We start from the raw sequence: 288,358 nt of genomic DNA, 5'->3' as shown, positions 1-288,358 counted from the left end.
TCATGACGCGGAAGACGCCGGCGAATCCGGGGCTCGCTCCGGCCTGGTGGCCGGACTTACCCTAGTGACCCGCCGTTGGGGCCCAGGAGCCCCCGCCACGGGACAGATGTCCGGACGCACCAGGAGGAGGATCAAGGAAGACAGTGGGCACCGGGGGAGGACTTAGAGCTCTGCGGCCCGCGAGGCCTGGGTCACTCACGGGCCGGGGCGCGGTAGGAAAACCCAGAAGAGAAGGAAGGTGCGAGGAAGGGCGAGGGCGCGGCGGGACCCGGGAAGGAGCCGCGTGCGCGTGTTCCTGGCGGCGGGGGGCCGTGCAGTGTCCCCGGCGTTGCACGCCTGGGACAGAGCCGTGTGGACGGGAAGTGTTCCCCGTCGGCACTGCCTTGGGAAGGGAAGGTGAGGGCCGCCCCGAGTCGGTGCACCAGGGCCGCCTCGGGGAGACCTGGTCCTCCTCTGCCCTCGCACAGACCCCGCGGGCTTCTGGTCAGACGCAGTCTTGGGTCTTCGTGGGTACTCGGGCCTGCGAGGTAACAAGACGGGCCAAGTGGGGCCGCATCTGGGCAGCAGTTCCCCGGGGTTTGAGCGGAGCTCCGCGGGGTTCCCGGGCCGGCCCGCAGCGTTTCTGCAGGGGCTGGAGGTCCTCTGTCTCCGCCGCCCCTTTCTGCTGGCGCCTCAGCCGGGCAGCTCTCAGGTAAGTGGGCTGCGCTCCGGCGCCTTGTGTGCACACAGAAGTTCGCGTGTTGTGTAACTTCCTTATCACAAATACCGTTCTATCCGCCTTTTGAACTATTTAGAAGGATAAATGCTATTTTTAGCTTTTGGGTTCTACAGACAGACAGTCACTGGATTTGGCTCCAAGCTCATGGTTTGCTGATTCCTGTTGTAGGATACAAAGTAGTAAGGCAGACTTTTGGAGGATCAACTGTTGATTCTGATTTTTCCTTCAAGAGGAATTAGTTTCTGTGTCTGGTTATTTGGTCTTCAAAAAATTTAATGTTCCAAATTCTGTTATCATTCACTTAAATATCTGAGCACCTGCCGCTTGTGGCCACTGGGGTGACGCGAGGCTCTGGGTGTCGGAGGCATGAGCAGTTCCACGTTAGCTGGAGACTTGGGCTTGGTCTGCTTGCACAGGGGGAGTCACCTAAGCTCTGCTGCCTCTGAAAAGAAGGGATAAGACTAGGTGATGTCAGTGCTCTCATTTTGCCTGCACACACCACCGTCGTGACCCGTCTTCAGAGATGCGATCTCAAGCCGAGGGCTCCTTGTCTGTTTCTCGGTGCCCCTCCGACACAGGAGCCCCCTGGGGAGCTCTGACAGAAAGTGCCTTTTATTTCTCCAAGTAAACCCAGAGGGTCACTGAAGACATGCTTTGGGTGGTGTGGAACATTTTTTTTGCTCATGCAGTGGTTATACAAGGGTCACCGTGTCCGGTTGGAGGCATCTCGGCAGGTAAAGGAGACAAGCCCAGCATGTGACTCGCTCTCTCCCAGCCAGCACCCGTCCTAACTCAGGAGTAGTGGTGTTGGGGGTCCAGGACTGAACTGAATACTCCAGGACTCTTATTTCCTAAAATAGCAACAAATCCCCCAAATGTCAAGATGCTTTTTAAACAGCCAAGTTCAGAACCGCTGGCAGCGCTTCACTGACGGTCTGTCAGCACAGGCGACCGTGTCTGCTATTGGTTCCTAACTCTGTCGCATGTTACGGTTGTGTGGAGAAGCACTTAAGAAGAAGATCTTTTAAGAGCCCCCACGCTTGTGTGTGATGTGAACGGTTAAACCTCTGTTTGGTTTGTACAAAGTCAGACATTCAGGTCTTATGGTCAGTATTTTGTGTTGAAAGAACTTAGAAAAGGATGCCGGGGGCAGGGGGTGGTTCTATCGAAAAACTCCTTTTCCCCCGTGGACACCCCTTTGCTCTCAGATATCTCTGCCCACTCGGTCCTCGTGCAGCATGGCCGTGGGCTTCCAGGACTCGTCGCTGCTCAGAGAACGAGGTCGGTACGTCCCACGGCACTAAGGCATTGACTGTGCTCTCGAGCACTTGACTGGGTTTAGAGATGGGGATCCAGAGCCACAGAATTGCCTGTGACAACGATGTAGTTAGGGAAATAGAGCCAGAGAGCAAGAAGTGGACAGCACGTTGTATGCGGGTGTGAGGACCTCCCCTCAGAAGGGTCCCGTTAGGCAAGGGGAAAGAAGAGAAAAAGATCGCCTCTGTCTGCCGACAGTATCCCACCGTTTACCACATGGGCTATTAGGAAAACCTATTTTTTTTTCATTTTTGAAAAAATGGAACTTTTAAAAATGTTTGATTTTTTTTTTAAGATTTTATTTATTTATTTGACAGACAGAGATCACAAGCAGGCAGGGAGGCAGGCAGAGAGAGAGGAGGAAGCAGACTCCCCGCCGAGCAGAGAGCCCGATGTGGGGCTCGATCCCAGGACCCTGGGATCATGACCTGAGCTGAAGGCAGAGGCTTAACCCACTGAGCCACCCAGGCACCCCTACAAATGTTTGATTTTTATAGTACGGCTGACATGTGATGTTCTGTTAGGTTCAGGTGCACAGCGGCGTGCTCGGCCCACAGTAAGCGCAGTCACCGTGAGACGTCCTGTGACGCTGCTGCGTTCCCTGTGCTGCACCTCTCCTTGCCCTGGTTTACTTGTTTTGTACCCGGGCATTTGTACCCCTGAAGCCCCGTCCCGTTTCACCCCTGCCCCCTGGAAGCCGCGGGGCCTCTGTATTTATGACTGTGCTTCCGTGGGTTCGTTCATCTGTCCTGTTTAGCAGGTTCCACATGGAAGGGAGATTACATCGTATTTGTCTTTAACTTATTTTCCATGGCAGAATAGCGCAGAGGCCGTCCTGTAGCCACAGATGACAAAATCTCATCTTTCATGGTGAAGGGGTGTTCCTGCGGTGTGCACCTGTGTGACCTCCTTTATGCACTCGTCGGCGGTGGCCCGCAGGCTGCTCCCATACCCGATACTGTAGTAAACGTGGGGTCCGTATACATTTTTGTACGAGCGTTATTGTTTTCTTTGAGTAAATAACCAGCAGTAGAAAAACTAGATTGTGTGGTTTTTACTGTTTTGAGGAACCTCTGTGCTGTTTTCCACCTTCCTGCCAACGGTGGAGGAGGATTCCCTTTTCTCCAGACCCTCGCCAACGTGTGCTTGTTGTCTTTTCGGGACTGTGTGTTCTGGCAGGTGTGCGGCGGCGGCTCAGTGTGGTTTTGATCTGCATCTCCCCGGTGACAGGTGATGCTGAGCGCCGTCCCGCGCATCTCTGAGCCGTCTGTCCGCCGTCCCGCGCATCTCTGAGCCGTCTGTCCGCCTGCTTCTGAAAATAACATTCAGGCCATCTGGCCACTTTTAGTCGGATTATTTTTGTTGATTTGTATGAGTTCGTTATATGTTTCGGATGTTAACCCTTTCTTGGATCTATTATTTGCCGGGAGTGGCTCCAGTTCAGTAAGTTTGCTTTTTGTTCTGTTGATGGTTTCCTTCGTTGTGCAAAAGCTTTTTATTTTAGTGTAATCTCATTTGTTCATTTTTGCTTCTGTTTTCCTTCCCTGAGGAGGTACGTCCATGAACATGTTCTAAGGCTGCTTTCCAAGAGGTGACTGCCTGTCTCACTTTTAGGGGTTTATGGCTTCTGGTCTTGCCTGTCTGTCTTGGTCCATGTGGAGTTCACTTCCGTGTGTGTTGTAAGGCCGCAGCCCCACACTGTCCTCCTGCAGGTGGCGGCCCAGTTCCCAACACCATTCATTGAAGACATGGCCTTTTTCTCCGTTGTATCCTTGCCTGCCTTGTAGGGTATTAATTGACCGTATAAGCAGGGGTTTGTTTCTGGACTCTCTGTCCTGTTCCGCTGACGTCTCTGTTCTCATGCCTACGCCATACCTTTGATTTACTATGTCGTCATGGTATATCTTGAAATCTGGAAGTCTGACCAGGGTCTCTGTGTCCACACAATTTTAGGATTATTTGTTCTGGTTTTGTGAAACATAGTATTAGTATTTTGAAAGGAATTGCATTAATCTGTAGATTACTTTGAGTAGTATGGACATTTTAACAATATCAGTCCTTCTAATCCCTGAGTGTGATCTATCTTTCCATTTGTGTTGTCTTCAGTTTCTTTCATTAATGTCAGAGTTGTCAGAGTATAGATCTTTCACTGCCTTGGGTAACTGTATTTCTAGGTACTTTATTCTTTTTGGTACAACTGTGAATTGGATTGCTTTCTTAATTTCTCTCTGAGTTATTTTGTTATTAGTGTATAGAAACACAACAGATTTCTGTATGTTAATTTCATATCCTGCAACTTCATTGAATATGTGTATTCTAATAGTTTTTTGGTGGAGTCTTTAAGGATTTCTGCATATATATCATCTGCAAATAGAGACAGTTTTGCTTTTTCCTTTCCAGTTGGATGCCTTTTAGTTCTTCTTTTTAAAAATGTTTATTTTTTGAGTCCTTCCCTGAAGTGCTGGTCCCCTGACACTACATGACCTCTTCTTCATGAAGCCGTTCCTTTCAAGAGCCAGAAACATAACTGGCTTTTCTAATACAGAGAAGAGGGCACAGACTTAGACAGAATGTCAAGATGGAGGAATTCATCCCAAATGAAGAAACAAAATGAGATCATGGCCAGAGATCTAAGCAAAGCAGATAAAAGAAACATGCCGGACAGAGAACTTAAATTACCGATCATATTGATACTCACTGGACTTGAGAAAAGAAGGCATCAAGGAGACCCTGATCACAGACATAAAAGAGCTTAAAAAGAGTCAGAAACAAAGAATGTAAAAACAGATTGGAAACAGGTTTGATACAATGAACAGTAGAAGAAGCAGAGGAAGACATTAGTGCTCTAGAAATAAAAATAATGGAAAATACTGACACTGAACAAAAGAGAAAAAGAAATGTGCAACATGAGACTAGACTCAGGGAACTCAGTGACTCCATCCAATGTAAAATGTTCATATTATTGGAGTCCCACAAGAAGGAGAGAACTAAGAGCAGAAGTTTATTTGAGGAAATCATAGATGAAAACTCCCCTAATCTGGGAAAAGAAACACATTCGGACATCTGAACGTCTGTTCTTAAAGTCTTGGCTCTTTGTTACTAGTGCCAAGTAATAAGACGGCACCACACACATTTCTATCAGTAATTATTCTAAATGTCCATGGACCAAACAGTCCAACGGTCCTGGTGTCAGAATGGATTTGAAAAACAAGAGCCATCTGTCTGCTGCCTGCCAGAGACTCATTCTACACCCAGAGAGGCCTAGAGATGGAAAGCGAGGGGTAGAGAAGTAGTCACCGTGCAAATGGACATCGAAAGAAAGCCAGAGTAGCAACACTGACATCAGACAGACTAGACTTCATTTTTTCTTCAAGATTTTATTTATTTATTTGACACAGAGAGAGAGAGAGAGAGAGAGAACACAAGCAAGGGGAATGAGAGAGGGAGAAGCAGGCTTCCCGCCTTGCAGAGAGCCTGATGCAGGGCTCGATCCCAGGACCCTGGGATCATGACCTGAGCTGAAGGCAGAGGCTTATGGACTGAGCCCCCCAGGTGCCCCTGACAAATGTAACTTTAAACCAGACTCTAGCAAGAGCTGAGGAAGGGCACAGTGTCATCATAAAGGGGCAGACCAACGAGATGATGGTAAATATTTATGCACCCAACGTAGGACACCCAGATATGTAACACAGCAGCAAACAGAAAGGGACTGACTGATAGTGTAGTAAAAACAGGGGCTTTTACATTGCACTTCCGTCAGTGGACAGGTACCAAACAGAAAATCGACAAGGAGAAAACGGCTTTGAACGACGCGTTGGACCAGCTGGACCTGACAGGTATATTCAGAACGTCACGTCCTAAAAACAGCAGAATACACACTTTTTCCACGTGCGCGTGGGACATTCTCCAGAATAGGTCACGTATTAGGTCACAAAACAGGCCCCAGCAAGACAAACAGATTGAGGTTACGCCATGCGTGCTCTCGGGCACAGTGCTGTGAAGTCCAGCACAAGGAAGTTAGGGGCTGAACGGTGAGAGCCCGGGTCAACCAGGGAATCAAGGGAGAAATTAAAAACCACAGAAACATGAAAATGAACACACAACTGTCCAAACCTTTGGGATGTAGCAAAAGTGGTCCCACGGGGGAAGTGTGTGGCAATAGAGGCCTACCTCAGGAGGTGAGGAGCGTCTCAGCCCAGCCTTCCCGAGTTTGGAATGAAGTCCAGTAGTTCATGTTTGCTGCTGTTGGCCTGGCCTCCCGCACCACGGGTAGGAAGAAGTTGCTGCGGCTGAGATCAGAGTGGTTTCTGACTGAGTTCTTCTCCGGGACTTTCATGGTTTCCTGTCTCACACCGAGGTCTTTCATCCATTGTAAATGTATTTGTGTGTGTGCTGTAAGGAGATGGTCCAGGTTCAGTCTTCTGCACGTGTCTGTCTGGCTTTCCCAGCACCACTTGTTGAAGAGACTGTCTTTTTTCCGTGGCACATTCTTTCCTGCTTTGCTGACCATTAGTGGGCCATATACTGTGGGTCCCTTTTGGAGTTCTCTGTTCTGTTCCATCGATCTGTGTCTGTTTTCATGCCGTACCGTACTGTCTTGATGGTCACAGCTTTGTCATAGAGCTTGAAGTCTGGGATTGGGAGCCCAAATGTTCATCGACTGATGAATGGTTAAAGAAGATGTGTGCCTGTATATATGTGGGGGTTCACGGTGCCTGGACGGGTAGAACCTCCCAGGATAAGACTAATTGAAAAGCAAAGGAGGGGTGCCCGGAACACTGGCCCTGCTCGGGAGCGTCTCGGCTGAACGTGGCCGGATTCTTCCTGTGGCTCCAGGTCTCATCCAGGGAGTAGACGTTTGATGCTGGATGTGGGCACCTCTAAGGGTCATGGCCTTGCTCGTGGTCTATTAGCTAAACTCTCAAAAGTGGAGACAGAGCTTGGTTTGAGGCCTTTGGCCACTGGGGTGTCTGGTCCCCAGGCCTCCCCTTTCTCCTACAAGGGTGTCTGGAGTCATCTTTTCATTCACTGCCTCAGGTTTTCCCGGCCAAACCCAACAGATACATACAATGGAACATGACTTCACTATCAAAAAAATCTTGGCCATCTGCAAAGACATGGATGGAACTAGTGTATATTAGTGTGTGCTAGTGTATTAGTGTGTGCTAGTGTGTTAGTGTGTGCTAGTGTGTTAGTGTGTGCTAGTGTGTTAGTGTGTGCTAGTGTAGTGTGCTAAGTGAAATAAGTCACAGAAAGACAAACACCATATGATCTCACTCATGTGGAATTCAAGAAAGGAAACATACGAACATATGGGAAAGAGGAAAGAGAAAAGGAGAGAGAAAAAGTTCCTCTTACCAACATTGAAGCGAGGGTTGATGGAGGGAGGTGGATGGGGATAGGCTGGACGCGTGATGGGTGTAGGAAGGGCAGAGCTCGTGATGAGCCCCGGGTGTTGTATGTAAGCGATGAGTCACCGACTTGCCCAGAAACCAATACTGCACTGTGCGTTAGCCAAAATTCAGCAACAACAACCAAATCCCACATTATACCAAAAGGAGCTAGGAAAGGAAAAATCCTAGAGCCAACAGATGGAACGTTACTAATAAAGATCCGAGCAGAAACAAACGGTGTAGAAAGAAGACGCTGTAGTACAGATCAGTGAAGCCAGGAGCAGGTTCTTCAAAAACCTTCCTACGTTTGTTAAACCTCTAGCCAGAGCTCTCAGAAAGAAGAGGAAGGACCCACGTAAGTAAAGTCGTACATGAGAGGAGGAATAACCAACACCACAGAAACAGTTACAAGAGAATATTATGGAAACCTGTCTGCCACAGCCGGGATGGATAGATTCCTAGAAACGGTAACTTCCAACACGGAGAGGAGGACATCGGGGACGTCGACAGATGGATAACCAGCAAAGAAACGGAATCAGGGATGAGGAGTCTTTGAACAAACAAGTTGGGGCCAGACGGCTTCACAGGTGAATTCTACAGGAAATGGAAGCCGAGTTAATACCCCTCAGACTGGGACCCTCTAGCTCTACCCACGTCACGGCAAACGGCAAGGTTTCGTTCTCTCTGTAGGTAAGTGATACTCCATTGCGCATACGCGAACACACACACACACACACACACACACACACACACACTCACATGCTGCGTATCTTTGTACATTTGATAAGCTGGTGGAAATTTAGGATTTTTCCATAATTTGACTATTGTTGATAATGCTGCGTTTAAACCCCAGGGTGCCCGTGTCCCTTCAGGTCAATATTTATGTCTCCTTTGGGTAAGTACCAGGTAGTGCAGTCGCAGTGATGAGCAAGGTTCAGAGAAGGGCCGAGTCACCGAACTCTGCACGTGCAGCCGGTGCAACCCCGCACGCATGCGCTGACAGCAGCCGGTGTGACACCGTGTGTGCTAACAGCAGCTCGCAGGAAAATTCTGAAAAGTGCAGCGTGATTAACCTATGGTGTATTAGCGTCAGGCGTACCGTGGAGCGACTCAACAGCTCTTAGATTAGTCAGGGTTTATCACAGTGAGGTTCTCAGTCCCTCTCACCTCCCCACCCGACTTCTGCCCTCCTAGTAACTGTCACCACATTCTCTGTGTTGAGGACTGTGTTCTTGGTCATCTTTTTCTCTTGTTTGGTTTGTCGTGTGTCTTAAATTCCATACGTGCATGCAGTATTCTGGGACTTCTTAGTGTTACGTCCTCTAGATCCGTCCACGTTGTTGCAGATGGCGAGACTGCATCCTTTTATGGCTGAGCGACGCCCCATCGCACACACCACGTCTTACCACTCAGCTACGGGTGGGCACGGGGCTGCTTACCTATTTGGGCTTGTGTAAATAGTGCTGCAGTGAACACAGGGCACATGTGTCTTTTTTAGTTAGTGTTTTCATCTTTTCCGGGTAAATACCAGGTACTGGAATTACTGGGTTACATGGTAATTATATTTTTAATTTTTGAGGACCCTCCACACTGTTCTCCATGCGGCTGCCCCAGCTTGTGTTCCCACCAGCCGTGCACAAGGGTCCGTTTCTCCGCATCCTCGCCCGCACCTGTCGTTGCTTGTGCTGCTGATTCCAGCGTCCCGACAGGTGAGGTGATCGCTTGTTGTGGTTTCCGTTCGCATCTCCCTATGCTGAGTGGTGTTGGGCGCCTTCTCCTGTGTTGTTGGCTACCTGTGTATCTTCTTTGGAAAAGTATCTGTTCATATTTTCCCTCCCCATTTTTTTTTTTATATTCAATATTTTTATTTTTTTCAGCATAACAGTATTCATTATTTTTGCACCACACCCAGTGCTCCATGCAATCCGTGCCCTCTACAATACCCACCACCTGGTGCCCCCAACCTCCCACCCCCCACCCCTTCAAAATTCTCAGATCGTTTTTCAGAGTCCATAGTCTCTCATGGTTCAACTCCCCTTCCAATTTCCCTCAACTCCCTTCTCCTCTCCATCTCCCCTTGTCCTCCATGCTATTTGTTATGCTCCACAAATAAGTGAAACCATATGATAATTGACTCTCTCTGCTTGACTTATTTCACTCAGCATAATCTCTTCCAGTCCCGTCCATGTTGCTACAAAACTTGGGGATTCATCCTTTCTTTCTTTTTTTTTTTTTTTACAGCTTTATAAACATATATTTTTATCCCCAGGGGTACAGGTCTGCGAATCGCCAGGTTTACACACTTCACAACACTCACCATAGCACATACCCTCCCCGATATCCATAACCCCACCCCCTCTCCCAACCCCCTCCCCCCATCAACCATCCCCATTTTTTTAAAGATTTCATTTATTTATTTGACAGAGATCACAGGCAGGCAGAGAGACCGACGGGGGTGGGGGAAGCAGGCTCCCCGCTGAGCAGGGAGCCCGATGCGGGGCTCGATCCCAGGACCCTGAGATCATGACCTGAGCCAAAGGCAGAGGCTTAACCCACTGAGCCACCCAGGCACCCTCCCTCTCCCTATTTTTAATGGAACTATTATTATTATCATTATTATTAATTTTTATCATCATTATTATTACTTGGTGTTGGGTTTTATACTTTATATATTTTGGATACTAACTCTCTATCAGATGTGTCATTTGCAAATATCTTCTCATCTTTTTATTTCAGTGAAGTCCCAATAATTTATTTTTTCCTGTGTTATTCCTGCCTCAGGAGACATCTAGAAAAGTGTTGCTATGACTCATGTCACAGAAATTACTGCCCAAGTTCTTTCCTAGGATTTTTATGGTTTCAAGTTTCGCATTGAGATCTTTGATCCATTTTGAGTTTATTTTCGTGCGTGGTGTAAGAATGTGGCCCGGTGTCATTCTTCTGCATGTGGCTGTCCAAGGTTCCCCACACCATCTGTTGAGGAAACTCTTTCTCTATTGCGTATTCCTTCCTCCTTTGTCACAGATAAATTGGCCGTATAGTCATGGGTGGATTTCTGGGCCTTCTGTCCGGGTCCATCAATGCTCGTGTCTGTTCCTGTGCCAGAACCACACTGTCCTGCTGTCCACAGTGTTGCAACGCAGCCTGACGTCCGGAATTGTGATGCTTCCAGCTTTGCTTTTCCTTTCCTTTTTCTCTAAGATGGCTTTGTCTAGTTTGGGTCTTCTGTGGTTCCATGTCAATTTTAGGATCGTTAGTTCTAGTTCTGTGGGAAACTCTTGTTGGTGTTTCAGTAGGGATTGCGTTAAATCCCTGCTTCGGGCAGTGCGGACATCTTGACGACGTTTGCTCTCCCAGTGTTGCTGTCGCCTCCAACGTCTCTCCCCAGTGTCCCAGAGTTTTCAGAGGACAGATCTTTTAGCTCCTCGGTTAAGTTTACTCCTGGGCATTGATTATATTTGGGTCAATTGCAAATGAGATTGTTTCATTCCTTTCTCTTTCTGCTGCAACTTCATTATGAGTGTATAGAACTACAACGAATCCTCATATATCGATTTTGTATCCTGCAGCTTTACTGAATTCCTTTATCAGCAGAGTCTTTGGGCTTTAATCTTTGGAAGTCTTCTCTACATAGTATCATGTCACCTGCAAATTAGGAAAATTGTACTTCTTACCAATCTGGATGTCTTTTACTTCTTTTTGTTGTGTGATTGCCGTGGCTAGGACTTCCGGTACTGTGTCGGATAGAAGAGATGAGAGCAGGCATGCCCAGCCGGTGCAGTTGGATAAGCCACCCACCCTTGGTTTCAGCTCGGGACGCGGTCTCGGGGTTGTGAGATCAAGGCCCGCGTCAGGATTCCTGCTCAGCGATAAGTCTGCTTGAGATTCTCTCTCTGTCCCTGACCCCTTCTCGTTGCTCATCAGAGATGCTGGCCTATAGTTCTCTTTTTGGTAACGTCTTTATCTGGTTTTGGTATCAGGGTAATGTTAGCCTCATAATACGAATTTGGAAATTTTCCTTCTTTTACTATTTTTTGCTATTTTTGGAAGAGTTTGAGAAGAATAGATGTTAAGTTGGGATTCACCTGTGAAGTCCTCCAGTCTTGGACTCTTGTCTGTTGGGAAGTTTTATTGTTGTTGTTTTGGGTTTTTTTGGGTTTTTTGTTTTGTTTTGTTTTACTGATTTTATTCTGTTCCTGGTAATTACTCTATTCATGTTTTCTCTACCTGAGTCTGGGGAGGTTATATGTTTCTAGGAATTTTTTTTATGTCTCCTGGGCTGCCCAGTTTGTTGGCATAGAACCTTTTACTGTTTTCTCTAATGATCGTCTGTATTTCTGTGGTGTTGGTGGTGATTTCTCCTTATCGAGTCCTCTCTCACTTTGTTTTTGTGATGTGTCTGGCTAAAGTTTTATCAGTTTTATTCATCTTTCCAGATGATGGTTTCATTGATCTGTTTTGTTATTTCTATTTCACTTATTTCTACTCTAATACTTTTGTTTGTTTTTCTTTTTCTACGCCTTTAGGGGTAAGGTTAGGTTGTTTAAGGTTTTTCTTGCCTCCTGAGGCAGGCCTGTGTTGTTACTAACTTCCCTCCCGGAGTAGCTTTTGCTTTTTCCCAAGGTTTTAGACCATCATGTTTTCAGTTATTTGTCTCCATGTACTTTATTTCCTCTTTGATTTCTTGGTTAACCCCTCGTTGTTTAGTAGCCTGTTACTTACTTCCATGGACTTATGCTCGTTCCAGATTTTGTGTGTGTGGGGGGGGGGTTGGTTTCTGGTTTCGTACTGTTGTGGTCAGAAAAGATGTGTGATCAGACTTCAGTGTCTTTGAATTTGTTGTGACTGGTTTTGTGGCCTGATATGTGATCTATTCTAGAGAAGGTTCCATAGGAACTTGCAAAGAATGTGTGTTTTGCTGTTCTGGGATGGAACGTGCTGACTGTGTCTGTTAGAGCCATGTGGTCCAACGTGTCACTTACAGCCCCGGTTTCCTTGTTGGTTTTCTGTTTGCGTGATCTCTTCGTTGACTACGTGAGGCTTGGCGTCCCTCCTGTTCCTTGTATTTATGCTGATGACTTCATGTTTGTTAACACCGGCTCTATGTGTTCTGGTGTTCCCATGTTGGGTGTTTAAATATTTACATTTGGTATATCTTCTTGTCAAGTTGTTTCCCGTATGATCATGTAGGGTTCTTCTTTGTCTCTTTGTTGTGATCTTTTCTTTTTTTAAGATTTTATTTATTTATTTGAAAGAGAGAGCGAGTGAGAGAGAACATGAGACGGGAAAAGGGCAGAGGGAGAAACAGACTCCCCGTGGAGCTGGGAGTCCGATAAGGGACTCGATCCCGCGACTCTGGGATCATAACCTGAGCTGAAGGCAGATGCTTAACCAACTGAGCCACCCAGGCGCCCTCTTGTTATAATCTTTGTTTTGTCGTCTGTTTTTTTCCCGTATAAGTATTGCTGCTGTAGCTTTCTTTTCATTTCCATTTGCATGGTAAAATTTTTCCATCCACTCACTTCTAACATACATGCGTCTTTGGGTCTGAAATTAGTCTTTTATAGGCAGAAGATACATAGGTCTTGCTTTTTTTTTTTTTATCATTCAGTCACCATATGTCTTTTAATTGGAGTATTTGGTCCATTTACATCGAAAGTAATTATTATTATTAAGATTTTATTTATTCATTTGTCAGAGAGAGAGAAAGAGAGAGAGAGTACAAGCAGGCAACGTGGCAGGCAGAGGCAGAGAGAGAAGCAGGCTTCTTGCTGAGCGGGGAGTCCGATGCGGGACGGAGCCAGCCAGGCATCCCAGTAATTATTGATAAGTATGTACTTATTGCCATTTTGTTACTTGCTTTAGGCTTGGTTTCGTAGCTCTTCTCTGTTTGTTTGATGGCTTTCTTTAATGGTATGTTTTCTTTAATGATATGTTTGCATTCCTTTCTCTTTATTTTTTTGCATATCATGGGTTTTTGGTCTGTGGCTACCATCAGGCTTATATGTAACATCTTATGCACAGAACAGTCTCTGTTAAGTTGATGGTCTCTCAGGTTTGACCCCATCCTAAAGACACTAACATTTTGACCCCCCTGCTATGATTTGTGTATATGTTAGTATCTTCATTCTTTTATTTTGTGAATTCCTTGACTGATTTTTATACATATACTTGATTTTACTGTGTTTTTTGTTTTCTTTTTTTTTAACCTCCATATGTTTTGTAAGTGATTGATCTACTACTTTCATTATGTTTAGATATACTGTGAACCTGTTCTCTTCTCCGGGGCTGCCATGGGCTCCAGGTGGGTGACACCAGTTATGTGGTGGAGATGCAGAGACACGGCACTGCAGGGGCCCTCCCTGCATTGCCCCCTGAGAGGCTTCTGTGGGTGGGTGACCCTGTGGTCAGAGCAGATGACTGCCCCTAGCCCCCTGGTAGGGCTGCGTTTGACATGGGATGTGTGTGTGTCTTCTTGTCTCTACAGAGAAGGGTCACTTTGGAATGGTCCTTTCCACTTTCAGGGCTGCTTGCTCTGAATGGACTCCGCAGAGTGGGGTGCACGGGATGGGGCGGACCCACAGCAGAACACCGGGTCCGGACACACTCTTAGCGAAGCCGGGTGGATGGTATTGGTGCAGGTGTTTGTGTGTCTAGGGTGCCCTGGGGAGAGAAATGCACCCAACAGCTCTTTCGTTGGTGGAGAAATCTGGAAATCCCTGCCCCTCCTGTGCACAATCCGAGATTAGTAAACACATTTTCTTGTGCTCCGTTTCTTCCTACAGCTGCTTCGGGGCTGTGGTGCAGTGTGTGTGTGTGGAGTGGGGGGGGGGGGGGCGGTTGTGCTGTCTCTTTAAGGGTGGGGGCTCCGTTTCTTCCTGCAACTCTGTGTGTCCCAAAGCCAGTCCCAAAGCCAAGCCCACTGACTTTTAAAGTTCCCAGTGCTGAGCCCCAGTGATTGTAGAAACGGGTGAAGTGAAGCCTGTCTGGTTTTCAAGGGCAGATCTGAGGGGGATTCATCTTCACGTGGTGCCCCGTGCCTCGGTGCTGCTGTGCGTCTGCTCCTGTCCCCTCTCCATGCCTGCAGCATCCTCCCTCCTGTGACGTCCATGTGGGTCGTTGAGGTCCCCGCCGACGCTCTGGCCTCTCTGTGCTCTTCGCCATGGCCTCCTGTCTGCAGCCGGCCCTGTGGGGCCTGTTCTGACCGTCTCAGGGCCATTGTCCGGGTGGTGGACTCCGATGTGATGTTCCTGAGGTTTCTGTGCGGGGTGAGGTGAGCTTACGAGCCTCCTGCTCTGCCACCTTCCCTGCAAGGTTTGCGTTTTGTTGCTCGTTCTTGTCTGACTGCTGGGGCTGGAGCTGCCAGTGTTGTGGTGTAGAAAAGGGGGAAGAGCGGACATCTTTGTCTTATCACTGACCTTAGAGGAAAAGCTGTGTCTCACCATTCGGTGTGATTGTCCGGTTTGGGTTTGTCCTCTGTGCTGTTGATCATGCTGTGGTGTTTCCTCTAAGCTCACGTGGTTGACAGTTACATCACGAATGGATGGTGAATTCCGTCAAATGCTTTTCCTGCATTTATTGAGATGACCGTACAGTTTTTATTCTTCATTTTGTTAACGCGATGTATCATGCTGATTGATTTCTGGACATCGAGCCATCCTTGCATCCCCGGAATCAGTCCCATTTGATTGTGGTGAATGATTTTAATTTTATTTTTTTTTTTCAGCGTAATAGTATTCATTGTTTTGCACCACACCCAGAGCTCCATGCAGTCCGGGCCCTCTCCAATACCCACCACCTGGTTCCCCAACCTCCCCCCACCGCCCCTTCAAACCCTCAGGTTGTTTTTCAGAGTATTGTATGTATGTATTGAATTAATTTAAATGTATTGCTGAATTCATTTTGCTGATATTTTCCTGAGGATTTTTGCATCTTTGCTCAGAGATTGGCCTCCAGCTTCCCTTTTCTGTACGGTCTTTCATTTGCTATCAGGTAACACAGAATGAATATGAAAGGTTTTCTTCCTCCTCTACGTTGGAATCGTTTGAAAAGAGGGGTGTTGACTTTTTTTTAAATGTCTGTAGAACTTCCCTGTGAAGCCGTCTGGCGCTGCTCTTCAGTTTGTGGGTGGATTTTTCATTCCTGACTCAGTTTTGTCGCATGTAATCAGTCTGTTCAGATCTTCTGTTCCTTTCTCATTCCGTTTTGGAAGATGGTCTGTTTCTAGTAATAATTTAAATTTCTAGGCTGTCCAGTTTGTTGTCATGTAACTTTTTGTAATAGTCTCATAATCCTTTGTATTTTTTGGTGTCGTCCGTTACTTCTTCTGTTAAACTGCTGATTTGAGTCTGTGCTGCTTCTTGATGAGTCTGAAAGTTTATCAAGACTGTTTGTCTTTTCAAAGGACCAGCTCCGTCACTCGCAGACTTTGCGCTTCCGTGGGCTGCGGCTTTTCCACCCCTTCCTGTCCTCGGCCGAGGCGAGTCTCTTGTCAGCCGCGCGCAGACGGGTCCTGCTTTTCCCTCATCTGCTCGGTCACCCCGTGGCCTTCCACGGGAGCACGTGGACCGTTTACATGGAACGATGCTTGGAATCGTTACTCCAGCCGCGTTGCCCGCACTCAGCAACCGTAGGAAGGGGTCTTCCCTGCGAAGTCGCTTTCCCGTCTGGCACCTGCGCCCGTTCCCCGTCGTCTGTGACAGGGACTGTCCGTGGGAGGCCTCGCTCTCTGGCCGCGGGGGGCCGAATGCCCCGCCCTGCGCGGTGCCCTCCCCGGTGTCCCCGCAGCCCGGGTCACGGCGGCGCCGCTCGCGCCCCGCCTGCACCGTCGCTCTGCTCGCGGCCACGGACACGCGGCCTCTTTCCGGCCTCTCGCTGTTGGAGAGAGTCGCCTTGCGTGTGGACAGAAGCAGGACCGAACCGCCCGTGCACGTGTGAGCTGGGGCGTGTGACGGACCAGTGTCCCACAGCCGCACCGCGGTGTCGGGAGGCAAATGCCTCTGCGGGTCTGACCCGGTACCGGAGCCCGCAGCAGAGAGAGCCGCCTCCGGTCCGCGCGTCTCTCGCTAGGACTGAGGGGAGGACCCTGAACACGTCGTAGCAGACCCTCCTGTTCTCTTCCTGGGACCTGCTTGTTCACGTCCCCGCGACGGCTGGTGGTGGCACTTGCCAGGAAATTCTGTGACAGACGTGTAAAGGCAGGGAGGGAAGGTTCTCAGAGGCCCTGGCAAGCTCTCCAGATTCCCGCTGTTTTCTTAAGGATTTTATTTATTTTGACAGAAAGAGACACAGCGAGAGAGGGACACAAGCAGGGGCCGAGGGAGAAGCAGGCTTCCCGCCGAGCAGGGAGCCTGACGTGGGGCTCGATCCCAGGACCCTGGGAACATGACCTGAGCCGAAGGCAGAGGCTTCACCACTGAGACGCCCAGGCGCCCCTCTCACTGGCTTTTATTGTCTTTGAGCTACTTTACAATTTGTAAATTGTGGAAAACTGATAATAATATTATTCTTGTCTATAGCAAACTGTGTCCCATGAATACAATTGAATATTTCTCTGTGAACAGAACTGTTTCACACCTAGTTGTGAAGTCATTTCAGAATTCCTTGTTTTCTAAATATATGGTATTTTTGGAATCCTCCTTTGAACCAATTATAACTTATCCCTTGTTTTCCAGTTAATGAGCTAAGTAAAGTTGTTGATACATGTTTATTTTTTTATTTCTAAGGGTGTCATGATTCTGTCTCTTTATCATTGTCCTTTTAAAGACTTTTTCCTCTTGCGGACCTGGGTGGCCCAGTTGGTTAAGCATCTGATTCTTGATTTCAGCTCAGGCCAGGATCTCAGGGTCCTGGATTGATCCCCATGTCAGGCTCCCCACTCAGCAGGGAGTCTGCTTGAGATTCCCTCTCTCTCCCTCTGCCCCTCCCCCACTCATCTTGCTCTCTTTAAAATAAATAAGTAAATACTTTTTAAAATAAAAAAATAAAGACCTTTTCTTCTTGACTGCTGTGTACTCTCAATTAGGGAGGTCAGCCCTTTGTCATGAATTGAAAATTGTTTTTACTTAGTGTCACTTTTTTTAAAAGATTTTATTTATTTATTTGACAGAGATCACAAGTAGGCAGAGAGGCAGGCAGAGAGAGAGAGGAAGGGAAGCAGGCTCCTGGCTGAGCAGAGAGCCCGATGCGGGGTTCGATCCCAGAACCCTGAGATCATGACGTGAGCCGAAGGCAGAGGCTTAACTCACTGAGCCATCCAGGCGACCCTAGTGTCACTTTTGTAAAATGTGTTTTTGTTATGTCAAAAGCTTTTACGTAACCAATCTTGTACATCTGTTGGAGTTTGAGTCATGCCCAAGCACATATTTTTAGTCCAAGTAATTTCTCCTACTTAGTTCAGTCTTTTTTGTTTCCTTTTGTGTGTGTGTTCCAAGATTCGTTGTCCACGCACCACACCCAGTGCTCCATGCAATCCGTGTCCTCCTTAATACCCACCACCAGGCTCACCCAATCCCCCGTCCCCCGCCCCTCCAAAACCCTCAGTTTTTTTCTCAGAGTCCAGTCTCTCATGGTTCGTCTCCCCATCTGATTTCTCCCAGTTCACGTTTCCTTTCCTTCTCCCCATGTCCTCCGTGTTACTCCTTGTGCTCCACAGTAAGCGAAACCACGTGATCATTGACTCTGTCTATGTGACTCGTCTCACTCAGCACTGTTTTCTGTTTCTTAAGTGAAACTTCCTGAAGTCAGCCAAGTCAAGGCCTGGAGATAGTTATTGTGCTGTGTCGTTTGTTGCCGCTGAACAGATCATTTCTCTAGGCATGTTATACTACTAAAATTATAGGACTGGGAAAGGTTTGCTTTGAATTCTGTTGTGCTTAAACTCATTTAGTGAAAAACAAAACAAGCAAAACTTCACACTTATCTCTCATAGTACACTCTCCTCTGCATTGTGTGCTCTTGTTCCCATTATGCAGCACATTCTCAAGTCCCACAGCACTCTCGTTCTCACCGGACTCGCTTGTCCGCATCGTACCCTCTCGTCCTCGTGCTATGCTCTTGTCTTCATCACACATACAGTCTCAGGTCTCCTCGCACACTCATCCTCATAGAGTAGTCTTGTCCTCGTAGTACATTCTCGTGTAGGAGGGCTTTTTTTAATGCAAAAAAAGAAAAAAGTCTTTGGAATTTGAATGGGGATTGTACTGGATCTGGAGATCACTTTGGGTAATACTGACATCGTAATAATATTGTCTTCCAATCCATGAACATGGAAAATATTTCCATTTATGTATGTCTCTTTTATGTTAATGTCTTATAATTTTCATTGTAAAGTTTTTAACCTCCTTGGTTAAGCTAATTCCTAAATATTATTTTTCTTTTTCATTGTAAATTGGATTGTTTTCAAAATTTCTTTTTCTTGTTCATTTTTCATGTACAGAAATGTTTAGTGTACTTTGTATTCTACTACTTTGTTGAATTTGCGTTTCATCAGTTTTTTTTTCTGGTGACTTTAGGGTTTTCTAAATACAAGATCTGATCATCTATAAACAGAAATGATTTTACTTCTTCCCTACAATTTAGTTGCCTTTTATTTCTTCTGATTGCTCTGGCTGTAAGCTTGCGTACTGTATTGAACAAAGGTAGTCATGGGAGGATCCCTGTTGTGTTCCTGATGTAAGAGGAAGATTTTGGTCTTTAACCATTGTGTGGAATGTTCACTGTGGGGTTTTTGTATATGGTTTTCATTAGATTAGTTTCCTTCCACTCCTAATTTTTTGAATGTTTTTATCATGAAATTGTGTTGAGTTCTGTCAATTGCCTTTTCTGTATCCACTGATATGATCATGTGGGCGGGCCTTTATTGTGACAGTCTAATGTATCACACTGATGGATACTTGTATTTGAACCATCTTTGTATTCCAGGAATAAATCTTACTTAGTAGTGGTGTGTAATACTTTTAATATGCTGCTATATCTGGTTTGCTTGTGTTTTGTTCAGAATGTTTGCATCTAGGTTCATGAAAAATATTGGTTGTAGTTTCCGTGTCTTGCAGTGCCTTTATCAGACTTTCCTAACCAAAAGCTATAAAAGAAAACCATAGCCAATATATGTCATGAACATAGATTTAAAAATCCGCAAGAAGATATTAGCAAATCAAGTCTAAATTAGGAAGAAAAGAGTTACAACCCTAACTAAGGGGAATTTGTGCTGGGTGCGCATGGCTGCTTCACCATTCAACCATCAATGAATGTAGTCAGTCACAGCAACAGACTAAAAGAGAAAAATCACATGATCCTATCAGTAGATGCATAAAAAACAGTAGACAATATCCAGCTCCCATTCGTGATAAAAATCCTCAGTAAACCATAAACAGAGGGAAACTTCTTCAGCTTAATCAAGGACATCTGCAGAAAGCCTATAGCTAATGGACTTCGTGGTGAGAAACTCAGAGATGTGCTGCTAAGGTCAGGCCCAGGACAGGGACGTCCCACTCGCCACTCCTTTTCAACAGTGTATGGGAAGTTCTTGCTTAATGCACTAAGTCAAGAAAAGGAAATAAGTGGTATTTACAGATTGGAAAGGAAGACATAAAACTGCATTGTTTATAGAAGACATGATTGTCGATGTAGAAAATCCAGAAGAATTGACAAATGAGTGCTGGAACTAGGAAGCAATTATAGCATGGTTGCAGGAGATGAGATCAATATACAAAGTCAGTTGCTTTTAGATGTAGGAGAAATGAACAAGTAGAATTTGAGATTAAAAACACAATGCCGTTTACTTTAGCAGCCTATGACGAAATACTTCAGTGTAAACCTAAACTATGTGGAAGATCTGTATGACGAAAACTACAAAAGTCTGATGCCCCTGTTTCCCCATTTTTTTGTGTCCTCCTCATTTTCTTTCATAAGTGTTCTACAGTTTTCTGTTTCCCCATTTCTTTGTGCCCTCCTCATTTTCTTTCCTAAGTGTTCTATAGTTTTCAGACTACAGACTCTTCAACTCTTCACCTCTTTGGTTAAGTTAATTCCTAGGTGTCTTACAGTTATTGGTGCAATTGTAAACGGGATGGATTCTTGATTTCTCTTTCTTCTGCCTCATTGTTAGTGTAATGTAAATGCTACTGACTTCCGTGCATTAATTTTGTATCCTTCAACTGTGCTGAATTTGTGTATCTGTTCTAGCAATTTTTGGATGGAACATTTTGGGTTTTACCCATAGACTATCATGTCATCTGTGAAGAGTGAATGTTCGGCCTCTTCTTTGCCAATTTGGATACCTTTTGTTTCTTTTTGTTGTCTGATTACCGGGGCTAGGGTTTCCTGTGCTGTGTGGAACAACAGCTGTGATGGTGGACATCCCTGTCGTGTTCCTGACCTCAGGTGAAAAGCTCTCAGTTTTTCCCCATTGGGGATGAAGTTTTTCAGATATGGCTTTAAGATACTGAGATATATTTCTTCTCTCCCTACACTGTGGAGAGTTTTTATCAAGTAAGGATGCTGGATTTTGTCAATTGCTTTTTCTGTATCAGTGGAGAAAATCATATGGTTCTTGTCCTTTCTTTTATTAATAGAATGTTTGATTTTATGATATTGAGTTGTATGGATTGTTTATATGATTTAGATAATAAACCCTTATGCAATATGTGTTTTGCTATATTTCCTCCCAATCCATGGGTTACCTTTTCTGTTTTTTATTGTTTCTTTTCCTGTGAAGATGCTTTTTAGTTAAATGTGTCCCACTTGGTTTTTGCTTTTGTTGCTTCTGCTTTAAGTGTCAGATCTAAGAGATCATTGCCAAAACCAATGTCAAGGGGCTTATTTGCTCTGTTTTATTCTAGGACTTTTATGGTATTAGGTCTCATGTTTGCATCTTTAATCCATTTCAGTTTAACAGATGTGAGATGGTAAGGATCCAGTTTTATTTTTCTACATGCAGTTATACAGTTTTCTTAGTGGCCATCTATTGAAGACATTCTTTCTCAAGTGAGTGTTTGTGGCTCCCTAATCACATACTGGTTGATTGTTAATGTGGGACTTTGTTTCCAGGCTGTCCATTCTGTTCCACAGGTCTGTGTGTCTGTTTTTAATTACTATACCTTTATAGTACAGTTTGAAATCAGGAGGTATGAGCCCTCCAGCTTTCTTCTTCTTTCTCAGGATTGTTTAGGCCATTCACTCTTTTGTGATTTCATACAACATTTAGGATTTTTTTTTTCTATTTCTGTGAGAAATTCCATTGGGATTTTTTTTAACTTTATTTTTTCACTGTTCCAAGATCCATTGGAATTTTGGTGGGGTTACATTAACCCTATAGATGGTTTTGGGTAGGGAAGACATTTCAACAGTATAAATTCTTCCAATCCATGGATGCAGGCTGTGTTTCTATTTGTCCAGTTTCTCTCATCAAAGTCCTATAGTTTTCATTGCACAGTTCCTTCCCTTCATTAAATTTATTTTTTTGTTGTTGTTATGTGAGTCACCATACAGTGCATCATTATTTCTCGATGTAGTGTTCCAAGATTCATTGTGGAGAACACCCAGTGCTCCATGCAATCCGTGCCCTCCTTAATACCCACCACCAGGCTCACCCAATCTCCCCGCCCCAAAACCTTCAGTTTGTTTCCCAGAGTCCATAGTCTCTCATGGTTCATGTCTCACTCCACTTCTCCTCCTTCATTTTTCCATTCCTTCTCCTAATGTCCTCCATGCTATTCCTCATGTTCCACAAATAAGGGAAATCATATGATAATTGACCTTCTGTATTTGACTTATTTCACTCAGTATAATCTCTTCCAGTTCCATCCACGTTGATGTAAAAGTTGGGTATTCATCCTTTCTGATGGCTGAGTAATATTCCATTGTGTGTATGGACCACATCTTCTTTATCCATTTGTCTGTTAAAGGGCACCTTGGCTCTTTTCCAGTTTGGTGATTCTGGACAGTGCTGCTATGAACATCGGGGAGCATATGACCATTCTTTCCACTATATCTGTATCTTTGAGGTAAATACCTTGTAATGTAATTGCTGGGTTGTAGGGTAGCTCTATTTTTAACTTTTTGAGGAACCTCCATACTGTTTTCCAAAATGGCTGCACCAACGTGCATTCCCACCAACAGTGTAAGAGGATTCCCTTTTCTCCACAACTACTCCAACATTTGTTGTTTCTTGCCTTATCAATTTTGGCCAGTCTAACTAGTGTAAGGTGGTATCTCAAGGTGGTTTTGAATTTCCCTGATGACTAATGATGTTGAATATTTTTTCATGTGTCTGTTACCATTTGTATGTTTTGTTTGGAGAAGTGTCTATTCATGTCTTCTGCCCATTTTTTGACTTGGTTATCTGTTTTTTGGGTGTTGAGTTTGAGAAGTTCTTTGTAAATCTTGGATATCAGCTCTTTGACTCTAATTATTTGCAAATATCTTCTCCCATTCCATGGGTTGCCTCTTTGTTTTGTTGACTGTTTCCTTTGCTGTGCAGAAGCTTTTGATCTTGATGAAGTCCCAAAAATGCATTTTCACTTCTGTTTCCCTTACCTTTGGAGACATATCTTGAAAGAAATTGCTATGGGGGATGTCAAAGAGGTTACTGCCTATGTTCTTCTCTAGGATTTTGATGGATTCCTGTCTCACATTGAGGTCTTTCATCCATTTAGAGTTTATCTTTATGTATGGTGTAAGAGAATTGTCAAGTTTCATTCTTCTGTATATAATGGTCCAATTTTCCCAGCACCATTTATTGAAGAGACTGTCTTTTTTCCACTGGATATTTTTTCCTGTTTTGTCAAAGATTAGTTGGCTGTAGAGTTGAGAGTCTGCATCTGGGCTCTCTATTCTGTTCCATTGGTCTATGTGTCTGTTTTTGTGATAGTACCATGCTGCCTTGTTGATCACAGCTTTGTAGTATAGCTTAAAGTCAGCCAACGTGATGCCCCCAGCTTTGTTTTTCTTTTTCAACATTTCCTTGGCGATTTGGGGTCTTTTCTGGTTCCATAAAAATTTTAGGATTGTTTGTTCTAGCTCTTTGAAAAATGCTGTTGGTATTTTGATTGGGGGGGGTTGTTGAAAGTATAGATGGCTCTGGGCAGCATAGACATTTTAACAATGTTTATTCTTCTGATCCATGAGTATGGAATGTTTTTCCATCTTTTTGTGTCTTCTTCAATTTCTTTCATGAGTGTTCTGTAGTTCCTCAGTACAGATCATTTACCTCTTTGTTAGGTTTATCCCAAGGTATCATACAGTTTTTGGTGCTATTGTGAATGGACTCAATTCTCTAATTTCTCTTTCTACAGTTACATTACTAGTGTCTAAGAAAGCAACTGATTTCTGTGCATTGATTTTGCATCCTGCCACATGACTGAATTGCTGTATGAGTTCTAGTCATTTGGGGTTAGAGTCTTGGGTTTTCCACATAGAGTATCATGTCATCTGCAAAGAGAGAGAGTTTGACTTCCTCTTTGCCAGTTTGAATACCTTTTATTTCTTTTTGTTGTTTGACTGCTGATGCTGGGACTTCTAGTTGTATGTTGAACAACAGTGGTGAGAGTGGGCATCCTTGTCGTGTTCCTGATCTCAATGGAAAGGCTCTCAGCTTTTTTCATAGATGTATTCTATGAAGTTGAGGAATGTTCCCTCTATCCCTATACTCTGAAGAGTTTTAATCAGGAAAGGATGTTGTATTTTGTCAAGTGCTTTCTCTGCATCAATTGAGAGGACCACATTGTTCTTGTCTCTTCTCCTATTTATGTGTTCTACCACATTGAGTGATTTGTGAATGTTGAACCACATTTGTATCCCAACGATAAATCCCACCTAGTCATGATGGATAATCCTTTAATGTAGTGTTGGATCCTATTAGCTAGGATCTTGTTGAGAATTTTGACATCTGTATTCATCAGAGATATTGGTCTGAAATTCTCCTTTTTGATGGGGTCTTTGCCTGGTTTTGGGATCAAGGTAACTCATAGAAAGAGTCTGGAAGTTTTCCTTCTGTTTCTACTTTTTGAAACAGCTCCAGGAGAATAGATACTGTTCCCTCTTTGAATTTTTGGTAGAATTCCCCCAGGGAATCCATCCGGCCCTGGACTCTTGTTTTTTGGGAGTTTTTTTTTTTTTTTAATATTTTGCTGTGTTTATTTATTTATTTATTTTAAATTTTATAAACATATATTTTTATCCCCAGGGGTACAGGTCTGCGAATCGCCAGGTTTACACACTTCACAGCACTCACCATAGCACATACCCTCCCCAATATCCATAACCCCACCCCCCCCCAACCCCCTCCCCCCATCAACCCTCAGTTTGTTTTGTGAGATTAAGAGTCACTTATGGTTTGTCTCCCTCCCAATCCCATCTTGTTTCATTTACTCTTCTCCTACCCCCTCAACCCCTTTTGGGAGGTTTTTGATCACTGCTTCAATCTTGTTACTGGTTATGGGTCTATTCAGATTGTCAGCTTCTTCCTGTTTCAGTCATAGGTTTCCAGGAATGCATCCATTGCTTTGTTGCTTAATTTATTGTCATATAGCTGTTGATAATAATTTCTGATAATTGTGTTTATTTCCTTGGTGTTAGTCATGATCTCTCCCCTTTCATTCATAATTGTATTAATTTGGGTCCTTTCTCTTTTCTTTTGGATAAGTCTGTCCCGAGGTTTATAGATATTAATTCTTTCAAAAAAATAGCTTCTAGTTTTGTTAATGTGTTCTACTGTATTTCTGGTTTCTAATTCATTGATCTCTGCTCTAATCTTAATTATTTAGCTTCTCATTTGTTGTTGATTCTCCAGATCTTTAAGGTGTAAAGACAGCTGGTGTATTCAGGACTTTTCTATTTTTTAAAGTGAGGTTTGGACGGCTATATATTTCTCCCTTAGTACTGCCTTTGCATTATCCCATAGGTTTTGGATCGATGTGTCTTCATCACATTGGTTTCCATGAATTAAATTCTTCTTTGATCTCCTGGTTGACCCAAACATTCTTGAGCAGGACGGTCTTTATCTTCCAAGTGTTTGAATTTCTTCCAAACCTTTTCTTGTGGTTGCGCTCCAGTTTCACAGCACTGTGGACAGAGAATATGCAGGGAATAGTCTCAATCTTTTGGTATCGGGTGAGACCTGATCTGTGACCCAGTATGTGGTCCATTCTGGAGAAAGCTCCATGCACGCTCAAGAAGAATGAGTATTCTGTTGTTTTGGAGTAGGATGTTCTGTACATATTTATGGGGTCCATTTGGTCCAGTGTGTCACTCAAAGCTCTTGTTTCTTTGTTTGTTTTCTGCTTAGTTGATCTGTCTATTGCTGAGAGTGGAGTGTTAAGGTCTCCTACAATTAATGTATTATTATCAGATGTGTCTTTATTTTGATTAATAGTTGGGCTTATGTGGTTGTCTGCTCCCATGTTGGCAGCATGAATATTTATAATTGTTAGATCTTCTTGTTGGATAGACCCTTTAAGAATGATATAGTGGGGGCACCTGGGTTGCTCAGTGAGTTGGGCCTCTGCCTTTGGCTCAGGTCATGATCTCGGGGTCCTGGGATCGAGCCCCCCATCAGGCTCTCTGCTCAGCAGGGAGCCTGCTTCCCCCCTCCACCTGCCTCTCTGCCTACTTGTGATTTCTCTCTGTCAAATCAATAAAATCTTAAAATAAGAATGATATAGCGTCCTTCTGTATCTCTAACTGCAGTCTTTAACTTAAAATCTAATTTGTCTGATATGAGAATCGCTACCCCAGCTTTCTTTTGAGGTCTGTTGGCATGAAAGATGGTTCCCCATCCCTTCACTTACAGTCTGGATGTATCTTTAGGTTCAAAATGAGTCTCTATAGACAGCATGTGGATGGATCCTGTCTTTTATTCAATCTGCAACCCTGTGCCATTTCATGGGAGCATTTAAGCCATTCACATTGAGAGTAAGTATTGACAGTTAAGATTTTATTGTCATCAGGACGCCTGGGTGGCTCAGTGGGTTAAGCCGCTGCCTTCGGCTCAGGTCATGATCCCGGGGTCCAGGGATCGAGTCCCGCGTTGGGCTCCTTGCTCGGCGGGGAGCCTGCCTCTCTCTCCGCCTCTCTCTCCACCTCTGCCTGCCTCTCTGCCTGCTTGTGTGCTTTCTCTTTCTCTTTCTGACAAAAAATAAAATCTTAAAAAAAAAAGATTTTATTGTCATCATGTTGTCTGTGAAGTCCTTGTTTCTATGGATTGTCTCTGTATATTTCTGTTCTATATCACTGTAGGGGTCTTTCTCTTTTGGGGGAGCCCCCTTCGTATTTCTTGCAGGGCCAGCTTAGTGGTCACATATTCTTTCAGTCTCTGCCAGTCCTGGAAGCTCCTTATCTCGCCGTCGTTTCTGAACGACGGCCTTACTGGATAAAGAATTCTTGTCTTCATGTCCTTCTCATTTAGTGCCCTGAATATGTCTTGCCAGCCCTTTCTGGCTTGCCAGGTCTCTGTGGACAGCTGTGACATTGTTCTTATGTTCCTCCCTCTGTACATAAGGAGTCTCTTCCCTCTAACTGCCCTGAAAATGGTTGCCTTTGTTCTAAGATTAGCGAGTTTTACTGTAACACATTTGGGCGTTTGTCTGCTCTCGTTGACCTTGCAGGGGTGGGTGTCTTCTCTGCCTCCAGGACATGACTGCATGTTTCATTCCCCAGATTAGGGAAGTTCTTAGCTATGAATTGGTCAGCTATATCTTCCAGAACTCTCTCTCTCCACCCCTCAGGGATCCCAATAATTCTGACGTTGGAATGTTTCTTGGCATCATTTATTTCTCTAATTCCGTTTTCATGGATTTTAAGCTGTTTGTTCCAGGCCTCCTCCTGCTCCTTCTTTTCTATCAGTTTGTCTTCAAGATCACTAGTTTGTTCTTCTGCCTCATTTACCCTGGCTGTTAGAGTATCTAGATTCGATTGTATCACAGTGATCGCATTTTTAAATTTTTTTATCTTATTTATTTTTTCATTGATAGCATTTTTTACGTTCTGCCAAATCCACTCTTCTTTCTGCCCTTAACGAGTCTATGTTGCCATTAATAGTTTCCTCCAGCCTGACTATTGTCTTCATAACTGTTACCCTAAAGTCTATTTCTGACATCTTGCTTAGATCCATATCCATTAGATGTGTGGGAGAGGCCATTGTCTCTGGGTCTTTTCTTTGTTGAGAGTTCCTCCTCCTAGTCATTCTGTTGAGTTCTGGTTGAGGGGATGTACAGCCGAAAATAACCATTATCCATGCAAGGTACACCCTGGGGAGGTTTGGAACAATCAGAAGTCACCACCAAAAAGAAGGGGGAAAAAACCCAGCCAAAATGAGCTCCAAGGGTATGATTTAGAAAGTACAAGAACAAAAACAAACAAAAAGATAAAAAAAATTTTAAAAACGGGGGGCGACAAGAAGATGGTTATAATCCCTCGATGTGGGCAAGGAATGGTATTTCACTTCTTCTGGGTGTATTTTTTTATCTTTGCTGGAGAACTCAACTTCCCAGGATTACAGGGAAATTAATGCTGGTGTAAATATATAAAGGTAGTATTGAATGGGGAAAAAAGGACTACACTGAAGTATACATCTATATATATATTTTTAAAAGGGGAAAAAGTATATGTATGAAAAAGTTTAAGTTAAAAAGTTACTATGGAATATGTTGTATTAAACATCTAGTTGAAATGGCAAGTAGGTTAAAAAAAAAGATCAAGAATCATGAGAAAGAATTTAAAAAGAGAAAAGTTTTATCTCAGAAATATACAGGCTGTGAGGCAATACCATGAGCTTTACTGTCTTGTTTTCTCCTCGTGTTAGGGTTTTCGGGTTTTCAGTTCTTGGGGACCCTGTGTTTGTCGTCCTCTTGTTCTTCCAGCTTGTTTCTGGGGGAAGGGCCTACGCATTGCTTTTCTGTCGACGCTGCTTGGGCAGAGTTGCCCCGCCCCTCTCCAGGGACTGGGCTCCGTGGAAACCAGTTTTCAGGGCTTTTGTTCTCTGGAGGCTTTTCTGGGCCTTTTCGGAGGGGAGGGTTCTTGCAAAGTAAACGGTCTGCACCCAGACCGCCGCCTCCGAGAGAAGCCACAGTCTGCTCTTCTCTGAATGGTCCAGAACACACAGACCCCCACTGCAATCTCTGTCGCACACCAGAGCCTCCCGCAGGCAGTGTGCACCCCAGCCACTGTCTCAGGGGTCACCCGGGGCCCCTGCTTGTCCCTGCACCCCCGTGCCACCAGAACCAGGAGCGGTACTGCTCTGAGTGAACTCCCTCCCAGCGTGGCTGTTCCCAGGACCGTGGGCTCCAGTCCAGGCTGGGTCCTCTTAGCCACAGTGGTGGCAGAGGTGCCAGGGGCCACTGACTCAAGTCCATGTCAGGTCCTTCCAGGCACGGGCAAGTGGTGGTTGCAGCTGTCCCAGGACCGTGGGCTAAGTCCGCACTTGCAGCAACTCGGTCCCGGCGATTGTCTCTGAAGTCCCTTTGTTTTGTTTGATTGAGGTTAACAGTCCCTTCCCACCTCACAGCCGCCTGTCTCCGAGCTATCGCTGGTCTGCAAGCGCAGGGCACTTTTGCACTGTGGTATTACTTTCCAATAGATCATTTCTGTTTCTCCCCCTCTGTTTATCCTCTGTTGTGCACTCCCAACTCCGTCCTTTGAAGCTCTTGATTGATAATCCTCTGTCTCTGTAGAGATCCAGACATGGATAGTCTTACAGCTCAGGCTGATTTCATGGGTGTTCAGAGTGGCTTGGTAGATTTCTAACTAAATTCAGGGGACCAGTTGAGATGGAGTCCCTCCACTCCTTCGCCATCTTGGTGGAACCCCCCCTTAAATTTGTTTCTAAGTTTTTTATTGTTTTTGATGCCATTGTTAATGAGATAATTTCATTTCTTTTTCATGTTTTATTCTTTTTTTTTTTCCAAACTGGCTTGAGAGTTTTATTCAGTTTGTCTCTCTCATTTTATCAAGTCTACAAACCTCATATTACATGAAGAAATTTCAGAGAGCTTTGTTAAGGACTTCTACAAGAGACTCCTAGAGATAACATCACTACAGGTGAACCAACTATAGACTAGTTAGTTTGATGGGCATAATTCTTTTTTTTTTTTAATTTTTAAAATTTCTTTTCAGGGTTCCAGAATTCACTTTTTATGCACCACATCCAGTGCTCCATGCAATACATGCCCTCCATAATCCCCAACACCAGGCTTACCCAACCCCCCACTCCCTTCCCCTCCAAAACCCTCAGTTTATTTCTCAGAGTCCTCAGTCTCTCATGCTTTGTCTCCCCCTCTGATTTCCTCTAACTCCCTTCTCCTCTCCCTCTCCCCGTGTCCTCCATGTTATTCCCTATGCTCCATAAGTAAGTGAAACCATATGATAATTGACTCTCTCTGCTTGACTTACTTCCCTCAGCATAATCTCCTCCCATTTTTTTGACATGATTATCTGTTTTGTGTGTGTTGAGTTTGAGGAGTTCTTTATAGATCTTGGAGATCAGCCCTTTGTACTCTCATTGCGAATATCTTCTCCCATTCTGTGGGTTGCCTCTTTGTTTTGTTGACTGGTTCCTTTGTTGTGCAGAAACTTTTGATCTTGATGAAGTTCCAAAAATTCATTTTCGCTTTTGTTTCCTTTGCCTTTGGAGACATATCTCGGAAGAAGTTGCTGTGGCCAATGTCGAAGAGGTTACTGCCTATGTTCTCCTCTAGGATTCTGATGGATTCCTGTCTCACGTTGAGCTCCTTTATCCATTTTGAGTTTATCTTTGTGTACAGTGTAAGAGAATTGTTGAGTTTCATTCTTCTACACATAGCTGCCCAATTTTCCCAGCACCATTTATTGAAGAGACTGTCTTTTCTCCACTGTGTATTTTTTCCTGCTTTGTCAAAAATTAGTTGACCATAGAGTTGAGGGTCCATATCTGGGTTCTCTGCTCTGTTCCACTGGTCTATGTGTCTGTTTCTGTGCCAGTACCATGCTGTCTTGGTGATCACAGCTTTATAGCATAGCTTGAAATCGGGCAATATGATGTCCCCAGTTTTGTTTTTCTTTTTCAACATTTCCTTAGCAATTCAGGATCTCTTCTGGTTCCATACAAATTTTAGGATTGTTTGCTCCAGCTCTTTGAAAAATGCCAGTGGAATTTTGATCGGAATGGCATTAAAAGTATAGATTGCTCTAGGCAGTATAGACATTTTAACACTGTTTATTCTTCTGATCCAAGAGCATGGAATGGTCTTCCATCTTTTTGTGTCTTCTTCAATTTCTTTCATGAGTGTTCTGTAGTTCCTCGAGTACAGATCCTTTACCTCTTTGGTTAGGTTTATTCCAAGGTATCTTATGGTTCTTGGTGCTACAGTAAATGGAAACGATTCTCTAATTTCCCTTTCTGTACTTTCATTGTTAGTGTATAAGAAAGCAACAGATTTCTGTACACTGATTTTGTATCCTGCCAAATTACTGAATTGCTGTATGAGTTCTAGTAATTTGGGGGTCTTTCGGGTTTTCCATATAAAGTATCATGTCATCTGTGAACATATGTTTTATTCTTAATGTTTAGAAATGCAACTGATTTCTTTCTGTTGATTTTACATCCTTCAACTTTACTGAATTTATTGATTATTCCAACAGTTTTTTGGTTGCATCCTTAGAGCTTTCTATATTTAAGAACATTTCATCTGCAAATAATGACAATTTCTTACCTGACTTTGATGGATTCTGTTTCTTTATCTTGCCTTATTCCTTTAGCTGTCCAGTACCACATCGGATAAGAGCAGTGACAGTGTGCATCATTTCTTCCTGGTCTTAGAGGGAAAACTTCTGATTTTTCACCACTGAGTATGATGTTATCTTGGTTTTGTCGTATATAGCCTTTAGAATGTTGAGATACATTTCTTTTATACCCAGTTTGCTGATTGCTTTTGTCGTGAAACGACGTAGTACTTTGTCCGAAGCTTTTCTCCATCTGTTGATACGATCCTATGACTTTTCAGTCCAGGAACGTGGTGCATCACATTTGTAGGTTTACCTACATGGAACTGTCCTTGCACTCTGGGGACAAATTCCACTTGGTCATGGTGTATAATTATTTTAATGTGTAGTTGAATTTGGTTTACTAATACTTTTTGAAGAACGTTTGCATCAAGAGGTAATCAAGATGGTGGCATAGAAGGATCCTGGGGTCATCCCCTCTCATGGATGCAAAAAATCTAACTACATATAGAATAATTCCTTCTGAAGTGCACCTAGAAACTGGGTGAACAAAGCCATCACAACAAGGAGCAGCACTGTGATCAATAAAAGAGGCAGAGACATAGTCTTTCTCAAGAAAGAAAAACATACCCCAGGTGTGGTGCTTTAGAACTTAAGAGAGATCACAAAGATTTGGAACTTTTCCCCAAGTAGCAAGAGATACAAACTACCCATAAAGCACAACAACCCTAGGTCTTGCACACGATAGACGAGCCTTCCCAAATAAGTGACTTTCAAAACCAGTAGGAAGTACATCCAGGAAAAGTATAGAATTGTAGGGAAAGGAAATCCCACTCTTAAAGGGCTCACACACAGACTTAGTTAACCTGGAAACCAGCATAAAAACACTAACTCAAAAAGCATGTAGACCATAAAGACCCATGTACTAATCTTGGAACATCTGCTGGTGAGGCAGAAGGCACCTGAGTGTCTCTCTTGGGACTGAGACACTGGCAGGAGTCATTTTTGCTGTCTTATACTGCAATGCAAATTCCAGCACTGGTGGGCACCATTTTGGGATCCTTCCTCTAGACTGCTAATGCCGGGGGCATGTTCTGGTGAGCATCTTGTGATTTGGCTGCACTTCACACCTGACAGGATGATAACCCCCCTCAGGAGCACCCCAGAAGCAGTCATGGCTCTGCCCCAACAGGAAGCAAATACAGCTAACACAAGGGAAACCTCTGGAGCCCTGGGCTGTGGTGGCCAGGAGTGAATGCACTTCTGGGTCCCAGAGGAGGCCTCCTGAGTAAAGTCAGGTACCTTCAAGACTGGGAGACATAGGTGAACTACCTAATACATAAAAAGAGAGGGTCAGGCAAAATGAAGAGACAGAAGACTATGTCCCAAAGGAAAGAATAAGATAAAAATCCTCAGGAAAAGAACTAAACAAAGGATATGAGCAATCTACCCAATAAAGGGTTCAAAGAAATGGTCATAAGGATACTTACCACACAGAGAACAGTGGATAGGCACAGTGAGAACTTCCACAAAGAGAAAGAGAAGAAAAGAATAAAAGAAAGTACCAATCTGAGCTGAAGAATACAGTAACAGAAATGAAAAATATTCTTGAGGGAAAAATAATTGATTAGATGATATAGAAAAATGTGTCAATTATCTGGAAGATAGGGTAATGGAACTCATCCAAAATGTACAGAAAAAAGAAAAATGATAGTTTGAGGGACCCTCCTGGGATGACATCAAGGATTTAACACTCACATTATAGAGGTTCCAGAAGGAGAGAGAAATGGGCAGAAAACTTAATTGAAGAAATAATAGCTGCACCCACCCTAATGTGGGAGGGAAGCTTTGCATGAAGGAAACAAGTGTGCAGGTCCAGGAAGCACTGATGAACCCAGGGAGATCCACGTCAAGACCGCTGTAACAAAAATGTCAAAAATTAAAGAAAGGATCTTAAAGCAGCAAGAGAAAAGCAATTACTTACATATAAATGAATTCCCGTAAGATTGTCTGCTGATTTTTCAGCAGAAACTTTGCAAGCCAGAAGGAGTAGCACAGTATGTTCAGAGTGCTAAAAGGAAAAGATCTTACAACCGAGGGTCCATTACCCAACACGGTATCATTCAGAATTGTAGGAGAGAGAGTTTCCCCACACAGGTGAAAGCTAAAGGAGTACATCATTGCTAAACCAGCTTTACAATAAATATTAAAAGGAATTCTTTAAGCAGAAAAATAAAGCCATAACTAGAAATAAGAAAATATGTGAGAAAAATAATCTCACTGGTAAAGCAAACATATAGAAAAAGTAGTGGGTTGACAACTTATAAAGCTAGTAGAAAGGTTAAAAGACAAAGTAGCAAAGTCAGCTAAACCTACAATAATTAGTTAAGGCACACAGTAAATAAAATTATGTAAAATATGTTAAAATATAAACATGGGGTGTTTTTTTTTTAAAGATTTTATGTATATGAAAGAGAGAGAAGGAGCATGAGCTGGAAGAGGGGCAGAGGGAGAAGCAGGCTCCCCGCTGAGCAGAGAGCCTGACACAGGGTTCAATCCCAGGACCCTGGGATCATGACCTGAGCCGAAGGCAGTCACTTAACAAACGAGCCACCCAGGTGCTCCAGAATGTAGTGCTTTTAGGATGTGTTCAAACTTAAATGACCACCAACTTAAAATAGCCAGTTATGGACGTAGCATTCTCTCTATGAGCCTCACAGTTAATATAAATTAAAAACCTATAATAGATGCACCAAAAAATAAGGTAGAATCCAAATATAACACTAAAAACGTTACCAAATCAGTAGAGAAGGGAGCAAGAGAGGAAGAAAAGAACAGAAAAGAACTACAAAAACAATCAGAGAACAGGTAACAAAATGGCAATAAATACATCCCTATCGTTATTTGCTTTAAATGCGAATGGACTGAGTGCTCCCATCAGAAGACACAGGGTAGAGGAGTGGATTTTAAAGAATAAAAAATGAAAACAAGGCTCACTGAATGCTGCCTAGAAGAGATGCACTTTACCTAAAGACACATACAGACTGAAATCTGAGGGATGGGAAATATATTACATGCAAGTGGAAACGAAAAGCAAGCTGAGGTAGCAATACCTATATTAGATTAAATAGACCTTTAAAAAAAGGTTGTAACAAGAGACAAGGGGATTACATAATGATAAAGTGTCAGTCCAGCAAAAGGCTGTAATATTGTAAATACTTATGAAACTCGACACAGGAGCACCTAAATAAATAATGCAGATATTAACAAAAGCAAAGAGAAATTGACAGTAATGTGCTGAAAGTGGGGGACTGTACACTGGATAGATTATACAAACAGAAAATTAACAAGGAAACATTGGCTTTGACCAATACATTGGACTAGATGGACTTAATATGTAGAGACCATTCTATCCAAAAAGTAGAATAGACATCCTTCTCAAGTGCACTTGGAACGTTCTCCAGGACAGATCACACATTAGGTCCCAAATAATATCAATAAATCTTAAATCAATAAGTTTAAGAAGATTGAAATCCTATAAAGCATCTTTTCCAACCACAATGGTATGAAACTAGAAGTCAACTTACAAGAAAACTGAAAAAAAAACACACTTAATGAAGACTAAACAACATGTTACTAAACAAAGAGTGGGGTCAATGGGGGAAATTGAAGAGGAAATTTGGTGACATATTTTGTGAAATAAATATGAAACACAATGCTCCAAATCTATGGCCAGAACAAAAGTAATTCTAAGAGGAAGGTTTATACAGGCCTACTTCAAGAAATAAGAAAAATCTCAATCTGGCTTTACAACTAAAGAAATAGAAAAAAATAAAATCTTTAGTGGAAGGAAAACAATAATAAAGATCAGAGCAAAAGTAAGTAAAGACTAAAAAACAACATAAAATATTAATGAAATTAAGAGCTAGTTACTTGAAAAGATAAACAAATTTGATAAACCTTTTGGAAGACTCATTGATCTCTTCCCTTTCATTCATAATTTTTTAAATTTGGGTCCTGTCTTCTTTTGGATTAGTTCGCCAGTGGCTTATCAATCTTATTGATTCTTTCAAAGAACAAGCTTCTAGTTTCATTGATGTGTTCTACTGTATCTCTGGTTTCTCTCTGCATGATCTCTGCTCTGATCTTGATTACTTCCCTTCTTGTGTGTGGGGTTGGCTTAATTTGTTGTTGATTTTCCAGTTCTTTAAGGTGTAAAGAGAGCTGGTGTATTCTGGATTTTTCAATTTTTTTTTTTTTAGTAACACTTAGATGGCTATGTATTTCCCTCTTAGGACCACCTTTGCCATATCCCATAGGTTTTGGACCAAAGTGTCTTTATTCTCATTGGTTTCCATGAATTGTTTAAGTTCTTCTTTGACTTCCTGGTTGATCCAAACATTCTTAAGCAAGGTGGTCTTTAGCTTCCAGGTGTTTGAATTCCTTCCAAACTTTTTCTTGTGGTTGAGTTCCAGTTTCAAAGCGTTGTGGTATGAAAATATGCAGGGAATAATCAGGTGGGAATGAAAGTTGGTGCATCCACTTTGGAAAACAACATGGAGGTTCCTTAAGAAATTAAAAAATAAAGCTACCCTATGACCCTGCAATTGCACTACTGGGTATTTACCCCAAAGATACAGATGTAGTGAAAAGAAGGGCCATCTGTACCCCAATGTTCATAGCAGCAATGGCCACGGTCGCCAAACTGTGGAAAGAACCAAGATGCCCTTCAACGGACGAATGGATAAAGAAAATGTGGTCTATATATACAATGGAGTATTACTCAGCCATCAGAAAGGATGAATACCCAACTTTTGTATCAACATGGACGGGACTGGAAGAGATTATGTTGAGTGAAATAAGTCAAGCAAACAGAGTCAATTATCATATGGTTTCATTTACTTGTGGAGCATAAAGAATAACATGGAGGACATTAAGAAAAGGAAAGGAGAAGGGTGTTGGGGGAAATCAGAGAGGGAGACAAACCATGAGAGACTGTGGACTCTGAAACAAACAGGGTTTTGGAGGGGAGGGGAGTTGAGGGTGTTGGGTGAGCTTGGTGGTGGGTATTATGGAGGGCATGTATTGCATGGAGCACTGGGTGTGGTGCATAAACAATGAACTCTGGAACACTGAAAAAAATTTAAAAAAAACTCAATGAGAAAAAAACAAGAGGGCCTAAATAAATACAATCAGAAATGAAAGAAAAGTTATAACAATTGCTGCAAAACTACAAAGGCTCTTATTTTAAAATTTTAATTTTTAATTAATGTATAATGTATTATTAGCCCCAGGGGTACAGGTCTGTGAATCACCAGGTTTACACACTTCACAGCACTCACCATAGCACACACCCTTCCCAATGACCATAACCCAACCACCCTCTCCCTCCCCCCTCCCCCCAGCAACCCTCAGTTTGTTTTGTGAGATTAAGAGTCTCTTATGGTTTGTCTCCCTCCCGATCCCATCTTGTTTCATTTATTCCTTTCCTACCCCCAAACCCCCCATGTTGCCTCTCAACTTCCTCATATCAGGGAGATCATATGATAATTGTCTTTTTCTGATTGACTTATTTTGCTAAGCCTAATACCCTCTAGTTCCATCAATGTCATCGCAAATGTCAAGATTTCATTTCTTTTGATGGCTGCATAGTATTCCATTGGTATATATACCACATCTTCTTTATCCATTCATCTGTTGATGGACATCTAGGTTCTTTCCATAGTTTGGCTATTGTGGACATTGCTGCTATAAACATTTGGGTGCATGTGCCCCTTCAGATCACTACATTTGTACCTTTAGGGTAAATACCCAGTAGTGTGATTGCTGGGTCAGAGGGTATCTCTATTTTCAACTTTGTGAGAACCTCCATGCTCTTTTCCAGAGTGGCTGCACCAGCTTGCATTCCCACCAACAGTGTAGGAGGGTTCTCCTTTCTCCACATCCTCGCCAGCATCTGTTGTTTCTTGACTTGCTAATTTTAGCCATTCTGACTGGTGTGAGGTGGGATCTCATTGTGGTTTTGATTTGTGCAAAAATATAAAGGCTCTTAAATGACAACTATGAACAACTATAAGCAAACAGACTGGACAACCTAGAAGAAATGGATAAATTCCTAGAGACAAACAATTTTCATAGACTGAATCAGGAAGAAATGGAAAAATCTGAAAAGACCGATTATTAGTAATGAAATCGATTCAGTAATCAAACAAAAGTCTAGGACTAGATGGCATCTCAGGCAAATTCTACCAAACTTTTTTTTTTTTTAATTCCAGTATAGTTCACATACAGTGTAATATTAGTTCCTGTTGTACTATATCATAATTGAACAATTCCATGCATCACCCAGTGTTTACCATGACTAACGCACTCCTTTTTTTTTTTTTTAAAGATTTTATTTATTCATTTTACAGAGAGAGGGATCACAAGTAGGCAGAGAGGCAGGCAGAGAGAGACGGGGAAGCAAGGCTCCCCACAGAGCAGGGAGCCTGATGCAGGATCCCTCGAAGGATCCTGAGATCATGACCTAAGCCAAAGGCAGAGGCTTAACCCACTGAGCCACTCAGGCGCCCCGACAAGTGCAGTCCTTAACCCCCACCGCCTATTTCACCCATTCCCCTGCCCACCTGCCCGTTGGTAACCATCAGTTCTCAATAAGTAAGTCTGTTTCTTGCCTTGTTTTTTCCCCCTTGCTCAATTGTTTTGTTTCTTAAATCCATGTAAATTCTACCAAACATTTAAAGAAGAGTTATTACCTGTTCTCAAACTATTCCAAAAAACTGAAGAGGAACTAATACTTCCTGGCTCATTCTAAATGCCAGGATTATCCTGATACCTACATCAGACAAAGCCACTGCAAAAAAAGATAATTATAGGCCAGTATACCTGATGAACATAGATGCAGAAACCTTTTGCACAAAATTGCTTCAACAATACATTAAAAGGATCACACACCATGATCAAATGAGATGTCTTCCAGGAGTGCAAGGATGATCCAGTATCTGCAAATCAATCAACATGATACACCATGTAAAGAACACAAAGGATAAATATGTGATTATGTCGGTAGTTACAGAAAACACATTTGACAAAAGTCAACAACCATTTATGAGAAAAACTCTCAACAAAGTAGGGTAGAGAGACTGTACTTCAACATAATAAAAGCCATATATGTCAAACCCACAGATAACATCATATTCAACAGTGAACATATGAAAGCTCTTCCTCTAAGATCAGGAAAATGACAAAGATGTCCACTCTTGCCACTTTTATTCAACATAGTATTTGAATTCTTGGCCACAATAATTAGGCAAGAAAAGAAATAAAAGACATCCAAGTTGGAAAGGAATAAGTCAAAGTCTTATTATTTACAGATGACATACTATATATTGAAAACCCTAAAGCATACATCAAAAACTATTAGACCTGATAAACGAATTCAGTAAAGCTGCATGATATAAAATCAATATGTAGCAATCTGTTGCATTTCTCTACACTGATAACGAGCTATCAGAAGAGAAATTAAGAAAATTATCCCATTTATAATTGCATCAAAAAGAATACCTAGGGATAAATTTAACCAAGGCAGTGAAAGACCTGCATGATAAAATAAAAAGTGTAGGACATTGATGAAAGAAATTGATGAAGATATAAAAAAAAGAAAGATATACCATGCTCATGGACTGGAGGAATTAATATTATAAAAATGCTTATGCCACCCAAAATCTACAGATTCAATCCAGTCTGTATCAAAATATCAATGGCATTTTTCACAGAACAAAGAATCCTAAAATTTGTATGGAAACATAAAAGACTCTAAGCAAAACAATCGAGAAAAAAGAACAAAGCTAGAGGCGTCATTCCAGGTTTTAAAGTAAACTACAAAGCTATTGTAATCAAAACAGTACGGTATTGGCAGAAAACACACACACAGATCAATGGAACAAACCATGAGAGACTTAACTGTAGGAAGCAAGCTGAGGGCTGCTGGAGGGAAGGAGTGTGGGGGGATGGGGTACTTGGTTGATGGACATCAAGGAGGGCATGTGATGTGATGAGCACTGGGTGTTATATGCAACTGATGAATTATTGAACTCTACATCTGAAATGATGATGTACTTTGTTGGCCTGAATTTAAGTTAAAAAAAAAAATGGAGCAGAATAGCCCATAAATCTATGCCTATATGGTTAATCAACAACAAGGGGGGGGCTCCTGGGTTGCTCAGTGGGTTAAAGGGCTGCCTTCGGCTCAGGTCATGATCTCAGGGTCCTGGGATCGAGCCCCTCATCGGGCTCTCTGCTCAGCAGGGAGCCTGCTTCCTCCTCTCTCTCTGCCTGCCTCTCTGCCTGCTTGTGACCTCTCTCTGTCAAATAAATAAATAAAATTTTAAAAACAACAACAACAAAGGAAACAAGAATATGCAATAGGAAAGTCAGTTTCTTCGAAACATGTGTTGGGAAAACTGGACCACTATGTGCAAGAGAATGAAATTCATCTGCTTTCTTACACTATATATAAAAATAAAGTCCAAATGGAACAAAAACTTGTATGTAAGAAAGACCTGAAATCATAAAATTCCCTAAGGAAACATAGGCAGTATTTGCCATTGGTCTTACTGATATTTTTTGGATCTCTTTGGGCAAGATGAAAAGAAGCAAAAATAAACAAATTGGACGTCATCAAACTAAAAAGCTTTTTGCACAGCAAAGGAAATGACCAACAAAACAAAAAGGCAACCTACTGAATGGGAGAAGATATTCTCAAATGGTCCACTGAGGAGTTCACCTATCCAGTAAAGGGTTAACACCCAAAATGTAAAAAGAACTCCTAGAACTCAATATAAAAAAACAATGTGATTAAAAAAACAGGCACAGGAACTGAATTGGCAGTTTTTCAAAGAATACATACTGATGGCCAGCAGGCACATGAAAAGATGCTCAACATCGCTGGTCACCAGGTGATGCAGATCAAAACCACAAGGAGATATTACCTCATACCTGTCAGGATGGCTATTTAAAAAGATAACAAGTGGGGCGCCTGGGTGGCTCAGTGGGTTAAGCCACTGCCTTCGGCTCAGGTCATGATCTCAGGGTCCTGGGATCGAGGCCCTCATCGGGCTCTCTGCTCGGCAGGGAGCCTGTTTCCCTCTCTCTCTCTCTGCCTGCCTCTCTGTCTACTTGTGATCTCTCTCTGTCAAATAAATAAATAAAATCTTTTAAAAAAAAAAAGATAACAAGTGTTGGCAAGGATGTGGAGAAAACGTAACTTTGTGTACTGTTGGTGGGAAGAGTAACTTGGTGTAGTCACCATGGTAAACAGTATGGAAGTTCCTCAAAAAGCTAAAAATAAAAATACCATCTGATCCATTAATTCCACTTTTAGGTATCTATCCAGAGAAAATAAAAACACTCATTTGAAATGACATATGCACCCTTATGTTCATTGCAGCATTATTTACAGTAGCCAAATATGGAAGCAACCTAAGTGTTTATTGAGGGAGGAATGGATAGAGGAGATGTGGTGTATGTACACAATGGAATGTTCCTCAGCCATGAAAAAAGAATGAAATCTTGCATTTTTGACAACATGGATGGACCTAAAGGATATTACACCAGTTGAAGTAAACAGAGTCAGAGAAATACCCTGTGACTTCACTTACACGTGGCATCTAAAAACAAAGAAAACAGAAATGGACTGGTAAATACGTAGAATTAAACTGGTAATTCCCAGAGGGGAAGGAAGAAGGGGATGAACAAAATAGGTACAGGGGATTAAGAGAGCCAATCTCCCAGTTAGAAAATAAGTAAGATGCAGAGATAATGGATAGCATAGGGAATGTAGTCGGTAATACAGTAACAGCTTTCTGTGGTGTCAGAAGGTAACCAGATCTGTCGTGATAACCCTTTCCCACTGTACATAAATATGGAATCACTGTGATCTCTACCTGAAACCAACATTTTATGTGAATTAGTCTTCATTAAAAATAATTTTTACCTCTAAATTCATTAGGAATGTTGATCTATAATTTTCTTGTAGTGTCCTTATCTGGCTTGGGTACTGGGGTAATGCTGGTCTCCTAGAATCAATTTGGAACTGTCTATTCTTCAGTTTTTGGAAGAATTTGAGAAGGACTGCCATTGATTCTTTCAATGCTTGTTGGAAATCACAAGTGAATCCATGTGGTGCTGGGTTTTTTGTGTAAGGAAGTTTCTGATTTCTGATTCAATATCTTTTTTCACTGTTGGTCTGTTCAGATTTTCTATCCTGATTCAGTATTGATAGTCTCTGTGCATTTAGGAATTAATCCATTTCTTCTAGGTCGTCTAATTTGTCGGCATATGATTGTTAACGAGAGTCCCTTGTGTTCCTCTGTGTTTGCTGTGTCAGTTTTGATATCTCTTCTTCCATTTTTTGCTTCACTTGAGTCTTATTTATTGACTTACTTCAGTTAGCCAGCATGTAGTCCAGCGTTAGTGTTCGAGGTTGTGTTCAACAGTTCATTAGTTGCGTATGACACCCAGCGCTCATCACCACACACACCCTCCTTAATACCCATCATCAGGTCACCCCACCCCCTCACCCTCCCTTCTGTAACCCTCAGTTTGTTTCTCAGAGTCCAGAGTCTCTCATGGTTCATCTCCCTCCCTGATTTCTCCCCCTTCAGTTTTTGCCTCCCTTCCCCTGTGGTCCTCTGCTCTATCCTTATGTTCCACCTAAGGAAACCATATGATAACTGTCTTTCTCTGCCTGACTTACTTCACTCAGCACAATCCCCTCTAGTCCCATCCATGTCGATGCAAATGGTGGGTATTCAGCTGATGGCTGTGTGATATTCCACTGTATATATGGATGACGTCGTCTTTATCCATTCCTCTGTTGAAGGGCATCTCAGCTCCTTCCATAGTTTGGCTATTGTGGCCATTGCTGCTATGAACATTGGGGTGCAGGTGTCCCTTCTTTTCATTACATCTGTATCTTTGGGGTAAATACCCAGTAGTGCAATTGCAGGATCATAGGGCAGCTTTATTTTTAACGTCTTGAGGAACCTCCATGCTGTTTTCCAAAGTGGTTACATCAGCTTGCCTTCCCACCAACAGTGTAGGAGGGCTCCCCTTTCCCCATATTCTCACAACATGTGTTATTTCCTGTCTTGTTAATTTTGGCCATTCTAACTGGAAGGTGGTATCTCGTGATTTTGACTTGTATTTCCCTGAGGGCTAATGATGTTGAACATTTTTTCATGTGTTTTCTTAGCCATTTGTATCTCGTCTTTGGAAAAGTGTCTGTTCATGTCTTCTGGGGTTTTTTGGCTGTTGAGTTTGAGGAATTCTTTATAGACCTTGGAGATCAGCCCTTTGTACTGTCATTTGCAAATACCTTCTCCCATTCCATGGGTTGCCTCTTTGTTTTGTTGACTGTTTCCTTTGCTGAGCAGAAGCTTTTTATCCTGATGAAGTCCAAAAGTTCATTTTTGCTTTTGTTTCACTTGCTTTTGGAGACACATCCTGAAGGAAGTTGCTGTGGCCGGTGTCAAAGAGGCGACTGCCCATGTTCTCCTCCAAGATTTTAATGGATTCCTGTTCCACATTAGGTATTTAATCCATTTTGAATTTATTTTTTTCTAAGTAGTCTGTTTTCATTCTTCTGTATATAGCTGTCCAATTTTCCCAGCACCATTTATTGAAGAGATTGTCTATTTTCCATTGGACATTTGTTTTCTGTTTAGTTGACCATAGAGTTGAGGGTCCATTTCTGGGTTCTCTGTTCTGTTCCACTGGTCTATATGTCTGTTTTTGTGCCAGTACCATGCTGTCTTGGTGATCACAGCTTTGTAACATAGCATGAAATCGGGCAACATGATGCCTCCAGCTTTGTTTTTTCTTTTTCAACATTCCCCTGGCAATTCAGAGGCTTTTCTGGTTCCATGCAAATTTTAGGATTGTTTATTCCAGCTCTTTGAAAAATGTTGATGGTACTTTGATAGGGATTGCTTTGAAAATGTAGATTTCTCTGGGCATCATAGACATTTTCACAAGGTCTATTTTTCTAATCCTTGAGTATGGAATATTTTTCCATCTCTTTGTGTATTCCTCAATTTTTTTCATGAGTGTTCTGTAGTTCCTTGAGTACAGATCCTTTAGCTCTTTGGTTAGGTTTATTCCTGGGTCTCTTATGGCTTTTGGTGCTATAGTAAATGACCTGAATGCTCCCATGAAAAGACACAGGGTTTCAGATTGGATAAAAAAGCGGGAATCATCCATATGATGTCTACAAGAGACTCGTTTTAAACCTAGAGACATTTCCAGTTGGAAAGTGAGGGGATGGAGAACCACTTAGCACACCAGCAGACCTCAGAAGAAAGCTGGGGTGTCAATCTTCATATCAGACTAATTACATTTTATTTTTTTTAACATTTTATTTATTTATTTGAGAAGTAGAGAGAGACAATGAAAGAGAGAGAGCATGAGAGGAGAAAGGTCAGCGGGAGAAGCAGACTTCCCTCTGAGCAGGGAGCCCAATGTGGGACTCGATCCCTGGACTCCAGGATCATGACCTGAGCCGAAGGCAGTCGCTCAACCAACTGAGCCACACAGGTGCCCCCAGACTAATTAGGTTTTAAACCAAAGACTATAGTAAAAGATGTAGAGGGACACTGTATCATATTAAAGTGTCTATCCAAGAAGAAAATCTAACAGTTGCAAATATCTATGCCCCCAACATGAGAGCAGCCAGTTACATAAACCAATTTAAAACAAACAAACAAAAGAAACATGTTGATAAAAATACAGTAATAGTAGGAGTAGCACTCCACTCACAGTAATGGACAGATCATCTAAGCAGAAGATAAGAGAAACACGATCTTTGAAGGACACACTGGACCAGAAGGACCTCATCGATATACACAGAAGACTCCATCCTAAAACAACAGAATACTCATTCTTCTCGAGTGCACGTGGAGCTTTCTCCAGAACAGACCACATACTGGGTCACAGACCAGGGCTCAACTGATACCAGAAGATTGAGACTATTCCTTGCATATTCTCAGTCCACAGTGCTGTGAAACTAGAGCACAACCATGAGGAAAGTTTGGAAGGAACTCAAACTCTTGGAGGTTGAAGGGCACCCTGCTAAGGAATGATGGGTGAACCAGGATATTAAAGAAGAAATTAAACAATTCATGCAAACCAATGAAAATGAAAACACGTTGGTCCAAAACCTATGGGATCCTGCAAGGGTGGTCCTTAGCGGGAAGCGCACAGCCACACGAGCCTCCCTCAGAAAACCAGCACCTTGTCTCCTCTTTGACCTCACCAGAGCTGTGTTAGTGTTGTTTATCTTCAAAAAAAAAAAAAAACAAAAACAAAAACAAAAAAAACAAAAAAAAACACCGCTCTTAGTTTTTTTTTCCCTACTGCTTTTCTCACCTTTGTTTCAATTCTGATATTGGTATCTCCTTCCTTTTAAGTTGGAGTTTCATTTGTTCCTTGAGGCGCATCTGTTTGAAGTCTCTGCTCCGGGAGCGTTTATCAGCATGTGCCCCCGCCGGAACTGCTGTGCGTGGAGCCTGGGGCCTTGCCATGTGCCACCCGCACACGCATGATTCCCAGCTTTCTGTAATTTCCTTTTGATTCCTCCTCTGACCTGCGGATTGTTCCAGAGTGTGCTCTCTAGTTTGCAGGCATCTATAGATTTTCTCACTTTCCTCTTGTTGATTTTTACTTTCACACCATTGTGGTTGGAAAAGATACTTGTTACTTGTACTTGGAAAAGATACTTGTTATCTTCTTAAATTTGCTAGTAATTGTTCAGACCAACTGCCCTGGGGGTTTTCCATGCACTCGAGAGGAATATGTACTTTGCTTCGCACGCGAGAGGAATATGTACTTTGCTTCTGTTGGATAGAACATCTATAAATGTCTTTTAGGACCATTTGGTCCAGAATGTATGGTTCAAGCGTGATGTTCACTGGTTAATTTTCTGTCTCCGTGACCTGTCGGTTGCTGAAGGTGAAGCATTAAACCCCCCTACTCCTGCTGTGTGGTCTGGTTTTCCCTTTAGGTCTCTTACTGTGTATCATGTGCAGCGGCGGGGAGTGCATGCGTATTTACAGCTGTCTTACCTTCTTGATATTTTCCCCTTTTGTATATTGGCCTTCATTGTCTCTCTTTGTTTATTACGTTAGTCACCGTACAGCGCGTCATCAGTTTTGATGCAGGTTCCATGATTCACTGTGTGTGTATGACACCCGATGCTCATGACAACACATGCCCTCCTTAATGCCCATCACCAGGCTAGCCCATCCCCCAACCCCTTCCGCTCTGAACCCAGATTGTTTCCCAGAGACCACAGTCTCTTATGGTTTGTCTCCACCCTATGATCCCCCCACTTCATTTTCCCTTCCTTCTCCTAATGTCCTCTGTGCTATTCCTTATGCTCCACAAATCAGTGAAACCATATGATGATTGACTCTCTCTGCTTGACTCATTTCACTCAGCATAATCTCTTCGAATCCCGTACATGTTCATACAAAAGTTGGGGATTCATCCTTTCTGATGGCTGAGTAATACTCCACTGTATGTCTGGACCACATCTTCTTTATCCATTAGTCTGTTGAAGGGCATCTTGGCTCCTCACAGTTTGGCTATTGTGGATATTGCTGCTATGAACATTGGCCTATGAACAGACGGCCCTTCTTCTCACTACGTTTGTATCTTTGGGGTAAATACCCAGTAGAGCAATTGCTGGGTGGTAGGGTGGCTCTATTTTTAACTTCTTGAGGAACTGTCACACTGTTTTCCAGAGTGGCTACACCAGCTTGCTTTCCCAACAGTGTAAGAGGGATGCCCTTTCTCCACATCCTCGCCAACGTGTATTGTTTCCTGCCTTGATAATTTTGGCCATTCTAACTGGTGTGAGGTGGGATTTCATTGTGGTTTTGATTTGAATCTTCCTGATGGCTAAGGACATTGAATATTTTTTCATGTGTCTGTTGGCCATTTGTATGTCGTCTTTAAAGAAGTGTCTGTTCATGTCTTCTGCCCCTTTTTTGACTTGTTTTTGGGGTGTGGAGTTTAAGAAGTTCTTTATAGATCTTGGACACCGGCCCTTTATCTGTAATGTCCTTTGCAAACATCTTCCCCCATTCTGTGGGTTGCCTCTGTTTTGTGGATTTTTCCTGTGCTGCGCAGAAGCCTTTTATCTTGATGACGTCCCAGTAGATCATTTTTGCTTTTGTTTTTCTTACCTTTGGAGATGTGTCTTGAAAGAAGTTGCTGTGGCTGATGTCGAAGAGGTGACTGCCCGTGTTCTCCTCTAGGGTTTGATGGATTCCTGTCTCATATTTATTTATTTTTTTTTTTATTTTTTTTTTAAAGATTTTATTTATTTATTTGTCAGAGAGAGAGAGGGAGAGAGAACAAGCACAGGCAGACAGAATGGCAGGCAGAGGCAGAGGGAGAAGCAGGCTCCCCGATGAGCAAGGAGCCCGATGTGGGACTCGATCCCAGGAAGCTGGGATCATGACCTGAGCCGAAGGCAGCTGCTTAACCAACTGAGCCACCCAGACGTCCCACCTGTCTCATATTTAGATCTTCCATCCGTTTAGAGTTTGTTCTTGTGTATGGAATGGTCGCATTTCATTCTTCCGTATAGCTGTCCAATTTTCCCAGCACCATTTACTGCAGAGACTTTTTTCCATTGGACATTCTTTCCTGCTTTGTCGAAGATGAGTTGACCATAGAGTTGAGGGTCCATTTCTGGGCTCTCTATTCTGTTCCACTGATCTATGTGTCTGTTTTTGAGCCAGTACCATACTGTGTTGGTGATCACAGCTTTGTAATAGAGCTTGAAATCAGGCAACGTGATGCCTCAAGCTTTTTTTTTTTCTTTTTTGAACCAATCAGGCAATTCAGAGGCTTTTCTGGTTCTAAAAATATTTTAGGATTGTTTATTCCAGCTCTTTGAAAAATGTCAATGCTATTTTGATAGTAGGCATTGAAAGTATAGATTTCTCTGGGCAGCACAGATATTTTTAACAATGTTTATTCTTCTAATCCTTGAGTATGGAATGTTTTTCCATCCTTTTACAAAAAATGATTATTTATTTGAGAGAGAGACAGAGAGAGTGACAGCGACCAAGAGCGAGTGGGGAGCAGAGGGAAAGGCAGGGTCACAGCCAAGCAGGGGGCCCAATGGGGGCTCAATCCCAGGACCCCGGGGTCATGACCTGAGCCAAAGGCAGATGCTTAACCCACTGAGCCCCCCAGGCACCCCTGTTTTTCTATCTTTTTGTGTTTTCTTCTATTTCTTTCATACGTGTTCTGTGGTTTCTAGAGTATAGATCTTTTACCTCTTTGGTTGGGTTGATTACTGGATATCTTATGGGTTTTGGTGCTGTTGTAAATGGGATTGATTCCCTAATTTCTCTTTCTACAGTGGCATTGTTAGTGTATAGAAAACCAACAGATTTCTGTGCACTGATTTTATATCCTGCCGCATTACTGAATTGCTCTGAGTTCTAGTAATTTGGGCATGGAGTCTTTTGGGTTTTCCATATAAAGTGTCATGTCATCTGTGAAGAGGCAGTTTGACTTCTTTGCTGATTCAGATGCATTTTATTTTTGTTGTCTGATTGCTGAGGCTAGGACTTCTAGTCCTATGCTGAACAGTAACAGTGACAGTGGGCATCCCTGTCATGTTCCTGATCTTAAGGGAAAAGCTTGCAGCTTTCCTCATTGAGAACGATAGTCTCTGTGGGCTTTTCATAGATGGTTTTTATGATATTGAGGAATGTTCCCTCTATCCCTGCACTGGGAAGAGTTTTAATCAGGAAAGGATGTTGTACCTTCATTGTCTCTTGTTACCATTTTTTACCCAAGGTCCCTTTTGTGTGATGAAAGCCTACCTATTCCTGCTTTCTTTTGTGTCACTTTCCATCCCTTCACTTTGAGCCTGTGTGTGCCTCAAACCTGAAGTCGGTTTTCTCGGGACAGCTCGTGCTTTATCCATCCAGCTGCTTTGTAGTTTTCGGCGGGTCCGTTCAGTCTGTTCGCGCTCAGAGTGGCTGTGCGTACGTAAGGTTCACAGTGGCATCTTACTGTCTTCGGGTTGTTTTGTACTTCCATGGTTTCTTTTTCACTGGCTTCGCCTACCTTTGTAAATTTGTGATTTTCTCCTGTTTCCTTTTCTTTACTGCATCTACTGTCTTTACATCTTTACAGCATCTACGTTCAGGTCTTGCTTTGTGGTAACCGGAGGCTCACATAAGGCATCTCCTGGAGAAAGCAGTCTGCTTTCAGCTGATGCTGCTGTGATCGGATACAAAAGCTTCACATGTTACTCTTCCCTGTAAATTACTTTGTCATTACCTCTTTTTATAGTATGTATTCAGTAACAAATTACAGTAACTGTAATTAGTTTTAATATGCCTTTCCTTTTGCCTTTTATGATAAATGGCTAACACAGCATCTTATTACAGAATTAGAGGGTTTTGGTTTTTTTTTTAGGTCTGTGTATTTTCTTATATTTTTATGTCGTAAGTTGTGTCTTCTCACTTCACCTCAAAGAAATCCTTTCAGCATTTCTTGGAAGGCAGGTCTAGTGGGGACGAATGCTCTCTGCTTCTGTTCAGGAGGACCTTTATTTCTCTTTCATATCTGAAGGGTGACTTTGCCAGACAGAATTCTAGGCCAGCAGGGTTTCTTTCAACACCTTGTATCATCACACACACTCCTTTCTGGCCTATAGGGTTTCTGCTGAGATGTCCATTGAGCGCCTACGAACGGTTCCTTTCTGGGTGATAATCTTTTTTGTCCCCCTTAGCTGCTTTTAGAATTCTTTCTTTATGTTACATTTTTGACAGTTTCATTATAGTGTGTCTTAAAAATGTTCTTTTTGTAAGGAGGTATTAGGGTGATCTATTACCCTCATGAACTCTGATGTCCAGTGGGCTCCCTGGGTTGGGGAAGTTGTCCGCCATCATAACTTCAGATAAGTTTCCTGCCCCTTTCTCCCTTCTTCTAGAACCCCACTTCTAATATTTGTTCTTCTGACTGGATCCCAGAGTGCACATGGGTTTTCTTCGGTCTTTTTCATTGTTTTGTTCTGCACTGACTGGGTTGAACATCCCAGGCCCAGATTCATTCATTCTTCCGTTTGTGCTGCTGAAGATGAGCTCTATTGCCTTTTTTCGTTTCATGGGTGGTTTTCAGTGCCACAATTTCTTTTTTTTTTTTTTTAATTTTTTTATTTTTTCAGCATAACAGTATTCATTATTTTTGCACCACACCCAGTGCTCCATGCAATCTGTGCCCTCTACAATACCCACCACCTGGTGCCCCCAACCTCCCACCCCCCACCCCTTCAAAATTCTCAGATCATTTTTCAGAGTCCATAGTCTCCCATGGTTCACCTCCCCTTCCAATTTCCCTCAACTCCCTTCTCCTCTCCATCTCCCCTTGTCCTCCATGCTATTTGTTATGCTCCACAAATAAGTGAAACCATATGATAATTGACTCTCTCTGCTTGACTTATTTCACTCAGCATAATCTCTTCCAGTCCCGTCCATGTTGCTACAAAACTTGGGGATTCATCCTTTCTTTCTTTCTTTCTTTCTTTCTTTCTTTCTTTCTTTCTTTCTTTCTTTCTTTTTTTTTTACAGCTTTATAAACATATATTTTTATCCCCAGGGGTACAAGTCTGCGAATCGCCAGGTTTACACACTTCACAACACTCACCATAGCACACACCCTCCCCAATATCCATAACCCCACCCCCTCTCCCAACCCCCTCCCCCCATCAACCCTCAGTTTGTTTTGTGAGATTAAGAGTCACTTATGGTTTGTCTCCCTCCCAATCCCATCTTGTTTTATTTACTCTTCTCCTACCCCCTCAACCCCCCATGTTGCATCTCCTCTCCCTCATATCAGGGAGATCATATGATAGTTGTCTTTCTCCGATTGACTTATTTCGCTAAGCATGATACCCTCTAGTTCCATCCACGTCGTCGCAAATGGCAAGATTTCATTTCTTTTGATGGCTGCATAGTATTCCATTGTGTATATACCACATCTTCTTTATCCATTCGTCTGTTGATGGACATCTAGGTTCTTTCCATAGTTTGGCTATTGTAGACATTGCTGCTATAAACATTCGGGTGCACGTGCCCCTTCGGATCACTATGTTTGTATCTTTAGGGTAAATACCCAGCAGTGCAATTGCAGGGTCATAGGGTAGTTCTATTTTCAACATTTTGAGGAACCTCCATGCTGTTTTCCAGAGTGGTTGCACCAGCTTGCATTCCCACCAACAGTGTAGGAGGGTTCCCCTTTCTCCGCATCCTCGCCAGCATCTGTCATTTCCTGACTTGTTAATTTTAGCCATTCTGACTGGTGTGAGGTGATATCTCATGGTGGTTTTGATTTGTATTTCCCTGATGCCGAGTGATATGGAGCACTTTTTCATGTGTCTGTTGGCCATCTGGATGTCTTTGCAGAAATATCTGTTCATGTCCTCTGCCCATTTCTTGATTGGATTATTTGTTCTTTGGGTGTTGAGTTTGCTAAGTTCTTTATAGATTTTGGACACTAGCCCTTTATCTGATATGTCATTTGCAAATATCTTCTCCCATTCTGTCAGTTGTCTTTTGGTTTTGTTCACTGTTTCCTTTGCTGTGCAAAAGCTTTTGATCTTGATAAAATCCCAAAAGTTCATTTTTGCCCTTGCTTCCCTTGCCTTTGGTGATGTTCCTAGGAAGATGTTGCTGCGGCTGAGGTCGAAGAGGTTGCTGCCTGTGTTCTCCTCGAGGATTTTGATGGATTCCTTTCTCACATTGAGATCCTTCATCCATTTTGAGTCTATTTTCGTGTGTGGTGTAAGGAAATGGTCCAGTTTCATTCTTCTGCCTGTGGCTGTCCAATTTTCCCAACACCATTTATTGAAGAGGCTGTCTTTGTTCCACTGGACATTCTTTCCTGCTTTGTCGAAGATGAGTTGACCATAGAGTTGAGGGTCCATTTCTGGGCTCTCTATTCTGTTCCATTGATCTATGTGTCTGTTTTTGTGCCAGTACCATGCTGTCTTGATGATGACAGCTTTGTAATAGAGCTTGAAGTCCGGAATTGTGATGCCACCGACTTTGGCTTTCTTTTTCAATATTCCTTTAGTGCCACAATTTCTACTTGGTTCTTTTTTGGTGATATTTATCTCCTTGGTAAATATCTTATTTTGAACTTGTGTTTTTGTTTTTTTTTTTCATTGAATTGTTTTCCTGTAGCTCTTTGAGTTTCTTCAAAATAGCTACTTTTTAATTCTTTATTACCTAGGTCGCAAAATTCATGCTTTTAAGCTTGGTTACCAGGGAATTATCTTTTGATGGTAATGTTTCCTGGATTTTTTTCATGTTCCTTGTTATTTTTTGCACTGTTGTTCTTGCATTTAAAGAAGCAGACGCCTCCTTCGGTCTTCGCCAGTCGCCTTCAGTATTCTAGCTGCGGCTCTTACTAACCGGCTCGCCTCTGCCTTTGGATGGGAGCCTCCTTCAGTCTTCTTGTTCCCAGTGGCAGAATTCTTAAGCTTATGTCTTCTGTGGTTCTTAAAATTTGGTTGACTGGCTACTGGAAACCTCTCTCCTGTCTTCCCAAAGGTAGTGCCATGTTTGTGGTTTCTCCCTTGTCCCTGATCCTGGGTCTTTTCTGATCTCAGAGCCTGCTGTGACCGCTGTACCAGAAGCAAAGGAGCAGTCGTGGAGCTGGGGTTGTTGGGTTCTGCTCCGGGGCACGGGGGGCGGGGTGTCCTAACCTGGTGTGGAGGCCGCGGTGAGTGGGGCTCCTGGAGGTTGCTGGTGGACCCATTCCTGAGCACGGTCGTCAGGAGCTCTGTCTGCTCGCCGGCCTCCAGTACCTGTCTCCGCGTCTGTCCTCCTCTCCTCCTCCTGCCAGCCACAGAGGTCCCACTTGGGGACCTCTTGGGCGGTCTCCTGGCCACCTTGTCGCACAGAGGTCACTGCAGCCGCCATTAGGCCTGCCTGGTCTTTCCTTGCGCGTGCAAAGCAGAGAACCAAACCGCTTTCAGGGTTCCCGGATTTCTGCGGGGTCTCTGTTTTCTGTGGGTATCTGCTCAGGCCAACACTCTCTGGGTGTTTTGGGGAATGTGGCGAGCAGGGATGGGGCTGGTTCTTGGCTGCACTGGCTGCACAGCCCACGGGAAGGTGTGTCCGCCTGTTGCATAACACACAGGTGGACTGGCCTCTTCTGGGTCCTGGGCATGTGCTGCTTGACCCCATAGCAAGCAGACGGGCACTTTGGTTGCTGGATAAAGGTCGGGTTCGATGGGGACCATCTTACCCTCACAAGGTTGATGGCAGTCTAGTGTGCTCTTCTTGTCCTGAACGGAACTTCCCTCATGTTTTTCTTTTCCCCGTTCATTAACCAACCTCTCGAGCGGTGTTCTCTGACCATCTCGCACCAGCCCCTCTTCTGTAGTCACCTTCGCTAGTCTTCGGCGCCACGAGTGGCCCCTCCTCCAGTCCTTCGGCTTCCTTAACCACGGCGGATCCTGTTACTTTCCATGACCCTTAACCCTGTAGACCTCTTTACCAGAGTTTTTCTCCTAACTCTTCCTGATTTAAAAGTCCTATGCACTGTAAAAGTAAAAAGGAGAAAAAGGAGTCATCCCCAAATTGATACTGGGTCTTCTGGAATGCCTTTCTTGCTAGCTACCTCCTGCTCACCTTTCAGAGTTCAGCTTGTAGATCAGACTTGTTGGCCTTCCCTAGTTCTTCTCCTTTCTACACTCTGTGCTTTCTCTATACCTATCATCTTGTACTTTTTCCTCACTCATGTAAGTCTGGTTTGTAAGCAGATGTTGGACATAGCCGATACTCTCACTAGATCATCAACCGTACGGGGACAGGTAATGTCTGTCCTGCTCATGACCGTATCCCCGGCATCTGTCTTCTGAACTCCCGCGGTGTCCTTCCCGCACCTCCAGTGACACTCGGCCCTGTTCCTGGAAGACCGGGCCTGTTGTCATTGCAAGACTTACATGAAGCCACTCACAGCCCTCACAGGGCTGATGCTAGCAACGCGGTTCTCCACTCTGAGCAGCTCGGGGCCTCTGCTTTCCCTCCAGTGGGAGATGAAGACGTTGGACCGGATCCAGGTTTTCGCTGTGTCATAGCAGTCCGTAGGCCTCGGGATCCCTGGCCGGGGCTGCCCGATTGAAATGTCACGCTCTATACCTCAGACTCTGAAACAGGAGCCTCCCCTCAGCTCAAACTCTGGCAGGAATGGATGGTTTCCTTGTCAGCTGCCAGGTGTGGGCCAGGTGCTCGCGCATCCGTGGGCGTAGTCAGCCCTGGCCTCCGGAAGGGAGGGATGCAGCATCACCTGCTCAGACAAAGGTCTTCAAGACAGTTGCCAGCCACATGTGAAGGAAACATGCCGGTTCAGAAGGAGATGGCTGAAAGTCTAAAACTAGCAACTGGATTTTGAAGACTTACTGCAAACAAGCATGATAAATAGCTGATTAATTGATATATTAAATATTGAAATATTCTGGACACATTAGATTGAGGTATACGTTGAGTGTCACCTGCTCCTTCTAATACGGTGACTAGGAAATTTAAAATTACCTGCGTGCCCGCACTGAAGGGTCTCATCTGACAGCATTCTGTGCATTTAGCACGGTTCACCCTCCAGCACCCTGCCTTGCTGGCCAGTGGTATCCGCATCACTCGGAAGATTGAGAAATGGCAGAGCACCAGCTCCTCCGCCCCCAGACGTCCCAGCTCAGACACTGCATTTTAGTTGGATTCCCAGGTGATCCGCATACACGAGTCTGAGAAGGTCTGATTTAAGTCACAGTCACAAGACCCCCATGGCCTGCCTGCCCAAGCCCCTGGATCAGGGATTTTAGTCCATACTCTGGAATGATTTTACACCCGAGGGACCTCGAGGGACCTGGACCCTTCTAGGGTGTGGGGAGCCTGTAGATGGGCCGGAGGAATCTGTAAAATACTAAAATTTTATGTAGCTTATTTTGTGAACATAGACGGCTTTTCAAGAGAACGCCCGTGTCGCCCACACCAGGGAAGTGCTGAGCAGGGCAGAAGCTGGGGGTGAGCCCAGCAGCGTCCCAGCGAGCTCTCCTGCGATCCTGACGTTCAAAGTCGAGAACCACGCGCCGAGGCATGGATGAGGGCTAAGCCATGCACTGCCTGACGGTCTGGAGGGTGACGCCGGCCTTTGCAGGTATCGGTGTCACGGGATGGATTTGATACAAGATGTGGTCCGTGTTCTGCCTAGCATCAGGGGTAAGAAAATGGGTTTTGAAGTCAGACCTAAATTTTTCAAGAAACAACGAAAGTACTTTCAGTGTTTCTCAGGACTGATGAAAGCTTAAATGTTTAAGTGAACGATGAAGACCTGCCTCCATGGAGAGCCGGTCGCCCACGGGTAAGCTACAGCGCGGGTCGCCACGGGACCCGGCTGTGTTTGCTGGTTTCACCCGTTCCCCTCTAGCAAACCAATTTATTAAAGTCAGTTTTTTTAAATACATTTATTAACCAATGTTAACACATTAAATGAATCTATATATTGCTAGTCAGAGCAGCTTACAAAATGCCAGAATGCATTGTAGAACTGGACAGCCACAATGAGTAATTACAATGTGCGTAGTGGCTAAGCTCAACACCTTGATATAGCTTTATGATTCGCAGAAAATTTTTATAATGATTCCTAAAACAATCAGTTGTAATTTTACCTAAAACTTTTACAAAACCAGGCCACAATCTTTTTTTTAATTTTGTTTTTTTTTTTTTTTTTAACACACAGTTTTCACACTGTAGTAACTTGGAAATGTGCAACCGTGTCAACGGAGACAAAAAAAGCCAAAGGAACACGAATCTTACTTTCATGCAGCTATCAGTTAAATAGTACATACTCTGGAATGATTTTACACCAAAAATATTTCCACAATAACTTGCTCTCATAGGGGTGGATCGAAGTTTTCAAACTTGAAAAACAGAGAAGGTAAGCGTTCTCGGTTACAAGGTGTCAGTCGGACCGCGGCCCCCGGCGACGCGGACGGCCGCACAGCGACGGGGGACGAGACGCCGCTGGACAGCAGCCTGTCGACGGACTCGCGTCGGTGCCCGGACAGCGTCAGGCCGGGACGGAGGGTTATGTCACAGAAGATTCGTTCCTTTTCCATCTTTAGAGTGACCCTGACAAACCTGGAGAAAACTTTTTAAAAGGTTTTCCTCCGGACTCTTTCACTTGCGTGGTGTGTAATCGCTTTAATAAATATCAAAGGACTAAATAAATATTTACAAATTATTTCTCTAACCTTTAAAAATAACTAAATGATAAATGGGAATTTGACTTGGTCTAAGATCAGTCGTGGAAAAAAACCAACGGTGAGACTTTTCTTTTTAAAAAAGGTAATTTAAGTTTTCCGGGCTGAATTTTATATATCTATGTATAAAAAAATCCTTATTCAACTATCGATCCATTCCTATTGGTAATGCTTCTTAATCCAGACATTCCGCAAAATACAGACTTTTTACAAATCACGGCATCTTTAATACAAGAAAATTAACATGCATTATTCTTCATTCTGTGTACAGTGATGGAGTTCATTAGTGGGCAGTGACCCATTACTACAAACATAACGGCCTCTGTGAAACGTAAGTGCTTTCTTTCCCTTCAGTATTAATTTACAATGTACGCGGTGACACCAGATAACAGGCAATCAGACGATACCTGGGGAGGGAAGGGAAGCATTAAAGAAATTTGTATGCCTCATCTGTAATTCCATGGGTGGAGAAAGGTAGTTTTTGGCTTTTTATTTTTTGTTTATCTTGTTACAAGCACTCATGTTAGGACAAAGATGAAATGTGCAAACTTTAAAATTTAAATATTCATTTTCTCTAAGATCCAGCTCAGTAAAAGATTACCCCAGTTCCCTGCAATTTTAAACTACAAGATCAAAGCTAATAATTTGTTATAAAAGTTATATATTGAAAAGAAATAATGAAAAACACAATTGGGAAATATTTAAGAAAAAATACGCAGGACTAGCACCTGCCGTGTCAACCCTGTTCCCTAAATTCAATCATATACCCACTGGCATAACCAACAGATAATGCCTTTAAACAGTAAATTAAGCTGAACAAAACCAGCTCAACAAGGTTAAGAAATAAATTTCACATCAAGGTAGTATGTTTTATTCTGAAACAGTTCTGTAGTTCTTACATTCAGATCTATTTTAAATGTGTCTCTGTTAAACTCGCTTGTATTCACCTGTTGTTTTTTAAAGATCTGTTGTTTAAAGGTTAAAATCTCTGTAAAACCTAAAAATGTTTTAAAATTTGCTGAAAATGCAACAAATTCTCAATTAAAATTTATTTAAAATAATACCCTCCACTGATGTTACTTTGACCCCCTGAAAAACTCCGGAGGAGCATTAACAAAAGATTTAAACTACTGTGCAAAATTTTTTCACGAAAAGTGTTTAAAGGCTGGTGCAAAATGGGAAGCAAATTCTAAACAATTTTGGCTTCTTGGAAACAAAAACCGCTGTGTCTGCGGAGACCCGCCGGCCCGGGACGCCCGCCTTCATCTCTTCCGACGGCAGGTGCGTTTGTGCTCCGCGTGCCAGTGCTCCTGCTGGCACTTGATGGAGCAGTAGGACGTGTTCCAGCAGCAGTGGTACATGGCCTCCTCCTCACAGTTGTAGCACTGCAGGGAGAAAGCAGGGCCCTGGTTAGACCGGCAGGCCTCGGAGACACTGCTCGCACACACCGGCGGGGCTCGACCTCCAAGCACGGCCCACGAGGAGACCCGTATGTGGTGCGCAGGGGGCCGGACAGCAGGCGACGCGGAGGCCGCGGCGTTGGGTCCGTCCCCGGCTAGTGTGGGCCTCCCTGGGACACGAACTCCTCACCTCTAGTGCTCGCGGCCAGCAGCATACAGATCTAGAGAGGGTTCCGGAAGGACGGCAGGGCGGGAAGCACCAGGCATCTCGCCCCGCGTGGGCAACTGCATCACTAGAGTCTGTCTCCAGGAACTATTTTGGAGAACTAGAGTCTACTGCAGGCTTCCAAGCTCCCGGGGAAGTTGAGGACAGTAAATTCTGATGAATTTTGGCCCATCTGGGCTCTCAGCACAGTAGCAAGTGCCTCCCGCCGCCGGCTGCGGAAAGACCTGACAAGGCCTCGGTTTACGCCTCAGACTGAGTCTCGGCACAAAGAGCCTACGACAAAAATGGGCAAACCCGAAAAGGGGGAGAAAACGAGTGCTAGAGTTACCCCACAATTGGACTCAAACGTCCAGTGTGCAGCCTCACAAAAAAATGAAATAGTAATATTCAAAGAAAAATAAAACTGTCCCTGAAAAGGGCCCAACAGCAGAGGTTATTAAAGACCTTTAATAGCGGTTTTTTTTTTTAAATTTGTCAGACTGAGAGAGAGAGAGCGCACAGGCAGACAGAGTGGCAGGCAGAGGCAGAGGGAGAAGCAGGTTCCCTGCCAAGCAAGGAGCCCGATGCGGGACTCGATCCCAGGACGCTGGGATCATGACCTGAGCCGAAGGCAGCTGCTCAACCAACTGAGCCACCCAGGAGTCCCTTTAATAGCGGTTTTAAAGATGCTCAAAGAACTAGAGAGAGATGTGGAGAAAGTTAATGACGTGTGAACACAGTGGAAATTCCATTAAAAAGAAACCAGAAAGAAAATCTGGACCTGGGAAGTCCATCGGCTGAAACACTGGTTCTCTGCAGGCAAATCTGAGCAGCCGACAGGACGGGAGAAAAGTAAGCAGAACCTGAGGGACTGCGGGACACTGTCCACTGTGCCCGGATACATGATCTGGGACCGTCACAGAAGGACAGAGGACAGGGTAGAGATCATGTGAGGAGATGACGGCTGTAAACCTGTCAATCTGAGAGGAGATGTGAACACAAACACTGAAGACGCTCAAGGAACTCCACGTCAGAGTCAATGAGACACACATCTAGACACGTTATCTCCCAACTTCTGAAAGCCCAGGTTAACAGAAATCCTGGAAGCCTACAAGGGAAACAGTCATGCACAGAAGATCATCAGTGTCACCGCCAGCCTTGTCATCAGAAACTCCGGAAGCAGAAGGCAGGTACCGTCGACGCAGAATCTGAGATTCAGCAGAACGGTCCTTCTAAACGTGATGGATATTCTGAAATTCCCAGATACCCCAAAGCTGAGGGACCCTGTGACTTGTCCTGTAGGAAACGCTCGGGGGAGCCGTGCACAGAGAAGCACTTGAACACCAGCCAGCACCTCCGAGTTGTGAAGAGAAACACTAAAGATTCCGGCAGAGACGAAACCGAGAGAGAGAACCTGGGAAATGCAATGTTGGCGTTTGTCAATGTTATTGATCTTTTCAATCTTTTCGCTAAATGGACTGAGAGGACTCAAATTACTAACATCAGAAATGAAAGTGGGGACCTTATGATTGATTCTACAGAAATACAAAGTTGTTTAAGAAAGTACTATTAACTATTCCACATTCGAAAACTGAAGAAACTAGATAATGGACAAATTCCCAGAAGAATAAAACGTACCAAGACTAACTCAAAGAAATTTAAGCACATTGAATGACTAATAAAAATCTCAATAAAAAGAGCCCTAGACTTGCTACTCTGGTAAATTCCAGCATATAGTTAAAAGGACTAACACCAATCCTTCCCAAACTCTCCCCAAACGCTGTAGTATAGGAAACGCCTCCTACCTCATCCTGTGAGTCCAGCATAACCTGACAAAATGCAACACACCCTTCGTGATGAAAACCACTCAACGAAATAGGAACAGAAGGAAACTGCTGCGTACAAAGAACCCAGAGCAAACATCACACTCAGTGAAAAACCTCTAAGTTTTTCCTTTAAAATCAGGAACGAGGCAAGAACCCACTTTTGCCACTTGTATTGAGCGAAGAATAAAATACGTAGGAACGAACTTGGCCACGGAGGGGGAAAGCCTGCACTACGACCACCACCAGACACTGCTAAAGGAACTCCAGACACAGACAAACGGAAACCCGCCCCGCCTTCGGGGGCCGGAGGACGTCCTATTGCTACAACATCAACGGGACCGACGCCATCCACGCGTCCAGTGCCCTCCCTATCAGAAGCGCTACGACACCACTTTCAGATGCAGAAAACCCATCCCGAAAGTCGTGTGGACTCTCCACGGACCCAAAGAGCCAAAATGACCCCGAAGAAGAACCGGGAGGACTCACACTTCCTCCTTCCAAACCGACCGCACAAAACTGCAGTAACCAAACCGCGTGCTGTTGGCACAGAGACAGACAGACGAGGGGAGGGGACAGACAGCCCAGAAAGAAACCCTCACGAGACAGCGGAAGGACTGCTGACAATGATGCCAAGACCCCTCGACGGGGAACCCACAGCACCTTCACCAGACTGAGCTGGGAAAACTGCACGTCCACAGGCGGGGGGGCGGGGAGAGGCAGCCGGACCCCGACCCAAGAGCACACACACCGATTAATTCAAAATGGATCAAAGACCTCGACATAAGGCCCAAAATGATAAAACGCTGGAAGAGACGTAGGCCAGAAGCTTCGTGACACTGGATTTGGTAATGGTTTCTTGGATGTGACCCAAGGCACAGGCCACTAAATCAAAAAAAACAAAGATTTCCTGCAATCTTACTGTAATTTCAGTAAAGTCAGAAACAGCTGAAATGAGTCCCAAGTTTGAATCTTGGGTGTGTGCTAATGACTCCTGTGAGTTTGGGCCAAGTTTTTAAACTTCTACCTTATTCCTCATCTGTAGCTAGTATTTCCAGCAGCACCCTCCTCTCTGTCGAGGACCCTGACAGGTTCTCACGCGGACCCATCTCGAGGGTAACCATCCCACTGTTTCTCAGCTGTAGCTCATCTTAGCATCCGTTTTCCGGCATCTGTCAACCTGTGAACTTTTTGTCCTAAGATGTGATTATAACAATAGTTTATGCTGGAAATGACAGGACGGACAGAATGTTCTTAGGGACTCTGTGTAATCTCATAAGCGTCAAATTCCTCATCAGAAACAACGGGGAAATCGAAAGCAGTTTGCTACTGGCATAAAGACAGATGCACAGAGGAAGGAAACAGAGCAGAGCCCAGAAGTAAATCCACACCGACACGGTCAGCTAATTTACAACAGAGGGGCCAACAACAGAGTGTGGAAAAGGCAGGCTCTTCAGTAAGAGGCAGTGGGAAAACCAGACAGCCTAATGCGACAGAATGAAACCAGACCACTTTTGTAGCCCAAACACCAGTTAACTCAAAATGGACTAAATGAACTCAAATGGAATGCAAGACCTGAGAGTTTAAACTTCTATAAGAAAATAGGCAGTAAATTCCTTGACATCGGTCTTGGCAATGATTTTCTGCATTTGACACCAAAAGCAAAAGCAACAAAAGCAAAACAATACAAATGGGAAGACATCACACTAATAGTTTCTGCACAGGAAAGGCAATAATAAAATGGAAAGGCGGCCCACATAATGGGACAAAGTATCTGCCAATCTTGCATCTGATGTATGTGGTTCACGTCCCAAATAAACGATTCCTACAACTCAATAGAAAAAAACCTGATTTTACAAGTGTGCAAAGGGCCCGCACGGATCTGTCCCCAGAGCCGACCGCCAGAATCGCGAAGGACGCTCAGCATCACCGACCAGCGCGGCGGGGATCGCGCACACCTGTCGGAACGGCTAAACCCCACGGCACAGGAAAGGAGGGACGCGGCGAGGATGCGGACAGAGGGCGGCCCCCGTGCACTGCTGCTGCGAAGGCGAGCTGGGGCCGCCGCTCTGGACCACGGCGTGGAGGGTCCTCAGAAGGCTGAAAATGGAGCCGCCCTGTAATCCAGCGATCCCACTGCTGGTGTCTGCCCAAAGGAAGCGGAACCGGACCGGACTCGATACCGGCGGCCCCGCGTTCCCTGCGGCGTGTTCCGCAGAGCACACGGCCGAGCGTCTGCGAGCGGTGGGCAGACGGGGAAGACGCGGAGCAGACACTCGCGGGGGGAGACAGAAACCCCGCTGTGGCCACGCGGAGGGCGAAGGGGAGGGCGGTGAGCGCGGAGAGCACCAGGAAGGAAGCGGCCAGCGTGGCTCGGGCGGCCTCACGCGGGGAAAGGCCACCCCCGCAGGAGCTCCTGCCCCGTCACAGCCTCCTCTGCCTGTTTCCTTGATTCTGCAATAAGCCTACAGGGGTTTCTTCCTGTAAGTCTAGCGCCCACTCTCTGGCTTTATCTGGTTGTTGCAGGAGGACAGAAATACAGACGCGGCGCTGGGGCTGTGTGCCGGAGCTGATCTCGAGCACACGGTTTCCGTACTCATCTGCTTTTCCTACAAGTTCTGAACTTCCCTATCTTTATCACAGTGTTTACAGCGCTCAGTCTCCTGAGCGAACTTTCACTGGAGAAGGAGAGACCCACTTCGGAAACCGTCGTCGCGACCCCGTGAACAATCCCAAGACGTCTTACCGTACTTCATCAACACCAAGGAACCAAATTATGAGTTTTGGGGAACAAAACGTTTTCCCCAGCAGTTAGCTGAGATGGGGGGACGGGTGTGCTCAGAGCTCCCAGTCTAGGGGAAGAGTCACAAACACAACACCAAGAAAAAGGAACCATGTGTCAGATTCTAAGAGGAGTTGGACTCAGTGACTGTCCCTACAGAAATCAAGTCGAGGGACAAGAACTTGGGGTGGAAACGTCATGCGGCAAAACCAAACTTGTGCTGTCGTGGTGTAGGCACTAAGCGTGTCAGGACTGGGCCATCACTGGCAGGAGTCAGCGGGCAGACGTCAGGGCACGGGCCGTGCAGGGACAGCCAGGTCCCACCCGGACCTCAAGGCATGGGCCGTGTGCAGGGACAGCCAGGTCCCACCCGACGTCAGGGCACCGGCTGTGCAGGGACGGCGAAGTCCCACCTCGCAAACACGGGAGCACGTCCTGAAGGCTGCTGTCCGCAGCCGCGCGATCTCGTCAACACTCATAAGGTGGACGCGCACACAGGGGCCACGACTCCCAATAAAGACGTAAACCTTCCTCACAGCCAACGGTCTGACCTTCCATCTCATGCCAGGATGAAGCCCCCGACCGCACAAGGTCTGAGCGAGTTTTGCGCACAGCACCCCCGCGTCCGCACGTGGGGCACGATCACGGCGCGGACCGCGAGGCCGCGTGGCTGCTTACCCACTGCTTCTTCTTGGTCTGCGAAATGAGCTGTTTGTGCTGCGCTGCCAACTTCTTGATCTCCTCCACAAACTCCTCCTTACACTTCTCCTTCACCTGCTTACATTTCCTGTCCATCTCGCCCTGCACACTGGCCACCGCTTTACTGACCGCCTGTCGCTTCTCTTCCTCCATTTCGGAGCGCAGCTGCAACGAGAGCGGCAGCCCGTGACCGGCCCGCCTGCCAAGAGCCCGCGCCCAGGGCCTGCTGAGCCGGTGGTCCTCCCCGCTCTGGTCCCAGGAGCCCGGGGGCGCACAGGGTTCCAGGACCGCGTCCCCACGCTACCGCTGGGAGGGGCCGCCCCCGGGAGAGGGGTCCCGTCGCGCGCAGCCCGCGGAGGCCGCTTTACCTTCTCCAGAGCTTCCCGCACGACCCTCTCGGTCTCCCGCTTGTGGTCGGACTTCATGCGATCCTTGAAGTCGTTGAAGATCTTGGTGTACTTGTCGTGGCACACGCTCTGGCACAGCCCGTCGCCGCTGGTCTGCGTGCTTCGGTGCAGCATACGTGGGGAGGAGGCACTTAACTTCTTGGTCTGAGTGGACACAGACACCTTTTCGATCGGCTGAGGCATCGTGGGGATCTCCTGGCTGGAACTCACGGCTTCCGTCTCCGGCTCTGGCTCCTGCAGGACAAGGACAGTGCACATGGGACAGACCGCCGCCCGCCCGCTGGTCCAAGAGCAAGCCCGGTCAGACTAGCACAGCGGGGAGGGACCGTCACAGCCTTGTCATCAGGATGGTAAACTCTATACCTTACCACGGCTAACCCAACAAAAACCCCCAGAACTTCTAAGCAATTAATAGCCAAGATAATTCCAAACAGAAACTGTAGAACTTGGTGGCAAACTCACACTATGGTCTTTTCTTCTCAGACTAAATAAAAACATCCTATAAGATATAAAGCCATTAACAGCTCAGAGTCACTGCTACGGACTAGGTTCATTAACAGACACCCCAGAGTTCCGAACCACAGACACGTCATTCTCAGAGTCCGAGCCTGGACTCCCCCAGGTTTTGAACGCCGACGTGACGGAGGGCTGGGGCTGGACCAGAGGCAGCCTGTGCTGCGCACGAGCTCTTCCCGGGACGCAGGCGGCAGACGACAGGCTCCCTGACAGTGGTGTTTGTGAGCGCCACTGGGGCACACTGTCGTGACCGAGGCGTGGGACACGTTTTCTGGGGTCGCCCAGACGCTGCAACGCAGCCACTTACTTCCTTCTTGGGTTCCACGCTTTGATTGCGTCGTCCCTTCTTTGCTCTCGGTTCTTGTGTGACCTTCAGCTGCGGACGTGAAAGAGGGGCAGCCTGATGCTCCAGACAGTACGACTCCCTGGTCAGGGGCCCACAGCTAAGACGCGAGTCGCCCGCTCCCGTGCGCACTCTGCTCCCTCCAACCGCGTGGCCCCCACACCCAGAGCTCCCTGGTGGGGGTGGGAATGCTGGGCTCCCGCACCGGCCGGGTCGCTGGCTGCATCGGGCCTGGGGCTGTGGACAGCCCGGCAGGGCCGATGCCTCTGGCTGAGCGCTCGGGGGGTGTCTGTGTGGCAGGCAGGAGTGCCGCGAGGAGAGCAGCGCGAACGTGTGCTCGTCCCCCGCGATCGACAGGCCACCGCTCGCGGGGACCCCCACCTGCTCGTTACTGGTGGACGAGATGCTGGACTCCGCCTCCTCCTCCCCCCGGTCCTCGTTCTTGGACTTCCAGAACCTTCCCTCGCGGAGGAAGCGCTGGTGCAGTTCCAGCTCGTCACAGGCCCTCTTCCAGCCCATGCTGCGCTTCACGTGCAGCCGGTGGACGTTCACGGTGATGTCCTGGATGTTCTCTGACGGGATCCAGGCCCTGCGAGGAGCATCAGAGCACAGTTAGAAACTTCCAGAAAGCCCCTACATTCCACCAGTGCAAAGCAGGCCCCGGGGCGGCTGCACGCCTTGCGGCCGTGGGTGAGACCCGCTGTCCGAGCAGACGACGCGAGCCCGGCACCACCTCGGCTTCCCTCAGCCAGGCCGGCGGCCGCAGCTCCCGCCTGGCGCGGAAGGCGCCCACACCGGCTCGGGCAGACGAGAGCCGCAGGCCGTGAGCCCGCATTCACCGCACACACGACGCGAGGGCGTCCGAGCCCGGCTCCCTGCCACGTGGCACTTCCAGCACATCCGCACTCACCTCCAGATCATCACTAATGCTGCAGCGTTCAGCCAAGGACTCAGACACGAAAATAAGCGTCTCTGAATGATGTTAATACTGACCCAAAGTTACTGGACACAAAACCATATGCAGTTCTGGGAAGAGGCCAGAACTCGGGAACAGCTTCCCGGGCGCTCGCGCTGCAACTGCACTTCCCCGTGTGCCCACGGAGGCACCACACACGCTGCAGGACGTGTGCTTCCTGAGCACGCGATCCTGCCGCGTCTGGGGACAGAGCTGCTGTGCAGACGGGCGACGGAAGCCATTACCACGGGGCAGGACCGGGCGGCCCCGGCACACGCAGAGCCTCTGACCGGAAGGGACCGTGTCCCAGCAGAGGGGATGGCACATGTGAGACAGCGGCAAGGCGCACGAGACCCTCTGGAGCCTCCAGTCCAAGTGTGCAAGTGGCACCTCGGACACACAGACCTGCGTTTCGCATCTTCTGCATCACTGCATGCGGGCAGCTGCCACTGCTGGCCAGTGGCAACGGGGGACCCTGGCCTGAGGACTGAAGAGACCGAGGGAGTCACGGCACGTGGGCCTCAGCCACAAGTGCAGACTTCCGCCTTGCAGCACAAGCCCCATGCTCTGCAGTGTCAACACGTGGTCCTCAAGTCCCAGGCTGGCGGCTGGACCCGTGGGACTAGAGTGGCCATGGCTACGTCTCTAAGTGCCCTGCCCACGGCGTCCCACCTGACGGATGCGCTCCATTAGCACCCACCAAAGCGGACAGCAGCTACGACCCCCGGCTCTCCTACGAGGAGCAGAGGAGATCGGGCTTGTGGGAGAGCAGCTGTCCTTACTCTCGAGGTCAGCAGCACTGGCGGGGCGTGCGGTATACACCAGGCAGTAACACACGGTCACCTCCTACAAGCCATGCTTCTGAGACAGATCTCTGCGGCTGGCCGTGGGGACGGCCTGGGTGAATCTGTGACCTATCAGGGTAGTTCTCAACTACAATCACATCTGTTTATCCCTTGGACATAATAAAATGGATTCACATCTGCTCTTAACACGAGACGTAACTGTCTCCGTGCAGTTCAGACGGGCATTCCTGTTCTCTCGGAACCCCTCCGTGACTGAGAACAGCACATTCCACTACTGAAGAGGACCGTGGGTTATGCGATGGGAGTTACAAAAAACGCCCTGTGACGTACAGTGATTCTAACACAAGAGAATCTGAATTGGCGGGATCTGTGCATCTGTCGATCCTCAACGCTCTGAACAACTCATTCCCCGACGGCTCAGTGGTCTGTTGGCAAATGAGCTCGAAATCACGTGCTTTCCCTGCCCGTGTCTCCCTACGGGCTCCAGCACCCACAGCGGAGAGGCAGCCTTGCTGGCATACCCAGACCTCGCCAGCTCCTTCTCCCTCAGGAAGGCAACCTTGCAAATCCCGGAGCCTTCCCTCCCAGAGGAAGACCACTTGTTCGGGGTCTGGGGAGGGGCCATGCGTCCTGTACTGAGGACACAGAAGGGACGAGTCCAAGACCATTTATCTGTGTAAGATTTTCTCTCCCACCAGAACGGACAGGATGAGCTGTCAAAAGTATTTATTGGCAATGACGCTGGTGAGAGTGCGAACGTATTCAGGACCACTGAGATGGTCACTTAAAGTGGTCACTGTCAGAATGACACAAATGAGAACCTGCGATCGAGGCCTTTACCAGCCGCCTCCCCTGCGTGTGTAAACACACTGCTTCACGAGAACTGGTGATCAGTACCGCATCAGGTTCATTTTTTGATGAATCGAGTATTCTAATAAGATACAGTGTAACTTTTAAGGTACGTCCTCATCATTTAAGGGTCGTGTTGGGCACCCTGTAATGAGCAGAAAAGGAAAAGGTTCTGGATTTCCTGTGAGGTTGTGGGTCTTCAAGGGCTGAGCTCTGGATAGACACGTAATCCAGAGTATGTTATCAGATTGGCTGTTCTCAGCCAAGTGTCTGGGTGAGTCAGAAGTGAGATATGAATTTCTTTTTTTTTTTTTTTTTTTTTTTTTCTAGTTTTAAATCTTTATTATTTAATTTTTTTTTTTTTTTTTTTTTTTTTTCAGCATAACAGTATTCATTATTTTTGCACCACACCCAGTGCTCCATGCAATCCGTGCCCTCTACAATACCCACCACCTGGTGCCCCCAACCTCCCACCCCCCACCCCTTCAAAATTCTCAGATCGTTTTTCAGAGTCCATAGTCTCTCATGGTTCACCTCCCCTTCCAATTTCCCTCAACTACCTTCTCCTCTCCATCTCCCCTTGTCCTCCATGCTATTTGTTATGCTCCACAAATAAGTGAAACCATATGATAATTGACTCTCTCTGCTTGACTTATTTCACTCAGCATAATCTCTTCCAGTCCCGTCCATGTTGCTACAAAACTTGTGGATTCATCCTTTCTTTCTTTTTTTTTTTTTTTTTTTTTTTTTTTTTTTTTTTTTTTTTTACAGCTTTATAAACATATATTTTTATCCCCAGGGGTACAGGTCTGCGAATCGCCAGGTTTACACACTTCACAACACTCACCATAGCACATACCCTCCCCGATATCCATAACCCCACCCCCTCTCCCAACCCCCTCCCCCCATCAACCCTCAGTTTGTTTTGTGAGATTAAGAGTCACTTATGGTTTGTCTACCTCCCAATCCCATCTTGTTTCATTTACTCTTCTCCTACCCCCTCGACCCCCCATGTTGCATCTCCTCTCCCTCATATCAGGGAGATCATATGATAGTTGTCTTTCTCCGATTGACTTATTTCGCTAAGCATGATACCCTCTAGTTCCATCCACGTCGTCGCAAATGGCAAGATTTCATTTCTTTTGATGGCTGCATAGTATTCCATTGTGTATATATACCACATCTTCTTTATCCATTCGTCTGTAGATGGACATCTAGGTTCTTTCCATAGTTTGGCTATTGTAGACATTGCTGCTATAAACATTCGGGTGCACGTGCCCCTTCGGATCACTATGTTTGTATCTTTAGGGTAAATACCCAGCAGTGCAATTGCTGGGTCATAGGGTAGTTCTATTTTCAACATTTTGAGGAACCTCCATGCTGTTTTCCAGAGTGGTTGCACCAGCTTGCATTCCCACCAACAGTGTAGGAGGGTTCCCCTTTCTCCGCATCCTCGCCAGCATCTGTCATTTCCTGACTTGTTAATTTTAGCCATTCTGACTGGTGTGAGGTGATATCTCATGGTGGTTTTGATTTGTATTTCCCTGATGCCGAGTGATATGGAGCACTTTTTCATGTGTCTGTTGGCCATCTGGATGTCTTCTTTGCAGAAATGTCTGTTCATGTCCTCTGCCCATTTCTTGATTGGATTATTTGTTCTTTGGGTGTTGAGTTTGCTAAGTTCTTTATAGATTTTGGACACTAGCCCTTTATCTGATATGTCATTTGCAAATATCTTCTCCCATTCTGTCAGTTGTCTTTTGGTTTTGTTCACTGTTTCCTTTGCTGTGCAAAAGCTTTTGATCTTGATAAAATCCCAAAAGTTCATTTTTGCCCTTGCTTCCCTTGCCTTTGGTGATGTTCCTAGGAAGATGTTGCTGCGGCTGAGGTCGAAAAGGTTGCTGCCTGTGTTCTCCTCGAGGATTTTGATGGATTCCTTTCTCACGTTGAGATCCTTCATCCATTTTGAGTCTATTTTCGTGTGTGGTGTAAGGAAATGATCCAATTTCATTTTTCTGCATGTGGCTGTCCAATTTTCCCAACACCATTTATTGAAGAGGCTGTCTTTGTTCCATTGGACATTCTTTCCTGCTTTGTCGAAGATGAGTTGACCATAGAGTTGAGGGTCCATTTCTGGGCTCTCTATTCTGTTCCATTGATCTATGTGTCTGTTTTTGTGCCAGTACCATGCTGTCTTGATGATGACAGCTTTGTAATAGAGCTTGAAGTCCGGAATTGTGATGCCACCAACTTTGGCTTTCTTTTTCAATATTCCTTTGGCTATTCGGGGTCTTTTCTGGTTCCATATAAATTTTAGGATTATTTGTTCCATTTCTTTGAAAAAAATGGATGGTATTTTGATAGGAATTGCATTAAATGTGTAGATTGCTTTAGGTAGCATAGACATTTTCACAATATTTATTCTTCCAATCCAGGAGCATGGAACATTTTTCCATTTCTTTGTGTCTTCCTCAATTTCTTTCATGAGTACTTTATAGTTTTCTGAGTATAGATTCTTAGTCTCTTTGGTTAGGTTTATTCCTAGGTATCTTATAGTTTTGGGTGCAATTGTAAATGGGATGGACTCCTTAATTTCTCTTTCTTCTGTCTTGTTGTTGGTGTAGAGAAATGCAACTGATTTCTGTGCATTGATTTTATATCCTGACACTTTACTGAATTCCTGTACAAGTTCTAGCAATTTTGGAGTGGAGTCTTTTGGGTTTTCCACATAGAGTATCATATCATCTGCGAAGAGTGATAGTTTGACTTCTTCTTTGCCGATTTGGATGCCTTTAATTTCCTTTTGTTGTCTGATTGCTGAGGCTAGGACTTCTAGTACTATGTTGAATAGCAGTGGTGATAACGGACATCCCTGCCGTGTTCCTGACCTTAGCGGAAAAGCTTTCAGTTTTTCTCCATTGAGAATGATATTTGCAGTGGGTTTTTCATAGATGGCTTTGATAATATTGAGGTATGTGCCGTCTATCCCTACACTTTGAAGAGTTTTGATCAGGAAGGGATGCTGTACTTTGTCAAATGCTTTTTCAGCATCTATGGAGAGTATCATATGGTTCTTGTTCTTTCTTTTATTAATGTGTTGTATCACATTGATTGATTTGCGGATGTTGAACCAGCCTTGCAGCCCTGGAATAAATCCCACTTGGTCGTGGTGAATAATCCTTTTAACGTACTGTTGAATCCTATTGGCTAGTATTTTGGCGAGAATTTTTGCATCTGTGTTCATCAAGGATATTGGTCTGTAGTTCTCTTTTTTGTTGGGATCCTTGTCTGGTTTTGGGATCAAGGTGATGCTGGCCTCATAAAATGAGTTTGGAAGTTTTCCTTCTATTGCTATTTTTTGGAACAGTTTCAGGAGAATAGGAATTAGTTCTTCTTTAAATGTTTGGTAGAATTCCCCCGGGAAGCCGTCTGGCCCTGGGCTTTTGTTTGTTTGGAGATTTTTGATGACTGTTTCAATCTCCTTACTGGTTATGGGTCTGTTCAGGCTTTCTATTTCTTCCTGGTTCAGTTGTGGTAGTTTATATGTCTCTAGGAATGCATCCATTTCATCCAGATTGTCAAATTTGTTGGCGTAGAGTTGCTCATAGTATGTTCTTATAATTGTCTGTATTTCTTTGGTGTTCGTTGTGATCTCTCCTCTTTCATTCATGATTTTATTTATTTGGGTCCTCTCTCTTTTCTTTTTGATAAGTCTGGCCAGGGGTTTATCAATCTTATTAATTCTTTCAAAGAACCAGCTCCTAGTTTCGTTGATTTGTTCTATTGTTTTTTTGGTTTCTATTTCATTGATTTCTGCTCTGATCTTTATGATTTCTCTTCTCCTGCTGGGTTTAGGGTTTCTTTCTTGTTCTTTCTCCAGCTCCTTTAGGTGTAGGGTTAGGTTGTGTACCTGAGACCTTTCTTGTTTCTTGAGAAAGGCTTGTACCGCTATATATTTTCCTCTCAGGACTGCCTTTGTTGTGTCCCACAGATTCTGAACTGTTGTGTTTTCATTATCATTTGTTTCCATAATTTTTTTCAATTCTTCTTTGATTTCCTGGTTGACCCATTCATTCTTTAGAAGGATGCTGTTTAGTCTCCATGTATTTGGGTTCTTTCCAAATTTCCTCTTGTTATTGAGTTCTAGCTTTAGAGCATTGTGGTCTGAAAATATGCAGGGAATGATCCCAATCTTTTGATACCGGTTGAGACTTGATTTAGGACCAAGAATGTGATCTATTCTGGAGAACGTTCCATGTGCACTAGAGAAGAATGTGTATTCTGTTGCTTTGGGATGAAATGTTCTGAATATATCTGTGATGTCCATCTGGTCCAGTGTGTCATTTAAGGCCTTGATTTCCTTGTTGATCTTTTGCTTGGATGATCTGTCCATTTCAGTGAGGGGAGTGTTAAAATCCCCTACTATGATTGTATTCTTGTCGATGTGTTTCTTTGATTTTGTTATTAATTGGTTTATATAGTTGGCTGCTCCCACGTTAGGGGCATAGATATTTAAAATTGTTAGATCTTCTTGTTGGACAGTTCCTTTGAGTATGATATAGTGTCCTTCCTCATCTCTTATTATAATCTTTGGCTTAAAATCTAATTGATCTGATATAAGGATTGCCACTCCTGCTTTCTTCTGATGTCCATTAGCATGGTAAATTCTTTTCCACCCCCTCACTTTAAACCTGGAGGTGTCTTCGGGTGTAAGATGAGTTTCTTGTAGGCAACATATAGATGGTTTTTGTTTTTTTATCCATTCTGATACCCTGTGTCTTTTGATTGGGGCATTTAGCCCATTAACATTCAGGGTAAGTATTGAGAGATATGAATTTAGTGCCATTGTATTGCCTGTAAGGTGACTGTTATTGTATATTGTCTCTGTTTCTTTCTGATCTACTACTTTTAGGGTCTCTCTTTGCTTAGAGGACCCCTTTCAATATTTCCTGTAGAGCTGGTTTGGTATTTGCAAATTCTTTCAGTTTTTGTTTGTCCTGGAAGCTTTTAATCTCTCTGTCTATTTTCAATGATAGCTTAGCTGGATATAGTATTCTTGGCTGCATGTTTTTCTCATTTAGTACTCTGAATATATCATGCCAGCTCTTTCTGGCCTGCCAGGTCTCTGTGGATAAGTCTGCTGCCAATCTAATATTTTTACCATTGTACGTTACAGACTTCTTTTCCCGGGCTGCTTTCAGGATCTTTTCTTTGTCACTAAGACTTGTCAATTTTACTATTAGGTGACGGGGTGTAGACCTATTCTTATTGATTTTGAGGGGGGTTCTCTGAACCTCCTGGATTTTGATGCTTGTTCCCTTTGCCATATTGGGGAAATTCTCTCCAATAATTCTCTCCAATATACCTTCTGCTCCCCTCTCTGTTTCCTCTTCTTCTGGAATCCCAATTATTCTAATGTTGTTTCGTCTTATGGTGTCACTTATCTCTCGAATTCTCCCCTCGTGGTCCAGTAGCTGTTTGTCCCTCTTTTGCTCAGCTTCTTTATTCTCTGTCATTTGGTCTTCTATATCGCTAATTCTTTCTTCTGCCTCATTTATCCTAGCAGTGAGAGCCTCCATTTTTGATTGCACCTCATTAATAGCTTTTTTGATTTCAACTTGGTTAGATTTTAGTTCTTTTATTTCTCCAGAAAGGGCTTTTATATCTCCCGAGAGGGTTGCTTTAATATCTTCCATGCCTTTTTCAAGCCCGGCTAGAACCTTGAGAATCATCATTCTGAACTCTATATCTGACATATTACCAATGTCTGTATTGATTAGGTCCCTAGCCTTTGGTATTGCCTCTTGTTCTTTTTTTTGTTGTGAAGTTTTCCGCCTTGTCATTTTGTCCAGATAAGAGTTTATGAAGGAGCAAGTAAAATACTAAAAGGGTGGCAACAACCCCAGGAAAATATGCTTTAGCCAAATCAGAAGAGATCCTGAATTGTGAGGGGGGAGAAAGGGGATAAAAAGGGGTTCAGAAAGAAAGAAAAAAAAAAACTATTAAAAAAAAAAGAAAGCCGATAAAAAAAAAATATATAAAAAGAGGAAAAAAATATATATATATTAGATAAACTTTTTAAAAAACGTTAAAAAAAAGAAAACGGTAAAAGTTAAAAAAAATTTAGCAGAAGAAGAGAAAAAGAAAAAAAATTGAAAAAGAAAAAAAAATTAAATTAACTGCAAGGCTAAAAAATCATGGGGAGAAAGCCATGAGTTCCGTGCTTTGCTTTCTTCTCCTCTGGAATTCCGCCGTTCTCCTTGGTAGGTGAACTTGGTCCTGGCTGGGTTTCCCGTAGATCTTCTGGGGGAGGGGCCCGTTGTAGTGATTCTCAAGCGTCTTTGCCCCAGGCGGAGTTGCACCGCCCTTACCCGGGGCCGCGCTGAGTCATCCGCTCGGGTTCGCTTTCGGGAGCTTTTGTTCCCTGAGCGCTTTCCGTAGAGTCCGGAGGATGGGAATAAAGATGGCGGCCTCCCGGTCTCCGGCCCGGAGGAGCCGAGAGCCCGGGGCCCCACTCCTCAGTGCGCCCTCAGAGAACAATGCCAAATGACTCTCATCACCCTGGCCTCCGGCCGCGCTCCGAGCTGACCGAGCCTGCGACCGGTTCAAGGCAACCCTGAGCTGAGAGTCACTCCTCGGCTCTGTCTCTGCAGCCGGCTTCCCCGCTCTAATACCGGTAAGCTCTGCGACACTGAGACACCCCCGATCCTTCTGCGACCCTGCGGGAGCTGAGGCCGCGCTGACCCCGCCTGGGCTTCACCCCAGTTAAGCCTCTGGAGCGATGTCCCTCAGCGGAACAGACTTTTAAAAGTCCTGATTTTGCTCCGTTGCTCCGCCGCTCGCCGGGAGCCGGCCCCTCCCCCCGCGGTCTATCTTCCCGTCGCTTTGGATTCACTTCTCCGCCAGTCCTACCTTGCAGAAAGTGGTTGATTTTCTGTTTCTGGAATTGCTGTTCTTCTTCTCTTCAATCTCCCGTTGGATTTGTAGGTGTTTGCAATCTTTAGATAAGCTATTTAGCTGATCTCCCGCTACCCGAAGTAGTCTCAGCCTGCTACTTCTCCGCCATCTTGACTCCTCCTCGAGATATGAATTTCTGACCATGGGGGGTTGGCACCCCCAACGTCACTCTTGTTTGATGGCTAACTGTATTTTCCATGATCAAGTCCTCAGAGCCCCATCTGTCCAAAATTGTTTCGATTAAATCTTCCAGGAAATAACAAATTCAGAAGAAAAAAAGTCTGGCAATGTAATGTTACGTTGTAATTCTCTCTTCAGAACCCAAACAGATTAGCTCACATATTCTTTTAAAATATGATCTGCATAATATACTAAATGACAGAAAAATACCATTCATGGTTGAAGATTGCGTAAGGCTGTGTGAACGTGGATGAAAAACTGTAAAAGACGCGCTAACCAGTTCGAGCATTTTACCAAACACCCAAACTCTTGGTTTTTCTACGTTAACAGTATCTGACGTCACAGGGATTCCTGTGGTAACGCAGACCTTTAGAACATCCCTGCTGCACACGACCCACCAAGCTTGGGTGACTGTGTACGAAGATTTCACTGACCCTTTTGAGACATGTCTTACTGCAGCCCGTGCCGCGGGTGACCAGACAACGGGTCCACACTGGGAGGCCAGGAGCTGAGCCGGACACTGTCCTCCGTGTCTCTCCTCGCGTGCGCGGCCGGCTGCCTGTTCTGATGGCAGACGGGACACGCCGGGAGGGAGGCAAGAGAACAAGGAAACCAGCACAGCTCACACATCCCCTCTGCATTACTTGGGTCTCCTGCCCCGAGTGTCTGCGAAGTGCACGTCTGTCTGTGAAGGGATAGACTGCGCTTTTGGAAATTCACTGCAGGTTTCTTGCCACGAAAGGTTCTTTTTTTGGCTTGTTCATTTATTTCTTTTTAATTTTTTAAATTCTTTATTTAAATTCCAGTAAAAACTCTTGCCACTGAACCTCTATTTAAATTAAATGAAAACGACGGAGAGGAACGCTGTCCCTTGCCATGTGGCTTCCCACAGTGGTGACAACGGCACAAACCATGCGGGTCAGGCCCACAGACGGCCCTGTAGGCTCGCAAAGGCCTTCAGACCATGTCATGGATGTGGCGCCTTCCCTGCAGCTGTGTGTGGAGAACCCTGGTCAGTATCCAGTCAGCCCCGCTAGTGACAGTGTCACTCAGAACACTTCAGTCCTCGATACATGTTTAGGCCTTAACATCACAGTGAAGGAAGCAGCTGTGATCTCATAGTGGAGTTCACAGTCTTTGTGTGAATTAATGTGCAAAATGAAGTTTACAGTAACCAAGACAGTTCTCACTGTGGGGACACGTGTTCTTGCGTGACAAAATGCCAACACTTAGGCTTTGGTATACACATCTCCCTTGCAACAGGAGCCTGAACGTCTAGGTTGGGAAAAGGTCTGGGAGTGACACGTGTGTAATTCGAACACAGCTTCCTGGATCACAGCGTCCTCACGGCCCCTGGCTCCCAAGTCAACAACTTCTGTGTGTGGCTCTGAACGGAGCCTGGGGAAGAGGAAGGACACCACGTCCTGTCATCCCAAACCAGGGAGCGGCTGTGCTCTAGGCATCCTCCCAAACCCCTGCCTCACCCTGTCCCACCACGTCAGGCACAAGCCACTACCATTTCATTCCACAAGCCCAAAAGAAACCAAGATGAAAAAAAACCCAAACAAACCAACCCAGAAGGTAAAAGCGACAAAGCCATAGTGATTTCCTGTTCTGGGTAGCAGGTTTCCTGGTTTTATTAACTTTTTCCCCCTGTACTTACGTATCCTATTGAATTTTCAAGAAAAAAGGAAAGACAATTAGCCAAAATAAATCAATGCGTAACAAAAGGAAAAAAACAATGGATAACGATGGGAAAAAAAAAAAGAAAAAAAAAAGTGACGCGTGATTTGTTTCTCCAAATCGGAGTAAGTTCCTGCCTGTTTCTGACAGAGGGACCCTCCGAACGCCACGGCCCACCTGGTGGGCGCCGGGAGGTCAGTGATGGACAGGCCATGCTCACCGTTGGTGATGGTGACCGAAGAAGCGGACGTCCACCTGGTTGTCCTCCTTCTGCAGGACTTTGGCGGGCCAGAACCCAAAGCCCTTCATCTTGGCCCAAACGAGTTCATGGTTAGGTATCTGGAAATAAAATGTTTTACCATGTCACGTTACTTTTAAAGTATTAAATGGAAGCACATCATTAATAATGAACAATCTAGTAAGTAAAGTCCATTATCTTAAAAATGTTTTAACTCCTAAAAACATAGAAGTTTTTCTCAGATTGGTTCTGCCTTCAAGAAAAATACCAAAAAATTGCAACCTGCATAAAACAGCGGTACGGAGACTCAGCTCTCCGGACAGACAGGCTTCAGCACGCAGGGGTGAGGCGGTCCCCGCAGCCAGCCGACGCAGGTGCGGGATGTGCCCAATGCCCTGTCCTCACCGACGGGAGCGGCACACCAACGCCTGGAGCCAGTCATGAAGGGGAGTGGGAGGCCCGGTCTGGGCTCACCAGCTCAGAGAGACGCCACGGGCCTGGGAGGCACAGTGACGTCAAGAAGCAGCCGCGGGCGCCCAGGAGTCCCGGAGAGAGCACCCTTCCTGAAATCGCATCACCCCAGGGGACAGCACACAGCCACAAGCACACACAAAACCTTACACTTCTTGTGAAGGAGTGAGGGAAAGGCAGAAATCACTCTGCGGTATAGTAAGGGACCCAGAGTTTGTTCTCAAGTTCCTCATTTCAAAGTCAGAGATGGATAATGATGCCAAGTTGTTCACCCTGCGTTCCGGGTTTCGTGATCACCAAAACCATATATACTATATACAAGGAAAAATACCTAGGAAGGACTGTAGTCCTTGAGCAAACTGGAAATAACTTCCTTAGAATCATGCGTCACACAGTTAGAGGTCAAAGACAGAAAGTCACAAACTTGCACGTACGCAGGGGTAGCAGAACCAGTTGTCGGGGCGCGCGTTGGAGAGGTAGAAGCAGTTCTTGCAAAGCTGCAGCTCGTCCAGCTGGAAAAGAGAAGCGACCACTTCAGCCACTTGAAGCATGAACGCCCAACTGTGTAAAACGCCCGCGCACATCAACATTCTCGCACGCGCATCACCAGGCTTGAAGATTCTACGTGTAACCATTTCATTCTTCAGCAAACACCGGGAGAGCGGCCACTCCCCCGTGCACACCACCTGCACGTCTGAACTCCGCTCTCAGCCCGGGGCCCGCACCCGCCGGTCAGCGCTCACGCGACAGGCTGCGTCCTCACACAGGCCCCGCTGGCCGGACTCCCTCCAATACCCAGGACCAGCAACAGCAGGGCATGCGCCACCTCGTTCCTCACCCTCGGCGTCAGCCCCTGTTGGACTTCCCAACACTCTTTCACGACTTGTAAAGAAATATATTTTGTCTGTTTCTTTTTTGAGTTTTTCTTCAGAGTACAGCCCCATGAGCAGAAAGCAGTACCTCGTCCACCACTTTATCCCTAAAATACTGCACAGCACAGAGCAGACACTCAATAAATATTTGCTGAATAAGAGAAAAAACAAAGGCCAAACTTGAAATCAAGAAAAAAGAGTTTTTATATAAATTAAGACAATTCTGCAAGATTTAGTATGGTTTCACATGAGTGTATCCAATCAAAAGGACGTTTCCCAATATATATTTCATTTATTGACTGAATAAACCGCGTGCAACACTTTACTGCGTAAACTCTGTTGTTGGGTGTTTTGTCTGTGAAATCTATCTCGGAACTCAAACATGTATCTCTCATTCAAAGAGGCAACATTTCTGCACAGTGAAGGCGACAGTCAACAAAACGAAAAGGCAACCTAATGAATGGGAGAAGATATCTGCAAATGATATATCCAATAAGGGGTGAATATCCAAAATATGTGAAGAACTACCACACCTAAAAACAAACAAACAAACAAAAATTCAATTAAAAATGAATAGGAACTAAACAGACGTTTTTCCAAAGATGACATACAGATGGCCAACAGACACGTGAGGAGACACCACGTCACTGGTCATCGGGGAAATACAGATCAGAACTACACTGAGCTGTCGCTCACACCTGTCCGATGGCTCAAACTGACAACCAAGGAAACAGGATGCAGACAAAGGGGAACCTCGGGCACCGCTGGTGGGAGCAGGCTGGGCGGCCACTGCGGAGAACAGTACAGAGGGTCCTTAAAAAGTTAAAAACAGAGCTGGCCTGGGACCCAGGAGTGTCTGTCAAGGAAACCAACTGCTAAGCCGCAGGGATACGTGCTCCCCGACATCACTGCAGCGTCATCTGCAACAATCGCGACACAGAGGCCACCCCAGTGTCTGCGAACTGACGACTGGACAGACGGGGGCGGGGCCTATCCTCTCAAACTATTCCACACAACAGAAAATGAGGGAAAACTCCCAAACTTACTCTATGAGACCCTGACACAAAAACCAGATAGACTCCACTGAAAAAGAGAATTATAGGCCAATATCACTAATGAACACAGACGTGGAAATTCCAATAAAGTATTAGCAAATCAAGTCCAACAATACATCATTCAACACAATCAAATGGGATTTATTCCTGGCTGCAAGCATGGTTCCGTATTCACAAATCAATCAACATGATTTACCACATTAACGAAAGAAAGGATAAAAACCACATGATCATTTCCGTAGAGGCAGACAAAGCGCAACATCCAATCACGATAAAACCCCCCAATAAAGTAGGTACGAGGGAAAATACCTCGGTAGATAATAAAGGCCATCTACGAAAAACCCACAGCGTCTTCAATGGGGAAGAAGTGAGAGCCTTTCCTGTACGGTCAGCAACACAAGAAGGATGTCTGCTCTCACCACTGTTACGTGTGACAGCACTGGAAGTCCTGGCCTCAGCGGTCAGACAACAGAGAGAACTAAAAGTCGTCCAGGGGCGCCTGAGTGGCTCAGTCGGTTAAGTGTCTGCCTTCGGCTCAGGTCACGGTCCCAGGGTCCTGGGATCGAGCCCCCCGTCAGGCTCTCTCTTTCTCCACTCCACCTGCACTCTCTCACTGTCTCTGTCTCTCTAATAATTAAATCAAATCTTAAGGAAGGATGGAATGAAGGTCATCCAAATCGGCAAGGAAGAAGTCAAAACGTCCATTATTTTCAGATAATGGCCCACACCTTAAACTGCAAAGATTCCACCAAAAAACTGTTAGAACTGATAAACAAATTCAGTAAAGTCACAGGTTACAAAACCCACGTACAGAAATCTGTTGTTTATCTATACACCAATCCTGAAGCAGCACAAAGAGAAATTCAAGAATCAATCCCATTCAATACTGCACCAAAAACAGGCACTGGGAAGAAGCAAACAGGAGAAAGACGTGCACACTCTGCAAACCGTGAATCACTGATGAGAGAAACTGAAGATGACATGAAGAAACGGAAAGGCGTTCCATGTTCATGGACTGAAAGAACAGAGGTTGTGAAAGTGTCTGTAAGACCTAAAGCAGTCTGCACGTTGAATACCAAAATACCAACAGCATTTTTCACAGAGCTAGAACAAATGATCCCCAAATTGGAACAGAATCACACAAGACCTCAAATAGGCAAAGCAATCTTGAAAAAGAAAAAAAAAAAGGCTGGAAGCGTCACAATTCCAGACTTCAAGCTGTATTACCAAGCTGCGGTCATAAGACAGTGTGGTTCTGGCGCAGAAACAGACACGAGCATTGATGGACCCGGACAGAAGACCCAGAAATCCGCCCATGACTATATGGCAATTTATCTGTGACAAAGGAGGAAGGAATACGCAGTAGAGAAAGAGTTTACTCAACAGATGGTGTGGGGAACCTTGGACAGCCACATGCAGAAGAATGAAACCAGGCTATGTTCCTACACCACACACAGAAATAAACTCAAGATGGATCAAAGACCTAAATGTGAGAGAGGAATCCATCACAATCCTAGAGGAGAACGCAGGCAGCAACCTCTGTGACCCCAGCCACAGCAACTTCTTGCTACACACGTCTCCAAAGCAAGAGAAACAAAAGCACAAAAATGAAGTACTGGGACTTCACCAAGATAAAAAGCTTCTGCACAGCAAAGGAAAACATTTGACAAAACCAAAAGACAACCGACAGAATGGGAGAAGATATTTGAAAATGTCTTATCAGATAAAGGGTTGGTAACCAAAATCTATAAAGAACTTCTTGGACTCAACACCCAAAAAACAAATAATGCAGTCAAGAAAGCAGGGCAGAGGACATGAACAGACACTTCTCCAAAGAAGACACACAAATAGCCAACAGACACATGAAGAAATGCTCCACATCACTCAGGATCAGGGGAACACGAGTCGAAACCACAGTGAGATGCCACCTGCACTCCCACGTATTTACCCCAACGATACAGATGCAGCGGAAAGAAGGGGCACCCAGTGTTGCAGCAGCAAAATCCACGGGCGCCCAGCTGTGGAAGGAGCCGAGGTGCTCCTCAAGAGACGGACGGACAGAGAGGACATGGTTTGCACACACGCGAGAGTGTTAAGCAGCCCTATAAAGAATGAAATCTTGTCATTTGCAACTACGTGAATGGAGCTAGAGGCTGTAATACTGATTTAAGTGAGTCAGAGAAGAATAAATACTGTTTAATGTCACTTATCTGTGGAATCTGAAAAACCAAACAACAAAAATAAAAGGAACTCATCAACACAGAGAACAAACTGGTGGTTCCCGGGCGGGGAGCGGCGGGGGGTGGCAAAGGGCACTGTCTGTTATGACGGCAGCCTGTCTCAGCGATGGGCAGGGAATACCGTCGGTCACAGTGTGCCGATGCCGTGTGGCACAGAGAGACTCCCCTCGTCCAGAGGCACGGTGAGTGACGTGTGGACTTGGGACCCTGGTGCTCACCCAACACTGTATGGCGACTGTACTTCAGTGTAAAAATGAAAACGAGGCGAACATTTATTGAGCGTCTGCGCAGTGCCACACACCGGCCTGCCTCATGGAACCAACGGCCCTGAGAGCAGCTACACAAGAGGAAACATTTTTCTGTACAAGTTACTCAACAACTCGATCTAACCCCCAGGTTTCCTAGAGAAATTCTCCCCTCCATTTGCGTTATTTTCCATGTACGTCAAACATGGAAATAAAACGATTTCAAGGAAATGGCAGGTTGGAGGCATGTAAGCCGCGACCTCCGGAGGGGTGGGTGGTACCTCGTGGCAGGTGTCCTTGTACAGCATCCGGGCTATGTCCGCTTGCTCGCTGTCTGCTGTAATTAAAGGCAGAGATGATCTATTACCAGTCATCTAGAAACACGAGACGATCCAAAGTCATACATTTACAGCTTCCTCCAGTGATAAAAGTGGCCACGTACTATTTTAAACAAAAATGTCTATTTTAAATAAAGTTCAGGCAGCAAAACAACACTTTCTTTGCAGCTTTCATGTTGCTTTCAACAGAGTACTGAGCTCTAAGTCCAAAGCAGCCTGTTTCTCTCCTTCGGAATGACAGGACAGTAATCAGTCAAAGTGCTGATAAAAAAATCCCTTGACTAAGTTTGCGTCTGAAACTGTAAGGAGTACGGTTTTCATCATTTAGTGAGCTGGAGCTTTGGGGCACTTTGATAAGCCAGAACCACATTACGAAATATTTTTGAGTTGAGACCCTGACGTTACTGCTTAGAAATCATTGAAGTATTAATGTTCTGAATTGCATTTTATCGAAGGCATCTCCTGACCCAGAATGTGAATGGTACGGGGGAAACATGCACAGAGAAGAAAAACCATTCAACCTCCGTAGAAAATCACGGTGTTGTGCAGAAGCAGCTGCGCATCCGCCTTGAACTCTTCGTAGCTTCGGTACTTCCCCTCGTTCACCTTCTGCAGAGGGCGACAGGGTCTCGTGTTATACAGATGGGGTCAGAGCACGGGCGCACCGCGGGAACTTGCCAGGACGACGCTACGACCACTCCTGTGTCCCACAGCATGGAAGCGACACGTGTGGGGACCCGGACAAGCCTGCCTGCAGCCAGGATCGTGGGGTTCGGCGGCCACCCACCCCCCCTCAGCGGCCAGCTGGACTCTGCCCAACGCGCGTGCCCCTCATTCTGCGGGATGGAGACTCGCCGTGACGAAGGAGAGCCCTGGCCAGAGGGCTGGTGAGACCTGAACAACACAGCCACCGTCTGTACAGCACACGTGCACAAAGACTGAAAAAAGACAACCACCGTCAGCCTCTGTGATGCTTTTTGTCACAGAGAAGAAGATACATTCGTAATTCTGAAGTGGAACCAGGAACCCAATTACAAGTAACTTTAAAATAAAGTCCTAGGTGTTCCTCTGTGTACCAAGGCAATGCAAGGGCTTCTACTGCATTAGATGCTGCATCTAAAGGGTTTCCATCACAGGGCTTTCTGTCGCTTTGCCTTTAGCTGCCAGAGAAAAGGATTATGGAGGGAATTTGAGGATTTTTTACAGGGGAGGCAAAGTTTTTGGAAGAAAGGTATAGCAAAGTTATTTAGAGGTAGCAGGGAGGGCTTTTCTTATCTTGGTGCTACTTTTAGGAAATCAGCTTGAAAGTAATGTAGAATAGAAAGGCCTCCAGAGTATCTAAGGTCCCACGGTTCTGCTGAAATCCCCAGAGACCCACTGCGGTTGTCCGTCCTTTGAGAAGGCTTGCAGGAGTCCCCGTGCTGGAGGTGCCTGCTCCTGCCTGCCATCGACAGGTCACAGAGCGTATTCACAAATACCAACATCAGAGCCCCAGTCTGAATTTCTGATGCCCTGGGCTCCAGACGCCCAGGCACTGGTGTGGTCTACAGCTCCCAGGTGTCTGATACACACCCAGCATTCTCAAAGCAACTCTGTGATTTCTGATGTTGGCACCATCGTGGCATTGACTTTGTTTTGAACTGTAAGCTACCGGAGATTGAAAATCTTGTCTTCCTCTTTCTGTTCCTTACAGAGCTGTCCACTCCTGGATGGCACCTGCGCCCCCTCACAATGCCATCCGCCCCTGGACCGCACCCGCACCCCCTCACAGCGCCATCTGCCCCATCCCCCCAGCTCGTGTGCTCTACTATTAGATGGGATCCAACTAGGCGGAGCGTGGAAGGTGTCCTCAGGGAGAGGAAGAAGCCGAGCCAGGGTGGGGCTGTGCAGGTGGAGGGAGGGCAGCTGGGGCCTTCATCGTCCTCAGGGACGTTAGGGTTTAGGAAAAGAAGCTTTGCTTGAGGACATGAAACCTGGGGGCAGGAGATGAGGTGAAAACTCCCTGTTTTGTTCCAGGCTCTACTGGCCACCTTCTAGGAACAGCCTTCATCTCCTCTTCTACTGAACTACTACACCTTCAGTCCTTCCCAGAGGCCAAGGGGACCGAGAAACTTGTAAAATGACTCCAGATGATTCCTGCGGTCCCCTATAGGCTATTATGGCAACCACAAAATCTTACATTCAAAGTGACATGCCAAGTACAGAATTAGTACTTCAGCAATCCTAACTGGAAACATGTTAAAATGTTCTACTGGAATTTACTGCAACTTGTAACTACCGATTAACAAAGCCATCAAAAACTGTGGCCATTAGAGGTAAAATTAAGCACTCTTAAGAATAGTCAAGTTTTGGGGGTCCTGGGTGGCTTAGCCGTTAAGCGTCTGCCTTCAGCTCAGGTCATGGTCCCAGGGTCCTGGGATCGAGCCCCACATCAGGCTCCCTGCTCAGCTGGAAGCCTGCATCTCCCTCTCCCACTCGCCCTGGTTGTGTTCCCTCTCTCGCTGTGTCTCTCTCTGTCAAATAAATAAATAAAATCTTTAAAAACAAAGCAAAACAAAACAAAACCGGAGAGTTAAGTTCTCTGATTCTCATCTTCGTGTTGCTCAAGTTCAGTCTGTTTGCTTCCTAGGACTCCAGTCCCAGGCACTACTGTTTCCTTGAGAGACGCCCGTGCAGCACTGCTCAAGTGAGGAGAGCCCACCCAGACGGGGAGCCCCGAATCGGAGCATCACCTGAGCCAACCACACCGGCTGCTCCGACTGAGCCTCCAGGAGCTACGGTGGCTTCCCACCGGGGCCTCCCACCAGGGCCTCCCACTGAGAACGCCCAGCTGGTGCACAGAGCAGCACCGGGCCCTTTACGTTTAGGAAGAGGGTGGGCGGGCAGCCCTCAGGGAGGAAGGGCACCGGAATCCTGTGCAGCTGGGAGCTGTGGAGTCACCTGGGAGCTCTGGGGGTATGGGGAACAGGACCGAGGGCGGGCTTTACCTCCTGGATGGTGGGGACGTCCACCGCCGAGTGCACCAGCCTCCGGTACATCGGGTGCTTGTTGTCCTTGCCCTTCTTATTAAGGTCTATGGCCTGAAAGGTCAGCAGACACACGTTTCAAACACAGCGCAAGAGAGACAAGTGAGACAATTCCTAAACTACAGAATTTACCAGAAAACGTATGTGTACTGTATCATTTAAGGCGACATTTTTAGGGTTTTGATAGCAAGAACAATTATTTTGGAAAATTCCACTTCATTTTGGACATATCTGTTAAATGTTCATTTTGATAAATGTATTAAAAATGTAAAAATATTAGTGTTTCTACAACAAAGGAGGTAGGAATATATAACAGGGAAAGACCATCCCTTCCATAAAGCGTGCTGCGAAAATTGGGCACTTTTTTTTTTTTTTTTTAAAGATTTTATCTATCTATTTGACAGGGAGAGAGAGTGCACAATCAGGGGAGGAGAGGCAGAGGGGGAAGCAGGCTTCACAATGAGCAGGGAGCCTGATGCAGGGTTCCATCCGAGCCCCTGGGATCATGACCTGAGCCAAAGGCAGACACTTAATGACTGAGCCACCTAGGAGCCCCGAAATTGGACACTTTCTTCCACCTATATAAACATTAACTCAAAATGGAGTAAAGACCCAAATGTGAGACCTGAAACTACATAAATCCCGGAAGAAAACACAGGCAGTAAACTTCTGCACATCAACCTAGCAGTATTCTTCAGAGATATCCCCTGAGGCAAGGGAAACAAAAGCGAAAATGAACTACTGGGACTTCATCACGATAAAAAGCTTCTGCACAGCACAGGAAACAGTCAACAAAACTAAAAGGTAACCCATGGAATGTAACAAGGTATTTGCAAACGGCCTATCAATAAAGAGTCAGTACCCAAATTCCATCAAGAACTTTTCAAACTCAACACCCACAGAACAAATAATCCAACCAAGAAATGGGCAGAGGACATGAACAGACATTTCTGCAAAGAAGACATCCAGATGGCCAACAGACACATGAAAAAGTGCTCCACATCACTCGGCATCAGGGAAATACAAATCAAAACCACCATGAGATATCACCTCACACCAGTCAGAATGGCTAAAATTAACACGTCAGGAAACGACAGATCCTGGCGAGGATGTGGGGCAAGGGGAGCCTCCTGCACTGTTGGTGGGAACGCAAGCTGGTGCAGCCGCTCTGGAAAACAGCATGGAGGTTCCTCATGATATTAACAATAGAGCTACCCTACGACTCTACAACTGCACTACTGGGTATTTACCCCAAAGATACAGATGCAGTGAGAAGGGCCACCTGTGCCCCAATGTGCACAGCAGCAATGGCCACGACAGGTAATTGCAGAAAGAGCCCGACGTCCTTCACCAGACGGACGGATGAAGAAGAGGTTTATGTACACAAAGGAATGCCACTCAGCCAACAGGAAGAATGAAATCTTTCCGTTTGCAATGACATGGACAGAAGTACAGGGCGTTACGCTAAGCAGAATAAGTCACTCAGAGAAAGACACACACCATATGATTCCACTTGTACGCAGGATCTAAAAACAACCAACCAGACTCTTAACTACAATGAACAAAGTGGTGGTTCGCAGACAGGGGGAGCGTCGGGGATGGACAGGATTAGGTGCAAACTTCCACTTATAAAATATGTAAGTCATGGGCGCCTGGGGGGGGGGGTTAGTGGTTAAGCATCTGCCTTCGGCTCAGGTCATGATCCCAGGGTCCTGGGATCGAGCCCCATGTCGGGTTCCCTGCTGGGCAGGAAGCCCGCTTCTCCCTCTCCCTCCGCCTCTGCTTGTGTTCCCTCTCTGTGTCAATTAAATAAATTAAATCAATAAATAAAATCTTAAGTAAATAAGTAGGTAAGTCACGAGGACGAACAGCAGCACGGGGAACACAGCTAACGGTGCCGTCCTCGCGCTGTGTGCCTGTTCTTATTGGTGAGCACGGAGTTGTGCATAAAAAGGTCGAATCATGGTGTTGTACACCTGCCAATAATATGATATTGCATGCCAACTACGCTTCAATTAAAGATTTTGAAAAATAAAAGATGAAACAACAGAAATGTATCAGTGGAGACAAACAGTGTCAGTCTCATCTACTTCAGCTCCAGAGACGCCAGACGAAGCAGAACAAGCCGTTACGGACAAAGGAACTCGGGCCGCAGTGTTCTGCACCCGATGCCGCTGTAAAGGTCCCTGGTGCGCTCTCTGGTCAGGAAGGGATGGGACACGTGCTCTGGGAGGTCCCGACTACCCGGAGGACTTACCCGCTCCTTCATGCGGGAGACAATGAACCGCAAGTACGTGCTCATCTCCTGTTTGTTTGTGTTTTTCTTCTTGATGCTCTGTTAAAAACAGAAAAGGCCAGATATAAAATGTGATTATTTACAGGTCTGTATTCATGTAAAAGACTTTTATATATAAAAGATACAGTCTGCAAAGATTGTATTCAAATCTGCACTATTTTCAATGTGTTTGACACCAAGAAATCCTAAAACGTGCATAGCATTTAATGTGACAGTAAAACGGAAACAGGTTGTATTTGACGTAAGACCTCACAGAATTACACAGTTTTTCTTGATATTTAGAACTTCAACCATTTTCAGATACAACGAATGATAACGTAATAATGACATGATGTAGAATCACTTATTTTATCAAAAAAAAAAAAAAAAAAAAAAAGAGAGAGAGAGAGAGAGAGAAGAAAAGTTGGCCGAAACCCTTTCGGGAACATTTTAAATTAGTAATATTGAAGGGTGAATTTCGACATACACGATTCCTCTAAAAGGTTATTAAAGTCCACAACACCTGTGAATTCTGCACAGCACAGCTGCACACCTGCTCATCTGTTTTCAACTGTTACGGGGTCTGTTCAGTAGTAACCCCAATTTCTATCAGCCTGACCTGAAAAGCTAATTAGGTTCTTCAATTTATGTCTCAGAAGATCTAAACTCATGCAAAGAGAAAAAGATGGGACTCTCCCTTTCATGTCATTTCTAGACGGCACGCAAACAAAGATGAATGTCCCACTTCCTCCGTCGAGGCTGAGGCCTCCCTGCAGCCCCCGCTCTATGGAGGCCGTCCCGTGTGGCTGACTCGGTGCGGACAGCACATCCCGGCTGCCGTCACCCGCAGGCCCCCAGAGGACGGGTCCCTGCCTACTGGAGCCACCGCTCCCAAAGGGCTGTCTGTGCCGGACGTCACCCCAACACAGTGGCGGACTGGAGGCAGGAGCCAACATTCCCCAGGTAACTGAGTCTTCGCTGGGGCATGTCACCCACACACACACAACACTAAACCACCTGAACGGAAAATGGACAACTGCTTTCTTTCCTGGACGTGTGGTTTCATGCACTTCCCGTTTCAAGTGGTGCCTTCCCGGGGCGCCTGGCTGGCTCAGTCGGAAGAATACGCAACACGTGATCTTGGGGTCATGCGTTCGTGCCCCACGATGCATGCAGAAATGACTTAAATAAAACTCATAAAAACCGTTAACAATAACCCTAACCCCTTCTTTCCGCTCCTCACCTGGACTCTGGTACGATTACTGCTTCTGCCGTGCTGGGCTGCCATGTGACCCGTGCACACGGCGTCTAATCAATGCCCGGCACAGAGCAGTTGTGCAAGTCTGTCCACACCCAGAGACACCGGTGAACTTCCGGGAAACACGGCTGGGCTTCTGCCCAGCAAGCACAGCCCAGTGACCAGCGAGCACACGCGTGGTCACACCAGGATCAGCCATCTCTGAGGGAAGGTCCCTGGGCTCTCTGCTCGCTCACACACCTGCTTGATCCTCGGGTGGCTGGGACACGTGACCGAGACGGAGCATCCCGGTCAGGTCTGGAGCTGACCACACGAGGACACTTCCTGGACTCCAGGTTTAGAGTCGCGGGGGCGGGGGCGGGGACAGGGGCAACTCTGCGGTACCTTGTAGACTCTCATTTTTCACAAGAGCCCCAGCAACGCTCGGGAACTACCAGCGGCTGCCCCCAAAGCCAGCACCACAGAGAAGACATCGGTGTGCAGCTGTGTGCACACAGAGGAGTGTGCGGGGCTCTGGGCAGGGGAAACATGGTCAGATATTCCTGATGTTGGACAAACATTCTTGCAACATGGACGTCCTCCCACGCACCACTCTCTACAGAAACGAGCACCTGATGGACTGTCAGAACCGGAGAAGAGAAGGGGTAATAGGCCAAGACGACTACTGCTCTGCTCACCTGTGGGAAACCCACACTCTCTTACCACAGAGGAGAATGAAAACAAAGCTTCCGGCAACATGCTCTATCATGTTAACTCCCAAATATTTTGGATGTGCTACTAAAATTGCTGACCGTAGGTATCCGTCTGATCATTAAATCACGAATCTGTGTAGATGCAAATAAAACACCAACCTGTTAACAGGTCACATGTCCTGTAATTCCACCCGTGGGGTTAAGGGTGTTTTAACAGGTGTCGTACAATTTACGGGAAGTTCACAAGCAACACGTCACGTAGCAAAGCGTGATTTCCAGGCCCCACACGTACTATTCCCAACCTTCCCTCGAGGAGGCAGAGAGGGAAGACTCTCCTCTCTCAGCCTTCTAAGTACCTCCAGCCCAACCCAGGGAGCCCTCGAGAGAGCGGTGGAGGGACTTGGGGAATAGCTGCCCTTGCCCAGCGACTGGGGATCCCACATTTGTGCAGGAAGATGGTTTCCCCTCTGTGCTCAACAGCAGCCCATGCAGTACTTCACTCTTCATGTGAATCTAACCCCTCTTCTTTGTTCGTTAAGAGACGGAGAAAATAAATCGATTCAAACACCTCTGTCAGGGGCGCCAGGGGGGCTCCATCGGTGAAGCGTCTGCTTTCGCCTCAGGTCATAATCTTGGGGGCCCGGGATCGAGCCCCGCATCAGGCTCTGCTCAGCAGGGAGCCTGCTTCCCTTCCTCTGCTCCCCCACACTGCTTGTGCTCTCTCCAATATGCAAAATCTTAAGGAAAAAAAAAAAAAAAGCCCAACACCCTTCCCCAATCTCTTGAGGACAAACATGGGTTCTCCTGCAGATGTCCAGACGACGGGGTTCTGTGCCTGGACCTCGGCTCCCTGGGCACTCCCAGCGGGTGGCAAGTGCCGGCTTCCCGGACCCGCTTCCCAGCCGTGGGCCTCGATGCGGGAGCTCACGCCAACAAGAGACCCTGCATGCACGCGGCCTCTCCCCCTCCGCCGTTTCTGAAGACCCAGCATTCGCCGTAAGATGCCTGCACACGTGCTAAGCTGATGGGCTTGCGCTCCACCCCTCCCTGCTGTAACTCAGAGCTTTAAGGTTTCACCGAAGAAAGGAAGGATGCGCTGCAGCCTTCCATCAGGGCGGCACCGTGAGGCGCGAGATCTCCGAGCCACAGCCACAGTGCTTCAACTGTGCCAGTTCAGCCAAACCAAGACACTGACAGTGGCTTGAGAAAAAGCCACTTGAACAGCAATTAAAGGAGATTAAAGGAGCAGCTTCTCAGGCAAATGCGACTCCGTCTGTGACATGATTAAGCAGGTTGCTCTTTAAAGCAAGGTCAGAAAAATAAAACTGAAGCTTTAGACATCTGCAGGCTATTCCAGACCCAATTCTTCCTCAGGCTTTGCGGACCTGTACGCATTCTCTCCTTACAGGCCGCAGGCGCGCTCAGGAAAGGCCTCTCTGCAGCCAGCGAGTTCCAGTAACTTCACATCGGCACAGAGGGACGACTCTGCTCAGTGTCTACAAATAATTGGGAGAACCTCGGCATCACGGGGCCAAAGTTGCCGTAACGGTTTTCAGAGGACAATGGTCACGTGGCTGCAGGTGTGTTACAAACGTGTGGGACTGGAGCGAGAAGCTCTCAAACACACGGCAGCTGGCCGAGAGGCTGCTTTCCTCATGGGGAGAATAATGGACAATCTTAAACATCTTCTTGAGTCATTGATGAGTCAGGGACTCGCCACCATCACCAGAAGTGCCAGTCTGAGCAAACTGGAAGAGGCTGGGTGCGTGCCACAGAGAAAACACGAGTCCGACAATTCAGCCACACTCAGGACCTTATGGTGGTTTCGGCACAAAGAAGGGATGAGTAACCTCTGATCCCCAGCTCATTACTGACAAGATGCCCACGCACCATGACAGGAACGAACACTCACGACTAAATGGTCTGGAATTTTTAATGTTCTTTAGAGACCCAGATTTTTCAGCTGCAGAAATGTATCTTAGCAAAAAACGAACTTGTGGAAACAGTATCTCAGCACAACTAGACCCAAATGAAACCAGTGTGCAATCAGAGGTCCAGTGGTCTTCTCCTTGGACCCCAGATCTGTGCTGCTAGACTTTAGGAAATCCAAGCCCCCCAGCCTGATTACACAAGACAAGGACGTCACACTCTCCTGGGGGTCCCCAACATCCAGACTATTTTTCCTGCCATAGGGTCAGATTAGCAGTTGACAAACCTCCTCTGTGAAGGGCCAGACAGTCTATAGCTTAGGCTCGGAGGACAAACAGTAGGAATCTGTCTGCACCACTCAACTCTGCTACACACTGAAAAAGCAGTAACGCTCTGGGATACTGAAGTCTGAATTTCTTAGGATTTTCACACGTCACAAAATACTTCCCCTCTCTTTGATTTTCCTTTGACCATCTAAAAATGTAAAACCCACTCTAAACTCATGAATAGGACACAAGCTGGCGGTAGTGTGCCAACCCCCGGACAGACTGTGTTCTGTGGAAACAGGGTTCCCAAGGGTCTAGCTCAGCGGGTGTCTGCCAAGGCCTTGTACAGTATGTGCACACAGTAAGTGCTCAATGAATACTAGCAGAGGAACCGCTGGTAGTCGTTAGGACTGTGTCGCCTGATGGACAGAACATCCCACACGGCTGAGCTCAAGCACAGGAAATCCCTCCCCGCCAGACGCGTGACTCGGAGCTGGTTTCGGGCTTGGGCCGCTCAAAGCCGTTGTGTTCAGTGCGGGTGTATCAGCCGCTTCCCGGCCCTCCAACACCTGACGCCGCCTCGCCCTCCAACTGCAAAGGCCCCCCGTTGGCGTCTGTGAGCTCACCAGGCCACCGGCTAGGCATTCCCGCGCCCCACGGCTGTGCGCTCCACAGCACCCCGGCCGCTGTGGCGCTAGGGACCTCACGTGTCCCTGCGGGAGGAACACATCTGCGCCGAAGTCCCCGCAGCACGGGTGGAACCGGCGGCCTCGACGGCTCCCTGCGGCCACAGCACAGAAGGTCCCCGGGCATGTCCTCTGCACCGACACTGCCACTGTCGCCCCGCGAGGCCCGGCGTCTACAGCACCCTCCGCAGCCCCGGGGCACAACGCGGTCCTGAGAGTCCCTACTCAGAGGAAGCACCCAGGTCTGAGGGCCGCGCAGTAGAGCTGGCCTGGGGCGAGGGCGAGGGGCCCAGAGCTGGCCGCCGCGTCCGTCCGCACCCCGCGCCCCGGGAGCCCCTCACCGGCCGTCACCTTCTAGGACAGTTTTCTGAAAATGCACCTGCGTTCGCGCTTTGTCACCCGCACCCACGCTGACGTCGCCTCTCGGCCGCACGGGACAGGGTGGGGGTGTCGGAGGGGGGGACAGGGTGGGGGTGTCGGAGGGGGGGACGGGGTGGGGGGTGCTACGTGGGCGGCAGCGCGCACACGCACACGCAGCTCACCCCCCACCCCCGGCCAGCGCAGCGCATTCAATCACGGGTCCTCGGCTGCGTCCTAAACCCCAGCGCCCGGTGCGCTTGACTTCCTGCAACAGTCCGTCGCTGTCGTCGCTGTCAGGACTTACAGGGGCTTCAAGTTTAAAAACCTCCGTTACGCTGTCCCGGCTCTGCCGTCCAGGTCACCGGGGGACACTGGGGTCTGGAGGGTGACTGCTGCGGACCCGAGAAGCGCGCTGGCAAACCCGACTGCATGCACGCGCCTCCGGAGCAGGGAGGTGGCCGGGGGGTCCCCACCGCGGTGTCCGCGCATCCAGTGGCCCGTAGTGCTACTCCCTGCCCCATCTGCGGGCAAGTCCCGGGGGACGCTTGCTTCCCCGTCCGGGTCACCGAGTCCTGCCCGAGTCCGGCCACGGCACAGGTGACCCGGGCGGCCCCGCATCGCAGAGAAGCAGGTCCACCACCCCCCCCCGACCCCGTGCCCACACGGACGGGGCTGCGCCACCAGCCCGGGCGCCTGGGCCGCTCAGTCGGTGAGCGTCTGCCTTCGGCTTAGGTTGTGGTGGCGGGGTCCTGGGTTCCAGCCCCCCGCGGGTCAAGCCTGCCCCACCCCCCCCCCGCCCGCCCAGGCTCCTCCTCTCCCCGCCCCGTCAGACAGACAAACAATGTAGAGAAGAACAAAGTGCCAGCCGGGGAGCGGGGCGCGTGCCCACCCGGCGGTCCACCCGCCAGCAGGACACGCCTGGGCAGGAACCCGGGGACCTGGCTCCTCGGCGCCGCCACAAAGCCTGGGGGACAGGCAAGAAGGACACACTCAGGGCCGTGTCACGGAACAGCGGTCCTCCCCTCCTACAGCCCGAAGAACGCGATCACAGAGGCAGCGGGCCTCCCCGCTCTCTTCTGAAAGGACGCTAGCATCTGTTTCCCGTCAGGGACAAGCATCTCTCCCTCCGCTTCACGGGCCTGTCACAGGGTGCCACCTGCCCCTACACCTAGTCACGCGGGGACCGCAGCCGGGACCGTGCCCACTGCAGCGGTGCGTCTATACTGGACACCCCAGCCGAGGGCGGCTGTGTCCGCACTAAGGGGCTCATCCTGCTGTGGAAACCAGACCGACCCTTATCTCCTGATCCCTCAGAACAAAAAGGAAAAGCTCTGATTCAATTAAAATGGCCTTATTCACAAAAGAGGCATCAGGAAGAAGGGTTATTCCACCACCCAAAACTCTTCACACCCATATCCAAGCTTTCTGGCCGTAATGTTAAATTCATCATGAGAAGATAATGTAGAAAATGTGTGGTTCTCTTTCTTGTTTGGGTCCAGGTCAGAGGCTATACCCAACTGTAAGACCCTCTGGCTTTAATAATGCTCCCATCACCTGTTCCTAGAGTCAAGCCTCCTAAAAGATTGGTTCAGACAAAAATTACTTTTTAAAAATAATTTTCTTTTTTTTTGTTAATATAAAAATGGTATGATCCAGCTTTAAAAACTGTAAAATATATTTGGCTCATGTTCACTTTCTTTTTTTGTTTTTATTTACAGAGAGAAAGACAGTGAGAGCAGAAACACAGCGGGGCAGTGGGAGGGGGAAACAGGCTTCCCGCGGAGCAGGGAGCCGATGCCGGGCTCGATCCCAGGACCCTGGGATCATGACCTGAGCCGAAGGCAGACGCTTAATGACTGAACCACCCAGGTGCCCCTCATTTTTTAATAGTACTATGACTGTCTACCATACAACAAATAAAGACAAAAAGCTTCTACTTCTATTTAAAAATCAAATCTCCATTCCAGATTTGTTAATCTGGCTGAAAACCTTACTTAACTACATTCAGGGTGAAAATATTCACAACTTTCTCACATTAACAGAGAAATAGACCAGAAAGCAAAGGTAGTCAGTCTTATGGTCAACACACCGCAGGGAGTACATGTTTTCAAAGTAGTTTCCTTTTTTTTTTTTTTTTTTTTTTTGAAGATTTTATGTATTTATTTGACAAAGAGAGAGAGAGAGATCACAAGTAGGCAGAGAGGCAGGCAGAGCGGAAGGGGGAAGCAGGCTCCCCGCTGAGCAGAGAGCCCGATCCAGGGCTCGATCCCAGGACCCTGAGATCGTGACTTGAGCTGAAGGCAGAGGCTTAACGCACTGAGCCACCCAGGCGCCCTAGAAGTATTTTCATTTAGCATTTTGTTTTACTTCATTCTGAACATTAAATGAGTGACCTCCCTACTCTGGGAATTAAAAAAAAAAATCTGTATTGCCCACACAGCAAAAAGAATGAAAGTGGATTCAGAAGTCCATCTCTATCTCTAGTTTCAAGAACTAGCTTTCGTCAGGACTGTGGCTTTAGCCCCCTTAGCGAGCACAAGTCACACTGCAAGTGACACCCCCAGAGCTCGGCGCCGTCCACAAGCTGGGGCCAACCCATCGAACTCTAGGTGGCCCCTCATGGCCATGGAGTCCTGGTTTAGTTTTAGTTAAAGTAGTGAGATGTTTCATTTTCATTATCTGCCAAACAGAAATCTGGGTTGTGGGCCCCCTAAGGCCTGTGCAAGTGCCCAGTGCCTCCACGGGGCAGTGGAGAGACAGCTCTGCACGCCCCTCCAGAGAGGTCTGTACCCCCTCCAGAGACCTCTGCCCCCAGAGAGAGGACTTCACCCCCACACAGAGGTCTCCCCCCACCCAAGCTCTTCCAGGCAGCAGGCAGCGACCTCAGCAGAGGCCCCGGGGACCCGACAGTGTGTTACTCCGCCCACACGCTACAGAGCATTCAAGAAGTTACCAAACATTATCCTGCTGTTCCCAGCAGGAGCACAGCCAGAGAGCATGGAGCACACACACACGGGCAAGCACACAGCGGAACACACAACACAGGCATGCGTGTGCACATGTACACACGTGTGCACATGCCAGACACATGCACAAAGAAACCCCTGGACCCACATCCATGTGCACATGAAATACACGCGCGCGCGCGGAGACACCCACGCAGGGACACAAACGCACACAGACTTGTGCACACGCACAGGCCCGCCTTCCATGACCAATGCATCAAAGGATAAGCTGACGTTGTGATTTGGCAACTATATAAAAATGAAGCAATACTGAAAGGAGACATCCATGTGTATTCTATCACACGGTGACAGAACACTGGAAAACACTTTCATGTTGGTATAAACAGGTATAATCTTCCAAAGGTCAATTTGGTGATTTTTATCATGAATTAAAATGTGCCTATCCTTTAATTTTATGAATTCCACTTTAATAAATTTATCCTGTGAAGGTGATCAAACAGAATTACATAAATACATGTTATTTTTAAGTGTCTCTGTTTTTAGAAAACACGATTGACTATACTGTGTTTTAAAGATCTTTTAGGCAAATAAAATCTTTAAAGCTACTTTCACTTAAAAGTTATGATCTTCTCATTTTTGTCATGAAAAATTCATGGCTATTTGGGGAATATAAAATTCAAATACACTTGACTACAACAAAATACAAACTTCATTTGCGTACGGAAATAAATGAAAGCGAGGAGACTGCTCCCAAGAGCGGGAGTGTTAGCGCGGCTCTGGGCTCAGCAGCACGTGGCCCAACAGATAGACTCCGGCGCGAAACTGCTGCTCAGACAGGACCGTGGGGCTGATGGAAATGTGCACCAATAGGGCATAAACTATGGCTCAGGGACAGTGCTGGATACACACCAGTTACGTGAAGTCATATGTGTGAAGTCACAGATATGGGACAAACAGACGGACACATGCACACACACTTGTGCTCACGTACATGGAGAGAGGTCTGTGAGGACATCTGCCTGCCGTGTCCTAGTACTTCTGGAAATGTCATTTTTTCTTTATCCTCCTCTAAATTACTTGGATTTTTATGGGTAAATGTAAGAGAAATAATTTTAAATCCTCCCTTTTTTTCTAATGAGTGAGAGTTCCCTGTAAGAGTGTAGAACACTATGTTACTAGAATTTTTTTCAAAGCAAGATGCTAACGTGACATTCAGAGGCTACTTTACAAGAACAATCTACCCTGTCTGTACATTTAAGTGACTAGAAAGGCAGACATTCAAAAGAAATATCCTCAAGATTATAAGATTCCTGAGATTTATTATGAATGTTAATACAACTATTTTAAATGCAGAGAACTTTCTATCATTGCCTTCTTAAAATATCTGGGAATGGTCAGACACATGCGTTAAATGTGCTTGAGTAGTTCACCACTGGCTGAAACCAATTCTTAGCGACACTTTCAATACTGTCAGGGACAGATTACATAGAAATAAAAATCTCCTGATCACTCTAAGATAACAGAAATATACAAGTTTAGGTAGTGACGGATGGCTGCCACTACTGTTCCAACCTGCACTGAAATTTGGCTCTGGGCATCTGCTCTTCAAAATTCCTCATGAGTGTGTCTAGCTAGTCTGTGCTCTTTCTAAACACTAATGGAGAACTAATGGAGAAGGAGACTGGGGAGTAACGTTCTCATCTGCAACCATGTTCTTTGTCCCAGTCTCTACCCTCTCCATTCATTAAGAGCAAGAACATTTAAATCTGCTCAGTTACTTTCATATTAGATCACAACAATGGTTTTATTTGAAGTTTTGACACTGTTTAAAAAAACAAATCAACCACAAGCCTTCCCTTAAAGATCCTTAAAATCCCCTTAAAATTTCAAGGTTATTAGGACTCCTTCTCTCAGGAAAGAGCTGTTAATGCGTATCTTTTTCTTGAATGTAACAAAACAACAGAATAGATCCTCCACAGAAATAACTATTTCTTTAGGCCTTTTAAAGCTCAAAATACAACTCACCATCCCCAACCCAAACACAGGCGTTTTGAGCCTGCCCAGAGCGGTTCCCAGCCTAAGAAACAAGTGTGGGGTCATGAGTGTTTACTAACTCAGCATCCCTGCCTCAAGTTCAAGCCTCTCACAATGTGGGCAAGTACAGATGGACAAAGATGGAAGGAAAACCAAAGGACAGAAAGAAAGACAGATGGGGTACACTGAGCTCCACTCTGGCTACCACGTTTGGCCCAGTAACCAGGCCTACCAAACTAGCATGTTTGGCCCAGTTACTGTGGCCCAGTAACTCTCTGAAATTTAAAAAAAACCATCTGGCCTACAAAGTAGAGCAAACACACGTGGAAAATGGGACCTGACAACTTGACCGTGAAATCCTATGAACGGAGCCTTAGACATTTTCTTCAAAGGTATAATTGTTCAATTTCCACTCAGGAATATAAAATATCCACAACAAAGTTTAATGCATCTTCAAAACCCCCAGTGTTTTTGCTCAATCTCTGCTATGAAAGCCGTGGCCATAAGGACACCTGGACATCAGGAATTGCACTTTCGGAAGGTGAGAGTCCCTCCCATCTGATCAGCAACCCACCTCTTTGTATTTTTACTACCTTAATGCTCTTGTTCTTAAGGTTTCATTAATACCTTACTTCAAGTGTTAACTGTTACCGGAAAACAAATATTTGCTTTTTTAAATTCACAATCCAAATCCATAAAAATAAAGTATGGATATTTATGCAGTTCCCCCACCCCCAATTACACTAATTTCATGGACACATCATACATTCTTGTAGACATCAAAGAGGAGGTCTACAGCTTGAGGCTTGATACGGATACATGCAGATTTAGGGATTCATCGATGACCTAGCATTTAGGCATCTGATTATGAATCATCATTACACACCCTATTGATAACGCCACCCTAATGGTCACCCGTATGTCTACTGAGTGTGTACAGAGGTGCTGGTGAAATGAAGTACACTAAGGTAACACACTGAGTATGTACAGAGGTGTTGGTGAGATGAAGTACACTGAGGTGACACACTGAGCGTGTACAGAGTTGCTGGTGAGGTGAAGTACACTGAGGTAACACTGAGTATATACAGCGGGATGGTGAGATAAAATATACTGAGGTAACAGTGTGTAGAGCGGTGCTGGTGAGGTGAAGTACACTGAGGTAATGCACTGAGCCTGTACAGAGGTGCTGGTGAGCTGAAGTACACTGAGGTAACACTGAGTATATACAGCAGGATGGTGAGATAAAATACACTGAGGTAACACTGAGTGTGCAGAGCGGTGCTGGTGAGGTGAAGTATACTGAGGTAACACACTGAGTGTGTACAGAGTTGCTGGTGAGGTGAAGTACACTGAGGTAACACTGAGTATATACAGCGGTTTGGTGAGATAAAATATACTGAGGTAACACTGAGTGTGTAGAGTGGTGCTGGTGAGGTGAAGTACACTGAGGTAACGCACTGCGCATATACAGTGGGTGTATGTACAGAGGTGGTGGTGAGGTGAAGTATACTAAGAAAATACAAAGTTACTAAGACAATATTAGAAGCTCATTATGCAGGCAAGAAAGTTAGGACCAACACTGAAGAAGGGAAAAATTATTAAGATACAACTTTTTTACATTATAAATGAATATTTAACTCAAGTAATACAAAGTATATTCAGAAACTGAGCCCATGAGTAATCTGGGCAACTTGCATGGTTCCAAATATGGATCATAGCAATTATAAATACAAAAACAATAGAGGGTGCAATAAAATAACCTTTTACTAATCACCATCAACGCCATATACGACGTACTATGCAGGCGTCACACACCACTTGTACGCACACACACCACGTTTTACAACCAACAAGCACAGCCAGGTATACTTTTCACTAGGGAAATAACAGGAATGAAAATAATTGTGGAAAGTCCCTATTTTTCCTACCAGACTATTTCATTTTGCTTTAAGTAATTAGAATGCTTTATATACAACTGTCCCATCCCTCCACCCTCCAAATACAACACAAAGGAAAAAATAAACTAGCCCATGATATGACAAAAAATAAAGGCGACATTACATGGATATAAAATGGGAAGTAGATACAAAATGCTTCCAACAATGTGCCTTTTGCTGGCTGTGATTCCTGAGTGGAGAGGACAGATTGAACCGAACCTGGTGTGGGAGACTATTCCTTGATTTCCAAAGGCTAGCCATGACAGGAGTCACACAATCCAGAGGCAAGTGTAACATGAGGGAAGAACGTGTATTTTTCTGTGACTGGAACATTCTACATACCCTGAGTATGTCAGGTGTTCTGGGGTACGCACTGACCAGTGCTGTGCTCAGTTACCATTGTTTCGGCAGATAACCCCCACCCTCCAGTCCGTCATCCATTCACCTGGCATGCCCACCTGGGGGGTCTTGCACAGCTATTAGCAGTGAATTCCAACCCTCTGACCAGCACATGAAAGCTCGTAGGTACTCACCCTGCATACTGGGCACTGCCAGTGACTACTGCTGTCTCTAAGCCTGTACTCATCAGACAAACACTTGGAATGATACACACGAAAACACAGGTCACATATCAACACCTCTCCAGGCAAATGGCATTCAAAACAATACCAGTCATGATTTTCTGTTTCCCAGTCCTACAAAAAATACAAAATAATTTCGTATGACATTTTGTCAATATCTGCAATGACTAAGAACAAAATTGAAACTAAAGTCCATCAGAAGTTAGGCATTAAAACAATTTTAGACATTTAATGTGTTAAAACAAGAGGGAAAAAATACCTAGAAATTTGCTTTTTTAAATTTAAAATTTCTTTCCGAAACAGTATTAATATTCAGAATATTTTAAGGTGATCTGATAGTAAAACCAGCCCAAATGAAGTAAGTCCAGAGCCAATCCCAGTTCTAACATTAGCTTTCATTTTTTTATATAATCTATGGAATAATTTCTTCAATAAACTGAAGACCCCAAACCAGCACCTACAGCTTAGTATTTCAAATAAACCAACCTCTGTTTTGTTCTGCATTTTAAACAAAATACAGTAAGTACTTAGCACACTGTGAGAACAGAGAGAATAGTAGTAAACGGTGATGCTCACTAGTCTTATCTTCTCATCCATGGTTTGGATGCTTTATTGAAAATAACATTAATCAGAATGTCCATGTTCTGACAGTTGTCAAATTTTCAGGGTCTGTTAAATTTGGAAAAATAAATTGAAAATGTGAAACTAAAGGTTTAATCACATTCTCAAAAGGATATTACCATAAAGAAACAAAAAAGGAAGTAGGCATCTTTCCTTAGTGGGAGTGTCCCCATAAATGAACGAGCGTTAAGGGCAGGTGCTCTCATACACTTTCTGTTACACTTTGTGTGTGAACAACCAATGCCACTAAACTAGGAACAGAAAGATATTACAGTTGTCTTAGTTTAGCACTAATTCATTAATTAATCCATCATAAATATCACTCTTAGCTTTTAACAAAATACCTGTGTTAAGAGTGAGGGATTAACTCGACCTTCCTCTGTCGATGTGGTTAATAAAGGAGTAAGGGTCGAGCCCACACGTAGTACAATCCAGGCCACTTTCAAGGGGGACCCTGAAGTTCCAGGCTTATGTTCCGCCATCATTTTTCTTCTCATAAATCATTGCCTATGGTTTGCTTCTGGGGTTGGGCAACTTTCTGGTTTCCTCTCAGGTCAGTCACTCCCCCAACACGCAGGCTTCAGCGTGGGACTTGTCTAGGGAACAAGGGCTCCTCCGGCACCGAATCTGCACCTATCCCTGCTTGACCTCACGAGGGGCCTACTTGCCACTCCTTCAAGTGAGAAAGTTCCCAGATTCATGTCTTCTTACCCATATTCAGAGTCATGGCTAGAGTATATTACCAAATTCTGCAAAAATGTAAATTTTGTTCGCCTTTTATTAGAAAAAGTGGTCTTTACCAAAGTAATACAAAAGCATGACCATTTCTGGTTACTTGGTGCAGATTTGCTGCAAACTTACTTTGGTGAAGGGATTTCAGTCATACTACTTAAAAAAAATGGTAAGATATTGATTTGACATTTGACCCTAATATGCGCACGGCAGAAGAAACATAGCTCATGGAGCTGGACACAACACATGCATGTGGGCGCCTGGCCGTGACAATGGTCACTGGGGACACCCATCTCACAGGGCTCAGGTGGGAAGCTGCAATTCACTGTTACAAGTTTTGTCTCATAAATTGTCGATTTTATAGGGTTCAGTAAGGATAACATACTTTGGTCTATTTTTAATTAACAGAACTCTTTCCCAGTCTGAAACAATGTCTTTCAGAATATTTTCTTCAAAGCTGTTCAGAAACATCTTAAAGGATTTCAGTGGCTTATGTTTGACTTATTATGAACAACAGAAACCGCCATCCTTCATCATTTGGATTTTTTTTTTACATTAATTCACCCAACTGTAATTCTCAAAACGGGAACTCGGATCATCAAGTCAAGGGACACAGCTCAGGTCTCCCGAGTGCCTCCTGCCTTCTTCCGACCCGCCCCTTCCCATCCCAGCAGGACACAAAGAGGAAAGTGGATCTCTCTTAACCAGAGTGTGTAATGCTGGACCTAGTTTCTTACAATTGTAGGAATGAATGCATAACTCCAGTCAAGGAAAAGGAGAGAAACGTGTGGATACCTGTTGATGGAGCAGCTGTGTATGTGCTGCTCACTCTTTTAAGGACAGCAGCAGCTGCTCACATGTAACATGCAGAAGTCACGTTCAAAAGTTACTAATTTTGAATGCAGGAAACGTTGTTATGGGTATGAATGACGTAAGGTGTTTGTTACAGGCAGAGCTGCTGCAGTTTTTCTTCCAGTAGACACAATCCACTGATAGGGGACTTCAGAAATACTCGATGTGTGTCAAGGGCTACGTGTGCATTTTCACTGGATTTCAGACATCAGCCACTACTCTAGACAGAGCCTGATCGACAGCACCGTATGTGAAATGACAGTCCAATACTTCCAGAAAGTTTTAAAAATGCAAACCTACTAGCATAAAATCCAAGACTAGAAGCAATGTAAAGACAGTTTGATTTTAACGAGTAATTCTAGCAAGAATAAACTAAGAGACCCTAAAAAAAGATGGAAATGTATACCAAAAAAAGGCACAATTAAAAAGTAAAATAACATAGTGCAAAATTAGTTCACCTTGTTTGGGGCTGCTGTCCTGAAGAAAGGCTGCATACTGTAGGCCTTTCAAAACAAAAACAAAATAATCTTGGTCTCTCTACCACAACCTTGCTCATTATCAGGCAATACACAGAGCTAAGGGATTTTGTACACAACTATGATTTGTTACACAACTTACGTGACTTTGTAGATGATATCAACTCATTATCTATGGCTGTCTAATCATCAGTGAAAAGACAACGGCATGCAAACTCAAGGGTCATCCCTAGTTTAAGAGGAAGCTTAGACACTAACACAAAAGCTACAAATGGACAAAGAGAAAATTCATAAAAACCTACCATAAAACCTACAGTGATGTTACGAAAACATTTTACTGAAATTCAGTGCCGTTATAAATTTGCACAAGACTATGAACGTAAGTCCTTTTGATCTGAAAGTGGTTCGAGGCGAGATTTTTTTTAAAAAACTTGGGAGTCATGAATGTGAACAGGTAAGCTCAGTACTTGACCATGGTGTGAGGTTCACACAGGCTGTCTTCGGAACCCAGGAGGAAGTAGCCCACCGCCTAGAAACAGCCTGCTGACCTCCATCCGCCACCACGGACAGCGTTGGCTTAAGACCCTGGAGCTACACTGGCTCAAATCCCGGCTACGGCCTTCATGGGCTCTGAGATCTGGGCACAATCTTAGCTTCTCTGGGTATCATTTTCCATCTGTAAAATGAAAAAAATAGTAGTGCCTCATTTACTGGGTTTTTGTAAGGATGAAATGAGTGGCTATGCTAAGTGCTGGTTGGTTCATGAGACCTCCCGCTGGAGTGCAGAACCAACTTAAGAACAAGTCACATCACTGTGTTGCGTTTGCAGGAACACGCATGCACGCTTCTTCCTCAGGACTTCAAGTTCCTGATGACAGTGACACAGTATTTCTGTAAGCTAGAGAGCAGGACACATCGCTGACTGAGGGCTCGCTGGGAGAGCTGTGGCTGTAACCAGGCCTCCCAAACTATGATGCACACTCAGGACATTCAAAAGAGATTCTAATATTTAAAGTCATTCCCTACTTACATGTAATGAGCAGATAAATCTCACTTTATCAAATATGTGTTTGATGTGGTATATAACATAGGTACAATGCAAAATTAGTTAATCATCAAGAGCTAAGAATTTGGTGATTAAAAATATCCCGTCATCTTAAGTATTATGTATTAAAAATACAACTATTATAACTCTGCTTAGAGAACTAGAATTTAGACAGGAGGGAAAAAAAGGAAACACACACACGCACACACACGCACACACACACACACACACACACACACAACCAGTCATTCAAAGCTGAACGGAATATAACAGAGTAGCATGACCCAAAATGCTCTACTGGAGAGAATGGAAATTCTTTACCAAATCAAGAATAACTTCTAGGTATGTTACAGTTTGAATACACATAGGATCATAGTTATATTGGTTTCTAGTTAGTTAATAATCACAGACACTTACTATTTCACTTCGTAAATAAGTGATTTTGTATATCTTTGCATCTGAGACACATAATGGATCTTTGGAAGAAATGTGGAGTTCTGCACACAATTAGCATTAATGTAATAAAATATATTTCACTTAAAAAATATCAATGGTATCCAATGAGCTTGAAGTTTTGCACTCAGGGTACCTAAAACATATGACTAATTTATGGCAACTAAACCACAAAAATGCAAAGATCTAAATTTAAACATTTCTCAGTTCAATACTTGTATTGACGAAGCAGGCTGAGATAGTCAAGCTGCCTGAATTCAGCAGCTTCTCTTCATACATTTTCAAGAGCAGATCAAGAGAACACTTCCTGCCATGGCTGTGTAACGGTGTCACTTCTGAAGGGAAAGACACAGATGTAATCCTCTCTTGTGTAAAGGATGAGAACGTAACAAGTTCCTGGAAGTATGTAAACCACTGCTGCTTTCAGACTGGTCATTCTGAATGTGGAGAAACAGAAGGGTGGGCAAGTGTCTATCTCGCCCCTTTGCAAATTAGGACCAAATTCCGTGTATCCCCAGGAGAACATGTGATCCCTTCAAAGAAATCACAAAATGTGTATTTTCATTAATTATGCTTCTTTAAAGTGCTAAGACCTTAAATACACGGGAAACAGCAAAAACTATCTTTTTACCCAGGCCTCCTTAGAAAGCAGCATGAGGTCCTACTTATCGGCAGGCCCCGCCGGATTCCATGAGAAGCCCCGGGACTGAAGCGGGCATGGCAGCTGGGACCCGAGCTCCCACGCGCACCTGAGGCAGCTGCAGAAAACTGGCCAAGGGCTCCAAGTGACAGTCCGGGGTCCCGGGGCAGCTGCCGTACGAACACACTGATCTTGAAATAGCAGTAACGGGAAAGAAGGAACAAGACTCAAGCGCAGACCCGGGAGGTGAGTAAGCCCCACAGCTCCGCAGTGCGTGCCACGGTCCTGCAGCCTGGAGTCAACCTCGACACCTGTCACCAAATCGCTCAGTGTCAGATCAAACGGTGGGGCCGAGTCACGGCTCTGCACCAGGGACCATGAAGGAAGCGGAAGTCATGACAACAGACAGCATTACCACTACCTCAGCATCAAAGCGCATACCTGATGTTGTGTCTGCACAGCAGCCCTAGCTCGAGGCTCCCTGCCCTACTGGATGGCACTGCGTTCCTCTAGAAGACCTTCCAAATCTCTAGCGAGCGCCTTCTGCGCTCAAAGTTGAAGTCTGAGCAATTAACGTGTTTACTGCAAAGGGAGCTACTAAATGCCAAATTCGGCCCAGCAAATGCTAACACTCTGCCCGAGATGTAGGTTTCTCAAGATGTGACGACACACGTGGACCGAAGCACATCTCCTGGACGTTTCTCCTGCAGGAGGAGACGATGGAGCCGCCGAGGAGAACGTGCGGCCCGACTTTGAAAATCAGAAGAAAAAAGCCTTGATGTAAGGAAACGTTGAACAGTGAGGTAGCACAAGCTTTCACTCTGTGTCTGGGTCTCTTGGCCTCGCTCAGATAATCCTGAAAGCTCTGAGAACCGCCGCTAGAATTACTTGGATCCTATGAGCGAGTATTCGTGACACACAGACCTGGAAGAGGAGTGTACAGGATCTCCAGGAGGGGCTCCCCGCTTCAACAAGATTGTCATTTTAAAATTGGCTGGTGCAGATAACTCTGCTGCTCTGCTGACTAATATTTAAGCAAACCGTTAAAAAAATTGAGAGTGGCCTCATTTTTAATAATTGTGATTTTCCTTCTGCTTTCTCAAATGGACATACTTAAAGTACCACCAGGAAGATGCTCATCTACTGACTACTTTGTGTCAGTTTCTCCCGGTGAACCACCACTTGGGCAGAAGTCGTTCCGGTCCGGCAAAAGGAGCTCAGCACAAAGGAGGCCAGTCTTTGACTTACACAGGCTTCCTCTTCGACAGATTACACATAATTATTTCCGGGCTTATTGTTAGCATTACGCATTTATCACATGATTGCCGGGTTTAGTAAAAACAATGTCTAAGATACACGTATCTTTCAATCGTGTCAGTTTTTAAAAAGCAGCTTTGGGAGAACAGGCAGCCAAGGTGGAGTACAGACGGGCCCCCAACGGGCTCCGCTCAGGGACGGGAGCGGCATCGGGACCACCATCCCCTTCCCACCATAAAGGCAGTAAAGACAAGACAAGCCAAGCTCTGGGCTAACACACGGGATCGCAGGCATGCGCTGTGGGGACTCGCCCAGGGAAATCCGCTTTTCCCCCACCTTGGAGCTGTAGCTCCTACTTTTAGAGATTAAAGAAGAGCTTTACCACTCATTTTTCAAATGACAGAACTTCCTGAGTAAAGAATATTTTAACTTCAGGACATCTGGGGGGCTCAGTCATTAAGTGTCTGCCTCTGGCTCAGGTCCTGATCCCAGGGTCCCGTCATCGAGCCCCGCATCGGGCTCCCTGCTCAGTGGGGAGCCTGCTTCTCCCTCTCCCTCTGCCTGCCCCTCCCCCCGCTCTCTCACAAAAAAATAAATAATATTAAAAAAAAAAAAAAGGAATCCTTTAACTTCCAATCAAAAGTTTAAAAAGCAGTAAGTACAAAATCTTATGCCTTTCCTTCTCAGAGCCGTGTGTATCTGCTTGACTTCTCCCAATAGTGAGTCAGAAAGTCAACAGTCAACAAGATGAATAACACGTCTTTCAATTTAAGAAGTCGATGTTCAGAGAATCGTACGTACAGGTGGGAAGGTATGAAGGAGGGCCCAGACTCCAACACTGGCCCACGAACGCCTCCGTGCGAGTTGCAGCAGGGCCCTCCCCTGGCGCTGGCTTCCCTGAGGAGACGCGGCTGCCGCGCATGCTGCTGGTGGTGGGGGCTGAGCGCACCTCCCTGAGTTGTGCAGGTCAGAGCAGCCCGGTACACAGTGGCCCACATGCCAGGCCACACATGAGCTTTGTGTCCTTCTGGGGACTCAGTGCGTGTGTACAGCAGCCTGACAGCACTGGGAGCCTGGGTTAACCCAGTCAGGGCTCTGGGAATCACACACAGCTTCATCACTCCATAGCTGGTCCTCAAACTGTGCCAGTGTCTTGGGGAAACGTCTTTACACATGTCCTTGTGTTGGAAGAGATGGGTTTAGAAGTAAAAAGACCCTGATGACAATTTTTGTTTGTGTGGTTATTAAGAAATGTGTTTTTGCTACACTACATAGGGATGTTTCTTAAGCACACTTATTTGCTGGCCAAAACTTGCTTTGAGTACATGGTTATACGCTTTATATTGGTAATCTCACTTAAACCTTAAAATAATCAAATGAAACACATATTCATATGCTCATATTTTAGGTGAAGAATGAGGGTCAGAGGTTAAGAAATTTCCTCAAGGTCACACAGCAAAATAAATGCATGGGCTGGGATGGGGACCCTCTGTGTTCACATGTAAGACCTGACCTCCTTCCGCTACACTACACTGCCTCTGCATTTTTAGTATCTGCTTATTTTATAAACTAGGCACAATTTTCACAACCCTAGCTGCACTAGAAATATGCATACTTAGTATAGGAAATGTTTGTTAAGAACCAACCAGAATTAATAGAACCTACACACTGGTTGTTTGAAATTTTCATCTTGAAAAAAGAAAAAAGGGATGACACTGTAAATATGTCCAACGCAGAACACAGAGTCTAATGTGGCCCGTTAGCTGCTCAGTGGGAGCAAAACTCCCACTTGAAGAGGAAGAAAGCTCCCTGGGAGGCATAACCCTAAAAAGCAGGAAGTAAAATCTCTTGCCTGGAAAACCAACCAAAATCCTGCCCATTAAGCTGCGCTTACTCTTGGTTAATTATATGGAGACCTCAGAAATTTCCATACTACAGATTTTCCAAGTGTCTGGGATTAGAAATTTTCTATTACTTGGTTATTTTCAGTATATAATAAGCTTATCAGCATCTGGTGGGGATAGGGTTAGATCACCTCACGTTGTAATTACTGGGACTTGGTCCCCAAAGTTTCTTTACTGGCAACAAAGCTCTACTATTCTGAGAGGACATGAACAAAGAAATTATTATGATATAAACATTCTTGCTTAAGTTTTCAAGAGCACTTCAAGTGCACAGATCAAATGATACCAATGAAAGTAAACATTGTTTTTTTCCACATTTTCTATTTGTGGCAAGTGTGAATTTTCTTTCCTAAAACTTGGAAGGCAGAGATTAAACTGACAAACACAGTGTTAAAACTGAACAACTTCTCTAACATTTAGACCAGCTGCCCCCAGAAAATGTGTGGTCCTGCTGCTCTGGGACTGGACAGCAAGCATGAATGGGGCCACATCTGCTGTAGACCCAGAGAGGAAAATACAATTCACAATTCTTGGGAAAAGTTCCCACAAAGAACCAATTTTAAGATTTTGTGTCATTTTTATGGTATTGGAGAAATCACAATAAACACTCTCAAAACACCTACCTACTAAATCGATTCCTTTTAGAAACTTTGAAAAAGTATCTATTATATTTGAAACCTATCATCTTTAAATGATGTGCCTTAGCAAAAATTAAGACTTTTCTAATCAAGGTATTAGAAATATCATAGGCCAGTAAAGGTAGAAATATAAAAGTATTACACAAGAAACCAATGTTTACGTAAGAAACAAATGCACTTCTCTATGTGCCTGAGGCTCCAAGTAAAAGAAGAGACTGAAATGTCTTCACTCAGAAGGGGGTCAAAGTAAGAACTAGGCAAAATATAAAGAAAATGAGCTTTGTCTTTCCTGATTTCTGCTGGAACGCCAGCAAACCAGTTATGGTCACAGTCAGTGAGGAGACTGCCCAAGGAGCCGTAACTCCTGCACGAGTCCCACTGACAGGTGCCCCGGGCGCAGACGCCATCAGCCCGGGAGGACAACTTCCCGTTCACTCTGTCTACACGGCATCGACACTAGCCTGCATGAAACAGTCCGCACTAACGTTTCCTGAAGAAAACAGGAAGACCGCTGCATGAGTACAGTAAAAGGGGACTCTGTTTTAGTTTTCAGATTCAAGGGAAACTGGGCAGAGAAAGGAGGCTCTTTTTAGAAGTGAGTGTCCTCCTAACGAGGGAGGAAATTATCCATCCTGCCAATGTAGGCCCTTCCTGTTCATAAGAAATACTGAAGTAAAATACTACGAAACTTCTAAAAATGAATTACTATGTGTTGGAGTTAAATAATGTTCCAAGATGTCAAGTCAACATCTCCAAATTTGTCTGATAAAATATACTTACGATCTCGTCTCCCGGCAACCAGTATCCCTCCTGCTCAATACCAGCTTTTGAGCCTTTGCAGCCTACTGTTAAGGTTTCGACAACGAGACCGTCTTTCACAGCCAGGCTCAGCTGACGCGTGGTCTCTTTTGGGTGCATACCGTGGACTCGAGACATGTACCTGAGTGCAGAGGGAAAACAAATTAAAAACCCCTTAGGACTCGAAAATAAACAAATAATTAGGGTGATTTATTTCTCCTTTGTCACAAGCTGTGCTTCTGAGGGCTCTACAGAAGAAACAAAATCTTGGACATTTAAGTCTTTTAATTATCATGCTGTTTTAAACCTCAATCCTATTTGTGTATTTAGAGGAGTAATTGTTCAAAATAGTCCTTAACCAGCAAACAGAAATCACTTAACATATTTTAGTCTAACATCCCACGTAGCTCTGGCCTCCGCGACTGTCACTAACTTCCGCTCTGCAAAGTCTAAATTCAGAATTTTATCATCTCTAGCCACAAGACTGCAGAATATAAAATACTCTAACTCAAAACTCAGGACATGACACTAAAGAATGTGTAAGAATCATAGGAGCGGTCGCCGACATGTAAAGAAACAAGAATATATGTTGGGGTCAGTAAGACAAAAACGTGATTTTCCATGAAATAGTCTTTGGATTGGATCACTAACCAGAATCCCTGACTTACAGTTACATGGCATTTTATTCAATTTTAAAAACCGTATCTCAGACATACTCTGGAGCACAGAGACGGCTACCGCAGGCTCCCTCGCGCTCGCCAGCTCTAGGAACTCACGTTCCCGTGAGGGCATATCTGCTTCACAGGTCGTTTCCGAAGGAAGGACAGTGTTACATACAGGAATGTGCGCTATCCTCCCAATCCTTCCATCTCTACCAGGAGGCTGCCGGACATGCAGACACAAGGCACAGGAGGCGAGCCGGGCCAGCCGCCATCCCCCCAGACGGCCGTGCATGTACAAGCTGCGGGGGCGAGGCCCACAAGGTCTGTCTGTCATTTTGGTGTCAAAGCCTTCACGACAAATCACTTCATGAATGCAAGTACTCCTCATGGAACCACCTTCCAAATTCAAAGGACACATTTCAACAAACAGTGAATCCCAACTGAGGACTGACGGACATCCGTGCATGGCAGACCACTGCTCTCTGTTGATGAGATCATATGTTCCACCTGTCAAAGCAGGCAGCCAGGGGGCTCACGAGGAGAGGAGGGGAGCAAGGTGAGCATCCTGCGGCCTTGACCAACTGACCTGCGAGCACAGTCGACAGGGCCCAGGGAGACCCAGATGCTGATGGACAGCCTGAGGGGAAAAGGCGGGTCACTGGCGAGGCTTGATTCTCCCGTAGGAAGTCAGGACTAGTGGATATCAAGTCTGGCGTGGGCCTTGGGGCAGGGATGCAGGCTGAGGTGAACGGGTCCAAACATCCTCACCATTCACGGGACAAAGCCAACAGAAAAGACCTCAGGAATGAAGTATTCCGTCTACATTTAGGACGGTACCATCAGAACAAAAGTACAAATGTTCTAAAATCTGAAAAAACTCTTTAAAAAAAACATATTATGTGGTGAAACATAAAAACACCAAAAGAGGGGCGCCTGAATGGCTCAGTGTGTTACGCCTCTGCCTTCGGCTCAGGTCATGATCTCGGATCCTGGGATCGAGCCCCACATCGGGTTCTCTGCTCAGCGGGGAGCCTGCTTATCCCCCTCTCTCTGCCTGCCTCTCTGCCTACTTGTGCTCTCTGTCAAATACATAAATAAAATCTTAAAAAAAGAACACCAAAAAACCCCAAAAGAAACAGAAAGCATATTACATACAATGACAGGACCAAACCAACTTTGTTTAATAAACAAACACTGCCTAACTCCACAGCACAAAAAAGACAGACTGGATCACAACACTGAAAACACACGGTCTACAGGACAGACTCCCAACGTGACAGAAGATAAAGTAGGTGAGAACGGACACAGGCACGTCGCAGAAACGCAGTCCAGACGCAGGCACCAGCACGGCAGCCGGCAGGACGTGGGATCCAAGGCAAGAATTGTTTTTTTAAAGAAAGACACTAGGGCGCATGGGGGGCTCAGTGCGTTGACCGCCTGCCTTTGGCGCGGGTCATGATCCCCGAGTCCCACATCGGGATCCCTGCTCCATGGGGCGTCTGCTTCTCCCTCTGACCTTCTCCTCTCATAATCTCTCTCTCTCAGATAAATAAAATCTTAAAAAATAAGAAAAAATGAAGACACACAGGGCACAGGTTGTTAGGAAGCAAAGACTGTAAGAAATAAAGGAAACACTGACAGGAATACAGAGTTATGAGACTTCACTGCTCTCCGTCCACAAAAACATCCAGCGGGCAGAACGAGGTATTCACACAGAAGAGCTCATTAACAAAGCAAATCTAGTTAAATTTGTTCTGACCTTCAACAGGTCCAAGGAAAATTCATTACAGTTGAGCATAAAACTGGACATGAAAACCTTATTTAATTAAATTACGTACTTGAGAGAGTGTGTGTGCGCAGGGGAGGGGAAAGGGAGGAGGAAACGTAATCTCAGGCGCAGTCTGTGCTGCGCGTGGAACCCAACACGGGGCTCGATCTCACGAGGTCATGACCTGAGCTGAGCTAAGAGTCTGATGCTCCACTGCGGGAGCCCAGGTGTCCCTCCCAGACAACTTTACTTTAGATTCCAAAAGTGGAGACACTCCTCGCAGTGAAAGCAAACCCGGCATTAGTAACAAAACTGGAAAACTATCATAAACTAGTGAATTAAAAACGTTATCTAAAAATTGCAAAAAAAAAAAACCAAAAAAAAATCTCAGCACAGGAACTAAAAAGCTAAAGCAGAGCCAGTCAAAAAATAAAAAGTGAAAACCAATATTAGTCTAAGAGCCCCTCAAGGGGAAAACAGAGACATCGCCAGCTTCTCAAATTAACGGTGAAATTAACAAAGCACAAAAGCATATAAACTAAGAAATGCCTACAGAGCCACAGCCAAATGTAACGAAGAAATTAAAATTATAAGCAACTACTTTGTTCATTTCTGTGAAAAATAGAAAATAAACAAACACTATCATTTTCTAGGAAAATATAAATGACCAAAGCTTGACCATAGAAAAAAAACAGAATATGTGAAATGAAAATTTTCAAAATAAATCAATAGAAGAAGTTGGCAAAGAGCTTTCTTTGAAAAACACCAGGTAGGGACATATTCACAAGGGAATTTGATCAAACTCTTAATGGTCACATAACTCTGATGTGGTTTAAACTTTTCTGGTACATAATAAAGAAGGAAAGCAAGGATCTAGCATAAGAATGGTAACAAACCCCTACAAAAATAGCACAGAAAAGCCAGTGTTCCACAGGAACACTATAAAAACCTTAAATATTTTAAATGACAAAATAATATTAAGTATAATTATAAGACAGATGTTAACATTCTAATACACTCAAAAAAAAATCAAAGGAATATACCATAACTAAGTGTTTAATTCTAGGATTTTGCAAAGATTTATTAATATGAAGAAATCTAGGAATACAATTCATCCCATTGATAGATCAAAAATGAGAAACTATGAAGATTTCTATATGTATTAAAAAGGCATTTATAAAAATCCGACCACCTGCCTCTAACAAGATGGAATGAGTAAATACTTCCTTATTTCAATCAGAAATATTCAAAGATGACTTTAACCCTCTGCCAAAGGTAATAACCAGCATAGCTGGAATAAAGAAATGGTGTAAAAGTTATAAAGATTTGAAATGATCATTATCTGCAGATTACATATGTAGAAAACCCAAGAAAATCAGCTGACATACTATTTTAAATAACCAAATAACAGAATCAATTATTTGTGTGGATACAAATGAATACATCAAAATGAATAGCACTCATATATACAAACCAAAAACACAGTTAGAAGATTAAAATAAGACCCCAATTATTTACAATAGCAATAAGAAAGATAGTAATAGACAGTGATAAATAGAAGAAATGACAAGATCTGTATGAAAAAAATACTGAAACGTGACAGATACTGGAGAAGATGAAGAGATGAAGAGACATGCCTGATATCTGAATGGAAGACAACAAAATCTGAATTGCCCCTAAGATAATTTAATAAAGTGTCACCACAAAGTGGTCAAGTTAATATTAAAGTTCTATAGAGAATTTAAAAAGAACTTCCCAGGAAAATTCTCTCAGGGTAATATCAGCTATTAAAACATCATAGAGCTAGAGTAATTGAACTTGTGCATGAACAGCAGGCCAATGGAACAAACACAAAGTCCAGAGAGGGGCCCGAATACACATTTTGATTATGATCAAAGTGCCATTTCAAATTAGCAGGGGAAAGTTCAATCGGCACACATTAGGAGAAGGGCCTCACAGTCCTTATTCCCAGAGAATAAAGACAAAGCCCTACCTTAGTCTGTGCCCATCAGTAAATTCTGAATTGGTCAGATTCAAATATTAAAAGAAAACCACACAATCATTAGAAGAAAAACATGGGAGAGAAATCATGGTGTGAGAAAACCTCCCAAATAGGAAACAAAACCAGAGTGATTTAAGAAAACACTGGAAAATTTACATAAAATCAGCAATTTCTACACAGCAAAAAAACCAGGATAACCAAAGTTAAAATCACAAATGCTAGCCTGGGAAATGTGTTTGTAATATATCTAACTGAAGTTCTACATACTCTAAAAAATTTTTAAAAATCCCAAGTACTAAGAGAAACCCCAAGAGAAGATTTTGTATCTGCTGAGCTCATGAGGACACTGCACCGACATGCAAGCTTGGTGGCCAGTGCCTCACTGGGGCCACCGAACGACCACCTCCCTGCAGGGCAAACATCTAGCGAGCACCGAAAAGTGTCCAGCAGCTCCCCGTCTGGAAACTCATCCTACAGACAGATATGTGTGAAATAGTATGTACACAGACAGGAAATCCACGTTAGTATTGTTGGCGACAAGAGCAGAAAGAATGTAAACAATCAATCTTAGGGGACTGGCTAAATTATAGCACAGTCATACCAGGAGTTACTGTGTAACCATTAAAAAATGAAGCAATGTTGCAGATGTTAAGATAATGTAAGTTCTAAGATACTATGTTTGAAAAATCAGGGTATGGGGTTAACATCCAACACCTAAAGAACATACAACTCAACAACAAAGAGCCAGGCACCCCTCTCCCAGTCCATGAAGCGTCTGCCTTCAGCTCAGGTCCTGGTCTCAGGGTCCTGGGACTGACTCCCACATCGGGCTCCCTGCTCCATGGGGAGTCTGCTTCTCCCTCTCCCTCTGTGATCTTTCACTCTCTCTCAAATCAATAAAATCTTTTTAAAAAATTGGCGAAACATCTGAATCAACACTTCCAAAGATGACAAAAGATGGCCAGCAGGTATGCAAACAGATGCTGAACACTGCTAATCATCAGGGTAAGGCAAGTCCGAACCACACCCACCGCCCATGCACACACACCTACTCCCACGCAGGAGTATTATTCAGCCACAGAAATGAACGAAATGTTGCCATTTGTGACAACATGGATGTATCTCGAGGGCATTGTGCTATGTGCAGTCAGTCTGACGTATCTCATGGATATATGGATTCTGAACACACACACACACACACACACACACACACACACACCAAGCTCACAGACACAGAGAACAGACTGGTGGTGGCCAGAAGTGGGGTGGCCAAAGGTGGGGAGTGGGGTGGGGGATGAAATGGGTTAAAGGTATCCACTGCCAGCCACAAAATAAAGGTCATGGGGGTAAAATGCACAGCAGATGCTTATAGTTAACAATACTATATTGTGTATTCAAAAGTTGCCAAGAGAGTAGATCTTAAAACTCCTCATCACAAGAAAAAAATGTTTCTTCTAACTATGCAAGGTGATGAATGCTCTAGATGGGACCACAGTACTGTCCAGCCTGAACACAGGAGGTTAAGGGGGCCGACCCCAGCACAGCTGAAAACCCACCTAGAATTCTGGACTTGCCCAAATTTAACTACTAATAACCCATTATTAGCCATAAGCCTAACTGATAACATGAACAGTCAATTCACATACATTTTGCATGTTCAATGGACTACGTACTGTTATCTTCTTACAATAAGTTAGGAAAAGGAAAGTGCTACTATGAATCTCAGGAGGAAATACATTTCCAGTTCCATCCCAGCTTTTTAAAAAAAACTCGCTTGTAAGTGGATCCTTGTAGTTCAAACCCATGCTGTTCAAGAGTCAGCTGTATATACAGATACTGAATCATGTCGAGTACCTGAAGCTACTATGCTATTTGTAAATTATACCTCAACTTAAACAGAAAAAGGAAAAAGAAGCTGGTAAATAAAATAACGGTATAAAATGGTAGTTTCCCAAAACCATCCTGGGCTCCTGTCTGCACTTGCGTAAGATCTAGTGGTAGATCCAGGAGCGATCAAGAGAGGCTCCTTCCAAGGAGAACTGGGCAGCTCAGCGAGCAGGGGCAGCGCGCAGACCTCCCACCGCGCCCTCATCGGGACTGTCTGTCCCCCCGCCAGCTGGAGACGGCTGCCGCTCCGCCCGTCTCCCTGGCGGTAATGTCGGCAAGCCCTCCACACCAGCGTGCCCGTCGCGGGCAGCCCCCTCTAGTCTCACACTCTTCTTGGTTCTTCTTTCTCATTTATTCATCCAAAATAATTTTAAGACCAGTTTGCCAAGACCCATGAAAAATGCCGAAATTTTAATTTGAGAATAAATACCATTACAACAGTAAGTCTTTCCTCTGATTAGCTTGGTACATCTGTTCATTTGTATCTTCTACGTTTTTAACAGTTTTATAGTTTTTCTCCCTAAAATTCTCACGTGCTTTTTGTGATTTTTTTCCCTAATTAATGCATATTTTTTGTTTCTTTTGAAGAAAGGATTTTATTTTTTATATTATTTTCCGGCTGGTGGTTTCTAGTTATCTACCGAGCACCGCCCTGCCCAGTGGCCGTGTGGGTACCCCCGTCTCAGACTTTGCAGAGGGCTCCTGCAGTGGTTCATCATTAAGCCTGACACCTGCTGGGGGCCTGTTATACCAACTAGAAACACAATTACACTACGATGCCGCTGCAGGACACTGGTAGCTATGTCTTCTTAAGGACATTTCTTTCCAGTCCCAGTTTGCTGTTTTATTTAATGAGGCATCATAGCGCACTGTCCTTGGAAGGACTTGATCCCAGTGACGTGCAGCGGCCAGGAGACAGCTGTACAGCACACAGCAGAAACAGAAGAGCTGTTCTCTCTTTCCTGGCAGTGTGAAGTAGGGGTAGCAGAAGGCAATGAGCCACGCTTGGGGACAGAGGGCTTACACACAGTGCACAGGAGGAAGGCCATGGGGCAGACGCAGGAGGCCCCTTCCTGGGGACAGGATGACCAGCAGCGTGCACAGATGAAGGACCAGCTCTCCCTAGTACACGAGAACCATCACAGCCTGGGGAGAGAACAGCTCCACCACAGAAAGTGTGTTTTCTTTCTTTTTATTTAAACTCAATAGCCAACATACACTACTTCCTCGGTTTTTGATGTAGTGTTCAATGATTCATTAGTTGAGTATAACACCCAGTGCTCATCCCATCACGTGCCCTCCTTAATGCCCATCACTGTGTCACCCATTCCCCACCCCCCCGAAACCCTCAGTTTAGTTCCCGGAGTCCACCGTCCTTCATGCTTTGTCTCCCTCTCTGATTTCTTCCCATTGAGTTTTCCCAGAAGCAGTGTCCACAGCTGCGGAAGGAGCTGAGATGCCCTTCAGCAGACGAATGGGTAAAGCAGATGTGGTCCATACACACAACGGAATATTCCTCAGCCATCAGAACAGATGAATACCTACCATTTGCATCAACATGAATGGAACAGCAGAGGATTATGCTAAGGGTTTTTGTCTTCTGAATGAGAAGTTTGGGTTTAGGCAATTTAGAATAAAGAGTAAGTGATCCATATGCATTTAAAAGCTTTGTTAGGGCCCCTGGGTGGATCAGGTGGTTGGGCCTCTGCCTTCTGCTCAGGTCATGATCCCAGGGGACCTGGGATGGAGTCCTGCATCAGGCTCCCTGCTCAGCGGGGAGCCTCTGCCCCTCTCCCTACCTGCGCTCTGTCTCTAATAAATAAATAAAACCTTTGACAAAGAAAAAAAAAAAAAAGGCAGCTTTGGCTAGGGACACCTGGGTGGCTCACTTGGTTTAAATAAATAAATAAATCTTTAAAAAGAGCGAGATTGAGAGCATGAGTGGGGGACAGAAGAAGAGAAGCAGACGACCCACTGAGCACAGAGCCAGAAGTGGGGCTCGATCCCAGGACCCTGAGGATCCTACAACCCTGAGATCATGTCCCGAGCCAAAAATCAAGTCGGACACTTGACTCACTGAGCCGCCCAGGCGCCTAATAAACTATTTTAGATACTGCTTTGTATAAAAGTGGCGTTCAAGAGATGGTTGTTGGATATACAAATGAGTAACAGAGAATTTCAACTTCATCTTTTGAAGTTTTTATTTTAAATTAATTCTAGGGGCGCCTGGGTGGCTTAGTCATGGGGCATCGGCCTTTGGCTCAGGTCATGATCCCAGGACCCTGAGATTATGACCCGAGCGGAAGGCAGCCACTTGACTGACTGAGTCACCCAGGCGCCCCGCCCACTGGCACTTTAAACCACAGACTTTATTCAGGGTTCACCCGCATTTCTACTATTCTTTTTTCTGTCCCAGGGACCAAATTCGGATGTCTCAATATAGGATTTTATGAGCTTAAAAAGCATCCAACGTTGAAACATGTTATCATAAAAAATATTTTAAGAAGGAAGAAAAATGAGGACTGACTCGCTCTGCCCCATGGAGATTATTAAGAAATACTCTACTGGAGGGGCGCCTGGGTGGCTCAGTGGGTTAAGCCTCTGCCTTCGGCTCAGGTCATGATCTCAGGGTCCTGGGATGGAGCCCCGCATCGGGCTCTCTGCTCAGTGGGGAGCCTGCTTCCCCCTCTCCCTCTGCCTGTCTCTCTGTCCACTTGGGATCTCTGTCTGTCAAATAAATAAATAAAATCTTTCAAAAAAAAAAAAAAAAAAGACGTCCTCCACTGGAGCACGGACAATGATGGGGTCAGCACTGAATCTTATTACTGTGGACAGTACCAACAGTTTAAAAACAGTGAGACTGGACAGAAACACTCAGATAAAAGAACAGTACAAAACAGTACAAAAGATCAGACTATATAGAAATGGGTCCAAGCACACAAAAATCTCAGTATGAAAGGTGAGCATTACCAAAAAAGGGAAACTGTAACAATATTTACCAAGTGACAGTAGAATCACTAAATGGCCATCTGGATAAAAACAACCCAGATGCGCATCACAAATTCTGAATAAGTCACATATTTAAATATAATGCAAAAGAATGAATTGGCAAAGTGTTTTTCCTCTATTTTGGGGTAAGTATGAACAAAGATGGAAGAAATGAGGGGAAAGACAGCTTTAAACATATAAAATTAAGACTGTAAAATCGTAGAGAAAACGTGAAGAGGAAACGACGAGTTAGCAAAACGACATGGGAAGTACCACAGAAGGTTCACTACGTCCCTACCATGTCTGCAGGGCTCCTTCGGGGAGTGGGGTCTAGGAAGCACACCCAGAACTCAGCAAGCAACGTGAGGCCTGGGGGCAGCATTCACTATGACAGAGATCACTAGGATGCTGGCCTAAGTCCGCAAGTCCAGCTCGTCAAGTAAGGCCTAGACATGAACATTCTCACCTCTTCTTCTGAAAAGGTAGGAAGGGGTCTGAGTGCTGGCGATGCCGAGTGAGGCAGGAGCCACGACCCCTTCCTCATGGGCCAGCCAGGGTCTGTCCACTTGACCAGCCGCAGACCCGCATGTCCTGAGTCAATCACACGGAGTCCACAGAGTTGACCTTCACGACCACCAAGGACCCCAGCCCAGGGCTCCTTCCTTAGACGATCAGGCAGCTTTACTCCGTGTGCAAATCCCTACGTCAGTAAAGCGGCGTAAGGTCACGCCAGGCCTCCGCTGTCTCACAAGCTGCTGACCCACCACAGGGACCTGTCTTTAGCAAATGAGGAGGCAGAACTAGCAACCTGGGTTTGCACAGACAGTGGCCAAACGTAGCACCAACCATGACACAGCACGTAAATGTCTGATACTTAAATGTTCTACCCCGTTTCTCTGGACTGTGTCAGTGAGTCCTACTTTCCCCCATCCTGCCCACTCCCCTTCCTGTAGTCTGCCCCGAAGGTCTCCTCCAGGGCACGGCCCACACCTGCTGCCCAGCGCTCGGCACCGAGCAGAAGGCTGCAGGGCCCAGCACGGCGCGTCCCCCGACCCAACTGTGCGAGCCCCAAGACAAAAACACAAATGCTGCTGAGTGGGAAGAAGCCGCTGCTTACTGAACGTTCTTTCAAAACAAATCTCACAAGCGATTATTTCCTAAGCGATTCTCTACCTTAAGTCCTTCTAACGACTCAATCCCAGCGACTCGTACCACACCGCTGGAGACGACACACCTGGGAAAGCCGTGTCATCCGACCCGGTCTGTGGCTCAGTGTGAGCCACCACCAAGCCCTGATGTGTCCTCGGCCGGAACCAGACAGGACGAGCAGCTCCCCGCAGTCGCCGCATCTAGGGGCCTTTCTCTGGAATGAAACTGAACAAACCGGAGTGTGCCCTGGGCGACCTGGATCACGGCGGTCGTGGCCCGCAGCGGCGTGAACCCTGCGCCCGCTCAGAGGGGAAGGCGCGGCCGCCACTCTCCGGCGTCTCCCACGGAGGAAGTCAGCGCTGTCGCTGCTGAGGGGCGGCCCACCAGCCGAGAGGGGCCGAGACGTCCGACCGTGTCTGCGGCGGGGAATTCCTCGGGGACGCGACGTCACACAGCCACGCTAGTCCGGCGTCCGGGGGACAACACGGAACTAGAGGACGCCGGCACCACGCAGAGCCCCAGCTCTCCCTCGCACAGACCCCGGGGCGCAGCCGCGGAAGACGTGCCCGAGGCAGGCATCCGCTCGCTTGGCAGACCGAGCCCCAGCACCGGCCCCTCCACGTCTGCCCGCGGGCTCTGCTGCCGACGGAGCTCTTCCCGCATCGCAGGCCCTACCGCGGCTCTGCGGAGAAAAGGCGCGGTGCGACCAGCCAGCACGTCTACCTCCTTTCCTAATTCCTGCTGTTTGACCATAACTATTGAATCTTAATTTCCCTCATTTCTGAGCTAAAATAATGGACAGTGTTACTATTTATTATTAAAATAATTGACAGTGTTTACTGACAGATTCACTGTGAAGGTTTGGGGGAACTAACAACCTCCCCCCTCAAAAACAACCCTTTCCATTTCCCCCATTAACTCTAAAGGCATTGAAAGGCTTTTCGTTTCAGGAAACGAAAGTCTCCACTGTCATTCCCCCAAACAGCGCAACGTCAGTCACGACGTTCCTTACGCCACGACTTTCATGAAAATCAGTAAAGTGACACCTTGAGTTGTTTTACGGTTAGACGGAAACTTAAGAAACAGCAGGCGCGTCTCACCTGGAAGAAAGACACCTTCCCTGTGGCCCACGTACTGACACGCTCTCACACGCGGAGCTTGGCCACGGCGCACGGGCCTCCCGGCGCGGGCTCTGGCCCTCGCGGCCTTGGTAGCATCCCCGGCCGCGCCAGCCCCGGCGGGGGCAGCCGTCCAGGGCAAGACTCGGGCTGCCCTCCGGCTCGCCCTTCGACCCGACCACCACCATTTCGTTAAAACCGCATCCCAGGCCTCAGCTTCACCATGCAACACAGGACCAGACTCTGCCACCCAGCGTGAGCTCTGCGACACCGGAGAACGCTGGGAGCAAATCTCTTTCTGGGGTTCGTACTGCAAGAGACCTGAGCAGCAGAACCCCTCACGGACACCGCGAGGCTGAGGCCGGCCCTCAAGCCAGCCGGTCCGGGACGCTCCTTCCCAACGAGCCGTGGAGCTTCCCGCACGAGTGCCCTGCGGCAGCTTCGCTCCGGCTCCGCTCCTCGTCCTGACCCTCCCATCTCTCCTCCGCGCACCTCCCTCTCCCACAGGGGATCAGACGCACGATGTCCTCTGTTCACACCATTTTCTAACTGTCCCCCAAATCCCCGCGGAACCAGCGGTGCTCTGACACAGCACACGAAGTGCATCTAACATACGTGTGCGAAGACGATGTGCGCACACGCGAGAACCCACCCACCACCCACCGTCCTCTGGCTCTCGGCCTCACACGCTCACCAGTGCGACTGCCCCCGGGGGCCGGTGCTCCACACTCCGGCACGGGCCCAGATACACACCGCCTCTGCCCACACAGAACAGCACAGGCAACGTCTACCCTAACAGCCCCAAATGCAAGTCTCCCCGGTGCCCTTCAGCAGGGGAACGGCCTCTCAAACTGCCGTGTGTCCACCCACTGCCAAGATGCATGGCAAGTGAATCCCAACCCATGTGGACCAGGAAACGTCAGTCGTTGGAAGAATGGACTGTAGGGGGTGCCTGGGTGGCTCAGTGGGTTAACCATCTGCCTTCGGCTCAGGTCATGATCCCAGGGTCCTGGGATCGAGCTCCGCATCGGGGCTTTCTGCTCAGCGGGGAGCCTGCTTACCCCTCTCTCTCTGCCTGCCTCTCTGCCTACTTGTGATCTCTGTCAAATAAATAAATAAAATCTTAAAAAAAAAAAGAATGGACTGTAGGGTTCCACTTCCATAAAACTCCAGAACCAGCAAAGCTAGTCAGCCCGGTGAAAAGCAGATCAGTGCTTGCGGCTGGGGGCAGAGCAATGACCACCACGGGGTACGAGGAGCAATGACCACCACGGGGTACGAGGAACTCCAGGGGCGATGACACCTTTTTGTATCTTCATTAAGATGGAGGCTACATGGGGCACCTGGGGGGCTCTGTCAGTGAAGCGTCCGACTCTTGATTTCGGCTCAGGTCATGACCTCAGAGTTGTGAGAGACTGAGCCCTGCGTCGGGCTCCGCACTGGGTGTGGAGTGTGCTTAAGATTCTCTCTCTCCCCGTCTGCAACCCCCAATCCCACTCATGGGGGGTCTCCAAAAAGAAAAGAAGGAAGGAAGGAAGGAAGGGGAAAGGGAAAGGAAAGGAGGCCTTCATTTGCAGAGGAAGGAAGGGAAGGGACTTCCCAGAGGAGGCAGCTAGTTTCTTGAGGGCTGACCCTGCAATCAGTGCATGTCCGTTCCACACGTCACGCACTCCGTGGGCAGGGCAGCCGCCTGCAGGCTCGCAACGCTCAGCAAACAGGTAAACGAGCGCGCGCCAGGGCCCCCTTCTGGTCTGGGGTTCTAGGCGTTCATGGATTCACAAAACTGAAAACAACCCATCCCTGCTTGCAGAGTGGTGGGAAGACGACTCACAAATCTTGGCATGACCACGCAAACCCTCAAGTATCTCCCACAAGCGTCTCTGTCTCTAATGGTTCATGTCGAAATGGAAGGAAGACTCGCTAGGGAGAGAAAAACAAACAGAAACGGGGCCCTTCCCCACCACATGGAGAGAAGCAGGGATGGATTAAGGAACTGTGGCAAGTAAGACGCGACACTGATAGAAGACAATGCGGCCCAACAGTCTTGCGGTCTCACTAAGAAGGATTCCTTAAATAAAAAACGTCAGGGGCACCCGGGCGGCTCAGTCAGGGAAGCCTCTGCCTCCAGCTCCGGTCATGGTCTCAGGGTCCTGGGATGGAGCCCCGCATCGGGCTCCCTGCTCGGCGGGCAGCCTGCTTCTCCCTCTCCCACTCCCCCTACTTGTGCTCCCTCTCTCGCTGTGTCTCTCTCTGTCAAATAAATAAATAAATTTTTTTAAAAAAATTTTTAAAATTAAAAAAATTAAAAATTTTTAAAGCACAAAACATTAGGCCAAAAACAATGAATCTGATAACTATAAAATTAAAATTTTCTGCTTAACAGGAACAGCTGGGAAAAATTAGTAAACAGACAAAAGAACTAGAAGTATGACATGCATAAAAGAATTAATGTCCAGAAGAATCTAAGCTTCTGTAAACCAACAGAAAAGCAGAAGAACCCGGTAGGAAAACACATGAAGGAGGACAGGCGTCAGCAGCCAAGGAAGGCCGACGCCGCGTAAGAACACTGTGAGCCGTCTGACCTCACTAATGAGCAAAGAAACGTAAACTAAGAGACGAGTGACAACATGTGTGCAAATGAGCAGCCCCAGTACCAGCGGGCACGTGGGGAGTGGAACCCCCGTGCGCGGCTACCACACAGGCCTCCCCGCGAGAGCTCGGCCCAGTCAGTACCCGCATGTCCTGCAGTCGGGAGGAAACCCGTTCCTGGACTCGCATGCCAACAACCCCTCCAGTCTGCACTGGTGGCCGTCTGTGGCAGAGGGACGCCCAGGACAGCCCGAGTGTCCATCGGGAAACGATCCTTCTAAGCAGGGAGACATGGTGCGAGGAGACTACTGAACCCAATGGGAACCCGCCAGCGCCCATTGTCCAGGACAGAGCAGTGGCGCGAGGACAAGTGCACGTAGTCCCGACAGTGGACGCGCCGGGAGGCGGCGAACGGGGTGACGAGGCCTCGCACGGAGTGTGTTTGGGACCACGGTTCTCATGCCGACTGCCTCCAAGCTCCCAGCTCGCGTTGGGATCACCACACGTGTGTATCGGGAACAGCAGCCTTGCAGGACTCCGACGGATGACGTACGCAGGGCTGAGCACGTGCAGCGGGAAGGCCCAGCCACCCCACGTCTCTGCTCGTCCAAGGGCATGTTGGTAAAGTCAGCAGCGCCAACCCCTGTGGTTGTCTCAAGGCGAATAAATGAATGAACACGACGTAACCGTACAGCACCTATCACCGTGCTCACCCCTCCTCCTTCCCAAACTGCAGGACCGAGGTCCCACCACCTGGAGCACTGCACGACCATGGCCAGTAGTGACTCACAGTGACCATGCAGCAACAGTCACCACTAAACAATGCTGAGGAAAAAAATGACCAGAAAGAAATAAATCAAATCTGGACAGAGAAATTACAGGTGATTAATCTGCAGCTTTCTTTTTTCCAAGCTTCCTGCACTACGACTACACAACTTAGAGTAAGACATTTTAATAATGCTCGCCGATGCAGGGGTGGCTCAGCACACACGCGTCACCAACCAAGGACGACATGCCACTCTGACAGAACGGACAAGCACATCTGAGCAGCACATCGGACAGAATCATCCTCCCATCACGGAACACTCAACACAGTGGGTACCGGAGGAAACCACCTCACCACGGCAAGGGTCAGACACAGCAAGCGCACGGACCCCACGGTCAGCTCTACAGCTGAGAGCTTCTCCTCTACGGTCTGGGACAAGACAAGGTTCTCTGCGGTCTGGGACAAGACGAGGTTCTCCTCTGCAGTCTAGGACAAGACGAGGTTCTCCTCTGCGGTCTGGGACAAGACGAGGTTCTCCTCTGCGGTCTGGGACAAGACGAGGTTCTCCTCTGCGGTCTGGGACAAGACGAGGTTCTCCTCTGCGGTCTGGGACAAGACGAGGTTCTCCTCTGCGGTCTGGGACAAGACGAGGTTCTCCTCTGCGGTCTGGGACAAGACGAGGTTCTCCTCTGCGGTCTGGGACAAGACGAGGTTCTCCTCTGCGGTCTGGGACAAGACGAGCTTCTCCTCTGCGGTCTGGGACAAGACGAGGTTCTCCTCTGCGATCTGGGACAAGACGAGGTTCTCCTCTGCGGTCTGGGACAAGACGAGGTTCTCCTCTGCGGTCTGGGACAAGAGGAGGATGCCCACTTCCCTCACTCCTAGTAAACAGGATGCTGCAACTCCTAGACCGAGCATTTACATAACAAAAGGACAATACGCATCCAACTTGGAGACAAGAAATAAAATGACCTCTGCAGACATTATCATCTCGCATGTAGAAAACTCTGAAGAATCCACCAAAAAGCGGCTGTAACTAACAGCTGAATTCAGCAGCGTAGCAGGATGTGAAGTCATACAACCAGCCGTATTTCTAACAGGAACAATGGACCATTTCAAAAGGAAACTATGAAAACAATTGTTTAAAATCACTCAGAATAAAATACGTAGGAACGAACTTGGCCACGGAGGGGGAAAGCCTGCACTACGACCACCACCAGACACTGCTAAAGGAACTCCAGACACAGACAAACGGAAACCCGCCCCGCCTTCGGGGGCCGGAGGACGTCCTATTGCTACAACGTCAACGGGACCGACACCATCCATGCGTCCAGTGCCCTCCCTATCAGAAGCGCTACGACACCACTTTCAGATGCAGAAAACCCATCCCGAAAGTCGTGTGGACTCTCCACGGACCCAAAGAGCCAAAATGACCCTGAAGAAGAACCGGGAGGACTCACACTTCCTCCTTCCAAACCGACCGCACAAAACTGCAGTAACCAAACCGCGTGCTGTTGGCACAGAGACAGACAGACGAGGGGAGGGGACAGACAGCCCAGAAAGAAACCCTCACGAGACAGCGGAAGGACTGCTGACAATGATACCAAGACCCCTCGACGGGGAACCCACAGCACCTTCACCAGACTGAGCTGGGGAAACCGCACGTCCACAGGTGGGGGGGCGGGGAGAGGCAGCCGGACCCCGACCCAAGAGCACACACACCGATTAATTCAAAATGGATCAAAGACCTCGACGTAAGGCCCAAAACGATAAAACGCTGGAAGAGACGTAGGCCAGAAGCTTCGTGACACTGGATTTAGCAATGGTTTCTTGGATGTGACCAAAGGCACAGGCCACCAAAGAAAAAACAAAGTGGACTTCACCAAACTTCTGAAATGCTGCACATCAGGAGACACTATCTGCAGAGCAGAAAAGTACCTGCAAATCCTGCATCTGGTAATATCCAGAATAATCAGGTTAAATATCCAGTTACTACCCGGTTAATATCCAGAATAGAAACAGAACTTCTGATACTAACCGCCAACCCGACTCCAAAAACAGGAAAAGCAGCTGAACAGCCACGTCCCCAAAGATACAAGAGTGGCCGATAAGCCCGTGAGAAGACACTCACCTCCAGGGAAACGCACATCAAGGCCACGACCAGGTGCTGTGTCACACCTGTCGGGGCGGCTAGGCCCCGAGAGACAGGAAATGACAGGTGTCGGCAAGGAGGCGGAGGAAGGGGAACGCTGTGGGCGGGAAAGCAAACTGGGGCAGCCAGTGTGGAGACCAGGATGGAGGGTCTTCCACAAAACTCAGAATTACCGAATCACCCCCAACCCCACTTCCGCCTCTGAACCCCCGAACAACGGAAAGCGGGGTCTCGGAGCTCTGTCCACACAGGCTCACACCAGCATCAGACCCAACAGCAAGCCCACAGGAGCAAGCCCAGTATCCACGGCCGGGTGTGTGGGTCACAAGATGCGGGGCACGCCACAGTCCATGCGGTGGGGTGTCCCCCAACCCGAAGGAGGAAGGAAGTCTCCATGAGGCCACAGCAGCGACGAACCTTGAGGACATTGTGCTGAGTGAGACGGCCGCCGCAAGGGGACAGATAGGATACGATTCCCCCTCTGAGAGGGACTTAGATTTGTCACAAAGGTGGAGCGGAACGGCGGGTGCTGGGTGCTGACGGGATGGGGACCCAGTAGTCGGTGGGTGCAGAGACTCCGTTTCACATGACAATGTGAGTTATGGGGAGGGACAGTGGGGACAGCTGCACAGCGGAGCGGATGTATTTCACGACACTGAACTAGACTTGACAATGGTTACACTGTGTGTTTTACCACAAATGATCTGCCACTAGGTGTTTTACAGACGGGTACATAAATTTTTTAAAGTATTTCACTGAACAAAAACTTCAAAAGCTAAAGAACACCTTTATAGGTCCTTCATCAAGGAAATTTATTTGAACATTTAGAATAGACTCTGAAGATATAGGCTGTTCCTAAAACTTAGCCAGGAACGAGTAATTTGCTCACACAGCCTTGCCATCTTCATGCACGAAGTGAGGCTAGTCTGTACGTCAGGGCGGTTACACGGTGATGCGGAAGCACAGGTACAGGACAGTGAACTAAAGCCTCCAACACGTGCAAGGAAACACGTCCATCAAATACCAGAAGGAAACAGCGAATGATCAGAAGCCTGGACCACAACATCAGAGAGATTGACATTCGTGTTTGCATCTGCCACTGGCAACCTCTGCGCCTTCAGGCAAGAGCCTCCCCGCCTGACCGCCACCTTCTTCAGCCACATGAGAATGACCACAGACCTCCTGGAGTTGGGAGAATTCACCGAGACAAATCCTACACAGCACAAGGCTTGTCGCAGATTAACCACAACTCTCAATGCTGAGCCTTACTGAAACTGTCAATGAATGCAACTGAGTATTTCTCATTATTAGGAAACCTGTCCCTGCCTCCTCGTCTCAGCGGTGCCTCACACAGACCCAGAAGAAAGACGCATGCCTCACCCACAAGGTGCTCACAATCAGCAGAGGAAGCAGAAATGGTTTCAGGGATAAGAGCCTCTAACAAGTAATACAAGTGCATTTCGTACACATCACCGTGCACAGGAGCAACAGGGATGGGATGGGTTCTCCTGAGGAACGAATAAGTACCTCACAGGACAGAACACCGGGGTCGAATCTTAAAAGGGTATATTTTTGGGGTACTTGGGCGGCTCAGTGGGTTGAGCCTCTGCCTTCGGCTCAGGTCATTATCTCAGGGTCCTGGGATCAAGCCCCGCATCAGGGTCTCTGCTCGGCAGGGAGCCTGCTTCCCTCCACCCCCTGCCTGCCTCTCTGCCTGCTTGTGATCTGTCAAATAAATAAATAAATAAAATCTTCTAAAAAAAAAAAAAGGGGTAAATTTTGTCTACTAATGAAGGAAAAATACAAAATAATCAAAACAAGAGAGTGCTCAGACCAGAGAGACCAGTGTCGTCAGACGGAAGACGGAGCGGGGAGCTGCAGGGCATGAAAAGGACACTTGGGGTCTACTGCGATGCCCCGTGCAGGTACGTGCACTTTGTGCACGATGGGGACATAACAGAGTCTTGAAGAACACAGAGACGGACGCCTGGGTCACTCAGTCAGTCAAGCGTCTGCCTTGGCCAGGTCATGATCTCGGGGTCCTGAGACCACGTCCTGCATCAGCCTCACTGCTCAGCAAGGATCCCGCTTCTCCCCCTGTCATTCCCCTTCTTACGTTCATTCTCTCAATCTCTCTCTCTCTGACATATAAATAAAATCTTAAAAAAAAAAAAAAAGAATTAGACCTATAATCTAGAAAAATACCAAAGAAGGTAAGGCTTATATTCACTTGAAGGGGTTAGGAACGACCTCTTCGGGACGTGACTTCAAGAGGGGTCTGTCTGGCAGATGAGTCCAGGGGGTTCAGCATCCCAGGCAGAGTGAGGACAACCACGCATCGGGGGGCCACGGATCAGGGGCCCCAGGACACAGCACACTGGGTGGGAAGTGGCAGGCTCAGCTAGTAATACCTTGGGCGGGAATTTAGGCTTTGTGAGCAACAGAGAAAGTGTTCAGTCATGCAGCATTTGATAAGATGGTGCTCTGGAAAAACACCTCTGATACCAGAGACGGGAAACAACAGAGACTGCACGTGTGGGCGGCCGGAAGCCCAGACAGGACCCTGTTGCTAGTGCGGACAGGGAACGAGGTGGGCTTAGACTCGGGCCAGAAAAGGGAGGAGCAGGCCCCCTCTAGACCCCACAGAGGCCTGTTCCATCTCCCCAGGGAGCGAAAAGTACTGTCTTTTACTCACTACTTCCACATTCCAAATGCACTCAATGTCGCCCTCTAGGTCCAGGATAAAAATCTCAGGGTTAGCCTCAGAGGCCCTCCCTGTTTGGCTCCCTGCATCTTCATCTCCTTTCCCTAAAACCCCTTCAGTCCCTCTGCTCTAAGTCTCCCAGACCTGAATCCCACCCACCCTCCCAGGCCCAACTAACGCAGGCCTTCCCCAGTTTCCTGATGTCCAGCAGCCCCTTGACCGCGGCCAGGAGTGCAGCCATCAGCACGGACCAGCATGTGGGGTGGAACCCCGGGCTGTCTGCGATGCCTCTCCTATTACTCGATCACACTCGCTCACTCTCCAATGGTTATGCTTTTCTGTGCCTTGTCCGTATGTCTCCTTCGCAGAGCTGCAGAGAAATGTCAAACATGAAAACAGCTCGACAGTAATCCAAGCTGGGAGGAGTGTCCTGAGAATTCAGCACGAGAAAGCGCACTGTGGAGCTGTACTGTATTACGGTTCTTCAGAACCCGCTACTTCTGCAAGGCTGTTATTACGTAGAGTAGAGTTGGTGTGAGCAGGGGTGAAGTGCGTCTGCCACTCTGCTGCCACAGAAGAAAGGTAAGAAAGAATAAATCATCACAGACTGAAATGGGTACACAGTTGGTAACTTTGTGAAGAATTCTTGGGGTTGTACCCACAGTGTAATATTAACTGCTGGTTTTTCAACATAACTTGTTTCCAAAGACGCAGCAGGCCATGGCCATCCCCTCCTCTTCGGCAAACCCGGTAAGGGAGTGGAATCCACAGAGGGCTCGCTCTGACAGCACATGTGCTAAGACCAAATGACACACAGGAGATCAGCATGGCCCCTTGTAAGCAGCACACACAAATTTGGGAAGCACTCCTTATTTTTGTGTTGTCTGCCAAAAAAGGAAAGAAAATGACACAGAGACAAAGCAAAATGGTAACTTCACAGTTCTAGGTGTTTCATGGAGTGAATTCTCGACAAGTCAGTACAGAGATGGAGCATGCCTCCTGGAACCTGAGACGTCAGCTGCACACAGATGGCTCCCAGTGCGGGTTTACCCTTGTCCGTAGTGACAGGCGGCACTCGGGAGAACACGGTCACTGCAAACGTATCACAAGAGGTCAGAGGGCACAGTTCTACCTGGGGTGTGACCCTAGGGTAAGCAATACAGGTCATTAACTGATGTCCTGATCTGACACTCTTAACTGGAATGGGAAGAGTCTTCCGGCCCCACATCAGCCTAATCACACGCATCAAGCACATCACTCCAGAAACACACGGTCACAGTATCCGAGACAGCAAGGAAACAGAAAGGGTCACTTGCCCTGTCCAGCTGGCACAGAACTGTGACCTCTTGCAATGGCACAAACTAGCCCGTGACATTGGCAGAGATGAACATAAAATCCATCCCTGCTTCAACAGAATGCATTTCTGTCGTGACTATTACTGAGAATACTTTATGAAACGCTAACGCCATGTTATAGTTATCCAAGTTAGATGTGAGTACACGTGTGGGTTTAAGACGGAACAGAAGTGACATATATGACTTATTTTATGGAATATTAAAATACAGGTGACTGTAAATGACATAATGAATTATGAATAATACAGGAACTCTCAGGGGTTGAAAGTTTAAATTTCATTTGTTACTGATTTTGCTGTCATGTATATATATTTTTAAAAGATGTTACTCATTTGAGAGAGAGAGAGCACAAGCAAGGGGAGGGGCAGAGGGAGAGAGTGAAGCAGGCTCCCCGCTGAGCAGGGATCCCGATGTGGGGCTCGATCCCAGGACCCCGGGATCATGCATGGCCTGAGGTGAAGGCAGACGCTTCACCAACTGAGCCCCCCAGGTGTCCCTGCCTATGATTCTTAATCTTTGTTCCTTGACTTAAAAACTATAAAACAAGAGCTAACGTCATGATCTTAAGCATAAAAATGTTATAAATATTTGTTTCATATAAAATCTTGCCTGTGTTTACCTTCACCTCAAATGACGCCTGTATTTTTTAAGATAAAATGACTTGTTGGTTTCAATTTTATGATGATTAAGCATCACAAACCATACTTCAATGTCTAAAAATGTAAAATGTTTTTACTGAGATACCAAAATTTATTTGTGTCTATTTAGCTCTCAAGTGAGGACTATGAAATTTTATATAATCATCAATGGCCAGTTTATAAACACGCACCTTTAAGTGAGAGGGACAGCCTGACCATTCATTAAAAATCAAACTTAATGCCACACATATACTCTGACTTCAGACGGACTCCTCCGGTGAAAGCACTTTCCACCCCAAATAACAGAACCCACCAAAGAAGTTTCTGTTAGTTACACTTCTTGAACAGAACAAAACTCTGCTCTAAAAACAGGGAGAGACTTAAAAGAAACTGGTAAAGAATGCACAGGCCTCTTTCCTGGGGCGTGTGGCGACCACAAGAGGCCCGCAGACGGCACACAGAACACATAAACAGGCCGAAGAAAGAAAACAGTCGAGCTAAGGACTTTATGTCCAAACTGACACAGTCAGCAGGCTGCAACCCCTGTGACGAACCGGCGGGAACCTGAAGGTCAGTTCCCACCAAGTCTTGACCACGGATCTCCCAGACGGTGCAGCCACTCGGGAAGCCAGCACGGAGGCTGCTCAAAACACTAAAACAGAATGACCACACGACCCGGCAATCCTGCGTCTGGGTGTTTATCCGAAAGAAGTGAAATCACTATTTCAAAAAGCTGTCTACGCCCCACCACGTCCATGGCAGCACTTCCCCGCGGCCACAGCGTGGAAACGGCCCACGTGCCCATCGGCAGAAGCGTGCATGAGGACGACGTGGCGCACACACGCGGCGACGACTCAGCCGTGAGAGAGGAAATCCCACCATTCTGGGCCAGTGTGACGGACCCCGAGGACACTGCGCTAAGCAGAGTAGGTCAGACAGCAGCGCCCCAACCTCGCACCCTCTCTCACGTGTTAGCTAAAAAGACCGAGCGCCAGTCTCGCAGAACAGGTTGGTGGTGGCCAGTGGCGGGTGAAATGGGGAAGGGAGCAAAAGGTACAAACTTCCAGTTATAAGAGAAATTTGTCCCGGGCATGTCGGGTTCAGCATGCTGACTCCTGTTCATAATAACGGACGTGGGTTTGAAAGGCGCTGACAGAGGAAGTCTCCAAAGTTCTCACCACAAGAAACAAAATGTGCGACCACATGAGGGGACAGAGCTGCCTGAACAGAATGAAGTGATCGTTTCGCAGTGGGTACAAGCACAAAATCACAATGTTGTTCCGTGTATAAACACCATATCGTATGTCATTCGTATCTCAGTAAAACTGGGGGAAAGGAATATAAAAAAGAAATTGACCAGAGAATGCACTCTGGACCCCAAGAGAAGGGCTGCTCGTGACCATGAGACACACACCGACCACAGAGGGAACAATGCTCGCTGTGAGAAGACAGTGTGCCAGGCTACTGCCCCTGTCCCTCTCGGCCGGTTAGACTCGCTCCAGCGGTGCGAGAACAGGGATGACACCCTACACCACTTCCAGGAAACACAGGACCGGGTACAGCGTTGGTGTCATTCCTCTCCAGCCACTCGGTAAATAATGTTGGATACAACAACTGAGTAACTACGATTCACGACCCCCTCACTGTGTAAGAAAAGAAATAAAGATTTTTGGTAGAAGAGTTACAGAAAGTCCAGTAGACACAAATTCCAACAAAAATAAAAGTATGCATTCATAGGTGTTTCCTTCTCTTACGTTGTATTTGCCCATGAGAAGGCCGGGAAAGACCAAGCCGCAGTGAGCACACAGAGGGCCAGACATGCTTCTGAGACTCAATTTCTGTGTGACAGAAACCAGAGCCCCTTGGAGAAATCAAAGGTTCTAGGTCTGGGATGGGCTGCAAAAGAGGTGAGCCTAAAAATCCCGTTAGGTGAGAAAGCAGAACCCCACTTCAGGAGTCCACATGGAGAGGCTCCAGCCGGTGAAGATGGGAAAAGTCTGAGCATAAGTCAGGATTTTGTCAGAAATGGACTGAAGTATATCAAAAATACTGAAATGCCTGAATTCCAAATGACATTAAAAAAACTAATTGGCTACCATTAGAGGATGCTATTTTAAAAACTGGCAAAAAAGGGAAAAGGTCTGTTTTTCTACCTTCGGATGTGAACACACCAGAGGACTGCCCAAGAGCACATGATGGCAAATCTGGGTCCTCACAGAAGCATTCCGGTTTACAGCAGAAAGATGAACTTAGATTACCACAGTCTGGCAATCCTTAATGAATTACTGGCACTGCTGATACGCATCAAGGCTACCAAGCTGCCCACACGAGGAACCCGCACCATGGCCTCTCGGTCGGAGGACAGGACACCTGTGACCGGGTCTCACCCCACCCAAGCCTCAAGGGCAACTATCCACTCCCATGAAATGCAGAGAAACAAATACATCGCCAGATGCGACCAGCCAGAGCCAACAACCGCATGTCTTCAATAAATAAAGTGCAAAGCAAACCACCATGAGGATGAATGAGAAGCTGTAGATTGAAGAGGGCCTCAAAGGCACTTTTGAGAGAAACAAACCAAGCAGAGCTTGAACATCACACAGAAGTCACTGCCGTGTTCAGGGTCTGCCAGGCTTCCCAACAGGGTAGAAGGCATGTGTGCTGGAAGCCGCAGAGCCTTCGTTCTCACCAGACGTGGTAGAGAAGGGGTCCTTGACAGCACACGTGCCTCCCCCACCATAGCCGCGCCAGGGCCAACAGGAACGTCACACGTGTGTAACAATGAGATGACAATCATGTTCAGGCTCGGCTGTAATGGAGCGGAGCGTCTCGATCTAAGTTAACCAAAGACTTGGGAAGAATTCACCTGGTCAGAATACAGACCAGACTCCTGACTGCCCAACATGGGGGCGCAGCACAGCACTCCTCCCAACCTGCTCCGGCCAGGTGACAAGGACACCAGCATGGCCCAGACACTCGGGTCCAGGCCAGCTGGCTATGCACACAGCCCCTCCTGGGGCCTATGGCGACGCGGGAACTAAGGACAGGCAGGCTGTGACCACAGTATGGACGCCATGGCGGGCGCCCAGAACGGGCAGGAGCGGCACTCGGAAAGGGGGAGATCCCGGCCGCCACTCCTGCCAACACTTACCCTCTGATTTTCTTAATTCCTTTTCATCTCTAGACAACACTGGTAAGACATTAATTTTTTGGTAGGTGAATATGTTTCTTTCTACCACCTTAAGATCTACAGATCCTCATGCATGGAGAAAAGCCAGCCTTGGTGGCCTGAGCCTGTGCTGATGAAGAGGGGACAGGGTGCAGGATACCTGTGGGCGTGGGCTCCCCCTGACAGACATCTGTGCGCACGCGGCCCCGGCGAGGACCGGCAAGCGCCCTGGGCAGGGAGCTCCACAGCGCTGGGAGAGGGAGAGACACTGCTCTGTTTCAGTCAGTGACCCTAAGTTAAACATTAAATCCAATGAGCAGCATCTGATCTCCACATTCTTCTACAAGTAACTTTAATATACATAAACCGTGGTTTATTTTAAAGAAAATTGCAGCCACAGGAAAATACTGACACTTCTTGTTCTTGAAGTTTGGAAAAAATGTTTTCAGGCCGGTATGACCTCACTATAACTTGTACTTTGTAACATATCCTCAAATTATTTGCTTTTCATAAAAACATATTAACTTGACTTATTATGTGCTCTTTATTTTACTCTTACTGTCCCTAAGTGTTACCTATTTTCCTTCTCTTGGCCTGCAGGGCAGGAGGTGTACACGGCGAACTCAAGCGCTTACAGGGTCAACACAGACTTGGAGCAGCACAGAGCAACCCCCTCCTCCGGTCCTGCCCCGCGTGAGCAGCCTTTACGATCTTTAGCAGAATGCAGGTAAGAGACAAAAATATGTGGTGCTCCATTCTGTTACTTATTAAGAAGGACAAAATAAGCATTTCTTTAAAGAGGCTCATAAATCACCTGTTTCCTATTTTTACAAGCAGCATCTAAGGAAGCTGTACAAAGAATAAAGAAATTCCATCTAAGTTACCAAAACGTATCATGCAAACATTTGTGAAGAGATGAATTTAGCTTTATTCCCTTAAGAATACTCAGAGAAACAAATGCAAAGCCTTTTTAATAAAAAAACTTTAATTATTAAAAAGCTACTATAAACCGTACACACTGGTATTTTACTTCTCTGGTATTTATTAAACATCTTAACACAAGTTGCCTATCTGTGTCTCTGCTTTTCTGACAAGTGCATACAGGCAGAAAGTGTCATTCTGTCATGTGTTGATGAGCATAATAAAGTAAGTTATTTTGGCACTTTCCCCCCCAAAAATCTCACAGGAAACCTTACAAGGACACGTCTTCTCAAATGCACTTACTTTGTAATGCGGTCGATGTTGGCGATTTGCTTCTGGTTCCGTATGATCTCGATGGCCGCCCAGAGGTGCTGGATGGCTTTTGTGTCCGCCTGTCGCCGTTTTGTTAGACGTGCCATGACCTGTTCACTCCTGTGACTGCAGGACCCGAGAACATAAGGGGAAAGAAAGCAAGGGTTACAAGAGGAACCACCTTCGGTGTACGTAGAAGACTCAGCGCCTCCTGAGCGCTGGCGGGTGCTAACGCAGGACAGAGTGCATCAAACTTGTTTCTACCGTCTACGTTACCAACTACTTTGTAAAAACTGTCATTCCCTTTATGACACTTTAAGGCCAAAGAGTTAAAAACATCTTCCCAAGAAGGACAAGTGGTCACCCTACACTAACGTATCAAAAATCGTGTACGTTTCCATTTCATTCCAAAGCCAAAACAGAACGTAGAATCTCACGGTTCGACACTACGCTGTGTGTGACTGTAATCTGACGGGTCACTAGGAATGGAACTCCAAGTCCCAACTCCTCGGTTCTTAGTTTATTATACTCCAAATTTTGGATCTCAAGTTTATGCAGACATACTGACAAATGCAAACAACATTCTTTTTCTTTCCAAATAATAAGGAGACTCTGTTTCTGACCGAGGCATGAAAGGCTGGGAGCTGAGGGCCCAGAGGAGGACGTGGGGGGCCCACATCATCAGAAACATTCACAGGCTCGGGCTGGGGTAGCTGCTCTTTCCAGTACTTGGAACCAGTATCGCTATTTCGTTCAAATTTCAATATTCTGAGCGAAGCGAGGAGAAGAGCCACCAGCTGCGTCAAGTCTAGGAGGGCCGCGGCTGCCTCCTGGGTGTCTGGTGGGCCGCGCTGCAGCAGAGGCTCTTGCGCACTGGGACCCCCGCCGGGCACAGAGGGACCATCCTCGCACACCGAGGCGCTGGGTCCCTCAATCCCACAGGCTCGTGTGGACAGCCCTTGGGCGTGAGGTGAACCCCAAACCTCCCTGACCTGCCCCTTCCTAGGTTTCAGAGCAGGAGAATGAGTGAAGGAAACTCATTCTTGACACCCTCCTGTGTCCCAGGACGGGCCAGTGGACCCTAAAAGTCTCCGCTTCCCCACACCCCTCCACAGCCAAGTGCGTGCTCACTCTCCCTCTGACAAACCCGGCCATCGGAGCTCAGCGAGAGAGGCTCTTCCCGCGAGCCCGGTCAGCCGGCCGCCGTGGAACAAGGCACCTCTCAGAGGAGCCGTCCTGGCGGAGGCACCGTGAGCCCCTCGCGGGTGCCGGAGCCCCCACCTCCTCCCACCGCCACTCGTCCCAGTTGCAGCGTTTGCTCGCAGAGAGAACGACCAGACATACAGCCAGCACTCGAAGTCTGAGAGAGCTTAAGGACAACCAGTTGGGCTCAGGGCAGACTTGGACGCAGAACTAAACTCAACTACAACTGAGTTGACGAACGTGTGTTCGGAAAGAAGTGACTTCCCAACGCACAGAGACGCCCGCTGTCGCGCACCTGCTCCCGAGCCGCCGTCCCGAGCGGCCGGGCCTCGGGGAGCAGGTCAGGCCCGCCGTGGAGTGACATCTGATGGCGAAAGGCGGTAGTGCAAGTCGCCAGGTTCTGCAGGACCCCGCCCCCCCGAAGCCCCACCTCCACCACACCTACGTTCTGACACACAGCGCGCGTCTGCTCCGGGCGAGGCACGGAGCACCACCATGGAGGATCTAAACATGTAAGACCCGCGGTCCTTGCCGGACAAGGGCCTAGCGCTGGCAGTGGGGTCTGACAGACAGAAGAACCCCTAACCGCTCGGCAGGCGGAGGGCAAGGCCGCCCAAATACGTCCTGGGGGAGTCCACACCCCGGGGACACCACTTTCTGCTTACGGAACACCGCAGAATGGTAAGCATATGGGGAAATTTAAGAGGAACCTCCTTAATTTCTTTAAAAGATACTTGGCTGTTAGAAGCCAAGATGCTCGGGTTCAGCAGGGCTACGACGCCTGGTCGGGCACAGTGTCAGGCAGTGATCACCTCACGCAGACGTGCAACTCAGCCTAAGTACATACGTGTACAATTAATTTATTCAGAACTACAGAAAATGTGTAAAACCAAAGCAAACTTTTAAAATAATACCTAAAGAGTACATACAACTATTTATATAACAAAACCACCAAAAGAACACAGGGGACACTAAGAACAGAAACTCTAGAAGTGATGTCACCAGATGGCTAGAGATGGTTAAAATCAAGACTAAAGAATTAAGTAATGCGTACTTCAGGAAAACAGATGTACGGTTAAAGCCAAAGACTTTTCAGATCTACCTGAATCGGAACCGTGTCACCACAGACACGTAAATCATAAGGGAGATGCTCGGGAGCCCAAAGGGAGCCTTTCAAAGAACGCGAGCCCAAGTAAGCTGAGCACAGCAAAGCCTGAGACGGTTTATAAAAGCAACAAAACCAGCCTCACCTATTAGGACAAGATCTCTTTTAAAAACCACCACGGAGATTTTCCCTTCTTACGAAATCTAAAATCATTCATTCACTAACATAGCTCTGACATGCCTGCGACAGGCCAGACACTCTTCCAGGCTCCGGGAGTACAGCACTGAGCCAGTCAACACAGGTCCTCCCACTGCCTGGTAAATACGAGTAATGAGGTTAGAAATCAAAAGACAGCAATCTTGGTGTTTATCAGTAAAAAGAAAATCCTAGAAAATGAGTTCCTCAGATCCGTGGCACAGACGGCCTCTCGGCTCACGTCTACACAGTCGTGGCCAGCCCAAGCCCTCCGCAGCCCTCCTTCCGGCGCGGAGGCTGCTACCACCCCCGACTCCTCCGAGCGCCCAGTCTGCCCGAGATGCCCCTGCAGCCCGTGCTTGAGCAGTTCTCTGCCTCTCCCGGCTCCTCCTCCAACCGACACCCCCTCCCCGCCAAGTGAACTTGACTCTCATATGTTCAAGCGACCGTTGGCTTCCAGGCCTCTCACAGCTGTAGCATCTTGCGCGAACAGTTAGAAATTCCTCAGCAGAATCTATCCATTCAACTAGGAAGGGACGGGCCTCGTTCTTCCTTTCAAGGTGGCCTCGCGGTTAGGAACACGGTAAGCTCTGATCTGAAACGATGGAATGCAACATTTCCAGCTGTTACGTGAACAATGAAGTCCCAGAGGAACCGTTCGTTTGTGTTACAGCAAAGATTAAGATATTAAAAAAAAAAAAAAAAACAAAACTCTAAGACTTGGAGAGAGATTTAAATCAGTCCTCAATCTTTTTTTTTTTTTGGCTCCTTTAGGAAGAGGAGCTCCTTCAGAAAGTGATTCTCAAGTGGCTTATTGTTTAAAAACTAAAAACACAAAACCAAAAACTTTCCACTGATTTTTCCACAATTTCTATTATTGTGGCAAAGTACACATAAATGGCAATCACCATTTTTAAGTGTAGAGTTCAGTGGCATGAAATACATCCGCTCCGCTGTGCAGCTGTCCCCACAGTCCCTCCCCGTAACTCACGTTGCCGTGTGAAACGGAATCTCCACACCCAGTGACCACTGGGTCCCCAACCCATCCCAGCACCCGCCATTCCGCTCCACCTTTGTGACAAATCTAAGTCCCTCTTACAGGGGGAATCATACAGTACTTGTCCTTCTGTGCCCTACACGTCTCCCCTAACATGCCCTCAGGGTCCCCCACATTTTCCTCCTCTTCAAGCCTGAGTAATATTCCACTGCATGGACGGTATCTGCCCGACATCCATCTGCAATGGACACCGGGGTTGCTTCCACATGTTGCTGTTACCATGTGTACACAAACCTGCCTTTGAAACCTCTCTCTCAGAAATACGCAGAGGCAGAGTTACCATCGATCCAGCAATTACAGGGCTCGATTTTTAAGATTTTATTTATTTATTTGACAGACAGAGATCACAAGTAGACAGAGAGGCAGGCAGAGTGAGGGGGGAAGCAGGCTCCACGCTGAGCAGACAGCCCGATGCCGGGCTCGATCCCAGGACCCTGGGACCATGACCCGAGCCGAAGGCAGAGGCTTTAACCCACTGAGCCACCCAGGCGCCCCGACAGGGCTCACTTTTTAAAGACTTGCCATACTCTTCCCCACAGCAGGTGCCCCATTTTACCTTCCTGCCACTGGTGCACAAGGTTCTATTTTCTCCACGTTTTCATCAGTATTTGTAATTTTCCGGGTTTTGACAGTAGCCATCCTAACAGGTATGAGCCGGTCCACGTAATCCTGGCTAGTCCCCAGGTGACACCAACACTCTCCACCCCTCCAAACCCAGACTTAACGCAAGCCCCTCTACCTATGTTATCTTCTTTCGTATCTGCAAACACTACAAACTGGAGGAAAAAATAAAAGAAATCAAATCAGGGAATTAAAAATTAAGCAAAATTAAACAATGCAATACTTGGAGAAAAATACACATATGGGAAAACTGTGTATTGTAGGAATTGATAAACATGACAGGAAGGAGATTAAAACAGTGGGAGGCAGAGAAGAGAGTCCCAGAGGACCCCCCAGGAGGACACATGGCATCAAGCATGTTCTGATGTCTCTGCTGGTGGGGGGTGGGCTCAGGTTTTGTTTTATTATTATACCAACAATTATGTTTTGTATATTTTGTAATTTCATCAAATATTATATGGAATTTAAAATTTAATCCCATTGTATAATGTCATTTCTTTATTACTTAGGTTAAGTTGAAATTTTTCCAAATTCTGCCTGCAATTTTTAAAGATTTTTATTTATTTATTTGACAGTGAGAGCATAAGCAGAAGGGAGGAGCAGGGAAGGAGAAGCAGACATCCCACTGAGCAGGGAGCCTGATGCAGGGCTCGATCTCAGGACCCCAGGAACATGACCTGAGTTGAAGGCAGATGCTTAACCAACTGAGCCACCCAGGTGCTCAAGTGTAACTGTAATTTTTTTTTTAATTTTTTACTTTACTTGTAATTTTAAGTTACTTTTATTGACAGTCTATTCAAAGCATTTTCCCCATTTATATATTAACATCTTTATAGATTAAGGTTATTCCTAAACTACTTTTGTCTTTTAGTAAACATTAAATGAAATTATACAGAAATATAGCTGACTATGTATTCTTTTATGATAACTTTCTGATTAGAAGTCCTTCCACATTCAGGTCAGAAAAATATTCAAGTGTATTTTCCTATTTTTAAAATTTTTTAAATTACTTTTAATTTCTTTTCAGCGTAACAGTATTCATTGTTTTTGCACCACACCCAGTGCTCCATGCAATCCGTGCCCTCTACAATACCCACCACCTGGTTCCCCCAACCTCCCACCCTCCGCCCCTTCAAAACCCTCAGATTGTTTTTCAGAGTCCATAGTCTCTCATGGTTCACCTCTCCTTCCAGTTTCCCCCAACTCCCTTCTCCTCTCCATCTCCCCATGTCCTCCATGCTATTTGTTATGCTCCACAAATAAGTGAAACCATATGATAATTGACTCTCTCTGCTTGACTTAGTTCACTCAGCATCATCTCTTTCAGTCCCGTCCATGTTGCTACAAAAGTTGGAGATTCATCCTTTCTGATGGAGGCACCTATTTTTTAATTTTTAATATTGACTTCTTAACCCATCTGAGAATAACTATTTAAGAAGTAGTAACACTAACCAGCTTTGTTTTGTAGATCAGTTTTCAGTTCATAGCAAAATCCAGCAGGAGATACAAAGTGTCCCATGTCCACACACATCTGCCACCTGCCCTTTTATCAACGCCCCAAACCAGAAATCACATTTGTTACAATCAGCAAACCTGCGCTGACACACCACTATTTTCGCCCAAAGACCAAAGTTTCCCTTACGGTTCACTCCCGCTGCCGTAAACTCTATGGGTTTTCACACGTGCATACAGACAAGTACGTGCCATCCGAGGATCACACAGAGTGACTTCCCTGTCCTTAAAATCCCGTGTCCCACTTATCCATCCCTCCATGTCCCCAGACATCGGCAACCACGAGTTTCTTTACTGCTGCCATCATTTTGCCTTTTCCAGAATGTCCTGCAGTTGGAACCATACAGGATGCATGTGGCCTTTTAAGAGTGGCTCCTTTCACTTAGTGATAGGCATTTAAGATTTCCTCCATGTCTTTTCATGGTGTGAGAGCTCATTTCTTTTTAGTGCTGAATAATGTTCCTTCGTATGGATGTAACATTATTTCCCATTCACTGACTGTAAGACATCTTGGTTGCTCCCATGTTTTGGCCATTATGCATAAAGCTGCTCTCAACAACCCCGCACAGGTTTCTACACGTACGTTTTCCGGTCCTTTGGTAACTAACAAGCAGTGCAACAGCTGGATCCTACAGTAACAGAACGTGCAGTTTTGTGAGAAACGCGTCTCCGGAGTGGCGGCACCATTCAGCACTCCTGCCGGCACTGAGCTCCTCTGCTCCCCAGTCATCGGCACTGGGTGCTGTCCTGCGTTCTGGCCGTCCCCCGTTCTCACAGGTGTGTGGTAGTAAACCAGCGCAGTTTCACTCTGCAGTTCTCCGAGGACACGGCACTGAATGTCTCTTCATACACTCACCTTCCACCTGTGCATCGTCCCCAGTGAGCTGTCGGTTCAAATGTGTTGTTCGCTTTTTAATCAGGTCCGTTTTCTTAGCGTTTTAAGAGGTGCCCATTTTGTGTGACAGTCCTTCGTCAGATGCGTCTTTTACAAACATTCTCCCAGTACGTGGCTCGTCCCACCACTGTCTTCACACTGTCCTTCACAGAGCGAAAGGTTTTAATTTGAATCAAGTCCAGCTGACCAATTGTTACTTTCCAGGGTTTTGTCTTGGTTTTTTATATCCAAAAAGTCAAGGCCATACTCAAGGACAGGTAGGTTGTCTCTTACGTTATTTTCCAGAAGTTTCACAGTTTTGCATGTTACATTTTAGGTCCATGACCTGTTTTAACTATGACGAAGTGAATAAGGTCTGTGTCTAGATTCATTTTTCTGCATGTGGATGCAGTTGTCCTAGCACCATTCGAGGAAGACATGTCATTTGCTCCGTTCTACCTCCCTTCCTCCTTTATGAAAGATCATCAGCTATGTTCACGTGGATCAACTTCCAGGCTCTTCCCTCTGTTCCCCTGATCCATTTGTCTGCTACTTTACCAATTCTACCCTATCTTAATTAACATAGCTTTATAGTACGTCTTGAAATCTCTAAGTTTGTTCTTCTCCTTCAATATTGTATTATTCTGGATCTCTTGTCCCTCCACATTAATCTTAAAATCACTTTGTTGATATCCAAAATATGACTTCCTGGGATTTTTACTGCAACAGCATGGACTCTATAGATCAAATTGGGAAGAACTGACATGTTGCCAATATTAAGTCTTCCTATCCATGAACAAGGGTTCCCTCTCCATTCATTTCATCAGAATTTTGCTGTTTTCCTCATATAGACTTTATACATATTTTGTCAGATTTATACTTAAGCATTCCATTTGGGGGGTGATAATGCCAATATAATGTGTTTTTAACTTTAAATTCAACTTGTTTGTTGCTGGTACATAGGAAAGTGATAGGCTTTTATATATTAATGTTCTTGTCATATGACCTTGCTGTAACTGATCATTAGTTTCAGGTCAATTCTGTCAGATTTTCTGTGTAGTCATGTCATCTGTAAATGGTTTTATTTCTCTCTTCCAAATCTGTATACTTTTATTTCCTTTTCTTGTCTTATTGCTTTACTAGGACTTCCTGTCCAATGTGGAAAGGGATGGTAGGAGGAGACATCCTTGCTTTGATCCCAATCTCAGCAGGAAGCATCATTGAGTATGATGACGTTAGTACAGGGTTTTGTTGAGTAGACTGTATCAAGCCGAGGAAATTCCTCTCTACTTCTAGTTTGCTGGTTTTTATTATGAACGGGTGTGGGGTTTTGCCAAAATTTTTTTCTCCATCTATTAATGACGTGATATATCTTTAGCCTGTTGATATGATGGATTACACTGACCGATTTCCACACATGGAAGCAACCATGCATACCGGGACATAATACTTTTTACAATGTTAGATTCAATTTGCTAATATTTTGTTGGAGATTTTTACATTTATGTACATGACAGATACTGGCCATCTCTTTTCTTGTAAGGTCTTTGTCTGGCTTGGTATTAGGGTATTGCTGGTTTCACAGAAGAGTATGCCTTCTGCTTCTACCTTCTAAAAGATTGTGGAGAATAGGTATAAATTCTTCCATAAATGTTTGGGCAAATTCACCAGTGAACCCATCTGGGCCTGGTGCTTTCTGTTCTTGAAGTTTTATTAATTACTGATTCAATTTCTTTTACATAGGCCTACACAAACTATTTCTTCTTGCAGAAGTTTTGCCAGATCATGTCTTTCAAAGAATTGATCCATTTCATCTCAGTTGTCAAGTCTGTGGGTTCAGAGATGTTTATAACATTCCTTTATTATCCTTTCACAGCCTAGAGGATCAGTACCAATAGCTCCTCTTCTCCCCGCTCCCCCTTTTCCTGCTCATTTTTCAATTCTAATATTAGTTATTTGTATCGGTTGTTAAGGTGGCTTGTCAAGAGACTCACTGGTTTTATTGATCTTTTCAAATAACTAGATTTTGACTTCATTTTACCATTGATTTCCTACTGACAATTTCATTTTCCTGCCTTTTTTTTTTTTTTTTTACTTTGGATTTAATTTCTTCTTGCATGCTAAGGTGAAAGCGTGGAATACCTATTTCAGATCTTTCTTCTTTTCTAATATACGTGTTCAATATTATACATTTCCCTGTAAGAACTGCTTTTGCTGTATTCTACAAACGGATATTTTAACTCCATTTAATTCAGATTTTTAAAAGCTTTCTCAAGACTTTTCCACCTGTGTGTAGTTTAATGTCCACGTATCTTAAGTTTCAAGCTATCTTTCTGTTATTTCTAGTTTAACTCCACTGTGGTCTAACAAGAGAACAGACACTATTATCTCTAATCTTTTCAGATTTACCAAGTTGTGTTCTATGGCTGACAATGTGAGTGTTCTGTGTGGGCTTCTTCAGGATTCTTTTTAATCTGTGATTTTCACAATCTGGAATGACATGCCCAAATGCAGTTTTGAGGGCGCCCATCCGACTAGATATTTTCTGAGATTCTTGATCTGGTTTGGCATTGGACATTAATTTGGGAAAATTTACAGTCACTACTGCTTCAAATACTGTTTCTGTTCTTTTTCTCTTTTTTCTCCTGTGGATATTCCCATTGGGTATATGTTATACCTTTCACAGCTGTCCCATTGTCCCAGGATGTTTTTTTATTTTTTTATTTTTTCAGTCTTTCTTCTCTTTCCGTTTCAGTTTTCAAGTTTCATATTCTCAAACTCAGAGATTCCTTCTTCAGCGATGTCTGATTTACTGATGACCCCACCAAAAGCATTCTTTGTTTCCAATACAATGTGTTTGGACTCTAGCATTTTTTGGACATTTTCAGAATTTTCATCTGTTTACAGTATTCATCTAATCTTGCATATCGTGTACTTTTTCATTAAAATTCTTGGCATTTTAATCTGTGTACTTTTTCATTAAAATTCTTAGCATTTTAATCTGTTTTGTAGGGCGCCTGGGTAGCTCCATTAAGTGTCAGTCTTCAGCTCAGGTCATGATCCCTGGGTCCTGGGATTGAGCCCCATATTGGGCTCCCTGCTGAGCAAGGAGTCTGTTTCTCCCTCTCCCTGCTCATTCTCTAATAAAAAATAAATAAATAAATAAAACTCTTAAAATCATTAAAAACTCCTGTTCTGATAATTCCAACATCCCTGCCAAAGCTGGCCCAGGTTCAGATGGATGCTTGTTCAGTATCTTGTGTGTTTTGCCTTTGAGTAGACTTTTACTTTCCTTTGAAAGGTGGACATGAAGTCCTAAAGCACAGGCAACTGCATGAGAAGGCATTTAGTGACGCAGCGTGAGGTGTGGGGAAGGGAATGCTTTCTGGAATCCCAGGATTAGTCTCACGGTTTTGGTGAGCCTGTACCCCTGCACTGTGAACTTCCCAAGTACTTCTCAGCTTTGTCTACCCCATTAGATGGGACAGGATTACTAGAGTGAGCCAGGGTTGGGCAGTCCCCTTTCCTAGGTCAGTAAGGCTGAGGTGAGCTTCTCTTGGAGGCAGGCCTTGTTATGGAGAGCAGAATGCTCTGGCGTATCTTAAAATGGTTCTTTCTCCCCCCACCCAACAGAATGGCAAGGGGACTTTTCTCCAATATTCGCTGGGAGGGCCCGGTAGAGTTTCTGGGTAGAGGAGTAAGAGATCCTTCTCCTCCGGTAAGTCTTACCAAAGTGTGGGGGACCCTGAGGACTGGGTCTCTCTAGATTTTGACTCAGGCTTGGCCACATTCAGGTTTTCTTAGCTCTGGTTCCTGCTGCTGTTTCTGTGGAGAGTTTTTGCTCCAGTAGTTCTGTTCTTGTGTGTCTCCTACTTTTGTCCTGTGGCCTCACCGCCTTCGTGAGTCTCGGACCTTCGTTGGTTTTTCAGTTCTGCTTTTTACTTGTTATTAGGATGCAGTGGCAAATTCCAAGCATCTGACATGCCCACATGGAAACTGTGGAGTTACTTTTTTAATATGATAGAAGCCGAAAAAAGAGAAGGGCATCCCAGAGAGATCAATTGTCCTAGCACGGTTTACTGAAAGATTTCTTCCTTCTCTAACAAAATGCGATGTACATCCAACCGTCAGGTCCCAATCTATACCAGCCTTTGTGTGCTTGATGTTCTGGGTTTGGTTAGTATCTCACAAAAGATATTCATTTACTCTAATTTGCTTATTAGTCATAATCAAGTTAAAGTTACAACTAGGTTATATTCAGCTTCTATTATAACAACCTGCATATATAAAGTCTACAGTTACAACTAAGGCCATGTTGCTACTGACTGCTGCTACTGACATATACTTATTTTATATGCATCACCCAACATGTTTCTAAAAAGCAGGCCATATTTCAAACCTTATGCCCTTAACGACTTGTACCATGAAGTGTACAGTAAGCACTTATGGACTGAATACATTCCTGAATGAGCCTTGAGATTAAAAAACAAAAATAAAAGGAGAAATGAAGCTAGTCTAGTCTATGACTATAACTGGTTGGCTACTAAGTCTCGAGACTAAAGAACAGTGTTCCCTAAAACCCCGGAGCCACAGCTGCTGTCCCACTTCCAGATGTAGTGAGTACAGAACATGGAGAACTTGAGAAACAAAGCACTTCTGCTCCAAAACCGACCTTATTTAAAGCAAATTACACTAGTTCAACAGCAGAAAATAATAGCATGTAAAACACTGATCAAGATTCCTAATAACGACAAGCAGATGTCAATTGTTTTATTAGCTGTACAAGTAAAGCAAGACCTTTCTTGGCTTCTGGATTTGACAAAATACTAGCTTAAAAAACAAAATGTACATGGGGAAATAATGTTTAACCCTTTAACACTTTTGTTTTTTAAGATTTTATTTATTTTTTTGACACAGACACAGTGACACAGGGAACAGAAGCAGGGGAGTGAGAGAGGGAGAAGCAGGCTCCCCGCTGAGCAGCGAGGATGATGCAGACTTGATTCCAAGACCCTGGGATCATGACCCAAGCCAAGGCAGACACTTAATGACTGAGTCACCCAGGTGCCCCCACCCTTTAACACTTTTATTGAGATATAATTCATGTATGTTTCATCACTAGAAGTGTATAATTCAGGGTTTTTTTTATATAGAATATTAATTTTTTAAGTATGGCTCAGTAACACAAAACCTGCCATTTGACCATCGTGCAGTGCACAGTTCAGTGGCATGTGTATGTCGATGAACACTTGGTGCTTCTACTTTTTAGAGACTGTGAGTAACTATAATAAGCACTAGTGTCAGCCCAGGTCTTGCTTTCAGGTCTTCGGGTGAATGCCCAGAAGTGGAGCTGCTGGACCGTACAGTAACTCCACAATCACCCCACGGTCTTCTGGGGCTATACCAGTGGCTATACCACTTCACAGCACACCAGGAACGTGTGCAAGTTCTAATTTCTCCACATCCCAGCCGACACTTGCTATCTTCTGCTTCATTTTGTAGCCCTTTTAGCAGGTGTGACGTCGTATTTCACTGTGGTTTTGATCTGCACTTGCATGACGACAATGAGCGTCTTCTCATATGTGTTCGCCATTTATCTTCTTTGTGGAAACGTCTACTGCAGCCCCTGCTCACTTTTCATGGTATTTATCTTTTTCTTGGCGAGTTGGTAGTTCTTTACATATTCTAAATAACCCTTAAATCTACATGTTTTACAAACCTTTTCTCCCATTTTGTAAGTTCTTTCCACTTTGATAATGTCCTGTGATTGTGACGCACAAAAGCTTTTAGTTTTGGCACTGGGTGGCTCAGTCCATTCAGTGTCTGCCTTTGGCTGAGGTCAGGATCCCATGGTCCTGGGATCAAGTCCTGCACTGAGCTCATTGCTCAGCAGGGAGCCAGCTTCTCCCTCTACCTGCCACTTCCCCTGCTTGTGCTCTCTCTCAAATAAATAAATCTCTAAGAAAAGTTTTTAGTTTTGATAAAGTATTATAGATACAGTTTTTCTTTCATTGTTCCTGCTATGGTGTCATACCTAAGACTTCAAAGCAAATTGAAGGTCATAGAATTAATCCTTATTTTTTTTCCTAGGAGTCTTGTGGTTTTAATTCTTCTATTTAGGTGACTGATCCATTCTGGAATTTTGTCTGTGTTGTAAGGAAGGAGTCCAAACTCGTTCTTTCATGTGCGTAAACCAGTCATCCCAACACTATCTTCTGAAGAGACTTTGCTTTCCCAACTGAATGGGCTTGGCATCATGGTCAAAAATCAACTGGCCAAACTGTGGAAAACAGTATAGAGGTTCCTCAGAAAGTTGAAAACAGAACCAATCTGCAGTCTAGCAACTGCACTACTATTTACCTAAAAAGACAAAAACACTATTTCAAAGGGATACATGCACCCCGATGTTTACAGCAGCGCTATTTACAACAGTCAAGTTATGGAAGCAGCCCGACTGCCCATCAACTGATAAATGGATAAAGAAGAGCTGGGTGTGACACACACACACACACACACACACACACACACACACACACACACAGAATATTATTCAGCCCTAAAGAAGAATGAGATACCGACATTTGCAATCACATGGAAGGAACTTGAATATATTATGCTAAGCAAAATACATCAGTCAGAGCAAGACAAAGCATGACTTCACTCATATGTGGAACTGAAGAAACAAAAGAGTGAAGGGAAAAAAAGAGAAAGCCAGAAACAGACTCTCAAGTCTAGAGAACAGACTGACGGTTCCCAGAGGGGAGATGGGGGGTGGGGGAACAGAGGACGCTGCGCACCGTCCGCGTGAGCACTGAGTGACGGATGGAGGTGGCGAAACGCCACACTGCGCACCTGGCACTTTGTTAACAGTGCGCACTAATCATGCTGCAATTAAAAAGTCAACGAGCCAAAGATATATGAATTTGCTTCCAGATTCTAAATCCCATGTCTGTCCTTACATCAGTACCACACCGCTCTGATCGCTGCAGTTCTGAAGCAAATTCTGAGACAGGGAACTGTGTGTCTTCCACTTTTTGTTCTTCTTTTTCAAAACTACTTTGGCTACCCAGGGCCCTCTCCAATTCTGCATGAATTTCAAGATCAGTTTTTCATTTCTGGTGGGGCAGGGGGACAGGGGCGGGGAGACCACTGGAATTTTCAAGGGGAGTATCCTGAACCCTATCTGCTTTGGGTAGTATCGTCCTCCCATCCATGAATCCGAGATGTCTTTCCATTTATTCTGGTCTTAATTTCCTTCTGCAACGTTTTATAAACTTATAGTGTGTAAGTCTTTAACCTGCGTAGTCAAGTTTGCTCCCAAGTATGTTGTTCCTTCACATGCTAATGTGAGTCGAACAGTTTCCTTAATTGTCTTTGCTGACTGTTCGCCACTGGTGTTATGGAAACACAACTGATTACCCTACATCTTTGCCAAATTTGTTTATTAGTTCTGATAATTTTCTTGTGGATCCTTTTGAATTTCTAAATACCTGATCATGTCATCTTCAAACATAGTTTCAATGTTCCTTTTCCAATCTGGATGCCTTTTATTTTGTTTAGTTGTCTGATTCCTCTGGGCAGAACTTCCCATACTATGTTAAGTAGCAGTAATGAAAGTGGGCATCTGTCTTGCTCCTGATCTTAGGGGGGAGGGTTTCAGTCTTTCACACTGTCTACAGTATTAGCTTGGGTTTTCATAAATGCCTTCTATTATGTTGAGGAAGATCCTACAAGTCCTAATTTTCTGATAGTTTTTATCTTAAAAGTATTTTGTCAAAATATGATTAGGTCATTAGGGTGGAGCCTTCATGAGTGGGATTAGATTACAAAAGTGGCCCCGGAGATACTCCCTAGCCCCTTCCACCATGTAAGACAGGAGAAGTCAACGGACCACCTTGTTGGAAGCCCCTCACGCAACCATGCTAGCACCCAGAACTATAAGAAATAAATGTCTGTTCTTTAGAAATCACCCAGTCTGTGGTATTTTTGTTACAGAAGCCCAAACAGACCAAGACACTGGTTTTAACACCATTTCATTTTTTTTAAAAAATTAATCACAATAGACATATCAGAAATAAGCTGTGAAGAAAAATGAAAAAAATGATACAGTGAATTTTTTTTAGGAATCTGAATTTATTACCTTCAAAAGACTTATCTTTGACTTTGATCAGTCTCTGAATGTGTCTGCAGTGAACCAAAGATAGTATTTACCCTAAAATTATACAAATGATGAGCTACAGCCATGTTTTTGTTAACAATATTTGAAAGTTAGGAAAAGGAAAGCTATGAAAAATTGAGATACATGAAGATCTCTTAGTAATTATAACTCTCCTTTGCAAAAAATGGACACGTAACTACTACACTTTGAGTAAAATTGAGTTGTGTATGACCACTCGGGTATACGTGTTCATTAACTGTCAGAAATCTGGAATAAAAATTACTAAACAGGGCGCCTGGGTGGCTCAGTGGGTTAAGCCGCTGCCTTCAGCTCAGGTCATGATCTCAGGATCCTGGGATCAAGCCCCGCATCAGGCTCTCTGCTCAGCAGGGAGCCTGCTTCCTCCTCTCTCTCTGCCTGCTTGTGATCTCTGTCTGTCAAACAAATAAATAAAATCTTTTAAAAAAAATTACTAAACAGAACATTGCATTCTTTTAATAGCAAAGTACCTGCCCATGAGAACCTGAAAACCTGAACTGAAAAAAAAAAAATCTGAAAGGCATCAAAGAACTAACACTGAAAATTTGCAAAATTTAAGATCAAGGAAAATGAAAAGCAAAGAGGTGAGTCACATTTCTCCTATCTAGGCAACCTGGCAAATCTGTAGGAGCAGCTAAGAACACGAGCAAAGCTTTGAAAAGATCCAGGCTGAGATGATCACAATGGGACTGAATGCCTAGTGCAGGAGGAGGGTATTGTAACCCCTGAAACTGCAAATCTGGACACCAAAGGGCTGCATCCCAGGAGTAAGAAAACTACAAAGAATTCAATCTTCACATATAAAATAATAGCAAAAAATGAAAGGAGCTCACTAACTACAAAATTAACTACCATTTTTCTCAGACTTCAAATCATCCCAACTGCCGATGAGATTAATGTCATCTAGGACCACTGGGGCCCTAGGCTGTCTGCCGGAAGCAAACAGAAACCCTCTTCAGATGACATCACCCTAAATTTCACCTCATTCTTATGATTGTTCATTACAGGATCTAGAACACGTGCAAAAATAACCAAACCCTTGGGACGCCTGGGTGGCTCAGTTGGTTGGACGACTGCCTTCGGCTCAGGTCATGATCCCGGAATCCGGGGATCGAGTCCCACATCAGGCTCCCAGCTCCATGGGGAGTCTGCTTCTCCCTCTGACCTTCTCCTAGCTCATGCTCTCTCTCACTGTCTCTCTCTCAAATAAATAAATAAAATCTTTAAAAAAAATAAAAAATAAAAAATAACCAAACCCACAAAGAGTAAGACGGTATCACCAAAGGGCAAGAAAAGTAAAACAGAACAAAGACAGGAACTGCAAGTTGGGAGGGTGCGTTATTAGACACAGCCTTTACGATAACAATGCCCCAGATGCTTAAGAAATTAAAAGATTCGTAACTTCAGCAAAGAATATGAAACGAAAAGAAGTTAGATGGGAAGGACAGAACTGCAAAAGCCCTGTAGCTGGAGCACTCCGTGAATGGGTCAGCCTCAGACTTCACACATGTTTGAAGAGAGACTTCGAGGGCTGGAGGATTATTCTCAAAAGGAAGCATCCGAAGAGAGCTCGGGCAGGCAAGGGCACGGGGCGCACACGGACGCAGTAAGGGCATCTCACTGCAACCCTAAGAACAGAGAAGAGGAAGATGGAAGAGAAACTGACTTTCAAAGAGAGAGTGACTGATAATTTCCCACAACTGACAAAGAAATTTAGCCTCAGAATGAAGAGTTATTCCCAGAAAACAAAACCAAGTGACCAGACGATGACCAGGGATTTCACAGTAAAATCGCCTGAAGCCAAAGATAAAAGGGAAGGTTAAAGTCCCCAAGGGAAAAGCCACAGTACCCTCAAATGAGCAGTAATGCGACTTCACGTGGACTTGTTAAAACAACGGAGGTCAAAAGATAATGAAATGATGTCTACAAAGTTCTCAAAATAGCTGCCCATCAAAAATTCTACGCCTACAAAAATGAGAGGCAAATAAGGTGTAATTTACATAAAGCAAGACTTCATCACAGTAGTACCGTAACACAGACAGTGGAGAGGTTCCTCGGGCAGAAGGAGAACCGCAGATGCAACTCAGATTGTGACGACAGATGCAGAGCAATGAGAAGGGACAGTACAGGGAAATCTGAGTAAATGTTGAGTGTTCTACACAACAACGTCTTCTAGATCTGAAGTACATACAGAACTGAAACATTTAAGTTCCTTGCATTATGTGGGAAAAATAACTTATATTAGACCTTGATACATCAAGGACAGAAGTTACTGCCCCTAGAGTAATTAAAGAATAGTAAAAGAATACATAAACACTAAGCTATTAGATGGGGAAAAAAGAATACAAAATGCTTTATTAACACCACCCCCAATAATAACAAACAAGAAAGAAAAAGGAGAGCAAGATGGATAAAAAATATATTACGATGACAGATTAAAACCCAAACATATCAGTAATTACATTAAATCTAAACAGAGGAGCGTCAATAAGAGAATTTTGAGCCTGGATTTAGGACAAAAACTCAGCTATATGCTGCTTTCAAAAGACAAATCTTAAATATAAGGACATAAAAAGTTTGTAAAGAAAAGAGTAAAAAGAAAAAAGTGCCATGTAGAAATATTATTAAAAAGAAAGCTGGGGGAGTCTAGATGGCTCAGTTGGTTAAGCGTCTACCTTCGGCTCAGGTCATGATCTCAGGGTCCGGGGACCGAGTCCTGCATTGGGCTCTCTGCTCAGCGGGGAGCCTGCTTCTCCCTCTGCCTGCCACTCCTCCTGCTTGTGCTCCCTCTCTCTTTCTCTCTAATAAACAAAATCTTAAAAAAAAAAAAAAAAAAGCAAGCTAGGAAGAGCGTAATAACTAAGAAAAAAGAGGGTCATTTCACTTTAATAAAAAATTTCAACTTATTTAGGAAATATTCTAAGGTTTATGTACTTAACATATAAAGCAAAACAATCGACCAAGAAAAACTGACAAATCCAATCACAACATTCTAACATCTCTCTCACAACTGATAGAGAAACTTTACAAAAACACTTAACAAACCCGACCTAATGTGTATAAGCCTCTGCAGTCACCAAGTACCCAACGCACACTCCGCTCACACCCACGGAACGTTTACAAAATGGATCACATCCAGGGAGAGCAAGCCTCATCAATTTCGAAGGACTGAGATTACATAGTTTGCTCTATGCCCACAGTAGAACTGAAGAAAACCAGCAACAAAAGAGAACACAAAAGTTCCTATGTTTTTAGAAGCTCCAAAACATATTTTTTTCCATTTCTAATTATTTGTATTAACATATAATGTATTATTAGCCCCAGGGGTACAGGTCTGTGAATCGTCAGGCTTACACACTTCCCAGCACTCACCATATCACATACCCTCCCCAATGTCCATCACCCTATCCCTACCCTATCCCTCTCCCGACCCCCCACCACCCAGCAACCCTCAGCTTGTTTTGTGAGATTAAGAGTCTCTTATGGGTTGTCTCCCTCCCGATCCCATCTTGTTTCATATTTTCCTTCCCTACGACCTAGCAATTGCAATACTGGGTATTTACCCTAAAGATACAAACTCAGGGGGCGCCTGGGTGGCTCAGTGGGTTAAAGCCTCTGCCTTCGGCTCAGGTCATGATCCCAGGGTCCTGGGATCGAGCCCCACATCGGGCTCTCTGCTCAGCGGGGAGCCTGCCTCCTCCTCTCTCTCTGCCTGCCTCTCTGCCTACTTGTGATCGCTCTTCATCAAATAAATAAATACAATCTTTAAAAAAAAAAAAAAAGATACAAACTCAGTGATCCGAAGGGGCACGTGCACCCGATGTTTACAGCAGCAATGTCCACAAGAGCCAAACTATGGAAAGAACCTGGATGCCCATCAACGAATGAATGGATGAAGAAGACGTGGCGTATAAAAAACATACTTTTAAATAACATAAAGGTCACTGAAAAAGTCACAATAAAAATCAAGAAATACAACAAAAAGAACAAAAATATAATGAAAGGAATGAATACTAATCATCAAAAGTTTTAAGATGTACTTGAAATTTATAGCCTAAAAGCATGCATCATGGGGGGGGGGGACTAAAAAGCAATAATGTAACATCCATCTTGAGAAAATCTAAAATAAAAAACCAAAAAAGTGGAAGAAAACTACACACACACCCGCAGAACAGAAATTAATGAACTACACAACAATCATACGAGAGAGAATCAATAAAAGGAAAAGCTGATTATCTGAAACAATAAGCCTGATAATCTCGCAGTTAAACTACCACATGACTACCAAAACAGACACAAGGAGAAACAGAGAACCTGAACAAGTCTTTATCAATTAAAGAAGGTTAGAATGATGATTAAAACTTTTCTCACAAAGAAACACTAGAACCACAGAGCTTCCATCTTACAGTCTATGAAACATTTCAAGAAGAAAAAAAAAACCCAAAACCAATCTTACAGAAATTTTCTGAGAATAGAAAAAGAGGAAATATGCCCCAAGTTGTTATGTGACATCAATGTAACCCTAATATCAAAACTTGAAAGGGACACTGAGAGAAAGTTATATGCCTAGGTCATTCATATTCATGAATCCAAAAATTGTAATAAAAATAACAGCAAATCAAGTCCAGAAATACAAAAAGTACAATACAGTGTGACCAAGTTTGTTACAATCCTTGCAATTCACCCATTAACAGAGTAAAGGAAAATAATAAAATCAGATCAATAATTCAGAAAAACATTGGATAAAATTCTTCATTCATTCAAACACTCAAAGCAAAATAGGAATAGAATGGAAACTCCTTAATCCAAAAAAGGGTACCTCCATAAAACCGACACCAGAAAAACTGGACTCAATGAAAAGATGAAAGTTTTAGCTCTACAAATGAGAATGAGTTAAGATACCCATACTCACCACTTGTATTCAACATCATACTGGAGACCTAGTCAGAGCAATACGACAAGAAACAAGATATATATAGACTGGAAAAGAGTAATTACAACTGTCATTTGGAGATGAGCTGCTTCTATCTATAGAGAAACCCCCAAAAATCTACAGATTAATTATTAAATTAATAAATGTCTTCGATAATATCAGGAGATCGGAGAGGAGGTGGGGTTTATGCCCATCCCCTGTCTCTAAATCTCAGAACTGTTGTTGAACTCAGCTAAAAGCCAAGGCATGTGTTGCATGCTAGAACAGACATAAGTGAGGACAGCCTGGTGGCTCAGTTAGCTGAGCACAGGACTCTCGATTTTGGCTCAGGTCATGATCTTGGGGTCCTGAGATCAAGGCCAGTGACAGGCTCCACATTCAGTGGGGAGTCTGCTGAGAGTTCCGCCTCTCTCCCTCTGCTCCTCTCCCTGCGTGCACATGCGCTCTCCCTCTAAAAATAAAGAAATCCTAAAAAAAAAAAAAAAAAAAAAGATTGGGCATAAATGCACTTCCTGACTAGCAGTAGCCCTAGCAACCAATCAGGTTTAGATTAGTTTAACTATAGCCACACCAGCACCAACCACATTTCGTTTAAAACAACTTACATAAATTCCCTCTTTCCTCTTTAAAAACTCTAACCTCCTTTCTCTCTCTGGAGCACAATACTAATTTGGTCAACTCCATCTCCCAGTTGGCGATCCTTGAGATTCCAAATAAATGCACATATTTTAATTTGCAGGTTGCAGTTTTGTCTTTCATTGGTCAACCCTAGTAACAATGAATAAATGAAAAAAATTAAGATATAATTTGCAGAGGCGCTTGGATGGTAGAGTCGGTTAAGAGTCAGACTCTTGGCTTTGGCTCAGGTCGTGATTTCAAGGTCCTGACTTCAAGTCTGACACCAGGCTCCGTGCTCAGTAGAGAGTCTGCTTAAGACTCTCTCCCTCTCCATGACACGGGGAGAAGAAGAGGAGAAGGGTGTCGGGGGAAATCGGAGGGGGAGATGAACCACGAGAGACTGTTGACTCTGAGAAACAAACTGAGGGTTTTGGAGGGGAGAGGAGCGGGATGGGAGGTTGGGTGAGCCTGGTGGTGGGTATTGAGGAGGGCATGTATTGCAAGGAGCCCTGGGTGTGATGCATGAACAATGAATCTTGGAACACTGAAAAAATAAAGTTAAAAAAAAAAAAAGATTCCCTCTGCCCCTATCTCCCTCAAATAAATAAACTTTAAAAAATACATCATTTACAATACCATCCAAAAAAGTCAGATCTAGGAATAAATCTAACAAAGATATACAAGATTTCTGTCCAGAAAGCCACAAAACATTCAAGTAAAAATGACTTAAATAATGGGAAAATACCTCATATTCATAGGTTAGAAAATTAATATTATAAAAATGTTCTTCCCCAAATTGATTTAAAATTCAGTGCAAATCCAATAAATATTCTAGTAGAATTTTGTGTGTAAAGTAACAAAAGGGTTCTGAAATTTATATGGAAATATAAATGGTCAAAAATATTTATATGGAGGGGCGCCTGGGTGGCTCAGTGGGTTAAAGCCTCTGCCTTCGGCTCAGGTCATGGGCTCAGGGTCCTGGGATCGAGCCCCACATCGGGCTGTCTGCTCAGCAGGGAGCCTGCTTCCCCGTCTCTCTCTGCCTGCCTCTCTGACCACTTGTGATCTCTGTCAAATAAATAAACAAAATCTTAAAAAAAAAAAAGAATATTTAGATGGAAATGTAAATGGCCCATAATATAAACAAGTAAGTAACAAGGACATAATGAATAAAATATAATTGGAAGATCTGCATATATCAAAATTTATTGTAAAGCTACAGCAATTAAGACGGTGTGAAATAAGGATTTGGTGACAAAGGGTCATAAATTCATGGAAAGTAACAGAGAACCCAAGAAGACACTCATGCATCCATGGGTACTAGATGTCCGTGACGAAGAAGGCCCTATAGAGCCCTGGATTTGACGGAGGCTCTCCAGAAACAGTGCTGAGTCAACCAGACACCCAGCCGGGGAGAAGACAGTCAGACACCCAGTACAATACACAGCAACACTAATTCCCAAGAGATTATATAAACACATTAGCTTCTAAAGGAAGTGTGGCATACTTTTTCATGATCTTAAAATGGAGAAAGCTTCTTATATGGAAACCCACCAACAGTAACCTGCTAAATAGGACTGCGTTAAAATTTAAAATTTCCTGTTAAAGCAGTATCATTAGGGCAGAAGAAATGAAAAGACAAGACCAAGTACAAGCAAGGAACGAGCCAAAGGAACTGGCACACTCTGCTAATTGAAGCCTAAACTGTACACGGCTTTCAGCAACAGTCTGTGATTTTTGTTAAAGATGAACGTTTTACTGCTGGGTATACACACTCAACAGGAATCATGCACGTGGTCACCAAAAGATACGTTCAGGAATTTCAAGGCACTGGGGGCACTCAGGTGGCTCAGTCAGGTTAAGCATCTGACTCTTGGTTTCAGCTCAGGTCGTGATCTCAGGGTCACGAGACCCAGCCCTGCTTTGGGGCTCCACGCTCAGCACAGAGTTCTGCTTAAGACTCGTTCTCCTTCTGCCCCTACCCCCCAACACTCATACTCTCCCACTGTAAAATAAACAAATCTTAAATAAAATTTAAAAAAGAATTTCACTGCCGCAGTATTTGTAATAGCCTCAAACTGGAAGTCAGTAGACATCCACTACTTCACTATTGTCAGACTGGATACAAGTACCATGGTTTAGTCATACCAAGAAACAGAGTAACAACTATGTAACAGTGAAACTAAATGAACTACATAAATGTAACAGAAAGCCACTCAGAAAATAATACATGATAACTAAACACAAAAAGTTCAAACAGGGCTGATCAGAGAAGTTCTAAGACCAGAGAAGTGAGGACAAGGAGGAATTCTCCTCTCTGGGACGAGGGTACATTCTGCAGTGCTGTTAGGGGTCTGTTTCTCAGGGCACCTGAGTGGCTCAGTCGGTTAGGCGTCGCCTTCAGCTCAGGTCATGATCTCAGGGTCCTAGGATCAAGTCCCACATCAGGCTCCCTGCTTCTCCCTCTGCCCCCCACTAGCTCATGTGCTCTCAGATTTAAAAAAAAAATTTTTTTTTTCTTAACCTTAGAGTCTGTTTCTCCACCTGGATTGTGATTATATGGGCATATTTACTTAGTGACAATTCACTGAGTCATGCATTGTGCTAAAATTGCCAAGCTCACATTCCTTTATGTTTTCCCTCCAAAATTTTTTAAGAGGGAGAAGGTTAGCACAATGTAAATAATATCCTTATCTGTATTGATCCACTGAAAAAATTCATTCACTGAAAAATAACATGTTATTTAAGTAAGTCACAAATCGTTCTATGTACACATATCACTTTGCATATAACTACAGGAAAGAAACTGGGATTTATAAGCACCGAAGAGCTACTGATAATTCTGTATTCTTTTCAGATTGCCTTAAAAACTTAAAACACACCATTTCCATCTAGATTGTATACTTGCCAAACGATTTTACAATTAAAAAAAAAAGATGGAACTATACACAAAAGTGTGAGTGTGTGTCTGACTACCTTGAAGCTAAGCCAGACTGAGCTTTCACAAAGAGAAGGACTGCCACAGGACAAACTCCAAGGACACCGTGACAATCAGACAGGGGAAAGGAAGCTCCATGGAGATCTTCTAAGGGCAGCTCTGGGACGGTGAAGACAAATCGATTGCTTGTCCTCCTCCACGTACTGTATACTCGCTCAAGGGAAATGCAAACTCCATTTTCCAGAAATTTCTGAATTATCATAATAGTGCATCTGTCCTAAATTTATGTGGTGCTGGGCACTTGGGTGGCTCGGTCAGTTAAGTGTCTGCCTTCGCCTCAGGTGGTGATCCCAGGGTCCGGGGACGGAGTCCTGCATCGGGCTCTCTGCTCAGCAGGGAGTCTGCTTCTCCATCTACCTTGTCTGCTGCTCCCCCCTCCTTCTGCTCTCTTTAAATAAAATCTTAAAAAACAAACAAACAAACAAACAAACAAACGGTATGCGGTGCTTCCCTAGTTCAGTCACTGAAACCAAAATGCACCTCAAAGAAGGGAGGTGGGAAGTGATGATGGCGGGTCCTCTAGAAACTCTCATCTGTCCAGTAAACAGCTCATAGTTGGAAAACATCAAACCAAGGTGCTTTGGGTTCACACAATCTTCTGGCTCTATGTTCTTAGACTTGAATTCACGCCTAAAGGACCACGAGGCCTTTAAAAGGTAAACGGTGCACTTAATTCCTGGTGTAGGACCATCGGATCTGTAAATGGACCAGTTAGAAGACTAACCCTTGAAAATGTGACGGATTTATTAGGGAAATGCAAATCACAGCTACAGTAAGATAAAATAAAAAAGGAATCTTTTAAGGATTTTTGTGCTTTTAAGTGATTTTGCAGAGTCCCTGCAGTAATCATTTACAGCCAGTAGACCATTTTTTCCTATGAAGTTAAAGGTACAGATAGTTGTATTTGAGTTTTTAAATCCGACTTTAAAGTAGGATGATCTCTGACATATATCAGTCTTCAGTGCCAGCAACACCGAGACTCAAGCTCCGGCAGACGCGTCATCCGACACCAGCCAACAAGGAGCCACCAGAGCCAGCGCGGGATTTAGCCGCAGATTTGAAAAGGAACACGACGGTCTTTGCAGAAAACATGTAAGCAGCACGAAGTGAAGCGCTTTTCCTGACGTTATGCCTCATGGGATTTTAGCTACTTCACAATCCGCTTTTAGGGGGAATAATACGAATACTTAACCACAGACACGCATTTACACAGACGCTGAGACCCTTCTAAATGGCAGGTCTCAAAAAAAAAATAAAAATAAAAATAAAAAAATAAATGGCAGGTCTCGCCGCGTCTGAACACGCGCTTTTTCTTCAACTTGGCAACTGAGTGTGAAAAGCCCCGGGCAGTTCCGGCGAACAGCGGACACGGGACCCGCACTACGTCTGCCTGTGCGGGTGAGGACACAAGTGTGAGGGCCAGGTGGCGTGAGGACCACGTGGCCTTCCCGCAGCGCGACCGCAGACGCCGAGCGCCAAAGCCGTCCCTCCCGTCACACTCCCCGCACCAAGGCGCCGCCTGCGCGCTGCAGACCAGATGCGCGCCGTCGGGCCAACGGCAGGGGCGGGAAGGGCCGCAAGGCACCTCGTCCCAGGGCCCTGGAGCGCCGAGAGCCGCCGGCCGCACCTGCAGCTGGGCTCGTCCTCAAGGGCCCCGCCACGCCCACGCTGGCTGCAGCGCTGCTGTCCTCCGCCAAACACTCCCGCGGGGCGAGGACATGTGTGTCTGCGTGGCCGACTCCACGCGGGAGCCACAGCATCCGGGAGCCCTCCGAGCTTCCTCCGGGCTTTGCTCACAACAAAACCTAAACTAGTCCTGTCGTTCCTATGTGTCCCATCCTCACAGCCACCACCCCCACGCGCCCGTGGCCGCGACCCAAACAGCCCCCGACGAGACCCCACGCGCCCCGGCCGCAACCCGAACCGCCCCCACCAGACGCACGAGAACTGCGTCCCCCGTGGCTACTGGTCAGGAAAGAGCCTGCACGTGACCCGGAGCTCTGGCTTCTCCGACCAGGAAGATCTCATCTGATTGCACAAAAGGTTTAAGACGGGGCCGGGAGAGCCAGAGGCGCGGCGGAAGGCAGAGAGGGCAGGGGAGGGCGAGGGCAGAAAAAGCAAAAGGAGAGGGAGGCCAGCAGGAGCTCAGGACAACAATCTCTGCAAAGGTCACTGCTGGCTGTGGCGGAACTAACACATCAGCGGGGAGAAAAGATTACCGGGACTTGATCTGGGCAATCAAAAATGCGGACGATGAGCGTATCACGGGTGGCGGCTGAGGGGCATTTCAGCTGAGGCTGACGGAGGAAGGGAGAGCAGTAGGCTCTGACTGGGTACCCAAGTCCATGGATCTCGGAGACATTGGTTCTCAAGTGGGTGCCCCGCGGTGCTGAGGGCTGAGAGCAGGAGCTGACCCACACCATCACTGCAGGTCAGACTGCCCAAGAGACAGCGCCGTAGACAGAGACCCTGGCCCAGCATGGAAGGATGAGACCGAGGACATGTGGTCTGGGAAGGAGACATGACCAAGGGGCAGATCCAGAAGTCCTGCAGACAGGAGGCCAAGGAGTGCAAAGTGCTACTGAGAAGCCCCAGGAAGGAGGCAAAAGTGTGCACCAGATTTAGCATGACCTGGGTCCCTGGTGACCATCAGCACGAGCCAGACTGAAGTAGCTTCAGCAGTCAGCGGGAAGGGGAGGAGCAGAAGTGGCCAAGAGAACACGGCTGAAGAACACTGACGGAGAAAAGGGACAGATTAGATGGAGTTGCAGGAAAGAGATGGACACCACGTGGTCTGTGGTTCATTCAAAATTTATCCTCCGTTGACTGAAATCCATGGATAAGATCTGTTTTAATCCAAGAGTCCCAACCCTCCCTACCCAACTCTGCTATCCTAAGGTGGTCACTGTCAACCACCTTTGGTCTTGTTTTCGGTACTTACCTCGGTATCTGTAAATCCCACGGTCATCCTACCCCATCCATCTCTTTCATGGACATTCTTCCCCTCACCCTCATCCTTCCTTTCATCTTCTCAAGAGCTCCACCACCATTTTCGAGTGAGTCAATACTCAGTGTCTACATTTTCAGGACGATGAAAACATGACTGAGACAAGGTTTCCCCTCTCCATGCTCTGACCCACACATTCAACTGCTCCCAAAAGTACCCCACACCTTTGCTCCCCCAAGACCCTCGTGTACCACTGGGGCTCCAGCAAGATCCTCCCCAGGCAGAGAGACCATCCGGGGCCTGCAAACCACTGTTCACAGACCACACCCTGCTGTTCACAGTGGGAATGCAAGCCCAGAAGCCAGTGCTCCATCACGGCCAGATGAGAGTCTAGACCTCCTAATACCCCTGTTTTCATGTGGCATCGCCCATCTCCAGTGGGCCTCGATCACAACTGCTCCAGTCTACCCTTCGCAGACAACAGACTGCATGAGTTCTGTAGAATAGAAAAGAGTAGGGACTGGGGGAAGGTGCTGGGCATAGTGCTACACAGACCAGGGCGAATCATCCTGGGCTTGAACCACCACCATCCACCCTGCCGCCAGAGCAAACCTGCTACTTCTAATTCCTGAGATTTCCACTACGGTGGAGTCCAAACTGGCATTCTGATCCTTCCCTCTGTAGGCACTTAGCTATACTGCCTGCTAAATCCAACACCACCACACACTTCCTTCCCGTTTACAAAACGCTTATGACATCTCGTCTATGCTCTAGTTCATCTTTCCTCTTGTCCTCATAGGTTTAGGTACTTTCCTCTTCCTAATAGGGTTTCAGGAAAGAACACACATCCAGTGCATCACACATTGCCAAAAGGCGCATTTCAACTTTTGTTTCAAATGCAAAAGACTTAAAAATGTTTGAGATCCAGAAAAAGGATTCACTTGAAAGGCTGAGGTTGACTATCCAAGAGAGAAGGAATAGAAAACCTCTCTGGAAAGCCAGAAGATGAATCCAAACCAGCAAAGGAGTAATTAGCCTTTACTATGAACATAAAAAGCATATGCAAATGAGCAGTAATTCCAGTCAGATTTGAAAAGATGACTATTTCCAAATCTAGAGAATACTAAAAAAAAAAAATTCATTATTTGGGAATATCCCATGTTACTAGGATCAATACAAAAGATCAGTAAATGGACAGGACTCAATTATCTATCGCTCAATCAAGAAAAGTAGGGAAGAAATATGGGTCTCAAAAAAGCCTCAAGCCTTTGAAAAATGAAACCCGCTGCTGTGCGCCCACACGAAACCCACCCTCCACCCATCTGAGCCGTTCTCACACAGGACGTTCCTCGCCACTGCTGTTCTACCTCCTTCCACAACCTGCGTCCTGTGGGACAGAGGCCCATCAGCAACCAGCACCGTGTCCTACAATACCTGACACACAGTAGGTATTCGGCAAGAATTTGTTGTATGACCACGCCTGAATGTAGTCATTCCAAAAGTGCAAAATACAACAGCCTGTGAAGGCAAATAAATAAGCGTAGCTGAATAGGAATTTGGGGTACGGACTGAGGAATTAGAACTTTTCCATTTTGAAGAACAAAGCCGGAGGCATCATGCGTCCCCACGTCAGATGGTGTCAGGATGGCGAAGGCTGCTGGACAGCAAACCCTGTACAGATTCGGAGAGCAGATCCTCAGAGTTCTCATCACAAGGAAAACCAGCTTTTTCTCTTTTTCCTTGATTTCTTTTCACACCTGTGTGAGATGACGGGGTTAACTCTGCAGCAGAGGCTTCACCATGTCAGTGAGACCACTACGTGCCCGTGGCACACCTGCACAGCACTGTCGACCACCTCTCCGTGAAACTGGAAGAGACATTCTCAGAGACAAAAACCGTCTAACAGAACCACTGTAATCCGAAAGCATGGGATGGCATAAAGACAGGCACACAGATCAATGAAACACAGAGAACTCAGGAAAAACCCACATGGTTTTGCTCAATTACAGCAAAGGAGCCAAAAATACACAAGGGGGAAGGGACAGCCTCGAAGTAAGACAGTCACATGCAGAAGAAGCCACCGTCTTCCATCACACACAAAAATCAACTCAAAATGATTCAAGATTTGAACCCAAGACCTAAAACTCCTACAAGAAAATATAGAGGTTTAGCTCCTAGACATTGGTCCCTTGGTAATAATTTTCTTTTTATTTGACACCAAAGCAAGAATTAACAAGCAGGACCTCAAAGTAAAACAGCTCCCGCACAGCAAACGAAACCACCAAAAAAAAAAAAAAAAAAAAAAAAAGGCAACCTACAAAATGGAAGGAAACAGATGCAAATCAGACATCTGATTTGGGGTTAATCTCCAAAATACATAAAGAATTCATGCAACCCACAGAAAACAATCCAACCTAAACGTCCGAGCACACTGACACAGGTGCACCTCCGCCCAGCACACCGGCCTTCACAGTGCTCCCCACACCGTGCTCTGAAGAGGAAAGGTTGCGGCCACTCGGCCAGCGCACCGTCTCAAAGAGGTAAAAGAAAACAGCGGTCCCAGAGACAGCTCCACCTCCATGTTCACTACTGCACTATTTACAACAGCCAAGACACGGAAAGGATTTGTGTGTCCGCGGAAGATGGGTAAAGAAAATGGGTCACACACACACACACACGTGCACACACATACACCCCGGAAAAGGAGTCAGCTATAAAAATGGAGGGAGGGGCGCTGGACAGCTTAGTTGCTTGAGCACCCGTTTCTAGGCTTCGGCTCGGGTTCGTGATCTCAGGGTCCCAGGATCAAAACTGTCTGGGGTCCTTGCTGGGCATGGAGTCTACTTGAGAGTCTCTCAAATGAATAAATCTTTAAAAAAACAGATTGGAATGAAGTCCTGCCATTTGGGACAACATGGATAGACCTTAAGGGCATTCAGCTACGTGAAACAGGTCAGAGGCGAGTACCCTGTGATCACACTTACATGTGGAAGCTTAAAAAACAAGCTCGGAAACACAAAAGGGGTGAAGGAGGTCAAAGGTGCAAAGACGCGCACGCCCGGCTCTAAGACACACGATCCTGTAGAGCACAGCGCAGCACAGCAACCACGGTTCACGATACTTTCTTGTGTATTTGCAAAGTAAGAGAAAACCTTACAAGTTGTCATCACAAAGAAAGACCATGTCCGTGAGGTGGTAGAGGTTAACTTCCTGGGGTGATCATTTCACAATAAATGAATGCACTAACTCATTCTGTTGTGCACCTCAAACTGGTACAATGTTTACGTCGACTGTATCTACACCGACATGTCTCTGTGCATTCCGAACGCCTCGAACACACACACGCACACACAGTCACCGAGCACGCAGGTCTTCATCTGCTGCAGATCTTGTCAGAAAATGCAAGTCTGCAAAGAATCAAAATCTGAAAGGGATTTGGGTTGTAAACGCTTACCAACAACTGATTAAACAAACATAAAATGGACATATCACCTTGACCTAAAAATTCTGGAACTGCAGTGTGAAACCAAACTTAGTTCTCCTGCTTTGCCCTAAGCAATGTCAGTTTTAGGTAAAGTGGGAATCTGTCCAACTCTAATGAGTATTAATGTACAGAAATTCTTCTATTAACTCTAGTACTTTACACTTCCAACACTAGCATAAATATAAAAAGCCTGAACTTTCTAAAATGTGAAAATTTCTTATTCAAAGAAGAAACACTTTCGTAAGAGCTGTCATCTGCAACCAAAAGGGAGTAAAGCTAGTGACTACTACTCATCCCTGCGGGGACAGAAAGAACTAGGAAGATGTCAAAGGTTGAAGGAGTAAAAAGACTAAAAGATTTTCTTTTTAACATTTTGTAATGTAAAACTAATTAAAAAGAACACAAATGTCTCTCTCCTTATAGAGCAAAGATATACAAGTATATCATGAAAATATGTAACGGAGGTGAAAATATTTGCTTTTACACAACACTCCTAATTTTGCATTTCCATATTGTTGAACCAAGGCAATTTTTTTAACCAGTAATATAAATTGATGTTATCATTCAAAATTTATGAAATTACAAGCATACACATTATATTTTTGCCATAATTTTGTTTTCTATTGAGATCATTTTTTTAAGTTTTCAATTTCTGTCAACACGGTGTAATGTTAGCTTCAGGTGTACAACGTAGTGATTCACCCCTTCCGCCCATCACAGGTGCGCTCCTTCCTCCCCACCACCCATTTCCCCCACCTCCTCCCCGCTGGTGACCAGCAGTGTGTTCTCTGTAGTTCAGAGTTTTTTCTCTTTTTTTCTTTCCTCATTTGTTTTTTCTTCAATTCCACCTGAGTGAAATCATATGGCATCTGTCTTTCTCGGACTTATTTTTGACGAGAACGACACCCCCCAGCTCCATCCACTACTTTGCAGATGGGAGGTGATTTCTTAACTACATTTTCTAAAATATTTTGAATACCTAAACATTAATTTTTTAATATTAAAGAAAACTACTGCAAGCTGTCTACATCAGTTCACACTAAAAGCCTAATTTTGTTTAATGGGCATAAAAGAAAACAGAGAAGCAGCTCTACGATCAAGTCTCTTCAACAGAAAATGCTTTCATGATGTACTTTCATAGCATCCAAGGTCTCTGGGCACCTGCTCCTTGCCAAGCACCACTCTAGGTATTTGGGCCACTCTGGACAATTCGGAAGGTGGGGGGCAGACAAGAAACACACAAATGAGATGAATCTGGACAGTGCCAAGTCCTGTGAAGGAAACATGGGGAGGGGTCTGGGCATGGTTAACTGTGTGTGTCAGCGTCACAGGCCACGGGCACCTGGATGGCCGGCCAGACATGGTCTCTGAACGAGATTAACACCTGAATCCGTGAACTCAGCAAAGCAGATTTCCCTTCCCATGGTGCGTGGGCCTCCCCCGATCCTCGGAGGGCCTGGACAGAGCAAAAGGGTGAGGAAGGAAGAAGGTGCTTTTCCTCCTGCCTATTAAGATGGCCATCTCATCTCCTCTCCTGACTTGGGACAGGGATCTACACCATCAGCTCCCCTGGCTTTCAAGCCCTTGGACTTGGCCAGGAGCACAGCACCAGCTTTCCTCTTCTCCAGGTTACAGATTTGGGGGCCCCACTCCCAGCCTCCATAAACACAGCAGAGCCATCACAATAAATCTCCACTTGTGGGCAAGCATGCATTCTACTGGTTCTGTTTCTCTGGAGAACCTGGCCTAATCCAGCTCCCTCTGCTTTGGCTGGTCAAGTCACATGGTAGTCCTTCACGTTTGTTCACCAAATGCTTGTCGTTCTTGTCCCCAACACTGGTAGGACCACACTTCCCCACTGTCCTAAAACTAGGTTTGGCTACGGGACTAGATTTAGCAAATGGCTTTGGAGTAAAAAAGATCTATGCCAATTCTATTTTGGAAGATTTAGAATCTATGATCTGCTATGCCTTTTTTTCTTTATGCCATGGGTAATGACAACGTTCCAGATGGTGGCTGTGGTGTCATCCCAGGTCCCAGAATGAGGACCGTGCAGAGCAGAGCTCCCAGCCAGTCTGTGAGGGATGAGTCGGACGAGCAGGAATCACTGTCCTCCTGAGCCACTGAGATGTGGCGGTCACTTGTTACCGCAGCATAACCTAACCAACCCCGACTCTCCCAGAAGATTTAAGGAGATTCTACCTGAGGTTAAGACCTGACTGATGAAAAAGAACCAGTTGCGCAAAGGGAAAACACATGTTTTAGGCCACAGATGGGAAAGCCTGGGAAGGGGAACACAGAAGGGACAGTGGCTGGACTGTGCAGAGGCAAGTAAGCGAAGATCACAGCACGCAGGGTCCAAAGGGCAGAGTAACCACCCAGCAAAGACATACACACTCCAACAGACAGCCACTGCGAGGGTTTTAAGCGTGAGTACGGCAGGGGTGGCAAGAGAAGCAGATTTAAGAAAGTAATCCTTACATGGCAAAATAGAGATTTTTTTATTCTGCCCCCTTCTCTAAAAGAAACAAAACCAAACAAACATCTTTGATGATCATGTACTCCACACACACACACACACACACACACACACATACACAATGGAAAAAGACAGAGGAACTACAAATGTTCTGGCCACACAGAGATCAAATTTACACAGGGGCGTAATGATGAGAAGCAAGCCCCGCCTTCAAGTCCAGAAGCAGCGGGGAACAGGAAGCGGCAGGTGTTGGGGACATCGGGGACGCCGAGCAAATGGCCTGATGTAACAGACCAGAGGAGAAGCAATACGACTCGCCCACCTGTTGCGCCATCGGCTGGTCAGATCCCACCCATCCTCCTCCCGGAGCAAACAGGGGATATGGGCTCGGAGTACGTGGGACCAGAAAGCACAGCCAGTAACAAGAAGGGTGCCGGGGAGATACAGACTGCAAACGGCCATTTAAATAAAAATCTACTCGATGAATTGTGAATACCCAGCATCTCCTTCCCACAACAATTTCAGGTCCCTGATCTCAGGCTCAGGCAAGAACCCAAATGAGAACTTTCGGGAGGAATTAAATTACCTCAGAGAAACGACCCCTAGACACTGCCGTTTGAGGGAACCTAACAGCCATCTGGCCCCTGATGTCCCTACACTACAGCCTTACACAGTTTCAACGGGCTTTCTGGAGCCTCACCCTTCGATATGGACAGACAGCCAAGGATCACCAGACACTGGAGAAGAGCTTCTCAGTAAAAGAGAAAAAGGTCATTTCATGCGCCCAGAAAAGGGGATGGGGGACAAAGGACTGAAACAGAAATGCAGAAATAGTAAAGATTTTCAAAATACTCATATCTAAGATCGCCACAGAGCCTGAAAAGGAAATGCATCTATGAACCCACAAACAGAATACGGTAAACCTGACTACCGAGAACATTTTTAAGGATGATAAATAACACATTCCCTTGAAGGAATAGAAAATAAAGTGGAGGTAATGTCCCATAAAGCAGAACAAAAGGACAAGAAACGCAAACCAGGAGACCAGAGGACAGACTCTGACAGGCGATACGCTGTCTGAACAACCAGTTTCAGAAAGTGACGCTGGAAAGGCTCGTAGCACTTGGGCGCAGGTGCGGAGGGAGGGTGAGGCGCCCAGCACAGGGACAGCGGAGGCCAGGGAGCAGCAGCCCCTCCAGTCTGCCACCGCTGTGGGGAGAGGCCACACAGTGGGACGCGTCTGCTTTCTCAACCACAACGTGCAGGCCAGGAAGTGATGGGTGGGTGCCTTCTAAATTCCGAGGAAAAATCGTTTCAACACAAATTTCCGTAAGTACTCAAATGATCAACTAGTGAAGTTGAATTTTTAGTGAGGAGACTTTCCATCTGCAGATAACTAATAACCACGAAGACCCGGGAACCCCGTGCCATCACAGAACAGCACTGAACACAGGAAGCAGAGGGGCTCCGGGGACCAAGTGCTGTCCCTACGGCAGATGCCGGCAGTCCACGGCAGAGAGAGCATGAAAGGCTTACGGTGGAAGGGGGACTATCTCAGACTTTATAAACACAAAAATTTATACTAGAAGCAATGAACAATACATGTAAACGAATGGATATCCTTGCAGAAACCTCACATAAAATTTTTGCAAGCAGAACCAAACAGCACATTAAAATAAATGTAGTTTTCCAGGAATGAGGTGATGGTTCGACATCAGAAAACACATGAACACAATTAATGTGAGAAGAGCTTGAAAGAAGGTGATCACCTCTGAAAACGGGCTCGACAAAGTTTAACATCCATTCATGCGGAAACACCAACTGAGGGATACTGTATGTACATACACACGTGTGTGGCGGCAAAGCCAGCATTACTGATACTTCAAAATTCTCCGCTAAAATAAAGACGTATGGGTCCTCACCACGTCCACTCTTCCTGAGTACTACAGTGGAGGTATTTTCCAATGCAGGGACACGGCTGGAACAACCGAAGAAGAGAAACGGGGGTGTCAGGGAGGGAAGCACGATCTCTATCTGCTCATGACGCAGACCATGTGACGATGCATCCAGAAACGTCAAAAGAAATTAATGAAAACTACAACCAAAATACTTTAATAAAAATGGGATAAAAGGGATGCCTGGGTGGCTCAGTTGGTTGGACGACTGCCTTCGGCTCAGGTCATGATCCTGGAGTCCCGGGATCGAGTCCCGCATCAGGCTCCCGGCTCCGCGGGGAGTCTGCTTCTCTCTCTGACCTTCTCCTCACTCATGCTCTCTCTCACTGTCTCTCTCTCAAATAAATAAATAAAATCTTTAAAAAAAAATGGGATAAAAACGTAACATGTAGCAATCAACGCCTTCATATACATGAACAATAAAGTTAAAAGGAATACAAAAACACATCCCATTTACAGAAACAAAAGATAAAAGAAACTGAAATATCTGACAGAAACCAATATGGTGAGAATTATAAAATGCTCTTGAAAAACATAAATGTGTAATTGAATATGGAAAGATCTATTATGTTCTTGGGTAGAAAGGCTCAATATCATCAAAATGCGAATTATTCCTATGTTAATTTATAAACTAATGCAATTTCAATTACAATACTCAAAATTATTTTTTCTGGAGCAAGAAAACATTTTTATAAAACTTCATTAGGAAAAATAAAAACAATGAAAAAGAGCTAGCCCTAACAGGAATACATAATTAATTATCAATAAATATAATTAATACAGAGGGGATACTAGCACATGAAAAGACAGAGATTAATGGAACAAGATAAAAAAAAGTTCAGATTCAGTCCCAAGTGCTCACAGAAATCTACCCAAAGAGTAACCCACTCCATTTTAATAAACCATCTCCTGCCTATCAGACTAGCAGAAACAGAAGAGCCTCGCGATATCCTCTGTGTATCTGCAGGGCCGTCACCGCGCTCCTACCCTGCTGCTGGGCGCACAGACGGCGCAGTCTTCTCGTGAGGGCAGGTGGCAGTAACCACCAAAGTCACTTCTGCTCTTACATTCATGAATATTGCGTGTACAAAGCCATTTACCACAGCACCAGCGGCAATGGTGACTACTGAAACGCAGCCCGGGCGTCGAGTCCAGTGCACGGCAGGTACGAAGAACGGGGGGAGCATGTACAAACGCCAGGACGAAGCAGGGTTCGTGCAAACTGGAAGCTTTCGAGCTTCACAGGATACCATCACTAAAGCGAAAAGACAATCCAGAGAAGGGACAAAGTATCTGCAAATCATATATCTGATGAAAGACTTCTATGCGTTAACTTATAAAAAAATTCTTAAATTTGTTAAAAAGACAACCCAACTAACACATGGGCAATCACAGGAACAGTTATCAGGATATGAGGAGACACTTCTCCAAAGACAACCAGGTGAACAGGAAGCACACAAGTGATGCCCAACACCATCAGTCATCAGGAAAACGCCATCAAAGCCACAGGGAGACGGCGCCTGACACCCCTAAGAAGACTAGACTCCAACAGCGGGACAACAGCGAGTCCCGGCAAAGACAGAGAGGCGGTGCCCTCGTATGTCAAACGAGGCAGCCACTTTCAAACTCATTCAGCAGCTTCTCCAAAGAGGGGGAAAGCAGTTGGCATGGGACCCAGCAATTTTCCTCAGCAAATGACAAAGAGAACTGGCGAGGTGCTGGTCGAACGGTCTAAACGTCCAGTCGGGAGACACACAGGTTCTGGGGGTAGAAGGCACAGCGCTGTGACTAGAGTGACCGACTCCGGATTACACACCTGAAAGCTGCTGAGAGGCCAGACCGCCAACGGTCTCACCACACAACAGAAACCGTAATCACGTGAGATGACAGAGCTGTTGGCCGACCCCGCCGTGGTGACGTACATGCACCCAACCCACACGTGGTGCACCGTGTACGCAGCATCACGTCGACTCCATCTCCATAAAAAGGAAGGAAGCGCTGACACGCGCAGCAGCACAGAGCAGCCTCACCACGGTGCACTCAGGGACAGGGTGCAGACACAGAAGGCCACGGCCTCGGCCCACGGGAAACATCCAGGATGGGCCAGTTTGCAGGGGCAGCGCCGGGAGGAGGGACAGAGTGCGGAGGAAGGAATGAGGAGGGACAATGAGGAGGAGGAGGGACAGTGCAGGGAGGAGTGACAGCATGGGGAGGAGGGACAGCACCACCTTAAGAATGTGCTAGAAACCAATTAATTGTGCACTTAAAACAAGTCACAGAACCCAAAGGCCATGCCCTCTTACTCAAGTGAGGAGCAGGACACAAAAGTAGAATTACAGGAACTGCCAGGCTTCAATAATTAACGTTTTGCCATATATTTTAAATCTAGGGGCGCCTGGGTGGCTCAGTGGGTTAAGCCTCTGCCTTCGGCTCAGGTCATGATCCCAGGGTCCTGGGATCGAACCCCGCATCAGGTTCTCTGCTCAGCAGGGAGCCTGCTTCCCTCCCTCTCTCTGCCTGCCTCTCTGCCGACTTATGATCTGTCCGTCAATTATGTAAATAAATAAATAATCCTTTTAAAGAAAAAAATCTAAATTATTTCCCTGCAGTTCCCAAAGCCTAGTAGCAAACATTCAATACTGTACACAGCAGCTTATCCTCTTCTCCCCCTAAGATCTGATTTGTCAGAGAAAGAGCATAAACCGGGGGTAGGGGGATGCTGACTCCCCACTGAGCAAGGAGCCTGACAGGGGTCTCAATCCCTGGACCCCGGGGTCATGACCTGAGCAGAAGGCAGATGCTTAACTGACTGAGCCCCCCAGGCATTCCCATAGTAGGTAATGCTTAACAGAAAATAACAGTAAGTATAAATTATAAAATTCAGTTGAAAAAACTTAACTCTATAATATCCTCCTGTCCTCTGCCAGGAAAAAGTATCAAAGATTACATCCTGCCAAGTCTCAAGTATCAATGAAAAGATCTGTGCCTACATAACTTAAAATATTGATACAAAGGTATTTTTTGTTTGTATTCTTAATTTGACTCAAACTTCCTTGTGCTTTTACTAATAAGGACTCTGAATCACATCATAGAAATTTATGAAAATGCAGAACAAACTGTATCAAAGCTCTCAAAGGAATATGAGCTACTCGTCTGCCTCCAAATTTATGGTTTTCACACTACCTAAAGGTGAGCACACTATGGTTTTGTTTCTTTTTTAAGTAAGGGCCTTTAAGCTACAGTATGCATATGTCTGATTACCAGATTTATGTTAAGAAATTAATCATATGACAATGGAAAAAGCTTTTGAAAAACTTACTGTAACAGGACTTAACGTAAGTAAAAAAAAAAATGCTAACAAACAATACTTAGTTTATCCTTATTTAAGAACAAGACACTAAGAATTGTTGAACCCTTACCTTTGGTACCTGAAACTAATAGGACATTGTGTGTTAACTACACTGGAAACTAAAAACTTTTAAAAATTTAAAGATGTGTAAGTCTTCCAAGTAATTTTTTTAAGCATTAAAATTTCCTTAAAGCAAGGTGACACACAGTTCCTGCTTCAACCGAGCAGAGAGAGCACACACACGCATTCCCCTGATGAGCCAGGGCCGTTGTCTCGCGCATGGACACCTGCCTGTCCTGCCCTGGCGATCCCAACCTTGGACCCTCTCACGCACCAGATGTCTGTGCTGTGGGGGCTGTGAGGAGAGTCCGGCACTGGGCCCTCCTGTCTGCAGATGCTGCCACAGGTCCCGCAGGGAGTAAACATACTTTACACACCAGTCATACACCTTAAATGTATGGACCTGACTTCTGTAACTGTCTGTCCCCTTACTGTTCACCTGTCACCGACACTCACCTCTTTCAGTAGGCATGTTTCTCAGGATTCCCTTTCCCTTTAAAAAAAACTTTTAAATGTCCGCCCATCAAATACCAGACCAGCACCCCGGTGGCGCCCTCCCAGGGCACGGTGTAGAAGCACAGGAGCTCTTCTCTGAATGAAGGGTGGGGTTTTTATGTCCCAGCTGCCACCGGGGTGAATTAGCCTTTTTAGATTCTTTGGTCTTCTTAAAGGCATCACTGTGCCCAACGTGGGACTCAAACTCACAGCCCTGAGATCAAGAGTCGCACACTCCAGCCAGCCAGGTGCCCCGGTCTTGTTCACGTTCAACCAAAACCAAAAGTGCAAACACTGTACCCTGTCTTAATCGGCTTAAGACTGCCAAGGAGGCCAAACATGTTTTCAAGTTTTTTTTGTTTAACGTGTTACCCTTTTATACACAAGTGCTGCTCTGTGTTCTCTATTTTTAAAGTCAGAAAACTATAGGGGAAAAGCATCCAATTAACAAGTCAAAATAAGAGCAATTTTCTCATATCTCATGTGTAGCTGTGAAATTTCGGATGAAATAAAAGATACAAACACGAAAATCAGCACGGATTCTCATTATTTGCAGATCGCACGTTTGTGAATTCACCTGCTTGCTAAAATCCAGGCCATCGCTCAGGACAGGACACCGCCCCAGCTGCGTCCCAGCTGCAGGGGAACCTCGGGCTGCCTCTCTTCCCGCTCAGACTGTCAACAGTGTCCTTTCTGCAGGAGATTTACTGCCACATTTTTCTCATTTCGGTGCTGTGTGCTGGTGATCTCCTGGTGTGAATGGGCCCAGCGCAATGCTGAAATGCTGTGCTGAGCCCAGTGGCCTGCGGCTGCCTCTCAGGTATCAAGCAGGCTTCGTTCAGGCTCTGGGTTTTGGTTACCGCGCTGTCACCCAGGACCAGGGAGAAGATGCACCCATTTGTGCCTGAAGTGCTAAAGGAACATCTATAGCCCACAGAAGATGGAAATGCAGCAACACTCGTGGACCCAGGAGAGGATAACAGATCAAAAAGTGTAATGGACAACACCGTTCTGAGGCTGCCAGCCACTGCGGTCTACAGTCCCAGCACCTGCAGTTGGGACAACACTAAATCCTCCTCAGCCAATGCTGGCTGGCTGGTGGGTTTCAGAAAGGGACACGCAGCCATAAAAGGTTAAATTTGCAGGAATTTTATGCAATAAAAGGGTTATGGAAAACACGTTTTCAACACTGAGACTGGCTTTTTTACAAAGATTTTAGCTAATGGCCCTGTAGCATGGAAATGGCATTTTGGGTCACTAAGATGTGACCAGAGGGCTGGCAGGAACATAAGCCTATATTCCCCCCAGAGGCAAAGGGTCCCGTTTGGGGAATTCAGTGTTTGCGGTGACCAGACAGCACAGGACTATGGTGAAGAGAAATAATCAACTGTAATAAAATGTCATCTTTACTTTTAAAATGCTTTAAATAGTCATTTTTATGACTTTGTAACGCAAACACTGAAGGCTGGATCTGAAGAAAAGCAAAGCTTCCACTGTATCTGCAGTCAGGCCCAGCGTGGAGATGCCACCAGGCAGAAGGACACTGCTCCACCACGGCGTGCTCCTCTCAGGATCTCCAGCACAGCCGGTAAAATGACATGATCATGGTCTTTCAGGAACTTAAAAATCTACGAAATAGGGTACACGATGTTTGTGCTGTAAATCACCGCAAAGTGGCCACTCATTTATTACACGGTGACATACCGGCCCATGCGAAGTCCACCAGAAGGGTTAATTTCTCGCATTTTTTTGAAAGAGGAATTGGTCATAATTTGCAGATTGTATCCTGGCAAACGTTAAGCTTGAATAAGGACAAATAAGCATTCTGTCTTCAGAACCAACAGAAGTAGGTGTGAGCACCAGGATGAGGACGTCTGACCTCCAAGAAGGACTGCATAACACACAGTCCGCACTTGTTTCTTATACGGTCTTCGATGAACGGATGTGATATATGCATCCGCGTTTGCACGACCTTTGAAAATGTATTAAATATTTGATGACACAGTGAAGACAATCTGAAACCTTCCCCAACTTCCACTGCAAAGTGTATGGCAACAGCAGACACTGACAAAGTCTGCCAATAAATCTGGCACTTTCTACAAATGAACTGCCAAATTCCTGTTATTTTAATACAATGTCTGTTTCTAAAGTACTTCAAGTTTTAATTTGGTTAAAATGTGTTTCCTGGGGCGCCTGGGTGGCTCAGTGGGTTAAGCCTCTGCCTGTAAAAGCTGTGTTTGTCACATGAGGTACAAGTAGAAAAAGCCAGAGGACTGACAGCAGCAGGAGACACAGTGTGGACGGGGCTGTGCCCGCACCGGCAACCAGCACGGGCGGAGGCTGCCCCTGCCACCGCCTCCCCTTTCAAGCCCGCGTGCTACACATCCTGGCTTCTACGGAACAAGCACCGGGAGACGGCCCAGCTTGAACTGGACTAGTGGTTGCTCAACTTAAGTCATCCGAAAGTAACAGAGACTGAACGCTGCACTCAGTAACCCTCAGAAAATAAAATTTAGGGGCACCTGGGTGGCTCAGTGGGTTAAAGCCTCTGCCTTCAGCTCAGGTCATGATCCCAGGGTCCTGGGATCGAGCCCCGAATCGGGCTCTCTGCTCGGCGGAGAGGCTGCTTCCCCCCTCTCTGCCTGCCTCTGTGCCGACTTGTGCTCTCTGTGAAATAAATAAATAATCTTAAAAAAAAAGAAAGAAAGAAAAGAAAATTTAACTTTCTAATGACTCAAAGCGAAGTGTCTTATGTGAAACACTCCAACATGGACGCACATCACAAGCAGAGGCTTCCTAAGACGGTGCGTATCTAGAATTTAGGTGCGCAGAAGAGTAAAAGAAGGCATTTCAAAACAAAAGACAACAGGTATTTTTATGTTATATATTAAATGTGATTTTGTTAAACATAAGAAATGTTAAATTACAAGTCCAAAAGAAAGAGGTGCCCGGGGGGCTCAGTCAGTTCACCGTCTAACTCTTGATCCTGGCTTCGGTCACGGTCCCTGGGTCCTGGGACCGAGCCAGCGTCAGGCTCCCAGCTCAGCGCAGAGTCTACTTTAGTACTCTCTGCCCCTCCTACTCATGCTGTCTCTCTCTAAAATAAAAAAATCTTTAAAAAAAAGTACAAAAGAGAAATGAATCACCTTGAAATTTAGATCCTCCGTAATCTAGAAAGACACCTCTGATGATTAGTAAAATGCCTGAAAAATCTTTCAAATGCAGTATCAACGGAAATCCCAAATAAATTAACCTCAGTTGTTCCTACTGGAAGGACTGAGCAGTGAAAGTAGATGTGCTGCACATCAAAACCAACTGCAGAGTCAGGACTTGTTCTCCCAGATGCCATTTCTCAGGTACAGCTCAGAGACGGAAAAACCACCAACAGGCAGATAAATCAAGAATCTACAAGAAGCCTGAGAACTTCATAACACATTTTCAGATGAGATAGTTTCCCTACCCAGAGCCTTCTCCATGTTTACCCTCCATTAAAAGACTTCTTAAAAATCTTGCACAACTATTAAATTAGAAAACCGTACTTAGTACCCCATCCCGACATCCCTTCTGAGGAGCAGCCGGGGTCTGGGTCCGTGCGCGCTACAACTCACTTCTTCCTCTCTCTCCACCGTACGCCACTCACATTCGTTTATTTTAGGGAACAGGAAACACCTACTGAACTCTGAAGCCTCAGCACTCAGAGCTACTTTCAAGAAATCGGCTACTTCCACCCAAGCTGAACTTACTCAGCAAAAAGAATGCTAAAAGCTTCCTCAAGACAATACCCTCCCCCAATACAGCAAGAACACTCCCGGGCTGGACTTCATCCTGAAAATGCTCCCCTTTCTCTTGTATACCTGCGGATCAAGATGAAGACCATAGGTTCCCTAACACCTGTGCCAAGTTACCTTCACTGCGGGCTGCCCAGAGTAGCCGTAGGACAAAGAGCCGACCACCGCTTGCTGCCCTTAGATCACGAGCTGTTGTTACAAGGACTCTGCATTTGGATGTTCTGACTAGGAGGCACCTAGTACTCCTTTCTTCCCACCTCCTACTTCTTGCAAAGAGAGCAGACATAGTTACACTCTTTTACTGTTCTGTGCTCTCTCAGGGTTATAAACGTACATTGGAGGATGAAGATACATCAGTACAAAGACCCGGTAGCTGGTGGGTTTGAGGGAAACAGCAGCCAAGTAAAATACAGGCGTGCTAGCCGTGCACCTGAACTCAAAACCCGCTTGATCAGGTATTTATTCTGTGTGACCTCCCGCACTGCTAACTGAACCCTCTCGGCCACGTCCTTGTAAACTATAGGATACTTACAACTGTTGTAACAACGTAATTCATCACATAAGCTTACGGCAGTAATAGTCCCCTCATGGGGCTGATGCAAAAATTAAAGCAAGAACACAACTGCCTGGTAGAGCAGGTGCTCACTAACTGACCCCCCCCCCCTTTTCTTAAGATTTTACTTTTTTGAGAGAGGGAGAGCTCACATGCTCGTATGAGCACGCACAAGCAGGGGGAAGGGCTGAGGGAGAGAGTCCCCACCGAGCAGAGAGCCTGAGGCGGGACTTGATCCCAGGACCCGAGACCATGACACCTAAGACAAAGGCAGACGTTTAACCCACTGAGCTACCCATGCGTCCCACTAAGTGACCCTTTTTAAAAAAAAAATTGTACTGCCACAAACAAGATGTTTACAAAGAAACCCAGCTTTCTGGAACTGCATCTCAGGCAAGCTTCTCAAGGGACCTAATATGGATACACAGCCAAGTTAAAATGTACTTATGACAGATTCTCTTCCTATAAATGACAGTATCTTCCTGATTTTAAAAAACTTAGCATTTTTTATTACCAACTGTGAGAATTAGTATTAGGAGACAAGCTCTCAACATAGCTGTTAAAAATTTTGTACATATATTTCTTCTGTGTTTACACAATAAATGCCTAAGTAGGGAAGAAGATTCTTCCCTCTTTATATTTTAGATTTGCTTAACATGTAAGTTAAACTGGAGAACATATTAAAAATCTTAAGTGGGTCTACATGTCACTTAAATGTTTAGATAACATCTGGAGAACATAAAAAATTATTAATCACAACAAAGTTGTTTTTAGTGGTAAGCGTAATAAAATCACAAAGTTACAAATCAGAATAAATTTGTAATCAGTGTTAAGGGGCGTCTGGGTGACTTAGCCAGTTAAGGGTCTGACCTGATTTCAGCTCAGGTCATGATCTCAGGGTCCTGAGATCTACCCCCCCTACCCCCGTGCTGAGCGGGGAGTCTGCCTGTCTCTTGACCCCTCTCTCCCACTGCCCTTCCTTCCCACTGTGCTCTTTCTCTAAAATGAACAGATCTTAAAAAAGAAAAAAAATCAGTGTTAAACCCTCAAAAGTATTCGTAATTTAAATGCAATATACTGTAACTCACATACACTGTCCCACAGCACTTACACACTTTCTTCTGCCACACTCCCCTTGCTTCAGTAACTGTTACCTGGCAAGTGTCTAGTACACAGTAGTTTCCATAAATAACAATGTTTAATGAATGAACTCAAGGTATTAAAACATATTGTACCTATTAAAAGAAAACACAATACTTTAAGGTAATCTTATGAATCAGTAATTACGGAGTAATGAATGACAAAAGCACTTATTTAAAACAAAACTAGTTAATCTACTATAAATATTCCTCAGTTTCCAAAATAAATAAAACACCACACAAGTTTTCATCAATACACATCTTTCCAACATAACGGGATCTGCTAATCAGACTTCTCTCATCTGAACAGACAAGCCGTATGAGGTCGTTAAAATGTGGATTTAACAGTATTCCATTAATTTAACTTCATGTAAAGTTAGGCAAATATTTAGCCTTTTAGCTATCAAATAGAAAATATCATTAAAAAGTACAATGAAAAATTAGTTAAATGTCTAAATATTTCCTAGTTCCACAAAGATATTTACTTCAATTTTACAAATCTAAGTATCTATATCTAACAATTTCCTAAATGTCCTTACCAATACATAATAAACTACATAAAATTTTTTTAATGTCCAACATACAGACTACTTGCCCTTGTAAATGACGTGGCACATTAAGTATTATACAGCATTTTCACAAATAAAACTAAGTAACTTCTTAAGAATTTTCTGAGTAGAAAATTATTAACAGGCACACATACATGCAATGAGGTTTTCCCTTAAGGCAGTACAAGATGTCTAAAATACTATAGCTAAGGGTCCCTGGGTGGCTCAGTGAGTTGAGCCTCTGCCTTTGGCTCAGGTCATGATCTCGCATCAGGCTCTCTGTTCAGCAGGGAGTCTGCTTCGCCCTCTCTCTCTCCGACTGCCTCTCTGCCTATTTGTGATCTGTCAAATAAATAAATAAAATCTTAAAAAATAATACTATAGCTAAGACTTGATTATTAAAAAAAAAAAACATACTCTTGGATATTTAGACTTATTTTTATCTCCATCCCATTAAACTTTGTTTCTATCACTTTACTTCCTATCAGAGGAATCCTCAAACTTTTAGGTTCCACAGAGCAAGTTCTATCACAAAGCTACTAGCTGGTCCACTTCGCAGTGTGTGTCTGGATGGGGGTGTGCGGGAAGGGGGTGGGGTCCTCCACAACTAAAAGGAAAAATGCTGTGCTCTTAAGATGATCACGCACAGGGTTCCTAACAGTGCAACAGCATATGTGAAGAACTTTGCACAATGGCGAAGAGTTGAATATACACTATTGATACACAGCATCATGGTACTCATTTATGTTATTAATTCCTGAATACCTGCCTCTCTGCATGCTTGTGTGTACTCTCTCTCTCTCTCTCTCTCTGGCAAAAAAAAAAAAAAAAAAATCTTAAAAAAAGGGACGCCTGGGTGGCTCAGTTGGTTAAGCCGCTGCCTTCGGCTCAGGTCATGATCCCGGGGTCCTGGGATCGAGTCCCACATCAGGCTCCTTGCTCTTCAGGGAGTCTGCTTCTCTCGCTGCCTCTGCCTGCCTCTCTGCATGCTTGTGTGTACACTCTCTCTCTCTCTCTCTGGCAAATAAATTAAAAAAAAAATCTTTAAAAAAAAAAAAATTCCTGAATACCAAATCATTTCAAAAAACCAAGACCAAAGGACAGACCACTGAAGAAACAGAACTTTCAGATCACTACGAATCTCCACATAATCACTGCACTGGAGCAGATTTAAGTCGTTCTGAAATTTTAACAATGCCACTGCAAAAAGTAACTCAAAGTTGTTGTGCAAGAAATACAGGTAGAAATTAAACTCAAACCCATTATTTTTTGTCAAAATTCCTAGAAAAAATATTGGTGAGGGATTATGAATTCCACAATGATCAAAATAAGGGGACAAGCAGTGATTCCTTTTTCAGAAAGTCTTCCTGCTTTAAGTAAATACAAAACATATAACCTGATGACAATGTGGGAAAAGAGAAGATTCGCTGATAACCAATGGTAAAATAAGAACTCTTACACTACGTGCTTCAGTTACCCAGACTCTTCATCAAGATACCGAAGTCATGATAGGTGGGTGCTAGGCACCGGGGGAGGGAGGAAGGGAGGGGGTGTTACACAAGTATGGAGTTTAAGTCTTACAAAATGAAAAGAGCTCTGGAGACGGATGGTGATGATCTCTGCACAGCAGTATGAATTTATTTAATACCACGAGACAATACATTTTAGAATTAAAACTGTAAATTTTGTTACATGTATCTTACCCATAAAGAAAATAAAAGCAAAAAAAATAATGACAAAAAGATCCTTAAAAACTGCTTCAATAAAGAAGTCTGGAGGAATATAACAAATGTTCATTTTCTAATTCTGGGATAACTAAGGTGAACACACGGAGGGATTCAGAGGTATGCTCCAACACGCACAAATTAGTAACCAAGGCACACATAAGCATTCCATGCTGCAATTTCAGAGGGCCACTCCTTTCCACACACGTTTCAATTATCAACCCAAATGAATCTGATTCAACTGAACCGAATTAGTCTAGTAGTCATCCATGCATCCATAGCCCGATGAAGTTGGTACAGTTACTGTCCTTGTTTTCCAGATAGGGAAACGGAGACCAGGCATGGGGAGTTTAAGTAATCTGCCTGCTGTGCCTTTGCTAGCAAATGACAGAGGAGAGATTCCGGACCTAAGCCATCAGTCTTCAAAGTCATTTTGCTATAAGCTACCTCTCTAATCTAAATGAAAAAAAAAATCTAATCACCCTGTTTAAAAAAAGTCAGTGTTAAGTGCAAGTTAAGGATTCCAAACAATGAAAAGTTTTTAATTACCATAAGGTAAAGTCTGACCCTTTACTCGATTTTCCCCCCAGATATGACCTCTTTGCTTAAATGATGTCTCCCATTAAAATTCAATTGAAGGATGGTAAAGGTAGGTAAAGAAAACAGGACAACCAGAGGTTTACCTCTTGAAGCATTATTAGGACAGCAAGTGATACCTCTAACACAAATGTTAAAATTCTTCATTTCGATTCATGTCTCAAGTATGCCAAAGGGTATGAGTGTCTCTATTACACACTATTTTGAACCACCCCTAAAGGAAAAGGGGTAGAATTACAAAAGGGTTAGAGTTTACATAAACACGTGTCAATTCAAGGAAACATCCAAGCAAAAGGACATCCAAAGCCCTGACATAACCATGTCCCAGGAATACTCAGGGTGAGCTCCAGAACGAACATTAACATGTCCAGTGATGTTTCTTTGTAAAGCAACTACATATGTGTGTATTTAAACACCTTATAACCGGTAACTGCAAAAATGAATTGCCCACTTTACAGAATGTAAAAGGGAGACTCAGTTTTCACCTGCACAACATCTACAGGCAAAAGTACTATGTAAAAGACAGAGATCCTGTTAACCGCAGGTAGAGCTTTTAAGCAATGAAAAAAAACCCGTATTCATTCTGTCATAATCACATCCCACATCTTCTGGTCTTTGATTCTCTAGCCTAGCCATCTTATAAAGAGTCTCCCAAAATAATCCCTGTAAGCTGCGGCAGTCAGCCAAAGACGCGGACAGTAACACGAACACAAATTCACAGTCCAGCTCCTTACTGTACAAATGAGAACTCAGAAAAATCACAAAGGTGACCTTGCTTACCAAAGAGCATTCAAACTTTTTAAAGCACCACCAAGACTATCTCCCTGCTAACTTCCAACCGAGAATTAGAATCGAGGACCCCCCAACCTGAAAAGGCTCCGCATCCCACAATTAGTAAGCTACAACTACTCCGTTTCTCACCTGAAACGAAAACAAGTTACCGTTTCACTTTCTGCCTTTCAACACGCTGTTTTCCAGCAGGCTCACAGGGGGATGCTGGGCACCGGAGCACCCAGGACCCAAACCTCGGGGAGCCCGGTGTCCGCTCCAGCCCGCAGGCGGCCGCCCCCGCACAGGCCACCTGGCACCTGCGCGGCGCCCCCGGACCCCCCGGACCCCATCCGCCCCCGGGCCCCGCGCGCACCGCCAGCGGCCCGCAGCCGGCCCGCACCCCGGCGCCAGCGGCCGTGCACGTGGAAGCTGGGGGCCCGGGCCTGCCCAGGAGCCCCGCGGCCCCGGCCCCGCCGCTCCGCTCCGCACCGCGCGCCGAGGCCCCGCGAGGACCTGTTGAGGAGGCGCAGGCCGCGCCGCCGCCGAGCCCGGCCCCAGGGGACGCGCAGCGAGCCCCGCCTGGGTGCCCGCGGACCGCCCTGCCCGGCCGCGGCCGCCGCCCTCACACAGCGAGCCACGCCGGCGCCCGCGCCCCCGCCCTCCCCCACTCACAGGGCCGCGTTCCGGCGGACCCCGACCCGCGGGCCCCAGGCCTGGCCGCGCGGGAAGGGCCGGCCCGGCGGGCGGCGCTCACGCGACTCCCCGGCTTCCGGCCCGAGCAGGCCCCGCGCGGTCCTCGTCCTCCGCCGCCGCCGCCTCCGGCCCGCCCCTCCCGGGCCCGGCGCGGGCGAGGGGGCGCGGACGGGACCCCCGCAGGCCCCGCCGCCCCCGCGCGCCTACACAAAGCCCGGCGGGCCGCGCGGGGCGGCTGGCGGGAGGGCGGGCGGCGAGCGCACCGCGCCGGCGGCCGGAGACGCTGCAGCCGGGCCGGGCTCCACAAAGCGACGGCGCCGCCGTTCGGACGCCCCCGCCCGCGCCCCGCGCCCGCCGCGGCCGAGTCTCCCACCATTATGCTCCGGTCCTCGCCGCCGCCGCCGCCGCCGCGCCCGGCCCTCCCCCTCCGCGCCCGGCCCCGCCGCCGCGCCGCCTCCTTCCCGCCGCCGCCGCCGCCGCCCGGGCCCAGGCCTGCGGGGCGCGCGGGGGGAGGGTGCTCCCCGCCTCCCGGCCTCCGCGCCGCCTCCCCGCCTCCCGGCCCCCTCCGCGGGCTCCCCGGCGGCTCCCCCGCGGGCCCGGCCTCCGCTCCGGCTCCCCCGCCCGCCCGGCCCGGCCCCCGCCCGGACGCCCCGGCTCCCCGCCGCCCTCCCCGGCTCGGCGCTTCAGGGGCGCCATGTTGACAACCCTCGGCCGCCGAGACCCGCGCGCGCCCGGCCGGGAGGGAGGGAAGGCGGTGGCCCGGCGGGCCGGCGGGGGCGCGGGGGGCCGGGCGCCGCCCGCACTTACGGGGTCTCGGCGCCGCGCGGCAGGCCCGGGGGCCGGGGGCGGGAAGTTGGGCCGCCGCCGCCGCCGCCGGGGAAAGTTTGCGTCCTGCGAGGCCGCGGCGCCGCTCACATGGCGGTGTGTGCGCGGGGCGGCCGCTCGCCCGGCCCGGCCTCCTGCACCTCCGCCCGCCCCCGGACTTTATTGTGTGGCCCGGCCGGCGGCGCCGCGGGCGCGGGGTTCGGGCGCGGGGTGCGGGCCGCGGGCTCCGGCTCCCTCCCGGCCGGGCCGGCGCCGCGCACGCCCACACCCACCTTCCCTCCGTCCTGTCCTCGGCGCCCGACTCCGAATTGGCTTCAGCATATTCCTACATCTGCACACATGCACTCGATAGCGGCACACACGTGAAGGCTACGTACGTGCGGGCACGCGGGAGCCGGGAGCCGAGCGCGCAAAGCTCCCGGCGCTCGCAGCATCTTCGGGCTCGGAACTGCGGGGCCGGGGGCGATGCGGGCCCACGTCCGCTCCGGGTGGGCCGGGCCCCGCGCCGCCGTGCGCCCGCCGAGCTGCCGCGCCCGGGCGGCCGTCAGGGTGTGGGTGAGCAAAACCGGTAACCGGCTTGGGAGGTCTCGTTACTGCGACCGTCAGAAAGAACGGCAGGGAGGCGCCAGGTTCCCCGGCTCATGCACGCACACTCGGGACCGCCAGGATTACAGGACCGCCCAGGATCCGTTGGGCAGAAACGGCACAAATCTGTGCAAGGAGAAGCAGCTTCTCTCGTTTTCGTTGGTAGTTGTGCATCTAGCGAGAGAAGATTCCAACGTATGGTTTACTAAGTCTCAGAGATAAGCGGACGGGTATGGACAGATGTCACGTATTTTCCCTGATGACCTTTCTCCACTGGGAGTTCGGAAGGAAGACAAGTCAACCTAAATTTCTTACTCTGGTTCTCCTTGGGCATATGCACCTGAAAATCACTGGGAAGAGACTGTGCAGGAAATTTTGGGATTCCAATCCAACTCATCAATCTTCTTTTCATCGCTGCTCTGTAAGAGGGAGAATTTAGAAATGGGAAGAGGGAAAATGTAAGAGTGAGAATTCACTACTTGCACAGGTGTTCTGTGATGCACCCCAGTCAAGAAAACAACCTTTCAACGCAGCCCTGCTTCTGATACATCTCAGAGAGTTTTTGGTTAGATCAAGACATATCACGAAATAATGTTAAGTCATTTTACACAAAAATGTGTCATTAAAATACAACAGATGAGTGAAATGGTGTCAGAAAAAAAGCCAAGCCCTACCTGGTTTGAATGCTGGACCAGGAATTCTAGCAATGAACAGCTTTAAGTAAATTACCTTTTCTTTTTTTAAATAAAGTCATCTATAAAATAGAAGACCGTATGGTTCTGTGTATTTCATGGAGGCTGCTCAAGTAAGACAAATTCATGTAAGTACAAAAGGAAGCTTACCTTTAGGAAAGAAGTGACCGCATAACTCCACATTTTTCTCCAATTCAGTTGTACGGGCATCATCTCAATGTTTGTACCCAGATACTATCTCTCATTCTATCTAATGTAAGTTAGTTTATTCCCGGATTTCCTATTTGTTTTGCCTAGAATTTAGCCCTTGGTTCCATTTTACCTCCAGAACAGATTTATTTACCTCATTTCCTTAGCTTAGTGAATATGAAGGAGGGGATGTGGTCTGACCCAATGGTTTGGGGCCAACGATTGGGGATGCAGAGTTGGGGAAGGCCCAGAAGACCAAAATAGTTACTTCCATCCAACTCAGGTTATAGCATGAAATTACCGGCAAGAGTGCAAAGAGAGGGCAAGTGTATCAGAGAAAAGAGAAAAGGAAAAGTGGTGGGGCACGAAGAGTAGTTTGCATCAATGAGCACATGTTTCAAAGACTTAGCACCACCCAACAAAGGACCCACAATAGTCCTAGTTCTTTCCAAACTCCACCAGCATTTTCTACACTTAACCTAATGCTTGGCTTGATCAGCAGACTACTTTTTCCAGTTTCTGCTTTAAGAGGTATTACTTAGATAGAAAAGACGTGAATTATCCCACAAATTGATATGGAAAATACGTCTCTTTAAAAAATAAATTATGGGGCACCTGGGTGGCTCAGTGGGTTAAAGCCTCTGCCTTTGGCTAGGCTCAGGTCATGATCCCAGGGTCCTGGGATCCAGCCCTGCATCAGGCTCTCTGCTCAGCAGAGAGCCTGCCTGCCCCCCACCCCTGCCTCTCTGCCTACTTGTGATCTCTGTCTGTCAAATAAATAAATAAAATCTTAAAAAAAAAAAATAAAAAAACAGGGGCGCCTGGGTGGCTCAGTGGGTTGGGCCGCTGCCTTCGGCTCAGGTCATGATCTCAGAGTCCTGGGATCGAGCCCCGCGTCGGGCTCTCTGCTCAGCAGGGAGCCTGCTTCCTCCTCTCTCTCTGCCTGCCTCTCTGCCTGCTTGTAATCTCTCTGTCAAATAAATAAATAAAGTCTTTTTAAAAAATAAATAAATAAATAAATAAAAAAACACATTACATCCTTACCTTGCACTGAAAAGAACCCAACGACCTAAATATTGTAAAAACTAAAAATCATTTTCCAATAGTTAGAAGAAATTGTGGGTGGATAGTTGTAATATTGGAGGTGGAGAAGACCATCCTAAGAGCTAAAGCAATGGTTTTTATCACAAAAGGTAAGAGTGATAAATTTGGCTGTATAAAAATATATGTATCCTGTAAGTGAAAACCAGATACAGATAAGGTCTGTATATGCCCTTTGGTGTTACAACTTTGACCCTTTATAAAGAGGGGTCTTCTAACACCCTCCCTCCTGCTTTGTTCACATGTGAGGATCAACTCAGATGTCTTGGGACTGGTGGAGAGGGATACTTCACAGTTACAGTGCTGGGGACTCCCTTGAGTCCTGGCCTCGGTGTGTTCCTGGTTTGCTAGTATGTAGCAATGAGTTCACGCAGGTGCTACTGAAATGCGTTGCTTTTACTCTGCCCTTGCTATTATGTTTGATGTTACCTTCTTGTTTTTGCATTAAAGATTGACTTGAGAACATAGTCTTTTTTTTTTTTAAGATTTTATTTATTTATTTGACAGAGAGAAATCACAAGTAAGCAGAGAGGCAGGCAGAGAGAGGAGGAAGCAGGCTTCCCGCCGAGCAGAAAGCCTGACGTGGGGCTCGAACCCAGGACCTGGGATCATGACCTGAGCCGAAGGCAGCGGCTCAACCCACTGAGCCACCCAGGTGCCCCGAGAACATAGTCTTAAGTATGTAATGCAGAATAAGTATGAAAAAGCTTCAGGAATGCAGATGAACAGCATATTATAGAGAAATTGGTAAATAGAAAGTGTTACATTGTGTTACATTAAGTAATATAAACAAGTGAAGTAAACAGGTCCATTCCAGTGTTTTTCAAGAATGGTGGCTCCAGAACAGATAGCGTTTCTTCTGATTCAAAGTGATAGCAACTACATTTTCAACTTACAGGAATTTTTTTTTTAAGATTTTATTTGTTTATTTATTTATTTGACAGAGAGGTAGAGAGCACAAGTAAACAAAGCGGCAGGCAGAGAGAGAGGGAGAAGCAGGCTGTCCGCTGAGCAGGGAGCCAGATGCAGGGCTCCATCCCAAGACCTTGGGATCATGACCGGAGCCGAAGGCAGTTGCCACACTGACTGAGACACCCAGGCGCCCTCTACAAGAATGTTTTTTTCAACAGCAAAGTACCCTTGCAAGTGGGAAGACTGTACAAGTAAAATTACAAAGCAAACTGGGAGAATGTGTGTATATAAATAAGTAAGAAATGGGGGCTGAGAAAACAGTCCTTAGATGCATAAAGCAGGGTGCCTGGTGTCGCGGTCAGTTGAGCCTCTGACTCTTGATTTCTGCTCAGGTCTTGGCTGGGGCCCATGCACTGGTGCAGAGCCTGCCTGAGATTCCCTCTCCCTGTCCCTCTGCCCCTCCTGCTCATGTTTTTTCTCTCTCAAATAAATAATAAAATAAATCTTTAAAAAAATAAAGAACCCACCTCACATCATTAAGATATATACCAACATTACCCCCCTCAGAAAAGGGACAAAAGTCATTGGTAATTTTAAAAAGAGGAAACATAAACTATTAGCAAATATTGACCAATATCCAAGTTAACAATAAAATGACAACACAACAGGGGCGCCTGAGTGGCTCAGTGGGTTAAAGTCTCTGCCTTCGGCTCAGGTCATGATCTCAGGGTCCTGGGATCGAGCCCCGCATCAGGCTCTCTGCTCAGCGGGGAGCCTGCTTCCTCCTTTCTCTCTCTCTTCCTGCCTCTCTGCCTACTTGTGATCTCTGTCTGTCAAATAAATAAATAAAATCTTAAAAAAAAGTAATGACAACACAACAACAGGACACTGTTTTTCTTCAAATGACAGAATTCTTCAGTGACACTATTATTGAGGGTGAGAGAAATGGTCACTCGCCCACCACTGAGCTGACATGATATGAATTCTTGCAACAGAAAGAGCCTGAAACACAGTCCTGTCTTTGACCCCAGGTGTCCACATGTAGAACCCTATCGTAAAGATTCTCTTTGAGAGACAGGCAAAAATGTATAAACACATTGTTCATGCTCGTCCCTACCTAAAACCAACAATTTTTCTGCTGTATCTTGAATAAAATCAAACCCTGTTCTTAGGCATACACGCACGGCCTGGCACCTTCTGGCACTTACTTAGCTCCTAAATTTAAATTCATTATGTGTTTCACTCCTATCTCCCTGACCTTTGACCCATCTCAGAACGGTGCAAAGTTTGTCCCCTCATTGTAGAACATCTTTCTCCCACCTTCCTGGGTATCTACCCTCAAGTATTTATCTCCTGAGGTATCTATCTGTTCAAATGCCACTTTTTCCAAAAGGACCTTCCTGAGCCCTCACTCTAAACCACTCTTGTTGTTTATCCCCATACACAACATTATTTTTAATGATACATTTACCTCAGTTACATAGGTGTTTATAGGGTTAGTGTTTTGAACTGGTGAAAAGATTTGTTTTCTACAGAATACACAGGCACTCAATAAATATGGTTAAATGGAAGAAATTCCACGGATAAAATGGGTGATCTCCCTGCCTGTGATAGAGCTGCCTCAAGATATTACTGTTTTGTACTTTTTTTTTCTTTTTTTTTTTAAGATTATTTATTTATTTATTTATTTGACAGAGAGATCACAAGCAGGCAGAGAGGCAGGCAGAGAGAGAGGAGGAAGCAGGCTCCCCGCTGAGCAGAGAGCCCGATGTGGGGCTCGATCCCAGGACCCTGGGATCATGACCTGAGCTGAAGGCAGAGGCTTAACCCACTGAGCCACCCAGGCGCCCCGTACTTTTTTTTTTTCTTAAATAAGATTTTATGGGGTGCCTGGGTGGCTCAATGGGTTAAGCCTCTGCCTTCGGCTCAGGTCATGGTCTCAGGGTCCTGGGATGGAGCCCCGCATCGGGCTCTCTGCTCAGCGGGGAGCCTGCTTCCTCCTCTCTCTCTGCCTGCCTCTCTGCCTGCTTGTGATCTCTGTCTGTCAAATAAAGAAATAAAAATTTAAAAAAAATAGATAAGATTTTATTTGTTTGACAGAGAGAAAGAGAGAGATCACAAGTAGGCAGAGAGAAAGGAGGAAGCGGGCTCCCTGCAGGGAGCCGGATACGGGGCTCCATCCCAGGACCCTGAGATCATGACCTGAGCTGAAGGCAGAGGCTTAACCCACTGAGCCACCCAGGTGCCCCTACTGTTTTGCTTTTAAATAACATACTGTGGCTCTGTCCATCAAGTATTGTAGTCCTTCTTAACACATTAATTAAAACTACATATTAATTAGATCATGTTGTACATAGGCTAATAGCTCAAGGGTTGTGAAATAAAGAATCTCGTACATGCAAGTCTCCCAAACTTTGAGAGGATCTGTGCAGTGATCTCTGTATTCATGGATGTGTGTGCGCGTGTGTGTGCGTGCGTGTGTGTGCGCGTGTGCGTGCACGCGCGTGCGGGTGTGCGTGTTTGTGCGTATGTGCGTGTGTGCATGCGTGTGTGTAAAACAGAAAAGGTAAAAAAAAAAAAAAACAGAAAAGGTATGTATACCTGGGCCAATAGTCTTAAAGCACATTAAAGTGTTTTCTTCTTTGCATTTCCGAGCACAAGTTCCCTTTTAGCCCTAGGCTCACTACCCTGAAGGGCATCGGGATTGTCTCCGCAAGAATGCATGCCGAAGAAAAGTTCATACTAAGCTGCTGACACCCAAATAGGACATTTTAAACTGCTGCAAGACAATAGGGTTGCAAGCGCGACTTTGTAGAGAAAGAATACGATTCTTCAACAGGTTGTTTTTCCTTCACTTTTAGCGTATTTAGAAACAGGTCGGAGGACACCTGGGTGGCTTAGTCGGTTAGGCTTCTGCTTTCCGCTCGGGTCATGATCCCAGGGTTCTGGGATCAAGTCCCGTATGGGGTTCCTTGCTCAGCAGGGAGCCTGCTTCTCCCTCTCTCGGCACAGCCTGCCACTTCCCTGCTTGTGCTCTCTCTCTCTCTCTCTCTGACAGGTAAATAAAATCTTAAAAAGAAAAAAAGAATGAAAGAATGAATGAATGAATGAATGAAAGAGAGAAAGAGGTCTGACGTAGCGGACCACTGAATCTCACCACCCAAGGAGAGGTCTGGGGACCAACGGGAAGGGGCGCAGGGGGAGGAAGCAGGAAGCTGGTATTGGGGTGTGCAACTGACCGGGGTTGGACAGTTTTTCCAAATATTTGGAACTCAGGAATATTTGGTGAATTAATGAATGGGGTTCATCACAATGTTTTTGGCAGTATCAGTACAGTCAAATTGAAAGATTTTTTTTAAAAAAGATTTTATTTATTTATTTGACAGAGAGAAATCACAAGTAGGCAGAGAGGCAGGCAGAGAGAGAGGAGGAAGCAGGCTCCCTGCTGAGCAGAAAGCCCTATGTGGGGCTCGAACCCAGGACCTGGGATCATGACCCGAGCCGAAGGCAGCGGCTTAACCCACTGAGCCACCCAGGCGCCCCCAAATGGAAAGATTTTTAAAATCTAGCATTAGAAACTGTTCACTGAAAAAAAAATAGGGGCGCCTGTGTGGCTCAGTGGGTTAAGCCTCTGCCTTCGGCTCAGGTCATGATCTCAGGGTCCTGGGATCAGGCCCCGAGGTGGGCTCCCTGCAGGAACCTGCTTCCTCTTCTCTCTGCCTGGCTCTCTGCCTACTTGTGATCTCTGTCAAATGAATAAATACAATCTTTTTTTTAAAGATTTTATTTATTTATTTGACAGAGAGAGATCACAAGTAAGCAGAGAAGCAGGCAGAGAGAGAGAGGAGGAAGCAGGCTAGGCTCCCACTGAGCAGAGAACCCGATGTGGGGCTCGATCCCAGGACCCTGGGATCATGACTTGAGCGGAAGGCAGAGGCGTTAACCCACTGAGCCACCCAGGCGCCCCAATAAATACAATCTTTGAAAGAAAAAAGAAATAAAACCACATATAGATATGATTACCATTTTGTTAAATATTAGAAGGAAACACCATGGAAGAAAATATCAATGTATATTTATTTGGGTTACAGGTATCTTATTTTTTAAAAAATCTTTGCTTGTAATCAGGGGGGAAAAGCTGGTAATACTAGTCTAAGAGACTGGCCGTTCCCCATTTATAGAATGACTCTGTGTAGATATCTCTCACTTAAAAGAATATCTACTTTTTAGGAAATGAACTACAAAATTAAATTGTATAGAACCTTATTTTCTGTTGATTTCTTTAATGTATAGAGAGATTTGAGGCTGAAATCTAGACATAGCTCAAATCCCAAAATTTATATGAAAAGCCAAAAAATACAACTATTGGACAACTGAAGCTGATGAAACAAAGTGTAAAACGGATCTGTCCTGGGTTGCTCATGCTGAGAAAAGGCTTAGAAATGTGTTACTTACCAATAAGACTGAACGGCTGTAACTGACCAAAAGTGTGTTTAAGCCATTCCTGCTCCACACTTAGTACCTTGTCACAATTGCCAGGCAAGGAGATCTTATCCAGACATTCTTTGTAGAAAATAGATAAAGAGCAGAGGAGGAATTTCCTTCAGAGATAGACAGCACCTGTGTCATCTCTGAGAAACCCCAGGGTCTGTAGCACCCACTCAAAATTCACCAGACCAGAAAGGGAAATCAAGAAGGGAAGACCTGTCCGTGTTCGATACCACTAAACACAGAGGTTTTGCGGTGTAAGATGTTAGCATGGCAATGAGTTACCAACAATAAAGTGTGGCCTGGGAGCGAGACTGCAGGCTCTCCCTGTAACGGCAACCCTTGTTACTCGCTCGCCTTCAGGGACACTTCCCAATGTGGGAGAGAAAGGGACGGCAGTCCAACTTGCATCCGTGGGACTATGCAGTCCAGGTGAGCGACATCTCTTCAGTGAACCCTGGCCCCTCCACCAAGAGGATAAGAACCATTTTTTAAAAAAAAAGATTTTATTTATTTATTTGACAGAGGGAGAGAGATCACAAGTAGGCAGAGAGGCAGGCAGAGAGAGAGAAGGAAGCAGGCTCCCCGCTGAGCAGAGAGCCGGACGCGGGGCTCGATCCCAGGACCCTGGGACCACGACCCGAGCCGAAGGCAGAGGCTTAACCCACTGAGCCACCCAGGCGCCCCAAGAACCATTTTATAATAAAAGAGAGAAACTAAAGTGAGTTTCCCTGTGCTGGTCACTACATATGGCAGAGGGACCATGTCTTTCAGGAGCCAGTAAAATGTTCTCGAAGACTGTACCTTGATTTTGCAAATTTCGTTTGATTGTATTCTGTACCTTTCTGGCTTCTGATCAGATTTGGCCAGTCTTTCATATTAGATATTGATGTTTTAGATTGGAATATAGTTTCTCCCTATCTTCCCTACAAGAAAATTAGCATTCTGATATTAAATTGCTATATAATGAGTTTAGTTAGTGTTGCTTAGTATCCAAGTGCCTAATAGCCTGTGGATGATTAAAAATCATGTTTTCCAAAGTGGAAAGCTACAGACTGAACCTTGTAATAGCGATTACTATTCGCTGAAGTTGCTGTCCTTTGTGGCTCAGAGAGAAGCAGGCACTGTGCCTATTTTAATTTTAAAAACATTCCAGATCAAGAGATCTGTTTCCCTGGAAAGCCAGATCCCCACCGCCAGTGCGGCTTCTTGGGGCAGCCCTCCTCGGATCCACTCCTCCAGGGTCCTGGGCTTCAGCCCCAGGTCTAGGCCTTTCTTCAGGGTCCTTCCTGTGCCTTCTGAAACTCTCCTCCTGCTTCCTCTGTGAACAGACAGGACCAGCTTGAAGTAGGACCTCCCACACACTAGTTAATTTGCTTCCGGGCATTTAAAGGAAAGCAGGACCCCACGTCTTTTCGGTGAAGCTCATCAGGCAAGATGACAAGGTTGTTTGCGCAGGCATGTGTCTTTTTCCCTCCCAATTTCTCTCCCAATTCCCTCCGAACCTTTTCACATTCCAACTAGCCAGGAGATGGGCTGAGCAAGGGCCTCTCTTACTAGTACCTGTCAAGAGCACGGAGTGCCGACATCACATTGCTTGGATTAGAATCCTAACTGCCACATTCTCTAGCAGCCGACCTTGAACAAGGAATTCGTGTCTCACTTCCGTCATCTGTAAAAGAGGAATGGTATCATTGCCCTATTTCATTGAGTCACGGAGAGGAGTAAATGAGAACACAAATGTGTTATCCCCATAACGACGCCCGACCAGAAAAACTGCTCCACAATTCATAGCTACTGTCACTATTATCACCTGTAAAATGGGGATAGTAATACCCACTCTACTAGGTAAACACAGGTGATTAATGGGTTAAAGATTGTGGAATAGGCTTCCCTGTCACCATGACCTCCAGATGGGCACGCAGGAGAAGCCGAGAACGCCGAGGACAGAAGCAGGCCATGAGTCCCAGATGCGTCTCCCCGTTCCTCACCTACAGCTGCCGCAGCCGAGCCTTGGGCAGATCCCGGGTACTACCACTGTTCCTGACGTGCCACTTGCCACAACGGCAGCAGAATTTTCCATCTCAGCCCGCACTGGTCCCAGCAGCCACACTCCCAAACAGGCTTCTGAGTCCTTGTATAATTTTGGCAAAAGGCAACATCTCCAGTTATCAGTGTTTCCTTTGCAAGTGAGGAAGCTTTACTAACTTGACTTTAATCTTCCCTTGAGAGCTACAGTTCTCAGAGAACTGCTGGGCGGTCTGGTCCCCAGCCTGTCCCCGGTAAGCCCGGGGTCCCCCCCCCCCCCCCCCCCCCCCCCCCCCCCCCCCCGGTCGAGGATCCTTCCTGGCTACTCCCGCACCAGGTGCTTTTTCTGGTTCATGTGCCCTTCTCTTCACCCCGGCTTCCTCGTTTCCCCCCACCTTCTGGTGGCTCCTCCGCCTGGGTCTGTGTGATTTCAGCCCAGCACAGGCGGCAGCAGGCCAGCTGGCTGCAGGTAGGGCCTCCCCCTCTTCTTCACGCCCCTTTGATAGACCAGGGAAAGCCCCTGTGTTTCTCTCCCTCCTCCCCCGTCTCCTCAGGGACACGGCTGCAACACCTTGTCACCTTAGGGGGGATGAAAGTTAGTTCCCTGCTGCGCCAGCCTGCTATGAAGGGTTTCAGGGAGCAGGCTGGCATCAAGGCAGGAAACCCTGCCCTTGCCCACGCTGGCTGAGGGTCGGGGTCTCAGGGACGGTGTGTGAGGACAGCTAACCCCACGCGCCTGTGAGCAGAAGGCCTTCCCCCGGGCTGCACGCCACAGAAATGGTCTTCTCCGCTGGCCCGGGTTTGTGGGGACAGCTCGGTGGGTCCACACCCGGGCGTGGGGGTGCCCGGGACGTGAGCTCTCCGCTTCTCTCCCTGCAGCGGCCCCGAGGTGGTCGTGGGATGGTGGTGGGCCTCCCCTCTTCCCGCACGAAGTCATGTTCCAGGACACATCTCCGTCGTCCCCGCGCATTACTCGGAGTCGTTTCTCTCTCTGAAGGAGCTGGGTTCTCCGTGGAGGAGGTTCCCTTCGTCTTTGGACAACTGGACATAAAACTGAAAGCGGGGTTATCTGGACGCGGGTTCCAGTTTGGTGACGCCCGCGGACCGGAGAGGAGCGCGGGGATCTCTTGGGGAACGGGCACCCTAGAGGCCACAACTCCCCACACGCGGGAACTTGTGTCTTGCACGTGCTGACCGCTCAGCCGCCCTCCGTGTCCTCCTGGGCCGCGGCGGGAAGCCCACGGCCCCGCGGAAGCCGGAGCCGCAGCCCCGCCACAGCCAGGAGGACGCGCCAGCACTTCAGGGCTCGCGGGGCCCCGCGCAGCCGTCCAGCCCGGCGGAGCGGGGACAGGGAGACCAGGAGCGGGAGGGGCAGGTCGCGGCGTCCGCGCCCTCCCTGCGGGGCGGTTGGTGTCGGTCCCCCCAGCGTCCGCGGCCGTGGCTGCCCAAGGCGGTCCAGTCCCAGCGCAGTGGCGCGCGGCCCGGCTCCTTCCCGCGCTCGCGGCTTCCCACGCGGGGACCTGCGTCCCCCGACGGCCGCCGCGCGAGCCCGGCCGCTTCTCCAGGCTGTGCTCTGGCCCCGGGGGTCGCCGCGGCTTCCCCTTCTCCACGACTCCGGGAGAGTCCCGCAGAGCAGACGGGGAGGGACACGGACACTCGGCGCGCGTGTTCTCGCGACTTTTGGCGCCTGCATCTTCTGTTAAAGGACACTTGCTGAGAGAGAGTGACCAGTCTACAGACGCGGGACACGAGGGGACAGTGACAGAATTTCTTAGCAGGGCTCCGCGTACTCATGGGAAGGCCGTTCGTGTACCTCCACCAAGGGAAATGTGTCCCTGAAATCAGCGCTCGCTGTTGGTTGTAAGAAGTGTTTATTCTATTTAGTATTTAACTAGGAGTTTCTGTGTATCCTTTGTGTGGACAGAGTATTACATCAGCAAGACACACACACACACACACACACACACACACACACACACACACACACACAATAACAACTAGGCTAAAAAAGGATTTATTCCTAGATAGGGTTTATGTAACCATTAAAGAAATTGTTGCTGGGGCGCCTGGGTGGCTCAGTGGGTTAAGCTGCTGCCTTCGGCTCAGGTCATGATCTCAGGGTCCTGGGATCGAGTCCCACATCGGGCTCTCTGCTCAGCAGGGAGCCTGCTTCTCTCTCTCTCTCTCTCTCTGCCTGCCTCTCTGTCTACTGTGATCTCTCTCTGTCAAATAAATAAATAAAAATTTTAAAAAAAGAAATTGTTGCTGAAGGGTTTTTTAATGTTAAACAAAAAACTTGGTATACATTAGAGAAAATGATCACAACATACAAAAATAAACATACATATTAATAAAAAAGACCAGATAAGTCACTAAATATGTTAAGTTCTGAAAAATAAAATAATGTGCGATTTACTTTTCCTTTTTATATTTTTACTTTCTGGATCCTGTATTCAATTAAAAAAATCGTTCTGAAAATAAAATATTTGATGTTAGAATATTTGCTGTATTGCTGTCAGTGGTATTTAGTGATAATGAGACTACGCTCAAAAATTGCATATAAGGCACTTAACAGAACATTTCTTTTCAATTAGAATTTCTATGGATACATTTATTCTGTCAAATACGAACAACTCTACTGTTCATAGTAATATTAAATTGAACCCATTTTTCTCAGCCAAAGACACTGAATATTAACACTTTCATATTGTTTAACCTGATAGCATTGTCTTCAGATCCCCTGAGTGGGATTTTTGAAAAACAGAAGTAAAAATGAAGCCAGACATAAATGTGCCCTTTAGGGAAATGGTAACCCGACACAAGGGACTGGAGCCAATTAGAAGAGAGTACTCATCCATCTCATGAAAGTCAGAAAGTCTCTATGTGATGGTGAGGAATTGTAGTCACCAAGTTCAAGTCTTCTATAAATATGCTCTTGGTTGTTTGTGGCACCATAAGGGCCTTTATTCACCAAATTAAAACACCCTGAGCTCTGCGCAGTGGGGAATGAGCTGCCCTTCACTGCACGAGCCCCTCTCATCCCAAACAACTCGGGACTTCACGACTCATGTCGTCCTCGGGAGGAGACTGGGGTTTAGAAAGACAAAATGTCTTGCCTGGACTCAGAGGTGACAAGTAACCCAAGACAAACTTTAGTTCTGATCATCTACTGATAGATTCGGAAGTGTGGACTGTTCAGGTATCATTTCAAATGTATCTGTCAGTACTTACCTCTAACACCACACATGCGCACAGACACACCCCTGTCTGCCTTGCATTTAAATTTCTCTTCTCTCCATCTGAACAAAAGATTAAAATTTTCAAATAAAAGATGCACCTTCATTAAGTGAGGGCCTTTTGACATGCAAGAAACTCTACAAGAAACAAGGAAAAAGAAACCCAAAATGACTCAAGCGAGTCAATCAAAGTGAAAAAAAAAATTGTTCCCTTTGACCATCTACTCTATAGGACCATAAAGTAGACAATTCAGCCCATTTTGGCTATTTCATTGATTCTCTCCTTTAAGAAGACTAGGGTGCTTCGGACCCCATTCTGGCGAGAACAGGTTGATAGTGATGGACAAGGGGAAGGAATCCCAGATTCAGAGGCAGGTGTGAGAGTTACAACTATTATGTTCTTTTAATAATAATCCTTTTATGAAAGCATTAGAAATTTAGTCTGGATGATAAGTTTTTAAATTCTAATTTTAACTGAAATATTTTTTATTATTGCTACTTTCATAAAATCACTTTCTTTGTGTGCAATTCTGTGGGATATCCCATTTTTATGCTAGAGAATTTGCTTCAGAATCTCCAGTTTGCCAACTTCTTTTCCATTGTTATCTGTAATGTAAAGAATTGTTAAAATTTGAAAAACGACTAAGAAAGAATGCTAACTTTTAAATGGAGAGTCAGAAATAACTTAGTATATCTGTATCACACATAAACAAACTAAGGAAATTCATTAAAATCATCTTCTTCATCTCCTTTTTTTCTAAGGATTTTATTTGTTTACTTGAGAGAGAGAGAGAGCACGAGCAGAGTGAGGGACAGAATCCCAGGACCCCAGGATCAGGACCTGAGCCGAGGCAAACGCTTAACCAACTGAGCCACCCAGAAGCTCCTTCTTCATCTCTATTAAACTACATTTACTAAATGCACTCGTAAAAGTTGATGTAAGAATACTGCTCTTAATCCCAGAGAAAAATAGGAAGAGTGCCTTCACTGGATATTTGAATTTTACAAAATATTTTGAAAGTAGAGATTTGTTTTTCTCCCTCTCCCCCTCCCTCACTCTTTCCTTCTTTTATCTGGTGTAAATCTACTCCTTCCTCTTTGTGGAGTAAAGGAAGAAAACTGGTTCTGTGTGGTGTCAGAGACGAGAAAGAAGGAAGTGTTCTGGTGGCAGGGCAAGCCTTCCTTTGCGAACAGTTGCTGAGAGGTCAAATAACACGTGTCCAGCTGGGGCACCGGCACCTTACTGTTGACCTTCACGCAAACATTCTCACCGTGGAAGCCAGACTGGTGTGGGGCAGAGTTATTATTGGTTAGTTTCCTTATTTCACAAATAACGGTTTAACATGTTTGAGAATAATCTATTGTCAACAGGGATACAAGATTCTAGAGCGATGTTTGGTAAAGGGGACTCGGGACTCTCTTCCTGATTCATTCCGAGTCAAGACTGCTATTTTGCGGATAAAAACATACAAAAAGAAAAAAAAGTAGCAACCCATTTATTTTGCCATTACTTCTAATATACATTTTGTTTTATTCATATGTCTGTTCTCCATTATTTGAACAATGGAAAATAATATCCCTTTCTGTCCACTAAAGCATGATTAAGATAGCAGCTATGTAAATAACACGTATACTTAGTGTATACTTGTATATATGTAGCGTCCATAACCCATCACATATAAACATATAAATGTAGATATATAAATAACACATTTACAGAGTGATGTATATTATTTCTTCACAGGGACAGTATATATGACATTTAGATATGAAAATCTTTGTATTTTTTGCTGTCATAAGACTAGTTTCCTAAACTGGAGGACTGAGTTTAGATCGTTCTTCTTTCCTATGATACGCACTCAGTGCTAAAATGTTTTCTTTAAGCACCGCTTTTACGGCATCCCACAGATTCTGATAAGTTGTGTTTTCATTCTCATTTAGTTCAAAATATTTTAAAATATTTCCTGAGATTTGTTCTTTGCTCCATGTGTCATTTAGAAGTGTGTCATTTGGCCCAGAACCTGGTCTATTTGGGTGAAAGCGATGTATGAGCTAGAGAAGAATGTGTTTTCTGCGGCTGTGGGATGACAGACAGCTGAGCCTCAAACACTCAGGGACGCTGATGCCCTGTACAATGGAAAAATCTGCTTTTGACCCCCCCCCATAAAGTTCACCACCAACAGCCTACTGTTGACCAGAAGCCTCACTGATAACATACACGGTCAGTTCACAAATAATTTGTGGATCATAGCCATTGTATACTGTGTTCATGCCGTACATTTAGCTAGAGAAGAGAAAAAGGTAAGAAAATCCCAAGAGAATAAACGCATGTATGACGGCTGGGTCCTTCTGGAAACACCTGCGTGTAAGCGGCGCGCACGGCGCGTACCTGTGCGGCTCCAGGTGGGCACCGCGCGGGAGCTCAGCTGTGCCCGCTGGAGTGGCCTGAAGTGGGGGCTCGAAGGCTGCGTTCCTCCGGCGGGCCTATGGGTGTCTGCCCGCGTAGTTTGATGCCCTCTCTTAGCTGCGGACACATGTGAGGACTGCTGCGTCTTCCCGGAGAACTGACTCCTTCGTCTTTATGCGATGCCCTCCCTCGTCCCAATGACCGTTCTCGCTGCCTCTGAAGTTGGCGCGGCTGCTCCTGCTTTCTCTGCATCACCCTGCGCGGCCTCCTTGCTGTCTGTTCTTTCCGTCCCTTTACACTCGATTTTATGCATCTTTATATTTTAAAGTGGATTTCTAAAGACAACATATACTTGGGTCTTGCTTTTTAATCCTCTCTGACGTTCTCTGTCTTTGAATTGGTGTGTTTAGACCGTTGACTCTTAAAGTGATCATTTTTAAAAGATTTTTATTAATTTATTTGACAGAGAGAAAGAGATCACAAGCAGGCAGCGAGGCAAGCGGAGAGAGAGGAGGAAGCAGGCTCCCCGCCGAGCAGAGAGCCCGATACGGGACTCGATCCCAGGACCCCGAGATCATGACCTGAGCCGAAGGCCTAACCCACTGAGCCCCCCAGGTGCCCAAAATGGTTGGATGAATATCTTCCATATTCTTTACTGCTTTCTGTTTGTGGCCCGTGTTCTCTGTTCTTATTTTTCTCTTCTCTTCTTTTTCTACTTTAAAAAAAAAAAAAAAGTTTTGGGCGCCTGGGTGGCTCAGTGGGTTAAGCCGCTGCCTTCAGCTCAGGTCATGATCTCGGGGTCCTGGGATCGAGCCCCACATCGGGCTCTCTGCTCGGCGGGGAGCCTGCTTCCTCCTCTCTCTCTGCCTGCCTCTCTGCCTACTTGTGATCTCTGTCTGTCGAATGAGTAAATAAAATCTTTTTTAAAAAAATGTTTTAACTGCACGTTTTATATGATCCTATTTTCTCTACTTTATTAGCATATCAGGTGTACTTTTTTTTTTTTGGCTTTTTGTAGTGGTTGCTCTATAGTTTACAATATGCATTTATAACGAACCCCATTCTACTTTTAAATAACACTAGACAGGTAGTGTGAGTACCTTATAATAACAAAATAATCCTAATTTCTCTCTCCCACCCCTTTGCTGTCATTCATTTCACTTACATGTAAGCACACATAAACATGTGTATAGAATACCTTAAGCACACATAAGCAAATACCTTCTTACTATTAATATTTTGAATAAACTGTTATCTATTAGATTAAGAATAAGAAAAATAAAAGGTTTTATCTTACCTTCTCTTACTCTTTCTTTCATCGGATCCTTTTCCTTTCTTTATGTAAAGCTGAGTTTCTAACATACATTATTTGATTCATTATTATTACATTTTATATTAATATATGTTATAAAGTAATATATATATATATTGTGTATTATATATTAACATTTATTGTTATTTTATTATCACACATTATATATTATTAATATATTAATATATTATGTATTATAATGGATTATATAATATTATAATTATATATTAGTATATTATTTTCTGTCCCTCTGAAAAACTTCTTTTAACATTTCTTGCAAGGCAGATCTCTGGCAACAAAAATGCTCAATTTTTGTCTGTGTGAGAAAGTCTTTATTTCTTCTTCACCTTTGAAGGATAATTTCACAGGGCAGAGAATTCTAGATTGGTGGGGTTTTCTCTCATACTTTAAATATTTCACGCTCTCTTCCTGCTTGCACACCTTTTGAGAAGTCTGATGTGGTTTCTGTCTTCCCTCCCTCGTAGGAAAGGCGCTCCCCCACCCCACCCCTGCCCCATCTCTTGCTTTTATCCTTTTTTCTTTATCTTTGATTTTCCGTAGTTGGAAAATGATATGCTTAGACATAGCTGCATAGTTGTTTTTTTTTCTTCTTTTTTCTTTTCTTTTCTTTCTTTCTTTCCTTTTTTTTGGGGGGGGGTGGCATTTATCCTGCTTGATGTTCTTTGAGCTTCCTGCACTTGTGGTTTGGGGTCTGTCATTAATTTGGGGAAATACTTTGTCCTTGTTTTCAATATTTGTTTTGTTCCTTTCTCTTTTTCCGCTCTGGCATCTGCATGATATTCATATTATACTCTTCTAACTGTCTCCTATCCTTGGTGTCTTTGCTTTTCAGATTGGAAGGTTTCTATCAATGGGTCCTCAAGCTCAGAGACCCTTTGCTCACCACTGTCCAGTCTGTTAATAAGCCGACCCAAGGCGTTCTTCATTTCTGTTACAGCGTCTTTGGTTTTTCTTTTTGGTTCTTTCTTAGGCCTCTGCCTCTCTGCTTACTTTCCCCGTCTATTCTTTTTTTTTTTTTTTTTTAAAGATTTTATTTATTTATTTGACAGAGATCACAAGTAGGCAGAGAGGCAGGCAGAGAGAGAGGAGGAAGCAGGCTCCCCGCTGAGCAGAAAGCCCGATGCGGGGCTCGATCCCAGGACCTGGGATCATGACCTGAGCCGAAGGCAGCGGCTTAACCCACTGAGCCACCCAGGCGCCCCTCCCCGTCTATTCTTGAATGCTGTCTTTTTGATCCATTAACATAGTTGTTTTAAATTTCCAGACTGATAATTCCAACATTCCTGCCATAGCTAATTCTGATACTTTTTGTCTCTTCACATTGTGTTTTTGTGTTTTTTTTTTTAAGAATTTATTTATTTATTTGACAGATAGAGATAGGCTGAGAGGCAGTCAGAGAGAGAGAGGAGGAAGCAGGCTCCCCGCTGAGCAGAGAGCCCGATGCGGGGCTCGATCCCAGGACCCTGGGATCATGACCTGAGCCGAAGGCAGAGGCTTTAAGCCACTGAGCCACCCAGGCGCCCCTGTTTTTGTGTTTTTGCCTTTTAGTGTGACTTTTCATTTTTTCCTGGTAGCCAGACCTGATGTACAGGGTAAAAGGAGCTGTTAGTCATGTGCTGAGGTTGGGGAGGGAAGTGTTACGCTGAAGGCCACGTCTGGGTCTTGGCTGGGCCTGGACCTCCAGACTGTGAACCTTACAAGTGCTTCTTTTTAGTATTTTTTCCTCTACTCTTTTAGTTGGAACAGGATGGCTAGAGTGGGCTGGCATTGGGTATTTGCCCTGTGTCCTCTCCTCCTACAGATACTAGAAGAGTAGTCAATTTTTCACTCCAGTTAGCATTTACTTATTGTTAGGATAGAGTGCTAAGTGCCAGACTCCTTTCATGGGGAACCAGAAACCACGTTCATATGCATATTCAAAATTGTTAGTGGCAAAACTGGACTTTATTCTTTAAAATCCTGACTATTAGCATGCACAGAGAGCATGAGGACCTATCACAGACACAGGGGGAATGCTAGTTTGAGTTTAAACAGACTTTGAGAAAACAGTATCTGGGTTTGATTTGACTCTCTCACCTGGAGGACTGTAATTCCAAGTACAGCTCAGGACCCGCCGTGTAATGCTACTGTCACATTACAGCATGCAACGGGCCTGGGACAAGTTATGCACCCTGTATATGGTATCAGTGTATGGGTGACTCACACGTGTAATGCGTATATGTATCTGATATACTCAGTACCCAATAAACAGCTGCTCTTGGAATTATTGGGAAATAATAAATGCTTATCAAAGACTTGTTCATTTAAAAGGTGCTAAATAGACAAAATGGTATTTCCTTATTAATCCCTGTAGATTTCATTTTCTCACTGAAATGACTAGACTCTAAAGCTAGAAGCACCTTTACAGAACACAGGAAGAAATGGGAGGAAAGGGGATTTCTTTGTGTTAAATTCCTTGTCACTGTAGAATTAATGCAAAGCAAAGCTCCTAGAGCTAAAGTAAAGGTTAAACATTGGCATACCAGGCACAGCAAAATTAAATCCTTATTTTGCTTAAATTAACTTAAAAACACAACAGAAGTGATTTTTTCCCCCACCCTTGTTTTTCTGCTGTGGAAGGTAAGCCCTCCGCAGGATTTTGAGTGGTTTGGTTTGTCGAACATGAGAGGCCATGAGGAAAGGGTCTCTTCACTGATACACGTTTCTCGCCTTGAGAAGTGTCATCCCCTGCGGGCTCCGGCCTGCATGTCAACAGACCACGAAAGTGCTTCCTATGGCACGGGAGCCCCATTTCTGCTAAATTCAACAAGACACCCTGGGGGGGGGGTGCTGGTTTCTATAGGCTAGCTGCTCTAACCCTGGTATTTGCCTTTCCTGATTTCTGGTTAAAATTCTTAAATCGGGCACCTGGGTGGCTCAGTTGGTTAAGTGGCTGCCTTAGTTTAGGTCATGATCCCGGGGTCCACCTCTCTGCGGGGATCCTGCTTCTCCCTCTCCCTCGGCCCCCTGCTCCCCCTGCTTGTGCTTGTTCTCTCTCAAATAAATAAATACAATCTTAAACAAAATAAAATAAAATTCTTGGTATAGCTGCTAACTTCTTCGAATGTCTCAATAAAACTAAAATATATGTAGAAGTACAAGTACAGAGAAGTACTTATTTACTACTTTAAGTGACTCTAAACTCACAATGGGTTAATTCAAATTACATGATAGATTCTTGCAAACCTTAAGGTTTTATTTTTGGGTGTTAAGTTGCCTTAAAAAGGAAAATAAAGGTTTTAGGGCATTTATCATCGTAGAGGGTAGAAGGCTGACTCTCTTGTCATCATAAAGCAGCCGGGAAGGTCCTCACCATTTTTTCCACTGTTGTCTTGATAGGTAGTGTATTGGGAATGACATTTGATGGCAGATTTTTTTTTTTTTTTTAAGAGTCCCGTTACTTTTGAAATCCTGTTGTAGACACTTTATTTGAATCTAAAGTTATATTTGAGTAGAATTCAATATAATAGAAGACATTTCATAATATTGCATTTCATCACTGGAATCAATTAAGTTAATAAGGGAATTCCTCTCCAACTTTTGGAGTTCACTTTTATATGGAAATTTCCTTTTACTTCTGTACAGTGGCATTCCAAATCAGCAATATGTCGTCTTTCATGGCTGGCATCAAGGGATTTCTCTGTCTGCAGACATTGACACAGATAGGAAAAAAAATGTGTTTTGAACTTACTCATTTTAATTTATTATTTTACCAATGTTTGAAGCAGATTCTCAAATTAGCAAACCCATTTGTATTTATATGTTTTCTACTTGCTGGAGTTACTTTGAATGGTGTGTATTCATGGCCTTTAGGCAAACCAATGGCAACAACACAGGACAGTTACTGAACACCCAAGGGAACATCTAGAAATCACTGTTTTTTGTTAATGGCTGGAGCCGGAGAAGTGATCTTGGGCAGGCACTAAATGAGACTTTAGTTAATATAACTTTATGCTGAGCAGGTGTATTTCATGAATAAAAGTCCTTGTGCAATATACTTAATTTATAATTTTATAAAAATGAGACTGAGGGGCGCCTGGGTGGCTCAGTGGGTTAAGCCGCTGCCTTCGGCTCGGGTCGTGATCTCGGAGTCCTGGGATCGAGCCCCGCATCGGGCTCTCTGCTCGGCGGGGAGCCTGCTTCCTCCTCTCTCTCTGCCTGCCTCTCTGCCTACTTGTGATCTCTCTGTCAAATAAATAAATAAAAATCTTTAAAAAAAAATTTATAAAAATGAGACTGAAATTGAATAGGCAATTCGTTTTTATCTCATTCTCTGTGCTAGCTGCCCTCTTTTACTGCAAGATCTGGGATGTCAGGGAGTTGGGGTTTGGGGCAGGGTGGCCCAGGGTGTGTAGGGGGCTGCGTGACTGTCCGAGATTTGCTGGGTCCGAGAAGATGTGCACATGTGTCTGTGCAAGGCGCAGGACACAATGGCGACCAGAGTCTACCGGGACGCCATTTCCAGGGAGGCTCACTCAGATTGCCCTGCTCACTTATCAAGTTTCCTTGATCTCAATCTTAGGGAGTATATAAAATGCCTACTAAAACCTAAGTAAGAAAATGAACAGAATTCCCTGTTGTGCCCTTCATGGAAAATGAGAGAGAAGAGAAAACTTTTTTTCTCTCAACTGTCACTTGGTTATGCTTTCCTCACTGTCACTGAGATGACTCGCACACACAGCCCTGCTTGTATGAGACTTCACGCCTTGTGGAGACCTCCTAATTGTGTGGTTCCGCCGTCAAGCCTGCTCCTTCTGCATTCACCCACTGAAGGTCTGGGTTCTGTGGACTGATTGCCCCGCTCTCCGACCTCATCTCCCAGGACAGATCCAGGGGGATCCTGTGGGGAACAAGGCTGCCACTCCCAGCCAGCTGCAAGGAGGGCTTTACTCATGCTTTTAGCAATCCCGTCTTTGTCTGGGTGTAAAGATAGCCCCTAAAATAAAACCTGTGTTCAGACATGAGGTTAACATCTGTTAATTTTTACTAAGGCAATTTTTTGGTAATTTAAAAAAGATTAGGACCAAAGTTTTATTTTTTTACCCTCTTAAAGATTTTATTTATTTATATGACAGAGAGAGACAGTGAGAGAGGGAACACAGGCCTGAGGAATGGGAGAGGGAGAAGCAGGACCCAGGATCCTGGGATCATGACCTGAGCAGAAGGCAGGCAATGACTGAGCCTCCCAGGTGCCTCTGGACCAAAATTTTAAATCTATGTAACAGTTTCAGGGGAAGTATTTAAAAAGTACTTTAGAAACAATATAATCTGTGTCTTACAAAATCACAAAGGTAACAAAGTATTTTAGTGCTTGCTTCTTTTCCTGGAAAATGCAGAATTAATAATTTTCATTGGAAAAAGAGCAGTAATTAATTTCAGCACTCATCTAAAAAATGGTATTATCAGACATCATTACAAAAAATTTAAAGATTTTATTTTTTAAGTAATCTCTACACCCAATGTGGGGCTCAAACTCATAATCCTGAGCTCGAGTCACACGCTGCACTGACTGAACCAGCCAGGTGCTCCTCATTACAAAAATTTTTAAATCACTGTATGAAGATACATAATTCTATGTAGATTAGAAAATAAAATCACGTTTTCCCCCATAGAATAATAATTCTAACTATTGAACTTAGATTCCATAACACGCCTGATGAAGTATCAAAATGAGCACAAGGCAGGTCGTGATCTCAGGGTCCTGGGATTGAGCCCCGCATTGGGCTCTCTGCTCAGCAGGGAGCCTGCTTCCCTCTCTCTCTCTGCCTGCCTCTCTGCCTACTTGTGATCTCTGTCTGTCAAATAAATAAATAAAATCTTTAAAAAAAAAACGAGCACAAGGCTTCTTATTGGTATACTGTACTAATTACTACTGGATTAATTTCAGAAAAGTCAAGCATTTCGACCCAGCGCGTACAAGGCGTAGTCTGCTGAATGCCTTGTCTAAAAGGAAGGTGCTAGCATTAAACTGCACTAGACACAAAATAGGCAAATATTCTTTGTTTCATTTCAGGTAATATTTTCTAAATGTTTTCCAAGGTTACAACATGAAATAGAAATAAATTCCCCTATTTGATCTGACTCTATTCTGGTGATGAAGGTTCTTTTATTCCTTTCTCAGAAGAGATCAAATAAGGAGATGGCTTTTTATAGCTACTCATGGTTGCTGATCCCCTGAGCACACCCTCATCCTAACCAGAAGTTTCCTTCTGTTCCCTTTGTAGGATCTGGACATTGTACAAGCTTGTTATCAGAGTGTGTGTCTAGATCCATACGTGGTTAGTGAGCCTCTCCTGCCCCGAGACCCCAGTGGGGAGTTTTCGTCAACCCTGCAGCTGGCTGGCATTGTCCGCAAAGATGCAGAACCAGAAACACTTTCTCTCCCAAGCCATGTTCTTGTCAAGTGATGTGTTTTACAAGGAAATTGATGTGCTTATCATGCATGGTGATGTACTTGGGTAAAGTGAAATTTCAAGTCCTTCATTTGAAAGTCATCAGAGTGAAAGGTGTTTAGCAGATCTAGTTGGCTCCGGAAATGACTCTGTAGTGGATTCACCAAAGACACAGGAATAAAATCTCTGTGTGTACGGGTGACACATTAGGAGATCTTGTCCGCTGAAGGCACTCTTTCTGAGTACTGTAAAGAATTCCCCCTTTTGATTCCTTGTGAGTCTTGGTTACAGGAGCCCTGACTGTAGCCATTAAACAAACCTCCTTGTACACTCAGCCTGTATTTTCATGCCTGGCTGGAGGGAATAATGGCCCGGCAGTCATCGCAGCCCGCTGTGCGGTTGCTGGGAGAGTGGATTAGCTATGCCTGTTTTGGTTTCGAATGAATATACCCCCTGGAAAGCCATGTGGCCCAAAATAGTTCCTTAGGTGACACATTCACAGAGCTGGTGGCTGTCCCTGCCCCGGACCCTATATTCCTACGGGCTCGGCCCTCCTTATCCAAGATACAGAGACATGGTAACAGCACCTGTAGTTTTACCTGCCAGCCGGTCTTACCCCCTTTCCTCTTCCTAGCCGTGAAAGGGGAAAAGGATGTAAGGCAAGCCTAAAGGACTTTGCCTTGTTCCCTTCCTGTTACATCTCTGGGAAAATCAGATCATCTCATGTGTATGAAGAATCTACATCAGGAGGTTAAGAGCAGTGAGACCGGCAGGCCCTGAGTTCTCTGCTGCATGTGTTACTCACGAGAAAAGTATTTGCTTGAAGCCTGTTTGCCCAGCTGGTCGCCTCCCCGATCTCTCTAGTGGACATGAATATATTCTCTGAGCAAATCTGGGGCCAGTGTGCATGCAGGGATGTGGGCAGGGGAAGGGTTGTGGTTTCTGCCCAGCACCCGGAGTGGGGAATTCTAGTACCCAAGTCCTGAGAACGTGGGGGAGGAATCCATCCCCGTCCCCCTCACGCTGTGGGAATGAATCTCCTTCCAGTCTGGAACACATACAGCCGTTATGATGAGGACGGCTTTCTCTTCCAACTGACATTTGTAGATCTAGAGATCTACAAACAAGAATGTAATTTTTCAATTAAATCTCTCTCAACATCATATACTTCTACCAAGGTAGAGACAATGAGTAGTCAAAACTCTGAGGAAAAGTAAGAGCTGGCATCGTTCGAGTTCCCATGGCAGCTGTTCTAATGAGGAATTATTCTAACCAGTTTCCCCTGCTGCCAGACCCTGCTTTCCACAGAGGTGTTGTGCACTGGTGTGCATTTCCTTTCTTCAGTTTAAGGGGAGTACATACTCAACTTAATATGCACTATGCTGATTACACCCACACGACCAAGAAAATTAATATATATTTATGTGTAAGGAATGATGCCAATTTCCAGAGGGGATTAAAAGGATTAAATTTTGGTGGTGGTGGGGGGGGTGCCTGGGTGGCTCAGTGGGTTAAGCCTCTGCTTTCGGCTCAGGTCATGATCTCAGGGTCCTGGGATCGAGCCCCGCATCTGGCTCTCTGCTCAGCGGGGAGCCTGCTTTCCCCCTTCTCTCCGTCTACTTGTGATCTCTCTCTCTCAAATAAATAAATAAAATCTTTAAAAGGATCAAATTTTTTATTTTTTTTATTAAGGTGGAAAGGGTAGAAGTCTGATTGCATCTTTATTACCCTTTTTCTTTTTCACTCAGAAAATGCGGTTTTTCTTCCTTTCTGGCTACATGCCCTGCTTTATTCACGACGTCTTTCAGGTTTATGCAGTTGCTTTCTGTTGTCTTGTCTTTCCTTTCCTTTTGTTGTTGTTTTGTTCTCTTACTTCTTCAGCCCGCCTGTGCTGTGGCTCGGCGTTTCCTCTGGAAAGGAGGAGGAAGTGACGCAGGACGGAGCAGCTATCACCGCTCTGCAGGCTCCCACCCAGAGTTGCTCTTTTCTCAGGAACACCTCTGTCCGCCTGTGGAAATGCCCGTCCGCACACAGAGACCTGAGCACCCAGGGGGGTTTCCTGTGTAAGCACACTCGTTGGAGCGCTGCTTTAATTGAAGGGGTACTTCTGCTCTGAGGGCACATACCTCTAGTTTGTCTGGCAGCAGCAGGAAGATACATGTGAGTTTCCGGCCCAGGACGAATCTTTCTTCATAAAAATCATTGTTCTGTACCAGTTCCTCTGGAGTAAGTGGCTTTTTCTTTCAGTTCTGGCTATATTTTAGTGCATTATATTTAGTGCATATTTAGTCCTCTAGGTGCTAAAGTTTTCAACTGAAACTTGTTTCTTTTTTCTGTTCTATTTTCCAGAATTGGGCTCATTTGAACCTGGGCAGCAGCCGTGTAGAAGCAGCCGGCCTCTGTCACGCAGAGACCTTTAGGGGTTCACAAAGCTTACTGATGCTTTCTGTCAGAGGACGCGTAAATGTTTAAGAGACCGCTAAGACGTTCGATTCAGCGTCTTCCAGTCTGTCTCTTATCATTAGGTTCCTTATACCTTCATCAGTTGTTAGTTTAAAATTAGTTATTTAAAATAACCGAAAACTCTCTGCGTCTCATTGGAATACACCTGGAGTACGACAGCAAGGCTGAGCACAGGACAAGCAGCACGTCCTTGAAAGTCAGTCCCCTGTCACTTCTCAGAGGACCAAGTGAAAGGAGTTTAGCATTTCAAAAAAGGCACAGCCGGGCCCGCACCTTGAGGAAATCGTCCTTGAGCCCACGGGCCCTCCCCACGTTCCTCTTCCCGGAGGCTTCTCCTTAAGGGCAGCGGTGGCCAAGAGATCGCTTTGTGGTGATGGGACGGCGTTGCAGGCAACACAAACAACGCGCGGCCGCTGCGCTGCAAAGTCGGGTTGTTCTGTCGTCGCCATGGACGTGCAGGGTCACCAAGGCAGCCTCTCCCCTCAGCGCCAGCCTCCGTGGAGACCCGGACGAGGAGCTGCAGAGCGGAGCCCCGGGGACCTGCGGAGCTGCGCGGGCCGGTCGCCCTGCGGCCCTTAGCGCTCCTCCCCGGAGTGGGCTGAGCTCCCCGAGCCGCGCGCGAAGCCCGGGCCGCCGCCCCACAGCAGTGCCCTGGGCAGGGCCCCAGCCGCGCGGGGGAGGGGAGCCGGCTCACCAAGAAGTCCACCTGCCCAGAAATCCCGGTCGCGCGCCACGGTCTGCAGGGCCCTCCTCTCCTCAGAAAGGGTCTAGGACGACCACCTGCCCTTGGAGCTGCCGCCTCTCACCGCATGCTCCGCCTTCTGGGTGTGCTGCGCTGTGTTGAGTTGTGTTGTGTTGTGTTGTGTTGAGTTGTGTTGTGCTGCGCTGTGTTGAGTTGTGTTGTGTTGTGTTGAGTTGTGTTGTGCTGCGCTGTGTTGAGTTGTGTTGTGTGTGTTGTGTTGAGTTGTGTTGAGTTGTGTTGTGCTGCGCTGTGTTGAGTTGTGTTGTGTTGAGTTGTGTTGTGCTGCGCTGTGTTGAGTTGTGTTGTGTTGTGTTGAGTTGTGTTGTGTTGTGTTGTGTTGAGTTGTGTTGTGTTGTGTTGAGTTGTGTTGAGTTGTGTTGTGTTGAGTTGTGTTGTGTGTTTTTCCTTCTTTCTCTGCTGGGCGCCGGTGAGTTCTGTCGTCCCCTGCTTCGCCTCTTTATTTTTTAATTGAGAAAAGCCTGAGGATTAAAGAACTGAGAATTTTATCTTCAAGGCTCCCATGTCATTGTGTTAAGCTACGCGGTATTCTCTGTTTCCCGGCTCAGGATACTGACGGGCCGCGGGGAGGTTTCCCAGAACTGTGCCTTGCCTATGCCACACCCGCAGAGCCAAGTCTCTGGCGCGTGCTCACACACACACACACACACATCTAAGAAGGGACATGGCAGGCTTAATATAGAAGTGAAAATAACTAATTTACTTTATATTATTTATTCACTTATATAGCGTTACGTGGTTATTTTTGAAAACCAAGTAATAGTAAAGGGGAAATAAATTAATATTTTTATGTAAAATTCAATTTTTGCCCTTTCTTGTATTTACAGTTAATAAATGTGCTTCCCATTTTAACATGTGTAAAACTTATTCTAAAACTTTATAGGGAAATATCTGAAGTTTTCTGAAATATTTTAAGCAAGCTTTGTCAAAATAGAGCATCTGAAAAAGATCTATTTCCTCATTTAATGACAAAATATTTATTTCAAGATTCTGATCACGGTGGGTGAATGCTAAGTTACTCATTGGTGGTTTCATCTGTGTCCTTTGGCATTTCGACTAGTACCGTGGTGGATTATGTACGTAGTGGGGTGATGAATGAGAGGAGATAGAAAATGTAGGCTTGCCTATACGTAGAAATGACTATGATTTTGCATGTGTTAGGTCAATTAATGCACGCCAATATACAACTATACAAGTTAAGGAATTCTTTTCTTTTGAACTCAGGTTTAGCTGGGCCCCATGTGGGTGGCCGAGCTTCGGTGCCACAGGAAGAAATACCTTGTAAGCACCTTGTCAATAAGCAAGTAGGTTCCCAGTGGGGGCTCGGTTTTTGTCGACTTATGTCATAAGAATGAAATTATATTATCCTAATGAAAACGAGATTAATCCAAGAAAGGTGGATTTTGAAATTTCATTTCTGTAAATAAAGCCTGAAGCTTCTAGCTCATGTGAGTGTTAGTAATCACAAGGATGTATTCACAAAGTCTGACTACCAGAGGCAGATCTGGGGGCTTTGGGACAACGGGCAGACCAAAGTGCTGCTCCAAAAGATTGCCAAGGTGAAGGCCACAGGTGGTAGCTCTTTTTGGAAACGAGCAAAGTAATTGCTCTTCTGCACATGGAGCAGAAGCTGCATATGATTCTTCAGCCCCTAAAATAAGGCACAGACAGCCTCATGTCCTTGTTTCTTACCCTGCATCTGTGTGTGCCATGTCCAGTTGAGGTGTACCGATCTCCGAGGCAGTGAGGGTCTCCAGTGCAGTTGCCTTTTACTGCCAATCCACAGTTTCTCTGAATTAAACACTCTCTCTAAAGAATACCAGTAGCCATTTGTTGATTGCCAGGACTCTCTGTGATGTAGCTATCATCATCGTTGACAATGAAGAAACTATGGGTTAGAATGTCTACCCAGGTCTTCAGACATCACACACCCATGTCCTTCTGACTCCGTGTGCTCTTTGGTTTCACAACACAGACACTCACCTCTGTAATGGTGGCCGGTTCGACAGAAGTGCGGCTGAATCCAGGGAACTTCCTCCAACTGGCTTCACCCACCTCTGCATAAAATGAGTAGCAGTACTGCGAATAATAACAGTTAGCGTCTTATTTGTACTCCTTCCTGTTCCCTCTTTGACTTCTGATATGGCTTTATAAAACTGGCATTGAGGAAGAGAAGATAAAATTGATTGACAAAATTAATTAATATAATAAAATTATATTTAACAAAGATAAAATTAATTAACAAAGCCTAGCTTGAGGAAGAGTATACAAATAAAATTTAGTAGGGGATATGGGCTCTTTAAAAATGAAATATAATTGACGTACAGTGTTATACTGTTTTTAGGCATTGAATGTACTGAATAATTTCCCACTTATGTCCCTCAGTTGAGTGCTCATCACAAGCGTGCTCCTGACCTCCTTTGTTTCACCACCCCTCCCCTCCCCTCTGGAAGCCACCAGTTTTTTCTCTGTATTTGAGTCTGTTTTGGTTGTTTCTCTCTTGTTCTGTTTGTTTGTTTTGCTTCTTAAATTCCACATGAGTGAAATCATTTGGTATTTGCTTTCTCTGACTGACTTATTATTTTTTAAAGATTTTATTTATTTATTTTATTTGACAGAGATCACAGGTAGACAGAGAGGCAGGCAGAGAGAGAGGAAGCAGGCTCCCCACTGAGCAGAGAGCAGCCCAATTTGGGGCTCAATCCCAGGACCCCAGGATCATGACAGGAGCTGAAGGCAGAGGCTTAACACACTGAGCCATCCAGGAGCCCCTAACTGACTTATTTTCATTGCCATAATACACTCTAACTCCGTCCGTGTCATTGCAAATGGCAAGATTTCATTTCTTTTGATGGCTGCATAGTATTCCATTGTGTATATATACCACATCTTCTTCATCCATTCGTCTGTAGATGGACATCTAGATTCTTTCCATAGTTTGGCTATTGTAGACATTGCTGCTGTAAACATTCGGGTGCACGTGCCCCTTCGGATCACTACGTTTGTATCTTTAGGGTAAATACCCAGTAGTGCGATTGCTGGGTCAGAGGGTAGCTCTATTTTCAACTTTTTGAGGAACCTCCATGCTGTTTTCCAGAGTGGCTGCACCAGCTTGCATTCCCACCAGCAGTGTAGGAGGGTTCCCCTTTCTCCGCATCCTCGCCAGCATCTGTCATTTCCTGACTTGTGAATTTTAGCCATTCTGACTGGTGTGAGGTGATATCTCATGGTGGTTTTTATTTGTATTTCCCTGATGCCGAGTGATATGGAGCAGTTTTTCATGTGTCTGTTGGCCATCTGGATGTCTTCTTTGCAGAAATGTCTGTTCATGTCCTCTGCCCATTTCTTGATTGGATTATTTGTTCTTTGGGTGTTGAGTTTGATAAGTTCTTTATAGATTTTGAATACTAGCCCTTTATCTGATATGTTGTTTGCAAATATCTTCTCCCATTCTGTCATTTGTTTTTTGGTTTTGTTAACTGTTTCCTTTGTTGTGCAAAAGCTTTTGATCTTGAGGAAGTCCCAATAGTTCATTTTTTTTTAAAGATTTTATTTATTTATTTGACAGACAGAGATCACAAGTAGGCAGAGGCAGGCAGAGAGAGAGGAGGAAGCAGGCTCCCTGCTGAGCAAAGAGCCCGACGCGGGGCTCGATCCCAAGACCCTGGAATCATGACCTGAGCCAAAAGCAGAGGCTTTAACCCACTGAGCCACCCAGGCGCCCCCCAATAGTTCATTTTTGCCCTTGCTTCTCTTGCCTTTGGCAATGTTTCTAGGAAGAAGTTGCTGCAGCTGAGGTTGAAGAGTTTGCTGCCTGTGTTCTCCTCAAGGATTTTGATGGATTCCTGTCTCACATTGAGGTCCTTCATCCACTTGGAGTCTATTTCTGTGTGTGGTGTAAGAAAATGGTCCAATTTCATTTTTCTGCATGTGGCTGTCCAATTTTCCCAACACCATTTATTGAAGAGGCTGTCTTTGTTCCATTGGACATTCTTTCCTGCTTTGTCGAAGATGAGTTGACCATAGAGTTGAGGGTCCATTTCTGGGCTCTCTATTCTGTTCCATTGATCTATGTGTCTGTTTTTGTGCCAGTACCATGCTGTCTTGATGATGACAGCTTTGTAATAGAGCTTGAAGTCCGGAATTGTGATGCCACCAACTTTGGCTTTCTTTTTCAATATTCCTTTGGCTATTCGAGGACTTTTCTGGTTCCATATAAATTTTAGGATTATTTGTTCCATTTCTTGGAAAAAAAGGATGGTATTTTGATAGGGATTGCATTAAATGTGTAGATTGCTTTAGGTAGCATAGACATTTTCACAATATTTGTTCTTCCAATCCATGAGCATGGAACGTTTTTCCATTTCTTTGTGTCTTTTCCTCAATTTCTTTCATGAGTACTTTATAGTTTTCTGAGTACAGATTCTTTGCCTCTTTGATTAAGTTTATTCTGAGGTATCTTATGGTTTTGGGTGCAATTGTAAATGGGATGGACTCCTTAATTTCTCTTTCTTCTGTCTTGCTGTTGGTGTATAGAAATGCAACTGATTTCTGTGCATTGATTTTATATCCTGACACTTTACTGAATTCCTGTACAAGTTCTAGCAGTTTTGGAGTGGAGTCTTTTGGGTTTTCCACATAAAGTATCATATCATCTGCAAAGAGTGATAGTTTGACTTCTTCTTTGCCAATTTGGATGCCTTTAATTTCTTTTTGTTGTCTGATTACTCAAGCTAGTACTTGTAGTATTATTTTGAATAGCAGTGGTGATAATGGACATCCCTGCCATGTTCCTGACCCTAGTGGAAAAGCTCTCAGTTTTTCTCTGTTGAGAGTGATAATCGCCTTGTGTTTTTCATAGATGGCTTTGATGATATGAGGTATGTACCCTCTATCCCTAAACTTTGAAGAGTTTTGATCAAGAAAGGATGCTGTACTTTGTCAAATGCGTTTTCAGCATCTACTGAGAGTATCATACGGTTCTTGTTCTTTCTTTTATTAATGTATTGTATCACACTGATTGATTTGCAGATATTGATCCAACCTTGCAGCCTTGGAATAAATCCCACCTGGTTGTGGTGAATAATTCTTTTAATGTACTGTTGAATCCTACTGGCTAGTATTTTGGTAAGAATTTTCGCATCTGTGCATCAAGGATAATGGTCTGTAATTCTCTTTTTTGATGGGGTCTTTGTCTGGTTTTGGGATCAAGGTAATGCTGGCCTCATAAAATGAGTTTGGCAGTTTTCCTTCCATTTCTATTTTTTGGAACAGTTTCAGGAGAATAGGAATTAATTCTTCTTTAAATGTTTGGTAGAATTCCCCTGGGAAGCCATCTGGCCCTGGGCTCTTATTTCTTGGGAGATTTTTTTTTTTAAAGATTTATTTATTTATTTGACAGACAGAAATCAAGGAGGCAGAGAGGCAGGCAGAGAGAGAGGAGGAAGCAGGCTCTCCACTGAGCAGAGAGCCTGATGCGGGGCTCGATCCCAGGAACCTGGGATTATGACCCAAGGCAGAGGCTTTAACCCACTGAGCCACCGAGGCACGCCTCTTGGGATATTTTTGATGACTGCTTCAATCTCCTTACTGGTTATGGGTCTGTTCAGGTTTTCTATGTCTTCCTGGTTCAGTTGTGGTAGTTTATATGTCTCTAGGAATGCATCCATTTCTTCCAGCTTGTCAAATTTGCTGGCATATAGTTGTTCATAATAAATTCTTATAATTGTTTGTATTTCTTTGGTATTGGCTGTGATCTGTCCTCTTTCATTTATGATTTTATTTATTTGGGTCCTTTCTCTTTTCTTTTTGATAAGTCTGGCCAAGAGTTTTTCAATCTTATTAATTCTTTCAAAGAACCAACTCCTATTTTCGTTGATTTGTTCTACTGTTTTTTTGTTTGTTTGTTTTTGGTTTCTATTTGATTGATTTCTGCTCTGATGTCTATTATTTCTCTTCTCCAGCTGGGTTCAGGCTTTCTTTGTTGTTCTTTCTCCAGCTCCTTTACGTGTAGGGTTAGGTTGTGTATTTGAGATCTTTCTTGTTTCTTGAGAAAGGCTTATATCACTATATACTTTCCTCTCAGGACTGCCTTTGTTTTGTCCCACATATTTTGAACAGTTGTGTTTTCATTATCATTTGTTTCCATGAATTTTTTCAATTCTTCTTTGATTTCCTGGTTGACCCATTCAGTCTTTAGCAGGATGCTCTTTAGCCTTCATATATTTGAGTTCTTTCCAAGTTTCCTCTTGTGATTGAGTTCTAGCCTCAGAGCATTGTGGTTTGAAAATATGCAGGGAATGATCCCAATCTTTTGGTATCAGTTGAGACCTGATTTGTGACCCAGGATGTGATCTATTCCGGAGAATGTTCCATGTGCACTAGAGAAGAATGTGTATTCTGTTGCTTTGGGATGGAATGTTCTGAATATATCTGTGATGTCCATCTGGTCCAGTGTGTCATTTAAAGTCTATTTCCTTGTTGATCTTTTGCTTGGATCATCTGTCCATTTCAGTGAGGGGAGTGTTAAAGTCCCCTACTATTATTGTATTATTGTCGATGTGTTTCTTTGATTTTGTTATTAATTGGTTTATATAGTTGGCTGCTCCCATGTTAGAGGCATAGATATTTAAAATTGTTTATTTCTTCTTGTTGGACAGACCCCTTGGGTATGATATAGTGTCCTTTCTCATCTCTTATTATAGTCTTTGGCTTAAAATCTAATTGATCTGATATAAGGATTGCCACCACAGCTTTTTTTTCTTGTCCATTAGTGCTACTGCCCCTCAGAACAATTTGTTACTTAAACTACAGCCTCTGGAGGATTTTACTAGTTGCCAAGCACATTTAGATATGCCTTAAGAAAAGCATATACTGGGAACAGGTCTTTGGGGAGAAGGACAATAAAACAATCGTGAAGCTGGGCAGCTGGGGATGCCCAGCTGGCTCAGGGTGGAAGGCTGCCCCTTCACAGAAGCCAGGCAGCCGGGAACGCCCGGTCAGCTCAGGGTGGAACAAAATACCACCTGCTTCCCTTCTCCGTTATCACTCCTTTCTCTTCCCAGAAGCGTCCCTTGTTAGTTAGATGAGTCCTCTGAATGTGCTTGGTTAACTATAAACTTTATCCTCCTCTTTGCTTGTCTGCAAGACATGTGACTAACGTTTGACCTTTATCCGTCTTTCTGTTGGCTTTTGTTTCTATCTAATAAAAGTGAGACTGTGGAGTTGCTCGGGGCAGCAGTCTTTTCGACTGTTGTCCCCTGCTCCCAGTCTGTTGCAGCTGACTTGTTTGTGCCTAGTTCTTCTCCCGTTTGCTGACTGGAAGCGGTACATTAGCATTGTAAATTGTTTTCCACCTCCTCACTCTAAATATGGAGGTGTCTTTGGGTCTAAAATGAGTTTCTTGTAGACAGCATATTGATGGGTTTTGGTTTTTTATCCATTCTGATACCCTGTGGCTCTTGATTCAGGCTTTTAGGCCATTTACATTCAGGGTAAGTATTGAGAGACATGAATTTAGTGCCATTGTATCTCGTGGAAGGTGACTGTTACTGTATATTGTCTCTGTTCCTTTCTGATCTACTACTTTTAGGCTCTCTATTTGCTTAGAGGACCCCTTTCAATATTTCCTGTAGAGCTGATTTGGTGTTTGCAAATTCTTTCAGCTTTTGTTTGTCCTGGAAGCTTTTAATCTCTCCTTCTATTTTCAATGATAGCCTAGCTGGATATAGTATTCTTGGCTGCATGTTTTTCTCATTTAGTGCTCTGAATATATCATGCCAGCTCTTTCTGGCCTGCCAGGTCTCTGGGGATAAGTCTGCTGCCAATCTAATATTTTTACCATTGTATGTTACAGACTTCTTGTCCCAGGCTGCTTTCAGGGTTTTCTCTTTGTTGTTGAGACTTGAGAGTTTTACTATTAAATGGTGGGGTGTGAACCTATTCTTATTGATTTTGGGGGGTTCTCTGTGCCTTCTGGATTTTGATGCTTGTTCCCTTTGCCATATTAGGGAAATTCTCTACTACAATTCACTCCAACATACCTTCTGCCCCCTCTCTCTTTCTTCTTCTTCTGGAATCCCAATTATTCTAATACTGTTTCATCGTATGGTGTCACTTATCTCTCGAATTCTCCCTTTGCTCAGCTTCTTTGTTCTCCATCATTTGGTCTTCTATATCACTAATTCTCTCTTCTGCCTCCTTTATGCTAGCAGTGAGAGCCTCCACTTTTAATTGCAGCTCATTAATAGCTTTTTAAAATTTCAACTTGGTTAGGTTTTTGTTCTTTTCTTACTCCAGAAAGGAATTTTATCTCTCCAGAAAGTGTTTCTCTAATATCTTCCATGCCTTTTTTGAGCCCAGCTAGCACCTTGAGAATCGTCATTCTGAACTCTAGATCTTGCATATTAGCCATCTGTATTGATTAGGTCTCTAGCCGTTGGTACTGCCTCTTGTTCTTTTTTCTGTGGTTGGTTTTTCCACCCTGGCATTTTATCCAGGTAAGAATATATGAATAAGAGAATAAAATACTAAAAGGGTGGCAAAGGCCCCAGAAAAATGTATGCTAACTAAATCAGAAGAGACCCCAAATCAGGGAGAGAAGATAGGGGATAAAAAGAAATTTTTTAAAATTTAAAAATTAAAAAAAAAATCTATCTATCTATCTATCTATCTATCTTAGACTGGGGAGTAGAACAGAGCCACCCACTTGATTTTGGGTGTATTTTGGTCACTTAGAAGAAACTACTTCCCAAAATTTTAAAGAAAGAAAAACTTATATATATACAAAAATAAGGGTAAACACGATGAAGGGATGGAACATGACTGTAAAGATGAAAATTCTAAAAAATTCTTAAAAAAGAGTCGATAAGTTAAGTTGGTTGGAAAAAGAATGAAAAAGAAAGTGGAGAGAATGTGCTCAGGCTGGAGACTAGAACAAAGCCCTGTGCTAGATTTAGGGTATATTTTGATCTATTAGAAGAAATTGTATCCCAAAATTTTTTAGAAGAAAAAACCCTAATGTTTACAAAAAATAAAGTTAGATACAATGAAGGATAAAATATGAGTATAAGAATGAAAGTTTAAAAAGATTTTTTAAGAAAGGTATTGTTAAGATAAACTAGTTAAAAATGTTATAAGAGGAAAGAGGAAAAGTTAAAAAAATTAGAATAAGAAAAAAAATTTTAAAAATTTAATCAACTTTGCAAGACTAAAGAATCATGGGGAGAAAGCCATGAATTCCATGCTTTGCTTTCCCCTCCTCTGGATTTCCACTGTTTTCCTTGATCAGTGAGTTTGGTCAGCTGGATGTTCTTGCTGATCTCCTGGGGGAGGGGCCTGTTGCTGTGATTCTAAATGCCTTTCCCTGAGGCGGAGTTGCACCGCCCTTGCCAGGAGCCAGGCTAAGCAATCTGCTCAGAGCTTTTGTTCCCTGAACACTTTCTGTAGAGCTCTGGAGGATGGGAATCAACATGGTCCGAGGAGCCAAGAGCTCGGGGCCACACTCCTCAGTGCTCCCTCGGAGAAAAGCAGTCAGTCCCTTCTGTCTCTCTGGTCTCCAGCCACGGTCCGAGCTCACCTGGCCTGAGACCGAGTGTTTCTGTCTCTGGCGTACAGCCCCATTTGGAGTCTCCAAACCCAGCAGATTCCTGCAACTGTGCTCTTCAGTCAAGGAATGTGGGTCTCCCTGGATCTGCCACTTGTGGGGTCCCTGCTCGAAAAGCAGTGGTCTGACTATGCTACGGATCACAGTTTAAGGTAACCCTGTGCTGAGAACTCCTTCTCTGTGGTCGGCTTCCCTGCAGCGATACCTGGCAGCTCTGCGATACTCAGACACCCCTGGTCTTTCTCTGGCCCCAGGGGACCTGAGACCACAGTGTCCCCATGAGGGGATGCCCCCTCCCCCAGTTAGCCTCTGGAGCCATGTCCCTCAGGGGAGCAGACTTTTAGAAGTTCAGATTTTCTGCTTCGTTGCTCCACCGCTCGCTGGGAGTCAGCCCCTCTCCCCACAGTCTATCTTCCTGTTGTCTTGGATTTGCTTCTTCACACGTTCTACCTTCCAGAAAGTGGTTGATTTTCTGTTTCTAGAATTGCTGCCATTCTTCTCTTTGATCTCCTGTTGGGTTTGTAGGTGTTGGGAATGGTTTGATAACTCTAGCTGACTCCTGCAACCCGATGTCATCTCCGTCTGCCACTCCTCTGCCGTCTTCATTGGGATGCATATATCTTTTCAAATTAGTATTTCCATATTCTTCAGGTAAGTAATCCCAATAGTGGAATTACTGGATTATACAACAGTGCAACTTTAAATTTTTAACCACCTCCACACTGTTCTCCAGAGTGGCTGCACCAGTTTGCATTCCCACCAACAGTGCATGAGTTTCCCCTTTCTCCACATCCTTGTCAACAGTTGTCATTTCTTGTGCTGTTGATTTTAGCCCTTCAGACTGGTGTGGGGTGAAATCTCATTTTGGTTGTGATTCATGTTTTCCTGATGTTTGGGCATCTTTTCTTGTGTCTGTTGGCCATCTGGATTTCTTTTTTGGAGAAATGTCTGTTCATGTCTCTGTCTACTTTTAAATTCTTTTTTTTTTTTTTTTTTGGTGTTGAGTTGTACAGGTTCTTTATATATTTATCTTTATCAGATATGTCATTTCCAAATATCTTCTCCCATTCAGTGGGTTGTCTTTTAGCTTTCTGGATGGTTTCCTTTGCTGTGCAAAAGCTGTTCATTTTGATGCAGTCCCAATAGTTAATTTTTGCTTTTGTTTCCCTTACCTTAAGAGACGTAGCCATAAATATGTTTCTAAGGCTGACATCCAAGAGATTATTGCCTGTTTTTTTTTAGGAGTTTTATGGTTTCATGTCCCACGTTTAGGTCTTTAATCAATTTTGACTTTATGTTTGTGTGTGGTATAAGAAAGTGGTCCAGTTTCCCTGTTTTGCATATAGCTGTCCTGTTTTCCAAGCACTTTTAATTTGCTCATTGTTTTAGGTCATTTGGGCTGCCATAACAAAATACCATAGACTAGAATTTATTAACAAAGTGACAGAAATTTATTTCCTCACACTTCTGGAGTCAGGAAAGTCCATATCAGAGTGACAGTTTATTAGTTCTTGGTAAGAACTCTCTTCCTGGCTTGCAAATGGGTGCTTCCTTACTGTGTCTTCATATGGCAGGAAGAGAGGGAGTGGGGAGAGGGAGGGAGGGAGAGGAAGTGAGAGGCAGGGAGGGAGGGAGCTAGGATGACAGAGTGAGAGAGAGAGAGAGAGGGAGCAAGCTCTCCAGTCACTTGTCTAAAGACACTAATACTATCAGATCAGGGCCCTTCCCTTATGATCTCATTTAACATTATCTACTTCTGGGTTTTAAAAAAATTTTTATTTATTTATTTGAGAGAGAGAGAATGAGTGGTGGGGAGGGACAGAGGGAGAGAGAAAGAGAGAGAAGCTGCTGAGGCAGGGAGCTCAAGGCCTGGGCTTGATCCCAGGACCCCGAGATCATGACCTGAACTGAAGGCAGATGCTTAACTTACTGAGCCACCCAGGAGCCCCAATAAAATTGCTTTTAATAAACACAAAGATTAGGGAATGCAGGAAAAGCAGTTCTAAGAATGAAGTTTATAGTCATAAACACCTGCATTAAGAAAAAAAAAATACATTGTGGAGCCTGGATGGCTCAGTCAGTGGAGCATGTGACTCTTGATCTCAGGGTTATCAGTTCAAACCTGACATTGGGTATGGAGATTACTTAAAAATAAAAATTTTTAAAGAAAAAGAAAAAAAAATCTCAAACAACCTAACTTTACATCTCAAGGAACTAGAAAAAGAAGAACTAAGCCCAAAGTTAATAGGAAAAAAAATCAGAGAATAAATCAATGAAATAGACACTAAAAAAAAATCAATGATAACAAAAGGGAGTTTTTGAAAAAGATAAACAAGATAGATAAACCTTTAGCTAGACTTACCCAGAAAAGAGGATTCAAATAAATAAAATTAGAAATGAAAAAGGAGACATTATGACTGAAACCACATCAATACAAAGGATTATAAGACACTACTATGAACAATTACACACCAAAAAATTGGACCACCTAGAACAAAGAAATTGTATAAAAATAGAACCTATCAAAATTATGAAGAAATAGAAAATCTGAACAGACCAATGACTAGTAATCAAGAACCTCCTAACAGAGAAAAGTCCAGGACCGTATAGTTTTACTGTTGAGTTCTCCTAAACATGTAGAGAAGAATTAATGGCAATCCTCAAACTTTACCGAAAAAATAGAAGAGGTGAGAAGTTTTCCAAACTTATTTTACAAGGTTAACATTACCATGATAACCAAGCCAGAGAAAGACACTATAAGAAAATGACAGGCTATTATCACTGATGAGTATCAGGGGAAGAATCCTCAACAGAATATTAGCAAACCATATTCAACAGTGCATTAAACAATCATTCACAGTGATCAAGTGGGATTTATTCCACAGATGCAAGGATGGTTGAACATTCACAAATCAAAGTGGTATATTAACAAAATGAGGAACTACAATCATATGATTACCTCAATAGGACAATCTCTTCAATAAATGGCATTGGGAAACCTGAATTACAACTTGCAAAGGAGTGAAACTGGACCACTGTCTTACACCACACACAAAGGTCAACTCAAAATGGGTTAAAGACTTGATCCTAAGACCTGAAACTATCCAACTCCTTGAAGAAACATAGGGTTAAACTCCTCCACAATGATCCTGGCAAGTATTTTCTGGATTTGATGCCAAAAGCAAAGGGAACAAGAGCCAAAATAAACAAGCAGGTTTATGTCAAACTAAAAAGCTCGTCCTCTGACCCTGTGAGAGAATAAGATATTCCACAAAAATAAATTTTTTGGGAAACTAAAAATTGCCTTGTCAAACACCAAGACTTGTTTTTAGGAAATATTTTGTAAATTTATAATTTTTTTTCTTTTTTGGTAAATAGTAAATGCAATTTGAGAAAATGGGGCATAGCATCATTTGTTGATTATGCATGTCTGGGATATTATCATCAAGGTTCTAGGAAAACAAAGTTGAATCTTCTGCAGAAAACTAGTGAAAGTTGATAAGAAACATTCCAGTTTCTGAAATTCCCAAGAGAATGTTGCTAAAAGTCAGACGTATGTCTTTTATTACAGAAGGTTTTTCCCTACCATGGATATTTCTCTTTCCCTCCCATGGATATAATCTATTTATTCTATATATATATATTTTTTTTGCTTCATACCTTTCAATTTAGAGTTGTTATAATATCAACATTTTGCATTTCTTGGATGATGAATGATGTTGAACATCTTTTCATGTGTCTTTTTGCCATCATTCATCATCCAAGAAATGCAAATCAAAACCACAATGAGATATCACCTCACACCTTTAGGATGGCTTTTATTTAAAAGACAAGAAACAAACAAAAAAAGACAAGCAACCACAGGTGTTGGTGAGGACGTGGAGAAAGGGCAGTCCCCGTGCACTGGGGGTGGGAATGCAGGCTGATACAGTCACTCTGGAGAACAGGGCAGAGGGTCCTCAGAAAGTTAAACATAGAGCTACCATATAATCCAGCAATCCTACTTCTGAAAATGTATCGAAAGGAAATGAAACCATTATCTCAAAAAAAAATATCTACTCCCATGTTCCTTGCAGCATTATTCATAATAACCAAAGAATAGAAACAACTTAAGTCTCAATGGGTGAATGGATGAAGGACATAGTGTGTGTGGACCATTATCTGACACCACACGCAAAAATGAACTCTAAATGGATGAAAGACCTCCGTGTGAGACAGGAATCCATCAGAATCCTAGAGGAGAACATAGGCAGAGAAAGACAATTATCACATGGTGTCACTCATAGGTGGAACAGAAGGATAGAGCAGAGGACCACAGGGAAAGGGAGGGAAAACTGCAGGGGAGAAATAGGAGAGGGAGATGAACAGGAGAGACTGGACCCCGGGAAACAAACTGAGGTTACAGAGGGGCGGGGCGATGGGGTGCCAGGGTGACAGGCATTGAAGAGGGCATGTGTTGTGATGAGCACTGGGGGTCATACACAACTAATGAATCATGGAACACTACATCACAGACTAATGGTGTACTCTACAGTGGCTAACCGAACGTAATAAAAAAGAGAGAAAAAATAGTGTGTGTGTGTAATGAAATATTATTCAGCGTTATGAAACAGAAGAAGCCCATGTTGGGCTCCCTCCTCAGCAGGGAGCCTGCTTTTCCCTCTCCCTCTGCGCACCCCTGCTCATGTGCTCTCTCTCGATCAAATAAATAAATAAAATCCTTAAAAAATAAATAAATAAAATAAAAAAGAAGGAAACCCTACCGTTTGTAGCAACATAGATGAACCCAGAGGGCATTATACTAAGTGAACTAAATCAGACAAGGACAAATGCAGTATGTTAGCACTTATATGGGGATTAATAAAAAGTCGATCTCACAGACAGAGAAGGTAAAACCATGGTTGCTTGGGGCTGTGGGGCGGGTTTTTGAAAGAGGGAGAGATTGGTAAAAAGGTACAAAGTCAGTTGTGAGATAAGCAAGGTCTGCGGATGTAACACAGTGATTGTAAGTCAGCAAACACTGTATTGTATGGCTGGAATTCGCTGAGAGGAAGAACCTAAATGTTCTCACCAAAACAAGAACCAAAGTGAGTATGTGGGGTGCTGGGCTGTGTCAGCTCCCTGGACCTTCCACAGGGTGCAGCCCTCTCACACCAGCATGCTGTACACTTTAAATACCCCACAATTTTATGTCTCAGTTGTACCTCAGTAAAGCTGGAAAAAAAAAAAAAAAAAACAACTCAGGCACACTCCTAAGTTCTCCTTAGGCCTTTCTGTGAAAATCACAAATTACTAGTTGCTTCTCAAGTGGGCTTTTCTTCCTTCTAAATTAGGGGTCTTTAAAAAATTCGTCAGACACATGGTTTAAATAAACCTTTTGTTCTATGCAAAACTAGATTTAAGGAGTTGACAGGGTTGATTCAGGAGGAAAAAATTCAGATAGGAACTGGATGTTAGGGTAAAGACAGGGTCTGGGGGGGCTAAGGGGAGATGAGGTGGTCGGAAACTGGGACCATAGTAACTCGGACCAGGTGGACCTATGCTGGGGAATTTGTGATTTTAGCTTTTGGCATTCGGAAGGGGACGCATGAAAACAAAATATGCATGCTTGTGATTTTTATTGTTTTCCCAAGGCCTAAAACTTCATCATAAAATTTTTTTTTTTTTTTTTAGAGATTTTTATTTACTCACTTGAAAGAGAGAGAGAGAGAAAGACAAGCTGGGAGAAGGGCATGGGGAGAAGGAGAAGCAGGCTCCCCACTGAGCAGGGAACCCGATGTGGGGCTCCCCAGCACCCTGAGATCATGACCTGAGCTGAAGGCAGACGCTTCACCAACTGAGCCACCCCGGCGCCCCTTCATAATTTCTGTAACAACTCACACTTATTATTCAGGTTAGGGTCTTTCACTGAGGAGCTAGTCCCTAATGCAGATTCAATTTCCAAACAAAATTTCCTGAGGCACAGTACACATTTTATGTTAAACCAAATAGTGGATACTGTATAATAGGTTTCCTCTCCCCTCCACCATACTGTGATTTTACTGACAAAAATAACTAAATATTAAGCCTGGCTGGCTCTTCAAAACTTCACTGTTGTTTTCAATTTGATTCTATTTGCAAAAGATTGGATTCAGTGTATCATTCTCACAAAAACCTCCTTTTTGTCTTTGAATTGGTACCATATTTGTTTTTTAGAAACATTTACTGTTTCCTAGCACTCAGTGACTTAAGAAATAACGGACTCAGCACTCAAACCAACTTTCTCAAACCATTTATCTCCAACTACTTGCTCATGTGTTACAATCTCGTGTGAATCTTCTCTCTCATTTCGGGGAATGGACAGTGTGTGCGTGTGTGTGCACCAACATGCTAACTTTCCCAAGTGAGATTTCTCATCTCTCTGGTGAAAAGCTTAAAATGACATGCAAACATGGCTGAGCTGATCCATTTTGTTAAACTCACAACCTGTTCTTGGTTAACCGGTGGCCTTTCCTCCACGGGCATTAATCCAGTCTTCTGTGTTGCATTATTTTTCCTGAGGAAGCTTACCACAAATGCATCTTGTCTTTATATGCATTCTAACCACTTTTATAAATTTTTATTTCATTGTTTAAAGAAGGTTTAAAAAAAAACACAAATTGGGGCACTTTTTTTCTGATTTTCTCCCTCTCTTTTTTTCATTATGTAAAATTTAAAACATAAACAAAAGTCAAGGGAATGGAATGATTCGTTGCTATGTTTTATTACCCAACTTTAACAATTAATTACTTACACATGGTCAGTCTCGTTACATTTTGTGTATTTTTGCCCTATTCTGCTGGGTTTTTTTCTTGTATTTCCTAAAGACACTGCCTTTATCTGCTATTGTATTTAATATCTTGCCCTATTTTCTTGAACAGCACTTCTCCTGCTGGTTTTCACAGTACCTGTGTTCCCTTGTTCTGTCCCTGCGGTCGTCATCCACATTTGACCATAAGCACTAGGACGTGTATGAACACACGTGTCAGTAAAGGGCCTTTTCTGTTTGGGCCTTCCTGGATTACCAATAGTGAAAAACTGGCTAAACCAGCTTGACTGACACCAGAAATGTACTAAAAATAGTATGGCTTTCAAGTTCAGTGAAGGTTGAAACCGATCTTTTAAAATGTGTAGGCAATGGTTAAATCATCAACTCCATTCCTCTGTGTTCTCATCTCTGTGTCTGAGTGGAGCAGGGAAGTAGAGCCTGAGCCTCACGCACCGTGGGAGGGGGCCTGGCTGTCTCTATTTCTATCAGTGCTTCCTTTCTTGTTCTCTCAAGTTCCCAGAGTCATTGTGGAGGAATCAAGGGTGTGCCACAGAAGCAGACCTCGGTCACTTGTTAGCATTTTCTACAAGGAGTTAGTGACGTCGGGGGTTCAGTGGTGATCACTTTAAACTAGGTAATAGAAGTCAGAACAAATTTAAAATAGTATCATATCTAGATACATTCTATACATTCCTATAAACTTTAGTATCATTAAGCTGTGCTATCTAATTTTTCTTTCACATTTAGCAGCTTCCCAGGACTGTTTCTCTATTTTATTTTTAAATCATCTCTACACCCAGTGTGGGGCTTGAACTCTTGACCCTGATCAAGGGTCCCATGTTTCCACTGACCAAGCCAGCCAGGCACCCCTTTTCTCTTTCTTTAAAGTCATTTTTATGATGAGTGTTAGGAACACAGCAAAATGGAGAGGAATTTCCCATACGCCCCGTCCCTCCAGCCTCTGCGTAATCCATGGCCGTCATCAGGATCAGACATTTGTCACACCTGATGATCTGCACGGGCACCTTGTAGCGAGTCCTTGTTCCCTTAGGGGTCACTCTTGGCGCTGTACGTTCCTCGTGTTTGGACAAATGTATAATGACACGTCTCTATCATTATAGTATCACACAGGATTTTCACGATTCTTAAAATCCTCTGGGTCCCACGTATTTACCCTCCTTCCCAAACAGTCCTGGGCAATCCCTGACCTTTTTTGTTGTCTGTATAGTCTTGCATCTTCCAGAAGGTTGTGCTCTTGAAATCATATAAAATGTGGCCTTTCAGATTGACTTCTTTCACTCAGTGACATGAATTTAAAGCTCGTCCTTGTCTTTTCACGGCTTGACAGCTCATTTATTTTTAGTCCTGAATCATCCCCATTGTCCGTATGGACCACAGTTTATTTATCTATCCACCTTCTTTTTTTTTAAAGATTTTATTTATTTGCTTATTTGACACAGTGAGAGACAGTGAGAGAGGGAACACAAGCAGGGGCAGTGGAAGAGGGAGAAGCAGGCTTTCCACTGAGCAGGGAGGCCATGCGGGGCTCTATCCCAGGACTCTGGAATCAGAGCTCGAGCTGAAGGCAGACACTTAACAACTGAGCCACCCAGGTGCCCCTACCTGTTCACCTTTAAGAGCATCTTGGTTGATGATTAGTAATATCAGACATCTTTTCATATGCCTATTGGCCATTTGTATGTCTTCTCTGGAAAAATATTTGTTTAGGTCCTTTGCCCATTGTAATCAAATTTTTGTAAATGTGTGTGTCTGGTTGTATGAGTTCTTTGTGTATTTTGGATACTACTCCCTTATCAGATACACCATTTGCAAATATCTTCTCCCATTCATTAGATTGCCTTTTCATTTTGTTGTTGGTTTCATTTGCTGGGCAAAGACTTTATAGTTTGACATACTCCCAGTTGTTTAATTTTTGCTTCTGTTGCCCTTGGCCTGAGGATACAGATGCAAAAGAAATTGCTAAGACCAATATCTAAGAGTTTACTTCCTAAGTTTGTATTTTAGGATTTTTATGGTTTCAGGCCTAACATACAGATCTTTAACTCATTTTGAGTATTTTATTATGTGGTGTTTAAAAAGTGGTCACATTTCATTCTTTTTCCGATTACATTTATTGAATAGACTATCTTTCCCCACTGCATATTCTTACCTGTTTTGTTGTAGAATAACTGATCATAGAGTTTGGGTTTATTTCTGCACTCTCTATCCTGTTCCATTGATCCTTCTGTCTATATTTTTGTTTACTATAGCTTCTTAGAATAATTTAAAATCTGGGACAGTCATACTTCCAGCTTTGTCTTTCTCAGGATTGCTTTGACTATTTGTGAAACTTATTCTTATGCATTTTATTCTTTTTGATATGATTGTAAATGAGATTGCTTCTTAATTTCTCTTTTTGCTAGGTCATTATTAGTGTAGGGAAATGCAACAGATTTCTGTATATTAATTTTGTGTTTTGGAATTTTTACTGAGTTTATTTATTAGTTCTAATATAATTTTTTGGAGAAGTCTTTAGGGTTTTCTGTATTTAGTATCATGTCATCTTGTGACAGTTTTAATTCTTCCTTATCAAGTTGGATGTTCTCTCTTGGTTACTATTTTCATGGAATATCTTTTCTCATACTTCTATTTCAACCTATTTCTGTCTTTAGCTCTAAGTGAGTCCCTTGTAACCAGCATGTACTGCATCATCTGTTTTTTTCCCATATTGTCAATCTCCATCTTTAGATTGGAGAGAACATTTAAAACCTGGGTATGTTTAAATTAATTAATAATAATTGCTCAAAGCTCAATTTTTTAGGTTAGAGATTTTTTAAGGTTCTTTTTGTTTTTAGGTTAGATTAGGGTCCATCTGTGAATTAACTGATTCTTATTGTAATATAACACCACTGAGGGTTAAGCCGCTGCCTTTGGCTCAGGTCATGATCCTAGGGTCCTGGGATCGAGCCCCGCATCGGGCTCTCTGCACAGCAGGGAGCCTGCTTCCCTTCCTCTCTCTCTGCCTGCCTCTCTGCCTACTTGTGATCTCTCTGTCAAAACAAAACAAAACAAAACAAAACAAAAGCAAAAAAAACACCACTGACTTGACATCTGTGAAGGGTGAATAACAACAGACACCTATGAAATTACAAACTGTTGAGCTGATGCAATCAGTGTGGGTGGGAGACATAGGAGTCCACTGCATGACTTTAACTAATGTGTTAAAGTTATTTGTTTATATGCCTGTCTTTATGTTGAGTCTGTAATCTCCTTAAGGGCACAGACTGTATCTTAGTCATCTCTATATTTCTGGCGAACAGTAAATGCAAAATGTATTTCTTGGTGAATAAAGGAGTGAAGGGATGGATATTTAGAATACGGTGTCTAAATGCAAAAACACTTATTTAGAGGACCTAGACACAGCCAACTTATTTAGAGTAAGACCATAAGTCCAGAAAACAGTGGTGATCTTTGTAATTGCTTTCAAAGATGAAAAATCCAGGGAAGTAGCTGTTAATGTACTTTCTGTAAAGACCTGCAGGTCATGCATCAATATGTTCAGCACTACGTGCATCTGACATGGACAGCAGGGATATGAACCACCTACTTGCATATTACATGCAAAGCCATCATTCTGAGGTCACCTAAAAGGGAGCCTTTGTCACTATTGATGTCTTCATGTAATTTTATTTGAAAGCTGCTGCTCTCTCATAAACCTGTGTCCAAGATAAAGTGTATCTTCACATTAAACATTTCAAGAAATAAGTGATGTGGGGCGCCCGAGTTGTCTGTCACAGTATCCTGAGCAGATACTATGTGGTGAGAATTCAAAAATCAAAAGAAAAATTGTTTCCATTTAAGCTTGTAAATCACAAGCATTTTTGTGTTTTTATACAGCTTCAATCTGTTATAATCTGTTATGTCAATGGTCTTGATAAACCTACTGAGTAGATAGGACCAAGTTAAAAAAAACCGAACAAACCACTTAAAAAAAATGCTTATTTTGCACCCGATGATCTATCAGCCCTTTCACATAGGTATTGGTGCCCCCCAGGGAACTGAGGTACAGAAGCTGTAACTGATTTTTCCGAATTTCCATATAAGGAGGTGCCAGAGCCAAGAGGGGATCACCTTTTCTGACCTCAGTCCAGCGCTTACTCCATAACGTGCTGATTCTTAAGTAGAAACTCTGGAACACATTGCCTGGGGAGATTGTAGACAATGAATATGCTTGGATTTTCTAGTGAATTCTCTGCCTTGTTGATTTACTGTCTTCATGACAGGGAGAGGGCACTCCAAAAGCCATACCCATGACCCTTATATTTGTGGCTTATTTTGGAAACGACCGTCTATGTGACCATCGCTGTCCTAGGTTATTTAAGGAGGGTGGCGAATGGAAGAGACAAGTTGTCTGTACTGCTGGAGCCTGGGTTCTAGTGAGAGAAAACAGAAAATAACTATGAAGAAGGACAGGAAATGTAGCTTGAGAGAGTGGTAAATGAGGTGAAGAAAATAAGATAGTAGAGTACAGTGGGCTAAGAAGTGACTACGGAAGGTGATACTGAAACATAGTGGAAATCAGTACTGTTAATTTGCCTTGATGAATTAAAATTTTCTTGGAAGATTGATCTGTAAGCACCTAAGTCATAAATGAGATGACATATAGGGAAAATTTGGAAATATTAAAATATTAAAATCCTATGCTTAAGTGAAGTAAAAAAACAATGTAGCTTCTCGCCCCCCTCCCCAGACTTTCATTGTCATCTTTATCAACGCTAATGGATAGACATACCCAGTCATAAAGGAAGACTAACTTTGACCCTGGGCAGCGGCACTATTTTCCAGTAGCCCTTTATTCCATTTATTCCATTAGTTTCAACTGAATGTTGACTTTAGAGGGGGGATTATAAATTGTACTGTGCCCATAGTCATAGCAGGGATGAGAATTGGTTACTTTGTACTTCAATTAATACATATGTATGTGATAAATATTTATGTATAGTGACCGTTCACTGGGCGGTCATTCTTCAAAATCCTATTAATTTCATGTAGTCAGACAGTGTTGTAGAAGACTGCACTCTATCCTCTATGGAAGAACGCCCCTCCACAGTCCTGCCCATGCTAGCGTTCAGTCAGTTACTGCTAAGGCCTGGCGTTACTACCTCCTCCTGGAAGACTGTGACACAGACACATCTACTGGAAAGCCCTGCTCTCGGAGGGACACTTTGATTGTGCTATGGCGATATTCCTAACTGTGAAAAACAAGCAGACTGTGTGGGCTTCTCTGCTGAGTATTCAAGCCCTCGGCTTAAGTTCGGTCCTTTGTGGAGGACTGGGCTGGATATCACGGTATGTCAAACTTGTATAATACTTCCACTTTCATCCCCATTTATTCAGCCCATTCCGTAAAGCAGGCACTTAATTATTTTGGAATGCCCTTAACAAACATGACTCTTTTAAAGAGCTTTATATTTTCCCCTCCTCCAGGAAGTTCTTTACTCAGTGGAATTAAATGACGATTGCACTTCTCACTGAATGGTAGAGTTAACATCTGTCTGAGGGAAAACATGCATAAGGACTTGAAAGCTAACAGAAAATGGTGGCTTGTGCTCTCTTGCTACTTTGGAATCTTCCTTGTGATAGGGATAAATCATAATGAAAATGCAACATCTCACAATTTATGGGATGGAGTGAAAGCAATACCTAGATAAAAATTTATAGTTGTAAACATCTACCTTAAAATTATGAGAAAGATCTCAAAGCAATAACCTTACTGTTCACCTTTAAGACTCAGCTAGCAGAAGGAAGCAATCACTATACCAGAAATGAAGAATGTCTTTTGACTGGCAAACCAACAGGCTGAACTGAGCTAAGGAGAGAATCAGTGAGTTAGAAGAATGGTTAATAGAAAATTTCAAAACTGGGGTACAAAAACTAAAGAATTAAAAAGACAGAAGAGAATATCCAAGAGCCTTGGGACAATTTCAAAAGGTATAATATATGCCTAGTGGGAATACCAGAAAGAGAAGAGAAAAAGAAGTCAAACATTTTATGGTAATGGCTTCAAAGTTGAGAATTTTCCAGACTTAGTGTTAGTCCCTGTATTAGTTTGGTAGGTCTACCATAACAAAGTTCTGTAAATTGTATGGCTTAGGCAATGAAAATATATTGTGTAGTTTCAGAGTCTAGAAGTATGAGATCAAAGTGTCAGAAGCATGGGTTCTGTGTTGAAGGGCATGAGAAGAAAAACATGTTCCAAGCCTTTCCTGTAGCTTCTGGTGGTTTTCTGGCAACCTTTGTCATGCCTTCCTGCAGAAGCATCGTTTGAATGTCTGCGTCCATCTTCACATTGTGTTCTCCCTCTGTCTCTATGCCAAGATTTTCTCCTTTTATTTCATTATGCTATCTTAAAAAAAAAGATTTTATTTATTTATCTGAGAGAGGGAGAGTGAGCACGAGAGAGAGAGAAGGCAAGCATGAGAGAGGGGGACTGAGCATGGGTGGTGGCGGGTGGGCAGAGGGAGAGGGATGAACCGACTCCCCACTGATCAGGGAGTCCGACTTGCGATCGTGACGTGAGGTTTAACTGACTGAGCCACCCAGGCATCCCAACATTTTCTCCTTTTAAAAAGGACACCCAGTATGGGGTGCCTAGGTAGCTGAGTTGGTTAAGCCCAACTTTTGATTTCAGCAAAGGTCATGATCTCAGGGTTGTGAGGTCCAGCCCCACACCAGTGTGGAGCCTGCTTAAGATTCTCTCTCTCCCTTTCCCTCCGCCCTTCCCCCTGCTAAATGTGTGTGTGTGTGTGTGTGTGTGTGTGTGTGTGTGTGTGTGTGTACACACACACACAATATGTACATATTTATTTATTTATTTTACTTCAGTACGTCTGTCTGCTCTAGGAAAGATGTTAGGGTTTGAAGCCAACAGTCAAGAAAGAATTCTCGAGACATCGCTGGTGCAAAAAGGTGATTTTTTAAAAAAGATTTTATTTATTTATTTGACAAACAGAGATAACAAGTAGGCAGAGAGGCAGGCGGGGGTGGGGGGGAGGGGAAGCAGGCTCCCTGCCAAGCAGAGACCACCGATGTGGGACTCGATCCCAGGACGCTGAGATCATGACCTGAGCCAAACGCAGAGGCTTAACCCACAGAGCCACCCAGGCGCCCCACAAAAAGGTGATTTTATTAAAATGTGGCAACAGGACTCATGGGCAGAAAGAGCTGTGGTGGGGTTGTGAGGAGTGGTGATTATATACCGTGGGGTTGGGGAGGTAAGGAAAAGGGAAGTTGCTTTTTAAAAATTTTTTTTAAAAACTTATTTAACAGACAGATCACAAGTAGGCAGACAGTCAGGCAGAGAGAGGAGGAAGCAGGCTCCCGGCTGAGCAGAGAGCCCGATCCCAGAACCTGGGGACCATGACCTGAGGGAGGCCTCAACCCACTGCGCCACCCAGGTGCCCCGAAAAGGGAAGTTTTCAAAAACTTTCATGTACTGAAGAAGACACACAGGATCCTGGAGACTCTTCGCTATTCGTCAAGTTAAGGTTGTTTTTCCTTCTAGTAAGGCATTAACTGCAAGGGTGTTGGGAGCTTCCTGGAGGAAAATTATATTCCACCTATCACTCGTCCTTATCAATGGGTTGTAGGCTTAAAAGGAATTCAATTTTACATTGCCTTCTGCCTCAGCTTCCCTCAGTTTTATGGAGGGAGGGTGATAGGATAACTCAAGAAATTGAGTTATGGGTCTTTGAAAGTTGGGCTATTGATAAGAAAGCTTCTTTCTTGTAAATCACCTGACACTTGTAAACTGAGGGAGACTCAGGTCTTGCAGGATTGTGATTTCTACAAGTTAAGTATTTGTTTTTCCTTTAGGGCAGCCAGGACTGCCTGAGGAAGGTCACACATATCCCACAGTGGGGAGTGGGCGGTGTAGGGTGCCAGCTTCTGCTTTGTCCTCCACGAGCCTTCTGCTCCCTCATACATCCTGTCCCTTTCCATCCAGAATGTGCGAGCTGAGCTATCAGGATTGACAATCCCTGAGACTCCCCGTTCATGGTGTCTTCACCGGGAGGAGCATGGGTGGGGGAAACAAAACAGTGGGTGGGTTCGGGTCTCAGGGGAGCTCCAGTACAGCTCTGTCCTTGTTCCTTCTGTGTCCCTGGAGAGGAAAATCTCAGAACAGCGAGAGGAGAACAAGCAGGAGGAAGGGAAGAGGTCCCCGGATGGCTAATTGGTCTGCCGTTTCTTTCCTTGTTTAAGGGTTCATTTTATTCATGCGTATTTTTACTACAAAATCACCCATTTCCTCTCGGTTGTCAGTCTGATGCAATAGGTTTCTCTTATTTGACCTTTGATTTCTGCTCTTTTAAAATTTTTCTTCAGAATTGTCACTGATGGGCCGGCTGGGAAACCGGGGCTCCAAAATTGTGGATCTTCCCGCCAACCCTCTCCAAGATAGCGGACTTTCCCACCACCCTCACTGCGGCCTCCACGTCACCGTCAGGAGACTGAAACTCTCCACCCAGGAGCTTCCAAATTGAGAACTGCTCATCAGGACCACCCTCGCCCCATATGCTCCGATCACCACGTGCCCAATGGGCGCAAGGCTATGCCCTACCTCAACCTGATAAAAGACCCCCACCAACTCCCTCCCAGGGCGACTTCCCCGACTCACTATACCCCCCCCACCTTCTGTGAGTCGCGGAACCTCGCCCGAGGGTGCTTGCAATAAAGTTCATCTCCCGGATCCATTTGCCTCGTAGCCTCTTTTCTTACCATCGCTGGTGGGAGCAACTTTACAGTCACAATTAATGAACAAATATTGGTATGTTATTTTTAGTTAAAGTCCATATTTTTAAAAATTTATTTATTTATTTATTTGACAGACAGAGATCACAAGTAGGCAGAGAGGCAGGCAGAGAGAGAGGAGGAAGCAGGCTCCCCTGCTGAGCAGAGAGCCCGATGTGGGGCTCGATCCCAGGACCCTGAGATCATGACCTGAGCCGAAGGCAGCGGCCTAACCCACTGAGCCACCCAGGTGCCCCTAAAGTCCATATTTTATTCAGTTTCCTCTACTCTATCTTTTCCTGCTCCAGGATCCCATGCAGGGCACTGCATGACATGCAGTCATCATGTCTCTTTAGGCTCTCCTTGGCTAGGACAGTCCCTTATACTTGTCTTGTTTCAGTGACCTTGATAGTGTAAAGGAGTGGTCACATGTTCTGTAGAAAGTCCTGCATTTGGATTTATGGCGTCTTCCTCATGATTAGACTGGGGTTATGGGTTTTGATAACCTGTCATCACTTTATATCATTACTTTAGATCTCTCATCACTTTATATCAAGGGAACATGGCCTGGAGGGCACTTGTCACTGTTTGTTTTAACATTGGTCACCTGGCCTCGTTGGTCAGACTTCCCCACCATGAGGTTACTCTTCCTAATGAGTGTATGGTGTGTCTTCTTGAGCAGGAAGACACAGTGCTGAGCCCACACTGTGGGAGAGGGAGTTATCTCTCCCTCCCGGATGGAGAGCTGAGTGTCTACATCTGTTATTTGGAATTCTGCATAGGACAGGTCTTTTCAACCCCATTTGTAAAACAAACAAACAAAACAAAAACCAACCAACCAACCAACCAAACAAACAAAAACCTATGTAATTTGTTAATAAAAATGCAACTGAGTCATTTAAAAGATTACATCGCTTTATTGAACAATTCATGAATCCCATCTAGCAAATAGAAAGGAGCTCCCTTGAGCTTCAGGGAAGGAAAGGTTTTTAAAGGGAGACAGGGAATTGGACAAAGGAAATTGTTAGCCAAGAAAGCATTGTTTTTGGCAAGGTCAGCCCCCTCAGGGGACCAGAAGGGGCCATTCGATATATTTTCCAGGTTGACCGGTTAAATGTTACACGGGGTGTGTGTGTGTGAAATTGGAGTTAGATTATTTAGTTAAGTCTTGGTTTGCTGGCTTGGGTCTCTTAACACAAGGGACTCCATTTTGGGCTTATGGTTCCTTTTAACTAAATCATTTATTTTTACCACTGTGGATACCAGGGTAGTCATTTTAGGCCTTTGGTTTTCTCTGCTACCTCAGTATGTGGTTCATTCCTGCTCTGGTGTTTGAGAGTGCTCTCCATTGGCTCCTGTTTTCCTTTGACATATTTCTATCTTTATGGTTTTTTTTCTCGGTACCTCCTTACTTTCTGTTACTTCAAGATTATCCTCCTTCCTATATTTACTGTCTGAGTCCTAGTGTCAGCAATTTCTTCAAAGAGCCCTGGTTCCTTTTGTTAGAGAACGATTTAAAGTCTTACTGTAGGAACTGCATGTGCTCAGCGTATGACGCAAGGCAACATATGCATGTGTTCCTACTATGTTGGCATGCCTAATTATAAAGACTTCAATGTGGAGTTTTCTGTATCTGTATTAAGCTAAAGATGAGTTTATGCTGATGTCTCCAACCTGGTCCATTATCACATGGACAGTGATCATCTCCCTTTGCTTATCTATAACCTCCTACTCCAACAGTGGCAAACTAGATCCCACCACCTGCCATGGGTTTAAGTCACTGCTTCATTACAGATTACAGATATGATGTCTTTAAAACTGTTAGCTACCATCCTGATAGGAAAGAACTTTGTAAAATAATGTTCCCTCTACTCTTTTAGGCTCTTGGCTGAGACCCCTTCTTGCAACATCAGATTAGCAGGAGAAAAACAAACAGAAGCTTTATTTTATGTATATGTTCTGTATACACAGGAGATACTCAGGAGAGCTGAATAACTTCCCCCAAATAACTCAGCCATCACCCTACATGCCATTTTGGTTAAAGTCAAAAAGAATTCAGGTGGTGGGAAGGCCAGTTAAGGGAGGTCATCGGGCGGAGCACAGTAAAAGAGGGCGTGGTTGTTATGCAGATTTAAGTCTGCGCCTTCTCCTTTGATAAGAGTTCTTGAGATTTAGTCCTTCTTCTGTTCCGGGGACACCTTACAAATGGAGCTTTCCTTTACAAATATACACTTGACTCACTAAAGGACATTTTCTACTCAGTTTTTGGAGATTCTCCTCTGTCTGCTGTTTCTTAAAATTAAGTACCCCCAAATAATCCTTGTGCCAAAGAGGCATATTTTGGGGTGACATATACTGCTTCCCTCACATGGATGCACCCTTGTTTGCTTACAGATCCTTCTACTGAAGGACATTCTGATTTCCTTAAGTTTTGTTTTTTTTTTTTTAAGATTTTATTTATTTATTTGAGAGAGAGACAGCGAGAGAGAGCATGAGTGAGGAGAAGGTCAGAGAGAGAAGCAGACTCCCCGCGGAGCCGGGAGCCCAATGCAGGACTCGATCCTGGAACTCCAGGATCATGACCTGAGCTGAAGGCAGTCGTCCAACCAACTGAGCCACCCAGGCATCCCTGATTTCCTTAAGTTTTTAACCACCATGAATAGAGCTGCTATGCAAAACTCTATGTGAGCTTTTGTTTGGAAACAGTTTTTTAAGTACTCTTAAGTCTGGTTTTTGGATCCTAAGTTGGGACTCATTTAGGGACTTTGGAAAAAACTGCCAAACTGTAATAGTGGCCATGTGTGTGATGTGGTTTTAGAATACAGGTGAGGTTCAGCGGGGTGAGGTCTGGAGCTGACAACGAAGAAAGAATTCTTGAGACGTCCTTGGTGCAAAATGGTGGTTTGGCAAAATGGTGGCTTATTGAAGCAGGGGGACTGTGCCTGTGGGCAGAAAGCGGCTGCTGACCCCTGGGTTGTGAGGGGTGGTTGATTATATACTGTGGGGTTGGGGAAGTAAGGAAACGGGAGCTTTCGAAAGAAGTTTCATATGCTAAAGAGGACCTACATGATACTGTGGGGCCTGCCATTGTCAAGTTCAGGTTGTTTACTCCTCTGGCAAGGCATTAACTTTAAGACAGTTGGGAGATTACTGGAAGAATGTCACACGTGTCCCACCCAGAAATGGGGGGTGGGGGGTGTCAGCTTCTGGTTTGTCCTCAGTTTGCCTTCTGTTCCGTCACCAGGTGCATTCCCCCAACCTGAAGGAGACCTCTGTCATCCCTGACCCTCCAGCAATTGTTATCCTCGTTTTTTTGGAGTTAGCATTTCTAACAGGTGTGCCGTGCTGTGTCAGTGTTGTTTAAATCTGTAATTTCTTAATGATAGAGGATATTGAACAGATTTTTTATTCCTATTTACTACCTGTACATCTTTGTCCAGGTGTCTGTTGAGATTCTTAACCATTTTCACCTAGGTGGTTTTCTTATCGTTTAGTTCTGAGAGTTTTGGGTATGGTTTGGATCCAAGGCGTCATCAGACGCGTGTTTTGCAGACGTTCTCTCCGTTTGCGGGGGCTCGTCTTGCGGGTCTTTCGCAGCGCGGAAGTCTTGGTTTTACAAAGGACCCGGTGTCAGCTTTTCTCCTTTGTTCCTAGTGTTGCGTGTTAGAACTTACACCGGAGCCAAGGTCATGTGGATTTTCTTTCCCGCCTTAACCTTCTGGGTGTTTTGATGGTTTTACATTCTAAATTTGTCTACAGTTTTGAGTTAATTTTGGTGAAGGTGCAAACTTCGTGCCCGCATTTCCTTTCATTCCATACGGTTTCCAATGAGTTACTTCTTTTTTTTTTTTTAAGATTTTATTTATTTATTTGACAGAGAGAAGTCACAAGTAAGCAGAGAGGCAGGCAGAGAGAGAGGAGGAAGCAGGCTCCCTGCTGAGCAGAGAGCCCGATTCGGGGCTCGAACCCAGGACCTGGGATCATGACCTGAGCCAAAGGCAGCGGCTTAACCCACTGAGCCACCCAGGCGCCCCAACCAATGAGTTACTTCTTAACTGTCTCTGGGGAAGGCAGGGGATGGTCGCCCCCATTTCAGTTTCAGTTTCCAAAACTTAATGGATCCTGGAAGCCGGGACGCTCCCGCGGAGCCCGGGCGCCGCACCCTGCGCTCCCCGCCGCCGGCAGGGGCGCCCTCGTCCCGCTCCGCCGCAGGACTCGGGCATGCGCGCTCCCCCGCCTCCCCGCGCCGCGCTCCCCCGCCTCCCCGCGCCGCGCTCCCCCGCCTCCCCGCGCCGCGCTCCCCCGCCTCCCCGCGCCGCGCTCCCCCGCCTCCCCGCGCCGCGCTCCCCCGCCTCCCCGCGCCGCGCTCCCCCGCCTCCCCGCGCCGCGCTCCCCCGCCTCCCCGCGCCGCGCTCCGGAGCGGCGCCGCCGCCTCAGCACCGGGGCAGCATCCGCGGGACCGACCCTGAGGCCTCGGGAGGAAGATGGTGCCCGCGCTCGCCCGGGACTGCTGTGGGGGCCGCGGGCCGCGTCCACGCTGACAGGTCTCGCCCCCTCAGGCCCCGCGGCGGGAGCAGAGGTGAGCGGAAGCCGCCGGAGCGGGCACAGCCGAGGGCGCGGGGCTCGCAGGGCCCCCGGCGGAAGGGCGCGCGGTGTAGACCGCGGGTTCGTGTGCGGCGCGGCGGCCTCCCCGGGGCTGTGGGGTCCCCCTGTCCGGGCTCGGATGCGCCCCGGGTCGCGGCTGTGTCCGTGCGCCGCGGACGCGGCTCCTGGGGCTCCGCAGATGGTCCCGGCGCGGCCGCCCCCTCGGGGCTCGCACTCCCCCCGCCCCGCCCCGCGCGTCCTTCCCTCGTCCACACCCGCGCGGGGCCGGCGGGAGTCCGGGCGTCCGGGAGCGACGGCGGACTGTGTAGACGGCGGCGGGGACGGCGGGTGCTTCCCGAGCCCCGGGCGTCTCCGTCCCCGCGCGTCCCCTCCGTGTCCGCGGTCAGCGGCGGCGGCTGTGATAGGACCGGCCTGTCCCCCCCCGGGTCGGGGCTCCCAGTGTCTCGATCTTGCGGACGCGGAGGACGAGGCCGCCTCGAGGTTCCCCCGCCGGTCGCTCCGGGCCACGGACACGCCGCGGGTCGCGGACGCTGAGGCGTGAGTGTGTCCGCTCGTCGCCTCGCGCTGCGGCCCCGGCTCTGGGCGGCTCCGCGGGCGCGTCTGGGGGCGGCGGGCGGCGTCCGGACAGCGAACCACGTCCCCGCCACGTCCCCGCGGGCGCCGGGAGCGCGGAGCGACCGCGGCTTCACGGAGGAGGCGGCGGGGAAGGCCGGTCCCGGGAGGACGACAGGCCGGGCTTCGGGGTCGGGGACTCTCACCGGCGGCGGGACGGCGACTCCCTGCGGGACGTGACCCGCCGCTTCCCCGCGGGCCGGGACGGGGGCGTCTCTCCCGCGGCGGCTCCTGACGCGGGTCCGGGGCGGACGGTCGCTCCCGGGACGGACGCCGAGCCGCCCCCTTCCCGCCGCCGCTCCGGCTCCCCGGCCGCCGTCCCGAGGCCCGACCCGCTTCCTCACGGCTCCGACCGGGCTGTGGGCGCCGCGGGGACCTGGGACCCCGAGTCCCGCCGCGTCTGCCGCGCCGAGACTCTCCCCGACTCCGTCCGCCCGCGAGTGTCCGGCGGCCGCGGCCTCCTGCAAGGGCGAGTGGCCGGTCCGCGGGGGGGACCTGGACCCGGCGGGCTCGGCCTCCCTCCCGGAGTCCGACGTCGTCTCTGCTCCTGCGACGTGGTGCCGCGGGGGTGTCGGGAAGCGCCGCGTCCTCTGCGGTGACCTCGGATCTGCGGGACCGGGTCGTCGCCGCACAGACACGCGCCGTCCCCGCACGCAGACCCCCCGCCGTCGCTTCCGAACCACGTCTGCGCGTCGCACGGGCTGCTTCGGGGCGTGTTACCCGGAACAGCGAGCCGGTCCCGCGGAACCCCCACGGAACCCCAGGTGAGGAACGGCTGACGGTGCCCGCAGTGGCCCCCGGACCTCAGGCCACTTCGGCTGTGTCCACTCCGGCCCGCCGCCCGGTCTGAGCGTCCACCGTGCTCCACTTCTTCCGGGGGCGGGGGCTGGGGCCGGGGTAGGAGTTAAGGTTGTGGGGCAGGTGGGCCCGGAACCCGGCCTAGGATTCGGCCGAAGGCACTGGAGCCGGAAGGTCCACACCGCTGGCTGTGGCCACCGTCACAGAGGACTGACTCGAGGGCAAAGGCCATGGCGAGGGCCAGGCCTGGGGTTGTGTTTCGGGGTGCTGACGGTGTGCGTTAGGGGCCGATGGCCAGGGCGCAGTGACCTGCGGGGTCTGTGGAACGGGCATGTGGCGGCGGATCCTGGAGGCACAGGTGCTGCGCGGAAGGCATGGGGGGGACCCAGCGGCCGGCGTGGAGGGGCTGGGCCAGTGAGGTGGGAGTGTGGAAACTGAGGGCAAAGGGGCTGCTGGCCTGAGGCCTGGGGTGGTGGGATTGGGCTGGAGGGCTGGGAAGGTGAGGGGACGGCCAGAGCGCAGGGCGGGCAGAGGGACAGGTGGGTGGTGGTGGAGGGTCCAGGGCGGAGGGGTGGGTATGGAGCACCCTGGGCAGGGGGACGCAGGGACCAGGGGGCATGAAGGTGGTGGTAACACGGCTTGGGTGGGAGGGCGGGCAGGCGCGGCCCCTCTGCGCTCCTGGAGCCCCGTGGCCAGAGTCAGAGTGGGCAAGGGGGCAAGCCAGTGCCTGACAAGCCCCCCATCCCAGCACGTGGCCTGCCACAGGGGCTGCTGCCGCTGTGCCGAGGTGAGGGACCCAGCAGACGAAGTTCTCCGTCGTGGCTGCCACACAAACACCAGGTGAACACGTGTGGAGGTTTGTCTAACTCCTGCGCGTTCCGGGGGTTTTGTTCTCAGGTTTCATATTCCCGAACCACCGTGGGGCGCGGACAGAGCAGGCCCCGCACATACCTTCCCTGGCCAGGGCGCGGCCTTCTTGTTTCCACTTACGCTGTAAACAAGTGTTACTTTGAGATCCACGACTGCCCCATGTTTACAGTTTTTTGCTTTTATTATTTTTTTAAGATTTTCTTTGTTTATTTGAAAGAGGGAGAATGAGAGAGAGAGCATGAGAGGAAGGAAGGTCAGAGGGAGAAGCAGACCCTCTTCCCAGTAGGAACCTGAGGTGGGACTCTATCCTGGCACTCCAGGGTCACGACCTGAGCGGAAGGCAGTCGTCCAACCAGCTGAGCCACCCAGGCACCCCAACAATTTTGCGCTTCTTGTTGGTGACTTTGCTGCCTTAAAATAGCCCTAATGCTGAAGTGTGAAGCACAAGAAGGGCGCGAGGTACGCTGGGGAGAAAATATGCATTGTGGTAAGCTTCCCACAGGCCCGAGTTCTAATGCTGTGGGGAGAGAGCTCAGGGTTAAGCAGTCATGCGCATTGAATAAGGGGTCTTTAAGCAGAAAGACACAGGAGACAAGCTTATATATTGATGTGTCTTAAACAAGGGCATGCGGAAACCTAACCCCTTAGATCCCCGAGGAGTGAGGGTTCGCTATTCCCTAGCTCATTGCTCGTGCTGACTTCATAGAACACAAGTACTGGGAACTAATGGGGATCCGCTGTGTTTTGTTCCAGATGAGGCTTCTCAACTTGGGTGTTTTGAGATCCATCTGTCTAGAAAATTTAAAATACAGATTCCAGTCCCCCACCCTTTCCGGGTTCTGGTTCTAAGATCTGGGGCTCAGTGTGGAGACTCTTCAGGCATATAGTACGAGGCATAGGGGTTTCAGGATCTGGGGATGTGGGGATGGGTGGGGAGACTCTTCACACATACTGAACTTTTGAGGTGTAGGAGTTTAGGATCTACACTGAGAATCCACTGGTTAAGGCCATGACCCTGGCTGGTGAGAGAGCTTATGTCCCAGTCTCAGAAGTAGCTGTTGGCCAAGGGATGTGGTGAGAAAGGACTAGGCAGGAAAGGATCATCTGAGTTTTATGCCCTGCTAAGGCTTCAGTCTTCGCTCCTGTAAAACCAGGATAACTGATAACACCTACTTCACAGGATTTGTTTGTAAATGTAATGAAATAATGTACTTTGAGCTTTTAAGTGTTACTGTTTTTATTCCATTTGTAGAAGAAGAGAGAAGAAGCCAGGCTGGGAGTGGAATTGAGTGCCCAGGTCTTGGATGTTCCTGCTGGAGTTTGTCCTGGGTCTTCAAGGTGCCCTTCTCCTTTCAGGGTGGGGAGGACCCTGGGTGGGAGGACCCTGGGTGGGGAGGACCACACTGCAGAACAAACAGCGGAGGGTGTTTTCCTCCAGAAGTTCATGCTGGGCACTTTCCCAGGGTGAGTGGCTCACCTACTGGTTCTGAAGCGCCGGGCTAACCAGTTGCAGATCTGTGCCCTGGTCCTGGGCAGCTGGCCTGCACACAAGTTCTACTTCCTGGTGGGCTGCAGTGAGACTCTGCTGTCCCACTTTTACAAATGTCCCATCCGTCTGCACCTCCAGACTGTGCCTTCCAAGGTGGTGTATAAGTACATCGAAGACAGTCACCTTGTCTGCATCAGGCTCTAGCCTGCGAAGGACAGAGGCGTGTGGGAGAGGAGTGAAACAGAGATGGGGAAATGCATCCCCTCACTGTCTCGAGGATTCCTTTCCGAAGCTGCTGTTGAATAAATGGACCTTCCGTCTTGTCTTGCCTCTTGGTTTTTCTTTCTTCCTTAGAGAAGAGCGCTAGAGCTGGGTTCCTTCGAGGATGCTCCAGGGCTCCCCCAAAGGCTGCCAGTTGTTTGAGGCTTGGGTAATAGCTACGGTGCAGTGAGTGTCTTGTCACTTTACCAGGAACTTTTCCTGGAGCTCTTTGTTTTCTCTCAAAGTGGAAAAATCAATTTTTGGTAATTATAAAGTAATAAATGTTAATTTTTAAAAATTTTAAACAGTATGGACATTCATCAAGTGAACCATGAAAGTTTCTTGTAATTCTTCCACAGAGAGAACTACTGTGGACAGTTTATAGCCAGATGCACTTTTCCCTCCAGAAATACCTTTATGGACACTCATCGCTTTTAAACAAGCTTCAGTGAAGCACCTGCCCTGTGCCGCACGTTCTTCTGAGTGCTTGGAGTCCGTCCATGTACAAAACATTCTGTTCTGAGATCCCTGCCTTCATGACACTTGTGTCCCCATGGAGGTGGACAGGGAGGGTCAGGCAGCACTGAGGACTCCAGGCAGGTGAGGGAGGTAGACCCACAGCTCGGCGGGAGAGCGTTTCAGGAGGTGGCGTTTGCAAAAGCTGAACATGGTGCAGTGGAGCGGGGATTGCTGACCAAATGCACTGTGACACTGACCTTGACCCTCACCCTGACGATGACCCTGTTACACTTAACCCTGAACCTCAGCCTCACACACCCTCATCCCAACCCTGACCTTGACTTACTGTTCTGACTCTGATTCTATCCTAAGCTTTACTCTCACTCTAACAGACATGCTTTCCCTAATCCTACCCAAAACTTGGCCTTCACTCAACCTCACTTTTACCTGAGGGTCTCACTCAGACCCTCCCCTGATCATGTCTGATTCTGACACTTAACGTTGACTATGTCCCTCACATAACCCTGATCTTCAGTCAGAACTTCACTCTGAAAATACCCTGATGGTATCTGACCCTTATCACGACCTTGACTGTGACCTTATCCTAATTCTAACACTGACCATAATCCTTCTCCAGACTCTGATCATGACCTTGACCATAAACCTGACCGTCATTTAAATGTGACCATAGCCCTAATCTTCTCTTATTGATAAACTGGACTGTGACCTTCACCGTGAAACCCAACCATTACCCAGACTCTGTCCCTCCCACAGATCTGAGCCTACTCAACCCTGGTCTTGACCCTGATTCTAACACTCAACAACCTTGGATTGATCGGACTGATTGTCATTCAGGCCCTGAGACACCCTCACACCCTGCTGACAACACTCAACCTTAACCTCACACTGCCCCTGACCTTGACCCAGCCTTCACTTTGGCAAGGACCCAGACCTGGACTTCATGTGAATTTGACCCTCACCCTCTTCCTGATTTGCACCCTAACGCTAACCTTGACCCTTCCACCACAGTGATCTGATTGAAACTCAGCTGGACTTGATCCTGTTCCTGAACCTCATGACACGGATCCACCCACATACTGATCATGAAACTTCACTTAACCCTGACCTCGACCCTGAGCCTTACTCGAATCCCTGATACAAGTGCTTATCCTGTCCCAGACTGTGACCCTCTTGCACAGCCTTGCCTCCTAGATCTTGACCCTGACCCATTTTTTAAATTGAAATATATTTGACATATAACATTGTGTACATGTTGATACATTTGTGTATCTTAATATGTGATATATCAATATGACTGTAGCAAATAGCACCTTTATCATATTATATGATTATTCTGTCTTTTAGTCCTTACTAAGTTCTAGGTTCCAAAAAGTTTATTGATTATAATACAGTATTGTTGTCTGTGCTTACTATTCATTATAAATTTGTACCCTTAGGTGACATCTGCCCTGTTCCCTCCACTCCCCAACCCCTAGTAATCACCATTTTGCTCTCTGTTTTTGGGAGTTTTGCTTTTGCAGATTACATCTGTAAGTGATGTCATACGGAATTTGTCTTTCTCTGTCTGACTTATTTCACTTAGCATAACTTCCACAAGGTCTGTCATGTTGTTGGAAGTGGCAGGAGTCCTCTTTTCTCATGACTGTATCATATTCCATTGTATTTATATACCACATCTTCTTTATCCATTCATCTGTTGATTGGCACTTACTGGCTATTGTGAACAACGCTGCAGTAAATACCAGAGTGCATGTCTCTCTTCAAATCCTGTTTTTATTTCCTTTGTGTATAAATCCAGAAGTGGAATTGCACTGGATCATTGGTGGGTCTATTTTTAATTTTTTGAGAAGCCTTCATATTGTTTCCCATCGCGGTTGAATCAGTGTACATGCACATCAACAGTGTGGAAGAGTTCCCTTTTCTCCAGACCCTTGCCAGCAATTTTTATCTCTTGTCTTCTTGATAATAGGCCTTCTGACAGGTGTGATGTCATATCTCATTGTGGTTTTGATTCGCATTTCTTTGACAGTCAGTGACGTGGAGCATCTTTTCATGTGTCTGCTGGCTGTTGCAATGTGTTCTTTGGAGAAAGGTCTAGTTCTATCCGTTTTTTCAGTCAGATTGTTTTTGATTTTGAGTTCTATGAGTTCTTTATATGTTTTCAGTATAAACTCCTTATCCAATGTATGGCTTGCAAAATTTTCTTCCATTCTGTAGAGCGCTTTTTCATTTTGTTAACGGTTCCTTTTGCTGTGCAGAAGGCACTACGTTTCGTGGAGCCATATTTGTTCATTTCCACGTTGGTCTTTGGTGCAGCTGGTGTCATATTCAAGGTTAAGGAGCTTCTTCCTGACATTTACTTCTAGGAGTTTTATTGTTCCAGGTCCTTCTGTTTCAGTCTTTAATGTACTTGAGTGAATTTTTGTGACTGGTGTAAGATGGGGGTCTAATTTCACTGCATATACTCATCCAGTTTTCCCCACTCACTGGTTGAAAAGACTGTCCTTTCCCCATTGTGTGTTTGGCTTCCGTGTTGAATATTTTTTTGACTGTATAAGCAGGTGTTCTCACTTCTCTGAGAGAAGTAAGAACTTCTATCTTGTTCCACTGGTCTGTGTGTCTGTTTTTTCTGTCCATGTAGTAGTATACTGTTTTTATTACTGAAGCTTTGTAGTACCTTTTGAAGTGAGGAAGTATGATATCTGGCTTTGTTCTTTTTTTCCTTAAGAAGGACATTTTAACAATATAAAATCTTCTGATCCATGAACACAAGGGGATATCTTTCCATTTGTTTATTTTTCCATTTCTTTGATTTCTTTCAGCAAAGTCTTGTAGTTCATTGTACAGGACTTTCGCATCCTTGGTTAAATTTATTCCTAGTATTTTATTGTGTTTTTTTTTTTTTAAGATTTTATTTATTTATTTGACAGAGAGAGATCACAAGTAGGCAGAGAGACAGGCTGAAGGAGAGTGGGAAGCAGGCTCCCCGCTGAGGAGAGAGCCCGATGCGGGGCTCGATCCCAGGACCCTGAGATCATGACCCAAGCGGAAGGCAGAGGCTTAACCCACTGAGCCACCCAGGCGCCCCTATTTTATTGTTTTTGATGCTATTGTGAATGGGATAGTTTTCTTTATTTCTTTTTCAGATGTTTATTCTTACTGTATAGGAATGTTAATGATTTCTGTAAGTTGATTCTGTATCCTGCAACTTGACTGAAATCTAACAGCCTTTCAGATTTTCTATATACTAAATCATATTATTTGCAAATAGTGACAGATTCACTTCTTCCTCCCTGATTTGGATGCCTGTTTCTTTTTCCTGCCTAATTGCTTTAGCCAGGACTTCTAATACCAAACTGAGTAAGAGTGGTGTGTGTGAGCATTTCCTGCTCTTTGAGGAAAGGCTTTCAATGTTTCACCAGTGAGTATATACTGTTAGTTGTGAGCTCAGAATGTAGGCCTCTTAATATATTGAGGTGTGTTCCTTCCATACCTGATCTGCTGAGGGTTTTTATGAAATGATGTATTTTGTCAAATGCTTTTTCTGCATCTATTCAGATGGTCATGTGATTTTTTTCCCCCTTTCATTTTATTAATGTGATGTATCACATTTATTGATTTGTGCATGTTTAATGATCCTTGCATCCCAGGGATAAAGTTTACTGCTCATGATACATAATCCTTCTTTTAAAAAAATTTTATTTATTTATTTGTCAGATAGAACACAAGCAGGGGGAGTGGCAGGCAGAGGGAGAAGCAAGCTCCCCACTGAGCAAGGAGCCTGATGTGGGACTTGATCCCCAAACCCTGGGATCATGACCTGAGCCGAAGGCACTTAGCCAACTGAGCCACCCAGGTGTCCTGATGTGTAATCCTTCTTATGTGTTCTTGAATCCAGCTTTGCAACTGGATTCATCAGGGATACTGGTCTGTAGGTTTCTTTTCCTGTGGTGTCCTTCTCTGGCTTTTGTATCAGGGCAATGGCAGCCTCATAAGATGATTCTTGGAAGTAGTCCCTCCTCCTCAGTTTTTTGGAAGAGTTTGAGAAGAGTTGGTGTTAATTCTTCTTTGACCGTCTGGTAGAATCTCCAGTGAAGCTTTCTGGTCCTGGGGGAGGTTCTGTGTTGGGAGGGTTTTGGTTCCTGATTCAATCTCTTTAGTCTCAATTGGTCTGTTCAGATTTCTGATTTCTTCCTGATTCAGTCTGGTAGGTTTCTTGTTTCTAGGAATGGATCTGTTTCTTCTAACTTACCTGAGGTTTTGGCATGTAATTTTTAGTCTCACAATCCTGTTTTTCTGCAGTCTCAGTTGTAACATCTCCTTTTTCTTTCTTTCTTTTTTTTTTAAGATTTTATTTATTTATTTGAGGGAGAGAGAGTGAGTACAAGCAGGGCGAGTAACAAAAGGAGAGGGAGAGAGACAAGCAAACTCCATGCTGAGCAGGGAGCCTGACGTGGGGCTCTATCCCAGGGATGGGAGATCCAGACCTGAGCCAAAGGCAGATGCTTAACTGTCTGAGCCACCCAGGTGCCCCTAATGTCTCCTTTTTCACTCTTTATTTATTTGAGACTTTTTTTTTAATTTTTTTATTTTTTCAGCATAACAGTATTCATTATTTTTGCACCACACCCAGTGCTCCATGCAATCCGTGCCCTCTACAATACCCACCACCTGGTGCCCCCAACCTCCCACCCCCACCCCATAGTCTCTCATGGTTCACCTCCCCTTCCAATTTCCCTCAACTCCCTTCTCCTCTCCATCTCCCCTTGTCCTCCATGCTATTTGTTATGCTCCACAAATAAGTGAAACCATATGATAATTGACTCTCTCTGCTTGACTTATTTCACTCAGCATAATCTCTTCCTGAGACTTTTTTTTTAAAAGATTTTATTTATTTGACAGAGATCACAAGTCGGCAGAGAGGCAGGCAGAGAGAGAGGGAAGCAGGCTCCCCGCTGAGCAGAGAGCCCCATGCAGGGCTCGATCCCAGGACCCTGAGATCATGACCTGAGCCGAAGGCAGAGGCTTTAACCCACTGAGCCACCCAGGCGCCCCTTATTTGAGACTTTTTATTTTATTTTATTTTTTTAGTCTAGCTAAAGATTTGTTGATTTTGTTAATCTTATTCGTAGAACCAGTTCTCAGTTTCATCAGTCCTTCTTATGTAATTTATTTCTGCTCTGAGCTTTATTGTTTCCTTCCTTCTGCTAACTTTGGGTTTAATTTGTTGTTGTTTTCTAGTTCCTTGAGGTGTAAAGATAGGTTGCTTATTTGAGGGCTTTCCAGTTTCTTAATACATGCACTTATGTCTTTAAACTTTCAGAGCTGCTTTTGCTGCCTTCTGTAAGTTTTGATATGTTGTCTTTCCAGTTTCATTTCTTTTGAGATAATTTTTTATTTTCTTTTGATTTCTTCACTGATTGTTCAGAAGTGTTTTGTTTAGTTTCCACATATTAGTGGATCTTCCAGCTTTTCTTTTACTGATTTCTAGTTCCATATCATTGTGGTCAGAAAAGATAGTTGGTATGATTTTGTCTTGTTAAATGAGCTAAGATTTGTTGTGGGTCCTACCCGTGGTCCTTTCTGGACAAAGTCGCACGGGTACTTGAGGAGAATGTGTATTCTGCTGCTGTTGTTGTTTCTTGTTTTTGTTGTTTTTTGTTTTTTTAAAGATTTTATTTATTTATTTGACAGAGATCACAAGTAGGCAGAGAGGCAGGCAGAGAGAGAGGGGGAAACAGGCTCCCTGATGAGCAGAGAGCCCGATGCAGGGCTTGTTCGCAGGACCCTGAGATCATGATCTGAACCGAAAGCAGAGACTTTAATCCCCTGAGCCACCCAGGCGCCCCTGTTTTAATCCATGGAGCCATTCTGCCTATTGATTTGGTGAATTCAATTTGTTAATATTTAGAGTGATTATTGATACTGTAAGAATGAGTACTGCCACGTTATGTCTTGCCTTGTGGTTGTTTTGTAGCTCCTTTGTTATTTTCCCGGTTTCTGTCTACCTTGGTGAAGTGCTGGTTTTCTACAGTGCATTTGGTCTCCCTCTTTCCTTGTTTTGTGACTCTAAAGTTTTGCTTTATTGTTACCATGGGATTATAAACAACATCTGTTAGATAAGATAGTCCTTTTTATGCTGGTAGCACCTTATTTTCATTCCCTGTAAAGTTTCCACACTGTTACTCTTTTCCTGTAGTTTTGATGTTAAAATGTACCTCTTTTTATGCTGTAAATTCACTGAGAAGTGATAGTGACTTCGGTTATTTTTCATGCTCTTTTCCTTCAGCCTCCAAACTATCATTAAGTGGTTAACACACCTTTCCAATACAGTTTCCATTTGTAATTGTGTTAATGTTTTGTCTTTGCTAGTGTTTTACGTACTTTCATTTGTGTTTATGTCACGAATTAGTGCCTTTTCATTTCAGCTGAAGAACCTCTTTGAGCATTTCCTTCAAGGCTGGTCTGGTGGTGGTGAGCTCCTTCAGCTTCGCTGTGTCTGGCAAAGCCTCTCTTCCTCCTTTCAATCTGAAGGGTAGCTTTGCTTGGTGACTTTCTCGGCCAGCAGTTTTTATCATTTAACACTGAATGGTCTTTCTACTTTCTCTTGGCCTATGGAATTCCTTCTGAGAAATCTGCTGGTAGCCAAACAGGGGCTCCATTGTAGCTTACCCTCTTTTGTTCCTTGAAGGCCTTTAAGATGCTTTCTTTATGATTGACTGTAGACAGTGTCATTACAATGTCAAATATGATGAATGACCTTCCTTGAAGAAGGTCTTTCTGCTTTGGGGGTGCCCACACCCCCAGGAGGGGTATCCTGCAGTGAGGGGACTCCCAGACACCCACAGGCACATCTCTTGCAGAAATCTTGAAGCAGATAGCAGGGAACATGTTCCTCCAATGTCTTTGGTTGTTCTTGTCTGCCTCTTTCCCTTTTCTCCAACTCCCCTGGTCATGGACTCACTCACTCACCACTTTGGCTTTCCACCTGCTCTGAAGGGCAGGCTCTTGCCAGCGGTGTCCTGGGGAGGGACTGACTCGGATTCTTCCTTCTCCTCTGACTCCAAGCCCATCTCTACCCTGCTTCGGTGCTGGGCCTGGTTTCCCCTGCTGGCTGGGCTTCTGCAAACTCTCTGTCTTCAGTGAGTGTCACCCAGTTGTGCTTCCCCCAGTCCTGGCAAGTCAGGCTGGGGCAGGCTCATCATCTTCCTTGGATCTGCAGCCCCCTTCATGGGCCTGTCCATCTTCTTTCTGATGCACAGGTGCATAGAAATCTGGGTGCCCTGGTGTGATGATCAGAGGCACTTTTGTTTGATTATGAACATCGAAGTAGTTATAAATAAAAGGGGAGAGGAAGAAAGGAAAGACTCTTGCAGCCACCATGCTGATGTCATACTTGACCCTGATCCTGACCCTACACTCACCTTATCCTTGGTCCTGAACATGACCCTCGCCTTGGAAATGACCTGACTCTGACCACCCTGTTCCTGGCCTTGCAGTGTACTGTTAACCTGATTCTGAATCTGGCATTCACCATGGTGCTGACCCAGAGTTGACTCTTACCTTCACTCTGACTCTGATGTTGACTTTGACCAGAAACCTGCTCTCACCTGGAACCTGAACTAGTCACAACTCTCCCAGTAATCTGATGCTACTGTTCAAACTGAGTCATAACTTGACACCCACTCTGACCATTTCCCTAAAACTGACCCTGACATTAACCCTGAAGCACTGATTATGACCCTGACCCTGCTCACCCTGATGCTTACTTTCTCACTAACCTTGACCTTCAGGTGACCTTTACCCTTACCCTACCCTCACCCTGCACCTAACCTCAACAGGATTCTGACCCTAATAGCCCTCACCTCCATGCTGAATTCATCCCTGCATTTGACCCTCACCTTCACTCGTGCATGGGTCAGTGTAGTGGCTTAAAGTAATTCAGGTGTATTCACCATAGTTTCATAGGCCTTAAGACAAAACTGGGTCTTGCTGAGTTAAAAGCAAGGTTTAAGCAGAGCCACATTCCTTTCTAGAAGCTTTGGAGATACAGGAAAGGATTGTGAGCCGTGGAATGTAGGAGTCATCCTCCACGAGGTGGAAAAGGCCTGGGAAGGGATTCTCCCCTGGAGCCTGCAGAAGGCTCCCCTGGAGCCACAACCCTGCCCCCCACCTCCACCCCCTGCTCTAGACCCTGAGCTGCACAGTTGTGAGATAGTAAATTGCTGTTGTTTAGGCCACTAAGTTTATAGAAATTTGTTTGAGTTTCAGTGGAAAACTAATATGGTACTCAGTCTCTAGGTTAGGGTTATGGGTTAGCTTGGGTTAATTTATTTGCCTTTTAATAAAATATGTCAATGCTGGGGCACCTGGGTGGCTCAGTGTGTTAAAATGTGTCAATGCTTAAATAAGACATTTTTCTTAGACCATTTTACAGTGAAGAAAGGTAATCATGTATTCCTAAAAGTTAGAAGAACCAAAGGTCCCAAAGCAACACCCAAGTGAAAACATCCTAACATTTGTGTTTTATCTTTAAAGTTAATAAAAACTGTATTTGCTCTGTTGCTCTCCTCACAGATGGATTTGCTCCCCCTTTCATTCTGGTCTTGGCTCGAATGCCACCTTTGCAGAGGGTGTTCCTAGTGGGCCTCTCTGAATATCATGGCCCCCTTAGTCCACACCGTTCTCTTATTAGCCAGCACTCCTTCCTATTGTTGATCCATTTATTATATCCTCTGCTGTTTGCAAGCTCCCAGGTAGGACTAGAGCAGTACATTTGCACTAAGTAGATACTCCATAAATATTTATTAATGAACAAGTATGACTTTCTTTTTAATAAAAAATATGCATGCTTTGTCAGTGAATTTTTTTTTACCGTTTCAGAATATGTTTGGAGAAAACTACTGCTCCATGAATAGACATCTGTCAAGGCTGTGGCTTCATTATGTCCTGTGTCATGCTTCCCTGAGCTAGCCGGCGCACTCATGACCCATGCATGAAGCTCCGCTTCAAACCTTATGGTGAGTTCTGTGAAGGTGCTGGGGGGCATTTGGGGAGCTTGTCCTGCTGGACACCACTGTGTCATCTGGGGCCAGACGGAACCTGAGCGCCCCTCTTTTCCTGGCTTTTTGCATCTTCCTCTACCCTCTGTCATCACGTGCGCACCCAGACAAATCTTTTCAGACAAACTCTGAGATGACCTATGGCTTGGGACTCCACTGACATCACAAAGTCTCATTATAACCAGTGTCAGAAGTTTCTGTGGCACTGACATGACCTTTGTTCCCAGAATAGGCCCCGTAAACAGTCCCATGAGACTCTGGGACTGCAGGGAAGATACGTGGGTGATGACAGCTCTAGCTAAAGCTGCTGTGGGGGAACCTGCTGGAGGCCACCTCCCATCTCAGTCTTGGCTCTTCCGCTGATTTCCAACATGACTTAGGAGAGTCACTTCCTCAGAGTTTCAGGCTTACCATTTCTAAAATGAGGAAATGTTTTTAGGTTAATGGATTCATTCAAGACGATGGGATGAACTAGGAAGTTCTGGGCAGTCTCCAAGGTGGCTTCTATCTCAGGAGTTCCGACTCCCATCATCTCCGCTCCTATCGAGTTCCATCTTTGGACACAGTGGCTGTTCCATGGAAATTCCCCAGGGCAACACTGGACTAGCAAGGGTCTTCAGGGTGTGCCTGCATGCCCTTTGATATGGCTGAGGGGCCATGAGCAATTCTGAGCCCAAACCAAGGTTTTGGCTGTGCTGCCTTCTTGCATGAAAATAGCAGTGCCTTGGTCAGGCCCACTGCAGAAGCTGAGCCAGCAGCTTAGTGAGGACCTTGCCTGGACACTAGCCCCATGACACTGTGCGGGCACAGCGATGTCAGGCAATGCAACCAGTGATTCTCCATCAGGGTAGATGATGCAAGGTATTGTTTCACAGCAAACGTGACAAATACATGTAAATGACAGAATAGCAAATAGTTAAACATACTCTATACTATGGCAGTCAGTGATGGGAAAAGTGAATGAGGGGGTCAGAAAGGGGAATGGGAGTTCCAGGAAGCAGGCTGGAGTAGTCAGGGGGTAGGGGGTGTCTCATGGAGGAAGGGACCAGGAGACTAGTCAGGGGTTCCAACAGTGCAGTATCAGGGTACGGCGCTGGGCCTGACCAACAATCCCCAGGGGCATTTGGGACATTCTAGCTCCAGAGGATCTACAGAAATGAAAATTGGCCTAAGCAGAGCCTTCCTAGTCTGTCTCCTTGGTTCCTGGGTGTGGCTCTTTCTCTGCCTCTGAAGGCTGTTGATTTCTATTTTGTTTTCCTCTGAGATGCACTATTTTGTGTGGATTCAGGGCTGTGAGTGGACCCAGATTCTTCCTGAAAAGAAGGGGAATAGAAGTCTTCCTGTTTCCTAGGTAGACCTGAATAGATTCAACAGTAATAGCCTTTTCCCAGGCCCTTGGGCCTTCATGGGCTCACCAACTCTGAGATTTTAGAAAACATCTTCTATTTTTAACATGTTGAAAGAATTAGTTTGGTTTTTAAAAAGTTCAACAAAGTCACACTTTTCATAATCTATAAAATGATGTTTAAACATTGAATGAACAAAGTTTGACAGGGTGAAGGAAGAAATGCCTCTGTAGTGGGGTTTGGGGCACTGTTTACTCACTGTTGCCCCCGTGTGGCCACTCTCCAGATAGCACGTGGCCGAGTGTGAATTTCCCAGATTCAAGGGAGAAGACAGAATGTTGGCCCCTGAATTCTTTAGCTCCTAAAAACCATCTTTTGTGAGCGATATTCTAAATTGAGTATATCTCTCTTTTTAAAAAGATTTTATTTATTTATTTGATAGAAGACACAGTGAGAGAGGGAACACAAGCAGGGGGAGTGGGAGAGGGAGAAGCAGGCTCCCTGCTGAGCGGAGAGCCTGATGCGTGGCTCCATCCCAGGACCCTGGGACCATGACCTGAGCCAAAGGCAGAAGCTTAACGACTGAGCCACCCAGGTGCCCCTTGAGTATATCTTAACTAGATATTAGGGTTAGGGTCAGGGTCAAGTTGCATACATTAACTATGGACAGTTTTGTGTATGTCAATCTTACCTGCCTAAAGTATTTTTCAAAAAAATGCAATGGGAGAGGATATAGTACCAAAGCATTGAGCACATTCCCTGTCCCCGGAAATAGGTCACTAAACATAAGTATTGTTTCATCTTAGCTGAGGACCAGGAGCTGGTCCCATAGGTACTCGGCAGGTAGCATCTGTGGCCAGCTGGCCATCTCCCCCTCGACACCCACACCCAGTTCAGCGCGTCCTCTGCTCTGCTCAAGGGCAGCAAACAGACAGACCAGGTGCAGGTGGGACTCCCTCCTGTCAGGCATGGCTGGTTTTTGACAGGTAGAGAAGTGGGCCAGCTCACAGACACATGACCTGTTCTGTTGGTTCCTTGCTCTCTGCCTCCCCTTTCTGTCACCCTGGTCCTGAACATTTAGCTCCTGGGAGAACTTGGGTTTGCAGGTTTCTGTTGACATTTCCAAGTGTAGATCTGTGTTGCCTTTGTTCCCTGTCCTTGGGTCAGAGATGAAGGTGGGAAAAGTCATCATACTCTGAAAGCAGCAAAAAGAAATATCAAGTGTACTCTGGCCCTGGCACCTCAGGCTTGAAAACAATGGCCAACTACTACTTGATGTTCTACACAATCAGCCTTAGGGACGCACGGATGCATGTGACATGAAATCGTACTAAAGGAAATCTCGTTACTGAAATTTTGCCTTGCAGAAGTCAGTTTAGGGACAGTGCCCCTCTCCCGCCCTGTCATTTCCCATCTGGCCATTGCCTGATCACACTGACAAGTGTAGCCACACAGGACACAACTGTGACATCCTCCTGGAGCACTCCTGGTCCCCCTGTCCCCCAGTCTGGCCAACCTGTACACCCCCAGTCCTCCTGAGTATCCCCTGTCATGGCACTTGTCACACAAAGCTGTCATTTTCTGTCTCTTGGTCTGTCCTTTTTGCTTGGAGTAGATCTCTCTCACAGATGCCTGGCTGGATGACAGGCCAATGAATGGTTTCAGGATCTTTTGTCCTGGAACAGTAGGCATCCCTCAAAACCCTGATGGGTATGGGGAGTCTCTGTCCCTCTGTGTGTCCCCAGCCTTGGTGGAACATAGATTCCAGGACAAGGGATTTGGGAGTCCTCCCAGATGAAGTTTGTTGTATAAAGGTGGCTTCCTTCTGAGATCATCATGGAACCACGCTGGGTGGCCATTCCTGGTGGACAGAAAGCATGCTACGGTATTGTATTCTCCTTGTACACTGTGGCTACCAAAGAGGAAACACGTGCTCACACTCACACATTCACACTTACACCTCTATTTCTGACTGTCACTGCCATGGAAATGACAGTGAATTCCCATTGGGCTGCAGACCTGCAGACGTGCCTTTCAAGGTATAAATAGAGGAGGATGGAGATGGAGTTCTGGCTAAAAGGATGGAAGTCCTTGCCTCTGGGGGTGAAGAAATTAGATTTGACATAGAAGGTGCTACGTTCTACTCAAAGAAGGGACATGACCCTAGGATCTTTGAGATCAGGCATCAGCACAGACTTTTCTATAAAGTCATCTGTAGGGACCCCTGGGTGGCTCAGTTGGTTAAGCAGCTGCCTTCGGCTCAGGTCATGATCCCAGCGTCCTGGGATCGAGTCCCGCATCGGGCTCCTTGCTCATCAGGGAGCCTGCTTCTCCCTCTGCCTCTGCCTGCCATTCTGTCCGCCTGTGCTCACTCTCTCTCCCTCTCTCTCTCTGACAAATAAATAAAATCTTAAAAAAAATAATAAAGTCATCTGTAAAGATTTTCTGTTAGGTGTTGCAGTCCATGTGGTGTCTCTGACAATGACTCCACTCTTGCATTGTGGCTTGATAGCAGCCACAGACCGTCCATAACTAATGTTCTAGCCACACTTAATTGACAGAATACAGGGGGAGGTCCCATTTGACCCATGGGTGGTAGTTTCCCGCACCAAGGATCTTCAACATGATGGATGATGGGGGAGAGGGCTCTTCTTTTCCAGTGGCAGAGTGGGAGTACACTGGGGTCTATCCTGCCTGACCCCAGCCCCTCCACTTGAAAGGGAAAAAAAGAGGATAGTGAGATTGGCCAACAATTAAGGCCTCAGGAATTCCCCTGACTTTCTTTGTAGGCCTAGAGCTTGCCACAAGATGTTTGTCTGTGGTTGAATTCCATGTGGGTATTATTTGGGTGAGTATGTCCCTGTTGCCTGGTGGGTATATTTGGTGGGTCATATACCACACAGATGGTCATCTTGTTCAGGCCAAGACTATGAGCATAGTTAGGGTTCTCCTGAGTTAGCAGAGATCTAGCATGTGTGTGCTTCAGGATTTGTCTGATTCAGCTCTCAGCAATGTTATGGAGCACGTGGCTTCCTGGGCCCCCTGTGGCACTGACACGGGCCTGCCCTAGGCCACTTTTGTACTCGTGATGGAAAAGTCCCTGGCCTGGATGGTCCACCCCACCCTTGGCTCTGCAGGCTGAGACCCAAGGTGCCTCCCACCTCATTGGCTGGGACCAGGTACCTGCCCATGGATGAGCTAATTGCTGGAACCAAGGAGTGGAGCCATGGAGATGGGCACACGTTGTTAGGACTTCTGTTGTAATGACTTTTCTAATGGCCGTGGTGGCAAGATCTTCTGGGATGCATCTGTTAATACAATGAATATTAATTTCTCATAGTAAGTAGGTCCAAGATGCTGGCTTAGCACCCAGTACCTCAGTCCCAGCACCTCAGTGCTACTGTATTTATCTGCAGGGACAATGGCTGAAAATGAGCAAAGTGGATGGAAACTGGTCTGGAGTGCACAAGGGAGGGGTGTGTGTGTGTGTGTGTGTGTGTGTGTAGAGGGTTGGGGATAATAGGCCAAGCTGTACCTCCAATTTATCTAGGTTCAAGAAGGTGCAGGGAATCTGTGGTGTTTCACTGTCCATCATTTTGCAGATGAAGAACATGCTTTTGCATGGAGTTTGGCAAGATTCGTTCCAAGTATTCTCTAGCTGGTGTGGAAGTCAGGGAGAGTAGTGCCCTCCATCCGCTAGGATTGGCGTGAGAGGATGGAGTATTCTCAAGAAGGTGTCTGGCTTTCGCAGGGCTCACTGTGAGCCTACACACAGGACTGATGAGGACAGTTCACAGTTTTGCTCTGAGGATGGAGTCTTGGAAGAATGCAGTGCCCCATGTGATCCCAGGAAGGGGACAGACCTGGTGTCCACTGTAGAGTTACTTCGTGGGAGTGGTCGTGATCTGCAGCCTCTGCCTCATGAGATGTCTGTCCTTTATTGAGTTCTGGGTGTACTTTTTGTGACTTTTTCCTAATGGGTGGGATTTCCAAGGAGTGGGATTTTTTTGGCTTCACTGTAATTGCTGGTCCACTGGGAGTGAGCAAGTCCTGTTCTGCTGCTGAGAAGTGTGTCCCTAGCGGTTGGAGTGTGTACTACAAGCCTAGAGGTCAGTGGTGAGGTGGTTACAGTGGTCAGCAGGCTATTGTTAGTGATGATTTTTATGGGTGAATTCCGTAGGATGAGATGTTAGATCTTATGGTTAGAGATCCTCATTAAGTGCCCATAAAGGGAGCTTTCTCTGAGGTTCATATTCGATATCTTTTTATTACTACTAATAGCCCTCCTTGTACTTGGTATTCCAATGAGCAATGCATTACAACATTGCCTGCATTTTACCCTTGTGTTGATGAGGATTTGAGAAAGGAACATGTCAGTGCTTCCACAAATCGTACACTGGAACAACCAAATAATAAAATTTTATTTTTGGCACAAAATAGGAAAAACCCTGCTGTGATTCCTAGTTTAAAGCAGGGGAGGGGGCCCTCTTTCAGTACTGGTAATGAGGACCATAGGCCTTCCTAGGGAACATTATCAGATTCTGTTGGAAACTTGGTCTTTGTTGTTGTGGAAGATTCAGGAGTCGACCAATTATTTATCTCTTGTTTCATTTTCCATGAACATTTCCCCAATATTGGGTTTCACACCGCTACCATCGTGAAATCATCCTGACTTTGGCAGCAGCTCGCCCTTCTCTGCCAAGGGTATGTATGAGCCAAGATGAAAGTGAATCCTGGGTGACTGGGAGACCCTAGGATCAGAATGCTGTCAGTAGGGACTTACTAAGATCTTAAATTCTAAACCAGCTCCCGACACCCAGATGAAATACATTTCAGATTTAGAAACTTCCAATAGAAATTTTGTGTCCATGATGACAACTGAAGAAAATGTGTCATCCCTAAACCTAACTTTAACCCCTAACTTGACCTTAAAGCCCAATCTGGAACCCTGAATCCCAGACTTGAAATTGAACCCAAAGCCTGGACTCTGAACCTGAGCCCTGGATCCAAGCCTTGAACCACCAACCCAAACCATAAACCAGAACTCTGAGTCATTAACCCTGAATGCAAATCCCAGCATGAACCGAAACCCCAAATTTGACTTTGAACTTTGTCCCAGAAGCCCTGTGTCTTAAACCCTAAATCATAAACTAAAGTCCTAATCTCTAACTGTTCCCTTGCCCTTCACTCTAAATCCTCACCCTGGTTCTACACTGAAAGCCTGATCTAGAACTCTGACTGAAGCGACCCTGAACCTAAATGCAAACCCTTCACTGCACTTTGTTTATGAATTCACCACTGATGGATGTTTGCAGTTTCTACCTTTTAATTCTTGTGAACACTGTTTGGGTTGAGGGCTAGGGTTAGGGTCTTGGATTAGGTCAGGGCCAGGCTTGAGAGCAAGTCGAGGTCAGTGTGTGGGTATGCATCAGAGCCAGGGTCATGTTCAGTGCCACCATTTGGGTCAGGGACTATTGTCATTCCATATTGTTTCTAATTCATTGTTCCTTAGCTATTTTTGGAGACGTTGGGGGATATTGGGCTCCATGCAGTTTCAATTTCCAGAATGAAAATTCTGAATGAATGAAAAGGGAGCTGGGTGCTCCCTTTGAAGGGTGAGCTCCCCTAGTCCTGCACTGGTTCCACCGCCTGCAGAAGGCACCAGACCCGAGCTCCTGCCCTGAGAGTGGCCTGTGCAGCTGCAGTTGGGACAGGAGCCTGGCCTCCTTAGGACACTCTGTGGAGATTTCTGGAGGACGTGGGGCTGCTCCCACACTAACAGGGCAAGCTGGGGAGGACGTGGGTCTGCATCCACACTGACAGAACCCGCTGTGGAAGATGTGGGGACACGTCCACACTGACAGTCTCACCCCCTCAGGACCAGATTCTGGAGGAGAAGGTGAGGAGAAGCCGCCTGAGCAGGGACTGGTGAGGGGGTGTGTGTTCTCAGGTCCTCACGGAGGAAGGGTGCACCGTGTAGACACTGGGCTTCTGTGGTTTTGTGTGCAGTGACATGGCCTCCCGCTGGGCTGTGTGCAGGGCTGTGGGGTCCCCTCTTTCTGGGCTTGGATGCACCCTGGGTCCCGTGTTTGTGTCTGTGTACTCACAGACTGAGTTCCTGGGGCTCCTCAGATGGTCTTCAGTCAGGGAGCAGCTGCTCCCCTTGGGGCTCATGCTCCCCACCTCTCCCTACCCTGCAGGGTCCTTCCCGCGTCCACACCTGCTCCAGGGCTAGTCCAGAGTCTGGGAGTTAGGGAGCAACAGCGCAGACTCTGTAGATGGCTGTGGGGAGAGTAGGTATTTTCCTGGTACCGGTTCTTCCCTGAGCACAGAGTGTCTCCCTGTCTCCGTTTGTCTCCCTCCATGTCTGTCAACAGTGTCACAAGGCTGTCAGGAGACAGGTCTGTCACCTCCTGGGTTCAGGGGACTCCTAGGAGTCTTGTTCTTTTGGAGCAAGAAAATGAGATTGTTCTCCATAGTCTCTTTCTGATGGTTCCTTCTGAGCATGTAGAAATGTCATTGATTTGTGTATATTGAGTTTTTCCTTGCAAGTTTCTTGAGTTTATTAGTTCCAGTCACCTTAAACTCAAACTGCAATTTTGAACAGTATATTTGACCAGCAACATGGGTTTATTTGGGAGGAGCAGAGAATGGTGATCTGGGCTGAGCAAGCTACGGTCCCATCACAGGCATGTGCAAGAAAAAAAGGAGACGACCATTATTTCATGGAGAAGGAGGAAGAAGGTGGGAGGGGTGCTGGGAAGGAAAGTCTCCTGGAGAAAGGCAGGGGTTTGGGGTGACAGAGGATTCTCACTGGCTGAGCTGTGGGGATGGTGATTTCTTGTAGGAGAGGAACCTCCAGCTTCCCCTGTGGGGCCTGGAACAGATGAATCTCTCCTGTGGGGGATTGTAATGTGGGGTCTCTAATGCACACTGAGTGCCAGGCGCCCCCTTCCAGCCTCCCCTTCTGGCATCCCCAGTCCACTTTACTGAGGCTTCCCTTCCTGCTTTTGCACAGTTCTAACCAGGTTGTGGGGGAGCATTGTGGAAAATGGAACCCAAACCCCACTGCTTCTACTGCACCCGAGACATGGGGGCCCCTGATTTAATCCTCCCATGAGTCTCTTGCTAATATATGACCTCCTCCAAGGGTGAGTGGCCTCTCCATGGTGGGTGACCTGGATCTGGGAGGGCTCGGTCTCCATCCCAAAGTCTGATGTCCTCTCTGCTTCTGTGATGTGGTGCTAATGTGGATGTTTGGAAGAGTCATTTACTCTGCGGTGATTTCAGATCTGCAGTAACTTGTCACATCCGCACAAATACACTTTATCTCCACACGCAGACTCCCCAGCTGTCATTTCTTTACCACGTTTGCCATGTCTCATGGGCTACTTCAGTGCATTTTATCCCAAACAGGGACACTGTCCTGTGGAACCACCACATAACCCCAAGTGAGGAGATCATGATGGTTCCCATGTTTGAACCCAGACCACAGGCCCACTTTAGCTGTCACCAACTGCCTGATGGTCTGAAATGTCTTCTCAATTTGATTTCAGTTTTCTTCTTCTGGAACTTCTTCCAGGACTTTCCCTTATTTGGGTAATCCTGATGGATTTAAGGAGCGCAGATGGCTCCAATCTGAGGGCTATTTCTTTTTTCCTTTTTTTTTTTTAATTTTTTATTTTTTCAGCATAACAGTATTCATTATTTTTGCACCACACCCAGTGCTCCATGCAATCCGTGCCCTCTACAATACCCACCACCTGGTGCCCCCAACCTCCCACCCCCCACCCCTTCAAAATTCTCAGATCGTTTTTCAGAGTCCATAGTCTCTCATGGTTCACCTCCCCTTCCAATTTCCCTCAACTCCCTTCTCCTCTCCATCTCCCCTTGTCCTCCATGCTATTTGTTATGCTCCACAAATAAGTGAAACCATATGATAATTGACTCTCTCTGCTTGACTTAGTTCACTCAGCATCATCTCTTCCAGTCCCGTCCATGTTGCTACAAAACTTGGGTATTCATCCTTTCTTTCTTTCTTTTTTTTTTTTTTTTTACAGCTTTATAAACATATATTTTTATCCCCAGGGGTACAGGTCTGCGAATCGCCAGGTTTACACACTTCACAACACTCACCATAGCACATACCCTCCCCAATATCCATAACTCCACCCCCTCTCCCAACCCCCTCCCCCCATCAACCCTCAGTTTGTTTTGTGAGATTAAGAGTCACTTATGGTTTGTCTCCCTCCCAATCCCATCTTGTTTCATTTACTCTTCTCCTACCCCCTCAACCCCCCATGTTGCATCTCCTCTCCCTCATATCAGGGAGATCATATGATAGTTGTCTTTCTCCGATTGACTTATTTCGCTAAGCATGATACCCTCTAGTTCCATCCACGTCGTCGCAAATGGCAAGATTTCATTTCTTTTGATGGCTGCATAGTATTCCATTGTGTATATATACCACGTCTTCTTTATCCATTCGTCTGTAGATGGACATCTAGGTTCTTTCCATAGTTTGGCTATTGTAGACATTGCTGCTATAAACATTCGGGTGCACGTGCCCCTTCGGATCACTACGTTTGTATCTTTAGGGTAAATACCCAGCAGTGCAATTGCAGGGTCATAGGGTAGTTCTATTTTCAACATTTTGAGGAACCTCCATGCTGTTTTCCAGAGTGGTTGCACCAGCTTGCATTCCCACCAACAGTGTAGGAGGGTTCCCCTTTCTCCGCATCCTCGCCAGCATCTGTCATTTCCTGACTTGTTAATTTTAGCCATTCTGACTGGTGTGAGGTGATATCTCATGGTGGTTTTGATTTGTATTTCCCTGATGCCGAGTGATATGGAGCAGTTTTTCATGTGTCTGTTGGCCATCTGGATGTCTTCTTTGCAGAAATGTCTGTTCATGTCCTCTGCCCATTTCTTGATTGGATTATTTGTTCTTTGGGTGTTGAGTTTGCTAAGTTCTTTATAGATTTTGGACACTAGCCCTTTATCTGATATGTCATTTGCAAATATCTTCTCCCATTCTGTCAGTTGTCTTTTGGTTTTGTTCACTGTTTCCTTTGCTGTGCAAAAGCTTTTGATCTTGATAAAATCCCAAAAGTTCATTTTTGCCCTTGCTTCCCTTGCCTTTGGTGATGTTCCTAGGAAGATGTTGCTGCGGCTGACGTCGAAGAGGTTGCTGCCTGTGTTCTCCTCGAGGATTTTGATGGATTCCTTTCTCACATTGAGATCCTTCATCCATTTTGAGTCGATTTTCGTGTGTGGTGTAAGGAAATGATCCAATTTCATTTTTCTGCATGTGGCTGTCCAATTTTCCCAACACCATTTATTGAAGAGGCTGTCTTTGTTCCATTGGACATTCTTTCCTGCTTTGTCGAAGATGAGTTGACCATAGAGTTGAGGGTCCATTTCTGGGCTCTCTATTCTGTTCCATTGATCTATGTGTCTGTTTTTGTGCCAGTACCATGCTGTCTTGATGATGACAGCTTTGTAATAGAGCTTGAAGTCCGGAATTGTGATGCCACCAACCTTGGCTTTCTTTTTCAATATTCCTTTGGCTATTCGAGGTCTTTTCTGGTTCCATATAAATTTTAGGATTATTTGTTCCATTTCTTTGAAAAAAATGGATGGTACTTTGATAGGAATTGCATTAAGTGTGTAGATTGCTTTAGGTAGCATAGACATTTTCACAATATTTATTCTTCCAATCCAGGAGCATGGAACATTTTTCCATTTCTTTGTGTCTTCCTCAATTTCTTTCATGAGTACTTTATAGTTTTCTGAGTATAGATTCTTAGTCTCTTTGGTTAGGTTTATTCCTAGGTATCTTATAGTTTTGGGTGCAATTGTAAATGGGATGGACTCCTTAATTTCTCTTTCTTCTGTCTTGTTGTTGGTGTAGAGAAATGCAACTGATTTCTGTGCATTGATTTTATATCCTGACACTTGACTGAATTCCTGTACAAGTTCTAGCAGTTTTGGAGTGGAGTCTTTTGGGTTTTCCACATAGAGTATCATATCATCTGCAAAGAGTGATAGTTTGACTTCTTCTTTGCCGATTTGGATGCCTTTAATTTCCTTTTGTTGTCTGATTGCTGAGGCTAGGACTTCTAGTACTATGTTGAATAGCAGTGGTGATAACGGACGTCCCTGCCGTGTTCCTGACCTTAGCGGAAAAGCTTTCAGTTTTTCCCCATTGAGAATGATATTTGCGGTGGGTTTTTCATAGATGGCTTTGATAATATTGAGGTATGTGCCGTCTATCCCTACACTTTGAAGAGTTTTGATCAGGAAGGGATGCTGTACTTTGTCAAATGCTTTTTCAGCATCTATGGAGAGTATCATATGGTTCTTGTTCTTTCTTTTATTAATGTGTTGTATCACATTGATTGATTTGCGGATGTTGAACCAGCCTTGCAGCCCTGGAATAAATCCCACTTGGTCGTGGTGAATAATCCTTTTAACGTACTGTTGAATCCTATTGGCTAGTATTTTGGCGAGAATTTTTGCATCTGTGTTCATCAAGGATATTGGTCTGTAGTTCTCTTTTTTGTTGGGATCCTTGTCTGGTTTTGGGATCAAGGTGATGCTGGCCTCATAAAATGAGTTTGGAAGTTTTCCTTCTATTGCTATTTTTTGGAACAGTTTCAGGAGAATAGGAATTAGTTCTTCTTTAAATGTTTGGTAGAATTCCCCCGGGAAGCCGTCTGGCCCTGGGCTTTTGTTTGTTTGGAGATTTTTGATGACTGTTTCAATCTCCTTACTGGTTATGGGTCTGTTCAGGCTTTCTATTTCTTCCTGGTTCAGTTGTGGTAGTTTATATGTCTCTAGGAATGCATCCATTTCTTCCAGATTGTCAAATTTGTTGGCGTAGAGTTGCTCATAGTATGTTCTTATAATTGTCTGTTTTTCTTTGGTGTTCGTTGTGATCTCTCCTCTTTCATTCATGATTTTATTGATTTGGGTCCTTTCTCTTTTCTTTTGATAAGTCTGGCCAGGGGTTTATCAATCTTTTTTTTTTTTTTTTTTTTTTTTTAATAATTTTTTTATTTTTTCAGCATAACAGCACCCAGTGCTCCATGCAATCTGTGCCCTCCACAATACCCACCACCTGGTGCCCCAACCTCCCACCCCCCACCCCTTCAAAATTCCCAGATCGTTTTTCAGAGTCCATAGTCTCTGGGGTTTATCAATCTTATTAATTCTTTCAAAGAACCAGCTCCTAGTTTCGTTGATTTGTTCTATTGTTTTTTTGGTTTCTATTTCATTGATTTCTGCTCTAATCTTTATGATTTCTCTTCTCCTGCTGGGTTTAGGGTTTCTTTCTTGTTCTTTCTCCAGCTCCTTTAGGTGTAGGGTTAGGTTGTGTACCTGAGACCTTTCTTGTGTCTTGAGAAAGGCTTGTACCGCTATATATTTTCCTCTCAGGACTGCCTTTGTTGTGTCCCACAGATTCTGAACCGTTGTGTTTTCATTATCATTTGTTTCCATAAATTTTTTCAATTCTTCTTTAATTTCCTGGTTGACCCATTCATTCTTTAGAAGGATGCTGTTTAGTCTCCATGTATTTGGGTTCTTTCCAAATTTCCTCTTGTGATTGAGTTCTAGCTTTAGAGCATTGTGGTCTGAAAATATGCAGGGAATGATCCCAATCTTTTGATACCGGTTGAGACTTGATTTAGGACCAAGAATGTGATCTATTCTGGAGAATGTTCCATGTGCAGTAGAGAAGAATGTGTATTCTGTTGCTTTGGGATGAAATGTTCTGAATATATCTGTGATGTCCATCTGGTCCAGTGTTTCATTTAAGGCCTTGATTTCCTTGTTGATCTTTTGCTTGGATGATCTGTCCATTTCAGTGAGGGGAGTGTTAAAATCCCCTACTATTATTGTATTATTGTCGATGTGTTTCTTTGATTTTGTTATTAATTGGTTTATATAGTTGGCTGCTCCCACATTAGGGGCATAGATATTTAAAATTGTTAGATCTTCTTGTTGGACAGTTCCTTTGAGTATGATATAGTGTCCTTCCTCATCTCTTATTATAGTCTTTGGCTTAAAATCTAATTGATCTGATATAAGGATTGCCACTCCTGCTTTCTTCTGATGTCCATTAGCATGGTAAATTCTTTTCCACCCCCTCACTTTAAACCTGGAGGTGTTTTCGGGTTTAAGATGAGTTTCTTGTAGGCAACATATAGATGGGTTTTGTTTTTTGATCCATTCTGATACCCTGTGTCTTTTGATTGGGGCATTTAGCCCATTAACATTCAGGGTAAGTATTGAGAGATATGAATTTAGTGCCACTGTATTGCCTGTAAGGTGACTGTTATTGTATATTGTCTCTGTTTCTTTCTGATCTACTACTTTTAGGGTCTCTCTTTGCTTAGAGGACCCCTTTCAATATTTCCTGTAGAGCTGGTTTGGTATTTGCAAATTCTTTCAGTTTTTGTTTGTCCTGGAAGCTTTTAATCTCTCCTTCTATTTTCAATGATAGCCTATGAGGGCTATTTCTATATCGCTTATGTTGCCAGGGCTGTCTTCAGTGTCCGCCCATGTTGTGACATGCATTAGTCCTTCATTCACTTTTCCAAGGTGACTGAACATAAGAACGTTGACTCCTTAAAACACTTCAGTTCCACAGTTCTCTGGCCTTAGCTGAGTTCCCACGGTTGTACATCATTCTCCAGAACTTTCTCATTCTCCATGAGGGAGTCTGCATGCATGAAACACCAACTCCCCATTGTCCTTTCCCCTCGGCCCCTGCAGCCACATCCAGCCGTGTGTCCCAGACACCTCAGTTAAGTGAGATCATACAATATCTGTCCTTCCATGACTGGCTGATTTCACTCAGCATAATGACTTCCAGGTTCAACCCGTGTTGTAGCCTGTGTCATAACCCCCTTCGTTTTTAAGGCTGAATCATGTTCCACGGTGCATAAAGCACAGTTTGTTTAACTGTCCATCTGTCAGTGGACGCTTGGGTAGCTTCCGCCTTTTGGCTGTTGTGAGAAATGCTGCTCTAAATAAGGGTACTTCTACTTTCAATTTGGGGGGGCATATAGGCTGCAGTGGAATTCTGTGTTTAATATCTTAAGAAATCACCATATTTCCCTCCCAAATGAACCATTTTGCTTCATTCCTTTATAAGGCAGAACAAGATAGCCATTTATGGATCCACCTCATTTTGTTTATCCTTTTCCCCATGAATGGACATTTGCATAGTTTCTGGTTTTTGTGAACCATTTTGTGAACCATTGTGAACACCGCTGCTACAAATATTCCTGTACATTTTTGTTTGTTTGAACCAGTGTTTTCAATATTGGGGGTATACATCTAGGAGTATAATTGTTGAACCATCTGGTAATTCTGCTTTGATCTATTTGAGTGAATTACAAACTGTTTTTTTTTAAAGATTTTATTTATTCATTTGACAGAGAGAGAGATATCACAAGTAGGCAGAGAGGCAGGCAGAGAGAGAGGGGGAAGCAGGCCCCCTGCAGAGCAGAGAGCCTGATGCAGGGCTCGGTCCCAGGACCCCGAGATCATGACCTGAGCCAAAGGCAGACCCCCAGTGACTGAGCCACTCAGGCACCCCACAAACTGTTTTATACATAGACTGCATCATTTTTCACAAGCGAGGTTTAAGGGTTTTAGTTTCTCAACATCATTTTATTATTTTTAGTTTTATTGATCATAGTGATTCTACTTGTGTAAAAGGAAATCTAACTGGTGAGTTTTCATTTCCATAAAGACTAATGATGTTTAACATCTATTCATGTGCTATTCACCATTTTATGATTTCCCTGGAGAAGGGTCTATCCAAGTCCTTCGTCCATTTAAAAAATGGGGTTGTCTTTTTGTTGAGGAGGTGTAAAAGCTCTTTACATATTCTGGGCGACAGTCTCTTATTAGATAAATAATGTACAAATATTTCCTTCCATTCTGGGGGCTGTCTTTTCACTTTCTGGATAGTATCTTCTGATGTACAAATATTTTTAATTTTTTTTACATTTCTTTTTTAAGAGTGAGTGGGAGAGAGTCTGGAAGTGGACAGGAGCAGAGAGAGAAGGAAAGAAACTTAAGCAGGTCCCACACTCAGTGTGGAGCCTGATGTTGGGCTCAATCTCATGACCCGGAGATCATGATGTGACCCAAAAATAAGAGTCAGACCGTGAACCAACTGAGTCACCCAGGCTTCCAGGACAGTTATTTAATTTTGAGGATATTATTTTATCTATTTATCTAATTTTACCCCTTGCATTTAATCCTTTAACTTATTTTGAGTTAATATGTATATGTGGTGTGAGGTACGGATCCAGTTCCATTCCTCTGTACATGGGTAGCCAGTTGTCTAGCACCCTTTGTTGAAAAGAACATACTGTCCCCCCAATGTAATGTTGTCCACTTGTCAAAATTAAGAGGACCATAGATGAAGGGTTTTATTTCTGGGCTCTCAGTTAAATCCCACTAATCTATATGCACACTTAAAACATTTTATTTATTTAAATTTTTTAAAATTTAAATTCAATTAATTAGCATATAATGTATTACTTGTATCAGGGTGTTGGCATACCTTTATGACAGTATCACAATGTTTTATTTGCTGTTGCTTCATATTAAGATTTAAACTTTGGAAGTATGCCTTTCACCTTTGATTTTTTTTTTTTTTCAAAATGGTTTTGGTTATCTTGTGGTTCCTTAAAATTCCATATGACTGTTACGATTAGCTTGTGCATTTCTTCCCAAAGGCCTTTGTGAAATTCCTTGGGAACACATTCAATTTCCACATTGTATTGTGTACTGTTGTCATCTTATCAATAGTATGTCTTTTCATCACCATGGGGTGTCCTCAGATTTATTTAGTTTTCCCTTACTTTCTTTCAGCGATGTTTTGTAATTTTTGGTGTACAAGATGTACACCTTGATTACATCTATCCCTAAGTATTTAGTCAATGTTGATGTTCCTTAAAATGGAATTGTTTTCTTAAATTCCTTTTTGGATGATTCCTTTCTAGTGTATACAAATAAGAGAGATTTTTGTGTATTGATATTTTGTCCTATAACTTTGCAGAATTAGGGAACTGGCTGTAATCATTTTTTGTTGATTCTTTAGGAAGCTCTCTGTATAAGAAGATGCTGTCTCTGATCTCTGAATAGACCTAGTTCTACTGTTTCCTTTCACATGTGGGTTCCTTATTTCCTGCCTTCTTGTTCTGGGTAGAACTTTCAGCACAATACTGAGCAAGGAGTGAAAGCCAGCATAATGGATTTGTTTGTGATTTCAGAGTAGAGCTATCAGTCCTCAGAATTGAGAATGATGTTTGATTAGGGTTAGGATGGGGTTAGGGTTAGGGCTTAGGGTTAGGGTCTCCCTGTCCTCTGCTGTACAGAGCCCATTCTTCTCCATTAACCAGAGTGATCTTTTCAGAACATAAACTTTGAGACTCTCTGTGATCCACTCCCCAGCTGCCTGTCCTCTCCAGCCTCACCTCTCCCACTGTACCCTTCCCCGCCATCCACCCCTGGGCCCCCTAGGTATGTGGTCATTGTACATGTGCCTCGGATGTGATTCCAAGCCTTTACGTGCTCTCTGTCCACTGCCAGGGGCACTCTTTTCTCCCCCTGCTTCATGTCTGGGTGTTCCACCATTGGCTGGACCTGGACTTGCCCCTTGTTGACCTAACTCATGTCTGCGGGGTGAGTGTGGCCTTATCCCCTATTTAAATGTTGTGCCCTACTTTCTCTGTGTGAACAATTTACTAACCTGCCAGGTATGGGGCAGGCACAGGGAAGTAACCTTAGTGCCCATGTGAAAAATCAGTCTCAAGGTGCCTGGGTAGCTCAGTCATTAAGCATCTGCCTTTGGCTCAGGTTGTGATCCTGGGGTCCTCAGATCAAATCCCATCATGTCGGGCTCCCTGCTCAGCAGGGAGCATGCTTCTTCCTCTCCCACTCGCCCTGCTTGTGTTCCCTCTCTAGCTGTCTCTCTCTCTCTCTGTCAAATAAATAAATAAATAAAACCTTAAAAAAATCAGTCTCAGGGGGGCTCGTCACCCTTGCTGACAATGGGGAACCTGCTGTCCCCACAGGCAGTCCCCTCAGAGAGACAAAACTTCCAACTTCTTGGGGTTGTGGAGATGTAGACCTGGACCTGGAAGCTTCCACTCTTGGATTCATGGCTGAGGCTTAAGCAAGCCCCCTCTTCTTCCAGCTGTCCTCTTTCCCATACCCTGCACATGGGCTGGACCTGATTTCTGATCTGGGGGAGTTTGAGGGTGACCCTCCTAGGAATAGCAGTGGTTGACTGATGGGACCTTGTCAGCAAGAGGCCCCGTAGCCTTCACGGGAGGACCCTATGGGAGTGGAGACAGCTCTGTGGGGGCCAGCAACAGCCCACTCCAAGCAAACTAGGGCAGAAGGCCAGCTGTGCTGATTCTAGCCAGTCTGTAGGCCATAGAAAGGAAGGCTGTGCCGCAAGGTGCTCCTCTCCTGGCAGGTGGGGACAGAGCTGCAGGGGGTCAGCCAGGAGAGGGCACCTGCAGGGTTTGCCTGGGATCTCAGAAGAGGGACTGTTCCTGGCTCCAGCATGCTGACCATGGGGTTGGTTTCCCACCTCTGAAGCCTCAGGCTCCCCTTTGCATGATGGGTTGCTGATGGCCCCCATCTCTGGGAGTGGAAGGTAGGGAGGCTCCATGAGCAGACTTGCTCATGACAGGCTGGGAGAGTGGCTGTTGCTTAAAGCAGCCCAGGGTCTGTCCCCTTGAAGAAGGTGCACATGTCCATGGGCCCCAGGTTTGGGGTCCTGCCTCCAGCCTCTGGCAGTGACCCTCCTCCCACCTTGTCCCTCATCCCTGTAGATAGGTGGTCTTCCTGGAGCTGTTCCTGCAGAGGGCACAGAAGCCCATCATGGTGGGACACAGGATCACTAGGTCTTCATTGACCAGCGGGCTGCTGGGCCTGTGTGCCCCGCCGGGAGTGCTGGAGGGTGGTGGTCCTCGTGGTCCCCATGCCTCTCAGTGGCAGGATGTGTCCATGCAGCACATGGCGATGGTCAGCCGCTTCTGTGAGCAGCACTTCCACTGTGAGGTGGATGACTTGCTGTGTGCGGATGTGGACGTGAAGTTCTGTGATCACATGGGCATGAAAATCCTGTCCCTCCTCTTTGGCATCCTGCACCCCAGTTTCTACCGGATGTCCCATGAAGACTTCAGCTACCAGCACTGGCCACAGTCCCAGGCCCACATCCCCGGAGACCAGGGCGAAGTTCACTACATAGGGACCTTTTTTGGGGGGTTGGGGGTGGAGGTTCACCGACTGACCTTGGCCTGTCACCAGGCAATGAGGTTCGACCTGGCCAATGGGATCAAGATTGTGTGGTGTGACAAGAGCCACTTGAACAGGTACCTACTGGTACCACAAGCCCACCAAGGTACTATCCCCGGAGGACCTGTGGGACCCACCGTGGCTTTTTTTGTGTCTGTTGTCCATTTGGATGTCTTCTTTGGAGAAACATCTGTTCATTTCTTCTGCTTATTTCTTGATTGGATTATTTGTTCTCTGGGTGTTGAGTTTGGTAAGTTCTATCTAGATTTTAGATACTCTTTATCTGATAGGTCATTTCCAAATATCTTCTCTCATTCTGTTGGTTGTCTTTTTGTTTTGTTGAAGGTTTCCTTTGCTGTGCAAAAACTTTCTATCTTGATGAAATACCAACAGTTTATTTTGGCTTTTGTTTCCCTTGCCTTTGGAGACCTGTCTAGCAAGAAATTGCTGTGGCTGAGGTCAAAGAGGTTTCTGCCTCTCTTCTCCTCAAGGATTTGGATGAATTCCTGACTCACCTGAGGTCTTTCATCCATTTGGAGTCTATTTTTGTGTATGGTATAAGGGAATGGTCCAGTTTCATTCTTCTGCATGTGGCTGTCCCATGTTCCCAGCACCATTTATTGAAGATACTTTTTTCCATTGGACATTCTTTCCTGCTTTGTCAAAGATTAGTTGACCATAAAGTTGAAGGTCCATTTCTGGGTTCTCTATTCTGTTCCATTGATCTATGCGTCTGTTTTTGTGCCGATACCATACCGTCTTGATGGTCACAGCCTTGTAATACAGCTTATGGTCACCTGCCTTGGTTGTAAATGGCTATTTCTGTGCTGGTGCTTGTGAAATGTGGGCGCTCACTCAGTCTGGATGCACATCCCATTGAGATTCCCCGGCGCCCACCAGTGGGTCTGCACTTGTGCCCTCATCTGCCTGCACGGCGTCTTACCGAGCATTCACTGAGTGCCTGCTGTGAGCTCCAACAGGGCACAGAGCATGAGAGTGAGAACTAAGATACAGGATCCTGGCCCTCTTGGGACTTGCGATGGACCCGTCCTCCTGCCTCACCCCGTCTCCTGCCTTACTTCTTTCTTATTGTGCTGGAACTGACGTACAACTGGTACTGTTAAGCATGTTCCAGGGTCCAATTCAGTGGCAATAGATACACTCACTGTTCTGCACCTGCCACCTTCGTCCATCATCACCACTTCATCATCCCAAGCTGAACCTCTACCCATGAGACCTGAATCCCCCATTTCCCCTCCCCAACCCCAGCACCTCCTTCCACCTCTATGAGTTTGAGTGTTCTCTGTCCCTCACTAGTGGGTCCTCCAGTATCAGTCGTTTAGGGACTGGCTTATTTCATGAAGCACAATGGGCTCAAGTTTTGGACTTGGGCTCAAGAGCCTGGACCTGATATACTTTTCCGCTAAAGGAGTGGATCAGCCCTTTCCTGTCTAAGCCGAGCCTCCTCAGTCTCCTCTGCTCCCCTCATTTTCCTCCTCAGCCTGAAGATGTTCCCAGCCAATTGGCAGCTTTGAAGATCAGTTCAGTCCAGATGTCAGGAACATACCCTGGGGGTCTCGGCCTCACCTACCCCATCTGTCCTGTCCACATCAGGTGCCTGCACCCCGCCCCACCAGCTGGCCACCTGTTTCTCTCACAGATGTCCCCATCTCAGGAGAGGGACACACCTAGTCCAGACCCTTGGATTCCTCTGTGACTTGTTGCTTTCTACCAACCCTCCCAGTAGTGAGGTGGCTACTGAAGGACATTCAGTGTCCAAACCATTTAAAGGCATATGTGAGTCTCTGCTAGGGCAATGGATAAGAGTTGGGGCAAAGAGAAACCAAGCAGAATCATGGGAAGAAAGGCTGAGTGATGAGCTTTAGGGAACAAGGGCCTGGGAGCTCTGACCTATACCCGAGTCCCTGGGACACTGCATGCGAGGGCTGGGTGCCTACTCAGGGATGACCGAAGAAGGCCCTAGGCTCTGCACTCTGGTGATTGTTAGACTCGGCAAATAGGAAGTGAAGCCTAAGGCAGAGTGCTAAGAGGCCTGGCTGGTGCTGAAGGTGTATCCTGACACCCACGCACCCAGAGCCCTCCTCCCCATCTGCAAAGACTGGAAGTTTTGTTTGTTTGTTTGTTTGTTTGTTTTTTCAGAAGGAGGGTAGTTTCTAGATATTTAAGGAAATCTCACCCAATCGACGGCTAACCACTACATTCACAGACCATACACTTCTGTGGCCACACATGACAAGGGATACAGGTTTGACAAAATCAGTTCAGAAATGTCACTAAGCCAACGGCAGAACTACAGTGAGAGGAGCAGCAGCAGTGAACCCTAGGGAGGGGAAGAACGGAATCTGACTTGTTACATTGCAGTATTCACAGTGTCCCAGATCCAAAGGCAGAGAGTCAGGTGGTGATGACACAGGAAAGGAATGTATTTCAGTGCAGCCGACACTGGACAGCAGAGGACTGGCATGGTCTCAGGGTGCTGAAAACACTCCTAGGCTTTCATAGGAGGAAAATCTAGGACAAAGGTCAGTGGGCAGGTCCAGGGTGTCATTAAAGTTCCAGTCAATCATTGTCTTGGGGTCCATCATGCAGGGTCTTGCTGGTGTCAGGCAGTGGCTATTGCTGGAGGGGTCGTTTTGGTGCCTGCCAGGTCTTTGACTTAACAGATGAGTTGGAAGGAGGGACGTCATCATTTTGGAAGTACAAACAAATGTCAGAGTGCAGGTGGGTAAAGGCCTCTCACTCTGAGAGTGGTGGAACTCTGAGCCTCTGCTACACACCTTGCCCTGCTCATCACTTCCAGCTGCCTGGTCCTGACTTCTGTCCTTTTAATGAACTGGTCATCTAGTAAGTAACGTGTTTCCCTGTGTTCCATGAGCCACTCGAGCAGATTATTAGAACCTGAGGAGGAGGCTGTGGGGCCCTTCAATCTGTAGCCATAGCTTGGAAACATGGGTGACCTGTCTGCCCAGCCACTGGCTGACCGCTAAGTTAACAGCACAGGCCACACATGTGTGGCCACACACAGCACAGAACACAGACTGGACAAAGTTCAGCAAAGTCACTTAACCAATAGCAGCAACCACAATGAGCAGCAATAATGAAGCCTGGGGTGGGGAAGGTCTGATATGTGGGATACTTCCATGATACTATCCATCATCACACCCTGGACTTTTCAGTGGGGTCATGTCCCCCGGCTGGGTGTCAGGTAGCTTCCTACATGTTCCACCTTCCCTCTGGGGCTCCCCCAGCCATGCGCAGCCCTGTGCTGCTTCTCAGCAGAGGGCAGTTTTTACCAAGGTCAGGAAGATGGGATGGGTTTTCCTGACTTCCCCTGCCCACCCCACCCAACACCACCCCCCCACTGGCCCAGGGCTGCAAGAGAGGAAAGTTTTCTTTGACTCCTCTTAAGGTCCCTGGCTGGGTCTGGAAATTGACGAAGACAGAGGAACAGGAGAAAAGCTGGCAAAATGTATTGATTTTTCTGGTGGGAGCCTCACAAGAATGTGGAGACCAGCAGAGGCGATTGGAGCAGACAGTTCCACATTTTAGGCAAAGAAGCAATCAATGTGTGAAGAATCGAGAGACACGGGTTTGAGCTAGGGCTGATATATGGTAAAAAAAGTAACTAGAAGACAAATGTTAGTTTAACCAGGTTTGTTTCTACAGCCTTTGTGGCCTTAAATTCCTTGACTCTGGTGATCAGCATGTCCTCCTGATGAAGTCTTAGAATATAAATGAGGTTCAGTGGGGTGAGGTCCGGAGCTGATGACCAAGAAAGAATTCTTAAGACATCTTTGATGCAAAATGGTGGTTTATTAAAGCACGGGGATAGAACCTGTGGGCAGAAAGAGCTGTTGCTCCGGAGCTATGAGCAGTGATCCATTATATGCTTGCAAGTTGGGAGGAGGTGAGGGATAGTGTAAGTCTCTAAGGAATTTTGGAAGCAAGGTTTCCAGGACCTTGAGGGACTAGCTGTTGTTGGGAAAAGTGTTATTCATTAACAGTAATAAAACCTGGGGCGCATGGGTGGCTCAGTGGGTTGAGGCCTCTGCCTTCGGCTCAGGTCATGATCTCAGGTCCTGGGATCGAGCCCCGCATTGGACTCTGCTCAGCAGGGAGCCTGCTTATCCCCCTCTCTCTGCCTGCCTCTCTGCCTACTTGTGCTCTCTGTTAAATAACTAAACAAAATCTTAAAAAAAAATGGTAATAAAACCTTTGTCGTGAGACCCTTTAGATGTATATCTGTGGGCCATATGCTTGGGAATGCTTGTTTTAAGGCCTTGTCAGTGGATAAGGAAATTTAATAATTTTTCTTCTGCCTCTGTTTCCCACATCAGTCCCATGGTCTGGGGAGAGAAAGTGCTACATGAGAGTATTCTGACCTGCTTCCAGGAAGAAGTGCCGGCGCCGGGGAATGACAGACCTTCTTGCTTCTGCTCTATGCACATCTCTTTCAGTTTCTGTATTTAACTTGCCAAGGTGCCATATTTGGGCAGTGTGTCCTGATGTTCACTGGCCTGGTGCTGTACTCTGTCTCCTCCTAGTATCCAAGACATTGAATGCACTGCTGTGGAGACGGCCCAGCCCTGGGGCAGTCCCTTGTCCAGGGAGGCACCTGCCTCTAGGGGAAGGTTGCCTATGACCTCCTACATGGATGCCCTGTTGCTAAGCGTGGCCGCCCCTCCTCGGGGAGAATGTGCAGATCTTACTTCAAGAAACTGACTTAATTTCCTGCAAAGGCCTACTTGGTATTGGGATCATACAGAAGTTCTATTTTTAGTATTTTGGGGAAACCCCATACTTTTTCCAGCATGGCTATGCCAACCAAGGTCAATTATGGATGATTTTACCTATAAACCAGAGATTTTTCAAGGTCCTCTCCAGCAGAGAACATGAGGAGAACATTTTCAAGGCCTTGCACAGTATACTAACCATAGGAACAAACTGGTAGCTCAGAAACTATTGAAATGAAGAACTGGTTCTCGTTCTTCCATTTCTGGCTAGTGTGCTGGTCTGTGGCTCGATTCCTCCTCAGGCAGCTGGAAGATTGACCTCCCAGGTCAGCTGCCACTGAGATGGTTACTATTTCCAGAAATTCTTTGGGATGTGGCTGGGTTTTCCCACCTGTGCACGGATCAAGTTGACGACCTCTGACAGTGGAGCTGCAGGTCTTCCAGTCTTGGTCCCTCCTGCACCCCCAGCGGAGCCATCACACTGAGGGTTTAGAGGGATGGGAGCTGCCCCAAGGCAAAACCACCTGAGATTCCTACTGTCCTGACCTGACCTTCAGATGCTCCTCAGTTACTTCTGAGCCTGTGGTGTTTTCCTGGAACCCTGTCCTGGCTGTTTTTGGATAGCTCATCCAGGGGCACGCTTACTTTCTGGGAGGGGGATTATCTGGAATCCGCAGTGTGTCCTGCTGTCCCACCTGGATCACTGTTTGAAGGCACGTTTTCTGAGCCATCTGAGGGCCCTAGACCGTGGGTCTGTGGTCTGGAGGGCTTCTGAGCAGAGCTTATGGGATGATAGCGCTGCAAGGCACAGAGGCAGGTTTCCAGAAAGCTGTCTGGGGTCCCCAGCATCCTATGGTTTTTGAATCAAAGCCCTGAGATCTTTAAAATGCCAGCAATGTTACAGTGTGGGCCAGAAAATCACATGTCTCTATGCACCCAACACCACCTAAGCTATTGGCCATTTCTTGCACTTGAGCTGAGTGTAAAGGATTGGGAGTAGGAGCTTGAGGGGAGGTCCTGGGCCAGACTTTGTGTTTGGGGTCATAGGCCATCCAGACAAGCTTGTGCTGAGCCTGAGGAGGGGGCCTGTGTGGAGACCCCAGCTACAGATACTGCTGTCTGCCAATGCCACCCCCTCCCCTCCAGTCTGCTCCAGTGCATGTGCTGCTGGGGCAGCACCTGCACCCTCCTCTCTGCCTGAGGGCTCTCTCCTGCACCAGTCATGCCCCTCCCCTGCCAGTCACTGCCAGCCTGCAGCCTGGGAGGGTGGGTACCCTGACGATCTCCAGCCGTGGGGACAGATCAGTGCAGGTGGGACATGGTCTCACAGCAGGTCTGAGTGCCTGGCCCCCATGGTGCTCACTCTCCACCTGGGGGATCACTGTGTCACATCCTCCCTCAGACTCCGTGGGCCCAACTCCTCCTCTGCTCAGGGACCACTATTGGCCCAGGCTCTACATGCTGGGACTGGGAGCAAGTCATCTGGACCTTCTGGACTCACACTTCCATGCCCATGACATGGGCACAAGCAGGCCTCACAGACTCATCAGAGGAGACACAGTACAGGGAGATGCAGGCTGCTTCAAGGGAGATGCCAGATGACCCCAGAGGGAGCACAAAACATAGGGCTCATGGAGCCCTATGCACAAAACATAGGTCTTGCACAAAACATAGGGCTCATGGAGCCCAGTGTGGGATGTGGGCACCCAGCCAAGGGGCATGGGGAATCCTGGTGAGGGTGGCCCTGGTAGGGGCAGGGGAGACCACAGAAGGGTTGCAGAAAAGGCAGGAGACAAGAAAGACAGTAGGACAGAGCCTCCCAAGGAGGTCGATGGAAGAGTCAGAGGATCACAGAGGCACTTGGGAAAACTCGGTGGCCTTGGAGAGGTTGGCTGAAATGCTGTCATTTGGTCAGAAAAGTTGTGTCACAAACCCCCAGTCGACACGGGATGATTTACTCTTTGTTGCATCTAGGAATCAAGACATATGGGCCATTAGCACTCACATTGCATAAAGTCTAGGATATATTAACTTTTCTAATTTTTTTTTTAAAGATTTTTATTTATTTATTTGACAGAGATCACAGGTAGGCAGAGAGGCAGGCAGAGAGAGGAAGGGAAGCAGGCTCCCTGCTGAGCAGAGAGCCCGATGCAGGGCTCGATCCCAGGACCCTGGGATCATGACCTGAGCCGAAGGCAGAGGCCTTAACCCACTGAGCCACCCAGGCGCCCAGGATATATTAACTTTTCAACCCTTTTCAGGACTAGATTTTTCTAGAGGAAGTGCTAAGCATGGGTCTCTCCATTCTTTTTAAAAAATTTTTTTTGACAGAGTTCACAAGTAGGCACAGAGGAAGGCAGAGAGAGAGGGGGAAGCAGGCTCCCTGCTAAGCAGTGAGCCCGATGCAGGGGCTCAATCCCAGGACCCTGAGATCATGACCTGAGCTGAAGGCAGAGGTTTAACCCACTGAGCCACCCAGGTACCTCTCTCCATTCTTTTCTTTGTGCAACGGGCTCTGTTTTCAGGAGTAGATTCCTGGTGCTCATCACCACTGCTAGCCCTGAGGACTGCCACCTGTCACCTCCCACAGTGGACATGACCATGTGTGTTGGGGGAAGTGTTCACTGATGAAACCCCAGTGCTCAGTACAGAACAGAGACCCCAAATCTCCTGCTGAAGGGAAGAGGGCATGAGGGAGGGAGGGAGTGAAGGGAGGGTAAGGAGAGGAGGAGGGAAAAGAAAGAGGGGAGGAAAGGAGAAAGGGAGGGGAAGGAGTAAGGGAGGGATGGGGGAGGCAGGGAGGGAGTGAGGGAGAAAGGGAGGGGAGAGAAATGATGGAAGGGAGGGAGGGAGGATGAGTGTGAGGTGGGGATGGGAAGGAAGGCAGGAGGATGGGAGGGAGGCAGAGGGGAGAAAAAGGGAGGGAGGATGAGAGGGAGGGAGGAAGGATGAGAGGGAGGGAGTGAGGGGAAGGAGGGAAGAGGGATGGGGAGGGAGGGAGGGAGGGTGAAGGAGTAGGGGAGGGAAGGGAGGAGTGGAGGGGAAGGAGAGAGGGAGTAATGAATAAGAGAGTGAATAAATGAGGTAGGGAAGGAGGGAGTGAGAGAGCAGAAGTCTGGTCCATACATCAGGAGTCATTATTTGGGGTGAGGTCCGAGGATATCACAGCTCAAGGCACATCCATCTGTCCTCCCAGGGCTGACCTTTTTCCTTGGCCTTGCTAGTACCCTGGATCCCCTCTACCTCCTCAAACAATTCTGAATATTCCCAGGAGCAGGGTGGCAGGAGGGGGGTCTCAGGAGGGGCTCCTGGATCCTGTGCCCAGATGACATTGGGACAGTAGCTATAGGACATTCTGTCATGAGGACTGGGACCATGGATCTCATCCATCTCCTTGGGCATTAACATTGTTCCATTCCCTGCTCTCTCCACCACCACTGTGCTGAACACTCCTGACAATACATCTGTGAAACACCATGCCAGAGTTTCTGGAGCTGAGTCTGAGGCTGAGCACTGCTAGGTGATGAGTGCCCTGTGGCCTGGGAAGGGTGCTGCTCACTGTTCTCCCAGACAAAGGTGCCCATCACCCTTCTCTCCAGGGGACCTGCATTAGATCTCTGGTTCTTCACCTTCTCCCCATGGCTGCTGGTCCTCAGACCAGACCCCTGCCTCTCTGAGGGTGACCAGCACTGCCTTCATAAAGTTTCTTTTGCCAGAGTCCTTCCCCAGGAGCTCCCGCATCCAGAGATGCACTCATACTCCCTGTATGCCTAACCTCCCTCCTGGACTTGCATGTGTTTGGTCTAGTCCCTGTGAACTCTGTGACTTGGAGCCTGTTTGGAGAAGAGTCAGGTGAAACCTTTCTCTGGCCCTGGGTTGTGAGTGATGAGTTTGCCCTCTGCGGTGTGTCTTCCTGCCTTCTGCATTTCCCTGGTTTCTGTGTGGGCCACAGGAGGAACCAGCCGTGTCCTGTCTGGGGTCAGGCTGTGGTGTCCCAGCAGGAACACAGGTCTCAAACCTGAGATTGTGCCCATAATGCCTAAAGGGGCCTCTATGATTACATCTCATCTCGAATCCATCGGGGGGGGTCTCAATTTCAAATACGGGAAATTCTATTTCACATAAACACAGAAAGACGAGACCCCTTTGAAAATAGGTGGGTGGACACAAAGGGGCATATTGTGTGATTTCACATACAGAAACATCCAGAACAGGTAAAGGAACAGAGAAAAAGCAGCTTAGAGGTTGCGAGAGGCCGGGCTGGAGGAGAACCGGGCAGGGAGGGCTTGGGTTCGGGTCTCCTTTGGGGAAGGAGATGCCCTGCAGCGACGTTCTGGGGTGTAGAGGCACAGCATTGGGAATGGACTTCATGCTCATGATGTGTTCAAGTGAAAACAAGTAATTTTATGTAAAACAAATAAACAGTACACAGAACATGGGGAGATAAAATAACAGTATGTACCAGAGAGAAAGAATATACTGGTATGGGATGAGACATTCCTGTGGGCCGTCGGGGTAGGGAGATAGAACAGGGATAATTGTACAAGGAGCAGGGCTGTGGACTCTGGATGTGGCTCTGGGAGCCGCACAGGAGCAGGAGTAGGGGCAGGGGTTGGAACAGGGACAAGAACAGGAGCCGGGACAGATGCAAGAGCAGTGGCACAGGCTGGGACAGGGGAAGGGGGCACTTCTCTCGTAGAGGCAGGGGAAGGGGCAGGGACAGGAGCAGGAACAGGAGCAGGGGCAGGGCAGGGGCAGGGACAGGCCCAAGCCCAGGCCCCAGCTCCTCCGGGACAGGGTCAGGCTCTCTGTGAGCAGTTGCCTGGTTCCCTGCTGGCTCCTGGTCTCCTGCTGAAGTCTCTCCAGGCATCATCCCCCCGTCTGGAGCTGTGGGTGAAGTTGGGGCCAGCTCTGGCTCTTCAGAGCTAGACCCAGGTAGCCAGGCCCCCACATTCCAGAGACAGCCCCCTGCCCGGCTCATTTTATTGGAGATCCTGGAATGAAGAACATGTTTGTGTTCCTTTGCAGAGACAGAGCTCAGCCCAGGGCCTTCCAGAGAAGCTACAGCCAGGAAGGAAGCCTCACCGGGACATCTCCCCAACTGAAGTCCTCCCACTGGATGTTCTGAGCCCAGTCCTTGCTCTTGGTCACACACCAGCCTCTGGGGTCTCCTCTCTGTGGGGCCCGGCACCAGGGCCATCCCCAGACACCCACATACACCCAGCTCTGGCCTTCTCACCCTCGGCCTCGGCCTCCATGGGCTCCGGGTCCTGGACCACAGTCTGGTGTGGTACCACCAGGGACAGTGGCCTGGGCAGTGTCAGAGGCCTTCTCAGGCAGACCCCAGTCCCTGCTCCTGGAGAGCCCCCTACGGTCACTCCCTGTGTCAGGGAAATGGAGCAGGTATCTGCCAGCCTCCTTCCTGTGATGATCATCGCTGGTGTTCTGCAAAGACAGGGACCAGTAGCCACTTGGATGCATCATGGCCCTGCCCGGCCATCCTCACCGCCCTCCTGCCCAGTCCCCCTGCTGCTCCCAAATCACACAGACCTGTGCGTGCACAGCCCCATGCCTGGGACAGGGACCCATACCTGCAGGACCCAAGATAAACCCTGGGGTGAAGCTCACAGCCCCCTACACCCTGTCTCACCCAGCCAGCCTTGACCTGGGATGTGAATGTGACCTGACCACCAGGCATCTGACCCCTCGTCCACCTGCTCTTGAGTTGGGTGGGCACACCCCCCATGAGCCTTCTTTACACACACACACACACACACACACACACACACACACACACACACACAAGCATGGGGAGGGGACCTGGGGCTGCACAGTTGGATCAGAGCATATGGGACTGGGGGCTGGCTCTGGGACTCATGGCGTCACCTTTCTGTACTTCTGGCCAAATGAGCAGAGATGTTGGGGAGCCCTGATATGACATCCCCCACGAGGGAATGTATTTGCAAGGTGTGCTTTCCTCTGCCTGCAGCCTCCGGACTTTGGGATGCAACAGACAAACATGTTCTTCTTTTGAGGATCTCCAAGGAAATGAGCTGGGCAGGGGGCTGTGTCTGGAATGTGGGTGCCTGGTTACCCGGGTTCCAAATTCTGTTAGGCTCTGTTGTCAGAGAAGTGAGGTCACCACTTCCTGGGGACTGCTTACTAGACTTCCTCCTCACATCAGAGCCCCCTGAGGGCTCCTCTTCCCCAGATGCTCAATGCTCACCCTCTACCTCATGCCCTGTCCATACGGTGACATCCACACAGCCCCCACAAGGCCTGGGTGTGGACGATGTCCCCACTGTGAGGACACAGAGCTGGCTTCAGACCAGGCTCTTGCTCATGCCCAGGACTGTGACCCTGGACAGACTGTGTGCCTCTCAGTGCCTTCCCAAGCTCCGCATCTGCACAGTGGGGTCTTCTGGCTTCTACTTCTAGGGACACCATCAGGGGTAGGACCTCTATATACATTCCTACTGTCACAGGAGGCTGGAACATGCACTTGGCAATGCAAGGATGAGTGGGGGGCTGGGTGGGGCATAGAACACTGCTCAGAGGGGCCTGGGTCTGCTCTGGGGTCCAGCCAAAGCCATCCTCCTTCTGCCTGTCTCCTGGCCCCTGTGGGAAGGTTGCAGTGAACTGATTCTGACCTTGTCCTCTTGTCACACAGACTTCCAGGGGCTCCCATTAGTTTTGGGCCCAGGTCCCAGGGCCTTGTCTGTGCCCATGTGCTGGGCAGTCCCCACAATGGTTCCTGGCATTCCTGAGTCCTGCCGCACATCTGTGGCATTCTTTCCCCTCGAGGGTGGACGGCCTGTGTGACTGTGCTCTAAGGAACAGAATGGAGCACAATGATGGGATGTTGTTTCCAACCTGATGGAAGAAAGTCTGTAACTTCTCTTGGTTCCCTCTCTGTGTTCATTCTCTGTCTCTGTCTTCTCTTTGTGTCTCTGTGTCTCTCCCAGGAGCAGGGTCTGTGGTCTCTGGGGGCGATGTGAGAAACCTCGGAGGCCTACCTTCTCCCCATTTCCCTCTGCTGTCCTGGTGCTTGGTTCCCTCCTGAGGCCTCCTCACCCTGACCAGAGCACTGACTCTGGAACCTCATCCAAATGGGGACCCTGAGGCTACAACAAGGAGGTCCTCACCTTGGTCCCCAAACCAGTGGTCCAGTGCTCTGCCATGTTCTGCAAACCCAGGTCCTCAGCCCCACAAGCCCCCAGGCTGTCCTCTGCTCAGAAAGACCTCGAGGGAGAACAAAGCATTTTCCCATGACTCGGAGCACGGTGGGTGGGGTGAAGATCCAAGGCCAACAGACTTTTCTACAAGCCTGTGGGACCCTAAGGACACCCCATCTTTACAATCCAATTGATAGACAATTAAGGTGAGGCCTTTTGTGCTGTAGCCCTATCTGGACTTGGGGGTGGGTGGGTATCTCTTCCTACTTCCAGTAGACCAGGATGGTGATGGATCCCAGACCCCAGACCCCGTCCTCTCCCAATGTACTGGAAACCCTCCTGGGCCCCTTGGGGACCCCCTGACCATCAGTCTGCCTGTCTCTTGTCCCCATGCTATGGGGCCTGGGGTCCTGATGCCCCTGCACCATTACCCAGATATCTCTGACCTCTTCTTCTTTCCCCTTTGTCACCCACCCTACTCCCAAGGTGTCTGCCCCTTCTGACCCCAGGCTGGGCAGTCAGAGTGGTGGTGGTGTGTGTAGGCGTGCATTCCTCTACCTGTCTGAGGATGCCCAAGGTTATGTCCCCACATGGGACGGGCTGTATAGCTATCCCTGGGGATCTGAGGGGCTCTCAGCCCCAAAGCAAACCTCATGGGCCAGGATGGGAGACAGCCCCTCATGGCTCCTGACTCTGGGGCTGAGGGGTCCTTACTCAGGCACAGCAATGCCCACTGAACACAGGGACTTCAGAAAGAACACACACCTGGCCCAGGTCCTGCCCCAGGATGGTGGCTGCCTTCCCCAGTGCTGGAGGAAGAGAGACATCCTCTGCTTCTCTGGGTGGGGTCCTCTGACCCATGAGCAGGTCCTGAAAGGGTTCTAGTCCACCTCTGGAAGTGAATCAGCACTGAGTGGGTCAATCACTGTCCAAACGCGAACAAGGACAATGTGCTAAGGAAGCACTGGAGGTGATCCTGTGCAAATGGCCTGTGGCTGGCAGGGCTGGCAGCTTCAGTGCCCTCCAGAGGGCCCCTTTTCCCTGGATGGGAAACCTGGAGTCTCTGTCCTTAGAGCATCCTTCCTGCTGGTTTCAGGACCAAGGGAGAGATTGTGGTGTGGCTTAGAAGACTCCAACCCAGCCTCCCTCCTTCTGCACACATCACTGCTCCCCAAGAAGCAAGGACTGCTGCTCCCACATGCCCCATGCAAGGCTGGTTTAAAGCACTCATTCCCTAAGAGGCCCAGCCGCTCTGGCTCTGTCACATGCACAGTGACCACAGCTGCCTTGCTGGGCGAGTCCCAGGAGGGCTCTCCTTTCCCAAAATCAGGGTTCATAGTCCTGGCCAGAGAAAGAAGTCCCATCTCTCCTCTTCTAGAGAAGGTGAATTCCTGGGCCAAATGGCCTTCAGGTGCCTGGGGACATGGGAGTCCCCTGGAGAGAAGGGTGACAGGCACCCCTGTCTGAGAAAACAGTGAGGAGCACCCATCCCAGGCTGCAGAGGTACCTATCACCTAGCCGTGCTTGTACTCAGACTCACCCCAGGAAATTCTGGCATGATTTTTCATAGATACATTTTCAGGAGTGTTCAGAACAGTGGTGGTGGAGAGAGCAAGGAATGCACCAATACTAATGCCCAAGGAGATGGATAGTGGCTCAGTCGGTTAAGTTGCTGACTTGATTTTGGCTCAGGATGTGATCTCATGGTGTGGGATCAAGCTCCATGTAGGGTCTGTGTTCAGTGCAGTGTGGGCTCATGATTCTCTTTTCCCCCTTCTGACTCTCTCACCACTCTCATGCCATGCTCTCTCTTGCTTTCGAAAATAAATTAATAAAATCTTTATAAAAAGGAAATCATACAGAATGCACCTTTAAAAAATTATAAAAAATCCTAGCATTGATTTGGCCATTTTAAACATTTTCAGTATAAAGTCCAATAGTGTTAAGTATATTTACACTGCTGTGACACATATCTTGAGAATATTTCATCATACAAATCTGAAATTCTGTTCCCACTGTTTTATGTTTTTCATGTAGAAAGCATATTTATTTATTTATTTATTTATTTATTTATTTATTTATGTTCAGTTAGCCATCATACAGTACATTAGTTTTTGATGTAGTGTTCAATGATTCATTAGTTGCATGTAATACCCAGTGCTCATCACAATGTGTGTCCTCAATACCTTTTGCCCTGTCACCCCATTCCCCTCCCCTCTGTAACCCTCAGTTTGGTTCCCAGAGTCCAGAGTCTCTCATGGTTTGTCTCCCTCTCTGATTTCTTCCCATTCAGTTTTCCCTCCCTTTGCCTGTGGTCCTTCACACTATTCCTCACGTTCTGCATATCCAGCATCCATTCCTGATTAAAACGCTTCAAAGTATAGGGATAGAGGGAACATTCCTGAACTTCATAAAGTCTATCTATGAAAGACCCACAGGAAATATCATCCTCAATGGGAAAAAGCTTGCAGCCTTCCCGTTGAGATCAGGAACACGACAAGGATGCCCACTCTCACCACTCTTTTTCAACATAGTATTAGAAGTCCTAGCAACAGCAATCAGACAACAAAGAGAAATAAAAGGTATCCAAATTGGCAATGAAGAAGTCAAACTCTCTCTCTTTTTAGATGACATGATTCTTTATATGGAAAACCCAAAAGACTCCACCCCTAAACTACTAGAATTCATACAGCAATTCAGTAACATGGCAGGATATGAGTTAAACCATATGGTAATTGTTCTTCTCTGCCTGACTTATTTCATTCAGCATAATCCCCTCCAGTTCCATCCATATTAATGCAGATGGTAGGTATTCATCCTTTCTGATGGTTGAGGAATATTCCATTGTATATATGAACCACATCTTCTTTATCAATTCATGTGTTGAAGGTCATCTCAGCTCCTTCTACAGTTTGGCTATTGTGGACATTGCTGCCGTGAACATTGGGGTGCAGGTGCCCTTCTTTTCACTATGTCTGTATCTTAGGGGTAAATACCCAGTAGTGAAATTGCTGGGTGGTAGTGTAGTTCTATTTTTAACATCTTGAGGAACCTCTATACCGTTTTCCAGAGTGGCTGCATCAGTTTGCTTTCCCACCAATAGTGAAGGAGGTTTCCCCTTTCTCCACATCCTCGCCAACATCTGTCATTTCCTGACTTGTTAATTTTGGCCATTCTGACTGGTGTAATGTTGTATCTCATTGTGGTTTTGATTTGTATTTTCCTGATGGCAAGTGGTGTTGAATGTGTTACCATGTATCTGTTAGCCATTATTTCTTTTTTGGGTGTTGAGTTTGGGAAGTTCTTTATAGGTCTGGGATACCAGCCCTTTATATGACATGTCATTTCCAAACATCTCCCATTCCATGGATTGCCTCTGGAACTGTTTTGTTGACTGTTTCCTTTGTTGTTTTGTTGACTGTTTCCTTTGATGTGCAGAAGTATTTTATCTTGACAAAGTCCCAATAGTTCATTTTTGCTTTTGTTTCCCTTGGCTTTGCTGATGTGTCTAGGAAGAAGTTGCTGTGGCTGATGTGGAAGAGGTGACTGCCTATGTTCTCCTCTAGGATTTTGATGGATTGCTGTCTCACATTGAGGTCTTCCGTCCATTTTGAGTTTATCTTTGTGTGTGATGTAAGAGAATGGTTGAGTTTGAACCTTCTGCATGTGGTTGTCCAATTTTCCCAGCACCATTAATTGGAGAGACTGTCTTTTTTCCATTGGATATTCATTCCTGCTTTTGTCAAAGATGAGTTGACCATAGAGTTGAGGGTCCATTTCTGGAGTCTCTATTCTGTTCCATTGATCTATGTGTCTGTTTTTGTGTGAATACCATGCTGTCACAGCTTTGTAATATAGCTTGAAGTCAGACATTGTGATGCCCCCAGCTTTGGTTTTCTTTTTCAACATTTCTCTGGCTGTGTGGGGTATTTTTTGGTTCCATATGAATTTTAGGATGGTTTGTTTCAGCTCTATGAAAAATGCCAATGGTATTTTAATAGGGATGGGGTTGAAAGTATAGATTGCTCTGGGCAGCATAGACATTTTAGCTACGTTTATTCTTCTGATCCATGAGCATGGAATGGTTTTCCATCTTTTTGTGTCTTCCTCTATGTCTAAGTGTTCTGTATTTTTTTAAAATTTATTTTTAATTTATTTTTAAAGATTTTATTTATTTATTTGACAGAGAGAGATCACAAGTAGGCAGAGAGGCAGGCAGAGAGAGAGAAGGGGGAAGCAGGCTCCCCGCTGAGCAGAGAGCCTGATGCGGGAACCGATCCCAGGACTCTGGGATCATGACCCGAGCCGAAGGCAGAGAGGCTCAATGCACTGAGCCACCCAGGAGCCCCTGTTCTGTAGTTTCTATAGATCCTTTGCCTCTTTGGTTAGGTGTATTCCAAGATTTCTTACAGTTTTTGGTGCTGTTGTAAATGGAATCAATTCCCTAATTTCTCTTTCTGTGGTTACATTGTTAGTGTATAGAAAAGCAACAGTTTTCTGTGCATTGATTTTGTATCCTGACACATTACTGAATTGCTCTATGACCTGTAGTAATTTGGGAGTGGAGTCTTTTGGGTTTTTCCACACAAAGTGTCGTGTCATCTGTGAAGAGAGAGTTTGACTTCTTTGCCAATTTGAATGCCTTTTATTTCTTTTTTGTATTCTGTTTGCTGAGGCTAGGACTTCTAGTCCTATGTTGAACAGCGGTGGTGACAGTGGACATCCCTGTTGTGTTCTTGATCCTAAGGAAAAAGCCCTCAGCTTTTCCCCATCGAGAATGGTATTCACTGTGGGTTTTTCATAGATGGTTTTTATGAAGCTGGAGAATGTCCCCTCTATCCCTACACTTTGGATAGTTTTAATCAGGAAATGGTGCTGTATTTTGTCAAATGCTTT

At 45.7% G+C, this 288,358-nt stretch overlaps 2 protein-coding genes and 2 long non-coding RNA genes across 11 annotated transcripts; 3 read left to right on the top strand and 1 right to left on the bottom strand.

The window, feature by feature from the left end:
* Positions 1 to 54,871: 54,871 nt before the first annotated feature.
* On the bottom strand, positions 54,872 to 183,359 carry ZMYND11 (zinc finger MYND-type containing 11). 8 transcript variants are annotated; one of them, XM_047739528.1, is made up of 15 exons: positions 183,245 to 183,359; positions 134,139 to 134,273; positions 107,950 to 108,109; positions 98,504 to 98,665; positions 85,825 to 85,902; positions 83,529 to 83,621; positions 81,063 to 81,150; positions 80,485 to 80,540; positions 76,226 to 76,303; positions 75,303 to 75,421; positions 64,034 to 64,241; positions 63,617 to 63,685; positions 62,755 to 63,027; positions 62,366 to 62,551; positions 54,872 to 56,862 (listed from the first exon to the last, which is right to left on the bottom strand). In XM_047739528.1, the coding sequence occupies exons 2-15, from the start codon at positions 134,252 to 134,254 to the stop codon at positions 56,740 to 56,742; spliced, it is 1,809 nt and encodes a 602-aa protein (XP_047595484.1). In that variant the 5' UTR covers positions 134,255 to 134,273; positions 183,245 to 183,359; the 3' UTR covers positions 54,872 to 56,739. The 8 variants fall into 8 exon arrangements, with proteins under 8 accessions (XP_047595484.1, XP_047595483.1, XP_047595481.1 ...); XM_047739527.1 differs by having other exon boundaries at positions 183,140 to 183,277; XM_047739525.1 differs by lacking the exon at positions 183,245 to 183,359 and adding an exon at positions 182,850 to 182,983.
* Positions 183,360 to 216,004: 32,645 nt separating this feature from the next.
* On the top strand, positions 216,005 to 234,453 carry LOC125107834 (uncharacterized). The gene is made up of 3 exons (XR_007129667.1): positions 216,005 to 216,016; positions 233,108 to 233,117; positions 234,345 to 234,453. It is a non-coding gene; the product is annotated as an uncharacterized LOC125107834 (long non-coding RNA).
* A 6,566-nt stretch (positions 234,454 to 241,019) lies between these two features.
* On the top strand, positions 241,020 to 272,043 carry LOC125106295 (histo-blood group ABO system transferase 2-like). Its single transcript, XM_047740102.1, is given in 4 exon segments — positions 241,020 to 241,046; positions 271,072 to 271,620; positions 271,622 to 271,671; positions 272,025 to 272,043. Coding segments are annotated over 4 exon segments (645 nt in total).
* Positions 272,044 to 272,185: 142 nt separating this feature from the next.
* Positions 272,186 to 287,360, top strand: LOC125107140 (uncharacterized). Its single transcript, XR_007129468.1, has 3 exons — positions 272,186 to 272,299; positions 278,367 to 278,373; positions 287,308 to 287,360. It is a non-coding gene; the product is annotated as an uncharacterized LOC125107140 (long non-coding RNA).
* The last annotated feature ends 998 nt before the right edge of the window (positions 287,361 to 288,358 follow it).

The sequence above is a fragment of the Lutra lutra genome, chromosome 8 (assembly GCF_902655055.1).
Source record: "Lutra lutra chromosome 8, mLutLut1.2, whole genome shotgun sequence".
Lineage (NCBI taxonomy): Eukaryota > Metazoa > Chordata > Mammalia > Carnivora > Mustelidae > Lutra > Lutra lutra.
Note: the sequence above shows the minus strand (reverse complement) of the source record. Positions and strands in the feature narration are given on the sequence as shown.

Excerpts from the sequence above, each read along its gene's own strand:
- ZMYND11 (XM_047739528.1), bottom strand. The coding sequence starts at position 134,254 with ATGGCACGTCTAACAAAACGGCGACAGGCGGACACAAAAGCCATCCAG. Across the intron at positions 85,903-98,503 it reads GGCAGTGCCCAGTATGCAGG|AGCATCAAGAAGAAAAACAC; the intron begins GTGAGTACCTAC and ends TGTTTTTAACAG. Across the intron at positions 62,552-62,754 it reads TGCGGGAAGCTCTGGAGAAG|CTGCGCTCCGAAATGGAGGA; the intron begins GTAAAGCGGCCT and ends CTCTCGTTGCAG.